The 235,544-nt window shown below is 40.1% G+C and overlaps 6 protein-coding genes and 1 long non-coding RNA gene across 9 annotated transcripts; 2 read left to right on the top strand and 5 right to left on the bottom strand.

Moving 5' to 3' along the window:
• Nucleotides 1–3,147: 3,147 nt before the first annotated feature.
• On the bottom strand, nt 3,148–6,174 carry LOC141804357 (leptin receptor gene-related protein). Its single transcript, XM_074688742.1, has 4 exons — nt 6,046–6,174; nt 5,565–5,640; nt 4,872–5,058; nt 3,148–4,654 (listed from the first exon to the last, which is right to left on the bottom strand). Exons 1-4 carry the CDS (start codon nt 6,059–6,061, stop codon nt 4,538–4,540), a joined length of 396 nt encoding a protein of 131 aa, XP_074544843.1. The 5' UTR covers nt 6,062–6,174; the 3' UTR covers nt 3,148–4,537.
• A 1,950-nt stretch (nt 6,175–8,124) lies between these two features.
• On the bottom strand, nt 8,125–16,920 carry LOC141804482 (phosphoglucomutase-1-like). The gene is made up of 11 exons (XM_074688929.1): nt 16,663–16,920; nt 13,820–13,982; nt 13,368–13,514; nt 12,392–12,517; nt 11,030–11,220; nt 10,724–10,878; nt 10,496–10,611; nt 10,243–10,378; nt 9,550–9,733; nt 9,294–9,422; nt 8,125–8,220 (listed from the first exon to the last, which is right to left on the bottom strand). Exons 1-11 carry the CDS (start codon nt 16,918–16,920, stop codon nt 8,131–8,133), a joined length of 1,695 nt encoding a protein of 564 aa, XP_074545030.1. The 3' UTR covers nt 8,125–8,130.
• Nucleotides 16,921–19,315: 2,395 nt separating this feature from the next.
• On the bottom strand, nt 19,316–53,321 carry LOC141804928 (angiopoietin-related protein 3-like). 2 transcript variants are annotated; one of them, XM_074689608.1, is made up of 8 exons: nt 53,213–53,321; nt 29,246–29,489; nt 26,783–26,893; nt 24,675–24,795; nt 24,418–24,531; nt 23,892–23,987; nt 22,291–22,563; nt 19,316–19,925 (listed from the first exon to the last, which is right to left on the bottom strand). In XM_074689608.1, exons 2-8 carry the CDS (start codon nt 29,486–29,488, stop codon nt 19,717–19,719), a joined length of 1,167 nt encoding a protein of 388 aa, XP_074545709.1. In that variant the 5' UTR covers nt 29,489; nt 53,213–53,321; the 3' UTR covers nt 19,316–19,716. The 2 variants fall into 2 exon arrangements, with proteins under 2 accessions (XP_074545709.1, XP_074545708.1); XM_074689607.1 differs by lacking the exon at nt 53,213–53,321 and having other exon boundaries at nt 29,246–30,391.
• On the top strand, nt 42,553–57,017 carry LOC141804927 (KN motif and ankyrin repeat domain-containing protein 2-like). Its single transcript, XM_074689606.1, has 10 exons — nt 42,553–42,807; nt 47,676–47,755; nt 47,837–49,318; nt 51,134–51,209; nt 51,993–52,304; nt 52,460–52,544; nt 53,254–53,473; nt 53,562–53,704; nt 54,574–54,774; nt 56,352–57,017. The coding sequence occupies exons 2-10, from the start codon at nt 47,737–47,739 to the stop codon at nt 56,442–56,444; spliced, it is 2,631 nt and encodes an 876-aa protein (XP_074545707.1). The 5' UTR covers nt 42,553–42,807; nt 47,676–47,736; the 3' UTR covers nt 56,445–57,017.
• On the bottom strand, nt 53,360–56,341 carry LOC141804930 (uncharacterized). The gene is made up of 3 exons (XR_012599666.1): nt 56,187–56,341; nt 53,604–53,696; nt 53,360–53,497 (listed from the first exon to the last, which is right to left on the bottom strand). It is a non-coding gene; the product is annotated as an uncharacterized LOC141804930 (long non-coding RNA).
• A 4,601-nt stretch (nt 57,018–61,618) lies between the features above and the next one.
• Nucleotides 61,619–211,792, bottom strand: LOC141804093 (low-density lipoprotein receptor-related protein 8-like). Of its 2 annotated transcripts, none has more exons than XM_074688345.1 (18): nt 211,634–211,792; nt 210,900–211,016; nt 158,804–158,926; nt 133,228–133,356; nt 115,082–115,462; nt 109,255–109,377; nt 106,567–106,689; nt 99,318–99,437; nt 98,499–98,624; nt 89,784–89,955; nt 86,757–86,984; nt 81,764–81,882; nt 81,247–81,386; nt 73,586–73,727; nt 72,721–72,873; nt 68,319–68,594; nt 67,127–67,195; nt 61,619–64,212 (listed from the first exon to the last, which is right to left on the bottom strand). In XM_074688345.1, the coding sequence occupies exons 1-18, from the start codon at nt 211,698–211,700 to the stop codon at nt 63,872–63,874; spliced, it is 2,949 nt and encodes a 982-aa protein (XP_074544446.1). In that variant the 5' UTR covers nt 211,701–211,792; the 3' UTR covers nt 61,619–63,871. The 2 variants fall into 2 exon arrangements, with proteins under 2 accessions (XP_074544446.1, XP_074544447.1); XM_074688346.1 differs by having other exon boundaries at nt 61,619–64,194.
• An 11,179-nt stretch (nt 211,793–222,971) lies between these two features.
• Nucleotides 222,972–225,550, top strand: tmem125b (transmembrane protein 125b). The gene is made up of 2 exons (XM_074689188.1): nt 222,972–223,534; nt 224,739–225,550. Exon 2 carries the CDS (start codon nt 224,801–224,803, stop codon nt 225,512–225,514), a length of 714 nt encoding a protein of 237 aa, XP_074545289.1. The 5' UTR covers nt 222,972–223,534; nt 224,739–224,800; the 3' UTR covers nt 225,515–225,550.
• The last annotated feature ends 9,994 nt before the right edge of the window (nt 225,551–235,544 follow it).

Here is a 235,544-nt window from a genome sequence, read left to right as displayed (position 1 = left end):
CAATCTTGCCCAATCAGAGGCACAGCTCATCTGACAGAGTGTTTCATGTGACATCATTAACTCAGAAGTCAGCCATGTTGGAGGCACTGTAACAACAGAATGGAATTGAGCATGCAGGTATATACAATTATTGTCGCCCAAAATGGTAAATAATTGCTGCATTTTTGACTGCACTGGACCAAGAAAACATCTCAAATACATCGTACTCCCAAAAATCATTCCAAATGAGAGTGGGGAGTGCAAGTAGTTGTCAGAAAGAACAGAGGAGATTGTGGCCAGCCAAGCTCCACCAGGGTTTTGTTTGAAGCAGGTTACAGCATTTCTTGTTCCAGGCACTCATGCTGACATTGATGCAACTGAGGCTTCATGTTTCAGCAATCTTCCTGTCCTATGCATTCAAAGTATCAACAACCTCTGCCTTTGGGGAGTTCAATGATGACATGTTTATGAAACCACTTGTAATATGTCCAGAAAAAGAAAAGAAACAAAAAAAGAACATGCTAATGCAACTCAGAAAACATTTTGGGAAGAATTGTGCTGTTATTTTTGATTGTCTTTTTTTTTTTTTTTTGGAAGGGGGGGGGGGGGTATAAACCGACCCTAGCTTAGAGCCAAGTTTTTTGTACCATTGCAGGGTCAAATTTCTGATTGGTATTGCACCACAAGAAAAAGTCTTGTACATTTCGAGGGCATGGGGAGGAAGAGTAAGTTATGGGCCAGGAGTAAAGACAAGGTGGTTAACAATTCTTGATAGGATATGGAGGGCAGAACAACAGGTTTGTCATGTTTCCATGAAGTTGCTGTTAGCTCACAAACACTGTCTCTACCACCGCTGGTGTTGCGCAGCAAGAAATATAAACAAAGTCAAGTAAATGTCTTCAGCTTGACATCAAAGTTTTTTAAAGGTTTTTGACATGAAACAGTTAAATTTGGGTCATTAGTGAACTTTCTATCACTCTAATGTAGAATTTTAAAAGCAATCGTGTAGTAGGTGATGTAAAAGATAGGACAAATCTAGTCTTTTGTCTTTAAAAAGGTCATCTTCAGTCGATGTTACATAAAAGCCATGGCATAATTAGATTATGGCACCTTGGTGTCTGCCTGTGGCAAAATTAGTACCCTCTGACAGAACAGTGTTATGTTCTGCTTAAATTACACACTGCTTTTCCATTTTCATACTGCAGTTAACTTGTGCATTACACTTTTATTAAACTATATAATTTATACTATCATTTCACATCTCTTTATGCCTCCATGTGTGTTGTTGTGTCTTAACATGTGAACTGCTTCACTGTTGTATTATTTAGCTCCCCTTCATCTTGTGCTACTTCCAGCTGGTTTCTGTGTTTCTGAGTTACAAACACACCCCACTGATGGGGAAATCACACAACAGCATACTATGCGTATGGTTGTGTGCAGCGTGTACCGTTGAGTATAGCATTCAAGGCCGAACTCAACTGACTTTTTGAATAATTCTGATGCCTTGACTGTTGCCAGGCAACAGCTGTCCTGCATCAGAGATGAATGGGTGTCCCTGGGCTTTTTTCCGTCTTCTTAACCTTCAGCTTTTTCCCTCTTCTATCTCTCTCACTATATTGAGTACAGTTCCTGCACTGACTATTGTAGTACTTTTAAGTGTCCTGTTGTACGTTTTAGGACAAAGAACAACTTCTGATTCATGAAATTTTAGTCAATCAGAAGAAAGGTATTGTTTAATTCATCATAACACCTGTTCAATTAAGCAAAGGTGGTTGGACCTCTTTCTTACAAAAAACAAAACAAAACAAAACAAAACAAAACAAAACAAAACAAAACAAAACAAAACAAAACAAAACAAAACAAAAGACAAACATCTTGATCCACAGGTGCCTAGAGGTCTGTCATGGTCATGATGGACACCTTTTGCCACATCCTAAGTTGTGTGTCTCCTGTCTTTGTTACCTTGATCGTCATTAATCACTTGAGAAATGACTGTACCAGTATCATTTCTCGACTAAATAAAGTAACAGAACAGCAAGTTATATATTATAAACTCTATTCTTTAAAAAACACAAGAAGAATATGTATTTTTGTCCATCTATGTGTCTTTGTGGCCACCCTTGGGAATCTGATTGGCTTTTTCACTTGCCATGATGCAACCGTTAACCATGAGTAGTTTTTCTTTCAGCTTTGTCAGAGGGGGGCATTTATATTGTAATCAACCATTTGGGTGATGTTTCAACTTGCTGGTGATACTTTCTTTGCATTTCCAATTGAGGGACAAACATCCTCTTTTGAAGCTTTGAATAATCAAATCAATACAACATATATATTAAGTTCAAAAAGGAGCTATGTCTTGCATATATACAGTCATTTTAATCCCTTAGAAGTGCTGTTCACTCTGCAGCTTTCAGAAATATTAGCCTTCATACAAACAGAAAAAATGCAATCAGCTGAGGCAGGGCGCACAGATGTTTTCCATTGAAATATTACTCACAAGAGTGTATTTGTTTGATTGCAGAGGAAATGCATTCGGTTAAACAAGCAAATTGGAAAGGCAGCTATAGTCCACTCCTGATTCATATGTACAAAAATTAAAATGAACCAACACAGCTGTGTGGCAGTTTTTCTATCACAGCCCAATTGAACCCTGAATAGATATATTTGTTTTTGTCATTATTTGGTCATGCTGTTTGCTCCCATCATTCAACCCTGTCAATCTGTATTCACAATACTGCTTTTGTGTGAAGGGAAGAGCACAACAGACAGGTGCAAAGATGTTTTCAGTAAAAATGACAAACCACTAGTAAAAGCACAGATGTATTGCTTGCTGCTTGTTGAACATGTTCACACCTGTTTTCCGTCGGTAATGCCAACAAGGTTAGCTAGCAAAAACCATTGCACTGTACTGTACCCTGAAAACCAGACTCATCCATCTACTCTCCATATTTGCCAGATTTTGTTGAGTCCTTCAAATTGGTTTGCAATGGCAGCTGCACTGTATTGCTGCTTTACTGTATAAATTATAAACAGGTGTCTGTTAGAATGCAGAGTCCATCATCTCTGAAAGGAAGTGAAATCAAGCTCTCCACCCAGTCCCCTCACATCATCAGCATTAACACAGCCAGAGCCTGTATTTCTGTTTACACACTGACTTTTAATCAATGTTGGGAAACAAAATGCAGTCAGGAGCGTATAAAATAACCCTCTAGGATGTGTTAGTGTGGGAGTGACAACAAAAGAAAAGATATTCTTGTTGAAAAATGTCAGTTTAGATCATACAGTATTGAAACATTTCCTTGTAAAGCAGTTCAAGTTAGAAAATTACAGACCATTTCTGATAGTTTCCTTCAGGAGACTCATACAAATCTTAGAAAAACATTAATAGTCACTTGATGAAACCAAACATGGGGGTGTGATGTTGATTTACAAATAGGTGATTCTTAAAGTTCAAAAACAAAAATAAAAAGACTTGAAACCAAATCTCTTCAATTAGCCAAATTATACTCTGTGAATGACAGGCACTTCTGAATAGCTTTGCAGGTACAGTTATCTTCAGTAAGCTTAAAAACAAATATAAACTGCATTTATTATTTAACACATAAAAATAACTCACAAATTGATATCCTGTTGGTGTCAATAGTATGACGTTCTTTATAATCTGTAGGATTACAAAAAGTGTCAAAGATAACGAAACACAAATGCTTTTATATTCTCTGAGGACAATTTCTCCAACATATCCACTTGCTGTTGAGGACTAAGTTGCTGCTAGCCACCCATCAAAACCACATCTCAATGTAAATATGTTTCGGTTTTGCACTCCACTATGATCTTTGGTGAGAATGTAAACAATTGCACAAGAACAAGAAGTATTTAAAACTTTTTGTAGCAAAATGGAAACAAACACATCACCTCTGTGCAAAAACATCTTTACCTCATCAGAAGTTCTACAACTAATTGTCAGATAGCATGGAGTAACAAAACCTGCCCTGCCCTGTTTGAACATTTACACAGCAAACTGTACTAAATTATAATCAAGCCAGAATTCATTATAGGCTCTTCCTCCTTAAGCAATGAGGACAGTTAATAAAGAAAGCATGGCAGTGTGCGTTACAACAGAGTTACTCTTTAGGATCCCTTTATGATAATGATATTGCATAACTAATGCATGAAGAACAAGCAGGCAGCTATAATAAGAGGGGTGATTTGGGGGTGGAAATAAGGACAGCTAAAATACACAGGTTAAGGTGGATAATGATGGGTAATTGCATAAGAGGGGTACAGGCATCATTGTCTCTCTGGTCCCAGACAAAAGGCACATTGATAGGGAACACTGTGTTGTCTCCAACCTTAATATCCCCTAATTTGATAATTGTCCTGAAATCATACTTAGTAAATTTGACATTTGGAGGCCTGAACACGAAGGTCATCCCCCATGGCGTACAGGACAAATGTGCCCCTCAGTCTGAAGTCTAACCATTATACTCTCAACCTCCCCACATATCCATCCTCTAATCCATCTATCTGTCCTACTATTTTTATGATGTCCAGTAGCTCTCTACCACTGCTCCCAGCTGAAGTCGTCCCCACTTCCAAACACAACAAAGAAGCCGAAGATTGTGAGGAAGATGACAGCATTTGCTGTTAATACCAGACCGCAGGCACCCCACTGGATCTGTAGGAGGAGAACATTTACACTTAAATCTCCCAGCCTAAACAAATGCATAGCTTCTATATGCTTTCTGTGTGCAGAATAAATATCTTCACATCTGATATATCTTCACAGTATAGACAGATCTTTACAAACAAAAGCAAACACAAGGATTGTGACTTTGTTGCCAGTATGGGAAAAATAGCTTTCAAAACACTTTGACGGGGCAGAGAGAACTCACTGTGCTAGTGCGGGCCAACACAATGGGAAGCCCAAAAGATGATACCACAATGCCAGTTGTTATGAAATAGGCCAGCTCTCTGCAGGCGTTGCTGGAGGAGTCAGTGTCATCACTGAGCCGTCTGGATATGAAAGTCGGAATGGGACTCAGAACGTAGAAAATCAGGACAAAGAGTGGCCAGTATACCCTACAAAATAAGATGAGGAACAACTATTTATAGCAGTAAAAAGTGTTTGCAGTATGCTAGACATAGAAAACAAGTCAAAGGTTTACAGAAAAGTAACATGTCATAATGTGCCATTTAAATACCATACGTTTGATAATAAAAAATAAAAATAAAATGGGCCATATATTTTTAGAGTACAAATATAATGAGTCTGACAAAATAACTCATCTAGTATGAGTCATCTTGGATTGATGATGGGAAGACTCTACTAAAAAAGAGGAGTGTGAGGTTGGGAACAAGTAGGCATTAAAGGGGCAGTGTGTCATTCACATTGGGAACTTGATGTCTATGTCCTTGATGCACTGACTCTAACATCTTTTTTTATCTCTAAAAAGTCTCTTAGCATAACAAAAACTGCAACAGAAATCAAATATTTCACTGGAACAAAATTTAGCAAGAATCCTGACTGCTGCCCCACTGGGCTGACATTTAATGTTGTTCATTTAATGTCGCACATAAATACCTACCCGTACTGTTCCAGTGCACAACCCAGCAGAAGAAAAGTAAGTCCAATCGCACCACTGAAGGACAAGCCAACCAGTGCTAGAGATAAAAAAGGAAATTTTAAGTCAATTAAGATGGGAAACTTTGCCCCTGTATGACAAAAAAGTAAACACATAAGCCACTGTTCTGACATCAACACTTAGCATTAAAATCGTGGGTATGCTGCGTCAAAGTAATGATTACTAAAAACAGTAAATGTGAAAAGAAAACACACAGCTAAATATCCGACTACAACTGACTGTAGACTTTTGCTAGCCAATGTTCATATCTTTAAAATTTTTCTGTCTCTGTCTATATATTTGAACATTATCGTGGAGTAGTGTTTACAGCAAAGCTAACGAAGTTTCAAAAGTATTAAGCGCTTAAGATTAACGTCTACGTTACTTATCGAAGATTCAACAGTTTCATCAGTCTACCAACTCAAGACAGAATAAAATAAAATACCTTTAATTCCGGCCATTGTTATATTTTTGTCGTTATTTCTGTAAGTCTTGTAATTGTGTTCTTTGTGTTTTGTTTATGCTCAGACTGCTTCTTGGTAGACGAACTTCCTGCTTCCTCCATCAAGTTTTCTTTCTTCATAGTCACGTGACCCTCTTAAAGCTACAGTACCTCAACTATTATTCTGACGTGACCACCGCCAGGTGATCCAAACCTCGTTCATCTGCATCATCCATTTTTAGGACAGACTGAGCGACTTTCATCGTCATGTTATTTATTTATTTTTCTCGCGTGGTCGCTGCAATCCCTCGTCAGCAGCACCAAACTATGTGACTGAGAGATCAGAGATTAGTGATGTAATGATTTAAGAGGATAATGTACTGACGTGAAGTTACTACGGTATGCACTGCAGAGTTTACTGCAATCGTACTTTTCTACTCCAGCATCTGGCATAGCCTCTTTGTACTTAAATGACTTTTTACTTGCAAAAATTAAGAAATATATCAGAAAAAGTTTATGTGTACGTTACATACTACACTGTTTAAGATTGATCAGACAGGCTTTAGATCCAATCCGTCCACCTGTTGTTCAGCAGAAACTACATCTTTTTACACAGTTTTGAAGGAGGGAACATAGGTGATACAAAAGCAGCGCTTTTAGCTTCATTTCAACTCAGAACACTTTGACATGTCATCTAAAGAATTGTATGTTCCCTAGGGTTCTTGTTATGGGCCCATTGCCACAATGGGACAAGATTCATAGTTTGTAGTTTCAAAATCAGTTCTTTTATGATGATCAATGCCATAAAAAAGTTTGTGCAAATTTTAATTGGCCCTTTGCACAGGCTTTGTTATTTCCTCTTCACTGAAAACATCAACAGTTTCTAAAATGTGTGATGTCTGAGTAATGGTTGTGATTATTTTCTTCACACAGTGATGCAACCTGTGATTGAATTACTTACTCTGAACATTTTTGTGAAGCAACCACCCACAGCATGATGATCTTTGATGAGGATGAACCGTGCTAAACTCTGTGTTTTTCTGTCTTGTTGGGCTTCAGGTTCAGTGTAGTATTGAAATGAAACTCACAGACAGCCACAGCACTTCAAAGAGCATGTGTGATCACAGAGCTGGACCAGATGCTATAGTCCTCTGATGCTGCTGCTGTCTGGATAAAAACAATCAAAGCACCGAAGCTGAAAAAAAAAAATCCTTTTCATAATGACACCTAGTTGGCTTTAAATGTAGCAGAGAAGATGGTGCAGGTGAAAATATTATCATGTTTAATCTCATGAGGAAATATTACAGAACCATGAGATGTAGCACAATACTGTGTTCTCTTTTTGCTCTTCTTGGCGGCTTTTTGTGTTTTAAGATTTTTTTATGTCTACTCTTGAAGAAGCAGCACTCACACTTAACTGCAACTTCAGGTTCAGCTTATTCGCTGATGAGTTTTAATTTCCCTGAATGAAGGTTTGTTGGTGAGCTACATAATAATTTGAGGCTTCATGGCAGGGAACACCCACTTCTTTTCTTTGAAAATAAGCATAGGTTGCGTGAGGAAACCTTCTTCTGGTGGAAACAGTACTTTTCTTTCTTATGTCCCTGAACAGGCCTGATGTACACCTTTCTCCAAAAAGCACAAAGTTGACTGTGAGCTTGCACAGTATGTAAAACTAAGCAAAAAAGAAAAGAAATAAAAATAAAGAGCATTCAGAGGTAGTAATAATCTTGCCTTGACTGGGAAAGCTTGAAACCTTTGCTTTTGGCTCCTTGGTTAAAGTCATGTATGGGGGAAAAGAGAGTGGAAGTTCAAAAAAGGTAATAATGATAAAATTTCAAGCTCTGAAGTTTGAAGTCTATTTGCTGATGCTTACGAAACACACACAAGCCATACATACACAAAAAGTAAAAAGCAGTTTAATGTAAAACACAGAGAATGTCTAAGTATATAATTTAGACTGATATGCTGACTACTGCATGTTACACAGCTACACTTGGAACTGGAGCTCATTTTATACAAAAATCAGAAAATAATAAAAAGACAAAGAGCATTACTTGAGCAACATGGAATTACATATGAGGGGAATCATGTGATGACTGATGGGCCTCTTCGACCCGTCCTGCGATGAAGCTGGGAAATCTTTAGAGCAATGGTCGCCAGGGGTGCAAGCATCACCTGCACACAATGAGGACAATATGGTGAGAAACAAAAACACCTGGTTGGCACTGATTTGTTTACAAACCAATACTATCATTGTGTCATTACTCCAGAGATATTTTCATTGATGTTTAAGTTTCTTTGTTTTTACTGAACTGTAATGATTGTTAATGATTTATTCCAAAAATTTACAGCCTGACATGTGAGACTTTTCCTATCCTATTTATCCTATCCCCCACAATAAGACAAACATACAAAGAATGAAAAGGCATGTCAAATTCAAATAAGCATCTTTATACATCTTAAGTATAATGAACTCACATAAATGCACCCTATGTTTTTCTTTTTTAACACTTATTTGTTCAATACACAACCTGTGACAGTTAATAACCCTTATCATTCAATTTTCTATATTGTGAGGTTGCTATGGCTATTTCACTTCCATCTTTGGCGCCCTCTATCTGCTGTATTGTATAGCACAGAAATGTGTTAAGAAGTAAGTACTAAACCCAGTTCTCACTTTATGGACTCAAATTTTAATGCAGTTAATGTTATAAGGGATGACCAAAGTCCTGGCTGGTTTATTGTAATTTATAGGCACTAATATATCAATATAAAGATAATATGATGTACAATGATAAGTCACTGGCTTGCTCTAGTGTTAAGGTTACTTGCTGTGGGCTGGGTGAGCTACAGTAAAACGCCAACTGTATTCAGTGCAGTTATTCTGTTCCTGTTCAGAGATTAAATAGTGACCTAAAGAAACAGGCCTCCTGCTCATCATTCCCCACACCGCAGGGTCAAGGGGCACATCACTAAAACCAGTTATAAATAATACTTTGTCGTTTTCATAGAGAGCTTGAAGGCTGAAGATTTTTTATCTTATAAACTGTACCTATGCTGTTATCTGGATTAAACAAATCTAACAGAACTGAAGTGGTTGAGAAATTTTCTTACTGTCTTGGGATAAAGAAACTATCATTATGTACAAAAAGTTATCTGACTTGGTATAATAATCGACTTGTGATGTTCAGGGTGAAATCACAATTCTGCTGCACTGTTCTTGTGATGTTCAGAATTCTTCCTGGTACCTGTGTGTCTTCAAAAAGTTGTTTTTTCTCATAGCTGTCGATGTAGATTCGAACGGTTGCCCCTTCTCTCCCCGTTCCACTGAGTCTGTAGATTATTCGAGAGCCATCGGAGAAGATTATCCGTAGACCCTGCAGAGTAAAACAGCCAAGAACAGACCATCTGAGGCTTTTAGAATTTGCAGACACAGCTGATTACCTCCTGCACTGAGGTGAGTCCAGATACTAAGAGGAACATATCTCAGTGTGTGTGATGTACCTGGTTCCTGGTGATAGTGCTGTCCACTGGGTCTGTGTACTCAAAGTTGTCAGCTTTTTCCACCTGGTAGATTTTGTCCTCAACAGCAAATCTCTGCTTCACAAAGGACTTATCGGCGATCATGATCTCCAAGTCCTCCATCATCTCACAGGCTGCATCTATATCTATACTCTCGTAATCATATCTGGGGGGGAAATAACATCTGTTTTTGTTTCAGTTTTTCCTCTTCTTTTTCAAATCATTAACTCGATGAATAATAACAGCTTTCAAGAGGATTTTTTTATCTTACTCTTCCCAGGATATGTACTTTTGTTTTATCCAATTATTTTTTAATGCAATGGACATAACATACATTGAGCAATAAAAGAATTTTAGAAAGTACTGCATAACAATCATTGGGCTCCTCCAAAAGTTAATTAAGTGTGCAATAAGGGGCTTTCCAGGAAAATGTAATAGCGTATATATTCCACTAGATGTCAGTCGTCCCCTGCTCGTTTTTCAGCAAGTCCCATAAGAATTCTATTTATATCAACAAAGTAATGTGCAACACTTCTGCTTATATATGATTTAAATACTCTTTTTTGCCTTCTTTTTTGTTTTTTGTTTTTCTTTTTATAATGGCATTTTATAGATGATGGACTACAAACTCCAAAATCATACATTCTTATCAACACAGGTGTGTGCTCATATCACCTGGTGAAGTAGTTTCTTCCATATTTCATCCAGTGGTCCTTAAGAATATCCTCCACACTCTGTCGTCTGTAGGCCAGGATGGACAGCCATGCCAGCACGGCCCAAAGCCCATCCTTCTCCCTAATATGGTCTCCACCTGAGAGTAGGTAAAAGCATAAAGAAACATGAAAGTTAAAAATCTTCTGTTCCACCCCCTCTTTTTCAGCTGAATTCAAGTGGTTTGATCTAATAAGTTGCTGAGGAAGCACTGTACCTGTACCAAAGCTCTCTTCTCCACACAGAGAAAGTCGGCCAGCATCCATGAGGTTCCCAAAGAACTTCCACCCAGTGGGAGTTTCATATAACTCTATTTTTGTTGCCTTGGCTACTCTGCAGGAAATAAAAGGAAGGAGTGTTCAAAGGAATCTAAGTGAAGTAACTTCAACTTGAAAAATTGCTGGCTTGTTGTTTTTGAGTGGTTGTCAAAGGTTTTTTTTTCTACCTGTCCAGGGCTGCACTTGTGGGCATGCTGCGTGCAAAGCCTCTCACTCCTGTGTGCTGGAAATATGGGATGCAGAAAATGTTGTCAGCGATCACTGCGACAGAGTCAGGAGGGGTGACGAAGAAGCCATGCTTCCCGAGGATCATGTTACGGTCCTAGAAAGCAGACAGGAAGAAGTCAGAGGTCAAGGCCGATGGATCCTCATTAAAACGCCCCGTGGATTCAGCTAATTGTGTTGTACTGTTTTTTGGTTTTAGTTTTAGTACAGAGCATCTTAAGATAGATCACATTTATTAGTCAACGCACCCCATCACCATCGAATGCAGCACCAAAATCATACTGTCCGTCTCTCATGCTTTCCACCAGGTCTGCGGCGTAGGTGAGGTTAGGATCTGGGTGTTGACCCCCAAAGTCCTCCAAAGGGACACAGTTTATGGCAGAGTTAGCCGGACAGCCAAGCTCCTCACAGAGTATCTTTCTCACGTATGGCCCAGCCACTGAGGAGTAAACACAGGTGAAGACAAAGGACTGCAAAGTTGATAGGGATGACTTTTGAAGCTAAATACGGAATTTTACAATTAACACTCAGATATATCAGATGTGATTGTTTGTGTTGCATATTTTCCTACAAGTTTTCCATTTTTGATTTCTTTTCCTTTCTTTTTTAAAACCAGAACATTAGAAGAGGGCCATACTCTCAGTTTTAAATCATGATACTACTTTAGTAGCTAAACTTTTACCAGAATGCAGCCTGGCTTTTCCATTCCCACTTGCTGCTGGTTGTGGAAACAGATTTTGCATGCAGAAGTAAAAGTAGCTTTCATCTTCTTGCAGAAGTATCTACTTAAAAAAGGTGTTTTCAGAATGTTAAACAGTCTTAATCAGCAATTAAGTGCAATCTGAATAATGTTGCTGTTTTGGAGTAATTTAACTAGCCCTAGCCCAAGATATTTTGCATCTTAGCAAAAACCTGATTTGCCCTCAGTAAAAGTATGCATCTGATGTTGAGTTTTATTTTGATGTGTTGCTGAGATGGTGGCGTATGTGTGTCAGGAGTGTGGAGAGATGAATGAAGGGATTTTTTTGTCCATTAGTGTCAGTTTCAGTGTTTGGATATGCTCTTAATAACAACCCAGTCATCGATGCCATGTGGTAAAAGGGTTGGATTCAGAGAGCATCAGTTTTGATGGGTAGCTCTTTGAACTGACTCACTAAAACAAGTTGCGATATTTAGTTTTTATTTTGGTGACTGAAAGACTAATTTAACCCTTTATATATATATATATATATATATATATATATATATATATATATATATATATATATATATATATATATATATATATATATATATATATATATATATATATATATATATATATACATACATATATATATATATATATATATATATATTTTTTTTTTTTTTGAAACTGCAGCTTTGAATGACAGACATAAATACCAACTCACTTTGTTGTCTCTTTACCTGCTCACAATAAACTTCTAAGATGGAAACCTAGTTTTATGTCAAAATTAAAATAGTCCTTGATAAGACATGATTTTTCTTTTCTTGCATCAGTAACATTAGTTATAATGTACATTGCAATCTTGAAGTAAAGGGTAATATTTGTACATGTGCTCTTGATAAATTGATATATGTTCTCTCACCTCCATGCATTGCATCAAGTCGTATCTTGATGTGGTTTTCACCAGACAGAAGATCCTTCAGAGCAGCAAAATCAAAAATGTTCCTCATCAAGTTGGCGTAGGATTCTACAGAGTCCACAATTTCAACTGGACAAGAACCAAAGAAGACATAGTTATACATTATTGTTCACTGAACCAACTTAAAAAGTATTCTGTAGTAAGCTCAGCTGCCTGAACAATGAACAACAACTACAGAATGGTAATAATACTGAAAGGTTGTTTAAAAGCTCAATGAAGTTCTTTAACTTTTCCTCATTTAAGATGTTTATTACTTGTAACATGTACAATGTACAATGTGCAGCAGATGTCAATGGCAATATAAAGTAACGTAACATAACTTAGGTAACATCACGTAACAACATAATGAAGCATAAGGTAATGGGAGTTTACAGCTTAAAGTAAAAAATATTAACATAACTTAATGTTACATTGAAATTATGTTATGCTAGGTTACAGTACGTAACATTAAGCTAGTATAGGTTAGGTTAGGCTAATGTGACATAAATTAACATAGCTCAATGTATCATAACTCAGTTTAACGTGACTCACTGTAGCATTACTCAATGTGACATTCATTTTGCATTGTTTTGAACACTTTGGCATTTCATGGTGACGAAAGGTATGGTAACCTCATGACATATCAGTCTCAGGTCATATTGTATGCATCTTAATGGAATCTTGTGATATAGTATTAAATCAGTAAATATATTGTTCCTCGTTCTACTACACCATTTTACACAGTATTATATTGTGCAGCATCCTATTCTACTCTATGATATCATTGTATCAAACAAAAATAGGTATGATGAATGATAAATGAGTCACATTCTCATGCATAATTATAAAATCTAAAATGACTCTTTACTCTGCTCTTACCGCCTTCACATGTAATTGTCTCAGTGCTTCCCTTTCCTTTTCTTTGAAGCAGCATTTTTACCTGTGAAGGGTTTGAACTTGTTCTCCAGATCAAATGTCTGTTTGCCTAGTGTGGTCAGATCCACTCTCAGGCCTGGGCAGATGGCAAACTCCTCAATGGTCCTGCTGATCTGAAAAATCTTGTTTGTGAAGGCCTCTTTGGCCGGGCCTGCAAGCAGAAGACAATTTCTGATACAACAAACGATAGTTGCATAGACAGAGCATAAAACCTCCTTCACATTCATGTAGCACTGATTATCATCTTCAGGATTAATTTTTTAGAAACCACAGTGATCTTTTCAATTTGTCCCAACTTTGTTGCACCTTATGTCTGTGCAGAGACATTGTTCCAGGTTTGTGTCTGAGCTGTATTTGAATGAAGCCTACAGTCTCATTAAATGTCTTTCAAACTTTTCTGGTAACACTATTTTTCACTTGGCCCCTGCCCCAGCATGCTTCCTCCTCTCCAGTTACCTCCGTTTGCTGTGTTGAACTTGATACCAAAGTCTCCATCAGGTCCTCCGGGGTTGTGGCTGGCAGTGAGGATGATGCCTCCGATGGCTTTGTATTTCCTGATCACACAGGAGATGGCAGGTGTGGACATTATCCCGTGGTGTCCAATGATGAGACGACCCACCTGTGCAAATGTCAAACAGGTGGCTGTGTGAGTCGGCTAGCATCGTTATGCTTCCTAATTTATCTGAGTTGAGGAGGAGAGGAAAGTAAAGATCATGTTTGCTGTGTCACGCTGCCTCCTAGAAGGACCTTCGACTACACGTTGTTCTTCTGAATTTGGTTGTTAAAACTCACCATCAGCAAGTTCTATCAAAAGCAAGCATTTTAACTCTTTCTCAGGATATAATCTGTTCAGGAAAGCATCAAAGATTTAAAGGTACAGAGAGCCCATCAGTAGTGATGGTAACTGAGCAGAAAACCTAACAGATTATTTATAAAAAGTCAATATCAGGAGCTGCAGTTACAGCAGTGACCTGTAAAAAAACATTATTTATTCTTTTATCTTACAGATCTGAGCCATTGCTGTTACGTGACTTAACAATGATTCCCTGCCTGTCTGTATGGGTTAACTTTCTAGATCTGTCCTCATAAAACACTAGAATACGTGTGGAAAAAAAACCCCCACAAATAACTTTTTGTGTTGCATCATACTTTCTAGAAAAGAAAACTACAAGTCCATTAGCATGCAAGCAACTCTGAGGTAGCATTTAGTAATCACAACACAAAACACAAATATTTTCTATCTTTTAATTTTAACAGCAGGAAAACATATTCCCTAACCTCTGAAAGGAGGTTTTATCAGTTGTGTTCATTAAAGACACTGTACTTTTTAAGGCTTTATACTGTCTCTCTTGTACCCTCACTGTAGCTTCACTTGATTCATAGATTCACTTGATTCTCGGCTAAAAAAAAAATCTCAATTTTTCTCTCACTGTGGTTTTAGAAAATGCAGAAACTGTCTGTGAGAGCTCTTTGTAATTCTCTCTACAGTTCAGCATATTTTTTGTCCAAAGCTTCACACAAGCAAGAACTTAAACAGAGGGCCTCCTGCTTCACAAACTCCCTTTACTCTGATTGGCCAGCCCTCTGGAGGCCTGTCTGTGGCAGAGCTACGAGTAGGCCTTTGTGTTTGAGGCCCACCCCTCAAACGGGTCATGAACCAGGTAAGAGATCCTTATTCAATGACCTCATAATTTCAGCAAATGTCTTTTAACTGACCAGAGATTTCTACAGCAAATGAAAATAAAGTGGTTTGAAAATTTGCACAATTTTAACATCAACATCCAGCATTGTTACACTATATCCATGTTTCAAATACCTGTAATGGAGTTTCTGTTATTGCTGGCTTTCATGCATCCTTTGATATAAAACACTTTGTATTGTTGCAGTTACTGACATTGCTGTACATGTGTAAGTGATGGTCTCTTGTGTAAATGTTTTTCTTGCTCTCTTTTAACCCTTTAAGCCCTGGCCTCTTTTGGGGGTCTCTGCTGGAAAAATGGCAAATTGAAAAGAGTAAATATCTGCATCTACAAGGTCTCTTTCAAGACTCACCAACCTTATTGAGGCTGAAGGCTACCTCAAGAGAAATGAGTGGCACCAAGGGCCACTTGTTTGATACAAACCTCAACAAATTTTTATGGATCATTTTTTAATAACAATAACAATAGCATAGTATTAGTAGTAATAATACTATGTCCAGACACTGCTCACATGTCAGTGTTAACTATTCCACAATCATTATTGATGGTTTTCCCAACAATGATGGTAAGAAATATGTATACATTTCCAGAAGGAGCTTTATTGTGACCAGTGCTATTTTTTGGAACATGCCTCACTGGCGAATTTAGTGGTTCTTAGGGGAGTCCAGGTGCCAGTGGGCACTGCACTGGGGACTCCTGGTCTATTTGAATCCTTCCGGTGTCTTAATAAAGGGAACACTTGTGAAAATTGTTCAGAGGTGTCAGTATTGGTATTTATGTTGCTGGCTCAGAGTAAAGATTCAAGTATAACTCAAACAGAAAGTTCAGTTGAAGTATGGCTTGACAGCATTTGTAGCTGAGTTTCTCCTGTTTAATCTGATGCACAATATGACTTTATTTTTGTGCAATTAGTACTTTGTTTTATGCCTTTTGTTGCAGTGTGACGACCTCAAAGTCCCACAAATGGGGTACCTTAGGGTTCAAAGCGTCAACAATCAAATGCTATAAGAGTCTATACAACATTCAGCTTGTTAGTGGTCGCCTACCCTGCTGTTATTTTAGTACCTTGGTCAGTTGTCTCTAGTGTTAGTCAAAACTGAATTGCCCAGTGGTTGTGGACCTCAGTGGGGGATTTAGTGCAGAAAAACACCAGCTCAGATTCTCCTCCAAGACAAAGCTAAAATAGACAAACTGCACAAACAAATGATAACGTGGATCAAACTGTGAAAAATACAAACTGACTGACGGATGAAAGTGCCCTTCCTGTACTTCTTTCTTGATAATAAGAATGCCATTTTTGTTGTTTCTTATCAACATTAGGTTTGGATAATATTTATAAAACTTTTATTGAGACTTAACTTTTTAAATACAAGTCATTAAAAGTTAGAGAATTATGGGTAATGTTCACGGTGTATAAAAAAGCTGCAGCTGCACACGGGCACGGCACAACCCTGAGACAACCTATGACAGCAATGTGATAATTATAAGACATGAGAGCTAATGACCCCACATACACACCCACTCTCAACACTAACACACACAGATCAGCATGCACACACAAACAAACAAACACACTCACACACTCATGGTGACACTGACCCCATTGGCAGCTGCCATCTGCCCGATGACCTCGATAGCTGTTTGGTTAAAGAAGCGTCCGTCTCCCCCCACCACCACAGTCGACCCCTGCCGGTCCCTCAGGTCGATGGAGGAGAAGATACTCTGGATGAAGTTGTGCAGGTAGTTCCTCCTGGACTGGAACACATAGACCTTCTTCCTCAGGCCATTGGTGCCAGGTCTCTGGTCCGGGTACGGGGCTGTGGGGACGGTCAGTACCTGCAGAGGACTGTTATCCATTGTATCAAAATGACAGATTGAACTAATGCAACAGCGTGGAGAGTCGGTGTTGTTTGGAGGGAAATCCCCGTCAGTTGACATGGGGAAGGGGCACAGGGGCATTATGGGAGGGCAAATCTTGACTCCTCCTATTATTTCACTGGAAGCTCTGGGTTACAGGGGTACTTCTGAGGCCCAAAATAACCTCTGAAACTGTGTGACCAGGGGCAGGGTGGGGATGAGGGTAACTGAAGACAGTCCTTCACACATGTGCACAGAGATCACTGTCAAGGCTGCAGGCCCAGTTACAAAGAAGAGTGTGTGTGTGTGTGTGTGTGTGTGTGTGTGTGTGTGTGTGTGTGTGTGTGTGTGTGTGTGTGTGTGTGTGTGCGTGTGCGTGCGTGCATGTAGGAGAGAGGGGAGGAAGTACTGACACGTTACAGGAGTAATCCTTGTGCCTGTGAGGGCTGCAGCTGTGCAAGGAGTAATGACTTGCAAAAGGAAGGATGGCATATCTCATCACACACACACTCTCGGTGTTATTTCAGGAGATGATATTTACCCTTTTAATGAAGCTGAGTGTGTGAAGGGAGCAATTAGAGACTCCTTGGAAGCAAATGCCGTATATAGATGTGGTTTTAAGGAAGTGTCAGTTTGCATAACAAACATAATTTGTTAAATCTAATTATACGTGGAGCAAACTGGAAAGTAAACAGTACAACACTGCCCTCTAGAGTTTCATAACAGACACTACTAACACAGTAAAGAAGAATTTAGGTTTACAACTTTTAAGTGCATCATTTTGCAAAGTGATCAGGGCTGGGTTGGATAAAACTTTATTGTAAATGTTAAAAAAGACAGTCGTATCGAAGTATTGACACTCAGAGACAACAGGATAAAAAGCAACAAAATAATGATTGATCAAATTAAGACAATAGAGGAGAGAAAGGTTGAAAAGTGCTAAGAGACGACTGAGTGTGGGGGTGTCTGTGTGTGTAAAGGTCTGTCAGATGTGGAGCTTTTTGACTGTGACAGTTACAACGATAGTTGAAACACTTTGGCAAATGAACATCTTTGGTATCTCAGCTCAACACAACTTTATTTATATAGCACCTTTCAAACACAAGAGCATGCAGCCCAACATGTTTCACAACTGAAAAAAATGAGATGGCAACAATTAAAAATGAGAAACATAAAAGAATTAAAATAATAAAATGATTATAAATAAAAACAAAACCAATGGGGTACATTAGGAATATTTCCAATTCCCTAAAACATATTAATCTGTGTTAAGGCATTGTTGACAACAACTGTAAGAAGTTGAGATGATTAGTAGCATAATTTTTGATGCAGCAGAAACAGAGCATCTTGGCCTATTCCGTACAGTAGCCCTACTGGCTGACAAGAATGTTGAGGTATATGATTAGATTGTTTTCTTTTAATCTATTTGAAAAACAAATCAAATGAAATGAAACTTTTATGGCTTTTTACAATTGTTTTTTTTTCTGATTTCAACTTACCCTACTTCAATGTTATCTGCTGTATGATTTACAATGACTCAAAACACGTCAGTCCAGAAAGTTTTTCTCTTGATGGAGTTTTAATCTTCGATGATTTTAGATGCCACCTGGACTCTACTTGATCCTGATCAGAAGAAAGGTTTCTGGATAAATAAAAAAAAGTGTGAAGAAAAAAAGAACTACAAGCAAGAAAGTGGGAAAATCAGTATTGGAGAATTCATTGTTGTTTCCTATTTTGCTATGACTACAGCCACAAACACACCATCAAACTGATTACCGACCTGCCAAAATGTCTGATCAAGTTTTGTTCAGGGGCTTTAAAAAAAAATGTTTCCTTATCAATTAGCTTTTCTTTGAATAAACTTCTGCCAGTCTGAAGAATTAACTTGGTAATTTAGGAATTGCTGTGTGTTAGTCATTTCTCAACAGCCTAAAACAAACTTAATTCTTTAAGTTCAAAGCTAACTGTGGACCAAATCTCTGTTGACATATCAGGATCAGTCTGAACCTGATTAAGGTCATCTCTGCAAACAAATGTTGGTCAATACTCAAAAACAGGGCTTTATTTGAACAACTGAACAAATTCACCAATACCAGAAAGGCAAGGGGAAAGTAATTCATCCCATGGTTTAGTCATGCAGTGTATGAATAAAAGGAATATAAACACAGACTTCACAAATCTAACTTTGTTGTTTTTTTACTTTATAATAGTTTATGTACATGCTTAACTTTGTGAGTTTAATTCATATTAGAGAAGAAATGACATTATTTGTTGATAGAACAAAGCATTTCTACCAAAAATAAATTATCAAAATAAAGATGAGTCCTATCTGTAACAGTAGTCTTAAACATTTACACCTCTTGACCACTAGAACAAGGAAAATTATCTTATAATATCTTAATCTGTTCCTGATGTCAGTGACTGACCCCTATAATGTTTCCCATGATTCCTTCAATAGTTTCCACCTCTACATGTTGACCCATGGCTGTCTGCTTGGAGTCAATATGACCCATAAAAACTTTTTTTTTTCTTTAATGTTTGTGTTTAACCTCTCAGATATAATGAGTGAATATGACACTACATTCACAATGTGACACAATCCTTTGGCTCCATCTTTTTTACACTCACAGCTGCAGATGTTATTTCAGTGTCTTCTGTGTTTCAACCCCTTCCCTCACTCAGAAACAAAAACTTTCTCCCCCCTTAAGTCATCGTGAACCAATGCTGCCTCCAGGAAGCGTCATCGAGCCTCTCCTGCAGAAGGCTGTGTTCATTGTAGCAGTTTTAACCGGAGAGTTATGTTGAGTGAGCAAAACCTGTCCCCGAAGATGAAGTGGGTGCTGCTCCAGAGTTAATAGAGATCTGCGTGAGTTTTAGAGAGTCAGAAGGTTTTTGTCCTGACCTATGTTGAACCCCTCTCCTTCGCTCAGAGCGTCCCCTCGGTCTCATGTGTAAATACCTCCCATTCAGGTTAGCATCCCCACAGGCAGCGAACCACCATCCACCTGCAAGATGACAAAAATTATAAGTGGTGCTGTCAGTGGCAGTGGAAGAAAGGAAAGCGAAAGACCTCCCTGTAAAGTTTGACAGAGACATTTCATTAGTCTTTATTATTACAAAACCATCAGTTTTCATTCTATAATAACCGAACAGAGCCAAAGACAGTGTGGAAGAGCTGAAGAATGTAGTTTCTCAAGTGTCTACATTAGGCTTCTTTCATGGGCCAAGAAGACTCTGTTAGAGCTCAGGTTAGGAGTTCATTTTCACAAAAATTTACTAGCAAAGCACTCAGAGAGCGCAGACCTCCACCAAGCAGATTATGATTGTCATGCAACATTTTAGTCCTACTTTAACGTTATACTCCCTTTCAGCAGACTGTCTGCTACAATTTGGTGTTAGTTGCAGGTTTGTACGATAACTTGTTACCTGACAGTGTTGAAAACTATGATGACCCAGTACATATTTCATATTCATGATCTTGGTATCTAGAATATTGCCAGGATCTCGATCGTACTTTTACATCCGCCAGAAATTATGGTGATCTTGTCTTGTATTGTTCTAGCAAAGCAATCAAACCATTTATTGTGGGGTTATATACACGTATGGTACAGCCCTATTTCATAATGACACAGAGTCCTTTAAAAAAGTCCTGGATCCAGACGCTGATTCAGATCACCTCCAGAATTTAATCACTCCTTCCTTATCCCATTTTGAACACTTCCTGAAAATTTCATTATGATCCGTTTGTTAGTTTTTGAGTTATATTGTTCTCAGACAAACAAACTCTCCCAAAGACATAACCTCCTTGGTGGAGATAATAATGGTTTTTCAACTAAAACAAAAAGTTTCAGCCTGAACGGATTATCTCTTTGTTTGGATGGTGGTTGAATCTTTTTAAAACTTTTATGTATTGATCATTTCAAAGCTAAAGAGTTATTTTACTTTTATGTAAACCAAACAACCAAACCAAAAGGTTTGGCTAAAAGGAGTTCATAGTGAAGCTGTTTGCCAGGAGGCTTAATGCCTGCCTCATCTCCAGTAAGTTCGAGTCATCATTTCCAATCAGCAAAGGGCACTGTTGGGTCACAGACCACCTACTCAGAAATCAATGAGTGAGTCATTGACGCTATATGAGTATGAAAAACAAACTTTGACCCTTTGTCTTTGTTTTGTGGTTAGATTGATTGGTCTCTTTAAAAAACAGTGCCCATTGACACTGTTTGAAGAGTTCATCTTTTTGGACATGACTGAGCACTTAAACGTCACCTGTTCATTGACCTATGAAAGGAGGAGGGAGGGGACTTCTGATATTCTCTCTGTCAACAAAAGAAGCGGTTCTTACAGAGGTGACGCTTACATTACTATTTTTGAGGTACACTCCCCCGTCTCAGGCTGCTGCTAATGCTAAAATACAATATTTTTATCAGTTCCTTTATTTTTCATTAAACATTGTTGAATGAAAGTAAATCTGACGCACACAAAAACAGATTTTACAGTAAGTAATAAGTGGAGTAGAAGTGCTATAGAACAGCTTTAGCAGCAGTGACATACATAAGTTGAGTTTTAGACTTGTTGAAACAACATCAGATGTTTATTAGAATAGTTTGCATTTCTGTTGGTGTCATAGTATTTTATATGACATTTCTGCCATTTTTAGCTAATTAAACTTGAAGTAGTCTCATGACAAGAGTTAAATAATTAACCTTAATGTTTTGTTTCTTAACTTGGTTTGTGTTGTACGGAACAAGTCAGTATGCTGCTGACATCAATGATTTCTCTCTATTTTTGTGTCACTTGGTTTAAAATTGTTTTAAATTTCTTTTCTACAGTGTAGTAGACAGCTCAAAACATATTCTTAGCAACTGTTTTGTGCAATATCAGATTTTTTTTATTTCACCAACTGACCACATCATTCCCCCAGTTGCTGGTGAGAAATGCTCTAAAATTGAGTTTATGAAGGATGTGGGCACATTAAATGGAATTCAAAGTGTGACAAGCAGAACGATCTGACTGAGCTACTTTGATACTAAAGTTAACATTGGCTGAAAGAAGCTATGAGCTGCTTCTGTTCCTCAGTTTGCTTTTGTTAAAGAATGTAGAGTTGTGTGTTGTTTCCAAGGTAACATCTAATCCATTGTTAGTGAGTGCTGCTGTCATTTGGCAGACAGATTAAATATTGGGTTAATCCACATGGTTTCGTTGGATTCTTATTTTTCTGAAGTATTACAGATTTCTTCTATTTTTGGTACAAATTAGATTTTGAACAGTCACACCCCTCTTCCCAGTCCAGCGCCTGTAATTACCCAACCCCTTCTGCTGCTGCTGAGCGCAGCTGATGGATGACATTTATTAATTTACTGAATTAATTACCTGACTGGTTATGGGCACAGTTGGGGTCCTGCTGTCTGTCGTTGTCTCTGTCCTTGGTGGAGAACATGGTGCCGCTGTGGTTGCTCAAGGGGTCGGGGAGATCTCCTGACAGGTGTGTGAGGTGAATGCTGTAGTTGCTCTCTGGTCCATCAAGGTGAAAACTGTACTCAGAGAAGTGTCTGTCCTGTTTGTAGTCCTCCAGCTGGATGTTAAGGACAGAGTTTCCATCTGTAGCCAGAGAGTGGATCTTCCTCAGGCCGAGCCAGAACTCACCTGCAGAGGGACAGAAGCAGGAGTTCAAGGATTTTGTGTCAAGCCTCAGCCAGAAGTGGAGACAATCTTCACAGACTTAAGTTTCAATGAAACATAGAAAGAGATAAAGATAAAACAAAAAGATGACAGCAAATGAAGGCTGCATATGTTGTTAAGGAAGCTACGAAGGTCAAACTAAATGGGGGTCACAGAGTTGAGTTCCTCATGCACAGGTTGCACAGCAAAAACTGAAATCCAAGCAAGTGTTAATGTCTTGTTTTAATAAAAACATCTTATCTGACTCAATTTAAGCTATATTCACATGAAAGTTTTTCTGAATATGTCTTACTTTAAGATATTAAATGACTGAATGCCTGAATCTGTCAATGTATTCAGAAAAATTGAGTTGTTTAGTTTTTCTTATTGAGAGATTAGCTTAACAAGTACATTTTTGTAATTCCATTGGCAGATTGTATTTCTTAATCATTGTAACGTCATGTTAGTTGTTTTTTTGTGAAATAAACAGATGAATGCTACTGTTAAATCACACGCCTACCATTATCTAATGTAAGACTATAACACAGTGTTTTAACTTTGTGTAAGTTGCTCATTGCGTGTTAACAGTTTGACTTTTTTTTTTTTACTTACTGTGTTTAAAGTTTGACTTATTTATTTAAGGTGTTTACAGTTTGACTTCTTTATTTATTATTGTATTTACAGCTTGTTCTGATGTATCATTGGTTAACACTACAGTTCTTCTGTTGACAGTTTTATAATTAAAGTTCCTTGTTTTAATTTGATAGTGTTCTGTATCTGTCTTGAATCATATGAGTATTATAATAATTTGTGTTTATATACAGTATATATCCTGTGTATATTAACAAGTTTATTATATATACCAGCCGATAAACGGATATCGGTCGATATATCAGATATTGGCTTTTTTTGCCCCCTGTATCGGCATCGGCCCCAAAAATCCCATATCGATTGGGCTCTACTTAAAAAGTGGACGTGGCTCGTATTGAGTGATAAGATAATTTCACTGACAATGAAACATACACAAAGTTTGTATGTCAGTTTGATTGTGTCTCCAATAAGGCTTTGAATCTTCAAAGCTAATATACTGAGTAAGTTTTGCTAAAAATTACAACCGAGTCTAACTGAAGAAAACTGTCAACTGTAACTTTGAATTTTTAAATAAATATCACGATTTGGTTTTCTTTTTATTTCACATTCCTTTCAGAAAGAGTAATCAGGATCAGGCAATTAAAATGTAATTTCCTCCATAAATGATGTTGTGGTGGTTAAATGGTCATTACAGTTTAATGTCTTGAGCAAAAATCTTTTACCTTGTAAATCTCCAAACCCATTTTCATATTTGTCCCAGGTTTGATCAAAACTCACAGAACCATCCTTTCTTCTCTGGATGACTGTCTCTCCAAAGCCTTAACGGGAAAAGAAAGAAAGATTATGACATGATTAAACACAATGCCAGACATTTGAAACTAAGACAAGTGTTGTGTTTTGTGTAGTTACTGCTGCACAACAGCTGCATGTGTACATCATTCACACTGTGTTTTTGCTGATTATTCATCTGTTTTCATCATTCAGGAGTCTGTAATTCCCAGTGCTGGCCTCAATTGCCTTCATACTCTCTGAGAGGATTAGCAATGATGATTTCATGTTTTTTTTGTTCAGCCTCAGTGTCTGAGATGTCAATTCATTTCCATCAACCTCAGGTTTTTGCGTATGATTTAACTACAAACTAAAATCTGGGACTTCAGATTTTTATAAAGTAAAAGATATTTTAAATGGTTTGGTGGCACAAGAGTTTGCTTTTGAATCTTAGTCCTGTGTTATATTGTATGTTTGTACCTCTGCTCATGTCACAAAAGGCCATGAAGGGCTTTGATCTGTTGGGTCTGATGGTGTAAACACCACTGAGCTCCTCCCCCCTGTTGAACAGCTCGCTGCAGTCTGATGGCAAATCTGTCCAGAAAATAAAAACATGTTAAAACCTAAGACCTCGTGAACCTGAAGCAGAAAGTTCCTGCAGGTTGTCAGCGCACATTGAGAAGCACTTAATCTCTGTCACTCTCAACATTTCTATTTCCTGTCATTTTCCATCTTACTCATAATTTCGGCACTGCTGGTTGAGCTTGAGGTCAGGTAAGGAGTGAGTGTCGGGGCCTCGCTGTTGAAGATTTCAGGCTTCCTCTCAATGGTCTCCTGGGCAAATCTGTTGGCTGTGAGCTGGGGAAAAGGAACAAGACACATTTTAGCATGCAGACACCATCCACAGACCCACTCAGGAAGAATCCCATGGATTAAAGCTCCAAGCCCAGACCTCATTAACTTCAGGTTGTTATTCAGCCAAGTTTTACAATCTGAATTTGAACTGCCGAAAAACCAAAGGCACCAGATGAGCTGATGGAAAATATCAGCAGCTCCTTCCTTTAATCAGCCACCTCCATAGATCTAAAGTCTACGTTATATAACACAAAAATAAGCCTTCATTAAGCTTATACATACCTGATTTCTGTTGTCAATTCATGACTCAGAGAGCAGCTGAAACCAAATCAGAGGATTCTGAATAACTATGTACTTTTCTCAGCATCAAAGTGAAAATGTACGTCCTCTCTGACTGATGAAGGAACCGTATGAGAATAACTAGGGTGAGGTCGGGGGCAGAGCTTTGAACTACATAACACAGGAAAGTAAGATTCTCCCCAGCCTCATGTACATGGAGCTCTGTCTGGATTAATAACCATAAAATCTAAAAACAAGACTCTAGCATCCAAATCTCCAAAAATAAGACATTCTCCTTTTAGATACTGTTGGGCTGTTAACACACTGCACAAAACTGAATTCTTATCAAGTTGTTTTGTCCTTTATCTAGTAGTTGCTAGGCGCTGCCCTGTTGGCTATGGCTGCCTTTTGCAGCAGCTCTCTCGTCTTTGTCCGTTTCTTGTATTTTATTTGTCTCTTTTTCGTAATCTTTGTATTTGGAGTGGATCATCACTTGTATGGTTCATTGTCGGTCACGGACACCAAACTTTTTGTGGCTTCAGTGATATTTCTACTACTTTTCTCCTGTGTTTGTCTGGAGATCCTACATGTAACCATGGCTGCATTGTTTACATGCTAAATTAGCTGTTAGCAGCCTGTAACTAGTGTAGGGCTTGATGATTTCCCTCGAGCTGAGGAGGAGGAGGTGAGGACGACGTGCTGGTTCTCGGATGTGAGCTGGGAGGTGACGACGTGGACCTGTCCTTCCATCCATTCTTGTTGGGAACGTGGGATCTAGCCCCGGGGGATGGACGAGCTAGCCGTGCTAACCCAGCGGCATCGTGCTGTTCACGGACGTGCCTGACGGAGCTGACATCGGACGCCGGCGCCACATTGGTGGAGCTTCGCCTGCTGTGAGCAGACAGGATCCAGGAGACAGAGACTGAACAGACTTCTGGGGAGGCTCAGTCCTGGACCCTGTGGAGGTGGAGACTGGCTGGGCTGGAGAGTGGTGACGAGTGGTGGACTGGATGTCGTCATCTAATTTCTTATGGACTTTTTTTGCACTTTCTATACTCTTTCTTACTTTTGTTTTCTTAAATGCTGCGGTGACTCCTGAATTTCCCCTCGGGGATAAATAAAGTATTTTCTATTCTATTCTATTCTATTCTAAAGAGACAGGAGCTAAAACAAAGTGGTTCAGATGGAGGCTGAAATAAGGGTTTCCTGAGAGAAATTCTTTTTTTTTTCAAGCCATAAATCATATAGAGTAGTGTTTCCCAAACTTTTTTTCAGGTGACCCACTTTATTGGGGGAACAAGCCATGGCCCCGAAATCCAAAATATGTCCAATGAAAAATAATTTGGTGACCCATAAAAAGTCTCTGGCGACCCACCTTTGGGTCAGGACCCAGACTTTGGGAATGATTGATATAGAGGTCTCACAGGGTTACAGAGATTAATTCATGGTTTTCATTTTTCATTAACGTTTACAGAGTAGTTTTTGTGGTGTTTGTAGTTCTTTGTATCTTTTTTGCTAAAGCAGTGATGCAGGTCTGTATTTACAATGTATTTACATGACACAGTGATTACGTTTTTGATCAACCAAATAATAAAGTCAGTGAGCATTAACAGTTGCCAGATCTTTGCTGATGGAGTCAAGCTCTGCATAAACATGGGTATTCAAGATGTTTCCCAATCTAATTACTTTATAGTTGTCTCCCAACTTTCACCTTCTCCTCCAGGATCTTGATCTTTGACCTCTGGTGGCTCAGCTGATGGCTCTGCTCCCTCACAGCCTCCAGCAGCTTCATGATGCTCTGCTCCTGGTTCTGAATCACCCCCTGATCAAGAACAAAATAAAGAATCATGGGATCTGCTCAAGAAAAGTCTCATTTCATTTTCTTATACTCAAGATACCGACTCTTTTTAAAGCAGCTTGAGAGATACAAGTAAACATAAGATCTTCATTTAAAAAAAAAGATCTTTCAGTGTTCAAAATGAATATTCAGGAACCTTATTAAAAACTCTTTCACCTCTGTTTTTAACAAGAAGACTGAATCATGTTTACAGTGTAAATATTGAATGACTGTGATCAGTGTTTGTCTTTTGGAAGTAATATTGCTTAACTCTGTGCAGAAAAAATACAAGTTGCCATAACACTGAGAGTGGGTTAAAATGTCAGGGTTGTTTTTAGAGTTGCTTAATTTTGCTGATCTCCAGAGGTATTTTCTAGCTCAGTGACAGAAAGTGTTTCTTTTTCTCTCCGTATTTCGACGGAATACACTCTGTTGCTGTAGAGTGATAATCGGCTCTGTCCATTAATACAGGTGTATCATTTACTGTGTTATTTTAAGCATGTTTGTTTTATTTTTTCTAATTGCTGAGGTAAAAAAAGTCATTATTTCTAAAAGATCTCCCAACTGGTTCATGACAAGATGGAGGGATGGGCCTCAAACACTAAGGTCTGCCCCTAGTGCTGCCACCTGACAGGTTTTCAGAGAGCTGGCCAATCAGAGAAAGGGGATTTTTTCTTCTAGACTGAAATCATGTAAAGCTAGAGCAATGTTTGTAATGTCACAAATTATAGTTCTGTTTACAAACATAGCTCTTGCGCTATTATTAAATGGGTTCGCCAATCAGCGCAAACCGTAAGAAGAAACACAGTGATCAGGAATCAGACTGAAAATAGTGGCAATAGTCACTCATTCTTATTTGAGAAGTCGTTCCACAGTTGGCTATGGTGCAGCAGACAACTGAAAAAATTGTTCACATGATGATGCAAGCATGAAATTTGGCACAGATACTCTCTAAAAAAAAAATTAGAGATGGCAGCCATTTTCCAAGATGGCTGCCATTTCTGTTGAAGGCTTATTAGTCCAAAAGCTCAAATGGTGATGCAAACATTAAATTTGGTACTAATACTCTCTAAGGGACATGCCTTTGAAAAATTACATTCAACACGTGAATTTTCAAGATGGCAGCCATTTTTTTACACATGGGCACCATTTCTATTGAACGCAAAACAAACACTCTCTGAGGGACACTCTTTTGAATAATGATGCTAGACCATGCAGGGTTACCCTGTGCAGAGCTACTGGACTTATGAAGACCACAGGCATATTGCTTTTTCACGCTTCACAGGTTGCGCTACTGGATCAGCCATTCGCAAAAAAGACAAAAAGACTGGCAAACCTGGGACATTTGTCCTGAGGCCTCTCCCATCTTTAGCAAATTAAGTCAGTACCCTCCTGTAGTGACTGATGGTGACCTTGAGCTCCTGGAGAAGTTCGTGGTCCTGATGTATGATTGATCAAGTTCAGTTGTCAATGTGGATGAGGCTAGACTTGACATGTTTGCCATTTATCATTTGAACTATTGATAACATGTGCGTACAATAGAAATGGCGGCCATCTTAAAAAATGGCCGCCATCCTTAATTTCCGCATGTCTGATGTTATATTTCAAAAGGATGTCCCTTTGAGAATATGTGCGCCAAGTTTCATGTTAGCAATGCCATTTGAACTAATGAAATAATAAATGTTAGATAGAAATGTCGACCATCTTGATAATTGGACCTGTAGTCATCTTGGATTTTCATGTGTCTAACGTTTTATTTCAAAACAGTGTCTCTTAGAGAGTATTTGTGGCAAATTTTCCTGTTTGCATCATCATTTGAACAATTCTCTTGAAATTTTGCAATTATCTGCTGCACCACTTCACCCACGCAAGAGATGGAAGTGTCAATATCACAGATTCATAATACAACATGATACCTCTAACAGTGCAGACTGCTTTCAAATGACATCACAATCCCAAGTTGTGAGCACTCAGGGGGGAAAATGGGAGTCATTAAAGCATGGTTTTTAAAACTGTGTTTAATCTACACTACTCTTTATCAGCAGGCAAGGAATTCTTCTTTTTTGTTTCTGGTGACATTTTGGGCTTTTTCTTGAAAAGCAAAACAAAGTAAGAGTCATTAACTGGGATGATGAAGTGGGAATGACATCCTGCAAAGGGTTGTAGGTTTGAGTCAAATCAAGGCCGCCTGCTTTGTGAACTAAAGCCTCTGTACATGATTTTACTGCTAAGCTAGAGAACCCAAATTTTTTCCCAACTGCTGGTTTAGGTTTGAGTAAGAGATTTTATGCTATTTATTGTAGCACTCAGCAACAAACACATGAACAGGTGACTCACCCTTAGGCTGTTGATCTCTGCCACCTGCTCACTCATGGTCAGGCCGCTGGTCAGGCTGCTAAGCTTCTCCTCCAGGCCGTCCACCTTACTCTGCAGACTGCTCTTCTCCTGCAGGATGCTGTCCACTTTAGAGCTGATCTGTACAGACAAACCCTTGATCTCTTCGTTGTTGGCCTTCAGCACCATTGTGGTCTTCTTCAGCTCCTCTTCCTCCTCTTTGATTTCACTGGCGAGCACTGACATCCTGAAGAAGGAGTGGTCAAAGACGTTAAGCTTCTGGAAGATGTCATTAATCTGCTCCTTCGTCTTTCGCGCAAACTCCCGCATGCTCTGACCCAGGTGCAGGAGGCCATTGGCAAGGAGGCGCACATCGCTCAGGGGGGCAAACCGAGAGCTGGTCTCAGTGGGGGGCTCCTGTTGGGTGATAACACAACGGCCAGGGACGCAGGCGGCAACCAGGACCAACAGTGTGATAGAGATTGTAGTTCTCATGTTGGTGTGTGTAGGTGTTGTCAGGACAGCTGTCTCCCTCCTCTGTGACAGGACCAAGAGGCGCCCAGTGAGGACTCAGAGCTTTATTGACTGTCTGATGTCAGGTAAATGATTACTAGGCTCATCTGATCAATATCTGCATAGATCATACGGGTTCTTTCTCCCGAGTGGACAGATGTTTATGTCCCGCTTACCCTGCTGTAGTACAAAACATTGTGTTCTTAGGTTTAATATAAGATACCAGAGTTTCATAGGGCTTTGGGAGAAATTTTATCTTTGTTTACAGGATCTAAATCCCAAAGCAAAAGTTGGCGAATTGAAAAGTAGATCAGTTAGGTCAACGCCATTGGCTGGAAGCAGGTTAATGTCCACATGGGAGGCTGAAGATGCTGAAAATGATCATCTGTAGTCCAATCCTGATTCAAATCAGCTTTCATTTCTATTAAGTAACATCTTCATTATTTGAGATATTGGCTTCCACCTTCACTTCTGCTTCCACTAAAGAAAATAAGGCAGTCTGGTGCCTGTCCCTGCTGTGATCGTTGGGAGGCTGGACAGGTTGCCAGCCCTTCTCTGATGGAGAGGTTTTACATGTACAGACAGACAACTATTCACACAAGAAGTAGAAGGGGTAGAATTTATAAAATAATCTCTTAGGGATGAGTTTTTGTCATAGAACACTAATCATGCATGTATAAAACAAACTAAACACAACTCAAAAACTTTTTTATAGATGTTTTAATCATGAAACTTGATCAATTCAAAAAGAAAGCTGAATAAAAGGACAGTATTACTGTGGCAATGTCTTTCCTTTTTTTTGAATAGCAAAATATTAATATTTAAAAACTTTAAAATATTTAAAAACAATTTGAGAGAGTTTGGTGGCTCTGGTGGTATGTCTGATCTCAGGTGTTGGGGTAATAACTCAAAAGAGTTTTATGTTACATATTTATTGTATGGAGAGGAAACTCATTACTTAGTTACCCGCTGGTGTAATTAATTCAATTTTTTCATGATTCTGTTACATTTTCTGAGCTGTACTGCCACTTAATTGCTCAATGTATGCCATATAACTAAATTAAACTGATCAAGCATGGTCTTGTGGCATTCCTCCTCATTTGAGACCCACATCAAAGCACTAGTATTAATTTTAGTCTCTTTATTGAGGAGTGAAACCCTCCTCACTGGGGCTTTGAATACGAGGGAAGGCTGAAAAGTTCATAGACTGACTAGGAAGGAGTTGTACTGTGGTGATGAAACTTGGCATGCATTAAATTTAACATTTTCTGACACTTACAGCATGGTTTATTTTCAGATTAAGTGACACTAATGTAGTGTTTGAGGACTTCGAAAAGTGGAGCCTAAGACATTTTGTGAATATGGATAAAATTTGGTATCATGGTGTCTTTTTTCAAATGTCTGCAGAAAAAGGGGTTAACCGCCAAGGACAGTCATGCTGACATGCTTACTACATCAGGGAGTGATGCTTCAGCTTTATCAACTGTGAAAAAGTGGGCAGCTGAATTCAAGAGGGGTAGGGAGAGCCTTGAAGATGACCCAAGGTCGGGATGTCCTGCCACAGCAACAACCCAAGAAAACATCGACTGTGCTGAAAAATAAACCATGCCCTAAGAAAATGTTGAATGCATGTCAAGTTTCATCACTGATAGCTCCTTCCTAGACAAGCTACAAACTTTTCAGCCCACCCTCATTCACCAACACACTTTTTTGGATAACTGACCCTGTGGAAACTTGTTTTTCTTGGAGCAGAACGATGTGACCTGGCATTTTGTGCTGACCTACAGTCACCTGTGCTGAGGCCATGGTATTGCTACAGCCTGGTGTATTGTTAAACAGGGAGATGACCCAGTTTAGAGCATCAATGAAGTAATATGACTCTGTTTTTCAGTTCTTTGTCATAGATAAGAAGGTAAGTATAGAGGAACAAACAGCTGTGAAACTTCAACTTCCTTTTCAACATGTTGCCACCAAAGGATGAAATAATAATCACTTTATCTCCCTGTAGTGAAACTAATTATTTCAAAAGCCTGTGTAAAAACTTATATTGCATTTCCCTTCTCTCCCTACAATTAGACCATCACTGTTTTGGTAAAAGACACAGAAAATGCACTCCACTTTCTGTGATAGATGCTTGAGGAATACCAGCCAATGTCTGAGATCCAAAAAGAGGGGAGAGCTTATTTGCATTTCCTCCTTGGGAATCAGAAGGTTAATATAAAGTGCTGTTTCACTGCACTTGTTACTTTGCTTTTTCCTCTTTAAAAGTCAAACCTAAATGCAGTAAATAGAGGGGAAATGTTTCTGAAAGTTTATTTCTTTGAGAGGCACTCACATACTGTTGTTCTTGTTATTACAGCCTTTATTGAAAGAGCACATTTTAAATTTCAAGTTCCCAAAGACAGCAAAACAAATTAGGCGGGTTTAAACTCATTGATTTTCAAAAGAACAAAGAGAATTACAGTTTGAATTTTAAAATACTGAATCAGTGCTTCAGGTGTGTTTTAGGAAAAGACTTTAAGGAAGAAAATCCTCTGTTTCTTTTGATCTCTCACTCCTCTTTGACTTACACTCTACTTTGTATTGAGTCACCTCCCTCTATCTACGTAAAGTGATGACCCCCTGACCTCCTCAGTTAAATTTTGACTTCATACATGGGAGCAGGGTCGTGCAGGCCCCACAGTGTGTTCACATCAAACAATATACACAGCTCTGCTCACTGTGAGGGGAAGTGTGCGAGTTCACAGCAGGTGAGTCTGTGTCAGAGGAAGAACATACAGTAAAGGGGCCACGAGGAGTTCAGGAGGTGTGCGATAAACAAAGGGAGGGGAGGAAGTAAGCCAGTGACCGCCATGCTCTCCGTGAATGAGGAAAGGAGGTGGGACATTATTTGTTTACCTTGTTATTGATCGTAGAACATTCTTCTCCCTCCCTCTGATGATTTTATTTCTGGTGGGTGTAATTCATTAAGGCACCATCAGGGTGTTACAGCTGCTTTTGATTTATATTTAGAGTAGTTTGTCTACATTACATGCACCTGTTATTTTTTATTACTAGGCTGTGTTAACTACTTGATTCTGATTGGTGAGAAACCTCAGCAACAGTAATCACCAGGGACATCCTGGTCACACAGGTCACAGAAAGGAGTATGGCACATTTAACCACTGGTGTTTGGCACCGAAACCAAAGGATTAATTCCTGATAGCATTCTAAATCAGTAACATTGTGACCGGACACCAAACAGCCTGAGGAGCCACTGAGTTATAAAGTAACTTGAACTATGAGCTATAGTGATGATAGCATTAATAATAAAACTGTTTTAACACATAATTAATGTTTTAATCTGTCAATGAATTAAAATTTAAGGTTTGTTTTTAAATTGCAGCAGGTAGGCTGAAAATAATCTGTTGCCGTGTGTTGTGATGAGATGTGATGTGTCTGTGCCACTCATCATGGATATGTGCATTTTTTTCAGCTGACGGAATCAACCACTTGTAACGTAGTTGGTGTAGGTTCCTGGAGCTAAAGGCTAATCCCTGGATAGCAGCTCATCATAAAACAGAAAAACGGACCTAGAGGGACTTTGCATACAACAGTTGTATCACAAAAAACTAAACTTGGACCATGTAGCCAGGTCTCCACTGAACTAAGTTTGCTCTTCATGAAAAGTTAAACTAGATGTCAAAACTTCCACCCAGATGTCACTTTGGATAAATGCTCCTGACAGTCAGTCAGGATCAGCCACCCGTCCCGTATAATATGGAATCGTCCCGTATAATACAGAATCGTTAAATCAATAAGGGACGCAATTTGTCCCGTATTTCCAGTTTGCCTTGAACACAGCACCACTCTGCCTAAATTAAACATGCGTTCGCGTCCGTCCACTAGAAGCAGCAGTTGGTTGGTTGATTTTAATGAAAGCAACAGGAAATCACCCCCACTGCTGAGGGTGTCCCTAACTTTTCAGCCTCAACCCTAGTCAGGAACACAGTCTCCTTGCATATATGTAAACACAACAAACTAAAGAGAGGTGGCACCACCTAGCAGTAGCACTTGGCACTGCCGCAGTATATTCATAACAACACTGGGACTGTTACATACTTTTAAATCAACAGTTGTCTTTCAATCAATATTTTTTCTTCTTTGTGTCTTTAGAAGGCAGTCAGATCTTAGGCAAGCTTAAGTATTCATAGTTTTCAGTAACATGACCAGTGAGGAAGCCAAGAGGGTAAATGGAGCTCGGTACAATGGCAGCCTCCATTAAGAACTGTTAAAGCACAGCAAAGGCTTGTTAATTGTAATTTTCCAACGAGATTGATATCTACATCACCGTGACACTTTTTGTCTACTTCAAAAATGTCTTTGCCTAAACAGGGCCATTTACACAACAACGGTTTTAGGGTGAAACGTAATAGTTTTGTTGTGTTTCGGCCTCGCCTTTACATGGAAACAGCATTTTAGTCCATCTAAAACACAAACTTTTGAAAACAGCCTCCAAAGTGGAATTTTTCTGAAACACTGCCGACACCGTTGGTGTGTAAGCCAGAGTTATCAGTGTTAACGCTGACGTCACACTCCACTTCGTGCCAGTGCATACAATAGTCGCTTGTGCTGCTCAATCTGCTGAATCCGCTGACTGTCTTTCAACAAAATGTGCATCTGTTGCTCCACTTCTGCTCTTAGTATTCCCCAATACACCAGATGACCGGCTCGACTTTTCTTTGTGGAGATCTCCAAAAAGCGGCTTCTGGACAAGACAGTTATAGCACCACCTGCAGGCCTGGCATGTTTACTACGGCGTTTTCAGTCCCTCAGTGTTCCCATGTAAACACAGATTTTTTTTTCACTGCGTTTTAGAGTTTCTGGATAACACACTGTCATGTAATTTTTTTTTTAAATATGAAGTTGGCAGCTGAGTCCACTTAATTCCTTTTAGTGTAGCTGTAGGAAGCTTCAAAGTCAAGGCGCCTTGTCAAGGGACCTGTGTTTCATACCTCTTAGCCCAGAACATGGGACATATGACTCTAACACCAATAAGGTATTGATGTTGTTTATTTTCCTTTAGAGTGTTTTGATAAGTTGCATGAATTTCAGTTTTATGTACAAGACAATCTAAAGCTCTCCTGAATGATTCTACTCAAAATCCCCTCTGGTTTATTTTTGGGAAAAAGCAGATGGTAAATATATCATTTTGTGAACGCACCGTGCCCCTGTGTGCTATTGATTCCACATGAAGTCCAAGGTTGTAAAAATCTTTATAGAGGTTGGATAAATTTACAGGATTTCAAACCTCTTCAGCTTTCTCAAGCCCAAGGGCAGAATAAACACCTGAAGGGTTATTTTCTGCCAGCATTAGACTGAACTACATTTCCTCCGCTTCGAAACAGCTCGTTCTTTCTAGCTGAGGCTGGAACATCTTTTCAAACTGCCCTCGGTCGCTCTGTGCTCTTTGGGCTGACTTTTCAGTCATTTTCTCTAAATATGGAAACATGTCTCTGTGCCACCCTCTCCCATTATGAGCAGATAATGATGGTGACATTTAAACAGACAATATGCACGTGTGTTTTTCCTTCTTGTCTCCTACTAAATACCAGATTTAATAAGATTTAGCTTGAAGCATTTTCTATGACAGGTTTTTAAGTCCTCTGTGAAAGGTTGAGCTTGTTCAGTAACCATCATCACTTTCTTTGTAAGGTTGTTGGCTGTTGCTGTAAGAGGGGGTATTGAGCTTATTTAAGGCTTTATATTGTCCCTATCTGAAACTTTTTTAGCTTCTATCTCTTTAAAGCTCCCTGCCGCACAAAACTCCCTTCCCTCTGATTGGCCAGCCTTCTGCAGGCCTGTCAGGGGCAGAGCTAACTTTAATTGTGAATTTAAATGAGGGTTTTCAAAGAAATAGTCCAAGATACCATACGTAGAAAAAAACAACAGCTTTGAGGAGGCGTACGCCCTCTTTAGTGATATCAGCTTGTAATGGACACCTATAACTTTAATGGGTCCCAGTCATTTTCCCAGAACCTCCACCTCTTTAATACTAAATAGCCTCAGCTGTGGAGGGTCTGTGGCCTCCTGGTCAGAAGGATGGTCTTCAATCATAGGTCACTGTTACATGACTACTTACACTCTTTTCTGAGTTTCTGTTGGCCAACGCAGCGGCAGCCCAGTCTGAAACTCCCCTGACCACAAGCCACAGTTGCATAACAGCGTCAAAAGGAAGATGTCAGCTGTGAGGGACCATTAGGTCCACTGAACTAATCTGAACTTTCCTTATTTGTTTTGTTGGTTCAGTTTCCCTTGTCATGTCGAGTTCTGTGAGAAAAAATACAGAGCATTGTTCAAACAGAATGTTGATAGTTTGTTGATAAAAAATTCAAATGATCCAGTTATTGACATTGTATGAACAACAAGAAAAACGGGGCAGCCTCTGAAAACATCACATGGTTTTTGAAAGAAAACCCTCCTGGCATTGTTTAGCTTACCTCCAGCTGTACTTTCCACCAGGAAGCAGCTTCAGGAGTAATAACACCCACACTTGGGGAAAAATTACTACCCTGCAGCCAACAAGCCTTGTGCTTTATACATTTCGCTTTGCAGGCCTAAGACATCTGTTTGTTTGAGTGAATAGTTAACAGCTCGTTTTTCAACAAATATCCTAAGTATATTACAGAGAAAAACAACACCCCGCCTCTCTCTTCAGATGTACCACAGCTCTATATCCTCTCCTTTAAGAACTTTTTTTGCCTTTTGGCCAAGTTTTCTGCTGTATGTGGTCAGTCTGTCAGCCGTCACTGGTCCAATAAAGACTGTTTTTTCTCTCTCCCTCTGTAGCTTGAGTCAAACCACAATCCCTCTCGGAGTCAGTTGTCTGCTTGGGTAATGGAAAAGGAGTATTTCTTGCTAATTCTCACTAATTCCTTTTCCATGGGCACAAGGCACTGGGTGCAGCTCCTTGAGAGGCTTTCCCGCCTCATCTTGTCTTACACTTTTCATAAATTGCCTGGTTTATTTTGCTTTCAAGCAGAGCTCCAAGTCGCTGCTACCAGCTGGAGACTGTGATAAATGGTTTCAGTGGAAAGCGCATACTGTGAGCTATACGTGGAGGGCAAAACATTTGTCTTGGCACAAGGAGACAAACTGTGAGTGAAGCACACAAAATGAAAAGACTCTAAAAAAAGAAAGGTGTCAGTGAACAAGTGCTAATATTTTAAAGGTCTGGAACTGAGGCTCATGGAATAATGTTAGCATGCTAAAAAATCTCAACGCTAATATGCTTTAATACAGTGGTCCCCAACCCACTGGTGCAGGTTCGAGGGTCAATTGGTACCAGGCCGCACATAAAAAAAAAATACTCAACTTACATTATTTCAGTTTGATTTATTGTCTGATTCTGAATGATATTTTATTTTTAAAAATGACCGGATTCTCTCTGTCACACCCATCTATGACTCATTCTTTACGCCAAACCTCCCAAGCTAGCAAAAGGGACAAAAAACAAACAAATTTGGAAAGTTTCTTTAGGCAGGGTAAAGAGCCAGTGTGGAGACAGAAGAATAGCCGGCCCGTGAAAATACTGTCTGACATTAAACTGGTCTGTGGTGTAAAAAAAGTTGAGGACCGCTGCTATAATAGGAATAAACCTGCCGAATCTTAACTTGTGGACCTCTATATATGTGTGTGTCAGTGTCTGTGTCTGCCTCAACCTCCATCTCTGCCTGTATGTTGATGTTTTGGTTGTATTGGGACGTTTCTGGGCAGAGAGTAAACATGGTTACCTCAGCCAATCACAGTGCACCCAGAGCGCAAGTGACTTTGTGTTTTTTAGCAAGTGAACACCATCCTGAGCGGCTATGATAGTAGACGTAGCACTGAGAAAGAAAACCACAACCAAAGTGAAACAAAGCGCCTAACAGATAAAGCTTTTTACTAATAAAGAGTGAAGCTTGGCTCAACTTTCATTCACTTTCAGGCAATTGGAAAGCAGCTCAGGGGGGGAAGAGCCACGTTAGTGGGCTTTCTACTGAGAAGGTATGTGTCAAATAACCCAGTGGTTAACTAGTGCTTACATGCCAAGTCAGGTGCACAGCTTTCAAGTCTCTCCCACGTAGAAACGTGATGCTGCAGGTGGTTGCTTGGCTAGTGGGTGTGTTCATGTAGTCAGGGTCAGTGGCTGTGGGTGCCCGCTGCTGCCAGCACTGAGCCAGTGAGGAAGAGCCCAGTTTGAATTTGTGTTTACAAACAAATAACAAAAATTCTTGCAGACCCTACCTTTAAAGTTGGATTAACATACATCTTATCTCTTATGACTGAATAAAATTTGTTCTTTTAGAGTTTATAGTACCAGAAAAAATAAGTAAATAAAATAAAAGAACCTATGCTAAATTACTAAAAGCTAGACAAGCAAAACAAACACTTTGCCTAAAGCTATCTTGCTAACGCATAGCTGACTATGGTTTATCACATACCCTAGCTAGCTTTGGGATGGTCAAACTACTTCACTGCTTGCTCATTAATGCAAAAAATGTACCGATAGTGTGGTAATTCATGAAAAGCTGAGTCATCATTATCATGAGAATGGATCCAACATCTTCAAAAACATTTACACAACACCTACATCAGATCTCTTGTTAAATCTGGACTCTGGTAACTGTGCCATTTTAATCCTTCTTGACCTGACAGTGGTGTTTGACACGGTGGATCGCGCAATCCTCCTGTCTCACCTTGAGCGCTGTGTAGGCATCAAAGGTACTGCTTTGAGATGGTTTCAATCTTACCTGTACACATGGGCCAGTTTTCCTCCACAGTGACCCCTCTGATATGCGGGGTTCCCCAGGGGTCAGTTCTGGGCCCCCTTCTGTTCTCTCTTTAAATGCTACCCCTGGGATCGATCTTTGGGAAGCTTTGGTCTTCCTTTCCACTGTTTTGCTGATGATGTCAAGGTGTATCTGCCAGTAAAAGCCTCTTAAAAGGCTGTCTTCAGGCCGTACTCAACTGTATTCAGGATGTTAAAGCATGGATGAGTTTAAACTTCTTAAAATTGAATAAATACAGAACTGAAGTTGTCCTGTTCGGTCGCCCTGACCTGATTCAGGCCCTTTCTAGTTCCTTTGGATCTCTCGCACCTTACAGGAACATTGGTGTAATTATGGATGGTGCTTTTAAACTTGACCGACAGGTCAGCTCAGTTGTTAAGGCTAGCTTTTTTCAGCTGAGGCTCCCAGACAAAGTAAAATCATACTTAAGAAAGATCTTGAGAAGGTTATTCATGCTTTTGTTACATCTTGCCTTGACAACTGTAACTCCTTGTATAATAGAATTGATCGGTTAGAGCTCAACTGCCTGCGGCTTCTACAGAACGCTGCAGCTCGTCTCCTCACAGGGACGAAGAAACACAAGCACATTACACCTGTACTCTCTTTTCTGCACTGGCTTCCAGTTAGGTACAGGATCGATAATAAGATCCTTTAACATGTTTTTAAATCCATGAATGGTCTGGCCCTGAATATTTATCAGACTTTATTAAGCCCTCTAGAGCCCGTAGGTCAGCTAACCAGATGGTTTCAGACGTTCCACGCTCTTTTTTTAAAATCCAGAGGAGGTAAAGCATTTGCAGCTGTGGCTCCTACTCTGTGGAATGCACTACCTTTAACTGCACGGACTGTAAATAGCCTCTCCTCTTTTAAAACTCTTTTAAAGACTCACTCGTTCATGTTGGCTTTTGGCACATGATAGACACTTTTATTGGGTCTTTTATGTATATTTATATTGTTGTATATGTTTTATGCTTTTAATGTTTTAAGTTGTATTGTTTTACAGTTTTTATTGTTTCTGACTTTTACTTTTAAAGCACTTTGGTGGGCCAATAGTTGTTTTAACTGTGCTACATTTACAAAGTTGACATTGACACTAAAAATTAATTAGGGAAAATAAAAAGTAACATATTAAGAAATTTTGAGGTGCTGACCACTGGTAATAGATCATGAGGCCCTCTGGTCTAAGAAACATCATCAAGTTAAAGAGAACTGCTTATGAAGTCAGAGTATGTGACAATTTCTTTACTCACAGCCACTAAAGGTAAAGTCAGAAGATCGTTACAGTCCTTTGAATAACTCCAGGGAGAAATAAGTGGCTGTGTAAAATACATTTTACTGAATAATAAATGCTTAGCAGATCATCAGAGTAAGTTATACTGATCATCTGGGCATCATTAATTTCTGCACCAAATGTCATTGCAAGCTATCAAGGGGTCCAAACACCCCACTCGACAAAAATGCTTACAGTAAAAGCCCGGTCACCTCAAAATGATTTAGGTATTCACACTGAAAACCATGGACTCAGGAGATTTTACCTCTGGAGAATATTTATCCATTAAAAAAGTCAAGGTTAAAAACAGCTGGTAAATGCTGGAATATTGTACTCAAAAAAGCAGAACTCTGATCCATTTTGGTACAGACTGTTTGTTTGTTGAGGGGTCATTGGACCTAACGCTAACCCTTTATGAATAAACACAAAGCTCTTTAGATCACAAAAACTGGTGCCATGTGTGATCCTTCTCCTGTCTGTGCCATGACACTTAATGGTTCACCAGTCTGATTACTACAGGATAAATAAACGATAGGCAAAAGATGTGATGCACACATGGTGTTCCAGGAAAATATTAAGAGACTAATGAAATTGAAGGCTTATCCTCTAGGGGACATGGTTATCTCCCCACTTATCTTCTTCACCCTCTCTAACAAACAATCTGACATTTCACTGCATAAACTAAATTATGGCATGTCAAGGCTCCAGGAAAAGTTGGGAGAAAAGTACACTTGGTCTAGACCACAGGTTTCCTCTGGAGGGCATGCACTTATCTTCACAGATTAATGAGTCTGGCTGCTAACTGTGAGGATATTCTACTTAATGAAAGTAATATCTGACCTACAGGGGGTACTGGATACCAAGTTATGAAACCAGTTTTGTCTTTGAAGATTATTCTTTGGGGACTGCTCAATTCTGTTCACAGTGTCAGTCCTTTCAGTAAGCATGGCTTTTGCTAATTAAAGACAAACCTTAACTCAATGATGGTGCTCCAGGCAGATTGGTGTGCTGAGGCTGTTAGACTTCACAGATTTTTTTTCTTACTGATGGAACCATGAGACAAGTTTTGAAAGCATAAACACAAAGGTTATTTTTCTCTGAGCAAAAATTAAAGGTCCCATGTTATGCTCCTTTTCTGCAGTTTAATGTGGATCATTGATCTCTTTATGAAATGGTCGTAACATGTTTTGGTCCAAAAAGCCAATTAATCAAGCACAGCAGCATTGTTTCCAGGCTCTCATAGCCCCTCTGTTCAGGACGGTCTGATTTAGTGGGCGTGACCTTCATATGTAAATGAACCACTGCTGATACCACTCTGCTCTTCCGCGTCACTGAAAGCGGCGCCACGAGCTCTGAGTGCACAATGTTTAGAAAACAGCGAAGCTCGTTTGCCATAACATTACAGGCTAAAACAACAGGCTAACCACAGCTAAAGTTAGCATCCTGAAGCTAACACATAGACAGGGGGGACACTGAGGAAAAGCTCTTACATCTGCTCCACAGCACACAGCATTTAAAATACTCACATGTCCAGGGTCCGAGGTTTGTTGGCGGATGGTTGGTAATGCGCCTGGATTCAGGACCAGTCTATTCGCTAGCCCTCTGATGTACTGTCCAAAGTTGGAAAAGCAGTCGGCTGTAGGTGACCAGCACACACATGCACAGTTTTACTGAGTGTAGCTGGCACATTTCCTTGATAAATGAACTCTAGCCACTTCGTCTGATCTTTTTCTGAGATGGGAAGCTTGTGCATGGAACTATGTGGCTGTTTACAGCCAAAAACAGAGCAGTGATGGCTCTTCAACTTTGGCATTCTCCTCCCTGCTGCTGGGGAGAAGTGGGCAGGGAGGGGAGTGGGCAGGCAGGGGGGGGGTATCTGCTCCAGTGGACCAATCAGGTCAGACTTGCTACTGATTGGTCAAAGAAGGGAATTGCTGACATCGGCAAAGCCCCAAAATTCAAACGGCTTGTTTTAGGTCAGGATTTTACATTCACAAGCACTACTAAGTACAGGTTTTGTCATTAAATATCACATTTTGTGGGCTGCAAAGTTTAGCAGCAGTCCATCCAATAGTTGTTACATGATTTTAATTTGGACCCAGACCTGTGGTTGAACATACATGACTTTTACTACAACTTTACCCTTGGTGTAGCTAACAGGGCAATTTTCACTGCTTTGCTGAAAATTACGTGACAAATGTTGATGCATCTACACCACTCTGTTGTTTATACTCGACCACTGCCCTTTGAAAGAGAAGAAGCCAGGCTTTCCAGGCATGCTGGTAGTGTCCCAAAGGAAGATGCTGGTTTGAGCTGAAAGAGAATGAGCGGTATGCACAGAGAGAATTAACCCTCATGGATGCCACCAAGCCCTCTGCTCCCCTGGTCTATTTGATTATAGGGGAGAGACACCACATAACACAGGGTAAGGTTACACATTCCGACTGAGGGAGGTCTAAGAGGCACTGCATGGTCACTGATGATATCTGAGAGGATCAGGAAGGTACACAGAAAGGTGACTCTGGTGCTCTCTCCTAGATGCTCCATATTTTGACATGTTGTCACCTCGGCCCCAGAAGAGCTGCTGTCTTTCCCAGCCAGCTACACCTCCTGGACTCCTATTGGCTGCTGTCTAAAGGAGAGGGTGTGCCTCTGTAATTCAACCCTCCCCCTTGTCAGTCTTGTTGGATAGACAGTACGAGAGGAACGCATGTTCTCATGCCCCTCCCTGCTCCTTGCTCCCTTTTACACACAAGCAAACCCAGCCTCTGTTATGGCAGGGGCTGCTGCACGTTGGCATTTTCCAAACAGCCGGGGCATGCCACTCTCTCCATTGACACCTCCCTTTCTTCTCAGGAGCAGACAGACAGACCGAACTGAGCTGAGAGCAGCCTGTAGTGGACTGTCAGACATACACGCCCTCACATCAGCAAGACAAATTGGGGGGAAACTGCAGGAGCACATGTCACAAGGTAAGCTCTGGTTAAATATTCATCTCATATCTCTGAGCCAGTGGAGGACTGTTGAACTGGATATTTAATCAAAGCAGAGATGCTGAATGTTGACCTTGAAAGTCTTGGGAACAGGGTCTTGCTGATCTAAATTCAGGGTCAGGAAAGCTTTTGACTCGAAAGTGATTTTACAAATTGTGTTGAGTGGATCTCTGGGCCTGTGCTGAATACTAAGCAGACCTTTGGGGCTAACACTTTGCTTGTAAAAGATTAAATGTTTGGGTAATTTACATCCCAATTAATGTATTTCTCGGCATACTGCACAGACAGATCACAGAAACCCACTCACAGCTCACTTTCTATTTTAACCTTGCCATGTTAACATACCTCAGCTTTCTTCCTTGCGTGAAGCCTCTGGCAGCTGTTTCATCCAAAAGGCTTTGGCTCCACATACCACACAATGAGGCTCAGATGCCACAAAGCAGCCCTGACTCTGTTGCTGTTGGACCACAACCAGAACATCTCCATTGGTCCAAAATCCCAAGACGAAAAAACATACAAACAGAAAAAAGATCAGAACTTGAGGTATTTTGAGGAACTCTTTGTGGAGACAGTGAGTGAGAAATGTGAGTCTGACAAGAGAAAAACTGACCAAGAGAGCAGCAAAGGAAAGGGATCCTGAGTCCAAACAGTTGGCTTTGGTTTCTAAATCAACTCTGAGCAGAGGACAAGGTTTAGAGTTATGCACTGAAAGGAAATAACAGGCAGAAGCCAAAAAGTAGAGGGAAAGAATCATTTTTCCGGGAACAAGAACACAGACAGGAAAAACTTGCAGATTGACTTACTGTACAGACAGATGGACAGGCACAGAAAAAAAGGACAGAGACAGATGGAGGAAAGCAGAGATGGCAAAGTGCACAAGGAGAGCTCTGTTACAGGGTTTTAACATCTCCCCCAGCAGTCCCAGGTTCAGGATTCTGTTGCCTGTTTCAGGTTGTTTAAAGACTGAACTTTACCGCTTTGTGAGGAACTTTTCAATGATTTGATTTGATGATTTAAGTGACAGACTGAAAGCTCTGTAAGTTCACCTTGAGTGAACCCATGACTTACAAACTTTGCCCACAAAAATGCAGATGGACTGAGCCACTTAAGACTACAAAAAGAAACCAGAAAGCTTCAGGTATTCAGTGTCAATTAATTTGTTTGTAAAGTGTAAAAAAGATCACCTAAGTCAGTGGAGGAGTCCTCTGGGAATCATGATGATCAATACAGAATTTTGTGGCGGTCTATTGAACAGCTGTGTGGTCACTTTTAACTTGACCATGTAACAAATTGACCACCAGCCAATGATCAAGGTAAATATAAGTCGTGAGCCAGCAATGAGACCAGACGTAAACGGTCTTTCACAGAGAGGTCGCCCCTCTTCCTGTGTCATGAGTTCATATTTAATTTGTGGCTTTGGTGAAGAATGTTGTGGATAGAGATGTTGTGATTATGTGGTTTGTGCTGATGCAGAGAGCTAAAAGGTTTCTGTGAGAAAGGACACTTCCACCTACTTCAGAGACAAGAACTTCATCTAAAACTAAAAATCAGCTGGCTAGAGTGGAAACCTTAAATAAAAAAAAGAAGAAATCAGACTTTCTCTTGTGCTTGACTGATTTCAATGTGTGAGGGGCAGCAGCACTGTACCTTTGTGCTGAAGCGTTTAGCCGGGGCCTGTCTGGGGTAAGGCAAATATTTTACGTTTCACTTCTTGGGTTTCCTGTGAGGTGGGCCTGCTGCTCTGAGCATACACAATTAAAACCTGTGCCACAGAAATGTGGAGAGAGTTAAGCAATGACTCTTGGGAATTGCCCTAACCCCGGCTCTGCAAGATTGTTTCCTCTGTGGTAACCTGGTCAGAAAAAAAAAATTGCAAGTATGTCTATTTTTATACAAAAGACAGTCATGGGCCAACGATGTTTGGATTTAACTTGGTGTGAGACCAGGCATTGGATATGTAAATGTTTAAATGTGATACAGAGATCTTAACTACTGTTCTAGACCCATGGACACTTTCAAGAAACAATACTGGAAGAATCGGGAGAAACAGCTAACACGGCTAGGCTAGAAAATAAGCTAACAAGCACCTCTTTAAGGTCAAAACTATCAGTATTGGATGCTAGCATGTTCCTGTTGTCTTTAAGCCAGGCTTTTCATCCTTCACGCAGTGATCAGAGTGGACAGGGATGCTATCACAGTGCTGTGCGACAGATGCAGAGGTAGAGAAACACCACGTGAAACATGACAAGCACTCCAGAGGAACCTGTGCCAGTACATGTTACATATGACCCACAATCTGACCTCTAACAGCCCTGGAGTGTTGCTACCACAGTCATAACAACAAGTCTCCATGTAATACATTTCTGTTTTTCTGCCTTTAAGGTGCAACAATAAATGGGTGGTCCTGATTGTTGATCTGTCGGAGGTAGATGTCGTTAAATTCAGGTTGGACGATGCCTTAAGAATATGTTTTGACAAGGAATTTTTTTTTTATTATTTTAACATACCTTAACATACATTCAACTTATTAAACTTTTTTTTTTAGTCTTAGAAACAAAATAAAAGGCACGTATCATTAAATTTACCTGAGGCTTTGTTGCATTACGAAAGCCAGGGGATAATTTTTTCTTTCTACACTCAGTCTTGGCCGTCGCTTTTAATTGGTATGCATGTAGCTGTAAGACAGTTGTATCTACCTTGGTTGACAGTTGATTTTTATACAAAACAGTTTATTTACTTCTCAGTAATGTACAATATTTTCCTAAAACAAATACTGTTGTGTTGGACTGCAGCCAGCAGACTGCTTTCTCTTCTTGATGTCTGAACTGAGAGACTGATTGAGATGTCCGCAGTAACAGGTGCTCTGCTGTACACGGCTGATTGACATTCTGTGGGAATACACACCTCTGCTGGTGGCTGGTGTGAGTTTTTTTTCCTACCTAGATACCTTTATTACCTTTAGTTTATCTCCCAGACTGTCTATTTTCATCGGAGACAGTGAACTGGATGATCTTATCTAAGAGTTTTCAAACCAAAACAAGTGTCTGGGTCTCCCCTCTTGACATATGCTGTGGCTTTACACTCACATGTATGGGCTAAATTTAGACGAGTCAGCTGGAGTGCTGACACATTCCTCTCAACATCATAAAACTTCGCTGGCATAACAACATACGTACATACGGTATCAGTTTCAATGTCTAACACATGTATGTGAAGACAGCGCAGCGTTCAGTCAGAGTTCTGCTTTGATAAATCCTTTAACTAGATCAAGATCAATAAAAGTCAGTGTTTGTCCTTTTTAACAGATGGATTGTGTTTCTCAAATCAGGGTTTTACTGAAATTGAATGGATGAAAACCAGACTCAAACTGTATTTGATACCAAGAGCATTCAAAGTTTAATCCCGGAGGTAATTGAGCTTGGCAGAAGTTCTTAAAAAAAAATGACTGAAAAGAAAAATTGGATGAAAGCTGCAAATTCTCTTCAGAAACTCCATTCAAGATGATTTTCCTTTGGATTAAACTTTGCATGACAGTGAACCTCAATGACTGAAGAGAAATGGAGAAGTAAAGTATGTTTTGATCAGTGCCAAAATGTAAAACAACCTTACAGTGACTTGATCATCGCTCATTTTCTTTGTGCTACTCTTGTTTTACCTTTATAGGGGCTAGAAACGACAAAATACAAAAGCAGAACTAGAATCACAGTAATGTAAGATCCTTTGACTTGAAGTCTACATACACATACACCCTTCTGAACCTGTGAAAAAATACACATCTGTACGTGTTAATCAACCTTTTTTCTGTTTACCACCCTCCATCAGAAAATGTGTGAATGATGGAGATCAGAACTCCCAGCAGGCCCATTTGGTAGTGTTTGTCTGTTTACTGCATAGCTGACATTGTTTGAGGCTGCGGCTCAGTGGCTGCAGTGCCTCAAGAGGACGGCAAGCTGCCACAGAGGCTGGTGGTCAGGAGAGGGGGGAGGAAAGATGGGATGGGGGGGGAGTCACTCAGAGTTAAGAAGAGCAGTGTCTCAGGGAAAAAACCCTCGATTAAGACCAGAGGGAAGTAAAGAGGAGAGTCAGCAGAAATCTGGAGTAGATGAAGTCAGTTTCATTACATTTTTGCAAATTACAAATCCAAACAGAGAATGGGTATTACAGTGTAAGACAGTTTAGTTTGAGTAAACCAAAGATCTGGAAAAGGACTGTAGACCTTGTGGGAAGCACAGAGAGCGCAGAGAAGGAAGAGAGTTGTGACTCACAACAATGGTTATCTGTTTTTCTCTCTGTAGGAGTATATTTTTTTCCTCCACTGGCCATAGCTGCTGGGCCAAGCAGTCCCAAGCTATTTTCAGCCCTCGTCCTGGATGGCAGGACTGTAATCAAGGGAACATCAGGCCTGCCACTGTTGAATAATAGCAGCCTAGTGCATGGAAGAAATGAAGCAATGAGAGTGTGAGAAAAACAGAAGTCTTTGGGTAAAAAAGAGAATGGGAGGGTCCAAGAGAGAGCAAGCAATTGAGCGTAATTGGATGTTTGTGTTTTGTGCTTTGCGCCACAATTGGGAGCACAAAAGAGAGGATTACTGCTCCCAGTGTCCTACCATATGGTTATAAATTTAAGAGCCAGCACTCCCGCCAAAAATACCACAGCTAACCTCAAGTGAGTTTGAGACAGTGCCAGAATTCATCTGTTAAGCCTGTTTAGAAATCATGGCTTTTTTTATTTTATGAGGTAACCTCACTATTACTTCCTCTGCTACTTGTCACACTTAACTAATACGTCTTATTAACATGTTTTTGGTTGAATTTGTTCTTGTTTGTGTTTTACTAATGTTTTTCCAGATGCCAAATAACCAACCAGATAATGTGACATCAGATTGTTTTGGAAACTGAAGACGCAGAGATGATGGAAGGACAAAACGGTAAGGATCGGTCCTTAACCACTTGTCTGAACGTGTTTTATTCTGATACTTGGTTCTTATCTATTCTATTACCGTTTACAGGGAGTATATTGTCTCATAAGCCAAGAGAGAACGGAGTAAAAGGGAAGCACCCTTACTCAGTGGAAACCCCGTATGGCTTTAGGCTCGATCTGGACTTTCTAAAATACGTAGATGACATAGAGAAAGGCAACACAATCAAAAGAGTCCCCATTCAGCGCCGAAGCAAGGGCCCACGGGCTAGTACTCTACCCAGGAACCTCAACCCTTCTGGAGGTGGTTATCGCCCAAGTCCCTGGGGATCTACTGGTGCTCTCGGTCCTCGTTCAAGACTTCTAGACACCTATCATCATGGCTACAATTCCTCTGCAAACGGTCACAGGTCGCCGCTATCCCCAACAGGACTTACAAGCCTGGCTGAGATGGAAGCTAGAATCAAGGAGTTTGATGAGCAGCCTTTAGGTGAGCACATCAGACCTCATCTCCTCCGTGCATCAAGTCTGCCTCTTACAGTACTGCTGAGGCAGAGCTCAGAGTCCACGGATGACCCAGGAAGCCTCAGAAGTTCCAGGGATCACCTGGGAGACAGGAATGTCTCATGTGAGGACATTTTGTTTTTTTCTGACAGTCCTCGACCACAGGACTGCTCAGGCCTGTGGAGACGCCTCACAGAGGCCCTGGAACGTGTTGGGGAGCTTGAGATGGAGATTAGGGTGATTCCTGAGCTGAAGGCTCAGATCTGCATTCTACAGGAGGAAAGGGACAGGCTTCGTTTGGGCCTAAATCAGCAGACCCATCATCCGTCAATGAATGGAACCACAAACTCAACTCACTATGGCACAGACATCAAGAGACCACGGCATGAAACTCATAACATGTTCTCTAGAAATCACGGCTTCCGTCAAGAAGACCCCAGTCTATCACATGAGTGGAGGACTAGTACAGATCTGGATGAACTGCTGACGGTGACCTCCCTGCAGACAAAGGTGGCTGTGCTGGAGCAGAAGCTCCATGAAACTGGCCTGGAGCTCCAGCAGGCTTTGGGACAGCTTAGAGAACAGCAGGACGAGAGCAGGAGAAAAGAAGAAAAAATTGAGCACCTGGTCAGGAACCCTGGAGTGTGGGTCCGAGCAGAGAGAGTGGTGGTAGACCAGGATGGAGATGAGACAGTGGTGAGATCCATTGAACCGTGTGATGAAGTGTCACTAAGTTATGATGCCCCACACTCTGCAAGAACTGTGTTCATACCTAACCAACAAAAGGACTCTGATGATCCAAATGGAAGGAGTGAACTGGAGCCTGCTTCAGAAGATGGCATAGACACAACAGTGGTTGTCCACCACATCAATAAAATCAGGAGACTCCTGAATCAACAGTGGGAGTGTTTTTGTGCAGACTATCAGCCACCAGAGGAGGGTAAACCTCTGAAGCACCCAGACCCCAAAGTGAACTCCCTGCAGCAGGAGATGTTGGTACTTGTTGACAAACTCACCTCCTACTACACCCAAAGTGAACACAGTGATGGGCAGACGACTCAACATCAAGGTAAGCCACAGAGTGCTTGTTTTGTGAATGCAGTTACAGTAATGTTTTTTAATTGAATGTTGAAAGAAAGCTAGGGTGATATATTAAGGCCAATTAAATGTTAATAAAGCAACACACAAAATACAACAACGGCAACTTTTACTACAACCTCTAACACTGAGATGTGTTATAATTGGGGCTGCCTCAAGGGACACTTTTATCAGATCAAACAGTTGTCTGGAAGAGGAAAATAAGTAGTCAGCTAGTTTATACAAAGCAAGACAGCAGAAGTTTGTGACTCCCAAGTTTTTAAACATTCTCTCAACTCACTGACATTATGTGACTGAATATAAAGACTGATGAAATCTGCTTAAGATGGAAGTCAGGTACAATTTATAGATTGAACAATCAAGGACCTTTACCAAAGGGGGTCGGGTTTTGTACCAAAATGCGTGGTGAGTTTTTAGTTGAACTCACTCCAAGATGTCTTACCTTGTCCAAACCATAGAGTGTATATAAATAATAATAATAGATAGAGGCTATGGGGGATTCAGAAGGAATGAGTGGAGTCGGGTCACAAACGTATATTTTTTTCTTTCAAGAGTCTAATGTCTTCTTGGCTCCCCCTCCTGAAATATTTTACAATCCCCAAAAAAACATATTCAGGAACGGTAGCAGTCAATCATCGTTACACCATGTAAAGCCTCGTTGTTAACCTCTAATAACTGATACAAATAAAACTTTTCAATTATAAGAGGACAGGGAAGCCAAATTTTATCTACAAATCACCAAAACAATGAGACATGAGAAACATTTCTACGAGTTGTATTATTATTTTTTTAAGTTTAAACAGCCTGTCTGGAATGACTGGGGAGATGGATTTTTTGACCTATACTGCAGCCGGCCACCAGGGGGAGCAGCTTTTGTTGTGACCTCACTTCGAGCCAAGCAAAATGACAAAAGCAAAAGCAAAATCTTTTTTTTTTTTTAACAGTCTATGGTTCTAACCAGGTCCTAACCAGGTCCTAACCAGGTCCTAACTAGGTATTTGTTTGCCACATACTAACCTGATGGATCATTCGGCGCTAACCAGGTGTCAGTATGAAATAATTAACACACTTGTTTCTGTTTGGCTTTCAACAGGCGCAAACTTGTGAATTTGTAAAAGCTGAAAAGAGATAAGAGGATAAGATCAAGTGACTACTACAGGCTGAAACACAGCCAAACAACAGCAGTAGTCTGAATTTATTTTCCTTGCTTCTGTATTTCTTTGTGGAAATCTGCCCGATAAAAAAAATTGATGTCAGTTGTAGATGTAAGGAAATTGTTTTTATTTTTTTGAGAAGTTGGACCAATGCAGGCTTTGTTTGACCCTAGTTAGATCAGCTCAAGGCTTGTGTTCATCTTTTCCTTTAATCATTAGGTTTAACATGTTTATAAAATAGTGGCCTATAATGTTAAGAGACGTTTTCTTTTTTCAAGGCTCTGGTATTACATCAGGGCTTAAAAAAGAGTAATCTGCTGCTGCATCAGCTGTATCAACACGGGAGAACAATGAAGTTTTAGTAAATGTAGCCTAGAAGCACTACAAAGGCATGCCCTCAAACATCAGTTATTAACATTTAGTTTTATTCTGGTTTGAAATTCAATACTGAAAGTCAATTCATGCAGCCAATGAATGAATGAATGAATGAATCCTGATGAGATTAAAAGGCAACCTGTAATGCTCTCTGCCAAACATATATCTGGGTTATTTGTACTCCATCAGGAGCATGCAGTGTTGTTCAGTTTCGTTTCAGCTTTTCATCATAATCTTTGTGTTTGTCTCTCATTTAGCCTCTAAATCCATCACGAGGACAGACCCATGTCCCCAGATGTCAGGAAGCCTCCATTCTGAGGGTGTTAATGAAGGGTTTGTATAAAACTCTCTCTGACTTCAGCAACCTTTAGAGTGATGATTATTGCTTCAAACCATACTTAGAGTTGACAGACATACTAACTTGAGGTTGTTTAAGTTGCTGTCATTTGACTGAGAAAAACATAATGATTTAGTATTGGAAGACAGTTCCACTCCCTCTAAAGTTGTCATTTAAAGGACGAAAGTGATGACTCCCATACTTTAGAATGACTGAGCTCATGTTTTGCCATTTTTCAAAGCATTCGATGACTTGATTTATTATTTCTGAGCTAGGATGGTTAAAACTGTGAGTATAGGTGACTCCATTGTTGGTGTGTGCGATGGGTTGCTAGGCTCAAGATAATACTTGGCTCATTGTCAAATAAAAGATCAGTTTAATTGTTAAAGAGGAATAGCTGCATCTTATCAGTGAGCTTTGTTATCTGGAAATGAAGAAAAATGAGCGCTCTATTTAATTTTTTGTTTTGAGTTTTTCTTTCTGATTTCAGTTCTGATGCTTTAAAAAGGTTGAAACACTGATTCATTCATCTTAAAAACACAGTATGAATAATTCATCTAATATCTCTTACAAAAATATTTTCCTGTCCCCAAACTGCCAACTAGGACATTATAAGAAACAAATGTAGGAGTAGTATTCAAGTGGGTTGCTGTGGCTTTAAGTGTCTACATGGTTATAAAAGGAGTGTATTTTAAGGGTGTATACTAAATATGAAAACATAGAATAAATCAGTATTTCACTTGATGATAATAATTTTCTGCTCTGTTTTCCTTTTTAAGGGACAAATCCACCACAAGTGTGGATGTTCAGCGCTGTGTGATTCAGCCTGAGAAGAAGGAGGATAGTTTCAGCCCCTGGGAGATGGCTCCTGTCCAGGTGGACACTCACTCAAAGGACAGCCAGGGGACGGAAGAAAGGCAAATGAGCCCAGACAGGCAGATGATATCTGGAGGAGTGGGATCAGGGCAGACAGATGGAGGTGTAGTGTCTGCAGAAGCTGAGACCCAAGAGGAAACAGCCAAGTCGAAACCGCCACCCCCAAGGGAACAGATGGAGGGGAGTCCTGGCTCAGAAAGCAGCACTGGAGGCAGGTGAGAGGACTGGAACTGAAGCCAGAGAGTGCTTGAAGAATGTAATGTTGATGTTTACTCTTCAGGGAGTAGCTTTCATGTTTTATTTCATCTCATGGGAAAAAATCTTAATACTAGAAAAAAAAAAATCTCCTTTCCTTTTTTATCTCTGATAGGGACACAGTGAGCACAGATTTCATGACTGCTTGTCAGTTCCTCAAAGATCACATGGATAACATGGATAACCCCAATGATGACATGGTAAGCAGTCCACTGATGTTACAGATCATGCACATGTTCCACCCAAAGAAATCACAAGGTGTCATGATCAGGGACAAGTTCTACAAACGCTAAGTTTTATCTGCTGTTTTAGTTAATCTCAGCTTTTCGTCGGCTTTAAGAGCAGGAGCTTTCCTGGAGTGACAGAATAGATAAAATCTATCTTTACTACTGACCTGTTTGCAGATCTTGTCAGTCAAAAGTAAAAAAGTTTGAGACAGAAAAATTAACCTGACAAGTGGCAGACGGATAAACTTACTTACTTGCAAACTCTTAATGGAGCACTAAGCAGCCAAAATGCCATAAAACTGATGGCTGTAACTGAAACAGGGCTCCAGGAAAATACTACAATGGAATAGAGTAAGTCCAAATGTTTCTGTTAAACAAAAAAACTTTAAGAATTTTTCCAAAATTTTGATGACCTATAGGACTTTCTCTCAAAATAAAAACTTGTTTAAGTCTCTGTATGCCAATGTCAGCTAATAGTTAAAACATGTAGGATCCCAGGTGTAGCTTGGTGATTAATGTGCGCCCCAAGCACAGAAGTTATTGTATGAGTTATCCCTACATATTCTCCATACATAATAAAATGAAAACAAAGATAATAATTCAGACATGCAGTGGTGGCCAAAGCACTAAGAAAATTGTACCTGTTATCTACTTCTTATGATGCTGACTTTCTCTTCTCCAGAGAAAGGCTTTGGTGGTGTGTTTCCAGTACTGGTTCAATGTAGCAGCATTGGAGACATCAGAGGCTAGCACGGTGGCTGTGCTGCTGAAAGAAGTGAAAAAGGTCACACCCTCACTGCTGGCTTTCTTGGTCAACCTAGCGGACGACAACAGCAACACAGTGCTGCATTACTGCGTGTCTCACTGCAACTTCAGCATCATCAGCCAGCTGCTGGACACAGGTACTGGGAATGTGTTGGCTGAAGCTGTTGAGGAAAAGAAGAGTTTGAAAATAAAAACCAAAACATTATTTTCTGATTTGCTCTACAGGTGTGAGTGACTTAAATATTCAGAACAACGCTGGTTACACACCAGTGATGCTTGCCTCACTGACAGCACCTGATGGTCCAGGTGGTATGGAGGTGGTCCGCAAGCTGATGGAGATGGGCAACATTCACACTCGCTCTAGCAAGGTAACACAAGGGAGCATCGTTAAAATGAGACGGGAGTCAAAAATTTAACTTCCCTTTTTGATCAGATTTCCAGTTTGATTCCTTTTCTTTTCTATTCAGTAAACTCTATTCACTGAACAAATGGTCACCTTTTGATGTAACACAAAATTCATTTATTGAATTCAAGACAGCCTGAGAAAACACACATATTTTTATTGTGGCTGAGTCGAAGCAAAAAATCTCGATGATTGGATTATTTCAAGACAGTAATCGGATTTACAAATTACAACAGAAAGCTTTTAAGCACAGAAGCCCCAAAACGTCATGTTTTAATATATTTTATTTTATTAGTTTTCTCAAGATTACAAATTAATTTCAGCTCCATTCTCGCAATCTCAATTTATATTTCCTATTATCCCTGAAAACAAATGATGCTTCCCCAAGAAAACGGAATATACCCTCTGGTTATCTTAAGGAAATACCGGCCAATGACAACTATCAACCAACTGATTGGCCAGAAAATTATCTTGTTACTCAAGAAAATCTTTCAAGTAATGATAAATTATTCCATAATTCTGTGATCATACTTTTTTTTTCTTGAGATAACAGGAAAAACACGTGTTGAGACCTTGAGGAAACAGCTGAAACTCACTTGTTATATGGAAAAAAACAACAGTGTACCTAATTATGACCTTTTAGGGCTTCCGTCTATAGGAACTTTGGTGTGAAACTTACAGACGCAGGTTTTAATTCAGAAAAGTGTTTCCAGTAAAAGACACTTGTGTTACATGTCAGTTAATGCTTGTTTTATTTCATATGCCTCTTAGTGGAACAGCATCTGTACAAAAGCCGAAGAATGAATCATCCAATAGTCTCTCTATGTCTTACAGACGGGCCAAACAGCTCTTCACTTGGCGGTGAGACATGGGCGAGTTGTGATAGTTCGCCTGCTTTTGAGCTGTGGCGCGGACGCTAACATTCAGGATAACCAGGGAACAACAGCCCTGATGTTTGCAGCGGAGCGGGGCCACACTCACATCACGAGACTGCTGCTGGAGAGGAGCCAGTGTGACCTCACGCTGACTGACAAGGTGACACTGAAGAACACTAAAACCCCATGGAAAATGTACTTTAAATATTATTCCACAACGCTTTATCCGCTGCTTAAATTGCATTTAGTTTAAGATACCAGAGACAAGTTTTCTCATCAATGAGCTGGTCATTACATTTAGAGAATTACTATTAAATCAACACAAAACTCTACAGGCAGGCCATAAAATTATTTTATGTCTTTTTTATGTCTCAATATTTAAATGATGACTTCAGTGCCATCTCCACTGTTAAATCCTGTTACAATTATTGTATTGACTTTTCTATTCACTAAACTGAGGACAAAAAGAGGCTTAGTCTCTGAAAGCTCAGATGTTTTGACTGACAGTGTGAAGGTGGGAGGACTGACAGTAGGTATGCAGGAATAGCTTTCTGAGGATAAATCAGGGTTATAGTAAGACAAATCTCTATGGGCTGAGACGAGCAAATCTGTTAAACAGTACCTCATCTGCCAGTTTAAAGAGATGGGAGGCAGGAAAAAAACTCAATCAAAGAGATGCAAATAAATCCCCTTCTTTTTACTGAGCCTGTAAAGAAGTCAGGCCAAGTTTAAAGAAGACGAGTGTCTCCTCCATTCAAAACCATTTTCACCTTGACATTCACCCAGATTAATTGGACTAATTCAATCACAACCTTTTTGTTATAGGAAACTAAAATACAGCCTTGTTATGTCATTTAATCTCTTCTCTGAGAGCTGTAATTCTTCACCTCAAGGCTAAAGCATGAAAACAAGATTAGGCACTCTGCCATGCTAGCATTCATTAAAGACACCAAGTATAGTGGTTTCACAAGCTAAATACTATCATTAACAAGGTAATGACATTGTTTAGCTGTTGTTTACAGAACAATTATTGAGTACTTATCATTCAAGTTTACTGTGCAAAAGAATAACAAATATTAAAGAAGTTAACAAGAGTCTGCACACAACATCATAACAATGACCAACCTAACATATAAACAGAATCATTTGCCATAAGTTGTCCTGCCATTTAGAAGAAATACAAGTTTAGTGATCAAAGTGGTGAACTTCGAACACAAAGCTACTCTTCAGCTACTGGCTACTAGCTAAAATATGAGGCTTTAAGTCAAATACCAAGTCAATAACGATTTATACCTGCCTATTGTAGCGTAACTGGATATTAACTTCTTAAACACACAGCGTAACTTAGTTCATGCTACAATTAAAATGAAAATAATACAAAACGACAACAAGAAACACTAGCGATAAGCTAACAGCTCTGTGAGGCAGTGCATGAAGCAAACAGTGGCTTGCTAACGCATCGGCAATGCGTATTCATGGAGCTAGCATCTGATGGTATTAGCTTTGCTCGTCAGGTTTATGCTCGACAATAATTCTAAAAAAAAAAAAAAAAAAAAAAAATTGTTTGTTTACCTGAAATTGTGAATCGATAAAGTATTCCATGGCAGAGTTCACCGATAGCAAGCAGCAACATGGCTAGCATGGCTAATTTTTGTGATCAAGGTTAGCCTGTGCCTGGTGGTTTCACCCTGCTTTATCGATCCTGACCTTGTTTCTTTCTGTCTCTGTGTCCCTCAGCGTGGTAGAACAGCTCTCTCCATCGCCATGCAAGGCTCCCACACGGACACAGCCACCCTCCTGCAGGCCCACGCTAAAGCTCGAGCTTTGTAGCCCCGGGAAAACAAACTGGAAAATAGTCTGCAGATGTGCGTTTGTTTCTGTGTAAAGAACTTAAACACAGTCTAATGTTGACTTTATGTGCTTGGTTTGAGCTGTTGTAATTTTTCTACTTTCTTGACAATTAGATATAGGCAGATATGAGTTTTAGATGGGTCACTTCAAGAGATAAATGGCTGAAGTAAAGCTAAATCTACCTGTCATGAATGCTGATGCAGCATAAGGCTTCAGCACATGTACTGATTTCTGTTGTTTTTAATGCTGATGATTTTATGAGCTATGTTTGACCTTTGCATAAACGAGTAGCATCTTTGCTTTGCAAACTATGCAATTTAAAATATATATATTTATTGTGATAAGTTTATGGCAGGATGGATGAATATGCAGAATGTGGTACTTATCTTATCCCAAAAGCTTTGAAAGTTTTGAGTAAGACAAGTAAAAATGATTGCAGGGATTTCTTGTCATTAAAACATGTCAGATATGCAAATTAATGGCTATTGTGGAGGCAAAATGCTGCGCAGTGAGAACATCAGATACAAACATCTTGTGCCAATAAATCAACCTGTTGCCTTTAAACAGTACTTAAGATGCATTGCTTTATGTATTAACAGAAAGTATCAAATACATATTTCTTATGTTTACTAAGACAAAGCAACTTTGATGCAAAGTTGCACTTAATATGCTTTACATTCTAAATCTGATAAAACAACTAAGCTTTCAGGCTTCATTGAAAACACCTTTGACACTTTGTTGCTGTAGGGTCAATCCTGACCAGTAGGTGGCACTACAGTCCCATTTCACCCTCATTACAGTCTGCCCCAGCAAACACCGTAACACACACTGAGAGCAACAATAAACATAAATCTGGAATTCTAAAATGTGCATATCCGAGGGATTAGATCTAATCCCTCTGAAGTATGACACACAATTATAGACATGATACCCACCAAATTGTACTAATTCCACCGTGAGAGACAACACAATGGGATTCACCTGCAATCCTATAGTATGGCAGCTGAAAGGCCACATCAGGCAGGAGGGCAGACGTGTGTGAGTGGCCTTTGTTCTTCTAACCCTCCTTTGGGAAACCGTAAGGGGCTGAGCTTTAGTCTCCTGGTGAGGACGTGAGATTACACCGGTGAGATAAAACAAAAAGGATTGAGTGGGTTGACGAGGAGGAGGCTGGATTTCTGTCTGAGCGAGCAAAGCCACCTCATTTCCCCCAAGGATTTTTCTTCCCAGCCTGGCTGACTGACTGTCCTGCTGCTTTAATGACCCTGAGCAAATATATATCCTCAGAAAGAGACAGAGATGGATGGATGGAGATGGAATCAGGTGCTTTTCTATCCATCAAATGTCAGAGATAAAATGTAAGCACACACACTGCAATAAAAATGAAAAGGGAATGAAAATCACATTTGCTTTAAACAGATGGTCACTGAATGAGAACATTTTAAAAATAAGTATCCATTTGTAGGCGTACTATAGGCTGTGTGTCCGTATTATGGATGTATAGCTGTAAACACACCTTCCCCCATCCAGACGGGTCTTCACGCCACACTGAATAAAGGTGTTCATCTGTGCTTTCCTGCAGCAACAAGCATCTGTGACACATATTTGTGTGCTGCAGGAACCACTGGATTAATAAAAATACCTATTGCATAATATCCTAATGGGGTTTGGTACAACAAGCAAGAGTCTGAAAGGCATTAGTCCTGCTTCAGTTTAATAATGATAATGGACTGGCTTTATCTGCCTCTGTTTTTCTGTCTGCAGATGAATCACTCTGTAAGTGGATGAACATGAAAAGCAGCTCAGGCAGAACGGACTTAAAAACATACTGTCAGGGGCACGTTCCTATCTGCTAAACCCTGAAATCACAAGCAAAAAACAATACAGCAGGAGATATGTCTTCATTCAGGCTGCTTTGTGGCTCTTGTGCCTCATGTATTCAAGTCAAACACTTTATCAGAAGTCTTTGTTTCCTCCTGGTTTTGGTTGTTTTTCACTTCTTTTTCTTTGGCAGGCATGGAGCCTAATTTATTTTGCCTACTCCTTAGAAAACTAAAACTAATTTGACAACAAAACTTGAAAAGCAAGTGCATGTCAACAACTGAGCATTGACATTAATGTAAAGGTAACCTGAGCTTTCCCAGTGTAAATTTCAAACATTTTCAGACATGTAGAGTAACATAATTAATCACTTCTTCATTGTTTTTTAGGATATGAGGATTCACATTACAACACATGACTGAAGATTGCATTTACTGCCAAGAGGAATGACCCATGCAGTGCTTTGTCATTCATTCTTGGTTAATCTTACATGCTGGATAGTGGTCTGGGTAAAAAGGCCATATTTTTGCATCATTTTGGTGCAGTCAGTTGAAGCTTGAGCTAGGTATCAGCTGTGATGGGATGAATCAGTGCCAGATTAATTAAGCGGTAGATATGAAGGTTTTTTTTTTTTATTTACTAATTTTGTTTTAGGAAAAATACATTGCAAACTAAGTGGCTATGTAAAATTAGAAAAAATGAAGACAGACTTAGAGCCTCTGACTTTAAGCAAAACATACAATATCTCTGTATATGTGTTGCACTACATACTGTCACTGCAGTAATTATTAGTGTCTGTACACAGAGTATTTTCCCTTGTACCATGCATGCACCTTTGCATTTTGCATTTCCTTGTTGGAGTTTTTATCTATCATCTTAACTGCTTTTCCCATCCGGGATCATGTGGGGGCTAAGGCTTATCACAGCTGTCACAAGGGCTGGGACGACATGCTATTCTCGCGATTTGATTCTATCACGATTTTTGGGGTGCTGATTCAATTTAAATTGTGATTCTTCTATATTCACAACTTTGTGACTTGTGGTTTGCTTTTTTGAAGGTCTCATATTATGCAAAAATCACTTTATTAAGTCCTTTAGTGAAAATTGTGGGTCTTTGGCTTTCCTCCCAGCCAACAAAATGTGATATTTACTGACAAAACCTGTACTATGTAGTGCTTGTGAATGTAAAATCATGACCTAAAACAAGCTGTTTGGAATTTTGGGATTTACCGACGTCAGCGATTCCCTTTTTTGACCAATCAGGAGCAAGTCTAACCTGATTGGTCCACCAGAGCAGATACCCACAAACCACCTCCCTGCCCACTCCTCTCCCTGCTGCTGAAGAGAAATCTCTCCAGCAGCGGGGGATAATGCCAAAGTTGAAGAGCCATCACTGCTCTGTTTTTGGCTGTAAACAGCCACATAGTTCCATGCACAAGCTTCCTATCTCGGAAGAAGACAAGACTAAGTGGCTAGAGTTCATTTATCAATGAAATGTGCCAGCTACAGTCAGTAAAACTGTGCATGTGTGTGCTAGTCACTTCACGGCTGACTGCTTTTCCAACTTTGGACAGTACAACAGAGGGCTAGTGAATAGACTGGTCCTGAATCCAGGCGCATTACCAACCATCCACCAACAAACCTCGGACCCTGGAAATGTGAGTATTTTAAATGCTGTGTGCTGTGGAGCAGATATAAGAGCTTGTCCTCAGTGTCCCCCCTGTCTCTGTGTTAGCTTCAGGATGCTAACTTTAGCTGCGGTTAGCCTGTTGTTTTAGCCTGTAATGTTACGGTAAACGAGCTTCGCTGTTTTCTAAACATTGTGCACTCATGGTGCCGCTTTCAGTGATGCAGAAGAGCAAGGCGGTATCAGCGGTGGCTCATTCACATATGAAGGTCACGCCCACTAAATCAGACCGTTCTGAACAGAGGGACTATGAGAACCTGGAAACAATGCTGCTGTGCTTGATTTATTGGCTTTTTGGACCAAAACATGTTACTACCATTTCATGAATACATCAATGATCCACATTAAACTGCAGAAAAGGAGCAGAATATGTGACCTTTAAACCAGACCATGTGAAAAAGTCAAATGATGATGATGATGTCTACAGACTATATCAGGGGCCATATTTTCCCATAAAATGCACACCACATGAGTCAGAGAGAAACAGTTCACCCTCTGCTGAAGAAAAGTGGGAACTTTTGCAAATCCAGTTTATAAATAAAGACTGAAATGAAGAATTTGATATTGTCAAACAAAAAATCCTGACATGTCATAGATTTTCATTTTTTTCTCCCACCGCTAGCTGTCACTGGGTAATAGGAAGTAGACAGGTGGCAAATCAAACTGATGAGCTTGTTTTTGGACTGTGGGAGGAATCTGGAGAACCCAAGCATGCACAACATGCAAACTTCACATGGGAATCAAACCAGGAACCTCCTTGCTGTGATGAAACAGCACTAGCCGCTGCAGCTTGCATGCAGCCTCATTGGTGCATGTTTTATTAATTGTGCCCATTGTTCTGACAACATCCTTTTTCAGTGCCTGATGTGAACGCACTGGTCCAAAAACCCAAACTGTTCTATAAAAAGAGGCTTCATGGAGAGAGAAAGTGCAGAGTTAGAGAAAGTTTCTCTCTGGGTTTTGTCACTTTGTGTCAGTTGTGCTTGATTTTCTCAACAGTTGTTGTCAGAGTCACTGGAGTTCCAGTCAAGCACGAAATTGATTTGGTGAAGGGAACTTTTGAACATCAGAATGAACCGTATTGATTCAGCTAACTGAAAAGAAGAGCAGAACCAGTCACAATACATGTTCTGACACCTTTTACCTACAGCACCTCATGTCCTTTGTTGCCTTTCTTAAAAGCAAAGGTGCCAGAGGAAGCTGGATTTTAAAGAAATCCATCTTGATAAATGTCAAAGCCCCACATCCAAACATGAATCAGCTCACTTTTAATAAAGGACGAGTCCTGGTAAGAAAGTTAGGTGAAGACGCACCTACACAAATTTTAGCCAGAAAACATCTTTTGTTTGCAGTGTGCAGGAGAGCTTTCCCATCATTTCCCGCAGTTCCATCTGATGAGGCCTATTGTTTCTAAACCTGTGGTACTTTTCAACAGCACAAAGGACAACTGATTGCTGCAGAGAGTTTCGACAAATAAAAAGACAAGAATCCATCTAAAAAGTCAGAGTCAGAGAAGTTGAAAATTCAGGTGGACTACCCAAAGTTTACCCAAATTTCTGTCTGCATAAAAACACTTTCTTTGAGCAGCAGACCTGTGATATGCTATCTCTACCATAGGTGATGAAAAAAAGAGCACACATGGAGGAAATTTTTAGTCCCATTTTATATATCAATATATAGAGATATTCAAAAGTAATCCATTACAGAAAATCAAAAAGTGGAACCAGTTTGGTCTCAACACAGTTCATCTTTGCATGTACAGTAGTTGGCTTATCCCTGTCCTTTTAATGAGAAACATTAGAGAAAATGAAAAATAAAATTAAAAAAAGGCACAAAAAAATCCATCATTTTAATTACACTAAGGTTGGGATATGTTGCAAAAATGTGGGAGATTTCGGGAGGGGACACCATTTTTTACATGGGCTAAAAAGAAAAAAAAAGGGTTGCACATGAAGAAGATGTTTAACGATGCACGGCAAGAAACAACACAAAATCACTTTGGTGGAAAATTCTGATTTTCTTACAATCAGGGAATGCAGTGCTCTCCTTTTATACAAATAAATTAATATACCTGTCCACACTTTATCTAAAATCTTATATACAGCTTCTCTTTTACATAATTGTATAGTACATTATCAAAAACCTTATGAAAACATATTTACAAATCAATGAATCAAAAAGCACCCTCAAAGCTTCTCCAGTGTCGCACAGTTACACACGCACACACACACCACACACACGCTCATACACACCTGTGTATCCACACATCTGTTGTCTTTCATGCAGAACACGATACAGAAGGCATTCAAAGAGGGTTGTGCAACAAAGAGCATACAAAACAGTTCATATATGGCTGTGGGATGAACAGTAGCACTCACATGCATAATAATGAAAACACACACACACATACACACACACCATACACAGACTTTTCAGGTCTACAAAGTAACAGTGTCAATGACGGGACTCAACGTGGAAATGTTCACCGATTGAAAAATTTGGTCTGGTTACATCACAGTCAGATTGAAGTTTTTGTGGTTACATCACATGACGGGTCTTTTTCACAGCGCAGCCACCAGCTGGGACCGCCCACGTGGAGCCGTCCAAACTGTCTGCTCAGATATCCGCCTTCTCAGGGGGGAGGAGAGCAGGCTACAGCATCCAGCTTGCTTTTGTGAGTGTGTGTGTGTGCATTCATGTGTGTGTCTTGCCTGAAACAATGAATAGCTGCATTGTCAGTTGGTGAGCAATTATGCATGCTGTTTGTATTTCAGGGGGCAAGTGCATGCCGTCTCTGTCCTCCGGAGAACAGCGTGAATTTGCTATCACTACACCCCCGTGTGTATCTATGTGTGCATTCGTCACAGTCAAAAAATGGGTGATCAAATGAAAGACATAACACTCGAGGGTTTCTCATCAACCACGTCACAGTGCAGCCCAACTAAAAGCTGCAGCCTATTGCTTTCTGAAACCATTTCACAACTAAACAAGTCACAATAACAACGACAGAACTCCTCCGTAAAAACCTCTCCAACCTTTCATCCTCTCTGCTTTTAGATAACAAAGATCAGAGAAAGTTCTGGATGCCTCAATTTACTTTTTTCAGAGTGCAAACCTGATTCACTCATCTTAAACTCTTGAGGTTTGGAGTTCAAAAGAAAACCTAAACCCTCAAATCATTTGGAGTTAATGCTGCACTCAGACAACTCACCCTTAAAAGCTTGTTCCTGAACCAGAAAGAAAGCACATAATGTGGGTGGGTGGCTTTTTAAAACCAGTCAAAGAAAAAAACAGACACAAGAAAATGTTAACCACAAAAACAAGGCTCCAGTTATGGCATCTACGACATTTGCGATCGACTCTCACATGAATCTGTACAGATTGTCCCATCAACGCAGGTGCTGTCCCAGTTTAAGAGCTCCTCCCTCCCAAACACTTCCCCCAGAGCTCCTTCATGGCCCACCAGGAATAACACAAATTAAAACATCGAGGACAGAACAGAAGCTTTCACTGGCCCGTCCACATCATGTAAGACACACAGCACACACACCTCACTCTGTGATCAATGCAAGGGATTCAGAAAAGAGGAACCAGTCTGACTTTACACTCAAGATCAGGTCAGGAACATATTCAAACACATGAAATGTCAACTCTCAACATTAACCAGAGAAAAATCCACCTGCAGCACTGAAAAAGGTATGAAAGTGTTTTTGAAAAGATGAATGTTCGTGTTATTAAATCTGGGGTTTGGCATAGGACGTCGGCTGTTAATGGCTGCATGTAAAACTCGGTGATATGTTCTTTGACCCTTCAAGCAAATCAGTCCAAGTGACCCATGACCTCTCTGTGTGTGCGTGTGCCTGAGCGGCCGTCTTCACCTGGAGTCCGCTCTTGTTGGTCACTTCGCAGTGGACAGCATGGGCTGCTCTGTGTACCAGTGAGTCCCTGGGTCAGGCATGCTGCCACCAAGTGGCAGGGCGATGAATTGCGGGCAGGTGCCACCTCCTGCTCCGACGACTCCCATGTTGACACCTTGTGGGTATGGGTGGTGATGCGCGTGATGCCCCATACCATCAGTTCGCCCAATGTGGATTTCATCCTCCTCGCCCTCACCGGTGGTCTTGCGGTAGACAGGGTTGTCGAAGTTCATGCTCTTGGTGGAGTTGCGTCGCCAGTTCCGCCAGACCAGGTAGACCCCAGCGCACACCAGGCCGAACACCACTGTGGCAACGATAGGAACTGCATGCGTTTAACACACAGTGGCAGGGACATGGGAAGGGGGCAGCGTTAACAAGGCAGAACGAGTCCATGGAGTGAAATGAGAGGCACAGAGAGGAGCAGAACGGGCATGCAGGGGGACAGAGGGGGCAGGGGGCAGCGGCATAAAGGTTGTGTATGTTTGTGTGTGGGTGGCTTGATAAAACATCGGGTCAGACTCAGGTCAACACACTCTCTGACAGAGAGGTAACACAGACTCTAAACCAGCAGTGGAAACATCATTAGTGGTCTAACTGTGGAGCAAATTAGCTTAAAACCTTGGGGAGCTATAATTTAAACGACTGAATTACATCATCTTCAAGAAATGTGTTCTTGAATGAGAGATGTGATTTAATAATATCTTATTAAATTAGAGCAATAAAGCACCAATAAAGCTCTTGTGGAGCATTGACGTCTTTTTTTCTCTCCTGCTCTGTCTGGTCACCTTATTAAGTAACTAATGAGAGCAGTTTATTTAACCTAAGGGCTGACTCACTGTGTTTCTTCCTGCTCCAACATTGGCTTGTTCACATCTCACTGAAGGCTTATGGTAAAACACCCCCTAATACAGTTGTTAACTTTTCTTCTGTCTTAATATTTCTTTGATAATGCAGTGAATGTGTCAAAGCAGGATTAGCTTTACTTTAACTGTGTTTCTTAACCAGGAAGTTCTATTTTCCAGACGAATGGCTGAAAATACTGTGGTGACCTTGAGTTTCCATTCGATCATATAAAGGCCTGAGTAACAGAAATAAAAAAGTGTGAGTGATTGTGTGATAAATACCTCCTGAATCAGAGTTTATGTCCTAGCTACCCTTGTTAATATTAGCATGTTAGCTTGAATACTGCTGCTGCTGCGTCATAAGTTAAAACAAACAATGTCAAATAACAAAATTTTACAATATTAAACAAGCAGCAGGCTAATATTACATACTGAATGCTCCTTGCATCTGATGCTAACTTTTTTAGCTCTGCACTGCCTGGGAACCATAGTATTACACTCATTTAGGCTAATCAAGATGTTAGGATGCAGAATTTGATGCTAAAACATTAAGCTCCTGTGGTGTTGTACACATCGGTTTCCTTTGTGCTACCATTAAGGTTGCCAAATGATTATAACTTGCTCATGATGCTAATATTAACTTAAAGTCAATCTAGCTCAATATTTAAGAAAATCTTATAGCGAAAAATTATTTATAACATTTTGTGGGGGTCTTTCACATATGCCATCTAGTTAGCCAAATACTGTTTTTAACCAACATGTGGTGTTAAATTTAGCTTAAAATCAAGCTAGCTTAACATATAAGACAACTGATAGCACATAATGACCTCCCAACCTCCAAAATTGACAGTTAAATATCTGGAAAGTCAAAGCCAGCTTTTGTTTTTGCTAAGTTGAACATTTTCTTGAAATGTAAAATATAAGACGATTAATTGCCGAGGTTAGCATTTAACAGCTAATGTGCTACACAGGTAGAGGTAAAAGCAGTCATAAAAGAAGGGCAGACTCAAGATCTGCTCATTGCACAAAACCGATGACTGAACTGAAAACATGGACAACATGAGCGCATCCTGAAATGAAGCTAAAACATTTATACCGCTCCCCTCTTGCTAATTTTACCGCCTCCCCATATTAACCAATGGAACATGAGTCAAACATAATAATCGAAATATTTATAAAATTAGAATCTGTCAAAAATTGATTTTATCACATCAATGAGCTCTCATCATGCTAATCAATGTCTGGGTGTTTGTTGTCCTTAGTTTGACTAGCTAACTAGCTTAGCTGTTTGATGCTAAAAATAGGGTATAACTACATAAATCACTATTTTGTGGACAACAGCAGCTCTGTGAGCACCAGATATGCAGACTAGAGGAGGAAAAATCTAACCTTGTTAAACAAAAGACAGTGGACTCTCTTTATTTTAGTTTTTCTGTTTCAAACAGCACAAGAATCTGTTCTACGGCTTTCCAACCTGAAGGCTCTTAGCTGTCATGTCAGTTCATTCACAATGTTTTTAGGTTGGTAAGGGAGCGAGATGTCAACAACAACTGAGCCTTAGTTTGCAGAGTGAATTGCAACCATGAGTGAGGAGGGTACATGGTGCAGCTATGTGCTATTATTGGCATAATACCTAAAAAGAATGGATGTTGTATTACTTATCATGTCTGTAATTTTACAGTTTTGTATAACATCATTGAAAAATAGAAAAACACTTTTAAAATGTGGGGTGATAACCATGAAATTCTTTTTTTTTTCGACTGAGTAAAATTACTGAAAATATCTGTAAATCTACTATTATTTTGTTGTATAAGCAAGCAGGAAAAATCTGTTAAAAATAACAGACCATTTAGTGTAAAGTTACATTTTTTTAACAGTGTGGGCACAAAATTATCAGCCCAAGATGTCTGGGTCTATCATTCGAGGTATTTTGGCTTCACTTTGGCTAGAAGAAGGGATATGTCACCCAGTTTTATGTACAGTTCATTTTAAAACATTACCTGGCCCAGTACACTGGGTACTGGGATGAAAGACTTAATAGTAAACCAGGAAGACCAACCTCGTTGTTTGTATTTCCTGCTGCACTACAATATGCTAACTACACAGAGACATAACGTTCACTGACAAGTCTTTGGCAGAACCCAACACAACAACACAGCATGGAGTGAATAATGCAGTGTGGCAGCAATGTCAGACACAAAGAAAATGACTTTGAGAAACCTCAGCAAGGAAGACCTGTGGGCCAGGCGTCTTTCATCCCGCCACAGCAGGGTCAGAGTGAATGGACTACAAACACAAAGGCTGGAGGGTGCAGGTAGACAGCAGCTTTACGCAGCCCTGCAGGCCTTTAACGTGGATGGACACACACAGAAGAGAAGGCTCGGAGAAACTTACCGATGGGGATGACCACCCCCAAAACAGCCACTGTCAGGTTCTCGCCTAGAAGGAAATGCTCGCTTCCAGCTGAAAAGAGAGATGGAATAACAGAGAGGAATTAGAGGAGTCAGAGCGAGACAGCAGAGCAGGAGAGGATAAGAGCGAGGAAGCTCACAGGATATAAAAATGTGTGAGAAATAGAGAGAGAGATAAGAAGGAGAGCCAATGAAGGAGAGGGGAGATAAAAATTGGAAGCGAGGAGCAGTCCGGTGATCATGCATACACAGCTGAGAGTGTTTTACAAGAAGAGACAGATAGTGAAGAAGAGGTTAGGATGAAAATGAAAGGAGGAGAAAAAATGATGAGTTTCTGACATTTGGCAGAGTGTGACCCGGACACCACCCCTGACCTTTAACACTTCATCCTTCACGCTTATTTGTCACCTCGCACTCCTTTACACTTCACTTCACAGGTTCATCATCTTCTGTATGGACATACACAAATGCCTGCACACACACAATGGCCCACAGCTCCCACAGAGCACAGGTTATGGCGAGAAAGGCGACATTTTCAAGGTAAGATTCATCACTCCATTAAAGTCAGCTGAGCGTGGTAGTCCAGGCTTGTCAATCCCTCATTTTAATGCCGTCATTGCAGTGAGGATGAGGTTGTGAGCCACATTATGGGGGTGAGAGGGACTGCGGGATGTGGTAGTTAGCAGGAAATGAGGACAGTTGGAAGAAAGCGTCCTGATGTGTGAAAAATCATCATAACGTGAGTGAAAATCACCAGACAAAAGCATCATTTTTACAGAATTATCTCACAGCATTCACACATTTGGCCTGAAATTCAGCATTTTACATGAAGATTACGGAGAGATATGATCCATCACAGCATCTTAAAATAATCTGTTACAGATCTCTTTTGGATACCAGGTTTGTTTCTCTGTTTGCCAGATTACTCAAACTGCGCATGGTAGAGATGGTGTTATTTTCTTACTGATACTAGATCTCAATCCTAAAAGATCAGGTGAATCGCAGACATTTTCATGCTCACTGGCCCAGCCTATGGGTCATCAAGATGTATCAACATTAATTTCTGTTTACTTTATACCAGTTTAAATGAGACACAGAGGCTTGAGAAGGACTTCTGGAAAGTACTGCTAGTGTTTTCAGTGCCTACACATGAAAAGGTTTCACAGCTCACTCACAGTGTTGAGACACGCTGCTGTCGCCTGCAGGTGTAGTGGACACAACTGTAGCGGTGGCGGTGGAGTGAGATCCCAAGGCCTTTGATGCTTGTGACGACAGAGGCTTCAGAGTGGACAGAGGTGTGACAGATTCTTGGGCATCAGTGGGAGCTGTGGTCAGGTGTGGGGTGGCATCTGCCTGTGAAACCGCGCCTAAGGGAGGTGGGAAGTCCTCAGTGACAGAGCTGGTGTCAAGAGGAGGTGAGGATGTTGGTGTCATGTTGTTCCTTGGTGCTCCTGGAAGAAAGGGAGAGAAGACAAAAGAATAGAAAGCTCCAGCTGAAAAACAAAATTTGTTGTATCAAAGATGGAGCCATAAGCTGCATTCATGATGGACCTAGTTACAGTCATTTGTGAGATTCTGAATGCTGCAGATTCTTTTCAGCTCTCAACGAAGGAGGACGCTTTCCTTCTAGCTCCCTCCTCCCTTCCTGCCTCACTTGCTCTTGGTCTGTCTCTCTCTGAATTATCAGAGTCTCTCTTTGTATCCCATCCAAAACCTAAAACCATGGATTTCATCGACTGGTCTCTCAATGCAATTGATCAAATTTTCTCAACGAGGATAATGGGCAAAGGGGAGCCCGGCCTGCCTGCCCGGGCAAAACGTTTGGAGCCCCGTATACGATCGACTCCTGGGATACCTGGAGAACCATATGACTGTTGATCTGTTCCGTCGTGGATGTTGAAGTTTTCTACATATTTGGGATTACGATAACAGGCTTTCTGCTGTTTGGAGCTGCCGGTTTCCTGTTTTATGCAAACTTCTGAAGACGCAGGCAGCACTTTTGGGATATAAGCTGTTAGTCACTGAGGGATTTTGCAGGGCTGTCAACACTCAGACTCATGTGATATGCCAACTTAATAACAGGCAGGATGTGATTCCTGGACTTCTTTGCAACTTGGAGAAGTTGTTCGGTAGCTCGGGTTGGCTGTAATGGACCACCAAATTAGGTCATTTGGCACGTTGTCCAGTTGGGACTTTAAGGCAGACAGAAAAATTTTCAGTGTGCCTGCCTGACCCAAACAATCTTTATCTCTCTTGGGCTTCCCTGCGTCGGCCTTGGCAGGCTGATAACCGCCCCACTCTCCTGGATGGTATGCAGACAGATGCTCTACCCCCTCTCATCCCCCACATTTCTCCTGTGAACTTGTCTCTGGATCAGAACTTTTCGAAGTCGTCTTAACGGCAATAGCTGTTGGCCTTGTCACCATCAGACAGCACAAACATTATTGAGTCCATGGGCTTACAAATACACACACATGAGGTCACATGGCACACACAACCTTGGATTCAACGCCTTCTTTGGCTCCGTTACAGTTCAGCTGCAGAGGGTTGAGGCGCACGTGCCCGAGTAAGGCTGCATGCGCACCCCCCCATGGCTGAGCAGTGACATTTGTGCAAGTCTTCGAGTTTATGTTTGTTGTTATCATGTGCTTATATGCTGAGGTGTTTTTTTTCCCTTGATCTCAAACTACACCCCCTGTTGGGAATAGTCTGGAACTGACCTTTTTTTTTCCTCTCTTCTCCCAATGTTGTTTTTTCATATCTATTGCAAAGGGGCGCTGGTTAGCTGGCGAGCTCCTAGATTTATCTCATTCCTGTGTTTCCCCTTGATTGTTTTCTTATGTCTTGAAAGGGATGTAACTGAAATGAAATTTCCCCTCGGGGATCAATAAAGTATTCAGATTCTGACTGAAGCTGCCATGTGTATTTTTTTTTTAAGGCTAGAAGTTACTGTACCTAGAGTAAAGGTGGCGGGTGAATTATATGCAAACCCAGAGCTTTACAGTCAATACCCATTTTTCATTAAGTGTCAGGAAGAGCATATTTTTTCCTGACAGTTAAAATTAATAATCCTGGGCCAAAAGGAGAATTTCTGACCTCAAGGAAATTATTTGAGAAACTTTATACTTTTCCATGTCTGAATCTAATACTTGAAGCATCCAGAATTGGGGTTTAAATCTCTTTTGGCCATTAAACTTAAAAAAAAAATAAAAATAAAAATAAAAAAGTTTTTTCACATCTATCCATTTTCTACTGCTTATCCTGTTCAGGGTCACGGTGGCTGGAGCCTATCCTAGCCGTCTTCAGGGAAGAGCCGTGCTACACCCTGGAAAGGTCACCAATCAGTCACAGGGCTGACACACACACACCTACAGGAAATTCAGAGTGACCAGTTAACCTGATGAGCATGTTCTGGACTGTGGGAGGAAGCTGGAGTACCCGGAGAGAGATCCCCCATGCATGTGGGGAACATGCAAAGTCCACACAGAAAGGCCCATCTAAATTTGGTTGGGACTAAATGTTCTGCTTGCTGTTTTTTTTTTTTTTCTTTAATCAAGAAGAATCTGACACGTTAATAAAAGGCGACACTCTAAAATGTTTTCAAGGCTACTTACAACAGCTTACTTTAAGACATTCACAGAGTACGTTTCTTTGTTTACCCTGTTTTACTTTCCTTCATTTTTCATCATGTGAATGAAAACTGTTAAAAATGAGAGCATCCCTCCTTCAATGATAAAACACCAGCACCATTATCTGCACACTAAATGTAAAACACTCCTGAGCCTTACAGATACGTGTTGTAACCACACTGTGGTGGTCCAGGTAAATATATACACCGCCTGAATTTGTTGCTTAGCAACCCTCTTTAATCAAAAACTAAGTCACTATATAGCTGGGGGTCAGATCTTGAATTATGTATTAATCACTACCAACTACAATAAAACATGGATTGTTTACACATACTGTACTCTACTCCTCCTCTTTAGTGTTCATTAACAGTCACCAGCTACAGGAAGTTGATTCTATTTTAATCTCCTATGAAGATTTTTTAATCTGTGGTGAAACAATTAAAGCTGATGCCCTTTATCTTGACTTGTTACTTATTCTGTCTCATAAGAGTGCAGTTGTGTTTTTTCTTCCTCCACAAACTGAAAAGGTTTGAATCAGAAGTGAATCTTTAGAGGGTGAAACATTTGGTTAAATGTGCCACAAAAAGAACAACATATTTCAAACTAGAAAAACACTCAGAGAGCGCAGACCTCCGCCAAGCATATTGTGATTGTCACACAACACATTAGTCAAACTTTAATGTTATATTCCCTTTCAGCAGACTGTCTGCTACAATTTGGTGTTAGTTGCAGGTTTGTATGATAATTTGTTTCCTGACAGTGTTGAAAATTATGATGACCCAGTACATATTTCAAATTCCTGATTTAGTATCCAGTATATTTTTACTTTCACATCTGTCAGAAAATATAGTGACCTTGTCTTTGATTGTTTTGCAAAGCAATCCGACCATTTATCGTATCATTTATCTGTGATCAACCGGCGACCTACAATGATAAAGAATCCTCTAAAAAAAATCCTGGATCCAGAAGATGATCATTTCATCAGCATCTGTTCGTTGCTTTTTGAGGTATGTTGTTCACAGACAAACAAACAGACGGACAAACTCTCCCAAAAAACATACCCTCCTTGGCTAAGGAAATGGATGGAAACTGTATGAAGGAACTATTGACTAAAGTCACTTAATTGGATTTAGTATTCAGATGATTAGGAACATCTGAACTGCAACTCCAAGCAGTCTCAAAGATCCACTCTGAGGGAGAAAGACCGAGAAAAATTCAATTGGTTGTAGATATTCCTGGGTTTGCAGGAGGAATGGAGAGTGAGGGAAGTTGTTGACTCAAACTCAGACTTAAGCCTTGGTGACTCTACTATAACACTGGTGATGTGGCTGTTTCTCTTCTTTTTAGACCACCAGATCTTTGATTCAGTCCAGAGGTGGATTTTATTACCTTTGGCCTTCATTCTGCCTACTCCAAAAGCTTCCCTGGGCTCTGACCCAGTGGTGGCAATATGAATATAAGAATAACACTGTGGACATAATTAAATCTATTACTGATTATGTTGTTTGCTTTGTAGCTCATAAAGAGACTTCCAGTCTGTTTAATAACCCCTCAAAAACTCCTCACTGTAAGTTTAACAAGATATAAAATATAAGGGCCTTAAAATTGATTGATCAATTTGATGAAACAGGAAATGATACAATCAGCTTACTTTTCAAATGTCAAGAGTCAAGAGTGCTTTATCCTGAAATGGTATGATTAGTATTTTAGGTTTAATTTTACTATCTACATCAGGATATCAAATGTTTAAGCTCTTGTCCAAACTCTTTTTCTATGTGGGCAACTTCCCAGAATCCTCATAGTGTCTCCCCGGATGACCGCTGGTGGAGTAAGAGCTTTTTTAAGTGATGCAAAACTGATTATCTTCTCAGTAAGTGCTGTGGCGTTCTGCCTGACAAATCCCTTTAGATCGTATTGATCATTAATTACTCTCAATAAACACACTCACCTGGCACACAGCCTCTCATATCGGGCCCCAGGTCCTGTCCGTCGGGGCAGGCGCAGGTGTATTTGGGCGAGTGTTCTGTAATCTGTGGAGCCTTCAGACACAAGTACTCACAGCCTCCATTCGCCACGCTGCCCAGATTACAGCTGTCAGGGCCTGGAGACAGAGACATGGAGAGTTACACAGTTATAGTGCCATAAACAAGATTATCACTTATTCAACATCAAGTGACAGCACAGAGCCAGAAAGTTACTCTTTTTTATCATCCCCCCACTGTGAACGCTGATAAATTCCCTTTCTGCGAAGCCATTAACAATGAGTAAACAAAATCTAACAGAATACAAAGAATAACACCTGGAAACAAGGAGAAACTTGCAGTAAATATTAACAGGATCCTTTGCTGCCGTGCCAAATACTACTCCGCTGTGTAGCTGAGTATAGAAACACGCAGCCAGCTGATGAAATGCAGAGAAAGATTACAACATAAATGAGTAAAGAGGAGACACTGGAGGGATGACACAGAAGAGAAAGACAAGCTGAGATATTCATGAAAACAGACACACAATAAATAAAAACACAAGCATCACATTTATGATTAAAAACTTGCTTCAGTTCCACTTGATCTGGGTTGTCCTGCTGAAAGAAAACCAGGTTGAAGGTAGCGTTGGTGACAGATGTGTGAATGTTCATCTGCTCCTCACACTTTGATCACTCTGCCGCAGTCACACCACTCACCATCATTTATTCATGCGCTGGTCTGATACGGACCCACAGTGGGAAATGTGGTCACAGTTGCATCTCAGAGCTCGCACCATCGCAGCGAGGGGAGGAAATGAATAGCAGATACACACTTGAATGGTACACAAACCTTGTGGTTGTCTGAGCTGGTGGAAGACCACGATGTCATGGGGGTCGTTGAGGTTTTCAGCCAGCGTCTGGACGTCCTGACCCGTCAGCCTGTTTGCCATGAAGACGGCTGCCCTGTCTCTGTCTGTCCAGTAGATACGATCCTGAAACACGAGGAATATTAATGTCTTTATTTGGTTTACTCTACATCTAAAAAAAGACAAAAAACCTCATCTGTGACAACTTCAAAGCACAGTCGATGTAACCCCAGCCTCTTGTTAAATTTGAGTCCGAGCCCTTTTCTCGCATGAACTTCTGACATTTTCTAGATAATTTCAGGACACCCAGGCCCTGATATTTTCAGGGACTCGCTGTTCACTGAAGCACCTCACTGCAGAGGATTATCTGTATTCTCACAGCTTGAAATACTCCATCTGGTTTAAGTGAGGGAAATCATCTGGGTATTGAGAGCAGGATGAGGGGAAGTCGATTGTAGAGTTAGGCTTAAAGAGGGAGCGGTTAAAACGAAGTGTTTCGGACAGTGGCTGAAATAAAGGTTTTTAAAACACCAGTTTGAGAAAAATAAGGTTTTTTTTAGCTGCAAATCATGTAAAGCTACTACAGGGGAACCAGAGGGGCAGTACAAAGCCTAAAAAACACAACACCCCCTCTTTAGAGATTCTATGAAGAGGATCTGGAGTGGATCATTACTTTGTTTGGCTCATTTGTTGGTCATGGACACCGAACTTTTTGTGGCTTCAGTGATAATTTTACTACTTTTTCTCCTGTGTTTGTCTGGAGATCCTACATGTAACCATGGCTGCATTGTTTACATGTGAAATCAACTGTTAGCAGCCTGTAGCATGTCAATGCTAACTGGTGTAAGGCCTGATGCCTTCCCACAAGGTGAGGAGAAGGAGGTGAGGACGCCGTGCTGGTTCTCAGATGTGAGCTAAGAAGTGACGACATGGACCTGTCCTTCCATCCATCGTTATTGGAAACGTAAGATCTACCTCCAATAAGATGGATGAGCTAGCCATGCTAACCCAGCAACAGAGTGAATACCAGAAGGCAGAGTAGCATCATGCTATTCACAGACATGGCTAACGGAGCTAACATCAGACACCAACACCACATTGGAAGAGCTTCCCCTGCTGTGAGCAGACAGGATCCAGGAGACAGAGATGGACTAAAGAAGCTCAGTCCTGGACCCTGTGGAGGTGGAGGCTGGCTGAACTGGACAATGATGGACAAGCTGTCATCATCTATTTTCTTATGGACCTTTTTGCACTTTCTATACACTTTCTTACTTTTGTTTTCTTGATTGCTGCTGTGACTTTAATTTTGTTGTACTTGTTACAATGACAATAAAATTCTATTCTATTCTATTCTATTCTATTCTATTCTATTCTATTCTATTCTATTCTATTCTATTTTATCTGTTGTGATTGGACTGCTTCGCCACCTTCTGGCCTGTACACTGTGTCTGCACACTGTCATAACTTACTTTTAGTGAGACGTGTTTGTTTTTGAATTAGATGTAGAACGGATTGAAACAAATTTTCATTTGTTCAAGACAACTTTTTACTGGATACAACGTGCTGAGCTAAGGTATTTATCAGCAGAGTTACAAAGCAATACGGTTTGAAACATGACACCAAGTTAATGTTGGAGTAGTCAGCTATATGTATCACTACATCTACGACATATCTGTAGGCTAACGTGACAAGTAAACACTGTCAGCTTGTAAGTAGTTTAGTAGCTGTTTATATTTAGTGCAGCCGACAATTTGGTGGTCTTAAACATGTCCGTGATGTGTAACGTGAGTAAATCCTGGTTAGCTACGTCCTGCCAGTCATCTACCAAGCAGAGCTAACGTAACCTCACTCTTCATTTTATTGATAGACTCTCAAGTTTGAACAGACCACTGCAGAATAACTGCTGACTGTGGGTTGGAATGAACATTATTACAAACAGTTTAGCCCCTGTGTTAGCCTTTAGCTTGGACTAAAACACTCTCCTATTTATCTTTCTTCTGCTCTTCTGTCCTTATGTCTCACAGTTAGGCTCCTGTGTCCACCATCACTACAAAATTAATCACAGAAATCATTTTCAGCAGAGAAAAACACATATTTCTCTTCTCAATACTGAACTTCATCAGCTGGTGTGGTGTTGTTATAGAGACCTCGATGTGCCTCAAATCAATCTAGTCCTGCTCAACCCAATTGGGAAGCTAAGAAGTAGCATTTTAAAATAACCTGTAACCTTTTCCTTTTTTGTTGCACCAACATGTTGCATCATCATTTTGAGCACATGCCAGCGTTTACAGCCTGGTCATGTTAAAAGGCTCATCTGTGTAGCTTTGTGGGACTTCATCGAAACCTCCTTGTGTGTTGAAAGAAGCTAAATAAAAACTATCCCTTATTCACGTCATCTTGCAGTTCAAAGAAAAATATACTGACACAGCTGATGAAAAGTCACGTGTCTCTGAGAGTCCTTCAGTTTGAAAGGGATTCGACTGATGCTGTGTGACGCTTAGATGACAGGAAATTAGTGAATGAAAAAGAGAGAATGAAACACCAGTCGAGTTGTCTGTAAAGAAAGCTGTGAAGAACGGGATAAATTACCTTAAAAGAGAGCAGAAACATAAAATGCATGCAGTTGGAGAGCAAACAGCGCTAACAGCTGTAAATACTCGGCTCAGTGTACCCTCTCACAAGTCCAATTTATTTGAGGAAAAACAATAGAGGGAAAATTAGCGGCTGTGAAATATGCACTGATAAATATTTTCTGTCACACTGAGTCTAATTCGTTATCTTCTAGAGGGAGAGAAAGTGTGTTAATTTGCCATTTCCTGCAAATAACGTGAGAGGGTGAATGCATCAAGGAAATGAATATGCTGAGGTTTAACTTGTGATTTTATTTAACTGAAGCAGCCATGCAGCAGTAGTGGTGCTTTACCTTTGTGTGGATGAATCGTTAAATCCATCTTTTTCTGACTTAATTGTTGGTTTAACACACATCTAAAAGTTAATTTGAACATAACTTGTTGTTGAAACATTGATTTATTTGCTTTGTTTCACTTTTTCCCTTTATTACAGTGGTTTGAAAAGAGTTATAAAAAGCATCCGACATTTCCAGTGGTTGCCTTAGAAACTACAGACTAATGTGGCTACATGTGTGAGCATGTGTCTGTATCTTTGTGTGTGTGTGTGTGTGTGTGTGTGTGTGTGTGTGTGTGTGTGTGTGTGTGTGTGTGTGTGTGTGTGTGTGTGTGTGTGTGTGTGTGTGTGTGTGTGTGTGTGTGTGTGTTGAGTAACTGAGTCAGACAGAGATGGTAATGTGATGTACACTACAACATGCTCCACTCAATAACACCGAGCTGGTGTGTGTCAAACAACCTGAACAGGAAGGTCACCTTGTAGTCGCATCAGGGCAGAGAGCAGAGGAGCTCGGATCGATTCTGTTTTACACCAGAGGGGATTTATCATCGTTTTGTGAGGTACACTACACTGGTACCTGCGGGGTTGACTAACAGAAGACTACAGTAGAAAAAAAACATTGAGGTTTCACTCTGAACAGTTTGACTCAGTTGGAAATTTGGTATCTTCGCTTTGAGAAAGTCAGGAGAAAAGAGGAACATTCAACCAAAAGATCCTTTTCTGCTACAAAAGGCTTTTTTTCAAGGTGTTATGTGACCTTCTATAACTCCAGCCAGCTTGATGCTAAAAATAAATGTAAGTGAATCATGAGATGTATATAAAGATTGTCAAAGAGTCCCCCTTTCCTCCTCAGCTATGCAGATCTATCGGGGATGTACTCTGCCTTGCGCCCGCTGACAGCTCCAGCAACCCTATGACCCTGAAGAGAAAGGGCTAAGATAATGGGTGGATAAATGAATCTAAATGGATTAAGTGATTGTTGAGTGGTTCAGTTTCATTTTACCATGTCAATTCACTCAACATTTAGAAGAATCATATCACATGTTTCTTCTTACTGTCACTTTTTGTTACATTAGCAAGTCCATTATTTCTACTAACTTCACTCACACATCAAATATCTCTTGATTTGTTATCAGCTACTCATGAAACAGCACTGAAACAGCACTGCTCCTTCGTGTCTGACTGACCTATTGAAACCATATGTTCCTGCTCGGACACTGTTCTCAGGGGACTGGCCTTCTAAACGTTCCCAAGGTCAGAAAAAAGACGGTAGGTGAGCGCTTTTTTCACTACGTGCACTGACTTTACAGGACACTCTCTCTCTGACTTTAGACGGCCATGGTCAGTTAAGGTTTTTAGAGAAAAGCTGAAGACCTGTTTGTTTACTGATGTTAATGATTCCTTTGGCTGTGAGTTCATTTATTTAATGTCCTCTTTTAAGGCAACTTAACATTTCATTACATGATTTGAAATTTTTTTCAAAAATGTTCTAATTACATTATTTTAAATGTTGATTTCAACCCCTGGCTCTGCTGTAACACCATAAAACTATGTTGACTGAAAATGGAGTATGTGAAAAAAAACTAGGGTGAAAATTTCTGAATGGATAAATACATGAAACCATATACCACAGCGTATGCCAAAACACCAAACATCACACACAGGTAGGGATGGGTACCTTTCACGTTTGAAGCGATACAGTACTGATGCCCGGTACTTGGCAATGGGTATCGTTAATCAACCGCACCCATTTTGGTACTTTTTAAAATGTGCTTATTTTTTATTCTTTTTTTATTGAAGAAGAGAAATCATTTTACAACCAGCACATAACAACTGCTAAATTTAACTAGTATAGTCAGGAAAACATATTTGATATTTTTCCAACATTTTAGCTCTTCAAAGTGTTTTTTTTTTAACAACTTAAGAGATACGACAGAAAATGGAGAAATTCCTATTTTAAATTAGAAAAAGAAAAAGAAAAGAAAATTGAGAGCAGGCCAAAAATAAAATAATAGTTTAAATAAATACATCTTATCTTTACTCCTTCACTCAATTATATCAGGTCTCACAGGTTCTAAACATTCTGTCTGTTTGGACCAGATTCTATAAAATAATTGTTTCTGAACCTTTGGAGAAAATGACAGATTTGATATATTATTTCAATCCAGTCATCAATATTTGGGGGATTAGGTCAGCCTTTTCCGAGTAATTACTTTTTTGCTTGCTGCCAAAAGAATTTCTATTAATTTCTTATCATTTATATTACACCACTCACAGAAAAAGTCACCCATATAGATTTTTTTGCAACTAAAAGAGATGCTACTTCAATTTTCAGTACCTTTGTGTGTGTTTTATGTGGTAAAATATGTTTTGTTTTATTATAAAATGTAAAAGTTTTTCAATTCAACATATTTATTCTTCAATATATAACCTTATAATACTGTGTTCATGTTCAGCATGGAAAAATCACATACTCTTCCACTTCCTCACAGTCACAAGGATATGTTTAGGTACCTAAACATGGTACCGTTTGATTTTACATGAATTGGTACTCAGTACAGACGGAATTCAGTTGGTACCTTTAAAAGAACCTAATTTGGTACCAATTCCTACTAACATGGGGCTTTAAATATTCAGCATATTTTGGATTCATAAACTAAGGATAAAATAATTGGCACTTTTCGAGCCTTAATAGTAAAGAGGACCTGATAAAGGATTAAAAAAATCAGTGTGAAGACACTGAACAACTGATAAATTCTTAGATGCCAGTAAGACAACTTGTTGACTCAGCCATGCTAACTAGATTACCACAAAAGTCTTTCAGTATCTATCTTTTTTTAAAATATATAACAACTAGTGAGGGAAAGATTGTCTGATTAGAGAGCCAGAGATGGAAGGAGGCGGCGTTCACAACACTCAACATGCTCAAGCACTGAAGTTTGGTTTGTAAAGCCTACAACTGATCTAAAACTCTGCATTCAAACATTAAACTGTAGAGTGCTTATAGCTGGACAAAGCTGCCTGTGTGATTTGTAAATTATAGAGTTAATCAAATTTGTCACAAAGAAGCATGAGAGCCGTGTTTGTTCTGCATCTTTTACTTTTTTGTTTGTTTAGTCATCGTGGTACTAGTATTCAGACATGTTGTATCTGAGTATAATTATGCTTTAAATCAGACAGCTGACAGACAGTTTAATAGTATCCGTACAGTTTAAGGGAGTTTCTCAACTGGTGCTTCCTCACTCACTCTCTGCTTTGGAGTGAACTCAGTTTGAACTCACACCCACGTATGAGTTATCAGCCTTAATCGAGGGGAAAGGATCAGATACAGCCACCAACTTCTGGACAAACCCCCGCACTTGTTCAAAGGCAGAAACTCAATGTAGCTATGGTTATATGTTACACAAGTAATTAATAATTTCCTTATTATCTGTTTCTTCTTTTTCTACACTTCATAATAACCTGGTGTTGTTGTGATACAGACTTTTTTGTTATCTCCTTTACAAAAACAACTTTGGGGAAATGATCTTTATCTTCATTGATTGAGGGCATCTGAATATCATATGATTCCTTGTCTTTAAGAAGGTCACAAACTAAGCAATTTATTTGTGTCTTATTTCAAGAAATAAGGAGCCAAGAAAGAAACCTAAGTTGCTTGAAATATGTAAAAAAAATATGACAACAGGGTAAGAAAAATATGATATATGATTCTTTGTCAAAAATTGTTTTTTTTTCCACATTCAAATTCTTCATTTCAGTCTTTATTTATAAACTGGATTTGAATAAAGTTACAAATTTTCTCCAGCAGAGGGCTGGAGACATGCTCCTGTAGACATGAGTCTGAAGACACTATTATCATTTAACTTTTTCACATGGTCAGGTGTTAAAAAAGCAAACCAAAATCTCAAAAATTAAAATATTGAAGAATCCCAAATTAAATCGAATCGGCACCCCAAAAATCGTAATCGACCAAGAAAAGCATATCGTCCCAGCCCTAAAAATATAGTTCTTAAGTTATTGAAATGAAAAAGTATTTTTTTGAAGAAACGTTATTCTTAGCTTTAATAACGTACACCACAGAAATATTTCTTCATCTCCTGATTCATGCAGGAAATAATGCTGTTTTTAGTTTTTTTGGTGTACTTACAAATCTAACTATAAGCTATGTTGGATTTTTTTGCTTGTCAATCTGGTCTCCTGCTGAATGACACCAGCAACTCTGACCCCACTGAGACCAGCTCCCTCTGAGAGGAGTCCCACAGGGGGAAACAGACCACCTGGGTGATGTCATTACCACCCATCTGCAGCTGTCTGGGACTTTGCTGCAGTGGCACCAACGCAGACTTCCAATAAAAGAGTTTGTAAGCAAAAGCATGCTCCCGCACCGGTACGGACACAGGACGAAGAAACCAGGAGGCAGCATTTGTGTGATTTCTTGGCACAAAACCAAAGTGAAGTTCCACTGATGACCATCGTAACGCACACACTCACAGCAAAGCTGGCTGATGGCCAAAACATAAGTGTGTTTGGGCTTTAGGCTCTCTCCTCTCTGTAGCTTTGCTCTGTTTAGTATGCTCTGCTAGTTAAACCCACTGGGGAAGAGGCAGCCTTACACATGGACACACACAGAGCATACAGTAAATTGAATTTATCTCTCATTACTTCAAACTCCCAGTCACACTGTGGGCTCCACTGAGGATGATGAGGGAGAGGTAGATGTGGGGGCATGTTACAAACAAACCTCGAACACTGCCAGAGCGTAGGGGTGTCCCAGTCTCTCTCCTGACGACATGTGAGTCCTTCGGTGAGCTCCGTTCAGGTCCACACTCGCGATCAGGTGCAGCTTCGAGTCCACCCAGTACAGACGCTTGTTGGCTACGTCTGAGACATGCAAACACACACACAGATGGATGAGTCTCTCCCCAGCTGAGGAGAAATTGATTGTCTTTGCGGTAAGCACTGATGCACTCTGACCAGCGAATCCCTTCAGGTGCTATTGATTATCAAATGTCAGCTGCACAGAGCACGTTTTCCTGAGCTGATCTAAGTCCAGAAACACTTTGAATGTCATTCAAAGAGACTGAATGAGATAACTTTCTCATCATTATTGAATCACTTCTAACCTTTAGCTTCAGCTTATTAAATGCATTATCTTTCTGCTTTGTGCACTTTTAAGGACATCAGCAAGAGCAACAAAAAAAGACTTAAATATGGTCCTATGTGACATGATGTAGATGGAAAAGCTGCTGTGCTCTTACCTAGAGTGATTCCATTAGGCCATTCAATGTTATCAGCCACCAGCACCTGTCGATCCACTCCATTCATCCCAGCTTTCTCTATCTTGGCCTGCGTGCCCCAGTCTGACCAGTACATGAAGCTGGATGGAACAAAGGAAGCACATTTATTGTTACATTATGGAGTGTTCATGGAGTGCTGCCCTGCTCTGCAAGGAATGTGAAATAAATGATCTTACAGTGCATGAGTATTGTTCTGTTTCTAATGGTGTGGCTGACATTTTTCATATAATTCAGGGTTTCTATTATAAAACTTTGGTCTGCTGACACTGTTGTGCCCTGTTGTATACATCATGTTTGTTTTCATCAGGTACATTTTGTCAGGAACTTTGCCATTGTTAGAATAAGTTGTGGATTTCTGTGTAGATGCTGTGTCTACCCGCAGTCACACAACAAAGAAAATGCTGCCAGACACAAGGGATGTAAGTTTGGGATGTAAGTTTGTAGAACATTTTTTGAGGTATGAACAGCTCAGATGGGATTCTTCAATATTTCTTATAAGGACTACACAAACTTTGTTGTACCAGCATGATGACAAAAAAACGCTGCGCAGAATATCTTTGAAATGTGCAGGTTGTGTTAGGAAAACTGTAAAGAAGACTGCAACAAAATCAGACACAGGGTGTAGATTTTTCTGTCAGATGGCAGCTGAAAATACAGTTGACTGAACGGTATAGCAGAGGAAATACAGTCGCTGATTTGATGTCTGAGGATAGCGCCTGTAAGATGTGAAACGGAGGTTATGAAGGAGTCAGAAAGAAGACATGTTTCTGTTAATAACTACAGTGCTGCAGTAATAAGTCAGACAGGGGACAGAAACAAAGATATCTGCAGAAACATCACTAAACTTTGCAGGGAGCTGTCCATTCAGCACCACAACACAAGCACTGGAGCCAAACTGTGCTATAACTATGGGACTGATTCAAAGTTAAGTAAGACTTTCGCACATGCCAAACCTGTACAAATGAGGAGTGTGAGGATACAGTTAATGGAATATATGTTACTGAAAAAATGACCTCACTTTGTTTACAAATGGATAAATCTAAGTAAATTATGGTCAAGCTGGGTCTTGTGTGTACTTTTGTCGCAGCCAAACTTCCAGGAATTGGTTATTAGACAGAAACTTTTTTGTGAAGTATCCACTACTACTACTACTGAAAATCAAAAAGCATCTCTGTGTGAATGCTAATGAACATGACTGTTAAAAAATTAAAAAAAAAAAAAAAAACACTGGTGCTGGGAGCATCATGCAGTTTCAGTGAATATTTTCTTGTCTGCTGAGAGCTGGTGGTGTTTCTGCTACAATATTCACAGGATGACACACTCTCCAGTGATCTACCTCTGGATGTCTTGGCTTTGATAAGTGCACACACAGACACAGAGATGGCTTTTTTTGTTATATAGATGAGCTACTCTTGCTGAATCTCTTTAAAAAGGAAGTATTTATCATAAATGATCAAACTGTTTCATATCATTCATATACTGAATTCACCAAATGCTGATGAAAAGTGTCCTCTCACCATTTAGCAAACTATGGCTGAATCTCAATGCACCCCCTAAACCCTAAACCCTGAGCCCTTACGGACTTAATTAAGATCACCTGGAAAGTGTTTGAGTGCATAGGTCTACAAGGGCTCAAAATGGTTTAACTTGGATTGGGACAGCACTTTGCCACCTCTCACACAACCTGCATGTCATAGTGTAGCTCACCTGAGCAGCAGTATGAACTGTTACTGAATAAGCTTTAAATTGGAATAAATGACATTTTATCTGTATGCTCCCATAAGTCCAAACAGTTTATCCATCAAACTGACAGAAATATGAATTACTTCATTAAACTGCACATCCCGTATGTGTAAAGATATAAATATTTGGGAAGATTACGGCAGTTTTATACATGTATTCTTAAAGACAGGTAAACATGAAGCATTAACATTGGTCTAATTTCTGTGGTTCGTGATTGCCATCTGTCTTTCTTCAATTTCCGTGTTTCATGTTGGTTTAACCTGCCATGTTTGTGGGCTTCCCCTGGGAACCCTGCGTTTCTATGGTTTCACGTCACATTAAAATGAACTCTGGGAAGATTCCCTCACGATAAGTCTGCAACCATGCTGACTCACAGAAAGGGTGCAGTAGGTGCGCATAAAGACAGCATGATATCCCTCACACACTTTGTGATTTGACAGTGGGACTGCCGTAAGCCCTCATGGACTTTGTGAGAGCGCACCTCAAAGTCAGTGAGTGTGTGAGTGTGAACATTGGGATTGGGCCTATTTACTATAAGACTTTTGCTTCATGAGCATGAGAGTGCACAGTGCAGCAAAGAGAGGAGATGCTGACTGACTATCCTTACAGTCAGATACAAAACAAGAGCAAATTAAAGACAGCTCAACAATCCATTCCTGGTGAATCCACACACACTATTTAACTTGTATAAAAATCATTAATTTACATGCAGTATCTTCTCAACGTCTAACTGTTGACCCTCAGCCGCCAGCTGCATGGATTTTTGACTTAATGTCTGTTTGTGTGTGAAGTCATCTAAATCCAGCTAGTTAAATAGTAAATGTTAGAGATCTCATCACCCTTTATTACCTCCAAGGAGCTTATGTTTTTGGCAGTTTCTCTGTTAGTCTGTGAACAACATAACTCAAAAAGTAACAAACAGATCTTGATGAAATTTTCAGGAAATGTTCAAAATGAAATAAGGAAGAAGTGATTAAATTTTGGAGGTGATCCAGATCACTGTCTGGACCCAGGACTTTTTTAAAGGATACTTTATCATTGTGAGATAGGGCTGTTTTCACCATGTGTGTATATAACTCCATGATAAATGGTCAGATTGCTTTGTAAAACAGTACAAGACAAGGTCTCCATAATTTCTGACAGATGTAAAAGTATGATCCAGATCCTGCCAATATTCTGGATACTAAGATCTGGAATATGCAATATGTACTGGGTCATCATAATTTTCAACACTGTCAGGAAACAAATTATCGTACAAACCTGCAACTAACACCAAATTGTAGCAGACAGTCTGCTGAAAGGGAGTATAACATTAAAGTAGGACTTAAGTGTTGCGTGACAATCACATATGCTTGGAGGAGGTCTGCGCTCTCTGACTGCTTTTCTAGTTTCAGGTCTTTGATGGAAGTTTTCTTTATTTCACTTCCAATCAGCTCATTGTGTGTTTTGGAGAAGCTCTGTGCTCAGGTTTACATCAGTCCTCGTTTATTTCATTGCTGTGGGGACACGCTAAACAGAAACATGATAACCTTTGCAGGCACAGAGCAACACATTAAAAAGCTTTGACTGTCTGAGTTCTGTGCAGTTTAAATGGTTCTGAGGCAATATCAGTCACCATTCACTGCAGCAAAACAGAGATGAGACAGTCATTCCTGTGTAAATGTTTATCATATTCAAAGACACAAGTCATTTGGAGTCACAGTAAGAGATCTGGATCACTGATGGCTTTATGAACTGGACTTCAATGTGCAGAAAATCTCTCTGTGTATACGCCTCAGCTTTGACGATCCGCTTGTTTATTCAATTTCTGTTTTTGTGTGTTTTCATCTAGCTTCTGATCACCAGAACAAAAAAGCTGCAGAGGCTGGCACAAACTCATAAAGCTTCCCAGATTAGGAGCAATCATCTAGGACAGAATTTCTAAAAAACTATTGAGTCAGGATGCTAAATGGGTCACTGGTGTGTTACTCTGCATTTCCAAACACAAAAACAACACTTCTCTTATGTTAATGATTAGACAGGGTCCCAGAAGAGGATTATGTTTATTCAATTCATGTGTCCCAGGCTGAAATCATTTTACAAGTCTTTATCTGGGCCTCAATGACCGCCATATGAAATGTTATTGAACAAGGGAACGGATCTATTTCATGATGGCCAGCAAAGTCGAAGAGAATAGAGGAAGACACAGCTCTTTGCACTCAGTTTGACACCAGTTTATGCTAATACACTATAAATTATCATGTTCATTCATAGCATGCTGTTGGCTAATTAGCATACTTTTTGAAATGGGAAAGGAGCAGGCAGCAGTTGACTGCATTATGAAAAACAGAAACCACACTTTCATTATTATGATTACTGTTGTTACTCTGTCATTTTTATCTTAAGTTTCCAGAATTCTGAAAAGTGTTCTCTCATTTGGTTCTGACAGCTCGTCTTTTAATTATCAGATCATATGTCTCACAAAAATAAAAAAAGAAAGAGTAGAAGAAAATCCACGTCTCCCTCATTCTTTCTGCTACAAGAAAAACACAAGCAACACTTTTGAAAATCAGAAGAATTTGATATTTTTCTGCATGCATGCTGCTTTTTCTCCCCCCCTGAAGGTATCAAACTCTGTGGTAGGATTCATTGACGGCTGAGGCTTCAGGAGGTCTTCCATGAGATGGATTGGACATTGGTATCTCTGTCTTTACTAAGTTTTACCTGTCATAGGGATTCTTAAACTTTATTCAAGTAAACACCAATATGGGGAAGGACTCAAATGAATTGAGTCTTTATTGATATTAAAATGATTTTTCACGCCTTTTTTGTCTGGAGAAGGATGATCCACAGCAGCCAGATGTGTTTTAGTTTTTACCAGATGATAAAAGGAACAGCTTTTGCTGTCATGTAGTGAAAATCACTGATGTGTTTGTAATAACTTTTGTATAATTTTGCAGCATGAATTCTATTTCGCTTCCTTCATATATTTTATATTTAAAATGCTTTTCCTTAAACTCACTCTGTCTTTTAATGTTTCTGCTCCATGTTCTTATTTCAGCTCCAGGGTGACCTTCAACTAGAAAGTTTTATCATCTTAAAAGATTCAAAACCGTGAATAAGGATCTTTTATCCACTGCAAACACGACTCATTGCTGAATGGAGCCAGATCATTGTAAGACTAAATTAAGTCTTTTTTAACACTGTTGTTATCACATATCTGCACTCTTACCCGTGGTGTGGATCAAGAGCGATGGCCCTTGGCTCACTCAGGTCAGTGTTGATGAGGACTCGTCTCTTCGTGGCGTCCACCGAGGCCACAGAGATGGATTTGTCCCCAGAGTCTGTCCAGTACAGGTTGTGTTGGAGCCAGTCCAGAGCCAGACCTGCTGGGGTCTGCAGGAGCGAATCCACCAGCGGTACCTGCTGGGAGGGGTCACTGGCCTCATGGATGAAGGCACTGCAGCGGGTAGCGCAAAACAGAGACACAGAAGGAGAAATCGAGGGGATGAGAATATGGAAGTAATAATCCTCGGCTCGGCAGCTATAGCAAAATCGATGCTGGCTGCCTCGTGAGGCTGTATTTGTGGTAATGGGTCTGTATACAGTGTCTGTCTTATTACATAGCACCAATACTAAAAAGATTTATTCAGGAAAATATAGACTTTCAGTGATTTCATAACAAGATAAAGCGATTCACAAACTTTTTTAAAAAGCTGTTAAGACTGTAGATAGTATTACTGTGAAAATGCAATCAGAGCAGTGAAAGCAATATAGCAATAAACACAAAACTGATGATTTACATTTTTTATCAAACAGAATCGATCGATTGTGACAGGATGTGTAAATGCTCCCAGGATAAGTGAACAGCATACAGATTATATTTCATGTGGCCTGATGTAAATACTAAGTGTCCTCTGTGCTTTAAAGTGACTGCAGAGGGGAGGACGACACTAGTATGCGAGCTGTAGCCTTGGGCCCTGCACAGAGCAGGTTCATCCAGGGGTTAGAGTCCTTCCGAGATGGACCACTTATCAGAATAGACAAGGTCTTAGTCCGTGGTTGCCCTGCTGGCTAATGACTTGACCCTGGCAGAGGTGTGAGGTGAGGGCCAAGCAGCTGTGCTTCCTGAACAAGAATTTCACTTTAAGTTTCCCCAGAGGTCTTTTTCTTTTTACAGCTATCTCATAAAGGGAACAGAGTGCTCCAATTAGAGCAGACTCAGGGGAGAAAACGTAGTGGGATAACAATAGGAAGGGTGGAATTAATCTGGGATGATAGCAGGCCTGAGCTGTCAAACCACAGGGTCAAATTTTAGAAACATCAAAAGATTAAAAGAAAAACAGGGAAACAGGTTGGCTGGAGTCTTGTTTGTTTTGTCAAACTGAAACTGGGTTGTTTAGAATCAAATCCTGCCCTTGTTTTAAATCCAAAAAGAGACTTGTTGATACCACTTTTATGTCTGTGCTGGCCTCCACACTGTCTCTGGTTCTGTGATCAAGAAGAACTATAGTTCATTATACATTTTGAAGCTCTCAATTATCACTGTTTGTACTGTATACTTGACACATGTTGACAGACTGCATTGTTGTCACAAAAAAACTAAAAACTAGAGCATTCTTAGTCATGAGTTCATTCTGGATCTGGTCCCTTTGAAACCTTTTACACCAATCAGACAGAAGAGTACAGGAACTTAAAATCTCAAGAACAAGGAACCTTTCTGACCTTCTCTTCCACCAGTCAGAAGTGAAGTGGAGGAAACATTTTCTGACCCTTTACTTGGAACAAATAAAAAGATATAAAACCCTGGGGACTGGTCTCAGTGGTTAGTTTGATTGACTGGAGTGAAGAATATCACTGTAAATGCTCTGATTGTGGTTGATTCGATAAACATTTGTTTAATTTACTCATTATTTTGTCTTTCAATTTACTCCAGTAATGTGTAACATTCAACATACAACATGACTCATCAATAGAAAGTCAGAAGTCTGTCTATAATTCTGACAAATTTAGGTCCAAACGTAACTGGGATGAAACTGTAATTCTCTTAGTTTTAAAGTTGAATCAACATTTCAAAGCTAAGTGTACTCGGTTGATAAATTATTGGTCTTGGCCCAATATATCCCATAATTCTTTGCAAGTCAGTTGAAACCATAGACTCTATAAATAATGGACGTAGTCTCACGACATCACCCGTCTTTTTCCGAAACAGATTTTCGAAACACATTGGCCGCCATATTGGAAGTGACAGGGGGTAGGAATACAGCAACAGGGCGCCCGTTAGTCACATGAGCTGAGCTGTGCCTCTGATTTGGTGAGCTTGTGATTTTAATTTCCTCTACCTGCCGAGTTACAAAAAAATCCCCCCGTACAGTGTGTGTGGATAGTAAAATTAGCAATTCAGACAGGAGATGTGTTTTGAACCAGGCTGTAAATAGGTTTATTTCTGCTGTGAAACAACTTATTTTAGCTTGGTGTGTTTGTGACCTGGTACTTACGGAGCCAGCCTCAAGCCGACATTGGAGAAACAGTAGATTTTAGCACTTCTGCATTGTCTCATATTTTTAGACGGGAGTTTGCCACTTGGTTGAAAGAAAATGGTCATACACTTTAAACTGACAGTATTTAATTTCAACACTTAAACAATCTGTACAAGTGTTAAAAAACAAACCCATTGATCCTTGAGATTATTTTGGGCATGACTGGTGATGGTTTTATAACTTGCTTGATGCTAACAGTCATTGATATGCAATAGGATTGATGCTATGTGATGCTAGCGTTTACAGACAGTTGCGACTGATCAAGTGAAAAGTCACTGTAGACCAAACTGTCTCAACTTAGTTCGGCCTTTTTGGTCAAGGCTATCTATAAAACCTTGGTCCACTGTTGGTTACAGCCCATAGATTGATGAAAAATCTAAGATTTCTATTTGAGGCATCAGTTTACAACTTAAACTCAGGATTTTCATCTATTTTGTGATCTGATTTACTGAAGGATGCACTATAACTCTGTGGTAAATATTATAGAAAACCATCTCAAAGAGTGAGTCTTTATTTTGTAAGTTACTCAGGACAACAATTAATTCACAGGTTACTGTCAATTTGAAGAATTTCAGATAGAGGCATGCTTCAACACATCTAATCTGCTCTCTGCAGTTTGTATTTACAAATCCAAAACAAGCCTATGTTTTGAACTCAGCTTTTTAAAATTAGATTGAGATTAGATTAAGATTGTAACGTGTTTCCTTCTCTGAGCTCACCTGTAGATCTTCCTGTGAAAGCGATCACACCAGAAGATGCGGTTGTTTGCCACGTCTAGGTCCACAGCCACAACGTTCTTCTGGGTGGACACCACCTGGCTGTAGTCTCTCTTCACCGGGTCGATGCGTCGGATCTCATGCCGGTTGGTGAACAGTAAGTACGGGCTCTTTCCTGCACACAAACACAAGAGTGAGCAAAAAATTCATGTGTTGTCTCTTGTTACAGACTTCTGAAAGTGTAAAGTGGTTTGAAAACTGGGTGTACGTAGGAAGAAAGGTATACATAATCATAGGAGGAGCTGAGACATGCTTCCCAAGTCAGCTCTGACGGCATAGTGAAGGGCCACAAAAAGGATCTAAGCGCATATTTCCCCTTCAAAAACCATCCTCTGCTCAGATTCTCTTTGCACAGAAACCCTTTTATGGATGACAGTCAGCAAACAAATTCAGCAGAATTAGCTTCTAAATGTATTCTGAACAAACACGGTGGGATTTATGCGACGTTAGACATAAGAAAAATTATTCACATATGTAGGTGTGTAAAACATAAAGCAAAAACCAACAGTGTTGTGCTCCGACAAAAGCATTTTAAAACATGACAATTAGCCTGAAAGACTGTTTCTTTACATGACAAAGGTTTCTGTGATGGGCTCATGATGCCAGATGCTGCTCGTCAAGGATTCCTCTACTGTGATTTCACTGACAACTCGCCGCTGTAGCTTTGTCTGATGCCACATGTTTGTAACCCTACAGTCAATACTTTCAGTGTCATCTATAACACAGATAAATAACACTACAAAGCTCATGTGAAACAGCTCGATGCTGTCCTCTAACAAGAATGCGGGGACAGTAATCCTTCATTAAAAAGTGCTGAATAGCTGCCGTATTGATCAGTGTGTCTGTGTGCATCATTAAGTTGTACGCTCCCTATTATCTTCTGCTTACAAATATAGATCAGAGCTGCCTTATCATACTGCTGCACCTCTTTCAACAGCGAGCTGTCATTGATCACACAAGCAGAACAACTAAAAAGACATAACTGGGAGCACAAAAGGAGACATGCTGGAAGAGTGAGCAAGTTCCATGCTCCTGATTGATTTTTATCAGAAGAGAAATGTTTGTGGCAATGATGTATAAAGATCATTACTCAGCTTATTTCGTTGTAAGGTTGAACCCAGACACATTTTCCTTAAAGCTAAATGTGTGTTTTGCCAGAAAGATTTACCCATCGTTTTTTCCGCACTACCCAAAAAATGCTTGCAGACAAACATAACAAACATTGAACACAGTTTCTATACTTTATTATCTGTCACCAAAAAGATTTAAATCTCAATATGGCCGCCCTTTGCCTTTATCATAGCCTGGAGACGACCTGACACTGCCTGGCATGATCGCCGCACTGTCTCTGCATCAAGTTTTGACCATGACTTCATCAGAGCTGTCTTCAAAGCGATGACACTGCTGTGAGATACTTTTGAGACCTCCCTCTCCAGGATAGACCAGATCGCAAAGTCCATTGGATCGATGTCCAGACTTAACGGAGGCCACATGTTCTTGTCCCAGAAGCCAGAAAAATGCTGCTTGCACCAGGCCTGTGTGACATTGGATGTGTGAGCTGGTGCACCATCTTGTGTGAAGACATACTGGTTTCCAAATGCATTGGTACACCAAGGCAACACTTTTTCCTCAAGCATTTGAAGGTACACCTGGCTGTTCACTTTCACACCCTCCTGAATGAAGACCAAAGGAGACTTTGAGCCATCAGATGCAACAGCAGCCCACACCATGACTCCAGCTGGTTTCTGACCACAAAAATGAGCTCTGCAACCCTCGGGTAGATGCTGTGCACTTTGTCCATAAAACCTGTCATTCTGGGAATCGACCACTGCCTGAGAGGTGAAGATCTTCTCATCAGACCAAACCAGGACTTTGTCTGTGGCACTCTGGATCTCCTGCAGCATCATTTTCCCCCTGTCAAGACGTTTTTTTCTCAGAAGTGGCTAAAATCAGTTGTCTGTGTATCATTTTTAGTGCTTTCAGTCTGAGATCCTGTTTGACGATTCTTCTCAGTGAAGTTGTTGAGATGTTCCCTTCCTTTGCTGTTGCCCTCGTGCTCCTGCGAGGATTCCTTTGGATCCTCTTCATCACCATCTCAACAACCCTTTTGGTCTGGACTGAACGTTTTCTTCCAGGGATTGGCTTGCTGGTGGTGTTGCCAGTATCCTTGTATCGTTTCATGACATTGTAGACAGTCTTATGACAAACATTCACCTTTTTCATGATTTGCATTGTTGTCAGTCCCGCGTCCTTGAAGGCCACAATCTGGTCGCGCTCACACTTTGATGCCATACTCGACAATCATTAGGAGCAAACAAATGAACTCAGGCACATCAAAAGCTATGCCCTTTAAGAGAAACTATCCAAAATTTTAAGTTTCTAGGACAAAAGCTAAGCAAACAAAATAGAGATATACGATGGGTAAATCTTTCTGGCCCACCTTGTACTTTGACCAGACAGTTTTAGAGGGCTTAGAAAGGATCAACAATTGCTTGTGATAATGGTCTATTTCAAACAAACAGTAAGTTGAAAAAAACTGAAGCCAAAAATGTGAACTGTGTCAACTTGAGGCTGTTTGTTAAAGATGAGAAATGCACATGAGGTCCTATGTTCACGTATCAACTTAACAGCAGTGATAAACAAGTTTACAGCCTGATTATTTAAAGGGTGTGTTTTTTTTATGCATCTGTCAGGATAAAATACTTGATGAATTATTCATAAATTTGAATTATATAAGGAGCACTGCTGAGTTGACTGACAGATGACTGTGTTGTAGCTGTTTACTGAGGCACTTGCTGTTGCTCAGTTGGTCAAAGTTCGGTGGAGTCAACATGGCCCCTGCCTTTGCTGGGCTTCAAAACATCTCCCAAAAAACTAATGAGTGACGTTGCAGAGACATGATGTGGAATGTTATACACATTTGTCTTTGATCCTTAAAAGTGGGACTAGAATGAATAAACTGCAAATGGACCCAGAAAGCACCTACCAGTCTTACAATCACTAAAAAGTATTTAAGCTTTCAAACACCTGATGTCAGAGGCTGCTACACACGGCGTCAAAAGGAGATAATCTACTGACTTCCTGTAGGTTTAACTCACATTCATGACAACAAAACAGGAGGCGCTCTGGGTCCAGCACCCAACCCAAGACCACTTCTATAAGTGGACAATAGGAGTGGGATTTGAACCATCTCCTCATTTCTCTACTTCTGAACACTGGCTACAGAAAATGTGAGAGCGTGTGATTTTATTGGAATCCATACAATAGCTTTGGAGAGGTTTCATATAAAATTGCATATATATGACGCATGGTGTTAAAAGGACAACCAGGATTCATCCTATGGAAAGCACAAACGCCCAAACAAGATTTCATGGTAATCCATCAAATAGATGGAGAGAGATATCCCAGAGCTATGCCACTAGCGTGGCCAGAAATACATTATTTCTTCCAGCCTTAGGGCTGTAGAGGAGGACTGCGGTGGATATTTGCATACTGAATAAGAACCCACACGAAATAAGAACAACAAAGCTGCTCATCTCGCTATAATGCTATAGGGCAGACGCAGCAGGTGACACTGAGGTTTCGTGGCTTCACCTCACGCACAGGTTGTTGTTTAGTGTCTCTGTCGTGCGACAGTGTTAGCACTCACACAGCTTTTAGCCCTAATTTCACACTGTGTCCTTGTTTCATTTTGGGTGCATTCACACTATTTTTAGAGCCGTCCACTTGTGAGAAGGTCACCCAGGATGCTTTTTAATTAGACCCAAATCTGAGCAGGGGGCCTCTGATGCATTTTTATTATCATGTCTCTATGTTTTATGTCTCACAGTTCTGGCAGGGAAAAAGCCATGTGGGTGACAGATACGCTGACAGTGTGTGTCTGCAGGGGGAGGTTTTATCACTCTGGCTAGCAACTGCAGCCCACCTTTGTCTCGTAACGTCTATATTGAGCTCACTCCTTCTGACACTGCATGGTAATAGGATGGCAGCTGCAGCCAGTTATCTCTTGAGGCAGATGAGATATTCTCTCATTAATGGCTCGATTGCCTCAGTTTCACTTCTGACAGTCCGTGTCGTAGCCTCATTGTAGCACCGTACTCCTGCACGCTAGCTCTTTTTCTTCCCTCTTTGAGCTGGAAATCTGAATGATAACAGTACTGTTCAGGACCAAGGGTTTCTCAAAGACCAGCCATTACAATGACTACATTTCCAACCCCTGTAAAGAGGAAAATAAACCCCTGCTGCTTTTACGGGCTGTCACGGCAGCAGAAGTAGTTTTCATTGCCTCAAAACCAACCGGTGGAACGGCTGCTTCTACTGCGGTTTCACTTTTTGCTGCTTTTGACACACAGCCAGGCTCTCAGCTCTCTCCTGGTCATGATAAACTGATAGCAAACACACTGGGCAGTCATGCACAGAGAAATACACAAGTGCAGACAGAAGCAGGGGGCAGATACAGTCCACACACACACACGTGTACAGTTTGTGCAAAGTGAGTGCTGAGCCTTGATATCAGCTCTGCATAATTGACGAAAATGAAATCACAACATTTGACAACCTCAGAGACCAAATCAACATATCTCCCTGGACTTTCTGTTTACTGCCAATGAAATAATGAACATTTTGGGGGAAATGAAGTGTAAACACATAAACTGGCCTCTCTGTGCAACCCTCATGCTAATAGCTTCTGGCTAAAGTTGGAGGTCAAATGAAATTAATTGGGCTCTCAGCAGTTCACTTTGTTCTCTGTAGTGTTACAACAGTTTTCAACAAGCCCAACGGGACACGAGATTAAATTTGTTCAGATTTTTTTTTCTGTGCCTTAGCCAGGTGCCCCTGAAGAGTTGATACACCTCATTATAAGTGTTCAGCGTGGTTGAACACATCACCCTGTCACTCATAAAACCACCTAACGGGAAGGAGCAGATCTGAAACTCAGTGGTTGTCTCAGTGACGCTTGAATTTTTTGTTAGCAATTTTGTCAAGAACACAAACCAAAGCTGAGCAGTGATAGGAACTGAACCACAGAAGTCTATTTGTTGTTATGAGTTAAGATCTGAGAAGGATTCACTAATGAGGCAAAGCAGTGTCTGAGAGAAAGTCGTGTTATCAACAGAACACCAGAGCTTTTTAAACTTTCAGCAGAGGAAAATATATCTCTACAACTGAAAACCAAAACAGCAATTATGACGCTTATTAGAAACAACAAATGCAACTGAAAATACTCCACATTTGTACTAATTACTCTGCTGTGTTAATACTTGATTCTGATTGGTCAAAAATGGAGAATTGAAAGAGTGAGGCTAGAGATGACCAGATCACACTCAATCCACAGAAAGGAGTCCGGAAAGTTTATGACTTCACCTCTTGTGGTAGACAGTGTGGCAAACGTGTTATTTTTCTGATAAGATTTTTAAGCAACGTGGAGGACAGCTTTAATTTTCACAATGTCCACCCTCCCTCATGAGGATGGAAAAAGAGAAACATTCCTACTAGATGCTGGTGCAGAATTTATGACTCTTGACCAAAAATTTCCCATAGTTAACTGTCATCTATAATTTCATCCATGATTATCTCTTGATTTATTGTGGAGTGTACCAAAGGGCAACATGGGGCTAATATATTTATGTTAATAGAAGTACAAAGAAGACTGAAGTGGATCACCAGCCATACAACAGAACAGCTGACAGCATTTCTGTAATCCAGAAGTTTTGAGTTGATTTAACTGCACAAGTTATCAACTTCTCCTCTTTTTCCGTTCTCCTCTTTGCCGCTCTCCTGCAGGTGGGGCCTATGATTGGCTGAGGGGTGTGGGGACGCACCAGCTCCTGACTGAAGAAGGACGTGACATGGTGGAGAGCGATTGGCTGGAGTCTGGGGACGAGGTTTTCAAAGGGGCTCCGGCAGTTTGGACACCGACCCTCCTGCTTCACCACCACTGTTTGTTTGAAGCAGTTTTCCAGTGTTGTGGATGTGTGTCCGCTCTTTATGAGCACAGATCTGTGACTTCTTGTTAAGTTTAGAATTTTGAAATAGCAGTCTTGGTAAGTAGGGGAGAACAGCATGAGGAGGGGATCAGTTTTCACCTGTTTTTGCATTCAGGGAGTCAGTCCCAGGTTTTGTATGTTTTCTTTTCACTGTAAAAAGTAAGGTCTCTTGATTTATCAGAGTAAATTTGTTTGTTTCTTCCCAAGTGGGAAAAAAAACTTTGACAAGAATTAAATTTTTGTTCAAAGACTGCAACTTGATTCCATTTTCTTTTTCTGTTCCCGTGTCAAGATGCTCTGGTGGTGAGACAGGAAATGTCACTTTATGTTATTTCCCTGTACCCCTAGACTGGGTCGTAACAAAATGTTTTCAAACATATATGGAGTTGGAGCAAAAGTCTTGTGACTGAAGCAAAAGATAATGAATGCTGTTTGGTAAACTGCTGAAGTGCAGAAACTGTTTAGTAAAGGAACCAGAAGGATGAATGAACAGGATGACAACACTGGTCTGTGCAAGTTTCTTGAAATGTGTCTGGTTTGCGAGCGCCCTTGAGGTGACTCAACTTATCTGGCAGAGTCCCTGACATTTTTGTTCAGTAAATGAAATTTACTGTTACTAAAATGATTCACTTTTATGGCTCCTGAACACAGTTTCGTATTTTGTGTGGAGAAAACACAACTTCAAAAATCATGGTTACTGGCTGACCAGTCGGCAACAGTGTAGAAACTAAAGGACAATGTTACTTGTATCAGAGAAGCAAGATAATGTTTAGACTTTAATTTATAGATGCTATGAGGAGGATCTGTTTTAGTTGCACTGCCGCGCCACCTTCTGTCCCAGAGTCTCACACACACTGTTGTAAAAATGAGACTTTTAACCAGGAGTGTGTTTGTTTGGGAACTAGTTTTCTTTGTTTAAGACAACTTTTTTACAGAATACAATGCAACAAGGTAAGTTATTTATCAATACAGTTACGTAGCCCTGCTGTTGAAACATGACAACAAGCAAACGTGAGTTTGAACCGTACGTCAGTAGCCGGCTCTGTGTAGCGCTACTCGCCGCCTGGCGCTAGAACGTATCCATACGCTAACGTGACAACAAGCAAACTGTCAGTCAGTAAGGTAGTTTAGTAGCCGTCTATACATATCATCACTGACAGCCCAATGCTGTGAGACATGTCTGTAATGTGTAACGTTAGTGAATCCTGGTTAGCTATGTCCTGCCAGCGCTCATCTGCCAAGCAGAGCTAACATAACCTCACTCTTCATTTTATTGACGGACTCTCAAGTTTGAACAAACCACTGCAGAATAACTGCTGACTGTGGGTTGGAATAAACATTATCACAAATAGTTTAATCCATGTTTTTGCCTTTAGCTCGAGCTGCATCACTCTACTGTTTAGCTTTCTTCTGCTCTTTTGTCTGACACTCAGGCTCCTGCGTCCACCATTACTACAAAATTAGTCACAGAAATTGTTTTCAAGCAGAGAAAAACACAGTTTCTCTTCTTCACTTCTAAACTTGGTCACCCACCGTGGTGTTGTCATAGAGACTTGGATTTGCCATATATCAATCCTGTCTTGCTCAACCCAATCAGGAAACTAAGAAGTAACTATGAAGTATCATTTCTAAACAACCCACATTGGCCCTGATAATCTTACTTCAAAGTGTGGATTACAATCTGACATATATCTAGAAGGGAGACTTTTTCAAGATCACTTTCTAACTCCTTACAGCCCCTTTAATTCAAGACCCACAAGTGGGATGTTAAACACCATGTCACCCCAGAAGTGTTACCATCTGTCAGATCCAAGGGGCTGTTTTTTTGTTATAAAGCATAAATAAATTAAACTTGATCAACAAAATTATCTTGGTGTCAATTTTTTGAGTTTTTATTCAGAAGCATGCTTTTAGACGGAGCACCGTACACTATACTCTGTGGATTGTGCCCACCAAGGGGGAACTGACACCAAAGCACTGAAATGCTTATAAAATAGTTATAGCTACATAAATCAGATGTTATCCCTGTGTCAGAGGAAAGGTTTGGTAATTAACTCAATATTCTGTTAAGTTTGTCAGTCTGAGAGAAATGTTGGCCAGTGAAATTAACACTGATGCCTCTGTGTGGTCTGTGAAAACAAATCAGAGCATCAGGGAGAGATGATCGTCAGATATGGCAGGTGACAGCGCAGTGCTGAACCAGCCTTTGTTCTCATTTTCCAGGGCAAAGATTCACAGTCAGTGATGTACAGGACTGTAAAAATACAGGAAGATGAGAATGTAGTCATCAAAAAATACATATTATGCATGTAGACAGAACAAGTTCAGCAGAGAGAGGATGAACTGCTTCGTCCAAAAGGGCGCCAATATCAACACCAATGCACAGTTTCACAGCAGCTTTAGGTACTTGGATATTTATACTTTTCTGATGTAATCACCTGATTAAATCAAATATAATCATTAAAAAAACAATGAAACGTCATGTCTAGCAATGCATTCTGCCAAATGGCAGCTTCTAGACATTTTCCTGTTGTTGCCAGCAGCCGAAGTAGTCGTCTAGTTTCCACTAGAAAAAAATGCTTAAGGGCGGGGTAGGTAGGAAGGGACTGAAACCCCTCCAGTGTCTGTCTCATGCATTCATTATTGTTGATCACTAAGCACCACCACTTACCTTCTGCCTTGCAAGTTTTAGTGACAGGGTCCATCTCATAACCCTCGTAGCATTCACACTTAAAATCCCCTTTGTAGTTAATGCAGATCTGGCTGCAGGCGTTGGGGTTTTCACACTCATCGATGTCTGCAGGGAGCCAGGAAACAGAGAGACAGAGAGAGAAAGAGCAGGTGATCAATCAGCTGATAGACGGGCAGAGACAGATTGTGACTTATTCACCCTCATGAGCTGCACTGGATAAGACACACAACCCAAGTCCCACAATGCAATCATTTCACAAAGTATCAGCTTTAATGGATGAGTGAATATGCAGATTTATGACTTTGTGCTGGAGAAAACACACAGACACGCCGTAATTGGCGTTAATGGGAAGAAAGAAACAGCAGAAAGACGCAGACGGGGAGACGGGGCGTGTCCCTGTCGACTTCTCTGTTCTGCTTCCTTCCAGCAGATCTCAGGCTTTTTCTTAGAGCGTGATTGGGGGAGGTTGGCGTGAAAAGATGTGGAAGGGTGTGAAGGACACAGTGTGTGTGTATGTGTGTGAATGTGTGTGTGTGTGAGAGAGACACAGAGAGGGAGAAGTATGACTGTGTTACTTTCCCTGTGGGGGTGATTGGCTGGGCACGCTAGACAAAGACAGACAGCTAGAGAGCTGAGAGCTGCCCAGAGCGATCCAACACAGACTCACAGAGAAACACACACACACACACGCACACACATACACACACACACACCATGCAGCTCGGTCAGCAGCCAGCCTGTCACTCGACTTTTTCTTATCTATATGTCTTCGTGTCTGTCAAAAGTTTCTTTATTTACCGCCACAAGTCTTCTTGTCCAGGAGCTGGTAGCCGGTGGGGCACTGGCACTCGAAGCCGATTGGGCGATCCATGCAGACATGTGAGCAGCCACCATTGTTGATCAAGCACTCATTCAAACCTGGGAGACAAAGAAAAGCAGTCAGTGGTTTGGTTAAGCCAATCATAGGAAAATGAATACACTATAGTGGCCCTTTAGGTCAGAAAGATTTAGTAAAAGGTAAAAGGCTGATTTCAAAAGAGGAAGTAAGAGCAGCTTTTGACTTGGGATATAGTTATACGGCACATATGTGGGAAAAATGAATATCATCCTCATAATCCTTATTTGATCTCTGCTCTTGTACTCAGCTCTTTTCCATCTGTCTTGAATCCTTATCAGATGTTCTCAGCGGTGAAAACAGCAAATCAAAGAGACACAACATCACACACGGTAAGCTCTTAAAACCCCCCAAAAATCAGATCCATGCACTGGAATATGAAAAATGTGTGTGTGTGTGTGTGTTGGGAGGATTAATGCTGCAGACTGGGATTCAGAGATTTCCCATAAGGATCTTTCAGAGGAAGCAGTGAGGACAGCTAAATTAAACAGGCACAGAGCTCAAACCAAGGATGAGTGAAGAAAAAGCTTCTAGAGAATAAAAGGGGGAAAAAAAAAAAGGAAACCCGAGACGTAAAAACACAACCACTCTGATTGAAAGTAGGTCAAAGCAGCTGGCAAAAGGTTGGCACACAATGAACACAGCAGAGCGGTTAGATCTGATCGCACGGCGTGCAAAGGGTTTATAAAAGGTTCAGAAGTCAACGGCTGAAATTTGAAGGTTTAGGTTTCCACCATAAGTTTGGTTCATACATCTGAGAGTATTTCAGTGTCATATCAGCTGTTACACAGAGCTTCTTTTGTTTGTTGCAATGATTGAAGCAGCACACTTGACAGAAAAAATAAAAAGCAAACCCTATTGTTTCAAAGAGTTATCGTAGGTAGGCCAGCTGAGCGAAAGCTCAGATCACCGGAAAGTCGTTCCCTCCAACATTTCATTAAGGGCACACAAGCTTTGCTCTTCACACAAACAATTGGGCACAGCCCCTCAATGAGAACTGGAAAAGGCTGATAAAACGGAGAATGGATTAAACCGTACGAGAAAGAGCACTTCTCCATACGAGAGAGAGTGCTTAATTCTGTCAACAACATCCAACTCAGTGTAGTGTAACACATTTGTCAATAGACAGGGAGTGTTACTTCATCCGTCACTGAGAGCAGAGCTGCTGTGTGCGAGTTAGTTTAAAGACAGCCTGAAGCAAAACAGATCATCTGCAAACAACAAGTCTGCAGCTTCATTAGCTTAATAAAGTCGAGCATTTCATGTGAAGCGCCGCTGTGAAAGTTTCTCTTAGTGGCTGTTTGAATTTTACAGTGTATGTACACAGCACTCTTGTTTCAAAAAAATAAAGGATATCACCTCTAGCGTCATTTAAAACAAGCGTGATAGACCCCTATATCAGGGGTTTCAAACTCATGGCAGGCAAACAGTTTCATATGGCTGCTACTTGATATCAGTCCATAGTAAAATCCATCCGCTGCGTTCATGGCTTGGTCTACTGGTCAGGGAAGAAAAGGTCTGATTTCTGAGTTGACCCTTAACACAGCATAATCACTGCATGAACCAAAACAGGACAAAAAAAAACATTTGACACACTGCCAGTGTCCTCAAAATGTTGTTAAAACAGGATGTTTCTTTCAAAGGCCAAAAGAAAGGTCAAGTTTAAGAGGAATTGCACCTGCATCTAACGCGGAGAAAGATGCTGTTTTTAAGGAGTATAGCCTCATGTTGAGAATTACAGCTGATCAAACAGCTCAAGGTTTTTTCTCTCTTTCATTTTTTTGTGAGAAGTCTGAAGTGGCCCAGTTGTGACAAGATTAGATGCTCAGCAGCCGTTAGGTGATGTGAGTTTGAGACTCCACTCTATAGATACAACAAAGCACATCACTTCATAATGCAGTGTTGCATCATGTCTAGAGATAGACAGATATGTTTTTTTCAGAGCCGATACTGATGCTGATTATTAGTAGTCAAGGAGGCCGATAACCAATATTTGGAGCCGATATTTGGAGCCAATGTTCATTTACAGTAAAAGTGAAAATGCTGGCGTCAATATTTTGAACAATACAAACTCTGACACTTAGCTTTGTTTTTAATGACTTCAAGCTAGGGATGCACTGCGCTGATCCTGGTATCAGGTATCAGTGCTGATCCAGCCCCTCAAAGCTGGATCAGGTATCGGTTGGAAAGGATCAGTCCAAACTTGACACTAAAGCTATGATTAAGTCTACAAGGTATAAAAATTTTACAATCAAATAGTAATTTCTGAAAATTCTGAAGCATTTTTTGATGAAACTACTGTTAAACATCCAAACACTCGTAGTTTAAATAAATATTATCTTCAGTAATTCCATATGTACTCAATTTTGTCTGTTATTCTAAACATTACCAGTCTTATCCCAAAGTAGAGCATGCAAGTTATTATTTAACACTAGTATCGGATCAGGATCAGTATCGGTTGACACCCGAAGTCCAGGTATTGGTACCATAAAAGTTGGACTGGTACATCCCTGGTTAAAGCACATATTAATTTAACAGCTGCCAGGCTCAGCAGCACGTCTTATAAAGTTAAATGAACACTTCAAAGTTGAAATAGCTCCCTTAAGTTTTCTACAGTAACATAGTTTTTTTTCTACCCCCCAAAAAAGGCTACAGTAAAAAAAAAGCTCAAAAAAGCTTAAAAAAGCTCTGCGTGTAAACAATCAGATGGTGGGTGGCTGTGGGTAGGACAATGCTAGAGACAGAGTAGTGACTGCAGACAGAGAAGCGTGGCTGCTTCAGAGCCTAAAAAAACAGCCTAAAACAGTTTTAAACTGATTTCATATTGAATTAACTAAAAAGGCAGAAGCTGATATGCCTCAAAATGCAGAAAATCAACATATCCTATCACTTACTGCTTTTTCATATCCTATTGTAAAGGAATATCATTTCATATCATAACTTGTCCTGTCACACATTCATATTTCACTGTGAGGGTATCACATTGTATTGCACCGTATCCTACCCTGTCCTCTTGTGGTATTAAGGCATGGTATTGTTTATATTGAATTCCCTCCATATCATGCTGTTAGATTGTTAAATTTCATTTTCTATTTGAAGCTTTCTTCATTAAATTAAGTGTCAGGCGCAGCTGCATGATCAAGCAATCCTAGAGTAATGTATTAAGACAGTGTTGACTATGTTTTTGTTCTTGCTCAGCAGCCCACAGACTCAGAAAGACTTTATGCAAGATGAAAACATATGAATGTTTTGTTTCTCAGAAACCAAAGCTAATGTGTACCACAGATGGATCTTTGTGTGCTTTATAACTCGTCACCAACACAACCAGTAACACAGACACTGCACAGTTTCAGGATGACCTGTTCACTTTGAGGAAAGCTTCACAACATTTCCTTCATCTACAGAAGAAAAATGAAGAAAGGTAAAGTTGTCTCTCCAGAGATGAAATGAAAGTTCCTTTCTGTTAGAAAATTTTCATCTTAGCTTTGAAAAAGTGCCAGCAGACTTTGGGAGCTACATTAAATTCCCATCTCTAATTCAGCTGGACGTCTGACAGCAATCTGCCACTCACAGTCCACCCCCCTCTCCTACTCCCTTCATGTCAGTTCAGAATTAACTGCAGACCAAGACGTAGCTGCATTTGACATCTCACTTATTCCAGTTTCTCAGACAGGGGCTGGGTGGGCGACACAGATGCCTCAGGAGGAGGCTGTTTGCGGCAGCTTTTTCTAGTCTGCTTTCAAGGACAGTCATGATTTAGAGGTCACTCCTTCCTTTCCTACGGGCAAACAAACATGGCGTCTCTTCTTCTTCCCTCCACCTCCAGCCTCGTTTCTCGTTTCTCCCTCACCACGGTAACCCATTATGTACTGCCTATTTACAGCCAGTGAAGGCTGAAAAATAAGTGATTGTGCAGTCAGAGTTAGGAAATGAATTGTTTGCAGGGTAACGAGGTAATATGCCATTATTTCTAATGAGCTGGGAAACGTTTGCCTGCACACACAGTCACAGGAGTGCATCATCTCCATCTTCCCCTGATGAAAGGTTCAAGCAGAAAATGCAATCACACTGAACATCTAGGTATAAATGTTTTTCACTGCAGCAAGGAGCAGTATTGTGTCTCTGTGTGCAGTTTTTCGTTGTGTGTTTTGGCCGTGAACATCTTGCAAGTAAACGGTTGAGCGAGCAGAGCGATGAGCGAGGTGTGTGTGGACACGCTTTTAATGAGCTGCGAACAAGACCTGAGTTGAAGGAGAGAGGGAGGGAGATATGAGGAGTGAGAGTGAGCAGGAGACGGAGGAAGAATCTGACTCTCAGGAAAACCTGTTTAGGTTTTTAGCTTCTGTCCCTGGCAGAGCTCAGTCTACTCTAATAGCTGTATCGACTTAATGCTCCTTGACTAAGACATCACTCTTTTAGTCATGGTCAGTAAAAAAAGGTTAGGAGATAAATACATGCAGTCTACCAAGGAAATGAGCAACAGCTCAGGGAAATTATCTAAGATCAGCAGAAGGCCTCTTTTCCTCCACAGTTTGATGGTAATTAGTACAAACAGGCTCTTGTTCTGATCAACGGAGGCTTCTGCTAATTTGAGTGCACCTCCGACAGCTTTGAAATGCAAGGTAAGAGGGGGGAGGTGGTTGCATTTTGTTATGGCAAACACGATTACGCTGCTACACAAACTGTGTGAATCCATTTACAATAGATGTGTACATCCTCTCTCACTGCAAAGGGCTGACACACACAGATCTGCTGACACACACACTTTCCCTTGTTTCTTAACACACAGGCGATGAAGACAAGCTTTTACTTCTGAGCAAAGCAAGTGAGGGCAATAAATAAAAACAATTCACCAAGATGAGAGTTTGATTATGATATCAACAATAAACAGCATCTTCTGACCAAAAGTTCCAGGAACTAAATAGTTCCTGTGGTCCATAGTTTTCTGAGGCCTGTGAAGATGCTGCAAACCAGGCCAGTGATGTATGGAGAAAAAATAAAATCAATTGCACTACACTGCAAGATCAGTAGAGGTCAGTAATATAACAAAGAAGATCATCAAATGGTTTGGCCCCACCTCCACTGCGTCAGTTCGTCAACTTCTGGTCAGTGGACTCTATTAAATCCACAAGGATATCTTCTTTTACAGACTGCTATGTACTGTACTTTCTTACCGTTCTGCCTCTGGGCTGTCAGCTTTTTTTGTGAAAGCCACAACTCAGCCTCAGTCTTACCAGATGACATCAAGAACTGTGATTCCCTCAACAGTCTCAAAACCAAACTGGAAAATCTGCTAAAAGACACTCAACGCCGTAACCACTTATTTTATCGAACTGTTTTTAACTTGAACTACAATACTGTGCGTGTGTGTGTGTGTGTGTGTGTGTGTGTGTGTGTGTGTGTGTGTGTGTGTGTGTGTGTGTGTGTGTGTGTGTGTGTGTGTGTGTGTGTGTGTGTGTGGTGTGTGTGTGCTCTACAACAATGAAATGATTTGACTGTGACCTGCAAAGGGACTGCAGATGTAAATTACCTTTAAGCTAACTTTGGTACAATGCATCGAATATTGTACATGGTCCCTTTATAAATTACATAAAATAAATATGTATATAAAAAAAAATAGCACAGACGACAAATGGAAAGCAGGCAAGCATCTTTGAGAGCAACAACACTGCTAGCTTGTTTGTACTTTCAGCCTGTGCTGTTTCTAATCGAGATTTACTGCTCTGTCGATGGATTTGATGAATCAACACTTGACAGGAGACAAACACTAGTGGCAAAATTATGTCAAAAAGCACTTTTCAGGCTTTTTGAAATGGCTTCAGCTGCTGAAACACCCATCAAACTAAGCTGTCTATTGCATGAAGGCGACAGAGATTGACCAGTGTTCAATGTTTCAAATGGCTTTAGATTTTCATTTCATATTTATCTGAACAGAAAGACTTTAAATTTCATATTTAGAAAGCAAAACTATTCCTGAAGACATTCCCCTGTGCTTCAACAGTTGTTGTAAACTGAACATCCACCGCCATGTATAGCTGAAGGTCTCTAGTTTGCGGAGTCGCTCTTTACGCTGTAACACCAAAGAAGAAAATGAATGTCAAAGCAGTGGCAGACTGGGACTGAAAAACAGCGAGGGACTTTGACTCGGCCCGGCCCACAACAACGGGACACATCGGTGGACCAGCAGCACCCACCCACCCCCTTCCCCCCAACAGTACCAGCCGTCGGCCAACTGGCACCACCGTCTGTTCCAGTATTCTCCCAAATGTCAAGCTGACCAGTCCGCCCCTGACGTCATTAATCAAAAAAAAATTGCTCCGACCACTGGCCGGTTAGGGAAAAGTCCCAAATTTTCCGATGGCCAGCCCAACCCTGCAGATTACACAATCTTCAAATAACAACGCTGTCTGGCACTGTCCCCCGTTCAAGCAGGCGACTCTGCCACAGCCTTATCTGCCCCGCCTCCTCTCTCAAGTTGCGGCCGCAGCCCACCGGCCCACCAGGGGAAATCCCCGTTCGCCAGTCCACCCTTGTGTCAAAGAAGATGGCTGTTAAGGTAGTAATTAAACCAAGTCAATTACAGCTTTGTGTGATGTTATTGTGGACAGAGGGTGAAATAAACCATGGCAGGTGTTCTTCACATCAGAAATGTTTATCTTGTAGGCCTCATCTTCTGTAGTTCCTGGATATCTATAGCCGTGTTTCCACCAAGCAGTCCGAGTCGGTTCAGTACAGTTCAGTACGGTTTGGCACAGTTTGGTACAGTTAAGCCTGATCCTGTTTGCGTTTCCACAGCAAAACTGTGCCCTCTCGTGGTAGGCGGTGCATTAGCTGGATGCCGAAAGCCGCAGTTGTTAAAACACAGTAAACAAAGAGCATAGATGGAAGACATGCAGCATTTCATCCTCTCTGTGATTGTCATGTAGCTCTCTGTTACAAACTGCAATCAAGCTTTGTTTCAGGGAAGTCTGTGTGATTATTAACGACCTATTTGTACACTGACTTTTCTCCGGTCCCACTAACCTCTGCAAGCCCAACCCCTAACAACTAAATAAGAGAGAACAAAAACTAACACACTCTACTTCCAAAAGTTTGATTTGTTTTTGCAGTAAAGAAGAAAGTACTTTGACTCTGGAGGAAAAGTTTTCTTACCACACTCTTTCTTTGGCTCATCTGATCGGTCTTTGCAGTCTTTGGCAGAGTCGCACACTTTGGAGCTGTCGATACACTCTCCGTTCTTACACAGAAACTTCAGGGGTCCTTCACACTTGGTGGCTGCAACAGAAAAGCAGAAAACTAATCAGCATCTTTACTTTCGATGTCTTGAATAATTATTTGCACAGGAACCTCTCGCATCAAAGAGTCTGACTCTCTCCCGTGGTTCAATGAAATATTGAAGATTGAAATGAAACTAGTTGCAGTGGAAAATACATCCCACTCAGTTATTCACATATCCCAACAGAAAGCGTAACAGACGCTGAACTTTAATTAGGTCCAGTTTCACACTGCTTTGGCTTCATTTCCTGTTAAAGAATTTGCGGCTCTGTGGCACTTAATCAATTACAGTCAGATGAGGTGGAAACATGAAATATATTGGTACAAAGCACAATTGATTAACTCAAAGGTTTGCATTCAGAAAATTCACCTCACTAAAGGACATAAAATCAAGAGCAATGTGGTTTTCATGGAATCAAATCTTAAATTTGGTAAATTATAGATAAGGATTAATTATGCATAATTCATTTGATGTACTAAATTACCTTAATTCCACATTTGATTGGCTTCTTATTCAATAACTCTTCTGTTGATGCTGAAGGTGCCGTCTACCTTATACACACTGAGATAACATTAGTGGTCTGTGCATTTCTTATCCACAAGAGGGGACTCGGTTTATCCCACTGATTTCAGACTGTTTGGTATTGATTCTCTGAACCAGAGCTGTTTTAACCTGCTGTCAGTGTTTACAGATCACTTCGCTGAGCTGCTGTTTTAAGGTCTGTCTTTAGAAATATACAAAAAATCCACTTCAGGATGCATCCAGGAGCTGTGATACATTTATCAGTCTGTAGTACTCTACCTCTGTTTAGTGAAAAGACAAGAAAACAGTATGTTTGTAGCAGAGCAGATTTTGTTTTTATTACTTATCAAGGCTTTAAATCATAATGAAAATAATCGTAAAAAAAACTGCCACTCTTGATAATTTAGTTTTGATGATTGTCAGTCATAGTGATCTACAAAAAAAAGATTATGTCAATTTGCAAAATCATTTAAACTCCATATTTTATTGAAATCAGTGCAAAGAAAATATTTTATGTTGAACTTGACATTTTTTAAAATATTTTTTAAGACATAAGCTCCTTTATGATATGATGCTAGTAGCACACTAAAAAATGAAGATAATGACAATTAAAAAAACACTGAAAGGTTTTGCTTAAAGATACGGAACCCCAAAATATTCATAATTAAATAAATAAAAACAACATTTTGAAATAAATACCATTTTGATAAATATCTGATACACATGTAATATGGCCATTAAACTGTGAAATAAGGTAATGGTATTATGAAACATGTGTTATATTTCTTTAATATTGAATTATTATAATTTAATAATTTACAATGGTAATTTTAACAATTTCTTATTTTTAAAATAATAACTTTTTCTTCATTTTCCAAGCTTTTATAAAATAAAAAAACAAGGTCTACACCCTGACAGGCCTCAAGAAGGCGCAAATCAGAAATGAGAGGGTTTGTGGAGAGGCGAGCGTTACAGAGACAGCAGCTATGAAGAGTTTTAGAGAAGTTAAAAGAAGGGTTTTCTGAAACACTAGTTTGAGGAAAACAGGAGATTTTTTTGAAGCTGTAAACATGTAAAGCTACTACAGGGGTACAAGAGGGGCAGTATAAACTTTACACACAAAAAAAACCCCTCTCTAAAAAAAAAGAAGGCCTTGAAGAATCTACCAACTAATGAGGTTCAGTTGCAACAGGTTAGTAACTTGAGTGGGAGTAACAGGGCATCACGGAAAGGCTTAGTGTCTCAAAGGTAAAGACAGGAAGAGGTTTAACTCTCTGAGAAATGTTCCTCTGCTTTGAAGTGGAATAAAAAAATAAGTAAAAACATTGGATGGCTGTGATCATTGGGCCGCATTAGTCTGTGGTGTAGGACTGTTATAAATGGACTGAGGCGACAAAGACATCTATCAGGTGGTCTGACAAAGCCTGCATCCCAGATCAAGATAGTTTCAATAGAAACTCTCAGAAAACTAAAGTAGAAAGACTAAATGTTTTGTTCCTCAAACAAGAGTCTAAGAAAGTTGTTTTTAACAACCACAGAGAGGTGGTGTGTAAAATTTAAATAACTTGTCAAAATCACACAAAGATGCTTGCCTTTTGAATATTTTTGGCGGGGGATCAGCTACAAACTCATCCAGAGGGATTGATTATCCCAGGGTTATTTTCTGAGGATTTTAAAACAGTTCATATGTTTAATTCTGTTTTATATGATCTAAATATGATCAATTTTTAAAACATTGGGAGTGAAAGGTATGCAGCTATGTTAATCCAGCCTTGAATTCTGTTTTACAAATAATCCGGCTGGGAAGTTTCCAAAACCTATTCTATGGATTACTGTGCCTGAGGAACATAACCAGCTCATTTTAAAATGAGGACATAAGAAAAGAAGAAACGCTTAATCATATACAAACAGCTGTAGAGCAACAAAATCCGAAATCTGACTGATTCAGACTCCTGCACGAAAGAAGTCGACAGGTGAACAGGCAGAGAGGGAGGCACAGTCATGCAGCAAAACATGCCCACGGTGATGACAGGCGTACTCACCGTTCACACAGCCGGACTCATCGCTGTGGTCGGGGCAGTCATGCACCTTGTTACACTGCTTGGTGCCGTGGATGCAGGAGCCGTCACCACACTGGAACTCATCTGGACGACACGTCAGCAGGGCTGAGAGAGAAACACACAGACGCACGTCAACACACGTGTGATATTGGACTTGTAAATCCCCTTTAATCCCTTCAAAGGGAACAACATCCTGAGGTCAAAACCAACACAAGACCTTATGTTAATTTCCACCTTATCGAGTCTCTCTCCTTTGACTGTATCATGAGAAATAATCAAAATATTTAAAAACAAAATCCTTCATAGTACTGTTTTGGATACAAAGATACTGTACAAGCCTGTAAGGTGCTGTGTAGGACAGGGACAGTCGATCTAAACCCGAGTGATAAATGATTTTCAATATAGTAACGCAAAGATGGCGGCTGTGAGAAACTACGCCACATTTCATTAATATCCAGAGCACAGACGAGCTTTTCATCAACGGGGCGGGCTGTGCTCATATAACTCCTCTCTTAACCACACTAAAAAGCTATACACACCACTGAGGGGAAATGATTTAGTGTTATCACGAGATGAGCAGAGCAGGAGGCGCAGCTGCCAGAGCCTGAACTCATATTCATGGGCGTACAGGTAGAAACACTGAAAATGTTCAATATGAACATATGCTTTCATCAAATCTAATGATAAATGAACAGACTATTAACTGTCAGAAATAGTGAGTTAAATTATGAGAGCATGTGGGACAAAGATCTTCATATTCATGTTGAATATTTAATCTGTCTTTTTAATGTTAAAGCTCATACATACTTATTTAATAAAAAGCTTTTAAATGTTATTTTATTGGTCAATGAAACAGCCAGATTGTTAGTTAAAGCATTCTTGGGGGAATTTAGGAGCTGAAAAATGACACTGAATATGAGTTTTTGAGAATAAAAATTAAAACCATTCAATCAAAGAGTTCTTGAAACATCAGAGTGAGCTACATGTATGAAAACAGGCCAAATTTTTGTCCCATTTTTCCTGGCAGGCCTCCAGTGAAATTTTTGCAAGAAGTCCAAACTGATGTAAGACAGCAGCACAAAATATTTGGGAAACTTTAGGGAGTAGACAGGGTTGTTTATGTATATTAAAAAAAAGAAGTGAAAGAAGTTTACCCTGAATGAAAACAAACAGTCATTATTATGAGACAGAGTCAAAAGTGGACATGGAAAATATAATTTATGGTGTAAAAGGTCTATGAACCAGGATGCATATTTATGGACCACTTTGTTAGGTACACCTATTCAGGTCATCTAATCAGCCAATCACATGGTAGCAACTCGCTGTATTCAGTCATGTAGACATGGTAAAGTCGACATGATGACGATCGAAAAAGAGGCCTAGTGGTCTAGGTAGCACCCCATGAAGTTTGCCCTCAAGTGGGTTTGAATCCAGCCTGTTTACCATATGTCATTCCCCACTCTCGCCCCCTGTCCTGCTCTATCCACTGTCCTCTATTATCGCATTAAAGGCATGTAAAGCCCCAAAAATAACTTTAAAAAAGGTCATTAAAGTATCTTTGAATGTGGCATGGTCGTTGGTGCCAGTCTGAGAATTTGCCAAACTGCTGATCCACTGGGATTTTCACACACAACCATCTCTGGGGTTTACAGAGAATGGTCCCAAAAAGAGAAAATATCCAGCGAGCAGCAGCTCTCTGGGACAAAATGGCTTGTTGATGCCAGAGGTCAGAGGAGAATGGATGGACTGGTTGGAGGTGATAGAAAGACAACAGACAACAGTAAATTGAAGAACCACTCGTTACAGCCGAGGTCTGCAGAAGTCCATCTTTGAACCCATAACACGTCCAACCTTGAAGCAGACGGGCTAAAAGTGAAGATAGTTTTAATTATGACCTAAAGTGTTGGAATAATAAGACCGTATAACATTGTTATGAGACAAAAAAAAAATTCAAGAAATAACCCTGTGAAGTATTTCTTGAATAGACTTTTTATCCCCAAGTTTTCACTTTTTATTTCATCATAATTCAGTTCTCATGATGATGACTTTTTAATTCTTTATTTTCCTCTGATTACTTTTTACTCACTTTGGAATTTTTCATTCCATCGTTATGAATTACCATCATTTGTTTGTTTTATTTTTTAACTTCATATCTCACTTTGTAATTTTTCATCAAATGATTCAACTATTTATCTTCACTAACACAGCCAAATCTGGGTCTTTTTAACTTTTTGGGAAAAGACTTCCATCTAAAACCTATCACTGGAATGTGCAATTAAGTCCAGTTAAAACCTCAGCTTATAAAAACCTATCTTCCCTGGGCTTGAAACGATTGAGACTCAACTTAAGAAAAAGACTAAAAACTTTCCTAGGATTGAATGTTAGATTTTTATTAATTTCATTTACGTGCTTTACAAGTTAAGACAAAAAAAAGATTCATGCCCAACCCCCTGGTCTTCAATTTATGGAGGCAAATAACTTCCTTCAATTATTTTTCATTGAGTATTTTAAACACAGCTATTTAAATATTTTAACTGTCCCTTTATTTGTTAGCCTCATAAATACTTATACATACTTGATCTAAAACTTTAATTTAACAGGCAGCTATGAGTTGATTTTAGGAGAAACTGTAATTATTCTTCATAAAAAGTGTTGATTAAGAAATTCAAGAGTCTATCAGGGTTTAAGTGTTTTATTCTTAGAAGACTAGGAGGATATTACAAAAGCCTGGAACCTAAGTTAAAGATGTTAAATGGTAAAATGTGTTCCTTCAAGGGACAATGATATGAACTTCTTTTCTCTCAGTTTTGTTCTTCTCTAAAGGTAGCTGAACTGAAGTTTGTGAATGAAGCACAGGAACAGATTCTGGCTCAAACAAGGTTGTACCTTCTCCAGCCTCTGTGAACCCAGGGATCCAGTTTCCTAACAAAAACATCAATCTCTTGTAAGTGCAGCGTATATGACACCGCAGAGAGTGAGAGCAGGGTTTGATGTGTGCGCCACACATCTCGATAATGAATAGAGGGACTATCTGGGCTTCACACTCTGGCTTAGTGAGACACGAGCTGCAGGGCTTCCCCATCCATGACCAGCTAATAGGAAAACCTGTTTTATCTCAAGGCTCCATCTTCACACAGTGTTTATCAGCACAAACACATTCTTCACCAGACACATTAAGAGGAAAAAACAAACCGCACACCAGCTCCCCGCGGAGCAGAAATGTGCTAAATGACAAAGTAGCACCTGAGAAGAGGGAGGAAATGTTACTTGTTATGATTTCTTCTTTTCAATAGCTTTCAACCGACATCCAAGCACACGGTCCACACAAACTAGATTTAATGGTAAAGTTGACCCTGAGTGTAATGACTATTGAATGTGTTGGAATTTCATTCATCTGAAGCTGTCCTTGAAAATTAATGTAAACCCCCAGGGGATACCTCTAGATGTATTTATATTCATCGATGCAGAACAATAAGGAGAAAAAAAGTAAAACCTGTTTGATACAACATGAAGCCCTCTTGTGTGCACTTTTTTCCTCTGGGATCAATGACTTACTAACATCTTATCCATGCACTGAAAAACAGCCAACATGAGTCAAAGGCAGCTGGTGAAGTGTTCAAACGTTTTTTATTTTTGAAAACTCAGAATCGGTTTGGTTATAAATAAACTAAAACTCAATCCCAATTCCTCATCAGCTTCTCCAACTGAGAGCAAAAAATTACTGAAGTTTGATTCGTCACGCTGCAAAAAAATGAAATCTAATCAAGTGTTTTTGTCTTATTTTCAGTAGAAATTGTCTTTTTAAACTTAGTATGAACCATATTCACCTGACAAGTTCAGAAAAATGTCTTATTTCAACTCATTTAAACACAAAAATGAGGTCTAAATTGCTTCTAACAAGAAATAAAATCTGTCAATGAAGCAAGAAAAATTTGCTCGAAAATGTGGTTAAAACTAGAATAATGTCTTAATACAAGTAACTTTTCTCTTGTCCCATTGGCAGATTTGTTTGTTACTTCTTCAAAGCAATTCAGACCTCATTTTTTTCTTTTGAATACCTTGAATTAAAAATGTTTTGGACTGGTCAGATGAATGTGGTTCATATTAAGTCTAAAAAGACATATTCTTCTGAAAATTAGACAAAACACTTGATAAGATTTCAGATTTTTGCAGTGCATGTGATTAGTTTGATAGGAAGAAAAATTCAGTCCTGTAATTTGTCTGTTAATTTTGATCAGTCAAGCTAAAAGGAGCTTAAGAAAAAAAGTCCTCCCCTTTACAGTGTGTGCTGTAGGAGCCAGGCTCAAGGGGACACTCAACAAATTGCAGTTTTCAGCACTCCTGCACCGCCTCATATTTTCAGACTGGAGGCTACCACTTGGTTGCTCCCATAGACTGTAAAAAAAAAAAAGGACTTCATCTTGTTCAGCTCAAAGTGAGATCTGCTGCCCCTGGTGGCTGGCTGAAGGATAGGTAAAAAAAAAAACATCTCCCCAGTCATTCCAGATGAGCTGTGGTCAAACTTTAAAAAGATCAATACGCCTCGTAGAAACGTTTCTCATGTCTGATTGCTGTAGTGATTTGAAGACATCATTTGGCTACCCTGTATTCAAGTCCTCTTTTTTGAAAAGTTTTGTTTTCATTAGTTGTAAAAGGTTAAAAACAAAGTTTTACCTTACGTTTAACAATGATAGACAGCTGCCGTTTTTGTGTATTATTTTCAGGGATTGTGAAATATGTTGGGAGGTAGAGTCAAGAGTCATTACTATTTATGTCATCCACTCAGATTCTCCCAGAATCCCTCACAGTCTCTCTGCACAGACTCTGGCTGCACAACTGCTCCCAATGGTGGAACCACGCTGTCCACTCTATATACAGTCTATGGTTGCTCCATGTTGTGTTGTGTCACAAGTCAATCAAGCATTAGCACACCCACATGGTCTGTACAGATGAGCTAAACTGGAAAACAGGCTGTTGTGGATTTTTAACAGTTATTAGCGTTTATTTTTACTCAGAGTTCAAATAAAGACAAATGGAGTTTTGAAATTCCGTTTGAATGTTTTATATTTCCTGTCATGTTTCAAGAGGCTTTAACATCATAAAAGTTCAATGCAGCAAAGACTGTGAGAAGACTTGGAGGCCAAGAGCCGGGCGTTATATTTATGGTGATCTTTGATCAGCCAGAGGTTGACCATAATCCAACCAAAGGGTGATCTAAATCTCTACATCTCGAAGTCTAAATAGGAAAATCAAATATAAAACAAAGATTAAAAAAAACATGTTGCAAGAGCATGAGACCATAAACTTATTCTGAAGCTCATATAGTGTCATAAATCAAGGGTCTATATCAGCTTCTTATACTCAGTCTATAGCTCGGCATTACTGCTCCAATTCCTTTTCAATGTGCAGCGTGCCTGAAGTTTACATAATAAAGAGACTCAAATACAGGCCTTTTCATCACAGACACATACCTTTAGAGAGACATTCACAGTATGCTTGTGTGGAGCTGGTAGGTACAGCAGAGTGGAGATGAGACAGCTCATTTGAAGATCTGTGGTTAAATATGTATCACTCTTTGTCGCAGACATTTTATGTCTACCCAGCAACATTATCCATATTTACTGAGACCCTTTCAGACAGAGCTTTATCACACGGCAAAAATATAATCTGCAAAGACAGCCTTTCAGTGGTGAATAGAAAGATAGCCTTGATGTGGATAAGAATGTCAAAATGCTCCCAAGAAAGTAAAAAGAAGAGAGGACAGCGAGAGCGTGAGGATTAGGTATGCAAAGAAACGAGAGAAACTCACGGCAGTCAGACTCGTCAGATTTGTCCTTGCAGTCTGGATCTCCGTCACATTTCCACGTGAGACGAACACACTCTCCATTGGCGCAGCGAAACTCTGCGTCAGTGCAGTTGGCTCGTCGGTACGGGACCCCGTCGCCCCCGCAGCGCTCCGGCCCTTCGTCTGAGCTGTCTGAGCAGTCAGGGTCTCCGTCACAGCTCCACATGAGCGGCACACACTCTGAAGTGTTACAGCGGAGGTGGTTGGGCCCGCAGGTGAGAGGGGAGGTACATTTGAGCTCATCGCTGCCATCCCCACAGTCATCGTCTCCATCACACACGTAGACTTGGGCCAAGCACTTGCGGTTGCCACACATGAACTCTCCAGTGGGGCAGGCTTTTGCATCTAGGGGTAAAGCAGAGGAGCACAAATTAGTGAAAATTTCAAGTGCCAAGAATTCATATTTCATTACTGTTTGGTCATCTGCTGCCAACTTATCTAATTGTTGGATAGTGAAATTCAATGAATATGTCCAAAGGCTTTAAAATGAATCGAATCGTGACAAGCAATTTCACGGCTGCACACCAAAAAATGGGCACTACTGTCTAAGATTTTGCTGCAAGTGCACGCAAAGAAATGAAGCTCTGACGTTTCCCCCACTGTAGCTGAGTTTGGAGCAGAGAAAGTGAGAAACTTCTGGGGTTAAATTAGCTTGAAATACAAGAGCACACACACAGTGAGAGAAACAGAGTTTCTCATGAAGGCTGAGAGTCAATACTGCTATCATAAGTGCAGTTCAGATGGAAAGAGAGGTGGACAGAAGGAGAGAGGATGATGGTGGTTTTCACAGAGCGATGGTAAGAGGCTCTCCCTCCTGTAGAGTGAATGATAACACAGCTCCCACTGCCATCAGCCGCTCCTTCTCCACTCTCTGTGAAGCATCTGTGTCATGGTACTTCCTCTGCTCTCAGAAGATCATTCTCTTCATCTACTGGTGTTTTTTTTTCTTTTCTTCTCCCTGCTGGCATTTTTCATCTAACTATGACCAGGAGGGTGACATTTGGGACTGTAAGTTTGCACACCTGACAACATTCAAGTATGTGAAATACATGAAAGCTGGTGACTAACAAGTGCATCTGTCCAGCATACTTACAAGGTTGAAAAAGGCTCAAACACAAGAATCAATCCAAAACGTAATGGAAACAAAAGCTCATTACCTTTAAAGTCTCCCAACAAACCAACATCCACTGACTTAAAGCTAATAACCAACTGTAGTCTCTGAGAAAGACACGTATGTTTCCAGCTCACAGTATTCCTAGACTCTCTAATTACTAGGGGTGGGAGAAAAAAAATAAAAAATCAAGAAATCAGGATTTTTTGTTTGACAGTATCAAAATTGTGAATCTTTGTCAAAAAATTGTCTTAAAAAAAAATCAATCATTTCATATTTGTTTATAAACTGGTAGGAAAAAAGTAATCACTTTTCTCCAGCAGAAAATGAAATGTTTCTGTCTGACTCATGTGATGTGCATTTTATGGGAAAATATGGCTCCTGATATAGTCTGTAGAGATCATCATCATTTAACTTTTTTAGCTGGCATGGTGTTAAAAAAACAAACAAAAAAAACTGCAAAAATAATAAATATTAAAGAATCACTCCCCAAAAGTCGAATCACTCCCCAAAAATCGTAATAGAATAACATCACTAGAAAAGCATATTGTCCAAGCCCTATTAATTACCCAGTTGTAGTAAATACTTGATCCTGATTGGTCATGACCTCATGACAAAGGTGATCCATTTCAAATAGAAAAAGAGGGTGTCAATCCACGGAAAGGAGACAGGAACATTTCATCTTTCCCCACATTGGCATTGTGGCTTAAACACCTCAGAAGCAACACTGTAGCAGACACAAATATTTCTCATGAAATCGGCCTGGGAAGCTACGAGGTCTCAACCATCCCTGGCATGTGGAGCAAAATCCTGTCTTGCAATCCAGGCACCAGCAGCAGAGCTGATGTGAGCAGCTGCAGATCTCTACAAAGTCACTCAAACCATAAGTAGTAGTGATTATAGCAGAGATGTTAAAAATGTGTTGATTTTATCCCAATGTATTTTCAAGGGTGCATCAACTGCAAAGCAACAAGAAGATGAGCTGAATATAGACATAAACTGCAACATAAATATAACTGCAGAACTCCTGTTCACCTTGTCTCTGGTGTTAGTTGCAGGTTTGTATTATAATTTGTTTCCTGACAGTGTTGAAAATTATGATGACCCAGTACATATTTCATATTCCAGATCTTAGTACCCAGAATATTGCCAGGATCTGGATCATACTTTTACATCTGTCAGAAATTATTGCGACCTTGTCTTGTATTGTTTTGCAAAGCAATCTGACCATTTATCATGGAGTTATATGCACATATGGTGAAAACGGTCCTATCTCACAATGATAAAGAATCCTTTATAAAAATTCCAGGATACTGATCACCTCCAAAACTTAATCAGTTCTTTCTTATCCCATTTTGAACATTTCCTGAAAACTTCATCCAGATCTGTTCATTATTATTTGAGTTATGTTGTTCACAGACAAACAAAAAGACAAACTTTCCCAAAAACATAACCTTGGCGGAGGTAAATATCTGAAGCTAAAGATCAGTTTTAGAAATTCCACTGTCCCCAGTCAGAGGCTTGACTTCTCTTAAACTTTGGTGTTCTTTTTGCTTGCAAAACATATTCAGCATGTAGTGGGTTTGGATATGTCATATTGAGTGGGCTTTATCACTATATTCTACCCTCTGCCTTTATCATCAGCAGAAAAACAAAACTAGCAGCATTTTGATTAAAGAGCAGCTACACTTTGTTCCTGACTGGACAGGAATGACTTCATTTTGGAGGGAGAAGTTTGTTGCTGTTCCCAAAGCCGACCTGAAGGCTTATGTAAATCCTTTCCTCAATCTCTCTCCACCTCTCCCAGCTCCCTCTGTCTGTAATGTCTGGCCAAAAGCACTCAGGCTGGGAACTGAGTCAGAGTTCCCACTGAGAGCCCGTAGCAGCACTGAGGCCGGCACGGGGAGGAAGAATCTGATATTTACACACAAACCACGGGGAGGTGTAGCTTCACACTGCTGCCTTTGGCTGTTCACAACGGTTACAGGAAGAAGCTGCAGCTTTTACACATTTTATACTGAATCAGCGCTTTATAAAGTAAGAGCATATTGTCAGAGACCTGCAGGAGAAAGCTGGCATCGCCACAACAAAAAGCAGTGGGTTTGGACTTTATTCAAGACTTTCTATCAATAAAGTTATTTTTAACTTAGCGTGAGATGACTGTTGGGATGTTTATTGTATTCATGCCAACAAAACAAAAGTGAAGTTACTCTTTGAGGTCAAAGCGGGAGAGGGTGCTCAGATTAAATTTTGAAAAATAAAAGATTTGAAAATGCCCAATGCACAAAAGACCTGATTTATTTTTTCCAAGAAGGTAAAAATGTTGTCTCTTGCTATTATCTCTCACTGTGATCCGGACAAGGGAACTTTCATCAGGTCTGCAAAGCTAACCAACCCCATGATGTCACAGCTTATAGCACTGCAAGATGGCTAGTAAATAATAAATAGTGTTAATTCGGTTGACTGTTTCATTTCGCCTCTAAACTTTAACAGATATTTAAAGTGTGAGAGATCCTGCTTGTGCGACAAAAAATGACAGATTTAACACGTCTTATGTGTGGGGATCTCAATAATATAGCCAACTCAGCACACCACAGAATAACAGATCCTGTTCACCAACAACCACAGTCCTGACTCTCAGAACTGGGGCTATTTTTAAAAAATGTACAGAACTTTAGAGTAAACCAACACAGTGAACAACTGTCAGGAAGCTTTGATGGTCATAAAGCAAAGTGTTGCTTACTGTTTTAGTTACATGGTGCTTTTTCGTTCAACTCATCTCCTCGTCAGTTTGCTTTTACATGATGTTGATCCTCCATTTCTGACGCTTCTCTCACTTTATGATTTGGATTTTCCATGGTCTATGACTGTTTGTTAAGCTTCCCTCTTGATTATCAATCCACAGACTGTGTGCTTTGTTGTTCCCATGCTGGTTTCCACTGCACAGCCGGATATCTGAGCATTAATATTGAATATGTTTCATTTTTAATTTAGAATTGGTGCATCTCTGATTGCCTTTCAGGCAGGTTGGGGGAAATAAAATCACCCTCAGAATACATCCTACCACAGGAAGATTTTTCAGGATAAACTTTGCAGACAGGAAAGGAAAATATCTGTCAAGGTTTTTTTTTTTGACTCCTCAAACTTTTGATGGCTGCCACTTACTGTCACATAGGCACATCTTGTTGTCTGGACTCTATAATTAAGAAGTGTTTGCCTCTCAGTGGGAATATTTTCTTTTAAATAAAAGTTGTGTAAAAACTAGTGCTATCAGGCAATTCATTAATCAAAAATTAATCCAATTAATTGCAGGATTTGTAACCTAATTAATATAATTCACCACATTTTAATCTTACATCTGTTTAAGGTCCCCAAATAAAGAATTTGTATTCTAAGATATTACAAAATTGTAGTGCATGACTAATCAGATGAATAGACGAAGAAGAGAACATTTTTTTTCAATTCAATTGCAACTGTTTACTGCGTCTATAGGAGTAAATTGTGTTTTTCAGCAGGAGGAGGCGGGAGTCTGTCACTCGAAATCATGCTCGTAAACTACTGTGGGTGAGAGCGGTGCGCTCTTTGGACGAGAGATCAGCATGGATATGGGGAGAAGATGTGAGATGACAGAGGCAAAGTGAGACCCTGCAAGTCAGAAAACTTTAGGCAGCTCGTGCTCGAACTGGGGATGTGTCGTGGTAGTTCAGAGAGAAAGATTGGCGCGATTGTGAGAAAAGACGACAGAAACCATGGAAAGGATCAAAGGAAAGGATGTTTTGTCTTTTTTTTTATCAAAAACAGGAAGAGATGTTAAAAAAAGACAGAGTCTATTATTCTTAGGTAGTTTTTGGTGTTTACATAGTCATGGAAAACAATATCATTTGGGTCTTGAAAGATCATTCAAGATGCACTGGCAGCCAGTGAGTTAATCACGTTAATTTTTATAATGCATTATTTTGCACTGTAATTGATTAATCCATCTAACGCTTTTAAGTGACAGCCCTAATAAAAACAAAATGCAAAAAAGGCAAAAAGACAATCAACAATATTAAAAGTATTAAAGACAAATGATCAGTTGGTGATGAGTAAGACATGATGATAAAGTTAGCAGAAAAAATAACAGAAAGCAAAGGAAGAGTGAGGGAACAGAAGTGCTCACGTGCAGCTAAGTTTATCAGATGTTTGTTTACTAATTGCTATCTTATGTAGTTATACCATATGTTTAAGTGAATATCTGTTTTATCCAAGCAAAGGAGATAATTGATTTACTGGTGCGGATAAAAAGCACAGGAGGAAAGCAGCTGAAATGAAAAACAAGCGTCTTAGATTCAGTTCGTGAAGGGTTTCTATTCATTAATACTAAACAAGCTTTATGTGATTTAGATGTTTTCTCCTGCATATCCGTGTTATATCTCCAGCCACGTTTCATACTAATCTGGCTCTAAATAATTAAAGAGATTCAATAGACATGTACGTTATTACACAGGGGGCATACTATTAGTCATGTACATGAGTGGCCTGGTTTCATTGGAGAGAGACTTAGTTTTCCACCGGGGCTCTGGCTAAGTGAATTGTAGACTCCTGATGAGCAGGCAGGCTGCACAAGCCAGTGTGCTTTAAATGATAAATAACCTGCGGAGAGACCAACATCTCGCTCAGTTTGTTCTATTCAACGTTCTCCATATAAATAACACGGTGAGCTCAGCAAAAGCAGCACCATATAGAATGTATAGACACTATATGTAGGCAGCCATTGTGTTTACAGTATGTATGTATGCTTCATGTATGAACACACAAAGAGATGATTGTACTTCCAGTAACGCTACACAACCTTCAGCATGTTTACAACAACCTCTATAGCATGCTTGAGTCGAAGGCTTCAACCCACTCCAGTCTTCAGTGTTGGAGTCTGAGCTGAGTCTGAATCATGTGGGGAAAAAATAGAGCTGGGTCCATGTTACCAAATTCTGAGCCAGTCCTCAGTTCTAACATCATCATTTATCATAAAAATGATTGCTGACTACCTCCAAAATATTCACAGGATGAACTTTGTGTTAACTCTCCTGCTTCAGCTTCTGTGCTAGTCAGGAAGCACTGATACACAAATGAAAATACCTCCGGCTAACAGCTCTCACACTCAGTTGGGAAGTGAAGCCCAGCAAAAGTGCTAAAAACTGCATTTTTTCTTTCAAGACTCCAGTTGAGGCTGGCTGCAGAAACACAACCACACACACACACACACACACACCAAGCCAAAAAGTGTTTTTTAGCAGCAAAAATAAACTTGTTTTCATACTGGATGCAGTTAAGATCAAAAACTCCTCTTCACTTATTTGAATCGGCTGAGGTCAAACTTTAAAAATAAATAAACCACTTCTCACATTCACAAACTGTGGAGATATAGAGATATTGTCGGGCTGCATTGTGTTCAAGTCCTCTTTTTTTCCAAAAAGTTTCTTTTGCATTAGTTAGAGGTTAAGAGCTGGGTTTTACCATGATTTATAGCTGAGCTTCCTGCATGAATCTTTCAAAAATAAAGTAACATACGTTGGAAAAGAGCCAAGAAGAGATTAGACATTCAAAAGAAAGACATTCAACTTTTTTTGTTACTGCAGCTCCACACAGATTCTCTACTGCACAGACTCCAGCTGTAGGTTTTACAAGATGGTGGAGCTTCAGACGGTGGTATTTTGGCTTCAAATCTATATAATAGTAAAAAGAGGGGCTAAGCTGTCCATTCTATATACAGTCTATGATACAGACAAGCACACAAATGCAGACATCACTCCATCCCACTCTTGCACACACAGCTATTCACAAATAGAGTTACATTACTTGTACAACACTGGGCATTTTGGATGCATAGGAAACACATTTCATACAAAGTTTTGTTGCTTTTTCAATTAAAATCCAACATAAATCTAAAATTTCACAGCTTTTAAAGTGTTTGTGCTCACTTTACACAACTCACCACTGCTGTCATTTTGTCATATTTCTCATATTTCTCACTGAGCAGCTGCTGGGTCAAGTGTTGTCCCTGAACGACAGGAAACCCATGGTGCAGAAGACAGGGACACAATTTCAAACCTGGGGGGCAGGTGTGGAGATAAATAGGAGTGTCTGCGAGGACTTCAGCATACCAAGGATTTTAATTCAGCAAGTTAGTGACGTTTCAAGCACAGCTGCTGTTCATCAGAGCAGGTTTTCAAGCCTCAATATAAATGCAGCTTCATTAAAACAGATTATATACATTTTGGATTATTTGAGCAGAGAATAGATTTAGGAAAAATATATACTGCAAAGCACGAGGAATCAATTTGTTCACCTAGCAAATAGGGATGTCTCGAATCCAAAACAGATTTTTTGACATCTGATTTGATCCTATTTTTGCATCTATTTTGACGATACCGATCCAATACCAATGTGCTGGATCGGACCTGATCACGTAATAAAATCTGATGTGATCCTCCAAAAACAGCCATATCAGCTCCAATAACGATCACTGTATCGAATCAGGACATCCCTACTAACAAAACAAGTTATCATAGATTGTAAATGAAACAGAAAACAATCTCTAATATCAACAGATAAAACTTTGTTAATGTACATTACGCGAGTCACACACACACTCTTAAAATAACCTTTCTCCTTTGTTAAAGGGAACTTTTCTATGAATTCCCTTCCAATAATCAGAGTGTGTCAAAGTAACCTGCTTTACTTTCTTTTTTGAGACAGGAGATTTTTGCCAGCGGCATCCAGCGCCTCACATAGATGCAGAGGATGACTAGTCGATCCTTTCACATTAGCATTAAAGCTGATCAGTGTGCGGTGAAGGTGTACGATTAAACTGAGAAAACTCATGAAAAACACTGAAGTAGAAGAGAGTGGTGAAGTGCGGGAGGAAAAGAACGAGTGAAATGAGAAGCAGTGATCTGAAAGAAAAGGAAAACATCCAGGTTGAGTAGCATGTTAACTCAGAAATGTTGATTTTTTTCCTCCGTCCACACACACCTTCCTCTGAGCCCATCAGTCACTGTCTGTGCAGCTTAACGTCTTCCCAGCGCGCTCATGGATACTCATAGATTTAAACTGAAGGGACAGTCCAGACCTGTCCGCTCTGCTCAGAGACACACAGTCCACTGCAGCTGCTACAGCAAGGTCACTGAGACACACGCACAGAGACAAACCTGGGAAGGCGGGAACACACATGCAAACACACACAGACACACACATACACAGCCCGCCTCCCAGTTCAGACAGGTCACAGTCTCTCACAGGGGAAATGGCTCAGCTGCTAACCTTTCCTGTGATGCCGCACGCACAATTACAGAAAAAACTCAGCTGTAACGGAGAAGAAACAAGTCATCCCTCTACAGTAAGAGCCACAGAAGATAATAAGAGAACAAGATGGAGTTTTTTAACCTCTGCTCTCAAATCATCACCGGCTGTGAGGTTAAAAGAGGGCAGAAGAGAGGAGAATGAACACTACGATAAAACAAGACCCTGAGTGTTTAGCTCAATTGGAAACCTGAGTCTATTTCCATCAGCAGAACAGAATCAGACAGAGCTTTTGTCGGGGAAACCTTTGAGTCTTGTAAAAAGTGAAGCCTCATCAATGGGGAAAACATATCTGTCTGTTCAAGTTCAGTACAGGGACAAGGAGAGAGCTGTGAGGAGGAGAGGAAGTATTTATAAATGTGGATCTCCACATGACTGAGGGAAGGGGATGGTTTCACTTTCTCTTGGAGCCTCTAAGAACTGATTCCTAATGTAATGTTGACCAGGGAAAGCTTCCTCTGGTGAGGCAAGATTCTACTTGATACATAATTCAACATGTAGACGACTTAATTAGCAGGATGCCTCTGCAGGATTTACTTTTTTAAGTCTGCAGCAGGCTGTGCTGGGTAATTTTCCAGCTAATAGCAGAGCGCACTGGGGCTAACTGGGTACATTCAGCTCTGTCGGTTTTGGAAACCTAACCGCTGCACTCACACGTGGGTAAATACAAGTGCGGACGTGTAAAGTGAGTTGAAAACTGTGGCTCACTGTGAGCAGGATTAAGCTGAAGCATGCTCATGGAAGCATGAGTGTGGAGGAGAAACAAAAGTAAGCTGATGTTGAGGGCATTCTTCTGACTAAGTGGTTCGCGCTGCTTCCAAACAGAATCTGGTGGCTGTGGATTTTTAAAACTAATTTGAATTTAAAGGGTAAAACTCACAAATTCATGCATTGCTTTTATGTGTCACGCAATGTCTAACTCAACCACTATGAATTTTCCTGGATCAAGTCAAAGGGAGGTTTTAAAAATTGTATGTGTGTTGTGTTTGAGTAATTCTGCATGAACTTTGTCATAAAAAATTCAGGAAAAGTAGACAAAAGTACTTTGAAGTATTCAATAATGTATGAACAAGAGCAGAAAAAATTAAAATTCAGAATAAGTAACAAATACCTTATAGCTTTTTAGCTATCAAGGTGGATAAATCAAGGTGGGCGGAAAGGTGCAGTGGAGTTTATAGTGAGACAGTATCTGGAATAACCTGGTTGTATTTTCTGCAGCAGGAGAGCTGCAGGTCACCCAAAGTGTCCAATAAATGATTTATGCCTCGAGTGTGTAACTCTTGGTCTCTGTGAAACAAGACGGACTAAACCGAAATCAAGTTGGCTGCATGTCTCAGTATTTTACTTTTAAACTGTGCATTTAAAAATCTGAAGGCAGACTAAGAGTCTAAATGTTGTGACTAAAAGTTTGTCGTCTTTTTGAAACAACGGACATGTCAGTGGGAATTGTGTCATCAAACAGCGCAGGGGACGTCCAGGAAAAAAGCTTTTCAGTTCTCACTTTCCTCATTGCATGCTCCACTATTCTGAATAACTGCACCCAGAGTTGATTGAAGTAACATTTGCAGCCTCCCTAACAGAGGTGTGCAGCTGAGCCTTTTCTGTCTGGAAGGAGCAAAATGCAATTACACACACACTGCTGATAAATTAGCTCTGTTCTCAATTTTGTAAGACTGCTGCTGTATCATTTTACACTTCTTCACCCATTTATCTTCTTCCTCTAAAACCAAACATACAGCAGAGTAAAAGCTGCTTTGAAGTGAATCCTCCAGCTGCCCCTGAGCCAGCAGCTGGCCCGCCACGAACAGACACACAGAGACAAACCAATCGGTAATTTCCTGCTCTACACCCTCGCCTCACGTCATGATTGTGAATGAGAAAGATCTGAAGTCTTCTGTCTGCAGCACTTAGGAGTCACAGCATGCAGGGTTTTTGACACAAGGCAATTATTACCCACACCAGACTTTAATGCTGTTAAAAACAACTTCTTTTAGAGCTGAATTTATACAGGTTGTCATTGACGGCTCATTCACAATGACAATATTTATGAGACTGTAAAAGAGCCCACTGTTTCAGAACAAAGGGCCTCCTTCACCAATTTCTTTTTCTCCCTTTTTCTGAAGTTCTCTTCATCAAAGCTCCTAGAAAGTCAGATTAAGCACATGGTCTTTACTTTCCTTCTTTTGCTGTTGAATTGATGACTACAAATCTGTTCCTCCCTGGGTGAAAGCTTGTGCCAGTTTCTTAAATATCACACAATAATTCCTCTAAAGGTGCAACAACATTACAAGGCTGTTTGCACACTCAAGTCACATCAGAGTAAAAAAATGAGAAACTATGCTAACTTGAGACCCCAAAGTTTCATATCCATTATTTGTAGATAACGTCCACATCCTCATCTTAACCGATCTACCAAAAAAAAAAAAGAAAAAAAAAAAGGACGTCATCTTGCTTGCCTCAAAGTGAGGTTGCCACAAAAAACTGCTCCCCCTGGTGGCTGGCTGCAGTATAGGTCAAAAACTCCATCTCTCCAGCCATTCCAATTTGACTGAAGAAAAGTTTTAAAATATTAATACACCTTGTAGAAATGTTTCTCACATCCAATTGATGTGGTGATTTCAAGATTTTATTAGGCTGTTTTGTATTCAGGTCCTCTTTTTTCTGAAAAGTTTTTTTCATGTACTTTTTGGGGGGATTGTAAAACATGAAATAAAAAAAAATATTATTATTGCCACCTGGCTTCACTTAGATTCTCTCAGAGTCCCTCATAGTCTCTACCATAGACTGAAAAAAAACATGGACGTCACCTTGCTTAGCTTGAAGTGAGGTTGCCAGGGAAACTGCTCCCCCTGGTGGCTGGCTGCAGTATTATCCAAAAAATGCAGCTCTCCAGTCATTCCAAAAAATTAGTACACCTCGTAGAAATGTTTCTCACATCTGATTGTTGTGGTGATTTGAAGATATTATTTGGCTGTCTTGTATTCAAGTCCTCTTTTTTCTGAAAAGATTTCTTTCCAGTGGCTATAAGAGGTTAAAAACAAGGTTTTACGTCACATTTACCAATGATTGACAGCTGCCGTTCTTGTGTACTTTTTTCAGGGACTGTAAAATATGTCGGGAGGTAGAGTCAGGAAGTGATTAGACTCTTGAAAGAAAAATAATTATTATTATTTTTGTCACCCAGCTCCACTCAGATTCTCCCAGAATCCCTCACAGCCTCTGCTCTGCAGACTCTGGCTGCACAATAGCTGCTAATGGCTGAGCCTGTGACGGGGGTATTTTGGCTTCAAAACCGTATAATGGTAAATGGCAAAGCCACACTGTTCAGTCTATGATCTCAACAGTCTAAAACCACCAGAACCTGCTCCACACTGACCAAGTGCATTATGACAGTAAAATCTTAGGCAGACGCTTACTCCCTTCAGTTCAGCTATGACAACTTCACTCTAATCCTTTTACCTCAAATCCACAACCTAGGTGTTATTTTCACTAGCAGCTGATTCAAGCATTACGTCAAGAACATCATTGACAACAGTTTTCCTCCACCTCACCCATCATAATCTATTGCCAGACTCTGAACTGTGCGTTTGACAAATCCACAACACTGCAACAGGTTTCAGCATGGTCCACTGTCCGAAACCCTTGCTGCCCTCCAACACTCTGCCGCTCACCTGCTCACACACTCCTGTTCCCCTGACTACATCCCCTCTCTGCCAAAATACGTCTCCTGACCTTTAACGCTGTCCATGACCAGACTCTGTCCTACGTCAGCACTCCTTCCCCACATCCTCGCACGCAGCCTCTGCTTTTCCAAACATAAACCTGTTCACTCCAGCACTCATGAACAAGCACTGAGCCTGGGGTGACAATGCTTTCTGTTCCTAACCAACCTGTGAAGGATGGTGGAGTAGAACAGCTGTCTATTTTTACACTTTCTCATTTTATGTGTATGAGATTGCTCTCTAATGATAATCAATGATGATCTCCTCTTGATTTAACAAAGCATGTGTTGAGTAACACCCTCATTGAGTGAACACAGAGAGACAAGAAAATGCAGTGTGACCTTATAGTTAAAATAAATAAGATTAAGTTGTATCTCCTTCTGAATATGAACCTTCTCTGTTTGGAAAGATGTATGGGGCTGGTTGCTCTGGATGTCGTACACTTATTTTTGATTTGTTTCAAACATGGCATCATCAACTATTTTAACATTGTATAACAAAAAATAATTTTCCTTTTAATATAATAACTCAACTTCTTCGTTTTTCAAACATCTGCAGTAGCTGATGCTTCACACTTTGCGATCAAAGCTGTTGCTAGTTTCCAAGTTCTGTCTCTAGCTAGACTTTTAGTATTCTAAAAGAAGAAAAGAACATACAAGATTACTCAAAACAACAACATGGAAAGAATAATGAAAATAAAAAATAAAGGTAAGTAACTTGAGCAAAGTTCCCTAAAATTAGAACCAGTCTTTAAAAAAAGTTTAAAATCTTGAGGGTGGCCATGGTTTGGATCTAACCAGCGTCATTGTACCGTCTTCTCTAAATCAAGGCACGGAAGGCAAGGAAACTTTAAAATTCCTCACATCTTATTTTGCTTTAGTCATGATTTAAAGCTTTAATCAAAGACCTGCTGTTGCCTGGGTTTTTAAAATACAACTTGTTTTGTCTGGGCAATTAAGTAAAGAACGCTTCTGCCAAACTGTGTCAAAAAAAAACAGGCATATACTGTTGAGCTGGGCAGAAACAGTCAGAGATGAGGCTGTGTTTGAGTGTGCTGGCGTGAGCAAATTAAAGCTGTGAAAACAGAATTATATATCAGGAGTTACTGATGATACATTAATAACAGAACATATGAGGGATGGGGAAATGTCTTTGAATGTGTTCATTAATATTTGTGTTGTGTTACATTACCCCTCCTCCTGCCACAGAAACAAGGTCATTCTTTGGGAAACAATGGGTGTTAATGCCAGCACACAGAAAACTGTCAGCAGAAAAGGTTACACGATGAATGAGGCTGAAAAAAATGCTTAGAGGACTAACTACATCATAAAGAGAAGGGGAACCTTGTGATGAATACTTCCTTACAAAGTTTTCTCTTTAATTTAAGAATGACCATTTGGGGAACACCCAAAAAACGTGTTTAACTAGAAAAACACTCAGAGAGCGCAGACCTCTGTCAAGCATAATCTGATTTTCATGTTACACTTTAGTCCGACTTTAATGTTATACTCCCTTTCAGCAGGCTGTCTGCTACAATTTGGTGTTAGATGCAGGTTTGCACCATAATTTGTTACCTGAGAGCGTTGATAAATATGATGACCCAGAACATATGCACATATTTCATATTCCTGATTTTAGTATCCAGAATATTCATACTCTTACATCTGTCATACAGAATCCTTTAAAACAATCCTGTATTTAGACGGTGATCCAGATTGCCACCAAAATTTAATCCCTTCTTCCTTATTCTATTGTAAACATTTCCTGAAAATTTCATCAAGATCAGTTTGTTACCTTTTGAGTTATGTTGTCCACAGACAGACAAACTCTCAAAATCATAACCTCCTTGGGGGACGTAAAGAGCATTTAAAATTATCCAGTGTTGGCTGATATAAACCAAATTCTGTCATTCCTTAAGTTACTAGGTGTAACAACAAAAAATCACACAGGATAATCCATGCCCACTTCTTTCTTTTAATGAGCAATGAGGTAATGTGAAAGCCTCTGTCTTCATTCAGAGATCACTATTCAGGCTGGCGTCGGGCCTAATCAGCTGGCCTGAGCAGCACTTAATAGACCTAATGTGTGATGTTATCTAACACTGTGCTGGTGTCACACTCTGCCCGTCCCTCCTGGTCACTCTGAGCTGTGTTTACCTCTGGAGGGATGCTGGCCTTTGCCTGGGTGGGCAGAAGTCTGCTGCCCGCCCTCGTGTCACGACTGAGAGGCTTAGGCCTGCTGCATCAATACAGACATTAGCCTGAAAAAAGGATTAGCACAGGCTAGACTGGGTCTCAATGGACAGCCAAGTGAAAAGCCATATAAGCTGTGAAGGCATTAGATCTAGTCAATGGAATCACTTCCACTCGCTGTGGCGTAAGTGCGTGGGGCCACTGTCAAACGGAAGAACATTGAAAGGCCATTTACAGCCTGATGTGGCAAAAAAAAATAAAACCTTGAAGTCGCATAAAATGTGCACGTATTTACCGGGTGTATTTTAAGAAAAAAAGAAAAGCAATTTCTGGGAATACAAATTTTCATTTTATGCCAAACTGATTTACCACACTCCACAAATAATACTTCAAATTTGTGTGAATGCTTAACATATAATTTTTAGACACCGCAGCCTTTCATTATGTAAACACTAACATACACAGCTTCACAGGGGGCAAACAGCTGGAGAAAAACTTCATTTATATAGGATAATAACAAAATGGCTATTTTACCCTCAGCATTTGCCACCACAGACCATTTTCCACAATCTTCAAAGTCTAAACACCACACTCCCCACAGCTCAGTCGCCCCAATCAATTTCTCTTGACATGAAGAGGAAAGAGGGAGGAAAAAAGAGAGGGAGAGGGAGAAAAGAAGAAGCCAATTCTTCACGGCGCCTCAGAAGTAGGGCAAGGATAGTCCCTGCAGGGGGCTGGGGGTGGGGGCAGCGCACGGTTGGGTTGTTGATTGGCTGAGCAGGAGGTGATGTCATTTCTGATGGCTCTGCTGTGGAAAGGCTAAAGACTCGAGGTTCAAAATGTGATGACAGACACCTTCAAATGTGAACTGAAAGCTGTAGATATGCGGCGCTCAACAGTGAAAGTCACATCAGAAGAGAGCGCGCTGTGGAGAGCAGCAGGCTTAAAACTCAAACCTTACTTCAAACTCCTTTAATTATAAAGAGCGCTCCCCTGCTGTGCTTTCAGTGTCTCAGGCTGCTAGATGATAAGTGAGATCAAAGAGGATGAAACCTCTTACTGTACAAAATGAGGAGGAATTTGACGGCTCACTGTTTCTCACTGTGAGCCTTGACAGGTGGTTTCTTCACACCTGTCACTGCTGCTCAGTGACTGCACGGGAAGATCAGAGCTGGACACAAGTCTGATAATCCCTTAATTGTTAGTTATTAAAATATCATGTATTAATTAACTCCTAACATGGATATCAACTTTAAAAACAGTTATCCAAATCTAAAACTTCTTCTTAAACATCTGCGTTTTCTCTTTACGTAACTTCACGTCCGCCAGCCAATGAGGGAACAACACAGGTGAACTAGTTTACCCACAGTCAAACTGTTTACCTGTTTACACTCTGCTCTTACATGGTCAGAAGGATCACAGAAAACTACAGTGAGAATAAACAGTCTTTGTAGATTTGACTTAATCTGTGGATTTTTAATTATCCAGTGTGTTTGGATTAGGGACAGACAATATCAGTTTCATCTCATGATTCTAGTCGTCAGACAACTCACAGTAATGATGATATCTGATTTTATCTAAAACTTGAGTGGGATGAATCTCTAACCCTACCATTCATTTCTTCTTTAGATAATTACTCTGAATATGACAACAGGGGCAAAAAAGAGAGCTTTTACACTTATAGAGGACAGACTGATGAAAAACAAATTAACTGGTAACAAAACGTCAACAAGGCCCAATATCTGCCAACAAAATGCAAACTTCATCAATTCACTCAAAGGTGCAGGGATGGGTAGTTTTATGTGTGAGACCACAAACAAAGGTACTACATGCACAGGAGAGCTGAGGCTCAGGATTCGATTCTATTACGATTTTGGGGGGTGCCGATTCAATTTAAATTGCGGTTCTTTATAGTTATAATTTTTGGGATTTTCACTTTGCTTTTTAACACCAGTTCATGTGAAAAAGTTAAATGATGATGATAATTGTTCGTTGCTAGGCGCTGCCCTGTTGGCTATGGCTGCCTTTTGCAGCAGCTCTTTTTTCTTTGTCCGTTTTTTGTAATTATTTCGTAATCTTTTTCGTCATCTTTGTATTTGGAGTGGATCATTATTTTGTATGGCTCATTTGTTGGTCATGGACACCAAACTTTTGTGGCTTCAGCGACATTTTTACTACTTTTCTCCTGTGTTTGGAGATCCCACATGTAACCATGGCTGCATTGTTTACACTTGAACTCAGCTGTAAGCAGCCTGTAGCATGTCAATGCTAACTGGTGTAAGGCCTGATATTTCCCACAAGGTGAGGAGAGGAGAAGGAGGTGAGGATGTGCTGGTTTTCAGGTGTGAGCGAAGAAGAGACGACATTGACCTGTCCTTCCATCCATCGTTATTGGGAACGTAAGATCTATCTCCAATAAAAGAGACAAGCTAGCTGTGCTACCCAGCAACAGAGGGAATACCAGAGAGCAGAGTAGCATAATGCTATTCACAGACATGGCTAACAGAGCTAACACCAGACACCAACACCACACTGGAAGAGCTTCACCTGCTGTGAGCAGGCAGGATACAGGAGACAGAGATGGAGCATGACTGAAGAAGTTCAGTCCTGGACCCTGTGGAGGTGGAGGCTGGCTGAACTGGAGAATGATGGACAAGCTGTCGTCATCTATTTTCTTATGGACCTTTTTGCACTTTCTATACATTTTCTTACTTTTGTTTTCTTGATTACTGCTGTGACTTAATTTCGTTGTACTTGTTACAATGACAATAAAGTTCTATTCTATTTTATTCTATAATGTCTGCAGACAATATCAGGAACCAAATTCTCCCATAAAATGCACATCACGTGAGTCAGAGAGAAACATTTCACCCTCTGCTGAAGGAAAGTGGTAACTTTTTTCCAATCCAGTTAACAAGCAAATACTGAAATTAAGAATTTGAATTTAAAAAAAAAGTTTTTTCTTTTTGATAAAGAATCACTATTCTAATATTGTGAAACAAAGAATCCCAATATATTGTTTTTTTTATTTTTTTCTCTCACCTCTAATGCACAGACTTGATGATACGGTCTATGTGATGTCATCTCATATGGATCGTCAACAGCGCCATATTGGTAAAGCTTAAATTCAATCTAGCTTTGTGTCAAGAAGAGACTTTCTTATCAAAGTTAAGTAGTAGTATTAAGTTATAATAAACTGTGCCTACCACAAAGTCCACAAAGATGGACAATAAATCTCCAGCTGCTCCTAAAATCAGCCTAAATTTGTACAACAACAATGGTAACATAATGTCTGTGTCATATCCTTTGGGCCTCGGTCTAGGCTGAAGGAATTGTTGATTTAGTCGTTTTGTGTCTTACATGAACATTTGAATGATTGATACAACAGCAAATAACTCCAACATGAGTCTACAACCAATCAGCTTCTTGTGTTTGAAGCTCACACTTCGGGAAACTTATATTTTGGGGGAAGGGGCTTTTCTGTTATGTCTCCTCCTCTACTGTGCAAACTGGGTGAGCACAGACAGTACTGTCTAAACTGTGGCTTGTCAACCAGAAGAGCTCTTAATGTTTCAACTTTTCTTTTGGAGCTGTCACACTGTCCTTTTTAAAACAGCCTCTTTAGCTTCATAAAAAAGCGCTTTTGAAATCCAAAGCCAAGCAAACCAGCAGAAAATAACATTTCCAGTTTTTATTTGTGTTTGTATCCATCACGTTATAGACCCAACAGATGACAGACTGACTCACCAGATGCACAGTCTTCCTCATCCGCTCCATTCTCACAATCCTTCTCGCCGTCACATCTCCATGACAACGAGACACACTTGTTGGTGGATCCCCCACAGTCAAATTTCTCAGGAGGGCACGTCTGTTTGCCTGTGGGCAGAGATGAAAGAGATAGGGAGATTACTGCAGAGGTTTTATAGGTCCCATAAAGGCAGCAACAAAAACAACTACAAGCTGATGCTGGACTCGATTTCTATCGCCCCCATGATGCAGTTAAAAGTCATCCAAAACTCCACCACTCTGGCCAATTGATTTTACTGTCTGGACTGCTTCTTCAGAGACGAACGGAAAGATCATGAAATACAGCAAATGTACACTTGGCAGGAAAGCAAAAGAGCAGCACGGTCCCCCTCCTCCCTTTCCTGCCAATCTGCTCTAGTTGGCACGGAAAAGGTTTGATCCAGATTACACTGCGTTTAATATGAAGCATGTTGTTAATTATATATATTTGCTTACAGGGACGCCATGAGCTTTCTGGAGAGGAATCAAAGGGTCAGAATACACAGAAAATCATTCAATGTTTCCTCATCGTCTTTCATACCAGGACAATAGATACCAATATTTCAGTTACGCATCCACCCCAAACTGTCTTATCACATAAAACCAAACGTAAGCAGCATGTTAGCTTAAAATAGAGATTATTTCATACTGTTATTGAGAAAAGGTGAATATTTTTCCTAGATCTACACTGAACCATCAAAAAAAGGCAAAAACTTTCATTGCTTGGCATTATGTAAAGTAAATACTGTAAATAAGCAGCAATATAACAAAAAACAACATGAGATCCTGACTGACAAAAAACAAAATTCAGTTAGATTAAGAATTATCACAGGAGAGAGACGGATGCTGCCCTGAACATTAACACTCCTGCAACTCTGTCATCAGCAATGCAGCAGGCTCAGAGCAGAAGAGACTCACAGCAGTGCCAACAATTAGCATAACATCATGACTGCCAGTGTGATACCAACTCCATACAACACAGTTCAGGGTATTTTAGTCAAGTCTGTTCTTGTACCACACCAAGACGACCTGGATGTCTAAAATCCTAAATTCTTCACTAATTCAGCCGTGTAAGTGAAGCTTTACAGCTAACTGTTACAGGAAGTCCTTGACTGACGTGGTTCTCGACCTAAGTCATTTTGACCTTACGAAGCCAAAAAATATGCGCACGTAAAAAAATAGAGAAGGTTTTGAAGTTAAGCCGCTCTGTTTGTAAGCTCATATGACGCTTACTAGTTTAAATGTGTATGAATACACAGCTACGCAGTGCTATTTAGTCATCAACATCGTCTGCTTTGTCTCGAGTCGCGTCATTGTGTAGGCTGTCTGTGTTTGTGCTCCGAAACTGAAATGTCTTTTTTAATTGTCTATACTGTTTTCCCATGAATATGAAGTATTATACATGTTTGTGGATTGTTAGGGGGTATTTAGGGCAAAAACCTAATTGGTGCAGAATTTGGGGTTACGACACGTCATAAGAAACAGAAATCATTCGTAACTCAAGGACGGTACTCTGACTGAACAATAGCTCTTTTTTTAAGCTATTTTTTTTCTTTTTGATTAAGATAGCCAACATAATTGTTACTTCAAGCTAACTATTTATGACCGTAATATTTGCTTTGAACTGACCACTTTGACCATTCTACTGTCACTCCAAGCTAACTACTTTGGCCTTTGTCTGGCTGCTTCTACAAAACTTTTGGATTATTTGTCCGTAGCAGTAAGCTACAAAGCTAAACCATATATCAACAGGTATATGCATAATATATTTTTTTTGTATCATCATATACTTAGCCTACGTCCCAATGCTCTTGCTACCAATGCTGATAAATAAATTACTTCATGCTAACTTGTAATGGAAACTGAAGTAGGATATAGGTTTAGTACCTTTTAGTGGGGATATTAAAAAAAAACTGCTGAAACTTTGGCTCGTTCCCCTTTGGTTTGATTACATGCTAATATCGATGAATGCAAATATAATCATTCTTGCCAAATTAATAAGATGTTGAAAAGCCTTCAAGTACTGTTTCTTCAGATTTTTATCATCAATCCACCAAACAAACCCCAAAAATGCAGAACAAGTTGTTTTGCATTGGTGCAGAAGTTTTTTCAAATTTGGCGCCATTAAAAAGGTAAATTAACAAGCTTGCCATCAGAATAAAATTGTCAAGGTTAATTTTTAACAAAAGATAATCTGAAAAAACATAAATAAACTTAAACTTTGTGCTAAGTTTAGTTGCGACCACCCACCCTGATTTATTGTATCCACCTCTGTTAAACCCAAAGAAGATATGCTAATACATTGTTTCCTCTTAATTGATGGTTGTAAATCCCCATTAATGTACATTTTTTTCTGTTTAATCTTTGTCTTTGAGATGTTCTAAAAATCTGAAATGGCATGCTGTTATCTGTTTTATCAATTCAAGTATTGTAATAAAAGTGTTTTTTAACAGCCCTCAGCTTACTTCAGTGTTGAAGTATTTATTCAACATTTTCAATGGCCAGTACTTTTAACTGTCACATTCATGGATCTGAATGAACAGTATTTCAACCCTTCCTCAACAATTTGAGCAGCATTAAACTATTAAATTATTGCCTAAAGCTCACTTTTTAACTTTGAAGTATTTCATAATTTGTCCTCTTATCTCCAGCTTTGGTCTTTGTGTTTTTTACTTTGTCATGTTCAGAAGAAAAGACTGACTGAAACATAAAACATGTGAGGCACTCTTTTTGAACAGTCAGACTGTCTTTGTTGTGATGTTTCAGTCATGTGAACTTATAAAACAAACTCCCACTCCTTTCATGGGAGTTAAAAGAAAAAAAAAAAACACTCAGGCCACCATAACAAAACAGGCATTATTATCATTAAAATACAGTGTCTTCATGCTATTTTACTCCGCACTCTAGACAGAAATGTAAATGAAGGTCTTCTTGTGATATCGTTCATGTCTTCTCTTCCAATGAGCTCTCTGGGACAGAGTATTGGATAGTCTGACAAACAATAAGAGGATCATTCGTACTGTGATGAGTAAGAACATACCCCATAATGAATTCCATTTACGAGGTTACAACAGAGGCTCAGGAGCTGTCACTACTCATGTTGGGTTCTCACTGTGTGTGGATGATTGGACTAGATAAGGAGAGGGTCTGCAAAACAGTGTTTCTAGTCAAAGTACATGTTCACATTGGAATCCTTTCTCTACAGACTGCACTTAAACTTAAATTTAATTACCCATGATCTAATGCAGATTCAATATGCAGCATGTTTCAATTATTTAGTACGCTGTGACAAATAAGTGCACGGTGCATTTTATTTAAGATGCTTTCATGGTCTAAATGGTCTTCAGGGTTAATTTGCATGTCTTCTTTAATTATCGTCATCTTAGATAATGTAGCAGTGTGAAGATAATTTATCCTTTATACAAACAGTACAACGTATGCTTTTTTTGAAGTTCGATGCCCCCCAAAAAAAGTATCTTAATCTTTTCATCATACTTTGCTGAATATGTATTCGTTGTGTCCAATAAACAACTTTAGATGAATGTGCTAATGCTGCAAATCAAAGCGATGTCTACTGATATCATACACAAGTAGCCAAAACAGACTAGAAAAGACAGGTAGGCTAAACATCCAGAAGCAACTCAATGGTTTAGTGTGCCAGAGAGTAAAGTTCATCCGTGGCTCAGAGGCAGGACGCTGCTGTCCTTTCCTCTGCTCTGTTTTCCAGCAGCAGACTCATGAAGTGGATGAGACTCTAAACAATAAGTCACCACATGAAGGAGTGGTGTGTAAACCTGTCGTACCAACTACCACACTGCTTCCATGCTGTGAGCTGTTGTAAGACTATTTTCCAGGGTTGAACTGCTGAGGTCTGACATCTTGCAGGAAACACAGAAACAGTAGAACAAAACATGGCAAAAAAACAAAAGACTAATGACTAAACATGTTACATCCCTTACTGCTGAGTCCAGCATGAGAGAAACAGAAACAGCATTCTGCAGTCTAAATTTATGTTGCCTGTGAGGAAGTGCTGAAAACTGAAGTTCTTCGAAAGTCTGCTCAAGACTAGGCTGCAGAGACATCAGAAACCACAAACAGACCAGGCCAAAAAAAAGATTTTTACAGCAGAAATAAACATGTTTACAGCCTGGTTCAAATAATTTAAAGCCTGGGTTCGAACTGCACATTTCTCTATGACACACCTAAAGGGAGTGAACTTTTTTCAGTATTTTTAAAGTTATTAAACTGGCGAGTTTTGCTCATATAAGGGCATGGCTGACTTGGCCCATTAGGTGTCTACAAAGAGGTTAAAGGCCCACCACGTTGCCTTGGCCAGGCTCAAATAGGACTAGTTTGAGTTCTGCATTTCTAATATGACCCACCTATAACAGGCTGCAAAAGTCTGTATCAGAAACAACAGGAAAAGCACTCAGAGAGCTCAGACCTCCGCCAAACATATTGTGATTTTCGCACAACTCTTTAGTTCTATTTTAATGTTATACTCCCTTTCAGCAGACTGTCTTTACATCAGTCAGAAATTATTGTGACCTCGTCTTGTATTGTTTTGCAAAGCAATCTGACCATTTATTGTGGAGTTATATACACATATGGTGAAAACAGCCCTATCTCACGTTGATAAAGAATCCTTTTAAAAAGTGCTGGATCACCTCACTTATTCTTTATCCTATTTTGAACATTTCCTGAAAATTGTATTCAAGATCAGACAGACGGACAAACTCTGCCAAAATCATAACCTCCTTCGCAAAGGTAAATTTGAGACGCAAAAGTGACTACATACATATATTATACAGTCTTAAGCGCAAAAGAGCAACCAAAGTTGACTGGAAGGTAAACAAAACATACTAACACAGCTGCATTTGATGCTTCTGTCAATAACATCAGAATCTGAGAGGAAAACACAGCAATATTCAACTTGAAAGTTACACTGTTTCTCTATATCATATTAGCTTCTTCCTTCTCTACTAAATCTAAACTCTTGAGCAAACTTTACCATGCTGGACATTAAAATACAATTTGAATGACATGGTGAGGATTTTTGTAGGCATGTTTCAAGTTTAAATGCATGATGTAATGATTAATTATAAAGCTGATTGCTAAATATGAACCATAAAGTTATTCTGACACTTCAAATAATCAGTGACCAGTGGAGTCCCCCTAATGCCATCAGTAGCAGCACTAATGCATATAAATCTAGATCTGTCACTTCTAATACTGGGTGATGTATCATACTTGTAGCAAAGGCACAGTTGTAAGAGATTCAGAGGGTTCAGTGAACCTGCTAGAGGAGGATGTCAGTGACATTAGAGATACATTTCTCAGCTATAAGGAGGACGAGAAAGTGGCTGCGATCTACCATGGCTCAGGAAAGTTTTTTTTTTTTTTTTTTTTATCTACAGCTCTGTTGAATATTTTGTGTATGTATTCACACTGGGTTTAAGTGATGTGGTTTAAACTGACTCTCAAGTCTAACCACAGTGGATCACACCTGGTCAGATCATGCAGGTCATTTAAAATTTAGGTGATCTTCTATACCAGTGAACCTTTTGTTAAACTATATGAGCCATTTGTTGTCTTTAACTCACAGAGAGTAATGAGAAGCTAAAATTAGCTAACTTGCTCATGTTCAGGTGTCATCTGGCTTAAATTCTGTAAAACATAAATATGAAAGTCTAATTGGTCTCATGTTTGCACCCATAGTGCTGTGAAATAGGCGCCTCTGTATGTGAAGTGGTGTGCCTGATTTAGCTGGAAGAGCTCTGGTGATTTTGGCTGGGGGACCAAATTTCTCAAAGGCTGGCAGATTATCAACAAGCAGAAACGTCCATCTTTGAAAAACAAAAGCCAGTGTGCAAGTTCAAAAACCTGTTCTCTGAGTGTCCACTTGAGGCTGATTCCAAAAGCTGAAAAAAGGCCCATAAAGCCACATTTTAATAGCAGAATTAAACATGTTGGAAAAACAAAAACTCTCCATCTGTATAGCTTGTTTTTCTTTCTGCCAAAAATTTGCAAGCCCAGCCTCAAATTCAACCTCAGAGCATGTTTGTGTAGTTGATGGGGTTGTTCCCCAGTGTAGTAGTTCTGTACTGACATTTTTTATAGTGCAACAGGTAAACTGCAATCACCATACCTGTTTTGTTAGCTTGTTTAGTTGATCATTTATTGATTAGGAAAGTAAGACAAATGTTTCACCTAGCAAGGATTACAGCTTGCAGCAGTGATGAAGAGTCGTTTTTAGAAGTGTCCAGGGGTCACACTGCTGTGGTCAGCCACCAAAAAATAATTAGCCACACACATATACCGTGTAGCTTTGATTTCTTGCCACTGGCTGACCCTTTTCCTCCAAATTATGGTCACTTCTGGATCCAGGAACCAACAGGGTTATAACTCCAGCCAGTTTTAACTCTTATTGCTTCATCTGTACTGTCAGTAAGCAAACAGGTGACATCACAGTTGCTATGACCATTATTCAAAGTGTCAATGATCACCACACAAAGGGTTTGGTGAAAGTTAGGACGCTTTTTTTTTTTTTTTTTTGAGCCTCTCCTCTCTGTGGGTGTGACCGTCCCTGCAGCACGGAGGGGTGACAGCAGAGAGGAGGCTGGAGAGGCAGCTGGTGCCTGGGGACACCAAGCAGTGAGAAAGGCTGATGCAGGCAGACCCTGACCCTACACACACACACACACACACACACACACACACACACACACACACAAATTATCGGGGACTGCAGAGTTTGAGGGCTGTTTCTGCTGCAGGGAACACTTCAGGCTCAGAGAACATTGTGTAACACTTCCCACAGAAATGACATCTTTCCACAGTCACACATGAGTCCACTAATGTCATACTGGACTGCAGTTTTAGGCCATATATGCAAAAGTTAATGTAATGTACAGTTTGTAACTTGGTTTTCTCATAATGCATCTTAATATTTGGTCCAATGCTTTCTTGCTGTAAAGTGGTGCAGTGCATAAAACATCAGGAAGTAATGTGTTTAACCTCTTTCACCTGCCAATTCTGTCACTCTGCCATGTCCCTCATGGCTTTTATGCTTGAATGAGGTATTAAAGGGCCTTTTTTTCTTTTTTCTCCTGAAGCTTTGAAATAAAGTCCATCAATGAAGCAAAAAGGTGTTAAGATGTGTTCAAAGTTTTGACATCTGCTACAGTGTTAAATATCTAATCCATGCAACAGAGACAGGTACAGCCTGTGATCCTTTTTTAAGTTGCTTCTTTTCATTCAGACACAACTCCAGTGAGCAAATGAAGGAAGAAACTAAAAGCATCAGGAGAAATGAAGAGCCAAAATGACTGATTTTAACTGTCAGAAGACCAAATGGCAGACCGTCTGGAGGAAACATTTCTCAGTCTGAGATGAAAAAGAAGAGGAGGTGGAATCGCTCTGTGAGGAAATTAAACGCACTCTGAGGGAATATTCTCTAATGCAGGTCCAACAAGAACCTGATGGAAACAAGAAACAGACAGGGAGCTTGAAAGATGGCATGAAAGGGAGACCAAAGAGGAACAAAGAGGAGAGCTTTTTAAGGAAAGGGATCTATAAGAAGGAAGACATGCGGGGAGCTTGATATAGTGCAAAGGAAGAGGATATGTAGAGACAACATGACCTTTAGATTTTATCCTTAAGCCAAACCAAAGCCATCCATACCAAGCAGAGAGAGATGAAGGGTGAAAGGCCAGCGGCATGCCGGCTCTGCCTGCTGAATCAGACAGCATCTGAATTCAGAAGGTGAAGGGAGAGCTGTCCTGTCTGTTTTAGTGACGTCTCTTTAATGAAGCCTGAGCGCTGAACCTCCCAAAGACAAATAAAACCAAACTTCACCAGCGTACAGCTGCCTGACTGCTTTTCCTGACAGCTATACATCAATAAGATTTTATACAGACAAAGGCAGCGAGTTTAAGATTGAGAAGGAGGGGACGTAATAAAAAGCAATTACTCACAGACAAACTGGCTGTTTAACATTGAAGTGAAAAATGAAGATTCAGCTCTAAAGAGATTTCTTTAAATGTCGTCACATTTATCAGAACTAAGCAGAGTTCATCTCGCACAATAGCTGCCCAATAGCCTCTGTGCTTTTTTTCTTGTTATTTTTGACAGCACGTTTTTAACCCTGACCCCGAGTACGACAGCTGTCATCATGATAGCAGTAAGGGCAGAAATCAGTTGACCTTATTTTTTACCTGGTAGATCTGAGTGAAGAGTGGATTTGATGTTTGGCTCAACTAGGACAAGATTCAGAAAACTAGAGCAGGATGTAGGATGCAGAATGCAGGATGTTGCTTACCGATGTTAGCAGACTGGCCTGGTGATACTTAACACCACAGAAGCTGTTCATTGAATTTTTTGGATATCACCTGTACGAGTCTGTGGTTGCGGGGAATGGTACAGTCTGTCTCATCATTAATGCCGGTATTTCTATCATGTAGCAGCATGTTGTTGACATTTTACAGTCCCACTCCGTCTGTGATGATCTCCATTTCTGAATCCCGCAGCACTACACCCATGTTTCTGGTAACCGTCACCAATGTTTTCTTCTTTTGCGTTTAATGCAGTCACCATTCCTCTCCGACTGTTATGTAATGCAGTTGGCAAACAACTTAACACTGCAAAAAATATAATCTTTTCAAGTGTTTTTGTCTTATTTTAAGAAAAAAAAATGTCTTTTTATACTCGATTTGAACCTTATTAAACGTGTCAGTCCAGAAAAACATCTTGTTTCAAGTTAAAGACAGAAATGAGGTCTGAATTGCTTTTAACAAGTAAAAAAATCTGCCATTGGAACATGAAAAATTTGCTCGTAACTAGAACAATGTCTTAATAAAGGTAACTTTTTTCTTGTTCCATTGGCAGATTTTTTTTTACTTGTTACATGCAATTCAGACCTGGACTTGTCAGGTGAATGTGGCTCATATTAAGTCTAAGAGGACATTTTCTACTGTCATCGTGACACAAAAATACATGATAAGATTGCATTTTTTTGCAGTGTAGGACTCGCTACAGACAGCATCTACCTGGAATAAAGTGTTACAACCATAGACTGTATAGTACATGGACGTAGTCTCGCCGACATCACCCGTCTGTTTCTGAAACGGAAAATGAAGCACATCGGCTACAGCGGCTATATTGGTCGTGGCAAGGGCTTTGCCTACAGCCATAGGGCACCTCTTGGTCATGTGACCCTCAGCTGTGCCTCTTATTGGGGGAGCTTGCAATCTTAATATCCTCTGAACGGCTGAATCCCCCATACCATGGGTGCCGGTAGTAAGATTAGCAACTCAGACAGGAGACGTTTTTTGAACCAGGCTGTAAAAAGGTTAATTTCTGCTTTGAAAATGGCTTTTTTTGGCTTGGTGTGTATGTGACTTCCGCTACTTCCGGAGCCAGCCTCAAGCGAACACTCGAGAAACAGCAGATTTTAGCACTTCCGTGTTGTCTTATATTCCATATAATCACTTTTCTCTGGTGTATTTACTGGAGTTATTTTCCAAACCTAAAGACGAAGATTTCAGACCTCAGAGCATTTTGTTGCAGGAACATAAAGCTTAAGCAGATGCTAAAACACACTTCTGGAGTTACTGGATTCAGGAATCAGTGATGCTACAAAGCTGCAGAGTTATGTTGGACGACTACCACTCTCATTTTTTACACCATTAGTTATATGGCTCTGCATTTAAGGTTCTTTGTCATGCATGTTGTTGCTACTTTTAAAACCTAATGTGTGGTTTTTAAATGTAGCCACACATTGCAGTTTTTCAGTCACTTATAATCTTTTCTGTCTTCAAGGTATTAGGGAGTGTTGTCAGAGTCATGTGTTGAAATAACACAACAGTGGACATGAAAGGACATTATGCAACTGTGAAAAGGAGTTTACCCACTCTGCTAAACTAATCCAAAGCTTCTTGTAAACAAGAACATGACCCTGTGTTGTTCTACAGAGTCACTTAAGGCACAACCTGCAGCCTCTTCATTCATTATTGTCTGTTTCGATGCCACCAGTAGCTTAATTCAGTGTTGATTCATTCAGCAGACAGGTCATGACACTGTTTACTACAGCTGTGAATGTGTGTGCTCAGCATATTGTCAGAGCCACGTCCAGTCAGCCAGCTCTGTACCTGATATGATGAACAATGAGTGATCGTGACCCTTGAATAATCAGAGCTGAGAGGTTCAGAGGTCTGAATGCATCACATGTGCCTCTACCTGATCCTGTAGACTGTCAGCGTGGTTACGAACGTCAATCTGTGCCGAGGCTCTGGTGGTGAAAGAGTTAAGTCATCGTCCCTGGCTCACAGCTAAAAAAGGCACAAACTGCTCTGATAACATGAGTCATATTCAGATTCACTGCTTCATTAAACAGGTTAGTGCAGCCATGTCCCCCTCTCTAAATTATAGATTTGGTACAGCAGAGAACACTTGCTGCTGAAAAATAGAAGAAGGAAAACTGTTATTTGCTGCAAAGTGCATTAGCAGGTGATGTACAAGGACATGTATCTAAGTGCTGGATCAAGCCCCCGGACTGTGACATCATAAGCTGAACAAAGACACTAATGAAGGGACATTTAAGTATGTTTGAAGCTCTCTGGATACAAACCACAGATGACGCTGGGCTTTGGGTTTTTCATGGAAGTTTTCCAGTCATTAACGGGGTTAACACATACAGACAACCTCACTCCGAGAGCCCGGGGCTGATGTAGAGAAGCCAAGTTAGTGGGTTTAAACCAGGGCATTTCTGCAGTGATGCCTGATAATGTTCTCAGGCAGCACGCCTCCTTTTTAATACCAACTGTAACATATAACTTCACTTCCACGTTCAACTTTCAGCCTGGGCAGCAACAAATGCAATCCTGTTGACCCACATCAAATCAACAGCTACTTTAAAGGAGAGGGCTTTTTTCTCCTTTCTGTTTTTTCAAACTCCAAACATGAAGTATTTTTAGCTCCACAGATGTGAGCCCAGGATAATCCCTGTCTGATATGATCCTATCTGGGTTATTGTAAGGAGACTTGAAGATGTGAGAATGGGCCTCGAGAAATTCTCAAAAGCATTTTTTGTTATTTTCATGGAAAATGTCAGAGTAAAGAGAATAAATAGAAAAGGGACCATTTTAAGAAGTAGATCATAATTTATTGTGAAATAGATTCTGTTGTTTTTATATAATTGTTATGTAAAAGCACCAAAGCCATTGAATCATTTTGTTGTTATATTAACTGTTAGATCTATGTGCCTTTAAAAAAATATGAACATCCAAAATAAAAAGATCTAAACAGCAAACTTCAGCAAAGAAAAAGAAAGTGAGTGATTATTCATCTTCATTTTGATTCATTATGTTTGGGCATCATGTCCTCAAAAACCTGGCACAGGTTAGTTTCTCAGTTCAGTTCTCAGGCAGCGTACTTAGAGTTTTTGTAGTACACCTGCTATCTCTTATCATCTCTTTTGTTTCATGTCTGAGATATATAGGTAACAAGAGTGAAACGCGTCAGAGAAACAACCCTTAAAAGTAAAAAATAACACAAGACACAGATTACCAAGTATAATCAGTATGTTCAGTGTGTCATTGTGAAAAAAGGCTAACTGCATTTGCTTAATAAAGAAATTAGCCTCTTTTTAGAAGAAGGAAGAGGAAGGAAGAAGAAGAAGATGATGAAGAAGGAAGAAGAAGAAGAAAGAAGGAGAAAAAGAAGAAGAAGAAGGCAAAGAAGGAGGAAGAAGGGGGGAGAAAGAAGTAAGAAGATGAAGAAGAAGAAGAAGAAGAAGAAGGCAAAGAAGATGAAATAGGAAGAAGAGGGAAGAAGAAGAAGAAAGAAGACGAAGATGAAGAAAAAGAAGAAGAAGAAGAAGAAGAAGAAGAAGGAGAAGATATTTAAATCTGTTGCCCCCCCCACCCTTGTACAGGCCTACCGGCCTGACATCAGTATACAGTAATAATCTCTGAAGTTCTCATGTAGTAAGCCACAATTCATTTCAGATGCACCATCTTGTATTTATGAAAGTCATTAGGCATATGTAGGCTAAAGGTCAAAGTCACAGTTTCTAAAGCACAAATATTTTCTTCATGTCGTTTGTACCAATGTGCCATCCTCTATGAGATAAAATGAATGTTTAAACTTTCAGGTCATTATTTCATAATGACATAAGGTCGTTTGAAACCTAGTTAGCCCACAGATACAAAAGTCCTTTTAGCTTTTGTCAATGCATTTCTAAAGAGAGAAGGAAGCAGCACGGTGATTTTAGGACAGTAGCTTTTACTGTTTGACAAGATGCTTTCATTGCTACTACAGCCAGCCACATCCAGGCAACTATGGGGTTCAGGTTGAGAAGGTTTGCTGGCCAATCAAAACACAGTAATATCATGGTAATTTAACCAGCTTTTGATACTTTTGGCGCTGTGGGCAGGGGCCAAGTTCTGCTGGAAAAATAAATCTCCATAGAGCTTGCCAGCAGAAGGAAGAATGAAGTCCTCTTAAATTTCCTGATGAACATCTAGGTTGACTCTGGACTTTAGTAAACAGTGAACCAACAGCAGCAGATGACACGACACCCTAAACCATCACTGACTGGAAATTTTATTCTGGATTTCAATACATTTGAGTTCTGTGCTTCTCTGCTCTTCTTCCAAACTGTGGATCCTTGATTCTTAAATTTAATTTAAAAAAAATTAGTTCATCTGAGTAATGGTCCAGTTAATTTCCCCTTAGTTCACATATCTGTTACTGGAAGACATGAGTACTGTCTGATGATTCAAACCCAATCCAAAAGTGTACTGGATATAACAAAATCATTGGGCATGTTGCTTCCCTCATAAAGAAATTGAGGTATCTTTACCTTTTTAATTCAGAAAAATGGGACAAACATTCTTTTTTATAATTCTGGGCTAGATATCTTAGTGATTTGAACATTAAATGTAAATGTGTAAAAGTAATACAGTTCTGTAAGTGTGTGTGTGTGTATTTACAGCCTACAGTACCTTCATCACACAACACTCTGAGGATCAAAGACAGAAAACTGTTAAAAGGATGCAACAGAAACACTTAGAGGAAGAAACCCGGCATGTTATGCAGTCATTGAAAAAGTGCGACATATTTATTGATTCTTCCATTAAAGCTTGTCATGGGTTTGATGCTCAGTATCTTCAAAGAGGCTTAAAGAGGGAAGTTTTCATCAAAAGCCTTTTCACAGAAATATCTATAATCCTTTCTGGATTACATAACACTTTAAAAGCCACAATGAACACACAATGTGGTGTTTTTTTAGAGAAAAAAGCTCCATCTAAATCTCCACCAGCAGTTTCAGGGTCCTGTCCTCTTATAATGAGAGACTCCTAAAGAAAGATGAATCAGTGTGACGTTCCCTCACGCCTGTCAGCTCTTGGAAAATGAATTTCAAAGCAGAGAGGATGAACTGACACGCAGAACTGAGCTGAACTCAGCAATTTTGTCAAAAAGCTTCAACTTGCCATCACCCTTCTTCCATTGTCAAATCCTCAAAAAGTGACTGGGTCAACTTGAAAGAGCATAAAACTTATTTTATCCTGGCAGCAGAGAAGCTGCTGCACAGCTGGCTGCGGTGGCCCACTTCCTCCTTGATTATGATTTAATCTAATCTAAAAACTATGTGCTGTGGCTCCTCACGTGCTCTCCACAGAGTCATTCATTTTTAAGAGCTCACGAGTAACTCAGTGTGGCCCGAATTTGAATTCTTAATATGGCAGTGTAACGCTACTCCAGCGTGTAATTGGGAATCCACTCAGTGAGGCAGAATGATTGTGGCACAGATGTCTGCAGCACTGAGTCCAAACCGCCTCAGCATGAATGTGTGTGCGCGCGTGTGTGTGTTTATGTGTGTGTTCTGTATGTTCATGGACGTGTGGAACTGAAATAGAAAGTACAGGAGACTTCGGGGGCGATGTTAATGAAGACCAGACAAAGGTTTTCTTCATGTGAGAGTAAAGCTAGGTCTGATAAATAGAGCATGATGCACTGAGGTGTGCTGCTCTGCTACGTGTAATTAGCACATGTTAAAGTACCGTGTAGCCATTTAGATAACCTCACATTTATATCTATAACAGATTAGATAACGTTCATAGGGTGGTCTGCTCTACTTTCCAGAGTTAACAAACCAAAGCAAACTGTTCTCCTGAACTGTTTCATTGGAAATGTGAAGCTTGGCTACTTCAGACCAGGAAGTCCAGAGCTGCATCAAACTGAAGCGAAAAAAAAAAATCAGTAACAACACTGTAACAATATTTTTGGAGTTTTAGGTGGATAAAGCATGCATCTTAAAGAGGCTGTCAGGAGTTTGAAAGTGATATTGAAAAAGTCTCTCTTCTGGATATATGCCTGATCGTAATCCACACTTTAAAATGAGATTATCAGCGCCAATATTGCTGGTTACAAGTTATTTAAAATTGGCACATCTTAGCTTCCCCGATCAGGTCGACCAGGACCAGATTGATTTACAGCACGTCTACGTCTCTATGACAACACCAAGACGAAGTTTAGAAGTGAGAAGACAGAAAAACACAGATCTCTGTGTTTTTCAGATCTGTGTTTTTCTCTGCTGAAAACAATTTCTATGTCTAATTTGGTAGTAATAGCGAATGCTGGAGCCTAACTGTTTGACAGAAAAAGGACAGGAGAGCAGAAGAAAGCTAAATGGAAGAGTGGTACAGCCCGAGCTAAAGGCTAGTTAACCTTGCAGCAGTTATTTTGCAAACTTGAGAGTCTATTTATAATAATAATAATAATAATACATTTTATTTATAAAAGCGCTTTTCTCAATACTCAAAGACGCTTTACAACGGATAAAACAGCATATAAAACAACACACAATAATAAAACATGAATGAAAAGAAACCAAGTGGATTTAAAAGACAATCAGACATTAAAAGCTTTTTTAAATAGGTGGGTTTTTGTTAGTGTTTTGAAGGTGGGAAGGTCGGGACAGATACGGGTATGAAGTGGTAGGGCATTCCAGAGAGTGGGGGCGGCAACAGAAAAAGCTTTATGAAATGAAGAGTGAGGTTACGTTAGCTCTGCTTGGTAGATGACTGGCAAGACATGGCTAACCAGGATTCGTTACAATAACGTTACACATTACAGACATGTCTTAGAGCACCCTCATATTTGCACTAAATATAAACGGCTGCTAAACTACTTACAAACTGACAGTGTCTACTTGTTGTCACATTAGCGTCTGATAGCGTCTCAGATACATCAGAGCACCGGACTGCTGATGTCACAATATATAGCCAGCTACTACAACTTTTGCTTGATGTCTCGCTTCAAACCATAGCGCTACATCACTGTACAGATAAATACCTTACTTCTGCATTGTATCCAGTAAAAAGTTGTCTTGCACAAAGAAAATTTGTTTTTATCCAATTTCCATTTAATTCCAAACATGCCTCGCTAAAAGTACTTTACAACAATGTATGGAAACTCTGGGCCAGAAGGTGGCGAGGGAGTGCAATTAAAACAGATCCTCCTCATAGCATCTTTAAATTCAGAAGTCGGTTTGGCTGACTTGGGCTTAGTATTCCTAGAGTAAATCCACAAGCCAATGCAGCTGTTTGGTCATTTGGTTTTTCATTTCCATAAGTATCTTTGTACTTAAGCCACAACAATAACCTGTTAACAGCATGTATTTTAAGTTCAGTGCTGCTGTTTATGATCCATTTCTGCTGGTGTTAGATTCCTGTGATTCACCAGATTTGTCAATAAATTCCTTTCCAATGCTCACCTTCCACGAAGCTATCTCTGTTTAACATCTACGTGTTAAATATGAGCTGTTCTGCAGGGTGGGGGTTTTCTGCTTCTGCTCTTTATGCAACTTGGCTTTCACAAGGAAGAACATGTGGAGATCTCAGCTGCTCCAACAGCTGTGACAAACTTTACCTTTGTTGTACAAGACGTAACTATTTAATTCATGATCAGTCCCGTTGTACGCGAGCGGACGCCTTACATGGATTCATTAGTCGTCAAAAACAAAGGTATTCTTTAGAAGAGGACCAAGATTATTATATTTACACAGCAAAAAATAAGAGCCATATTCACTGTAATGTCTAGAGAAATGTCTGGTTTCAAGATAACAAAAGACAAAAACGACACCTGAATAGCTTGTTTGTGTGGAAAAATAAAATAAAAGTAAGTAAAAATTGACTCGTTTAGTTTCTCTGATTGAGAAATTGTTCCGAGTTCAAGAAACTTAACAAGTACAACTTTCTCAGCCCATTGACAGATTTTTTCACCTCCTTAAAAAAAAAATCAGGCATCAGTTTTGACTTTTGTGATTTTGAAAGAAGACATTTTTTCTGAGCTTGTCAGGTAAATATGGTTTCTATTGTGTCTAACAAAGTAATTTTCACCAAAAAAAAACCCAACAAAAAAATCACTTGCTCCGAGTTCAGTTTTGCTGAGTATTATTTAGTCTTCCTCTCTCTGAGAGATCTGTGGATGGCATTGTGTTGTTCTTCAATTAACTTTAAATAAAGAGACACCTTTTCATGTTTCTATCTGAGCAAAGTACACAAGGGCTGCATGTAAAGACTGTTGAAGTGAGCTAAAAGGTAGAAAATGTGCCGAATGAATATCTCGAAGAAACATTTTGGCAATGCAAGTCACCATTGATTAAAAGCAGCTGTTAAGCTATAATAAAATAACTTCATATTTAAAACTAGAAAGCACTCAAAGAGCCCTGACCTCCACCAAGCAAATTGTGATTGTCATGCAACACTAAAGTCCTACTTCAGTGATATACTCCCTTTCAGCAGACTGACAGTGTTGAAAATTATGATGACCCATGCATATTTCATATTCTGGATCTTAGTATCCAGAATATTGCCAGGATCTGGATTGTACTTTCATATCTGACAGAAATTATAGTGATCTTGTCTTGTATAGTTTGCAAAGCAATCCAACCAATTATGGTGGAGATATACACACATATGGTAAAAATGGCCCTTTCTCACAATGATAAAGAATCCTTTCAAAAAATCCTGGATCCAGACAGTGATCCAGATCACCTCCAAAATTTAATCACTCCTTCCTCATCCCATTTTGAACATTTCCTGAAAATTTCATCAAGATGCGTTCATTACTTTTCTGGTTATGTTGTTCACAGACAAACAAAAAAACAGACGGACAAACTCTCCTAAAAATGTAACCTCCTTGGCGGAGGTAATTAGAAGGCAGATGATAAAGTGTGTTCTCTATCCCTCTATATGTAATTAGATTGTTTGAAATGTAGCGTTTAAATTGCATTATATAAAGAAACTTTGTCAGTAAATGTCTAACATGTATAATCAAACTGTCTATGTGGCTGTCACACTCTGCAGCGTTTAGCAGTAGCAGCACATTCTCTGTCAGTGTGTGAGGGCTGAGGGCTGTCCCAGTGTCACATTATGAAGCTCTCTCTGATGCCCACAAATTAAGTACTCTTTAGGAGTCTGCAGCATATCAGGGAAGTATGGTTTATTCCTCATTCAGTGTAGGTTGGTCACAAAGCAGATGAGGGTTCAGTGTCCAGGCTTCAGGGTGGACACTGGGATTGGGAAGCCAGTCGGCACCACAGTGATGGCAGCTTCGCTCGACGGTGGAACTCAGATTGCTCACTGGATGCAGATCTAGCAAACACCACAGAACTGCCACTGAGCACTGCATCCATAGCCAATTTTGCTGATTGCCAACAAATAATAATATGACAGGCAGAGAATTTCATAAATCACCAATCAGGGAAAAATTGGAAATTCATCTTCAGATTGCAGGACTCCTGCTCTCCTCTGTGATTGCAGCTCAGACGACACTTTGTTTGAGGCGGTGGTATGCTGGTTATCAGCCTGATGGGTGTTCATATAAATGTTATCAACTGTTCCTAGCCCACTTTGAACTGAAAACACCCAGTAAGATCAGTTTCCATACAGAAAAGTATATTTACTTTTGTTTTACCTCAAGTCCAAACTTACTTTATGTCTCATAACTGTTTTCAAGACAAATGTCTGAAGCCTAAGAGTTAAATGTTTCTACAGATCAAGTTAGGCTGATACAGTTCAAATAATAGACTGTTTTTTTATTTGACTTTATTTTCAACGGTTGTTCCCCTTAGTGTTGCTTTAGTCAATGAAAATTCTGACTAAATATCAACGTCAACGAACCTTTATCAAGTGACGGAAACGGGAGGAGACGGGACGTGAATGTGACTAAAACTATAATTAAATATATAATGTAATATTGTTGACGAATAAAAATGGGACTAAATGTGGTTTACAAGATGAAAACTCTGCTAATATACGTTTTCATTTTCGTTAACCAAAACGAGATGGGACGTAATGTCATTGCGTTATTTAGTATCACTTTTATCTTGTATCATTTCCATTTCCTGGGTCGCTGTTCAGCGGCTGCATCAGGTCGTACTGCGCAGACGCAGATGACGTCACTTCCTCTATCCCCCACTCGCGCGGCATTATGTGGAAGACGGAGCTACGGAAAGTGAAGTATAACTACAACTGAAGAAGTAGAATTGCATTGCTCAAAAGAGATGAGATTAAAGTACAATCTTCATTGACTAAAACTAGACTAAAATGTCATCAGTTTTCATGGACTAAAACTATACAAAAATAATCATGGATAATTCTGACTACAATAAGACTAAAATGCTCAGACTTTTAGTCAACCGAAACTTGACTTGACTAAAAGGAGTATAAATGTGACTAAAACTAATAAAAACTGAAATAATAGTTTGACACAAAGACTAGACTAAAACTAAAATTAAAACAGGTCGCCAAAAACAACACGAGTTCCCCTGCATCTCTCTACAAATCTAAAACATCAGGATGTGTTCAGTGATGACTGAACTGTTCTCATTGTGCGCCGAGTGTGGTGAACAGATGTGTAATTTACCAGTGAAATGAGGTTAATGAGAGAGCTGATAAGAATGCTTTTGGTTGGTTGCTGTTGCTCAAGATGCTGTGAGCGTTTTCACAGCACACAATGTCCACCCTCCAGTCTTTTCCTCCTTGTATTTTCTATTCAGCGTGATTATGGCACAGTTGGCTCCACTCAGCCGAGAAGACAGCAGTGATGAAGTGGATCTCATTAGCAGTCCCTTTGTTCGAGCTGCAGCCTTGATCTGACACTTTTGATCTGAACAGGTTTTTAGGATGCGAGGACAACTACCTGGATTAAAACTTGACTTTAAGCAGGAAGAAGGAGGACGTGGAGGTTTTCTTTTGGCTTGTATCCTGGGTTAAAAGATAGCAAATAAAATCATAAAAAGATAAACCTGTGTACTGATTATTGTTTGCAGAGAAAAATAAAAACCTCACCAAAGATGTTCTCTGCTGGTGTTGGGGATATTTTTACCCAACAACATAAAATGGATACAGACGGGATTTCCATATAAATGGCTTTCTCCGCAGCCTAGATCGCTATCTCTTTATTCTGCAGCCAAGAGATGAATCCTGCCTTCATTTATCTTTAATTGGATTCCCAATATATACTTGTTATCCTTCAGAGGTCTCTTTATGTCTCCTCGTTGCACTCAACTTTCTGGGGGGTTGACATTAGAAGTTTTTCAGGACTGCAGCATAATTCATCCAAGCGTCCCACACACTGACAGCCAAAAAAAAGGGGGAAAAAAGTGCAACAAAACTAGATTGAATATCCTCTGAAAGATTGGATTTTCTTTGATTCATTTCCTTGCTCTGCTTGACGCATTTTAATTCTCTCCCTCAATAACTCATAAAAAGAGTTATTGAAGATCAAAGCATGATACGAGAGACAGAATATCGGTTTCAAACAGGTTACAGAAAAAATCCCTGTTAACATTCACCATCTTCCACTTCCATCCAAACACAAAAAAAGTCATTATTGAGTCATTCTGGGCAAGTTTTCTATCAGTGTATAACCAGTCATCCTGTGCTCTCTGATTTAAAAGGGATATTTCTTATTATTGTCAAGGCTCAGCTCAAGTAGGACTCCAAATAGGCCCAAAGTGGCCTCTGTGACCATCCATCTGTTCTGAGAGCTGACTGAGGGCACACAGGTACTCTATCCCTGTCAGTATTTTCACAAAACACTGGGGACAGGGATGGCAAACCACTGACAAAAGGTGTTCTGCTGAAAAAATAACACCTGGAGGAATGTCTGAAATAATGACCCCAATTTGCAACAAGTCAGTTAAATTACCGTAACCATTGTGGACAACGTATCCTTAAAAAGAGAAACACCACTGTTCAGGGATGCAAAGTGTCTCTAACAAGGGTAATTTACAAGCCTGCTGAAATGCTGAAACAGGTTTTGGTGCAACATATTCTGCTGTCTGCGACTTTTTCCAGGCACAATACAGCAAGAAGATGAAGCTACATTTTGAATGCATTACAGCAGCATGGATCCACATTCGGGAGTCTGGCCGGGGCCTGCAGTCCTGACTTGGAATCAATATAACCTTTTTGATGCATCATGATGGCACAAAAAAACAACATAGGAGGAGACCCTGAGCTATAGAGCAGCAGAAATTGTATGTCAGGTGAGCATGAAACATTTCACTGTCAAAAACTCCAGAAACTGGTTTCTTGGGGTCACAAACAATTCCAGAGTTGCTTAAAGAAGAGACGATGGAGGGTGGTGACAAATACTGTTTCTGTCCCCTGTCCTGTTTTGAAACCTGTTGCTGGCATCAAATATAATATAGGATATATCAACCCTTACACAACAACTCTTTGATTGCCTCAGTTAGAGCTGCAGTGTATGGCCAAAATTCAATATCACAATATTTTTAGGCTACATCTCGATACATGATATATATCTCCATATTCTGATTTCTCCTCTAAATCACTATATTAATTTAAAATCTAACCCTTAAATGCATAAAATGACATCAGTATAATGATTTAAGCAGACCTTTCAGTTGGATTTTTTAAAATTTGAATGCAAAAAGGGGAAATCTCAATCAGGTAAAGTTTAGCAAACCTTTTATTTTAAACCAAACTTTATGTACTGACATATTTTTAGTTCCAGTAAAATGATTCATTCAGATTTATTCAACTGGCTGATTGTATTAGATTACATTATATTATATATATTTTTTATATTATATTATATTATACTATATTATATTATTTTATATTTTCTATATTATATTATATTATATTATATTATATTATATTATATTATATTACATTACATTGTATTACACTTTGAAAATATCATGAACTAAAGTTGGAGATAATATTACTTTCTTTACCATAAAGCAGCTACCTGGATAATGTTGGTCATGTTGAAAGGACTGTAGTGACTTCTGTCTGTTAGCCTGGGGTCTGGTTAAATTGTATTGGATTTGGGTTTGTTTTCTGATAACATCCCAGCTTGCAGTAGTTAAATATTCAGTTGTAAAATAGCATCAAATTCCTCTGCTGTAATGTTTCGAGCAGTGCACAGCTGTGTGCCGTGACTAAATGGCAAGCAGAGGAGGGGGGAGGGGCAGAAAAGCGAAAGTGAAAGTCAACAACAAATCGCATTTGTTTCTTGTTGTGGAGAGCTGGGAGAGAATCAGGGATCATACAGACGGCTTAGCAAGCCCAAATAAGCAACTACACTCTAGAAAACAAGCCTCAGGAACCCACAGCCCACGACTGATGACCAACTGATTTGCAAAGATCATGTTCTGATTTTACCGACATTTAACACTGCACCCCTTCACTGAAATCACTAGAATTGAGGTTGTATAAATTATCAGCTAAACACTTTGGGACACAGTCAGAGGAAGAATCCAATACTTTTCTGCCGACTCAGTTTGTTTGAAAGTAAAGGTCACTGTTCTTTTTTTTTTTTTTTTTTTTATACACCTATGTAGCTTCTGTGCACCTTTGTTTTCTGTTAAAGCACAGTTCTTGCCACATTCGAAAATGTAGTGTGATATCTCATATTGTTGTGAATGATTAAAAACCAAGGATAAAGTTTTAATGATAAAGACGAGGTTCTAAAGTTCTGATGTGTTATTCCACGGGGATAACACTTATTTATCAGTGCACAATGTTCTGCTCTGTCTGTGGTCGGAGCAAGCAGCCATGGGAGAGAAGAAAATTAGCATTTAAGAAAGTAAGAAAACAATTAATTTCTGGTTCAGCCACCCACTCCTGAGCTCCTGTTTCTTGGCAGTGAAGACGTCAAACCACGTAACCCCCGTCAGGACCTGTGTGTGGGTGAGCAAGACTGGCACAGGCTAAAAGTGAGCCAGCCAGAGATCCTGTGCTCTAACAGCTTGGCAGGGAGGTAATGGGGGCCTTTCCGTGCTCTCGCCATCAGACAGTATTGAGGATTGAAGTGCGTGGGTGAGTGGAGGCTGGAGAGACGGCAGAGCGGCTGCAGGAGCCGAGATAACAAGGACAATCAGCAACCTGAGAACAGGTTTGTTATGCAAATTTAATCTCGACTATAAACAGTTAAAGAGGAAATTCAAGCTGAATTCCGCTTTGATTCAACTTTTATACTCTTTTATAAGCGTTTCATAAGATTCAATTAGCTGCTGAAATCTGGTTTGCCAGTGACACTAAAAAGATGTCCCACAAACAAGAAGCACAAACAGCCTGAAAACCAGTGAACAGAATAAACAAGCTCCAGGTGAACATTTGACCTCATTACCACAGGTGCAAAATGTGTCCATGCACAGACAAACTTAAACTGACAGTATGGCCGTACTCGCCTATACCGTTACCTTTCTTTTGACTTCTTTTGATCCTAATCACGTCTGCATCCACTCGTCTCAGGGTGCATGTTTTTCTTTAGAAACAGTTTTATGTCACTCTTTTTCAGGCCCGAAGACCGTAAACTATGCAGAGTTTGGGGCCCTGGTAAGTTAAGTGTCTCATGAGGTTAGCCCTCGAGTGGCCAGCTCAAGTCCAATCCAACCTGCAGCTCCTTTCCTGAAGGTCCTTCCCTACTCTCAACTGGTTTCCTGCTCTAATCACTGTCCTGGTCCCTCTGATTAAAGTCAAAAAAGCCAGAAAAAAACAGTCACAAAATGAAAAAGCTTGAGGATGAAAAAAAACCTGATTCAGTGGAAAAGAAGCTGTTTTTTCTAGTTCCAAATCTGCTCATCATTACAGCCGCTGGTTTCAATGTCTTGTTAGTGATTTTATTTACTGTGTTTGGTCACTCCCTTTAGATGGAGTACATGACATAGTTGCACAATTGCATTCAAACTAACAGATACAAATAATCCCCTTTCTCAAGTTCAGCCAGCCCATACAACTCTTCCACGGATTTGACCAATCCCCCTGAGTCCTGAGAGGAGACATGATAGTCAGATCTAACATGTTCAAAACATTAAAACCTCAGTCACTAAAAATGGAAAAGTCCAGGGACATCTAAAATGAGAAAATTAAAATTCAAACTGATGGCAGAAAAACACTTCAGTAGTTCTGAAATGAAAGCAGTACTGCTGGAAGTGAAACATAAACAGCATGATTTAATATATTCAGATGGCCCATTAGTGTGCATCAAATAAATACTGCAAAAAGAAATGTTTGATGGTAGCACTCGTTCAGAGGCAGCTGTGATCAGAAACACTGCCCTGTAATAAGAAAAGGACATGCTTAAATGCAGTTAAATAAAGAGTGAACACATCTAAACTTCCTTCATTGTGAATGATTTCACCGTTGTTTTTATTCTAAAGGCTGCCCCCGTTAAAGGTGTGAAAATATGCAACATTTTAGAGTACGGGTGGGAGAAAGAATAAAAAATCGTTATAAATCAGGATTTTTTTGTTTGACAATATCAAAATCAGGATTTTCAATCAAAAAATCTTTTTTTTTTTCAAATTCAAATTCTTCATTTCAGTCTTTGTTTATAAACTTGATTGGAAAAAAAGTTACCTCTTTTCTCCAGCAGAGGGTGAAATGTTTCCCTGCATTTTATGGGAAAATATGGCTCCTGAAGTAGTCTGTAGACCTTATCATCATCATTTAACTTTTCACATGGTCTGGTGTTAAAGAAAACTAAAAATTGCAAAAATTGTTAATACCAAAGAATCACAACTTAAATCGAATTGGTACCGCAAAATCATGCTTGAGTACAGCACCAGTCGAATGGCCAGTGTGGCCGCGCCCTCAAGGCTTGGTACCAACCAAAGGCTCTGTTACACAAGAGAGTCAGCTCTGATCTCAAAGAAAAGGAGTGATACCACCATCTGGGGGAAGTTTTACAATTGAACAGAACACTCTAAAGAAAGAGCACGACAGTGTAAAGGTGAAAAAAAACAAAACATTTTTTTTTTTTACCTAAAGCTGATTTTCCTCTTCATTGCATTAAATAATAATAAAGCAATACAGGTATTCTGATACAGATACTGATTCTGATTATAATGAGCTCATGCAGTGCAGAATCATCTAGACTTTTCAGCCAGTGACCCTCAGAGTAGCCTCTATAAAAATAGACAACCCCTGCCAATCCAAACAGACAAAAAACACAAAAAGGCCTTTTTTTATTTAGCCATTTAGTAGAAAACTAGGCTACTTGTGCACATACTACTGAGATTCAAAAAGTGATCTGCAGCCACTGCTAACATAGTTATCATTGCAAGGTCAGCTCGAGGCTTCAAACACCTCGTTCCAGACACTTTGACCAGAAGGAAGTTTCATTCCAAGAGAGAGTTGATCATGTAAACTCTACACCTGGTCATTCGCTCCTGGTTGGGGTCAAAAATATGCTCGCTGTGTCTTACTGTGATTGTACACACCATGTGTAAAAAATTAAGCAGAAGAAACTAGAAAAGCACTCAGAGAGCACAGACCTCCGCCAAGCATATTGTGAATGTCACCAACACTTTAGCCCTACTTCAATGTTATGCTTCCTTTCAGCAGACTGTCTGCTACAATTTGGTGTTAGTTGCAGGTTTGTACGATAATTTGTTTCCTGACAGTGTCAAAAATTATGATGACCCAGTTCATATTTCATATTCCAGATCTTAGTATCCAGAATTAAAATTATGGTGACCTTGTCTTGTATTGTTTTGCAAAGCAATCCGGCCATTTTAACGGCCCTATCTCACAATGATAAAGAGTCCTTAAAAAATCCTAGATCCAGACGGTGATCCGGATCACCTCCAAAATTTAATCATTTCTTCCTTATCCCATTTTCCTGAAAATTTCATCAAGATCCTTTCGCTAATTTTTGAGTTATATTGTTCACAGACAAACAGACAGACAAACTCCCAAAAACATAACATCCTTGGCGGAGGTAAAGATACATGGTTTGTAGCCTTTACAGCTTTTCAACGGAAGAATTTAAAAAAGTGTTGGATAAAAAAACAGCTGCCAACATCTCAATATTATTTTCTTTCTTACAAAAAAAATCCTTGAACTCCTGAAAAGTAGAACATTATTTTTCATACGTTGACAAACATAATTCTAGAAGTACAATCCTCTACAACACCATGGCCACACCAAAGCCAAAACAAAGGTAAACTTTGAGTTCTTGATGTGAGCGTTGTTGTGGTTTTACTTACTGCAGGTTTCCTCGGCCTCATCAGAGCCATCAGGACACTCTGGTTCTCCGTCGCATCGCCAACGTCCTGGGACACACTGTCCGTTCAGGCAGGCGAACTCTGCAGGAGCACACGTCTTCCTGGCTGCTCAGTGAGGGAAGACAGAGAGGACACAGAAAGAGAAAGAAAAAACTGTTAGGAGAGGAAAGGTGAGGCTAACATAACGGTGTAAGAACAGAGTCAGTCTGCAGAGGGGTCTTATCTTTGTTGTCATACTGGTCACAGAAACTGACTCCCAACAACCACCCGTCTCGTCAGAGGAGATCAGCCTCATCATCTCTCATTTTGTTCCTCTGCTGCCTCTGATGCTCATATCTCTGGCTGAATATCTACACTTTCCTTTCTCTTGACTCTTTTATTGTGTTTTCCTTCCCCTCCCCCTCCCATCCGTCTCCTCTCCTTCCTTCTCTGAAAGTCTAATCTCTCCTGCAGGTTTTCCATCACAGAGCAGAGGAAAGGATGCTGATTGCAGAACACTGCTGGTACGGGGAGGTTAAACCTGTTACCTCTCAAACCTGTTTACCACAGAAAGCTACGAGCCGGTGGGGCCACGGGCTGATAAACACGTCAAACGTGCCTGGAATCAGAAACCAGAAACGTGTCAGGAAAAACGGCTGTTTAAGCAAAAAGAAGACAAACTCAGAGCGATCAAAACTTTCACTAAACAGCCTAAAGCTTATCATGGTTTGCTACTAACATCATGCTGCGTTCAAAGAGAAACACACGCTTCTCAGAATCTTCCTGAACCTCCCCTCGCTAAACACACACTGCCTGTAAGCTAGACCTGAGAGCCAGGAGCAGACAGAGGTCAGAGCCATTCAATTTCTTCCTCCTGTAACTCCAGTGCTGCAGTCCAGTCTAATAAATCAGCGGCTAAAAGGCCCCTCAGCTCCTGTTGTTACACTGCCACAACTGCTCCTAAGCCTGCTCCATCTTGGCTCTGATGCTTTGAATTAGATCGAGCATTTAGAGATGTGCGGGGAGCTTAAGCTGAGCTGAGGGGCTGTAAGGAAAGAGCAGGCAGTGATTAATCCACAGTCGCTCACACTAATCTAACTCTGCACCCACTTTCAACAACTCCTGATCGCTCCTCACCTTGGGATCAAAGGACAAACAACTTACGTCATATGTTGAAACTCTGTGCGATAAGGAAGCTCCTCTGGTCCATTTAAATGTTAACTCTGAATCTGCAATCATACTGTTTTCCTATTGTTTGAGTTTTCATTGTGTTACAGTGCTGTAGACGCACAAGAGACAAAACATATAGATAAACAGCTCAGGCTTTGCAATCAGACACACACAGTGCGTCGTTCTGCCCTGCTGCCTCTGTGCTCCGTTACGCCCCTTTACTCCTTTGTTGTTCCATCCGACGTCAGCTGAAGGTTTATTCATTATTTACAAAAAAAAGAAAACTATACCTTTAAAAGAATAGCCATCATTACCCACACTGTCCTACACAATCTTTACATCAGGCTGAATGTTTAAGAAAGCATTCTCAGAGGGCAGCACTCAGGACCAAAAGTTGCACAAGAAACTTTAAGACAGCAGAGTTATTGATGGCAAATCAAGGGAGCGCTGCAAACAGTGGCGGTCAGTGAGGCCATTAAACAGCTGCTCAGTTCTGGTTGTCAGTCGCTGCACCCAGCTTTGACAACATTATATAGAGGGATTATCAGTCTGCGTCGTCATAAAGATGCACACACATCTTGACCACAGAAGCAGCGTTTAGCTCCATTCATTCAGATGAGTGAGCATTTTTTAAACACTAAATTCAACCTGTTATCAGCATAAAAATGTACGGTTGTTCTGTGGTCAGTTTTTAGAAACGATACTATACAACAGAGGCAACGTCTATCAAGTTTTGACCGTCACAGAGCAACAAGTGTCTTAGAGTTAGTAGTGACCACAGCCGAGAGTCACCAGTTGACAGGGTCACATTTTACACTGGAACACCAGCGATGTCTGGGGGTAAATAATTAACTCTGGACGTAGTTTTCTGGTTCTTTTAATATGAACCGGGTCTCAGACTCAGCAGTCTGTGTGCTTCTTTTTTGGTCTGAGAGGATTTCTGATTTATTGACACATGTTTACGTCCTGGTCTGTCACAGTCTGGTAAGTGTCCACGGATAATGCAGTCATTAGCATGGAGTGGCAGTTGTGTGTGTAAATTGCTCTCTGGGTACACGCTGGATTTCTCTGCTAAAAACATCTGTCCACCTAATATCTGTCCACTCTCTGATCTGTTCTGTCCACTCACTGCTATTTCACAAACCTGAGAGCAGTTTACCATCCGTATAAGTGATGATGTTTAGTTTTAAAATGTGTTTTTTTGGTGGTTAACTCCCTCACATCAGTTGACAAACCATTATACTCTGCAGTGCTTCTGCTCCCAAGTTGTGCACCCATCTGGTGTTGTTGATAAACAAATACTTCCTCTATAAATTACATGTTTAAAGTAGGGCTGTCGAAATTGGCGTCATAACAGCACGTCAAGTCAAATTTCTCTTAAGGTCACTAACGTATTTGACATGCCATTAATGCACATGCATTCAACATAACATTGTGGTTGATAAGCAGAAACGAGTTAAGATGGTGTTTTAAATGGGAAATTCAGCTCCAAAGCACTGCCAGATGGCACACTGACCATCTAGACCGTGCCGTGCTCAAGCACGATTGCCCCCTGCTGCACCATTTCCCCACTGGAGAGTACGACCAGCAATCACACCACTCAATATGGACCATTAACAGGTATCACACACACACGGCTCACCTACGTCATTGTGAAGCGTCTGTTTCCGTGAAGCGTGATCTCACCAGAATCCGCACAACCAGACAAAGAGTTTTTCCCTGATTTACATGTGATGTGCATTTTTTGGGAATACATGGTTCCTGCTATAGTCCGTACACATAATCATCATCACTATTGTAATCACCATTTAACTTTTTCACATGGTCTGATGTCAAAAAAGCAAATTAAAAATCACAAAAATCAGAAATAAGGAAAACTCGTTATTCAAATCAAATCTGCACTCCAAAATTCGTAAAAGAATAGAATCGGGAGAAAAGCGTATGGTCCCAGCCCCACTTTCAGATACATTTTGGTTTATACTTCTGTACCAAAATCTACGCCATAGCATACATCCTTGGTCCATGTATCCCCCCTTCCTTCAGAGAGGCCTACGTACTTAGTTGAAGTGCAGCGCTTCCCAAACATAACTACACATCAGGGCCCACGAGACCTGAGACTGTTCCACAGAGCGGGATTGTGGTTCCTATGTGTAAAACATTTCTGGACTCACCACATGATGGCCTACATGTGATCACTCTATCCTTCTTGTAACAGTTGCTGTATGGTTTATGGCATCATGTATTCACTTTGATATAACGTACTTTACTCAAAATCACAGTCAAGCACAAGTAGGGACGTATCTGACAATCATACGGCCCACACTGCCCTCATGTGTTTCGGAGGAGTATTGCAGAGAAACACTGACATAACAGAAGTATGCAGTGCTCATGACTTTCAGCTACTACAGCGTACAATCAACTCAAAACACAAAACCAGACTTCATCACTAACTCCCATGACTGGATGGCTGGTATTTTGAACCTGGAACCTTCTTGTTGTGAAGCACTGGTACAAACCTTTGCAAAGCAATGTGCTTTATTTGGGGTAAATGTGGACCCTGTGTTTCACACAGACTTTTCTTTGTTAGATTTAACTACCAATTTTAATTTTTCTTACCTGTAATTAGGTTTGGATGTTTGAAAGGAAACACAACGAGAGACTTTGATGTGACGCGGTTTTAAAAGCTTGTTAGTGAATCTGGTGTCATTCTGCATCACGCCATTTTTATACAATAAATCATTAATAACAAGCCTCAACATGTGCTCATCTGCAAATCAAACAAATGTGAGGATTTTAGTCTCAACTGATACAAAGGGCAGAGTAAAGGGCGAGGGTGCTCTGATGTGTGCGGGTGGAGAGCAGAGGTGAAGGCCTGGGTGTGAAAGAGAGATGTGAGGGGAAAACACAGCGAGCAAATTAAGGTCAGTTTGAGTAAACACTGAATTATGTGAAGGATGGAGAACTCTTAAATGGTGATTTGAATGTAACCCTCATTTAAATAGGCTAAGTATTTCTCAAATATCTTTAATAGCCTGCAGGTATCCTTAATCTGAGCTGCATGTCTGTGGTCTAACCGTTGCAAAATCCACCACAAGTTTACAACTAAAAGGCTGGAGGAACTGACCTTTTTTAGATGTGCTACAGGCAATTTGTTTTTTCAACTGGATACGTACAAAAGTGGGGAAAGACAGAAGAGATGGCATAGAAAAAGACTGAGTGGAACCACAGAGTAGCTGCTCCTCAGCCTGCACAGCTAACTCGGGTAAAACCTGAGGTCTGACAGATTCTGAGACAAAAATAAATCTGAAAGTCTGACATTCAAACCCTCTGCGTACCAAAGCTGATCCGCTCTCTGAGGCTGGAAAGAATTAAATTGTTGCACTTATCGCTCTGGTGCTTCTTTTAAAAATGATTTTTAAATAACATTTTTCATCACAGGACATGTGATCAAGCGGTTAGCAGAGGTTTTCTGCAAATGGCTGCTATTATCCCTTTAACTGAATGATTACACCTCCCTCCACTGGCCTGCTTTTCACCTCCCTCACAGTGAGCTTTTCTGAAAGAGCTTCAAACACTTGATTTCCCAGTTTGACTTCCCTGGTCCAGACCTCAGACTGAGCAAAGAGTCAGTGCTTTCAGACACCTCTCACTCCCAACCTGAACTTCTGCTAGTCCCACCTGGTTGATGCGTCTGAAAGCTCAGGGTTGACTTGTGTTTTATTTTTTAGCAGTATGGATCGTTTGACAGATTTTTGATGACACAGCTTTAACTCATGACCACGGCTGTGTGTGATCTAGTTTTTCCCACCTCAGCTGAAACACATCACAGGACATCAGATGGGATCAATGAAAGACTGGTACATTATTAATGCCAAACACTGGTTTTATCATGTGTAAGCTGATTCCCACATCCAGCATACTTTTTTTTCTCTTTTTTTTCCAATATAAAAGATTCTTTTCTATCTTTCAGTTTTCAGCAGCAGTAGCTTCCTCTTAAAAAAATCACCTTTTGAAGTCAGGTGGTAGACACTTAAAAAAATGCTGCTACCAAACAAGATAAAGTAAATTGTCACTTTGGGCAAAAGAGTCTGCAAAATGAATATGTAGTAGATGCAAAATGTTCACAAACTAGTGGCTTGTCTTAAACTCAAATATAAGATTTTTTTCAAGCAGAAAGAAAATTTGCCAAAATACTCAGCTTTAGGCCATTCTTGTCTTAAGATAAAATCAATATGGAATGCAAAACATTTTGTTCAATGACATGACATTTATGACAACAACCAATCGGTGACCTCTCACCAGCACCCACTAGGAAGCTGCAAAGTAGCACAAAAAACTTGACAGAGAGGCGAAAGAATGCAAGGGAGGAAAAAAAATGCACTGGTAGAACTGTGGAGGAAGCACAACTAACTTTCCTCCCTGTCGTACCAGGATACAGGAAGACGGAAGGAGGAAGACATTGGTTTAATCACAAAGCTGCAAAGTTTTATCACGCATGGGAGAGATGCAAAGAAATGAGAAGAGGAGAGAAGAGAGGAAAAGAGATTTGTTTTAAGAGAAATGAGATGTCCATTCCACAGCAGTGTCACATGAAGCAACGTCTTTTGGTAATGACAGCATCAGCTGATCACAGCTGGATCATCTGTCAGTCAGCTAACATCTGTTTGTGTGCCTGCGCATGTGTACTGTAATAACTCTAATAAAATAAAAATAGTAACAGTGCATTGTGTTTTTAACCTATTACACTTTCACATTACGAAAAACCTGCACCAGTTCATTCTGTTTTGAATAGAGATGGGTGAATACTGGTATCGGGCCAATACCAGCCTTTTTTCAAGGCAAGGTATTGGTACTTGTGATACCAGCAGCCGATACTCAAGGCAAAATTATCTTATGCCCAGCAAGCCCTCCTTGCTAGCTGCAGTTTAACACCACAGCAAATGTGCGTCAGGTCTTGTTCAGACAACATGAATGAACCATTTTATTTGACACTTCAGTTGATTTTAAAGAATACAAAAACACTGAAGGTTGTTAGCTTTATTTTGCACTTTCGTTAATTTATTTTTAAAAAAGATTGTAAACTCAGTGAAAGTTGTCTGTGTTCTATTTTGGACTCAATTGCCGAGTGGCTGTGCTGTCTCTGATCAAAATAATGTGTCACTGCAAAACACGCTAGTAATATCAATACTTGGTATTGGTGCGTACTGAAGAGGAAGTACTCACTGGTACTGGTATCAGTCTGAAAAAAAGTGGTATCTAACATCCCTAGTTTTGACACTTTACCAGAAAAAATGCATCTATATTAGATTTATTCATTTTTAAGCCTTTATCTAGAGCATATCTGATCTGGCACTCTGAATCTTGTTAATATAACCTGATTTATGGTGTCTCAGAAACACTTCAGTCATTTAGTCTATTTTAGATCAAGTTTCTGGGAAAAAGAAAATTTTATGAACTTTAAAGGAAATGTAACAAGACTTTTCTAACAGTGTTTTCTCTTAGTCTAAAATTGCCTTCATAAAAAAAGAGACTCAACAAGAAAACACAATGAGCTGCTGCAGCATCCAATCAGTGACATCCCAGATGAGGGTTTTTCCCATATGTCTGCCAGTGAAAATACTTCTGTGATGTCTGCTCTTGTTTCCTCTCCCATCGCTCCTCCGATCACTCTCCTCTCCCCTGTGAGTACAATTAACACTTTGGGACACCACTCAATATGGCGGCTCAGTAAGTACTTCTGGTTTGGACAGAGGAAAGGGGAGAGTCATCCAGTGATGCTGCCCTAAAAAAACCCCCGTGTTATAGCTAGCTCACAAAAAAAATCAGTGCCACCAATGAAGCTTTGAATTGTGAAATCTTTAGTCTTTAGTCTCTCTATATAAAACCTCCAGAGCGTGGAAGACAATAATTGATTTATGACGACATTCTTTGTTTCATCACTCAATGAAACCAAATGTAGCCCAGGCACTGAACACTGGGTAAAGGACTGACTTATGGTGTGAAATCAGAGATCCAGAGCAGGTGTGCTTTTGACTTCATCACAAACAGCTCATCGTCCCTTTACTTAGTGTATCTTATGAGCTGATCAGTTTAGACAGTTAGGACTCCTAAAGACAAACAGCGAGATGATCAAACTGTTATCATGTGAATAAACGTGAATATTATCAGTCCTTCTCCTTCGTCCTCCTTGGTTTTCCTTGGCTGTCTCTCAGCAATCATAAAATCTCTCTAAAATCTAATAATCACATTTACAGTTTGGGTCAATGAAGTGTTATCTATCATGTGACTGGACCTCGTAACACTGAAGCATCGCGCTTACAGTTCAGGTCAGTCTGCTACAGAGAAGCACTCTGATTAAAGACGGCTCCTCTCTTAGTCTAAATCTTCTTTAATTGCCTCATTCTCAATTAGCTCCTGTGTCAGAGAGCCAAAGTCAAAGCCATATCAGCTCATAGTGGCCTGCTGTCACCATCATAAGCCAGTTATGAAATGTGTCGTAGTGACAAAGTGATAGACTATAAATGCATTTTTAGCCTGTAACCACAATCAGCAGCACGTGTTACATTTCATTCCAAGTGCGTCTATTATCATCCTTCCTCGCTTTTCTGCAGAACATAATGAGCTGACCCAATAAACGACAAACACTTCCTCTCTTCCCTTTGTTTCTTCTCAGCTCTGCCAAGCCTTTTAGTTCCTTGGCGTGGAGAAATAAACACATTTTTGATTGTTATTTAGATTTCATAAAGTGTGTAGGCTCTCCTTAGCGCAGCTTAAGTGCCACTTGTGTCCTCATTAGAGAGCAGGAATGTGGGCTTTTGTCTGGAGGTGAAGACGGATGATTACGGAGCACACCGGGCCTGTGACATCCTTTTAACCAGCACCTCCCCCAAGTGTGTAACTCATTAGTAGTGTGCTCTACGGATAAAATTACAGACTGTTTCTCCCTGCATTGCACATGAACATGTTAGCGTGCTCAGTTTGAAACCTTTCACGGCTGATGTAGGAGGTGTGGTGGTTTCTCATTTGAGGGCGAGAAGCTTACAAAAAGGGACCCTGCGGCAGGTTACCAAGACAGCAGAATAATTAGGTTCAAAACATCCTACAAATCCTGGAGTACACCACACGTTAAGATTATCATTTAATTAATTAATTAGTTGACTCCCGTGAGATGGGAAGAAAGAAGATGAGGAAGAGCCTGAGACGACCCAGTGTGTCTGGTTATAAGACTTTGTATTGTTGTTCAACTGAGACATTCACAGAATGATGAAGGGCGGAGCCTCTGCAGGTCACATGTCCACATGTTTAATGTGGTGTCCAGACTTCTTTAAGTTGAGTGACCCAGTTGGGACACTGACTTAATTTTCTGATTTATTCTGGAGATGGCTCACTGTGATGGCCAAGGCCTTACGCATCCTGCCTTCCTCTGCAGTTGCTTGGTCTGTTTTCTTGTTGCAGTCATTTATTTACTTTGTAAAAGTATATTGTAAATCATTGCAGACTCTGTGTGGTCTCCTTTTTTTGTCACACTCTCTTGAGCCAGGTTTGTGACACTCACTCATCCTGGGATGTGTTTAACATTGCTCCAAAAGGTAAAGTAAGGATGCACCGATTGAACTTTCTGAGTCCCCAATATCCAGGCTTTGGTACTGATCCAATCTGATTCCAAATAAGAGTTAATTTCACATACTCTGTTCCTTAAATTGTGGTACTGAGATTTACAATTCTGCAAAGGTGCATCCCTTATTTAACCCCTTACTGCCTCAATTAATTAACAATTATCAAAAGAAGATTGTTTTATGTGTTTTTGTATTCTTACAGCTGTTAAGTTAAGTGGAGATTGTAAATTCGAGTATAGTACACACAATAGTTATAACTAAGTTGTTATATTTAGATATAGATATAGATAAAGACATAGATAAATAGACATTAGAAGTTCATCCCTTTACCAAAATGTTGTGACATAGTGGATCTGATACAATCTATGGTATGTGTAGAATATAAATCAGTAGGTAATAACGGGAGACAAAGGTCATTTCAGCTGCATCAAGACCTGACAGGGTATGTCGCAAATTTGCAACAACACGCATCAAGGGGTTAATCCATTTAGACTGAATCCAGCGTTTACAAGCTAATACCTTTAAGGTCAGATAGGACATGTGGGTCATTGCAGATGAAGCCATTATTTTAAATACATGTGACTGAAGAAATGCGCTGTGATAAGCTAAAATACACATGGAGGGACCAGAAAATTTCAGGGTTTTTTTTATTTCTCCTTACGACCTGCTTTTTGACAGCTTGGATGGGTTACACCATCCGAAATGACCTACTCTTCCCATACAGTCTTCCAGGGAGAAATGCACAAACATGGCATCTGACCTTAAAGGCATACACGCATAAAAAAAACTGCATGCAGTCTAAGTGGTCATAGTATCACATGTAGTCAGTGAGGTTAAGCTTAACCTTTTTAAATCAGTCTTATCTTTCAGGTTTGTCATGTCTGGTTTCTCCTCACACTGTCACTTCACTTCCTGCCGTTGTGAATGTCAGCCTCACTCCTCTTTGTTTTATCCTGTGTCCCTTTGCCTCCTGCATTAAAGTCTGCATCTTCCCCTTGTCTTGTGCCAGATCTGGAGCTCTTTCATGTGCCACCCTTTGTCAAGAATCTCAAGTATCTAGTCTAGAGCATTAAATTCGTTTTCTTTTTGTTTCCAGCTTTGCTGTGAGTCTGTGTTCCTCCAGCTTAGCTGTGACTTTCCATTTTTTGCCTTGTCTTTATTTTGTTACCAGCACAATAACAGTGACTTTGACTTCTGTAGTATTTCTTCCTGTCTACTCTTGCGAAGAAAGACCTTCTTTGATTAAAAGCATCATAGGTTTGGGTCAACTTGCCAGTCTCTCTTTCATCAAGTACCAACAAAAAAAGGTGCTGCATGTAAATATTGGGAAAATTACAAGCACCCACTAACAACAAAGCCTAAATGGTTATTGTTATCAAAAGCCACGCCTCCACATTCAAGGGTTTAGGAGTGGAGGTCCATCTCAGGCCACTTCTGTGGACTCACCGATGTCTACCTTCTGGAGCGTCTCCCTACAAATCTGAGATTCTTTCCCTAAAACTGAGCCTGCCTCTCATTCCAGTGAAAGTCTACTGGGGCCATGGTTCACTTGGCAATAATTACCTAGGCCAGCTCGTGCCATCTGCTTGGAATGACTCTGTTTTTTAATTAGGAGGTTTGAAAATGTCGGGATGCTGGGAGGTGAAGGGGAAAGTGACAAGAGAATGAAAAGAAAGTACGAGACAGAAATAGGGGGAATTACAGACGTGAGTAATGGCAGCAGGGAGGGAGAGCGGCATGCACAGTAATAATGCTTTATGGAAGCCTAATGGAAAGTGCGATAGTGAATAAAAACAGGCAATATCACTGTAGATGGCAGGGATAGCACTTACTGCACGTTAATCCCTCTGACATGTACTGCACGCGTGTAAACCCACTCACTCTGCCTCACACTCGCACACACTTTGTATTTCCCTGTTGGATTGTGAACAGTAGATTTTCACACCTCCAGGGGCAACATCTGAGGAAAAACAAATTCGAAGAAAAAAACACAAACAGGAGCATTCCACTGTTGTGTGAGTCACCTTATTGCAGCAGCGTTACAAATGGGATGTGACACAGACGGAATAAGAGTCCTGCATGGGGGACTTCACCCCGCCATGTTCGGTCTCCTGGAGTAGGTACAGTGAGGAAGGAGCGCCATGCTCCAACAACCCCACCTGGAGCCAACTCCTGTGGGGCTCATGTTGCTGGCGTCTCAAATTCTTTTCATCTCTCTTAAAAACAGCCTGTGAGGATGTGTGCAGTGGAATTATGAACAGTGTAGGTTTTCAGAAAAAATTGGGTTGATGTCTGCAAGATTATAAGATTTGAGGATGTCATTTCTGCCCCACATTTGTGACTTATTTATGACTTTCCTTGGCAGCTAAAGGCGTCCAGGTGTGAAAACTGTAATGACATCTGCCTCACAACCTCAGGAGCTTCTTACTATTATCTAACCATCAACTCGTCATTTTACTCAGTTTTTTCACATGTGGACCCACATTTCAAATATTCAAATGATTTCAATATCATCATGAATATCATAACACAGGAACAAAGCACTGTTGTGCCCATTGGTTTAAAGTCTTTCAGTTTTCTTTCAGTCAGTTCTTGTTTTGTGGAGCACATCTGGCAGCGATGCAGATATATCAACTGAATTGGTATGGGTCATTACTTTTACTGTTGACTTATATTGGCCAATGAGAAAATAATATGGCATTCACCATTTGCAGTAGCTTGGGGCTAAACAGACTGAGCCCTGACCTGACCTGACCTGACCTGATCCATGCAACAAAACCAGCAGTTTCACATCCTCACACTTCTTTATTTTTCTTCCTTCAAACAACTTTCAGCACAAAATGTTCCCTTACTGCCCAACACAGCCCACTGACAGCTGCCCATGATACTCACCTCACATGCAAGCTAGCCTTATTATTGCCTAGTGGTTTTTCCCATTTTGAAAAAACTTTTCTTTTTTTTATTTATTGCTTTTCTATACATGTGTGCACATAAAAATAGAAGTTTTAATGGATTGATGTTTTGAAAGCAGTGTTTTGTTGTGTTCTGAAATGACTGAAAACAGGCTTTATGACGTAGACTAAAGAGACATTAAGAAGTTATTTTTTCAACTAACCTTTTTCATTTGAATGAAGGCTAAAAAAGCTTTTTGGTAAATTTGTAAAATTGATTTTATGTTCACTCAAAGACAGTGTAATGAATGCCTGAATGACTCTGACATTTCACTTACGCTTTTTAAATGAAGATTAATTTGGGCCCTTTATCCAGATAGAGGAATTAATAACAAGGACGACAAGAAATATTTTTAAAAAAGCAGCAAAAATCAATACAAATGAAACAATAACTAGAATTAGCTGCCAGCTAAATTGTGATTTTACAATCAAAGCTGGAACCTGCCTTTGCATTGCTACAAACTCAATATATTACAAAAACTATAAGCCTCTTATCTGTGGTCATATAAAAGAAGCACTTTAGAGGCAATTTTGGAGAAAATGCATATTCAAGGTGTGCTAATTTCCAAAAACTGCCTCAAATTTATTAAGAATGAAGTCATCAGCGAATCAGTTTACTCTGAGGGTAGTATTACCAGATAACTGGTCAAGAGTCATCAAAGATTTTTTCATCAATGCTTCCCTATATCTGAGAATCATCATCTATTCAAACTGTCTTTAACAAAATCTGTTGTAATGTTTTGTACTTATAATTAGTTTATGCTTCACTGCTTAAACCAATGATCTCAAACTCGTGCCATGGAGGGCCAAGAGGCTGCAGGTTTTCTTTCCAACCAAAAACTCCACCAGCTGATTTCACTGATACGTCCCTGCTCTCTGCTTGAAGGTGAGGTAATTAGTGAAATCAGCTGGTGGAGTTTTTGAAGCCTCTTGGCCTTCCATGGCACGAGTTTGACATCCCTGTCTTAAACATGTTGTAGATCACAGCAGCTGTGAGGGAAATGAGAAGGAAGATATTAACAGGAACTTTTTCCAAAAGTATTTGGGCAAAGTTTCCCCGTCTCACTGATAAGTTTGATTATGTTTAAACAAGCTATTGTTACCTCATCAGTACCACAGACTACACATGGACATACTATTTGGGACGTCACTCATTTGTTCTTTGCAGAAAGCTATGGGGCACCCACCTGTCAATGATATCAGCCATGTTTTTATATGGGCAAAACTCAACCCCTGAACAGTGCGCGGCCAGACAGAAATTAGGTTCTGAGACCTGAACAGGTTTCTTGAACCAGGCTGCAAACATGTTTATTTTTCTTTAAAAACCTTTTTTGTTTGTTTTTTTGTGTGTTTGTTTGCCTTTGTGTGTTTATTGTTTCTGGTGTCCCTCCATCCAGCCTCAGGAGGAACCTTGAAAACCTGTAGTTTGTAACAGTTCCACATCGGCATCAGATATTTTAGACCAGAGATTGTTGCTTGATGAGTTAACTATAATGAGATGGTAAAAGGACAAATTATCAGCATTAGCCTTGTTAAATAGTGTGTCCTTTGGTGTTAATCATACCAGAGTTACATCATCTCTTTGGACTTAAAAACCTACAACCATTGGATACTCTGAAATATTTCATTGTCACAGTCAATGACAGCATTAAATACTGGAAAGAAATACTAACTATTAAGCTTCATGATTAAGTACTTGAAACATTAGTGGAAATATGTGTGATGAAAAAGGCCTCTGGACCTAATTTTTAATGCAGCCTGTCAAGAACTGAGCCCACTTGATCATTCAGTGATGTTGAAGAGCAGAACAGCAGATAGCCTTCAGCCATATGACTCCCTCTGCTTAAAAAAACACCTCTTTTTCTTCTTAGCATGAGGGATATTAGTGACAGCTCCTTCCTTTTGGAGGCCACGTGAGGCTTAATAGGTAATGCAGTGATAAGCACATTCTCCTGGGTTTCAGCAGACAAATGGCCTCATTAGCTCTGAGCGAAGTCAGTGAGTGTTGTCGAAGCAGGAAACATAATGTATCCTTTTGGCTTAAACCAGCATGTAGATGACTAAAACCTTCCCAAACTAATGGGATCCCATCGTAGCATAGCGTACAGCATCAACAAGACTCGAGACACGCTGCTCCTGAAATTGCTTCTGCGAGTGATTATAGAATTTAATTAGCCTAATTAGATTGTCGAGCTTTGCAAGAAGTGCCAGATGCAGAAGCAGACATTTTCTAATTTCCTGTATTTTAATATATCTCCATCCTTGTTTATCCACATTAAAAGGCTCCACATGGCTGGATCAAACTGCCTCTAAATTGAAGGAGTAATTTCTCCTGTTGATTCAATCCCCTTATCCGTCAATAAAGAGTCCCCACATGTCAGTCTGTCAGCTCTTTGTGGAGAGCAGAGGTCCACAGGAACCTGCAGGAAAACACTGAGCAAAGAGTAGCAGAGCTCTAACTCAGCACTGGTTGATAGAGTATTGATTTAGCAGCCAAGGAGCAGTGGCATCCACAGATTACACCTCCCTCTCCCTCTCTGTCTGGATTTTTCTGCCCTTAAGGATAAATTGAGCAAATCAATGTTAAGGACAAAGTCTAAGGGGGTGGTTGATTTTACCCAACTTAAAGAGTAAATGTCATCTTTTTTTTTCTCCCTACCACAGCTAAGCCTTATTTTTTAAGGTCCCAAAATAAACTTTGATTGATGGCCTAAGAAGTGACCCTAAGTAAAAGCTGTTTCCTACTGCTTGTTGTAGTAACCTTGAGCAAAAAATAAAGCCCAAGTTGCTCCTGAAAGCACAGCCACAGGTTTATAAACGGGTGTCTGAAGTGATGGGTGTAATGTGGTAGATAAGAGCTTTGAGTGGTCAGGAGAGTTATAAAGTACTGTGTAAGTTTGGTCTGTTTAGACTGAAAGAGAATTCTCACCTTGTAACTGTGGATAAAAAGTCATTGCTGATGGTATCTAGCGTTGTTAATTGATGGAGTGCTGTTGTACTGGGTATCGACACACTGCTTTAGCCCTCCAGATAAATAAGCAGCATAACCTCAAGAGTAAGCCTTATTTTAAGCAGCACATTTCAATAAAAAAAAATACATACTTTACACTATGACTTGTTACTTTCCCTAAAAGCTATTCAGATTAATTTCAACAAAAGTTTGTTTATTTGGGGGGAGAAATGATTCCTTCATTGATAAGATAGCTGAAGAGAGAAAGGAAATGAGAGAGGGGGAAGACTCAAGGTATAGGCAGGGAGTCATACAAGCAACCGCTGCAGTGTACTCCAAGCGGTAACCTCCAGCCCCAAGAAATAAAAGTAATGTGGAAGCACTAAAAACTGTTGTTTATCAAATGTCGACCTGCTAGGCGCCACCCTGTTGTGGCTGCCTGTTACAGCAGCTCTCCCTGCCTTGTCTGTTTCTTGTAATTTTTCGTCTCTTTACAATGTATATTTGTTGGTCATGTTGGTCATTCTTACACTGGTTTTGTCTTCAATGATATTTTTACTGTTTTTGCTTCCGTGTTTGTCTGGAGATCCTACATGTAACTATGGTTACATTGTTTACATGTGAAATCAGCTGTTAGTAGCCTGTAGCATGTCAATGCTAACTGGTGCAAGGCCTGATGGTTCCCCACAATACGAGGAGAAGGAGGTGAGGACGTCGTGCTGGTTATCAGGTGTAAGCAAAGAAGTGACGACGTGGACCTGTCCTTACATCCAGCGTTATTGGGAACATAAGATCTATTTCCAATAAGATGGAAGAGCTAACCTTGTTAACTCAGCAACAGAGAGAATACCAGAGGGCAGAGTAGCATTATGCTATTTGTAGACATGGCTAAAAGAGCAAACACTGGACATTGATGCCACATTTGAAGAGCTTCACCTGCTGTGAGTAGACAGGATCCAGGAGACAGAGACTGAACAGACTGCTGAAGAAGCTCAGTCCTGGACCCTGTGGAGGTGGAGGCTGGCTGAACTGGAGAATGATGGACAAGCTGTCATCATCAATTTTATTATAGACCTTTTTTCAATTTCTATACACTTTCTTACTTTTGTTTTCTTGATTGCTGCTGTGACTCCTGAATTTCCCCTCAGGGATAAATAAAGCATTTTTGATTCTATTCTATTCTGTTCCATTTAAAAAGCCAATTCTTACAGCAAAAAAAAACACATTTACAGCCTGGTAAAAAAAAAAAGTCCTTCGGTCTAAATAGCTCATTTCTGTATGGCACATTTGATTTTTTTTTAAACTCAGCAGTTTATCAGGATTATGAGTTTGCCCAATCAGAAGCACAGCTCTGATTGGTGAGGTAAAAAGAGGAGCCCACCTCTTTTTACATCACACTGGCTCTGTAGAAGCTGGGTTAAGTTCACCATTTCCAATATGAAGACAGAGCATCGTGTCAAAAACATAAAGTCAACTCTCCAAACATAAAACTGCAACCGGATTAACTGGGTAACACAATTTGTTGTTTCCTTTTGTGGTAGCCTGGTAATAATGAAAGCAATGTGTGATAATGTACTTCTCTAGATACTCAGACACTTGAGGTAGTGTTCATAACAGTGTGGGTCAAACAAGTGAAGTATACTGTAGTAAGAATAGGGTTTTGTTTACCATAATCCATGCAAAAACCCTGAAATCCAAACCTAAATCAATGTTTTAATTTTGTCGCCGCATCAAACTGCAAACAAGAAACACAGGGAGAACTGAACACATTTTTGTTTACAATGATCCACTTGTTGCTGGAAAGGTTGAGATAAAGCAGGAGAACATTTCTCTCTGAAATCTGAGAATTTGGATAATTAAAGCAATCTTTATGCAAGGCATGTAATCAGACGACATCATGACACATTCAGGATGCCAGAGGAGAGAAAGGCTTCTCAGTGTTGCTAGCTTTCTCTCTGACCTTGAGTACTGATTATAAAGATGCACACTGTGCTAATTATAGCCCTCTGCCCACTAAAAGACATATTTTCTCTCCCCCCTGTCAGGTCACGTTGGCACAAACACCTCCTGACCAGAGAGGAGCTTGGGTCGGATCAGCCAGCAGAGCTCTGGATTTTTCGTAATACACTGATCTATATAAAAGATGCTAACATTCAGTTTGATAAATCTCTGCAGATCTGCTGAAGTATGACAAAGCAGCAGCAGATAGCTGCACAAGTGGCTGTTCAAATCTGAGCAGTACAGACATTTAAGATATGTCTGCATCATCAAATGGTTTAAAGATGTTTTTGCTTTTTTAAATTTATGCTCATGTGACGGTCCACTTCCTCTCGCTCTGCATGCTCATATGGAGCTGCATGGGGGAGACATAAATGCACACACACATAGAGCCAGTGCGGTGAAGTCATACTGACAAATAATGCTGAGATAACACGCATCACTGTATACAGACATAGCGTGCTACTGCTCTGACCATCATCAGGTACATGCAAATACACACGCATTACCCTCCCATTCCCTGTGTGATCCCAGCTCCATGTGTCTGACCTTCTGCTCCTCTTCCTTTTTCTCCTTCTTTTACTGGTATCAAGAAGCAAAAATCAGTTTTTGCACAGCCATATGTCCACATTTTTATCCTACAGCTTGGCAACTTCCTTCAAAACACAATGTTCCTTTAAACGGGCAACAAAAGAGAACAAAACTCCGGGGAGCTGTACCTATACACACCAGCAGGACACTGTTTAAATATAGTTTGATCAGTGCTGACAGAACACAGACCAGCTGGTTAAATTTCACAGATACATTTAATGTACAGTAGTTGTGAAGTTGTACCATTGTGGATCCCACAATCAGCTTTAATGAAATTGTTGTTATTGTCTTTTAACAAGTAAATTTGGGGGAAATAAGCAAAGATTTGTTTGCAATCACGATGAGCGCCATAGTTTGTTTTGCACTCAGTCATAGGCCTGAACCACACGTATATGGATATATTCCTAAACACACAATTTTCTGTCCAATTGGGCCTCTCAACCACACAAACACGGCGATTTCACCCACATAAACGGAGATTTTTAAAAATGGATAAAAAAGTGAAGAATTAAAAAAATATCCGGTTGAGTGGATCCGTGTAGCGGTGTTAAACAGAGCTGGTGTTGACGCGATGACATCAAGCGCCTAGCAACAAGTCACTGTGTTTGACTGTGCATGCTCATAACTTTCTTCTTCTATGGTTTTCACATTTTGCTAACTTGCCACTTATCGGCCAGGCATGGCATTGCAGGCTTCAGAGGCGATCGTTTTCAGTTTGGCCTCTTCGTATGAACAGAGATATTTCTGTGGTGTGGACGGAGATTTTTTTTTAAAACGAGGACAAAGATATCCGATCAAAAAAATATCCATATATGTGTGGTTCAGGCCAGAGAGACATAGAAACCAGCTCTGTCTGCTCTGACCTTGATGGAGTGAAGCTTGTATCTGTCATCATACAGTCAATGATTGGCTGGATAAGGTGGGGGTGCCTTCATCAATTCGTCATCAAGCCCAAACTTAACATAACATGGGATGCAAAGTTCTCAGTTTATCAAAGTTTCCACCCTGGAGTGATTCACTGAGAAAAGTCCGTATTAACTTGTCCCTTCCACTTCCATGTTTGTTTAACAATTCCAAACATATTTAGACAAGAACTGAGTCTTGGACACCCCCCAGACTGATTTTGTAAAGTATGAGTTTATCACCTCTTAAAAATACTAAAGCATTGTTCCTACAGGCTCTCAGCAGACGGTACACTCACTCCAACAGCTCGTGGCTATTAGCACTGGTATCTTTCCCCTAAAATCTATGCAAAGTGTCTTGTTTAAATTAAGGATGTGTCAGCAAAACAAAAGAACATCTTCTCCCTTGAGTTACTAGTCCCTTCATCTAATATATGATACTGCTAATTGTAGGTCTAATATGCTGGTCATATGTTATCTAGACTGTAGCACAGCCTAACACCACCAGCCTAAGCTGCAGCTTAGGTAGATGGGATCTTGCAGTGTTTAGTAGTGTTTTGATCCAGTAAAAGGAGATGATGTCAGAGGTAGGCTGTGTCTTGTTAGCATATAAACCTAGCACAAATAGTAAAAGAAAACTGGTGTTTGTTTAATAAGTCCTTCCTTGTAACAAAGCTTCTTGGCAATAAAGAAATAATGATTCTTTTTCAGAGCGTCTGGTACCTCTAGGCTCTGACAACCAGATACCATCCCACAACAGTGTGTGACCAGGCCAGTATCCAGGACTAGAGAAAGAACCAGGCTGCTGTCTAAGTGTGTGGTTCCTCCAACACACTAATGAAGCTCCTGTTTGGTAAATTAATAAGTTGTTAAATTGCAATTTTGTTTTGCTTCTTGAGACAACCAAACAAGAGGCATTGGCAGAAGAGATTTGGCGATTTTTTTATGGGCACAACCGACATACTCACCTCTGCTGCTCAAAAATGCATGTTCCTTACAAATGTGGCACCAATTAAAAAGGAAACAAACAGTCTTTACAATAATCTAACTAAGAAATAACCCCTTAAACATAAATTCCCTTACTTTTTTGCCAAGTTTTATTTGCATCAACTAGTTGTGCAACTATCAAAGACAAAGATTTTCCCTTTCTAAGTGAAGCCCTCAAAGCTCACAGTATAAATCAGCAAAATCTGCCCCCATATGAACAGGGGGACACATGAAAGAAAGAGATTACTTATTGCTTGCTCCTTTAAAAATCATTTCTTTATGTTTTTCATTCTCATTAAAAGAAATAAATTGAATAGAACATTGTGGTTTTGTTTGGAAGCATTCATGTAAAACTCAATGATCAGCACCGCTCCATTGAATGACAGTAAATCAGTTTTAAGTAATGTCAGGAACACACGCCACCAGATGAGGCTGCAGGCAACTTCCTGCACACTTCCAATTCCTCAACCAGCAAACAGCTCAAACACGCTTTCAGGCAACCACTAGGGAGCTCAGATTTTACCTCATCTGACAGGAGACCGGAGATATTGCAACATTTTAACAGCTTGGTGAATGATCAGTCGTAAATATAGCACATTGATTAGACCTCGTCTTCTGTGTGCCGGATCACACGCAGACAAAGGAGAAATCAAACCCCGTTGAGCTCAGCGACATGCTTGGCTTACTTAAAATCATTGTGTACATCTTGCAGGTTGTTGTGACTCATTATGGGCTGATGAATGAGCAGTGTGTGGGCAGATAATGAGCTGACCTACATTAGATAACAATACTTACACATGTTTGAGTCTGCTTCGGCTGCCTGCTCGATCATTCTTACAGTATGGCCAGCAGATAGAATCCACTGCGACAGACAGTAAGCAGCAATTTTTTTAATTCAATAAACAAAAAGGCATCAGACTACCAGAGGATGTGATATACTAATACATTATCTATGAATAGCTGAGATTTAAACATAAGAATAGAAACAAGAACAGAAAAAAAAGCTGATTTCCATAATTTTCAGAATTTTTTAGGTTATACTGTACCTCTTTTACATATAGTGCAGTATCAGTGATGCAACCTCGCTGTAATGTCATCCAACCCTGTGTAAACACCACTGCCTGCTACTGTTGACTGTAACCTAGATGCAGTCAGGACTATGAGCTCTCATTATGGAGTTAAAGCAGTTGTTGCTTGAGTGGTTACAGCACTGAATTTGGAGGTGCAGGTTCTGCTCTCGGGGGAGTTCCCTGTATGAATTCCAGCAGCCTGCTAATGATTCAGTGGGGAGTGCAATCAAACCCCAGGGGTGTGAGAAAACAGCCGAGCAGACACATATCACTGGGATGTGGAAGACAAAGCTGGGAGAGAAATGGCTGCAAGACAAAGCGCACAGGAGGAAGAGGTCTCCAACAAAGCAGCAGGTCTGAACTGCAGGGACCCACTTCTTAACTTGTAATTTGTGTACGATGTGGTTTCTACCACCAATAAGTGACTTCACTGCTACTTGTTCTTGTGATCTTTCAGCAGGAACAGTTGTGACTTCAAAATTATGTGACAAAAACAATTTCAGGGCATTTCATTGAGGCACCAGCTCATGGAGTGAATTAAAGCATTTGGTAAAGAAATCTAATTATACCGGGCAGAGGCAGGAGCAGGAAAGGATTTAACAGCGGGTATTTTCAGGAATCAGCCCCCACTGTGGTTTCTAAATCCAGAGAAAGGGCCAGAAAATGTGTACTAACTCTGCAATTGGAACTAATGCATGCAACCCCCAAAATCCTTTGCTTTCAAGAAGTGAGCAGGAAACCCTGTGTAAGCCTAATCCTGCTGGACAAACGAGGAAGATGAGTATTGAAAAGCTTTGCTCTGATAAAAGCTTTAGTCTTTCATTTTAAACAAAAAATGACAGGTATTTGCAGAGAAAAGCAAGTAACTGAAAAATCACACTTTCCAAATGATGCTGTTGGATTAAGATCTCTGTTTCCCATGAGCACTATCACCCACTGTGGTAAGGATGTGACTCTTACCTAGGTGTGCGCTTGTTTTGTACAAAGCAAATGGACAGACCTTCTTTTTGACACTTCTTTTCTTTGTTATAAAAAAAAAACCTTTTAACCAGATACAAAGTGACGAGGTAATGTATTTGTTTGTATTGAAATGGCGCTATTGTTGACTCCACCAAGGAGGTTATGTTTGGGGAGAGTTTGTCTGTTTGTCTTGATCCAGGACGTTTTTAAAGGGGACATATCATGCTTATTTCTCCTTTGCACTATGCCAGACTAGGATGTCTGTAAAGCATTTCTGCCCTCAGTACAAGTCATTTAGTTCCTTCATTGCCCCACAATAGCATTCTCAATATCCTCATTTTTGGCCATTCTGAAGATCTCGTTGAAACGCTCCGTTTCCAGAATGACCTCCAGTAACCTCTCAACGTCACAGCCCTTTGTGCTCTGATTGGTCAGTTCTATCAGAGGGGCGGAGGGGGTAGAGCCAGGGGGCTGTTTTTGCAGCATGGCAGTATTTACAAAATCGCGACATTGAATGGAGCAGACCGAGCAAGTTTGCTGTTTGCCAAAGCTTCACCGTAAGGCATTGATAGCTCTAATAAAATGGCAGAGTGTAGGATACGTCCTTTTGTATTGGACCCCGAGTCAGACCCGGACGGTTCTGCAGCTCAGGAGGAAAAAAATTCACCTGGACACAGATCATGTCAGGACACTTCAGTGTGGTGAGTCAAACCGGTACTGTAACATGTATAAATACGTTTATACTCGGCTCTTGGTGGGTGTATCCCTCGGTGGCGGTTGGGTGACTAACTAACATCACAGAGGAGGAGCTGCTTTATCAGATTACTCCAATAAAAAGAGAGGATCCTCATGTCGTCACGAAGGTCGAAATCTCGAAGCCAAATGTCAATGACCTATTTGCAGAGGCATCAAATCTCGTTCTAGGATATCAGAAAAACTACAATATCTCATTTTTTGAAAATTCAGGGGGTGAAAGGTCTTTTTTTCAAATGTATTATATTATTTGTAAGTATTAAATCAGGGATCAGCATGATATGTCCCTTTTAAAGGATTCTTTATCATTGTGAGATAGGGCTGTTTTCACCATATGTGTATAAAACTCCACGATAAATAGTTGGATTACTTTGCAAAACAATACAAGACAAGGTCAAAATAATTACTGACAGATGTGAAAGTACGATCCAGATCCTGGCAATATTCTGGATACTAAGATCAGGAATATGAAATATATACTGGGTCATTATCATTTTCAACACTGTCAGGTAACAAATTATCGTACAAACCTGCAACTAACACCAAATTGTAGCAGACAGTCTGCTGAAAGGGAGTATAACATTAAAGTAGGACTAAAGTGTTGGTGACAATTAAAATACATTTGGCAGAGGTCTGCGCTCTCTTTCCAGTGCTGATCTACCACGCAGAGCTACCGTAACCTCACTCTTCATTTTATTGATAGACTCTCAAGTTTGAACAGACCACTGCAGAATAACTGCTGACTGTGGGTTGGAATGAACATTATCACAAACAGCTTAGCCTGTGTTTCAGCCCGTGCGCTATCACTCTCTTGTTTAACTTTCTTCTTTTCTTCTGTCCTTTTTCCTTTTGACAGTCCAGCTCCAGTGTCCACTTTTACTCCAAAACAAATCCAAGAAATCGTTCTCTTCAATAAAAGGACAGATCTTGCTCATCACTTGATCACTGCCACTGATGGAGTGTTGTCATCGTGACGTTTAATCCAGGTGCCACAAATTGGTTTGTGTTTCTCTGGGAAAATCGGACCATGGATATTAGAAGTAGTACCTAGAAATCTCATTTTAAATTGTGGATTATGAATGGGAAAATTTAAATAAGTGTGACTGTTTCAAGATCAATTATAAAGTCCTCACATGCCCTTTGATGTATATTTTGGGTAAATAATGGGGCTGGGACGATATGCTATTCGAAAGATTCGGTTCTATTTTCTACTGAGGGAAAATTTTCACCTCCTGTTTGAGAAAAGTGGTAACTTTTTTCTAACCCAGTTCACAAACAAAGACTGAAATGGAGAATTTGAATTAAAAAAAAATGTTTGTGACAAAGAATCCTGATTTTGATATTGTCAAACAAAAGATCCTGATATATCAGTTTTCCATTTTTTCTCCCACCCCTAGTAAATAAATATATCCTAGATATTTTACAGTAGCTGCTGCATATTTTCAATGCAACCAATGGGAATGCAAATTTATGCTACACTAAAACTGGAATATAAAAAGCACATACAAGTGATCAGATAAGTATGTAAAATTACAAAACGTCAACCACAAACAGTTGTAAACTGTATCACTGTCGGTACAAAAGCACCTTTAAATTTAGATTCAAAGCTGTGAAGCTTGGGGGCAACAGTTAGATCCACAGGTGACATGCTGGCTGCTGCACTGTTCTGCTGTTTCCGGTCTAAGAAAGTCTCCCAGGACGAGGGAACAAGTTCGAGAAACGGTCCCTGAGATAAACGGCTGACATCTCCTCTGCTGCTCTCTCCTTCAGAGTCTCTCCTGCACGCTTCAGTGGGAATGACTCCAAATCAACTCAGCAGCCAGATGCTCCTCCTGCCCACACTCTGCAGTTTATACTCAGATCCTGGACAATGTTACTCAAATATTCCTCCATCCTGCTTCATGTTACTGAGACTTTAGGTGTTGTACATCTCATTACACCCGCAGCGGCTTCGTAGACCTACTCCCCAGAGACACATCGATCAGACTCCCCGTTTTTAACCTTTAATGATCCGGGGAAGCATGAGTGCACACATGTTATCTGCCTCAGCAATGCTTCCCTCACATTTCAACTCTTCACACTTCCTTAAACTCGCTGCTGTTCAGAGAAAGAGAGAAGGTTCTGTCACTTAAACAGTCGCTCTGAGCGACTCCAATGGCAGGGCTGTGGGTTCTGAAACTTGCTCAAGGCGGTTCTTCAAAGATCTTTGAGAAGAGAGAGTAAGAGTGTTTAAAAAGTCTCTGACGTGGAGCTGAAATCTCCGTCCTCAGAAGACTAGATTTGTGCTGAATATTCACCATGAAAAAGTTTAAAAGAAATCTGATAAAAGCGTTCACCCTAAAGATGCAGTTAGGCTAACTTGCGATGGAAGAGAAGAAAGAGAGGAGGATCATTTCTCCAGGCTTGAAGAATATCTCTGGGGAGAAAATCTGCTCTTAAAGTTTTCAGTTAAACAGTGCAAGTTCATTCATGATTAATTAGGCGCACAAATGCACTCACATGAGCACACAACTCAGAGGACATGACAGAACATCTAAACTTCAAGGAAATTTGGGTCAACATATCATATACGGAGTGTGTCTACACTCCAACATCAGCACAGACTGTACTTCAGCATGTGCACACTCTAATCCCTACTTTTAATCCAGATGATCATCTTAATTTGACACAAAACAGCCTTTAACCATCTTTAACAGCATGACTCAGATAGGCCATATAAGAGCAATGAGATGGATGAAAATGAAAGAGCAGAATCCCAAAGTGATCTCTCTCTTCAATTGGACTATCTCTAAGTTTTAATGCAGCTGCGCACAGGAGACACTTTTCTTAACCATCATTATCCATCTGTCAGAAGTAATTATGACTCCAGGACCCAACGCCATCACTCACCACCAGAGCTGACTGACACAATCTATAAAGAGAGCAAGAATGAAAAAGCCAGGAGGTCTATCATTTTAAGATGAGCTTGTGATGGGAACACTCCACCTCATTTTAACCCAGTTACTTCATGTGTCTTGTTTAAAGTAGAGAGCTCACAGATACATTGCTATGGGGGCTGTTCTGAGACGCTGTAGAGCTCTGAGGAAAGGGTGATCATCATGCTCTAGGTCAGTTACTGGATTTGTTCACATGACCCAGATCATGAAAAGAAGCGCAACTCCTCCAAACAGTCCACCTTTGAAAGAAGTCACATGCCTGCTCCAAATCAAGGATGAGAGGAATTAACAAGTAATGTAGTCTGTTCCCGATGGTGATGGTGTGCTATGAATGGATCTGACAAAATCCCTCCACAGTTTGGAGTTATCATCAAATAAAAGAAAGCACTGTGAAGGCAAATTACTTTTAGTCTGATATTTCATTTTAATGTGCACTATGTGTTAATGTGCAGTATTACTTTTCATAATTACCACAAGCAATTGTGTTTGATATTACGTGCTATCCTTACACCATTACCTATGGCAATAAAAGATTTTTATCACCTCATTATCACTGTAAATGCTGCTAAATGATTTTTCTACTTTCCCTGCTAAGCTTCTTCTTGTTTTAACTCCAACATGAATGAATGAATGAATGAACAAATGAATGAAAGAGCCTTTACTGGCTCTCAGAGAATTTGCTTTGGCTAAGAACATGCAACCGTAGAAAAAAATTAACAAAGACAACGACAAACGTAGAGGACAGTACATAATAAACACTAAAAACAGCCTTATAACATACATTATTAAAGCACTGCATGCTTACTTATTAAGAACTGAGTTTTAAAGTCAGTCATTGAGCAGATGAATGCTGGAGACAAAAGGTGTAACGTCCTGGGATTCATTACACAGTTACTTTTACCTCTTCATAACTTGGACAAAGTTAGGTTGAGTCAGCTATTTCGATAAAGCTTCAGCCAATCATAGGCTTCCAAACTGCTGAACGTCACAGAGACTAAATCAATGATTATACACTGTGTTGGGAAAAACAAGGGTCTCTTTTTTTCAGGGACCCTGATCTCCCATTTCCTACTACCTTTCCACTTCCAGATGTTACCCGTGAGCAGCTGAGAGCTTAGAAGGTTTTATCTCCAATATCCTTATCAATAGCGCCTTTAAGAGTTTTGGGAGCTAATTGTAGGCTGGCATGCAGAGTTTTTTATTCCCTGACTGGCTTTGACGGGCTTTGAATGCAGTTACAGAGAGCAAGGCAACATTCTCTGCAGTGGACAATGAATGAAAACTTCCTCCACTGCAAAAAAGACCAAAAAAAAAGTGCTGCTCCTGTCAACAAGTGACTCCTTCTATGTTTTTCTTTGTATTCATCAAAGTTTCAAAAGAACTCCTCTTGTTTAAGTCAAGGACCTCATCAGACGACAGAAACTTCAGCTGCATTCAGACGGATGTCCAGACAAAAGGACTTATTCTGAGAGGTAAATGCTGTGGAAACATTGCCGAATTGTTTAGTTTTTTAAGGATGGCCAAGCGCTGTACGGGGAGTCACTCACTGACCGACCTAGACGCCATTCTATACAGACCCAGGCCTATTATCAACTAGAAAAGCACTCAGAGCACAGATCTCCACCAAGCATATTGTGATTGTCACCAACACTTTAGTCCTACTTTAATGTTATACTCCCTTTCAGCAGACTGTCTGCTACAATTTGGTGTTAGTTGCAGGTTTGTACGATAATTTGTTACCTGACAGTGTTGAAAATTATAATGATCCAGTACATATTTCATATTCCAGATCTTAGTTTCCAGAATATTGCCAGGATTTGGATTGTAGTTTCACATCTGTCAGAAATTATGGTGACCTTGTCTTGTATTGTTTTGCAAAGCAATCCCACCATTTATTGTGGAGTTATATACACATATGGTAAAAATGGCCTTATCTCACAATGATAAAGAATCCTTAAAAATGTCCTGGTTCCATACAGTGATCTGGATCACCTCCAAAATTGAATCACTTCTTCCTTATCCCATTTTGAACATTTCCTGAAAATTTAATCACGACCTGTCCAACACTTTTTCAATTATGTTCACAGACAAACAGACAAACCTCCAAAAACATAACCTCCTTAGGGGAGGTACCAAACAGAAAAAGGATTTTGACTGAGGACGTATATTTTCAACCTGCTCATCTTTTCTAGTGTGTTACCAGTCGATTGGAAAACTGAGCTGGAAACATTAACACCATTGTATTGGTAACCCACACACACAGAAAAGGTAAAGATTCTGTGGTACAAAGTTTAGCTTGTCCATTAACCATACCGAGCTACACACAAGTTCTTTGATCTTTGTTCAAAGCAGACACCCTTGGTCTACGGTTTAAGTCACATGAGATTCATTACTTCTGAAATACAGAGATCGATTTCCTTCTCTAATTTCCTTTTTCTTTTATCTAATCATTATCAATTCATGGTTCCAGAGTGGTGCCTTATTGGTATTAACTCCTACTAATAATTTCCAGTATTAATGCTATAAGTAATAATGAAAGCAGGTAATGAAAGAATAAAAAACAAAATCTTACTGAGCTGTAACAACAGGACTGCAGTATTCTTTTCTATTATGCTAATTTAAAAATGACCAGTGTGACTTTTAAACAGGATCACATGGTAGAGCATTGACATAAAGCCATGCCTCACACGATTATTATATCACTTTTATTTGTGTTTGTTGGGCGTGGCCTATAAAACATCAGTGCCTGCATCCTGCTGTGAGTGTTGTTTTCAGAAATGGCCTGAGGTTAAAAAAATCATCAAAGGCAAAAAGAAATGCACATTCAGCCAGAATGTGTGACACTTTGTTCCTCTCTCTACATTCTTTTTCACAGGACAGGCAGGAAATAAATTTCTCCTTAAAAGCCTCTGCGAAGGTTGAAAACTGTGCTCATTACTTTCGAGGAGTCTTCCATTTAGCATGTTGAGTTACAATAGGTCTGGATTTAAGAATAAATGTTTGAAAGTGTCGTGCCACTCTGAATCTCAGTCAGCCAAATGCATTAGGGAAGCCTCGGCACGGTCACTCCTGTGTATGGAAATATGTGCCACACTGGATTATAGTTCCTGTCATCTAACTTAGGCACTGTAATGGGAATTGGGAGATTAGCCTTTTAGCTTGCAAAGAGAATGAGCCACATCTCTCTTTATTCCTCCACCTCACCCCTCTCTCTGTCTTTTTTTTCCTGCAAAGACCTGACTCCAGTAACACAAAACACAAAGCCAGCTGCAGGCCAAGTATTTCACAGAGAGGAGCCTCGCTGGCCTGGAGACTAAGGGATTCAAATTGGTGTGACAAGCCAGGGAGAGCAGGGTTTTACATTTCCCACTGCAGACGTAAATTAGCATAACTGTAATACTGCCCGAGGTCAAATTTCTTGTTGGAGAAAATCTGCCCCAAGCAGAAAGACGACGTAATTAAGACACAGTCACATTTGAGTCCCAGCTGCCTTTCGTCTTTGAACATAACCCGACAGCTACGCACAGACACAACGTATGCTAACACGCACATTCAGCCACTTCTGCATGCATGTGGGCAGATCTTTTGTGTTTAGTTTTTTAGATTTATGCTTTTTATTTTTCTGGTTTTCTCTCACAAACAAACAGGACCCAGACAGAAGAACAAAGTGGCAGACAGCTATTGATGCAGTTCAACAGTGCTGATATTCTTTAGAGTGGGCCTAACCCAACGTGTGCCTGCTTCCCAATCAAAAGAGGCCAGCAGCCACCCACCACGGACTGCGATTACTCACACCGTGACTAAAGGCTTCCCTCTCCCCTCCACAGCAGCTGAAGTCTGGAAAAGTAGGCAGCTCCCAAACTGGATGGACACATCAAAAAGTAGGTGATACTTCAGATAAACACTTCTCTAATGAATCAACCTGGAAGTCCACAGGGTCAGATGGTTGATTGAGGTCTTGCTGCTGCAGAAAATAGCTCAGAGCTGGAAATATTTCTCCTAAATTATTCAGAGCCAACTAACACATGTTCTGTCAAAACACACAGTGCTCACTCTTCCTTTTTGCAATGCAAAGCTGTGCACATCTGCATGTGCTGCATCTCAGATCAGGATGAACAAACACTCTGCATCTGCAAGCGAGCGTCAGTGTGAATATCCTGAAGGTGACACAGCAGAGACGCTCTTTATTAGGGTTTCTCTCATGCATGTAAAGCTCAGATGGTTCCATTAAAAGCATGCGCCATTTGTTACAGCATTCCAGACGTAACATTTCGGATGACCTCACTAAAAGTAATACGAGAGAAGTGAAGTGACTCATTAAATTTTTTTTTTCAAACTCAGCCATGACAGGAAGGGGAATATTGAAGCAGCACTGATCTGCATTTGCCAAGATTCAAATGTTAAAACACGACTGGTTTTCAAGGAGCACTGCAAAGACTTTTTAAACAATCCCAGCCAAAGAAATGATGCACAAAGTTCTGGATGCAGAAGACAATATGCAAGGCATACTGAGCACTTCCATTACATATTCAATTTAATTAAGGAAGCATGAAAACAAAAGCTTGCTCAGGAAAGAGTAGAAGGGAGTCAGGGTCTAGATCTCTCCCAGTTACTAACCGTCTTCCTCATTTTAGCCTAAACAGGTTTGAACTGTGTATCCTTATTGATCTCCAGATCACAACATTCTGTATAATGTATTAATACAGCTGGTGCTAAACTTTGGCTGTTTGATGACACCAACAGAAATGCTGCAATAGTACCAAGTATCCAAACTTGCCTTTTTTTTTCGTTGCCAAATTTCAGTGCCCAAAGGGTTAACCATGTGATCAAGGTCCGATAATTCAACTGGTGATTGGTGTTACTTGGTGTATAGGTTGTTGCCGACTTAGTGGCTCTCTCGATTTAATTAGCAACATTTCAGACCCCCCTTGAGAAAAAAAATCATTTACTGAAAAATAGGCAACTTTTCTGGAGTTAGTTAGTTGATTGGTTGGTTAGTTTTCTGGAGATTGGGGACTAACATGAAAGGTGGTATTGATCTCCAGCATGCGCTGCTTCTCAACTGAGCTGAGCGCAGTGCTGAGCGCAGTGCTGAGCGCAGTGCTGAGCGCACAGCTGAGCGCACAGCTGAGCACACTGCTGAGCGCACTGCTGAGCCCCTCCCCTATCCAAAACACTTAGATAAACAATGGTGCGTTCCATTTGTAATCGGAAGTGGGACTGCCGAGTTGCAAGTGGGAACATTCAACTTTTTCTAACTCAGCCGTTCAGAGGATATTAAGATCGCGAGCTCCCCCATTAAGAGGCACAGCTCAGGGTCACCTGACCGACAGGCGCCCTATGGCTGTAGGCTAAGCCCTTGCCACTACCAATATGGCCGCTATAGCCGATGTGCTTCATTTTCCCGTTTCAGAAATAGACGGGTGATGTCGGCGAGACTACGTCCATGTTTCTACAGTCTATGGTGTGACTGCAAGGGTGCCGTGCTCAGGCATGATTCCCTTCTCTGCTTTGGCGCGCTTTGAAGAGGTGAGCTTTTTCATGTGGTACACTATATGCACGAGCATAAGCAGGTAGACAGCACATATGATCCACAACAAATGGTTAATCGTGAGAAGACATCGGCATACAAATGAATCGCGCTTACACTCGTCTCTTTTGGTCAGCTTTGACGGTCCTTAAACTGGATTAAGAAGGAGGATCATTTTGTCATTTATAAAAAAAATAAAGTTCATTAACACTTCTAAAAACACTTAAGATGCACTCAGTGACCAGCAGCCCTGTCACTTTATTGCCACTGCTTTTTGTATAATTGCATATAATTTATGTAATTATGCTATGAGGCTAACAATATGTTCAGTTCAATGTTAATTCCTACATCAAAAGACCAACTGAGAATCTATTGTCATGGAGATTTTTCTGACCTCTCATCGTTTTCACATCGACACAGTTATCTGTCATTTAACAATTTGTTTCAACTTGGTTGTGTCTTAAGTTTTTAGCCATGTAACTAAAAAGAAAGTGTGTCGTGAACAGGTGGTTAAACAAATGAGACTCACTTCATGGTGAAACTTTGAGATCTTGGGCTCCACTCTGAGTCAAGGTTCTGCTCACCCTGCAAGGATTCTCATTTTCAGAACCACCTGTTCACTTGTACTCTGCTCTTACACGTTTTCCTTTTTTCAGGCTTCTAAGAGACATGCTCTGAAACAATCAAGCTCTTCTTTTTTCTTTTCAGGGTTCAACCGTAATCTTTTTAAGATCATGTTTTAGTCTGTGTTGTGTTAAGTTTCCATAAAAGATGTCTGACTCTGGCGGATAGTTAGAGTGTGTACTTCACACAGCTTTGTAAGTAGAGCAGGAGAGCTGCACGTACACCAGGTGTTCCCAGCTGTCTGTCTGTCTGAGAGGTAGGACGAGCAGATGTTGTGCTGCGAGTCAGAGCTCCCCATAAAGATGCTCCGCTCGTCTTCATTCAAACCAAACAGGCACGGTTGGTTTGATTTGTCGTCTGGCTGGCAGGAGGGAAAGTTTACTTAAGATTGTTGTCTTCCTTAAGCGCTGAGGAGGCAGTTGTCTCTATGTCTCTGTCAACACTCAGTTTCTCCTCAGAATAAACAGCAGCAGCAAAAAAAAAGACATCTTCAACTCTGACCTTTGTGAAGGAGGGGGTTTTTAATAATGCGTCTGTCGTAGCAGCCACACTTTATCTGATCTGCATCTCAACAATACACTGCAAAACAACCAGAATCAATGACACTGCAGCACTCTTCATCTCTGCTCCCAACCCCCTCTGCTCCACAACAACACCCCCTTCCTCTCCTTTTATTTTTCTCCACGTTTCATCGCTCCTGTTCTGTCTCTGCTCATCCTTGTCACAAGACATTACATCATCTTCTGCGTGTATTAGGTACGCACAAGATAACACAGAACTCTATTATGTTCAAGTTCCTGTGAATATCCAGTCGTTTAATGAGTTTCTTTTATTGTGAAGGACAAGTGCATGCTCATGTGTATGTATACATTTGTGAATGCATGAGCGGGGCTGATTGCTTTGCATTTAACGCAGATCTATCCTCAGGCAGCTTTGATCTCTGCATGTCTCTGAAAACACACAGTTCAGGAACAGCACAGAGAGATACCATCTGCTGGCAAGCATGTCTTCCTCTTTCCATCGGCACGTCTGAAGAAAACTTCTGAGTCGCGAGCTACAACTCAGAGTCGGGATGAATCTTGAATAAGCATTAAATTCTTATACAGTGTATGATTTAAATATAAGCTTTCTAAATTAAAAGAGGCATGGCTGACCTTTTCTGATACAACATCTGCAGGGAACTATTAAAAGCCCCATATTACACTGTGATTCAAGCTAAAATGATGGAAAAAGTTGTTTTATTTTGAATTCAAGGATTCATTTGAAATTAAATTTCTAGGTGTGCATTCTTGATTCAATCCTGACAAATATCATCAGGTTTGAGAGCAGAGTTGTGATGTTTTTGTCAGAGAAGACCATTCAGTGAAGATATGACTGAACATGTGAAGGCTAAGTTAAAATCAAATCAGGCCTGCCTGTTTTAAAGTCTGCACAAAAACAAAACACTTGGATCTGAAACAGGCTGCAGAGGAGAGAATCTATGGTGTAGAAAAGCTCTGCTGGTGGCTCTATGTTAAAAAGCATCACATTTATATTTAGACTTGTCTTCTTTTTGGCGGTGTGGAGCATCATTAATGTCGCATTAAACTTGTCTTAAGAGGAGTGGATGGCTGATTTCTGTGAGGACATAATCTGGCTACCTGTCTCTTCTGATTCAGAGCTCCTCACCGTTAAAAAACCGTCTGCTGAGTAAATTAGTCCAGGGATGATCCTTATTTGCCGTTGTCGTTCAGGTAATGCAATTTTTGACACTGTTAAATCTCTTTAATGCTTAGCTGTAGCTCAGAGATGCAGGAATTGTGAGGAACATTAATCACCGATCATTCCCTGACTGGAGAGAGACACTAATTCAGCTTTACTCCCACAAAGACTCAAGCCTGAGTGTTTTTGTTGCTGACTCAACTGGTGCTCAACAAAGAACTGCTCAACCGATTCATGCCGCTAAAACAAGAGTGGCCTCATTGATGCTCAAAGTCCCTTGAAAACCTCTTAATGAATTTTTTGGCCAAATTTCAACTTCTTTGAATTTTGCACAAAGACTTGCAAAGCAAGTCAAATAAAAGCACAATGTTTCCACTGGAACAGCTGCAAAAAAATCACTTAGTTGATCATTTATTTTGGGAGGGAAAAGTGTCAAATATTTGATGTTCAAGCTCAAGAATGAAATGTTGCAAAACTGCTTTCTGTGCTCAGCTGAAAAGTAGCGGGGGACAGACTCGGAGAATAAATCATGACACACTTGGAGCTTGTGAATTATTTGTCACTGAAGCTTCAGCTCCAGTGAGAAGACTAAAAATATCAGACAAAAACATCAGAACTGTGAGGAGCGGAGTGAAGACTGCAACCTTACTCAAACTAATTTAAACATTAAAAGTCTCCTAATGTAGAAACATTTCTGTTTGATTGAGAGTACTTTAAAGTCATCATCTCTTCTCATGGTGCTCTGCTTTGGCAGTGGTTTGCTATTTGTTTGGCTCCCTCTGCACACTACAGTGTCACATGACACAGTGCACACCTCTATCACAACAAATAATTAACCACTTCAGTTTGCGGCTAAGATACACCAGAAGCGTCTGCAGTCCGTCTCCATTCAGTTACAGCAAACAGATGAAATCGGTTTCATTCAAATCAATGTGTCAACTTACACTGGATCTGTTCTGTTGCAGATTTTCTGCGTGGCTGGTCCGTCATGTTGCAGGTAATTGACAGCCATCCTATTTTTGACGGATGCGGAGCTGTGACGCATAAATTCAGCGTAGGGAAGAACAAGCGGGACACAAAGATGTGACCGGAAACCACCTAAAAACACCCAGTGACTATCAAAATAAAACAGACTGTGTCAAAATCAGTTTGTATTTAGCTAGACTAAGATAATAAACGTACATAATGAGCGTAGCCAGACCAGAGTCAACAGGTTTGAGGTTTTACAGCTCAACAGGAATGAAGAGAGACTTATCGGTCGTGTGACTCCAGCTGTCTGTCAGTCATGCTGCTTGTTAAGACGCAGCCCAACAGAGATGCACTGCAGACTTATGTGGTGTATTTCAGGCGTTAGTGAAAGATAACATGACTTTTGTTCTCTCCCATACTCATGCAAGGTGAGATAACCTTGACTTTATCAAACCTTTAATTGCAGTAGTCTATTGAGATACAGCCCTTTAGTTTAAGCTAAGGCTTTATTGAATAAGCTCCAATGGAGTGTTCCATTTGTACTTGGAAGTCAGAATTTATAAGTTCCGAGTCGGAAATCTCAACTTGAACGCCCCCTGGAGTCAGCATTTGCTACCAGGAAGTCGGGTGATCCACACCATCCCCCAGTTCCCAGTAGGAAATTTCGACTTCAGGGGTAAACAGTAATTAAGCTCCTGTTATATTCCTTTTGTTTTAAGATTTCTGACTCGTGTTTGTTGCAATAAATCAACCGTATGCGTAGTATTATTTTATGTTAATATACAGAAATATTGCTGTTATGGCAATTTTTTTCCGACTTGGCAACTAGACTGTTTTTAACTCAGAGATAACGTCATTCCTGCTTCCCAGTTACGATGTAAATAGGACGCAGCATAAGTGGCCATTGTCCATGCTCAACACCTGTTCCCCAAATAGATCATAAAAGCCTCACAGACGAAAAATCCATTCACAGCTTTCACAAACCATGATTCAAACGCGTGGCTCTTTAAACCTTCAGGTTCAGACTCAACACACTCCTGAGGAGAAGGAAGCACGTGCAGATAACACCCAAGCTCGGCATACAACACCACATCACTGTTGTTTGGCTGTACTTCAGATTGGATTCATAGAGTTTAATTCAAAAGGTAGCTGGACTTGGTTGAAGCTCTGAATAAAAACCAAACTTTTTAGTGAAAAGCAAACCGTCTGAGTACTTTAGAAAAATGATTCACACTTTGATTAAACTGTGCCCAGTTCAGCCAGCTTTGCCTCAAAGTTACAGAAAATTCAAAGATGATACTTCAGATTTGTTTCGACACTTATTTCTGGTACTTTTTCAGTGGCCGTGAGCACAAGAACCTCATTTACAAATGTGAATGAGTTGTAGATTGCAGTTTCCATTCATTGTGAGACTCAGAGCACATGTGATATTCATAACACCCTGACGTTTTACTGATAATCCAGTCACTAAAGAAATCCATCAATAGATTCATGGGTAATGGACAAAACCAATAGTCGCAGCCCTACAGGGGAGAAACAGAGGAGTGGTGACAGAGAATTATTGAATTTTACGGCTTTAACTGAAACTGCTTCAAGACGGTTATCGTGTATAAATGTGTTACACGTGTGGGGCTCTCCAGAACAAAAGCATGGGGCACAGTTCTTCCTCCCCAGGCGCCGTGATTGGTGCATTCATGGTGGAGACGTGCAGGCAGGTGGAATGACTGCTCCCTCACATTGGGACGGTGGCGATGTAATGAGTCATTGTGTATCTGGGCCAGTGGAGGGGATTGTTGCTACTTCTCTGAGTGGAGGTGATGCTCATAATTCATCTGCAGCGACTCTGAATCATCAATAAAAAAAGACAGAGAGAGACTGAGGGCTTTGGCTGCTATGTCACAGTTGTTTGCTCATCATTCTAATTCACTACCCACTCTGTGCTGACGCCCTCAGTTACCCTGGCCTGACTTCAGAGCAGCATTACGTCCTCTATAGGGCTGTGATGAGTGTGTGTCCCCAACCACGAACAGATAAATCAAGTGAGACTTACGGCCACGCTCAGCCAATCCCCGACATCCCCGGAGCTGTCGACAGAGATTCACAAACGCGCCAGTCGAGTCATATAAAGTGGCATTTTTTACAAAAGTGAATCACAAGTTGCAAAGGGGCCACGCTTCCTGCAATGTGTGCCAACATACTCCCTCGTGGCTCTGCTTTTCCTGACAGTAATGCTGCATGAAAGGCGCTGTCTGCCTGGATGCCTGTGGACTCTGTGGGCTGGGTTCACAGAGCAGACAGCCCCCCACAAACAACCGACGTGCATGTCATTAATTTTAAGCTAACCTGGTCCGTTTCAGTGCTACAACAGAGAAACTCCAGCATGTCACTGGAGTCGTGTCTTAATGGAAACAGAAGGGTGGGGATTCAAAACTAGCTCAGATCTCAACTCATTAAAAAACAATATTTCACCACATGCAAACCCACACTGTCCTCATTTACACAATTTTACAGCATCCCATAGTTGCTGTGATTTTTTCTGACGACCACAGCTTCAATTTCTAACTTTGTGTCTACTGAGATGTTCCAGGCACCGTGATGTGCAGCAGGGAAGATGCTTTGCAGAGCCAAAAAGCTCTGAGAAAGAAACAAAACAGGTCATTACGAAAAAGCCAATGGACGCTCAGTCTTTCTTTAAAAAAATTATTTGAAACAACTTTAAAACAGTGTGTAGTGCTCTGGTTCATGATTGTATTTTTTTATTTCTGGTTGCACTACTGTTATTTATTGGTGCCTGCTAATTTTCCCTGTGTTATTCAAAATAGTTTTTCATGAGAGAATAAATAGTAAAATGCATAAATAATCTTATTTTAACATATGTAAATTTAAAAAGTAGTTCACGTAGGACTGTTTGGTTTATCTTTAAAAGCTAAGACAATATTTTGTTTCATTGGAGAATGTGGGATGACCAGTGAGAGACTGTTTCCGGGTGAAGTAGGGGGTAAAGCGGGAAGAGAGAGGAAAGATGAAAAAGAAAAAAGACCACGCTGTCGGAGGAGAGCATCCGTGAATGAGAGGAGCGAGAGATTTTCCGTTGTTCAAAGGGGATTTTGGAGAAGTTTGAAGTGTCCTCCCTGTTACGGATACGCTCAGTTGCGTGTGTGTTCTTCACGTTTTTGTTTCGACGAGACTGTGGTTCGGAGCGGTTACGGAGAAACTGGTTAGCCAACGTGGGCGGCGCCATCTCTGGAGGTCCGGAGCAGCAGAGAGGCCGCGAACGAGAGGAGCTGTCGAGGACGAGAGGCCGCGGAGGAGAGGAGCCGTCGAGGACGAGAGACCGCGGAGGAGAGGCCGCGGAGGGAGGAGAGGCCGCGGAGGAGAGGAGAGACGAGGACGAGAGGCTGATACCTGTGTTTGAGAACGGTGGTTTGGAGCATGTCTTTCGCCTGGAAAACCATCTTTACTGTGCTGTTCTGATGCAATGGAGGATCCGTTCTGGTAGGAACCAGGTTTTCATTCACGATAAAGTGAGTTTTTTTTTTCCTCATCTAAGAGCTCCAACTATAAGCGCGCCAACGGTCTGGTACCAGAAACTGAGTTTAGAAAAAAATCCCGGGTAAAGGTCATGTTATATTTCATCCTAAATTTGCATTCACAAGCAAATGAGTGACTTCGGTTTGTTATTAAACGTTTGAAAGTGATTATCTGTTTTGATGCTTATTTGTCTATGGGTAAAGTAGTAAGTCGGCTTCACATGCATCGGAGTTGCTCAAATTTCTCACAGTATAACTTTGTTGTAACTTTTCTGCAGCCTAGGCAAAGTGATTAGGTAGTTTTATGTTTTGGTATATACAGGTAGACTCCTTACTAGCTCTAATCTCCCATGCTAAATGTTAATTCTGAGGTTTTAAATGTAAACAAACAGAGAGAAAAAAAACTAGGGCTGTATTGGAGGTCTACAAGTGTAAATTCAATAAAAGCAGGGGAGTTTTAGTTGCCTTGGAAACTATTAAAAATCAGCGACGGGATCCACACAGATTATTCCGTTTTAAACCAAATGTGGCTTAGACAATAGTTCATGTGGCTGTTTTTCACTTTCAGCTGAACTGAGACGGCATTTTTCATGAGAAGAAGACAAACTGCTGAAAGTGTCCCATGAGAAATCTCTTCTTCCTTTCCTCTGAAATGAACAAAGACTTCTGGGAGGTGTGTGATGTTCTAAATGATGCAAAGAAGCTTTATCTGAAGCACTAAAAAGTTAAGAAGAAAGGGAGATGAATACAGGATGAGTGAGGGTTAGAGGTTGAGGCTGAGTGATGTTTTATAGTCCAGGCATTAATCCTTCTCTGTCTGCCTGGCTCGTCCTCTCCCTTTCAGCATCTTTGCTAAGCGACACACACTAATCTGAGATAATAGCTCAATTGCAGCCTTCTTAATGATCACTTTGGGCGAGCCGGCTTTGAGACACGCAGACTCGGGGCAGTAGGCCAGTAGAGCCAAGCAAACAACTCAAACACAGTTTAACACAGACACACACAAACAAACGTTTGGATGGCGAGTGGACCGGGTTGTCTCAGAGCAGCGCCCTCTGAGAGGCTTTAACATGTCACGCCAACAAACTCACCAACTAATGCATGCTGGGAGGAGATGTCTGGTCACTGTCTAGCGGTCAGACTGGATTCTGATTAAAAATCTGATGAATATTTTATTAACCACTGGACTGAAAACCATTACTCAGTGGATTTATTACTCGGTGCTGAAAGGTCACCTCTGCATTTAATTACACTGTTGCTTTGCTGAGCTGTACATCTTTCTTTAAGGTAAACTGAAATAAGTCTGTGTTTGGCGGGAGAAAGAAAAGAAATACATCCCACTGGCTCGTTGATAACAAAGTTAATACATCTTTAATGTACTGGGTGATACGGGATGTGTTTCTCAGTGTTGGGATGAACACATGAAGAGTGATAACAGACATATAAAGGAGTTTTAAACAGCAGGGACTAAAAGTTCCTTCTTTTCTCTGTGTGTGTGTCTCCTCTAAATCTAAAGAAAGCCAAAGCAAGCTTCTGTTCAGAACTAAACTGCAGCATCATCCCAGGGTAGTTGATAGTCAGCTCAAGCTTCATCTTGATGATGAGTACATGAGACGGAAGATCTAAGTCACCATCGTTAGCTGGGAGCATTTCCAAGAAAAACAAGGTAAGTAAAGGACACACTGACAATATTGGACAATAATGTAATGAATGTTTTCTTTTCTGGTTGATGGACGGTTTTAACATATTCCTTTGAGTAATCACAGTTGGTTCACAGTGATTCAGCAACTGGTAAAAGAAAGAGGGGCCAAGGTTTTCATCTAAACTGGACTGACTGGCTGACTCAGTGATCTCTATACACTGATCAGCCAAAACATTATGTCCATTGACTAGTAAAGATGCATAACAGTAATTTTCTCTAGGGTAAGCGTACCAACCAACAGTGTATGGTAGTATTGACTCAAATATAGGACGACCCCAATCACAAGACAACCTCCTCTTTTCAAGACCAATCTTCAGAAAGATAACTAAAATTTACTTTGCAACTATTTTTCATTGAAATTCTAAGACAATCAATAAAATAATAATCAGACACTGCTTTCATTTTTTGTTTTTAAATACAATCACCAAGATCTAATTTTCAAATGTAATTCTGATGACAGCTCTGGTAATGGACATGCCTTCATTACATTTCTCAGTAGCAAACTTTTACACACTCCTGCCTATCTCTTTGTAACAGCTGCTCTGAGGACCATGGTAAGCTTTCCTTTTACAGTTCGTCTTTATAGACGCACAATCTTTGGACATAACCCTGTAACTCCATACTTTTTACTGCGTGACAGTTGTTTAGCATCTCTGCTGCATTGACCATCATTTTCTTGAAATTAGCATCATAACTCCGCCCCAGTTGTCCTCTGACTCGCCCAACTTTTTGTCCACTTTGCCCTGGACAATCAGCATGCTTCTCCATTTCTCATCTCCGGTCACTGCGTCTCTGCCATGAGTGACAGATGACCACAGCCACCATGGGGTAACTGGCTTCACAAAAAGCTGGCGCTCTCTGCTGATGCAGTAGAGTAGCTTAGAGTAGACAACTATCAACTTGTCAATGGTTAGACCCTAATTATAAGACCACCCCACACTTTTTACAATATTTTCAATGAAAACAAAAACTCATCCTACATTCGGGTCACAGCACCAGATCAGATAGATCTGTTGGAGTCAATGTGTCAGCTCACACTGGATCAGCTCCAGTGCGGTCCAGCTGCGTCCTTACTCCAGCAGGTTGCAGCAGATATGTAGGCTTCATAAATTTCCCAAATGCTGGAGATGTGAGCTTAATTTACAAAAAGCAGATCAAGCAGGTCAGAAAGTTGTGCACAGAAACCACCTATAAACACCCAGTGACTTTCAAAATAAAACAAACTGTGTCAAAATCTGGTTATATTTAAAGTTCACTTTAAACACTCAACCGACATAGTGAGCACAGTCAGGACAAGAGTCAAGAGGTCTGAGGTCCTACGGCCCAACATGAATAAAGAGAGGCTCTTTAATAAAGTGGGAATTGAGGGAACTCCTCCCTCTCACAGCTTCAGCTGTCTGGTGTCCTGTGAAGTGCTGGACTGAACATGTAGCCTGTTTGAGTTGATGTACACAGTCAACAGAGCGGAGCTAGACTGGTGATGCATCTGGTGTATCCCTGGTGTTCGGATGTGAATTTCTGGACCACCTTCCAAAAGTTGTTGGGAAGAAGACAAACCTGTTAGCCAATGACAGGGTCAGTTACAGCCAAGGCTGACTGGTTAAGTGGTGGGCAAAATTATCAGAACACTTGATATATTTAAGACGTTTCAGTTGACTTTTTAATGAATTGTCCATAAAGATATGTATAAGACAAATAAAATATATCTACCATGACCCGATTAATCAGGCTGATTATGCCTGTCACTGATTAATCAGCATCTGCCAAAATGTAGCAGATTATAAAAAAATTTGCTCCGCTGAGATTCTGTTGCTCCTGCTCCTGTATGTCTGTGTGTTGGGCTGCACACTGCCTGAGTGCCCGCCCCCTCTGTCCACCATTATGTAATGTAAGACTATAATACGGCGTTTTAACGTTGTGTAAGTTGCTCATTGTGTGTTTACAGTTTGACTTTTTTTTCTACTTACTGTGTTTAAAGTTTGACTTATTTATTTATTATTGCATTTACAGCTTGTTCTTATGTATCATTGGTTAACACTAAAGTTCTTATGTTGACAGTTTTATAATTAAAGTTCCTTGTTTTGATTTTATAGTGTTCTGACTCTGTCTTGAATCATATGGGTATTATAATAATTTGTGTTCATATACAGTATATATCCTGTGTATATCAATGAGTTTAATATATATATCAGCCGATATATTGGATATCGGCTTTTTTTGCCCCCAGTATCGGTATCGGCATAGGCCCCAAAAATCCCATGTCGGTCGGGATCTACTACCATGTCATCATTACGTCATTATGCTCTGTAGAACAGAGTCATCATCAGGAGGTTTAAGTAATTTTCCTTACAAAAAGGAACTCTGAAAATGACTGACTGGACCTCTCAAGTCTGGACCTCAACCCCACTAAGCAAATTCAGATGAGTTAGAGAATAAAGGAGCTCAAACTACTAAAGAAGTTAATACTGGTCAATTTATCACTGACTTCATTCAAACTTTCATTCTGTGTACATTCAGCTGTCTAACAGAAGTACATTTAATAAAGTACTTCTTAAAGTGCTGGAGAGGTTTCTGATTCTCCCACAAAGGAAACTTTAATTGTAATTTCTATAGCACTTTGATGACTTCTTGATATCTGCTGTAAACAGACATTCACAGCTTTCTGCATAAATGAGGAAAGATAAATGTACATATTAAAGCCAGGAGCTTAATTGGACCTCATTAATCTATAAATTCAGCAGTTGTCCATCAAACAACTGCTTCATGCAGGCAGCTCAGTATTGGTGCTCTAATTAAGTCTCTATCATGATGAAGTGGACTGAGAGTCAGCGAGCTGTCCGAACACAAACCGACCACAGAGCGTGTGGGAGATAAAGGCGTAATCTGCTCCACGCTGTGTACACTTGTCAACAGCCGTGGAGATTAAGGTGCGAGTTTGATTGACACAAACAACCTCCCAGACTCACCCTGCAGGTCAGAATTATTTCTTCCCCCACTTCAGCATCATTTTTTCTTTCCCTCTATCTCTCCCTCCGTTTCTCCCCGATCATCAACAAACCTCCACTCCTCTGCTGTCAAACACATCTCACTGAACAGAGGGAAACAGAGCTCCAGACCGCTGGGAAAAACATTCACAGACAAACATGTTTCAGAAATGGATACGTCAAAAACACAACAAGATGACACAAGCAAACTCATCACATGTTGATGTTTCATTCCTCTGCACAGGTGGGTCTCAGCAGGTGGCCAAAGCCACATTACGGTTCTTGACTTTTTAAAAAACATTTCCTTCTGCCAGCCTGGATTGGGAGTGTCAAATAGGAAACAGCATCCTGCCAAAACAATGAAAACAAAGAAAAACAAAGAAAAGTACTTCTTTGAATACGTCTCTACTCCAAGCTGAGTGTTTGACGCCTTATCGCAGGAGAGTATTGAGCGGCTACAGGTGCCCAAAGAAACGAGTAACTCTTGAAGGATGGAAAAGCTTAAAAGAAAAGTATATTTTCAGCCACCTAAGGTTTTCTGATACACACTGACATTTATTACCATCACACCCAGACTGTAGAAAAAATGGACATCATCTTGCTCAAAGTGAGGTCACCAAAAAAACTGCTCCCCCTGGTGGCTGGCTGGCAGTGTAGGTCAAAAAATCTATCTCCCCTGTCATTTCAGATGAGCTGTGAACAAACTTTAAAATATTAACACGCCTCAAGAAACGTGTCTCACATCTGATTGTTGTGGTGATTTGTAGATATCATTGGGCTGCCTTGTATTCAAGTCTTCGTTTGTTGCAAAAAGTTTTGTTTTCATTTTTATAGGTTAAAAATGAGGCTTTGGGTCACGTTTAACGATGACTGACAGCTGATGTTCTTGTGTATTTTTTTAAGGGATTGTAAACTATGTCTGGGGGGAGAGCCAAGATTAGACTCTCAAAAGAAAAAATTACTATTATTTTTGTCACCCTGCTCCACTCAGTCCCTCTTAAGCTATGTTTACATTACACCTTGAATTGTGCAAAATGTTAATATCACAATAAAAATATGGTAATGGAAACACCACATTTTCTAAAAACCTCTCAAATTTTGATAAAAAAGTTTTAACGCTCTCATGTGGTGGTTTTTCAGAAGTTTTGTTATTGAACTTTATCGCAAAAGTGGAATGGAAACACCTTTTTCTCAAAAACATGTTATGTTGTCATAACAAAGCACCTCCTCGTATGTGTCCACTACCACTCAAACGGACTCTGGCGCTCATATTTTAACAGCTCTGCAGTCACTTACTATATCATTATTGTTCAGTACAGATGTTAATGTTTTTGAGCGTCAGTAGTGAAGGTATCCGGACGGCTGTGAGCGGGTCACAGTCAGAGAGCAGCAGAAAGGAGGGGCAGAGGTGTGTGTGTGTGTGTGTGTGTGTGTGTGTGTGTGTGTGTGTGTGTGTGTGTGTGTGTGTGTGTGTGTGTGTGTGTATGTGTGTGTGTGTGTGTGTGTGTGTGTGTGTGTGTGTGTGTGTGTGTGTGTGTGTGTGTGTGTGTGTGTGTGTGTGTGTGAATTAGGGGTGTAACGGTACATGTATCCGTGCCGAACCGCTCCATAAGGCTGTTCGGTTCAGTACAGTGCTGTATTCGAACGAGTACAGTAAGTTTACGTTAGCCGCTGCACGTGGCTCTTTAATATTCATGTGAGTAATCGTCTATGATTGGCTGAGTAGGGAAGGCGTTTTAATATCCATGAGGAAAGTGGTCTGTGATTTGTGCTTTGCGATCATGTGCATATCATGTGGACGTGACATCTCACGGTGAGCCAATCAGAAGATGAATATCAAAGAGCTTCCGAAGCCACAGGAGCTTGTGTCTGAATTGGGCTGCTGCTAACGACCAACCGGAGCTTGAAGATCCTCTCCCCTCCCTGTATAATGGCAAGTTTTTGGTTGAATAAACATGCTAAACAAGCAAATGGTTTTGCGTTGTTCCATACTGTACCGAAAATGTACCGAACCCTGACCCTAAAACCAAGGTACGTACCGAACCGTGATTTTTGTGTACCGTTACACCCCTAGTGTGTATGTGAGTGAAAGCAGGTGAGCGGGAGATGATGATTTTCATTCAGTGTTTTGTTCCTGCCTGTTTTGAGTTAGCGTGATCTCAGCCGACAGTTCAGCCAGTGAATGAAAACACTAATGTCCATGAATCGGCATCATCATGAGTGCAGCGTCGGGATGGGCGTTACATTTTACTTTACTCGAGTTGTGCACAATTCTAGTCATAATGGAAACCCCAGCAAGGCACAGTTGTTCTTTATTAAAACTTTATAAATATTGCTTTTATTCTGTGAAAAGTGTAATGGACACGCAGCTATAGCCTCTGTACAGACTCAGGCTGCACCACAGCTGCAGATGGTGGCGCCTGTGACGGGGGTATTTTGACTTCAAAATCGTACAATGGGAAATGGCGAAGCCACGCTTTCCACTCTTTATACAGTCAATGCCATCACATCGCATTGCCATCCACAATAAATTAACTTCAGCAACTTGAGACAATATCTTGCGTCATTTTCTGAACAAAACAGACCGTCAGCAGTGCAGCAAGAAGATGGAGAAGAGAAGTCGGTCAAACAAAAGAAAGACCACCACAGACGATAGTAACAGACATGAATAAGCTCCAAAACAGAGGAACAAAGTCTCATGGGTAGAAAGTCTGAGTGGTCTTGAAGGGGTCTGGAGGTGTTTTCAGACAGCATACCTGTCTGCTTTGGAAAAGGATCTCTGCTGCACTAAATGTAAATTACATAACATGACGCCCACCTGCTTTCAGATACCATTTGATTGCTTTTCACTGTTCTGTCATCGTATCCATTTTGAAATACTTGAGGAGCTTTACACCACAAAGGTGGCGGGATTTCTAAGCAAAAGCCACACAGTCAGAGATTTATGAGTTCTCTAAAAGGCTGTGAAATCTTTTCAACAGGTGTGACACGACCTCCTGAAAGGAACACAGCTCTGTGGAAAAGCAATGAGCTAATCTCAGAGAGTTTTGATCCATTTTCAAAGAGCACAAAGAGAGAAAACCAGACTTAGACTTGAGACAACATTACCAATAGATGGTTTCATTCTGTAAACTGAGAGGAAAGCAGCTGAGGTTAAACGTCTGTTTAATTAATCATCAGAAAAGCATTAATAAATGTTGCAAGGCTACTTCTGCATTTCTAAGCCTTGATGTGTCTGCTGGTGAACACTGCAGTAGGGGAGATTATATCCACCTGATAGCTTGAGAATAGAGACACTGACGTTAACTACCGCAGAAGTTTGAAAAGTGAGAACATCTCTGAAGAGGCCGCGTGTATTTGTGAGATAAAAACACAAAATGAGGAGGCTCAGTCAGTTGCTGACTCTGCATCACAGAGGGGAAACAAAAGAAGCTCTTTGTGGCGATGCGATGCCTCCCTGCAGGTGTAAATGTTAAATTCATGAACACAGATGAAATGGATCGCTATCAAATTCAAGGATGGAGAAGAAAGTCCCGAGCTGACACGCTGGACTTTGAAGGTAACGCAGGGAGATGGAAGCTGGGAGATACGCTGCTTTAATCAGGATGAGGATTAAACGGCAGCTCTGTGTCAGAGTCTGCACCGGTCTGACTTTGAGATTTGAAGCAGGATTCTTTTGTTGCCTGAAATCGCAGAAAGGGAGAGAGGCAGGGTGGCATTTGCATCTCATCTTCCTGATAAAAGTTATGCAACCAGTTAACCCTTAATATGCAGCTGACCCAGGAGTGTGTCATCTTTCTTTCTTGAAGAATCCAACACACTGAAATCCAGCTCCAAGCTTTGTTAAACTGCTTTCAATGACCAGAACCAGAACTACACACTGTATTAGTGAAGTCTGCGTTTTCTCACACTGCTTTTCACAAAGTCTGCTTCAACAAATTCAAACAAGGGCAAATGCATTGCAAAGGACAAAAACACCTCAAGAAAGAAGGGACACAAACTCAGACAGAATGAAGATACAAAATTTAAGATAACAGTCCAAAACATACACAACAGCAGAAATGAGCTGCCTCAGAGAGAACAACAAGAAAATGTTGAAAAGAATGCATCTAAAAATACTGAAATCTCATCAAGTGTATTTGTCTTATTTTAAGTAAAAAATGTCTTATTGTACTCCATGAGGGGCCATGTGCAATTTATCAGTCCAGAAAAATGTCTTGTTTCAAGTTGTTTTAAGGCAAAAATGAGGTCTGAATTGCTTGTAACAAGTTAAAAAATCTGCCAATGGAACAAGAAACATTTGCTAGAAAATTTGCTAGAAACTAGAATAATGTCTTAATACAAGTAGCTTTTCTCTTGTTTCATAGGCAGATTTTTTTAACTTGTTACAGGCAATTTAGACCTAATTTTTGTCCTTAAATGACTTAAAACAAGATGTTTTTCTGGACTAGTCAGGTGAATGTGGCTCATACTAAGTTTAAAAAGACATTTTCTACTAAAAATAAGACAAAAACACTTGGTTAGATTTCAGTTTTTTGCAGTATAACAGCAACAGTTCATGCACACTATGAAAGATCTTGAAACAGGTGAGCCATGACTTCCTGAGTATGTGTGCAATGTTAATGTATATTTCTTGTTTACAATATCACCATAACTTCCTATCCAGATTAGACATTGCGGCCCTCTGAGAGGTCCAAAGCTCTTACGAAAGTTCGAGACATGATAGGGATGAGGTTTTTTAGTTTGTTTTCCAGCAGAAATCTGCTAATTCTGCGTTTTTGCCTTCAACTTGAAGTTGCTCTGCCAGCTAAAACTAGCTTTTGTATTATCTTAACTGAAAGGGTGACATTCTTTGTGAGAGAAAAAGAGAAGAGAAAGATCCTCAGCAGGGTCTGGAAACCCAGGAGGACATCAGGAAACAATCATTGCTCAAAATGAGCAGACCTGTTTTCTATCACTGCTGGTGATGGTAACTGTTTCACTGGAACAAGTGTGAGAAAAAGTTGAAACTCTACCACTGAAAGTCAGTGGTGCATCCTAAGACACAACCTACCACCACAAATATGTTTTGTTTTAATGAAACTCCTGTATGAATAGAAATTAGCAGTTAGCAGTTTTATCTAAGAGGTCTTCAAGTATCTTTCTGAAGAATATCTGAATATTTCAAACACATTTTCCCAAAAGTAATAGTTTTTTATCCATTATTTTGCTTATGTTTAAGAATTTTTACAACCCGATAAGCGGGATGTTGTCTTAAAAGTGCATTAGGATGAAGTCTAAATGTCTGCAAATCATTTTTACCATATATTTTAAGTCCCTTGGATGACTTTCTTAGTGAGCTTGAAAAGTTTCACTCCTAAATAAACGCCTCATTTTAATCAAAACAAACACATGCCTTAGTAAGAGTCACCTCCTTGCGACAGTCGATGCTAGCGCTCATGGGAAACGGGGTCTTTCTCACAGAAATGAAAAACCCTTTTAATTGAAAATGGTGTCAAGACAACCTGTCAGATGCTGAAATTTTTCGTGAGAAATATTCACACATCTTAGATTTGTTGCTAGCATTTTTTTTTTTTTTCAATTTTGTTGGGGGAAAAAACAATACAATGGAAAAACTTGTCTGGTGCTTAGACAACTAGAGGAACATCTTCCAGCTGATTAGCTTAATTTTCAGTTTTGGATGGCCATGATGTCTGGGTCCTCAGACAGCACTGCTTAAGAAACAAACAGAACTCTGAAGTGGAAATCACCACATGGGCTCAAAATTACTGAGAACAAACACTGAGCGTCAGTTTATCTTTTTTGAATAAGATCTGTTTGGGGTCAAAACATGCTCATTGTATTGATAGCTCTCAGCAAAGCTAACAACATAAGTAAAATTTTAAAGGAAAGATATAAATTCTACTGGAGGGTAAATAAAGTGTAGTGTTTATGGATGCATCGTCAGTTCATTTGTATGCATTCATGTGTCTTTAAGTATGGATGTATTTATGCTCACATGGTCCATACTTGTGTCCATGCATACTTATGAGTGCGATTATGCATGTATGAATGGATGTATGGGTGCACGCAGTGGGTGAGTGACCGGTCAGTGGGGAATAGAGGGGATGAGGCGGAGATGAGGGGGATGGTGATATGAGCACAGTCTCTTGGTGGGCTGGTGGGGGATGGGATGAGCAGAATCAGGGTGCAGGATGGAGCATAAAGGGTGTAATATTTATATGAGAGATGGCACTTTTAAAGCTCTGCACCTGTTCCATGCAGCTCAGCTACAAACACCTGTCAGGTTAGGAAAGAGGTGACAAATAAGCAGCTGCAGCTAAAGGTTTCCTCCTGTCAGCATATTTTACAACCACGCTCTGTTGCTCACACTCCAGCACTTGGTTCTTAGGCTTGGCTTTGTGCTGCAAAATAACATTGTGTGGTATAAGTGAATGAAAAGTGTGACTATCCGCTCAACCAGCCAGAAACTTAATTTAGAAAAGCAAGCACTTCATAGTCAACAATGAACTAGCTGTGTAATTCCTGCACAGGATTTGTGCGTGGACAAGCTAAATCCTTACCCAGTGCAGCACACTGTACAGGTTTACCCTTCACTGCTCTCCTCTTTAGATCCCTCTGTATTTAGCCTGCTCAAAAATACAACAAGAGTTCACAAGAGTAACCACTGAGAATTAATAAAGTTGCAACACATAAATTAAATATCACCAGAGCTGCGCTGTGAGCCATAGAACTTCTTCTCCAAATCAAACAGAGTACAAGGTAAATGCTGGGTGTAACAACAGTATATGAGGAGGCCTCTGCAAACAAATCTGCTTAAGTGTATGCATACTGTATGGTAGCCCAGAGGGGCATATTGGCCAGAACAGCCAAAAGATTTTTCTTTTAAGAAATAAGCTGCAAATTCAGTGAAAACAAAGCAGAAAAAAACAGCATTTTCAATTTTCTCTTTTAATGTTAGCATAGTATTTCTTGGTAGTTTTAATGATTTTTGATATCTGAACAGATTCTGAATGTGAAGTCTCTGTATTAAGGTCTGCTCCTCTTTATGGCCCCCATATAATGGCAAGCATAGAGATGGCTTTTTTCTGCAAAGGTAACGTCAACCACTATAGTAGCACTTGGCGTAGTAGATATCAAGTCCAGGGCCTGTATGCACATCTAGCTTTTAGCTATGAAAACAAACCATTTGTGGTAAAAAAAAAAAAAAAATGATGGATCAATTAGCAGTGTGCACGAGTCAGGTTAAGGCCCCAAAAGAGCACTAAACTTAATGAAGGTAGACCCCACATAAGATTACTGCACCTGTTAGGCTGCTTAAAGTGATACTCCTGGATGGGACAAGTTGGGTCCTATCACAAGGTTTAGGGCAGAAATTACCCCTACAGCAGTGTTTTTGTGCAGCAGAAGCCCAGAGTGCTCGCACCAAACACCCCCTCCCTGCTCCTCTACCGGTTTCCTCTGCACTCAGACGGGGCCATATTTTACTTGACCAAAAACACAAATAAAACAGTTCTCATCGTGTCTCTTTATCCTGGCAGACTACCTGCGATTGTTTATATCTGGCACGCCGCGCGCGTGGACTGACACACTAAGCGGCGAGTGCCTCGTAGCCAGCTGTGGCGCTGCAGCGGAGGTAGCGCCGTTTTACGACACGATGAGAACTAGAGCCTTATTTAGCTGTGTTTTTGTGTGAAAGTCACGCGCTTAAGATTCTCTAAATAAAGCGTGAATGCAGACTGATATCAGACTTTTTCGGTGGGAGTCCGTTTATTTGTATTTTTGGTCAAGTAAAATATGGCCCCGTCTGAGTGCAGAGGAGACAGGCAGAGGAGCAGGGAGGGGGTCTTTGGTGCGAGCACTCTGGGCTTCTGCTGCACAAAAACACTGCTGTAGGGGTAATTTCTGCCCTAAACCTTGTGATAGGACCAACTTGGTCCATCCCGGAGTATCACTTTAAGGCCCCCATATAATGGCAAGCATAGAGATGGCTTTTTTCTGAGGCAACATCAACCACTATTGTAGCACTTGGCATAGTAGATATCAAGTCCAGGGCCCGTATGCACATCTAGCTGTTAGCTATTACAACAAACCATTTTTGGTAAAAAAAATAAAATAAAAAAAATTATCAATTAGCAGTGTGCATGAGCCAGGTTAAGGCCCAAAGAGCGCATTAAACTAAATGAAGGTAGACCCCACACAAGATTACAGCACCTGTTAGGCTGCTTAAAGGATGTTGAACCTTGTGCTTATGCATTACTTTTTTAGACAAAATATCTGAATATCTTTTAAAAGTATGATAATGTGGAGTTATACAGTGAATTTGGATTTCAGAGACACAAAATTTTTTAGCTAACAGATAAGATAAGGAAGGCAAATGAAGTCTCAAACCGACAAGGCTCGTTGCTGACAGTTTTTCAAGTTTGTTTGGCTCTTCACTTCTATGTGTCTGGGTCCTTCCAGGATGTGTGCTGTGAGATGATGGGAGGTCATCAAACAGCTGCTTGTAGAGTTGTTCATCACTCCAAAATACCCTATGCATTTACCCACTCAGGATCTTTATCCAAACGTTTACTTTCTTGTTGGACCACAGACAGGGCAAAGTCAAACCAAACAGCAGATCATTGAGAGAAACAGATTTCAGATTTAGCAATGTGTGGCTGAATTTGAAGCCATTTCTGTCCAATACACCTGTTTAGGCTGTTAGGAATTGTTTGTCCTTGTCGGCCACTACATAAACTAGCCTCATCTGCTCGCCCACGCAGGTACAGTAACACAGCCAATGAGAGAAACACAAACAGAGTGAAGGCTACCCTCCATTATAATAACAAGTGATGCTGGTCTGTCGTAATCAGTAAGTGGGCTGCCGGTAGTCTCAGCCTTAAAGGTTTTCAGGTTGAGTGTTTTCACTCAAAGACAGAATGTGTTGAGAGCTCTGTCTGATGCGAACACACAGGGGGTGATGAAACCTCGCAAGCAATTTCCTTTTTCATTCATAAAAGAAACAGAGAGGAAATAAAAACCTGACGGTGTAATGATTTTCTCCAAACATCTCAGGGTATGTGTTGATGTATGTGTGGCTGTGGCACATGAATGTTTAAAGAAAAAAGATGCTCAGAGGATGCCCAAGGACTCGTCCTGCTGATCTCAGAGCTGGAGAAACAATGGAAACACCTCCAAAGTAAAAGCCAGTGGTTGTGTACAACAGGTCAGTGTGTGTAGGAGTCTGTGGGAGTAGCAGACAGGAGCAAACGAAGACGGAGAAGAGAGGAAATAGATTTGTGCAGGGAGGTGCAGGAATTCCTCCAGAGCCACAATTAACCCAGACACAAAAGAACATCTCGCAGTGCTCAGATGCAGCTTTGGCACGACTTCATTGGTTTCAGCTCTAGCATTCCTCCAAAATATAGGCCACTGGCCCTCAGTCAGACAAGGAAACTGGAAATTGTATTATTTCCACTCTGAAAACAACACATCCGAGATACCTGTCAGAGCTTTGTGCACCAGACCCATGCACCACACAATCTGTCTCTCTGCTGGACAGATTTTCATTTGAAAGTGGTTCAACACAATCACCCCTCAATTTTGAAAACATGCTTGTTGAGTTTTCTGAATTTATGTGCTCAGGAGTCAAAATCACCTCCACTCACACTGGACCTGTCATGACTAATCCCATCCTAAAAACATGATTTATGTGTGCTGCTTTATGAACTCTAAAGGCTTTGGCGTAACAAAACATTGACTAAAGAAATGAAATGGTTGTGGAATGGCTAATCCATCATAAAATAATAAGATATGATATGGCTACATTTTCTGGCTCATAACTGTTAACATCATAATACAATAGAGCTCATTAGGATGAAGTAGCTTGGCTGCACACCCTGGTGATGAACACCATTAGGTCAGGCTGCTACAGAGAGCTGATGAGGGCAGTCCCAGGTATTTTCTCATGGTGAGAATACTAATCTGAACCTGGCAGTTTCTCCAACTGTAATTTTGAGAATGAGTCTTAGTAATTAACTTTTTTAGATAATTACAGCACAGCACAGACTGTTGACTAATATTCTGAGGACAATAAAGTCTGAAATAGTGTGAAATAGAGCATGACATTTGCGTCCCTTTTAAACATGACATGTCTTGATTGTCTAAATCAATCCTCAGGTTTGAACACTTACGACAGTTTTCTTCATCACTGTTGTCCGAGCAGTCGTCATCGTCGTCACACCTCCAGATGGTGGGTATACACCTTTTGTTGTTGCATTGAAACTGTCCATCCTCACACTCATCCGTGGCTGGAAATACAACAAAAACAAACATGAGGGGGAGAAACAGAGTCCAGATGGACCCGCAGCAACAACAAACGGATACAGCGGAGTAGTAACCGCTTGTAGTTCAACTGTCATTTGCAATTGAATGCCTAATTGATATTCAGCATTCATTCAGGTCAACTGGCTGAGGCGCTAGGAGCGTCACGCGCAGTGTTTTTCTTTCACTTGTTTCTCTTCTTAACCCGCATGATTAAAAAGTGCTGAGAGAAAAGATGAGGCCCCGGGTATGCTGGACACTGTTCTGCACAACACAGAGACAAAGATTCAGAGAGGGCTACTCGAGCTTCTGATGCAGTGGGCTATGAATGCTCACAGTCGCGAGACACATGACAGACGCGCGAGGGCTTCAGCGTAAACCACTGAGCAACCGTGAAACACACTGAAGAGCAGGTTAAGTGATAATTATATGAGTCCAAGGTGTTTTCTGTTTTTCTGTCTCCTCGGTTTCACACGTCAAAGTACCGGCAGCGCTCCCAGTCCCTCACCTACATCTCGACACACGCGCCCGCACATAAGGGTCTACATTATTTCACTAACGTCCCACGCGCATGGGAAAAAAAACACTATAACACAGTACTCACCCTCCGTAAAAGGAAGCGTTAGGAGCAGCGAGTGTAAAAGTAACAGAGTCCTTATATCCATCCACATTTCTGAAGGAGGAGGTGATGGAGCTCATTCACATCCACAAAACAAAGCCCGAGAGCCGCTCCGGTTGTAGCGCCGCTGCGACGCTGCTGCCTGCCTCTACGCGGTGAAACTCCCCCTCCCTCCCCCTCTCTGCCTCAATGGCTGTCCGTCGTGTGACGACAGCGCGTGGGCGGGGGGAACATGGTGTATAAATAATTATTATAGAGTGAATGGTCTTCTTCCTCTTTGGATATGAATTAAATTCTTGACTGTGTTTCTGTCATTTAAATTTTAGCCAAAATGCAAGTACTAGATTATTGAGGTTCAGTAAAGGTAAATAATATCAATGATGATGATGATAACAAAGACAATGTGGAGCTATTACACCTGCTCTGCTATTCTCAAATGTTAAAACTTTACTTTTAAAAACTCAATAACTATACTTTGCTTATTTCTGGCCAGTTTTGATTAGCATGGTGGCCTAAAGAATGTTGTGTTGATGTCAATGTGAAAGACGGAGCAATCAAAAATGTTTTTAAAAGATCATGACTTAGATCTCAATGATGATAAAAAAATTAAAAAAAATTCTATCATAGAGCAAAGAATTCTGAAAACAACCTTATTTAATTGCTCCCAAACTGCTTTTGTAACAGTTCTTTTCCCAAAAGTCCAGGGGAGCGCTACAATGTGTAGTTGCTTGGCAATAGAAGACATTCTCTGAGACTGGTTGAAGGGTGACTTTCTATGTACTTACCAATAGAACATGCATGTTCGGCCATATCAAATTATTTTAGTTGTAAACATTTCTGGAAACTAACCTACAGTATAACTAGGCTTAACTCAGGTATTATCTGATGTACTATTGATATACTTGTGATTATCAGAAGGAATGTATTGACATTTAAGTTGTCAAACATTCTATCACTGAGGTTTTTTGGAAAACACTTTGCACAACACACAAGAAGATAACCAGAACTGTTTCTATTCATTAGAGTCCAGGCACTCACAGGTGTTTTCAATTACCCTGACTGATTAGACCTCAGTCTTTTTGGGGATGTGGATTATATGGTGTCATCAAACTAATTATCGCTCATTTGTCTAACCAACACCTGCAACAAGGCAGGCTGGAGAGTAAGAAGCTGTTAATCAAGTGCAGCCCACGCAGTCTGATAGGCCTTTTCAGGGCCCAAATATTAACATGTCACATTCAGGGAAAGCTTTTTAATAACAACAGCTCTTTGACTCTGTTCAGTAACACTTCAGTCCCCATGCACAACAAAACATGAAACTTCTTGGGTGGAATCAGCCCTCATCAAGTTTATAATTTGCACCTGTTTGAAACTGTGATGTGAAATAACGTGTGGGTTTCAGCTGTGTCAGTACTTCAGTAATTTATGTATTAAAAATAAAAAATATATATATTTTTTTTTAAAGTTGAAACAGCCATAGCCAAGGAGTTGCTTTCAATGACATTCCAACCTGAAGACCCAAAACAACATTTGTTGAAGATAAAATGATGAAAAAGTAATTTGTTACCAGAGTTGGGTATATAACTACAAGTAACGAACGTCACAAGTAGTTAAATTACTTTTGATAGGAACGAGTAGTGTAACGGCACTACTCCTCCTAGATTAGTAGTTAAACTAGAGTTACAAATGAAACGCCATAATCATTAATTTTACATTGACTGCAAATAGAGCAACCAAAATATTACTATTTAAGCGGAGTTCTTTTTATTACCACCAGTAGATTGAATGGTGGCCATACAAACAACTACTCGCTATCTCTTCCGGGTCAGGGCTGATGGAACTGTCGCAGTAAAATTGGTTGTCTTATATAAATCTGTGCCCCACTGACAACATTGCACTCCCTCCCACTGTAAATACCCCTTTTAAAGGATAATTTCGGTTTATACAGCTTTTAAATTGTTTATAGAATGAAGTGGAACAAAATACTCACCTAGAAGGCTTTCCTAATCCAAGCAGTGCTTCGGGAGTTATTTAGATCCAAAATCGAGCAGCGGATGTCTGTCTAACGGGATCCATTGGGGCATAGACAGCGCCGCTCCTAAAACTGCATTTATCGTCCAAAACTCGTGTTTTTCACCAATATTCCATCATGGTCCGCTCCAAGTTACTCCTCTGTTGCAGTAGTGTCACTCCAGACAGCGCTGTGTGGCTGTAATGACCTCTGAACCGACAAAGACTTTGTTTACATTTGCCCCTCAAAGAAAGGAGTCGGCTCTCCAGAGAGTACTGCGCATGCGCAGTACTCTCTGGAGAGCCGACTGCGCAGTTTTGAATACCCAGGTGAAGTAAAATGGCCCTCGTGTATTTCTGTATATTTTCGTGTTTGTGTTGTTGGCTATAAGGGCCATGTGATATGCTACATAACGAAGCAGTACAGCATAAATATTGAGGTGAAATTGACAGGTGGGTCTAACAAAATAAAAGAAACTAGTAACAGTAGAGAGAAACAGAGGCCTTTTGATGCAGCATTTATCAAAAAACAAAAACTGTATTGTGTGTTTGTATGTGAACTACTGATGCCAATCCAGGATGTGCAACTGTTTGTACCTGTGTGTGAGAGAAAGTGTGATAAAAAGAGGGAAGAGGAGTGAGAAGTTCCTGGTTTGTCCATGTCACACCCACTGAGGCAGTGAAATCAATTTCAAAGCATGACAGATATGTAATAGTGGTTCAGCGGTGTGGACCAGCAGGAGCAGATAGGAAGGGATCGCAGGGTCAAGCAATTTTATGTCCCTGTGGTGTTTTTGTGGTCAGAAGGGAGGGGGGAGGGGTACTTTAGAAAACATATTAGTGGCTCGCAAGCTTCAAGTCTCCACAGGAAAGTGGATCCACACAGACATGAGAGCAAATGTTCAATCCTTCACAGAGGTTAACAAGGGAGAACGTATAAAGACTGGAGAGGAGAAACATGTGTGACAACATTGCTTCACTGATGAAGAAAACAGCGCCCTAGGATCCACCTGTCTCACCAAATACACAAATCTCCTGTACAGTACCATATCCTGTTCAACAACCCTATTATTAATATAACACAAATGCAATAACGTGATATGTATTCTCATTTATATGCAAATTATGTGAGTGCTAAGGTGAACCGCAGGCGATATGGTCCCTGAAAGGCAGCAGCAGCAGCAGGAAAAAGGCCCCCTGCACCTCTTTCATTAACCAAACTGCAGCCTTATTGCTCCCACTTCACACAATGAGGTAATACTCTAGTGCAGATAAAAGTGCATCACTAGTATTTACAAGGTCTATGGCTCTCAGCCAGAGACACAAGGCTGTCTTTCAAAAGTAGGCCACAACCAGTGCTGACAGCATAATCAGTCATTTTAATGGAGATAAGCTGAAGGATAACTTAATCCCTCTCTCAACCATAACACAATATCATACACACACACACACACACACACACACACACACACACTGGCACATACATGTACATATATGTGCACACACACAGTTGTGTTTACAGCCAATAATGTCTCAGCATGAAGCAGAAATTACAGATAGCTGGGGCATGTTGTCATGGTTCCCTCGTTGCATGATGCAGTTAGGAGGAGGTGGATACAGACGTGTTTGTTGAACAGGTGTTCATATCTGTTGGAGGAATAATTGTCTATAAATGAGCGTGTTAGCCATATCAGCCAATTTGATATAAGCTCGCTTCAGACCTGCCCAAAACCAATCCTGACTCTGAACCGTGACCAGGCTGTTAAGCTGTGCAGGAGAAAAAACAGTAACAGCAATTTAAATATCCAACACTCTGCATGTCTTCTCAAAACAAAACTCCCACATTGCTAGTTCAAGCATGGCTTATGACTTTGATGCACAAAGTCTAAAGTTACAAGGGTATAAAGCTGTATCATATACCTCTTAAACTTCTTAAACTAAATGTTATTAAAAACTTTGAACTTTATCGGTTATCATTCCTGCCCATCTGGCAACCTACAGTTAAAATTCAGTCAAAGCATGAAGCCCGAGGAACATTTCTGGACTAGCAGCAAACTAATTCTCATCCATCAGAGATAACACCGAGTAAATTGAATTTACAGTCAATTTACTGCAAGGACTGAGTCATGGCTAAATGAAGATGCTTTTAGTACACTCAGGATTAAGCAGAGCACACCTGAGAGTGTGAGAGAGTGAGGGACTGTCAATCAACTGGAAATAAAGATACTGGAGATAGAGACTGTGCATATGGAATGAAGGCAAGTTTGCATCTTTAGCTCTGGCCTCACTGCCCACACCAGCAGCATTCTTCAGATGTATGATGCCTCTTTAAACCTGAGCTGACCCGTTTATGGGATGGAGTATGAAATAAGAGATAATTGACAGTGAGGCAAAGTGGAGGGGATGTGCTCATCCCATAGAGATTCTGATCTACACAACCACCCATTTCTCATTCACAGCACTATCCCACTTTCTTACCCAGTTACAAGCTTAAAAAAATAATTAGAGCAAAGTAGTTATGTTAAAATTATTTTAATAAACTACTTTCTCAAGTTGGAATCCAACCTGCGGCTTCCTTTCCTGAAGGTCCATCCCTACTCTCAACAGGTTTCCTGCTGTCTTTAACCCCGTTTCAATGAAGTAGTCCAAATCGGTTCAGCACAGTTTGGTACAGTTTGGTATTGTTAAGCCTAATTCCGTTTGTGTTTCCACAGCAAACTGTGCCCCCTCATGGTAGGTGGCGCGTAGCCAGATGCCAGAAGCCACATCTTATAAATGATAGCATGATCATAGACTGTAAAAAAATGGACGTCATCTTGCTTAGCTTGAAAGGAGGTTGCCAGGAAAATTGCTCCCCCTGGTGGCTGGCTGCAGTATAAGTAAAAAAAATGCAGCTCTCCAGTCATTCCATATGGGCTGTGGTCAAACTTTAAAAAAAATGAGTACACCTCGTTTTGTTTATTGTGGTGATTTGAAGATATAATTTGGCTGCCTTGTATTCAAGTCCTTTTTTTCGGAAAGTTTTGTTTTCAGTAGCTTTAAGAGATTAAAAACAAGGTTTTAAGTCATGTTTGATGATGATTGACAGCTGCTGTTCTTGTGTACTTTTTCAGGGACTGTAATATATATTAGGAGGTAGAGTCAGGAAGCGATGAGACTCTTAAAAGAAAAAAAAAAAATTATTTATGTCACCCGGCTCCAATAGGATTCTCCCAGAATCCCTCACAGTCTCTACTGCGCAGACTCTGGCTGCACAACTGCTTCAATTGCTGCACCTGTGACGGGGCAATTTTGGCTTCAAAACCGTACACTGGTAAATGGCGAAGCCACGCTGTCCACCCTAGATACAGATTATGAGCGTGACTTAATAGCAGGATTAAGTCTAGTCTGCAGGATTGGTTTAGTCTGGCACCCCTATGGAAGGGTCCCAAAAGGTAGGACGGCTCGTCTCAGTTATTTGGGGATCTGTCCCTTGGATAAGTTAGTGGAAACGCCTCAAAATGCGCGCCGTCCCAAGATGAAACCGAACTGGACTGCTTGGTGAAAACGCAGCTTTTGTTGTGGTCAGCAATTCACTAAGGTGCACACACCAGCTCTGCTGTTGTTGCCTGGATTGCAGGACATGGTCAGAATCCAGTAGCTCTTGTGATACAAAACTCCCCATGAAGGAGTAAATACTATAGGCATAAGTGGGAATGCATTGCAACAACTACTTCCCCACAAATTGATGCACTGTAAATATCCACAGAGTACAGCACATACTGAGCTTTTTGACGGCATGTCCACAGAGAGATGATTTTCTTTCTCTCACAGCATGACATCAAGTTTAGTGATTTCCATGCAGGGGTTTATAACTCTGAGGGAAAGTTATCCAGTAAAAAGTGCAGATTGGAAAGGTTTGTCTGTGTTTGCTTACGTGTCACCCCAGGCCTTAGAAATTGGCAGCAGATTCTTTCCATTTGTCACAGCAGCCAGCCTGGATGATGTGCCACATTTCCTCAGCACTGTGGATTGAACAGAGCCTCTCATACGGTCACAGTGATCAGGAAAATCTGCAGCTCCTCCTGCATGTGAAATGCATTTAAGTAAATAGTGTGACTTCGACTTGGGCCACAGCTCTTATTTAATTAACCTTAAGGGGACATTTGCTGAGCATGCACGCTGTTTCTCTCTGCTCTGCACTTACACAGCCACAGAAGCTGGCATCCACACTCTTCATGCTTCCCTTATATTGAAGTGTTGCTCTCCACTGACAACCTCTGAGCACTTTAGGTTTGGATATTTTCTCCCGAACATCTCAACAGCTCACTTTTCTGTGAACATTCACCAGCTGGTTGAGCAAAACTGGAACAGCAATGCTCTGGTCGCAAGCCGTGTTTTTCTAACCCAGTGGTCTGCAGCCGTGAGATTAGTTCATCCTGTCTGCTCGCACCTGTCAGGGAAATCGGCTGCTGGAGAGCTGGGCCAGAGTGACAAACTGTTCACACAAATCTCTCCACAACACATTCTTGGACACCGGTTTGACAGACAGCGGAGTGAGGAAATCATACTGCTGCAGGTTTGCAGATGCTGCTCTCTCATCTATTCACTCCCACAGCTCTCAGCTTTAATGTTTACCATAACCAATGATCACTTTTTAAAAGCTCATGCAGAATTAAATCCTTCCTACACACTCACTTCAAACTATATAAACCCTTGGTGGATGAGCCCACAAATGTTCTTATGAGTGATACTGAAAGATGTATTTAAGTGTGATGCTCCAAAATATATGTGGAGTATATGGGACACTTAAAGTGGAACAGAAGTTAAATGTAAGTTCATCTTCTCAAGTTCTACACGTAAATGAAAAAAACTGAAACACTGGTGCTAAGGTTACATCAGTCTGCAGAATATTTATGACAGATATTCTTATCCCGTAGATGAAGTCTTTTCATGAAATGTATGAACAGATTATAAAACAAAACACAGTTATTCACCCCTTTATGTTTCACCTCTATGAGCTGCAACAGCAAAATTAATTACGAGCCGAGCATAAATGTAATCACGTCTTCTCTTTACTTCAACTGTGTTTTTTTGCAGTTTTTTTTTTTTATTATTTAAAATCTGAGCCTCTCCACTGTTGTATCGTCATAATAAAGACTTTTTCACTATAATTCAGTCAGGTCATGCTGCAGGCTGCTGTCAACACTTGGATGCTGCTGCCCCCTGCAGGTCAAATATTGTCAACAACATCAACAAATGTCATGTAACAGTCAGTTCGTCAAAGAGGTTTATGGAACATATTGCATTTATGAACCAATGAACCAATCATAATAAAAATTTCATAATCTTTTAAAAGAAGGCACATTTAGTTTAGAGTCTCAAACATGTGAGCAGATCTGTGGATTTCTTAATTTCAGGGATTTAAATAAATTCCCCAAATTCTTACATGGGAAAAAAGTGAGTGCAGGGATCATTATTTTAGGTGAAGTGTTGTTTAATAGTTATCAACAGATATCTGATCTATATTTTTGCTAATTTCGTATTTAACTTTTTTTTTTTTTTTTTTTTACCTATGCCAAGGAGGTTATGTTTTGGGGAGATTTTTTCTGTCTGTCTGTTTGTCTGTGAACAACAAAACCCAAAAACCAAAGAACGGATCTTGATGAAATTTTCAATAAAATGTTCAGAATGGAATAAAGAGGAAGTGGTTACATTTTGAAGGTGATTCGGATCACTGTCTGGATCCAGGATTTTTTTAAAAGGATTCTTTATCTATTGTCAGATAGGGCCATTTTCACGGTATGTGTATATAACACCATGATAAATGTTTGGATTTCTTTGCGAAACAATACAAGACAAGGTCACCATAATTTCTGACAGATGTAAAAGTACAATTCAGGTCCCTGCAATATTTAAGATACTAAGATCTGTAATATGAAATATGTACTGGGTCATCATAATTTTCAACACTGTCAGGTAAAATATTTTTGTACAAACCTGCAACTAACACCAAATTGTAGCGCACAGTCTGTTGAAAGGGAGTATAACATTAAAGTAGGACTAAAGTGTTGGTGACAATCACAACATGCTTGGTGGAGGTCTGTGCTCTCTGAGTACTCTCTAGTTTTAAGTTATATTTTTGGGGTGTTTCATGCCTTTGATGAGATAAGAAAGGACAATGGATGGAGCAGGACAGGGGGTGAGATTGGGGAGTGACATGTGGTAAACAGGCCATAGGCTGGATTTGAACTCTGGCCACCTACTTGAAAGCAAACCTCTTGGGGCACGACCTAGACTGCTAGGCCATCCGCACCCCAAATTTGAGTGTTTTGACTGACAGATTTTGGATTGCGGCTTTTGTCAGGGTCATCAAGGCTACAAGCTAAAAAATATTGCTCCAAGTGTCAAGTTCTTTACACTACAAGTGTTGTTGGAGCTCAGACCTCTATTTGGAGTTCTCAAACCTAAAAGCTGTTGGCACCCTGAGACGGTGCAGAGAATGTATCAGCGCCTGCCCTAACATTTAATGTGAGTGTTGTATCCCCATGCAATTCTTGGCTAACAGCTCTGGTAGTATCTACTGTTTCTCACAAATTAAAGTTAATTAAGAAGAAACAATGAAAGCTGTGACTCCCTATAAGCTGTGTTAGATGCTCGATTCTAATCATTCAGTACTTCACAGCATCAGTGTGTTTTTTTTTCTCAACAGCAGAGCATCCCTGTAAATAAAGCTCTAATCACTGACTCCAGTAGATTTTTCATGATCTGTACTTTTAATAAAGTTTTTGTCTGCCTGTTGTGGTGGTGTGTTTTTTATCTTCCTTGTATAGTTGCTTCTTTTTCAGAGACTAGCCGTGGTGGTCTCCAGGTGCTGGGTGCTCCACCTGCATACCTGTTTCTCGTCTACTCCTGGTTAGCTGCTTCATTGAGGCCTTGTCGACACATAGCTGGGTATTTAAAAAATATATATATCCCCCCTCATTGGTTTTTAAAAATACTTTTGTCCACATGCACCAGGAAAATCTTCCAGTGAGTGTGATTTGAAGCATGCCAAACCAATATTTGCCAGCTTTTTCAGACATGAAACCTGTGCCATCCAATCAGGGGGAACCCAGGTTAGCTGTGACTCGTCAGCTGTGACGCTTGAGAACCAGAAAACTCTGTGTTTATATGAAACCACGAAATGGGAGTTTTACAAAATCGTTACTTTAGCCGGATTTTTTCGGAAAACATTGTTTTAAGTGACACAAAAGTTTAGTGAGGACGACAACTCTAAACATATAGAAATATATGTGGTTTCCCAAACACCTGGCTATGTGTGGACATAGCCTTGCCTTCCACAAACTGCCAGATTGTTTCTGCTCACATAAAGTTGGTCTTAGTGATTCAGTCCAAGTTTTGCTTTATCTGTCTTTTTCATGGCTTTGTCAGTACCTTACCTTCATGAGCCCCGGCACTTCACCACTTGTCGCTCAGACTCTCTGAACTTCAGTATGAGCCTCTCAGCTGCCTCAGTTCAACCTGTTCAACCAGTGCCTCCTACTTCACAGCAAACCAGTCCCAGTGCACACAGTTTTTCAGTCTGTGTAACACACATAGACTTTATTTTTCTGATCAGAGCAGTCAGGAGAGCTCTGAATGTTGAATGAATCCTTAAAGAAAATGTCTTTTCGTCCTACCACAAGGTTGTGGAATCAAATGAGGTTGTTATGTATGCTTTGGGGGTTCTGAGTTAGATTGCCATCTTCATTTTCATTGGTCATTTGGAAGATTGCGGATTTGAATTGAATTATAATCTTAGTTATATTGACCACTAGGGGGGGGGGGGGGGGGGGGGGGTGAACTTTGAGTGTCTGCACTGGTTCTTAGTTAGGAAACTGCTGTCATACAGAGCCAAAACAAAGATTTAATGTTTGGAATTGAAGATAAGATTTTTCATTGAAAACACACCCTGGACATGAAAGAAAGAAACACCGGCATTGAAACAAACAAACATACAAAAAAATGGCATTGAGACAGTTATTGGTAAGTTGAAAATATAAACTTTATTGATGCTTTATTATTTCAATTGTATTAATATGCATTCTGATGTTTCTGAATGAAAATCATACTTATTTGCTGTGACTGTTTGATCAACAGCACATAATTTTGATTATTTTTTTCTGTTTTTGATTCAAGTCTTATTTTAAATGCAGTACTTTTTCATTTCCTACTTTTTAACATCTTTTTATCTGGTGGTGAGCATTTGAGAGAAGGTGCTATGAGGGCATGGCTTGCACATCAGGGGCACTCTGCTAGGTCCCCCTGGCTTCAATATGTACATCAGTGTGCAAAACTTAATTTAAATAATTTAATTGATGCCTGTCTGTCTAGAGACTTTTCTTAATGCAAATACTTGTGGATGTTTTTTACTCTAACTTTTTATCTGCAGCCAGTACCTGTTTATAGTTTTACAAGTTTTTTCAATGCCAGTGTTTCTTTTTACAGTTTCAGGATGTGATGTCAATGCGAAATTTTATTTTCAATACCAAACAATAAAGTCAATATTTGGCTCTCTTTGCCATGTTGAACTGATTCGTTACATTCAGGTTGCGATGTGAAATTGGTCTAAGAAGACAACCAAACCACGTGTGTCATCACAAAGTGACATGTGGTACTCCAAAAGCATGGAACTGCTCAAGATCAGTGGTTGAGAAAAGTCTAATGAATGGCTCAAATTGTAGCTACGCAGAGGGATTTGTTTACAAACATTGACATTCAGTTTGTGACAGACTAGCTGCTTAAAGCGCTTAAAAGCCATGTAAACCCCAAGCTAAACCAAGCTAAGCTACGGTTTTGTTTTTGAAGTTATTGGACGCTATCAGAATCTTTACATCTACTTTTCTATAAGAGATTGACGGTCTGTGTTTCCCCTGTTGTTGAACTCATCCTTTGACTTGAAGCTACAGTGTCATGACATGCTATTTTCCCACTGTGACTGTGTGTATCTAGAAGACACAGATCAGCAGGCCCTGGAGCAGAGAGCGTATCTCTGAGGAGAGGCAACATTTACGACGGCTGAATGGTTCAGCTCAGTGTGAGAATGACGCTATCCTGAGGATCACAGAAACACCATTATCAGTACACACTGACATCACTCAGCTTTCCACAACAGCTGTGCAGCATTACTCCACATTTTACACACACACACACACACACACACACACACACACACACACACACACACACACACACACACACACACACACACACACACACACACACACACAAGAGCCCGCCTTTCGCCTTTTGCAGCCCAGTCATTGTGTTCACAGGTCAGCCCATTGTCTGTGTGAGGCCACGCTGGACAATAACGCCAATCTCTGTCCAAACCATGATCCAACACTGCCATTGTGACCCATCGCTTTCCAGCTAAACCGCACTAAACGCTGCTCCCTGGTGATGAGAGGAGAGATGGGGGGTCCCCTTGTCTGCCTGGCACTGAGGAGGTTACGGATTATCAACCTGTGACGCCAGCATGGTCACCGTGAACACCATGAGTGGACATGTGGAGGGGCAATGTATTCAGCTCCCTGTCAGGACGTCAGCATCATCACTACTCTTCACTTTTTTGCCTCCAGTGTGAAGTCAGGATACACCTATCACCTCTGTAAAGAGTTTTTTTGTCTTCTTGAAATCTTTTACAGCAAATGAAAACAGCAGCTTGATCTTTGGAAAATGTTTTCTCTGGCATATTTATTTCTGTGGGAAACTCCAACTTTTTTTCACTCCAGAAAGAAACAAAATCAAACAACTGCAAGATCCTCCAAAATGGCTACTCTGATGCTTTGACTAAGATTTTCCAATGGGATTAAGAATGATGGAGGGTAGTACATGACAGTTATTAAACTACAGGTGAGTTATTTTAGAAAAGAGGAGATAATTGATTTTTGTAACATTGTAATGTTACCTTCTATTAATTGTAAAAAGATAAGAGAAAATCTCACTGCAAAGACCGAAAACCCTTAAACCCTTAGATTGTTTTTCTGGACTGATCAGCTGAATGTGGCTCATTTTGAGTATATAAGACAATTTTACTTCAAATAAGACAAAACCCCTGCATAAGATTTTAGTATTTTGCAGTGCAGTGGTCGAGTCGTCATCTCTCAATCAGAACATCAGGAGTTTGATCCCAGTTACTGCAGTCACACTGATCCACAAATGGCTCCTGCTGATGCTCAGAGATGTGTAAATGGATATAAATTACATTAGCTAATAGTGATGATCCTTAACAGCCTCAGTCATCAGTGTGTGAATGTGGTGTGAATAGGTGAATGTGACAAGCAGTGTAAAAGACTTAGAGTGGTTGGAAAGACTAGTGCTGTATATATATAAAAAAATCCATTCACTTTGTGTTGTTTTTTTTAAGAAACACTTTTTAAGGTCCGTTCAGACTCAAAACCACACTCTATGTGGCACACTACGTCTGTCTGTGCTTTAGTATAAAAGTACAAGGTGCAGAGACAGCAGAGCTTCATTATGTGGTCCTGTTGGACCCTCACCCTGATAAGTACTAAACCAGTGGTTCCTAAGTCAGGGTCACTGAAAGCAGATATTGCATTCCAAAATGAAAAAAATACTTAATGCAGATTTTACCCATTATTTTAAAAACACAAACAGTATGGATGTTAATAAACCTATGTGCCAATGCTTATTGGCTATAGATCTCACACTGTTTGTTTCTTTAAAATTGAGCCACATTTGTTAGAAGGATGCATTTGTAGGATATGCAGCAGAGCTGAGTGTGTGGGTTGCACCCAAGAAAATTTGGCGAAATCTTCTCTCTGCTTATACCAAACTGCTTATTCTGCTGTTGCTGATGACTTTTGTATTGAGTCTCTGGTACCCTTAGATGCTGACAATCAGTCCTGTCAGCATGGCCCGCTGCAGTGGTCAGCCACAGGAATCAACATGTAACATCTGACTTTTGACAGATTTCAGTGCCAAACAAAAACAATCACTAAAACAAACAAATAAAAAAAAAAAAGGTGTTAATAACTATTGTGCTCAACATCCAAGTAACTCCGTCTGACTTATGTTTTTTCTGATTATCCACCAGCTTTTGCACCACCCTTCAAGGTGTCATTCTGCTTTTGGTCTGGCTGAGCTTTGACAGCCGCCATGTCAGACATGGAGGTTTTCTACCAGCCTCGTCACATCATTCATCACCCCTCAGGCCTTTTCCTCGACCCTGGCCTCATACAGCGCCGCGTGCTTGAAGATCAGGTGGAGTTGTGGTGGTTTCGAGATCCTCGCCGCTCACTGTTGTGTTACTGTTCATCAGTTGCCCTCATCTTGGGTCTGGGTCTGGGTGGCGTGGGCCTCCTCCACACTACAACCAGCTTGTCAGGGGAGTGGCGCCTCGGTGTGGGCACCACGCTCTGCCTCTTGGCTCTTGCAATTCTCCTCAAGCAGCTCCTCAGCTCAGCCATCCAGGACATGAACTGTGTGCGCAGCCGGCGACGAATAGAGCAAATGAAGAGCGGCGGACAGGCCGATCCAGTGCTTATCTTAGCTGTGGGGGTGGCAGTGATGCTCTGTGGGACTGTGCTGCTCTTTGTGGCCACGTCTGGCAGCCGAGGTCATGACAGAAAGGAGATGCTGATGTCCAGTCTGGTGCTCCTGGCTGCTGGGACAGGCATGGCCCTGGCTGTGGTGGCATACAGTGTCCTGGTGTATCTCAAGAGAAGACGAGAGCAAAGAAGGAGGAGGATGCTGAGGATGAGCAGAGCGAGGAGGCTGGGGAGTCGAGCGGTCAGGGTGTTCAGTGTCTCAGGAGGACAGATGAACCAGGCCAGGAGAGACCTTTTTTCTAGCAGATCCAGCCTTATTTGAATGGACTGAATGGGCAAAAACAAGAAGAGAAAAAGTAAAAGTAAAAGTAATGAAATTAAAATTTTCCAGCAAATGTAGGAAATCAGAAGAGTAAATTAGCCACATACCAGAATATTTGAAGACAGATTGAGGGCCCAATTTGCCACCTCCCAATGATCCTCGGGGCATGACTTGATCCTGGGTTTACTGTAACCATGGCAACCTCCCATCTGAAAGGGTCTGTCTCTTTGCTTCTTCCAAACTGTAGAGAGGCTAGGTTTTGTTCAGCATTTAAATTCGGCACACACCAACAATAGCCTTCGAAACTCTGATTCAGAACCTAATGGTTGATCTCAGAGATGGCAAGTAAAGAAGTACAAATACTTTGTTACTGTACTTAAGTAGATTTTTCAGGTACTTTGTACTTTTAAAAGTATTTATTTCTCTGACTACTTTTCACTTTTACTCAGTTACATTTTCAACATATATATCAGTACTTTCTACTCCTTAAATTTCTAAAAAGGCTTGTTACTGTGTATATAAAGCCTGGGCCTATATCATTTTTGTTTTTTGGCACCGTAACATCAGTGTCAGAGCAGGCCTACCACTCTGCCCACACGTTACACCACTAACGTTTGAGGAGCTACACAAAATGGACAACAGTGAGGGTCCCACACAGTCCCAGGAGCGGCACCCATATATGGCTTATTTAAAAAAGCTTTTTGAGTTTGTTGGTGCTAAAAACAACTCCCAGCATTGGTGCTGCGTCTTGTGCAAACCAAAACTCCAGGAAGTATTGGCGTTCAAGAACAGTACATCAAGTACATTAGGACACTAGGCAGGTAGTTGTAACATTACTAAAGTAGATTTTATATAAATTATCCTGTGTTTAAAGTCAGTGATTTGTGCAATAGGATGACTTTTTTACTTTTAAAAGTACTTTTGAGTACATTTCAGAGCCTGTACTTTTTACTTTTACTCGAGTAGATATTTGGATCAGAACTTTTCACTTTTACTCACGCCGTTTTTTCACAGAGGTATTTTACTTCTACTCAAGCAAGGAATCCAGGTACTTTTCCATCTCTGGTTGATCTCATGGAGACTTGTCCATGTTTTATACAGTCCATGGCTGTGACTATTTTTTTGTCCAATTTTTCCTTTTCGAAGATTGCTTTACTGTGATCACTTTGGAAGTGTCATCAAGTGGATTTTACAGCTCAAGAGCATGATGTGGTGATTATCTAATGGAATCATTCAGTGTGTGACCTAAAAGCTTTCATTATAAAAATCACACTGAGCTGTCTTTATGCCTGCTGTTTCCCACAGTTTCAAACTTGGTTAAGATCTAAATGTTGCCTTGTGAGTGGCTGATCGAGTGTAAAATAAATTATTTGGGCTTCCTGAAGTCTTGTTTTTTTTAAGTATTTGAACATAATCAGAAGAAACTCTGCCACTATTAGGTGATGAAAAATGTATCGATTGTGCACCCTTTCCAGATTTCTGCCTGCAAATAACTTTTCTTGTACACCTTTGTTTCTTTTCGTGAACATAAAACCCCAGTGAATGTTTCTGTCAAGTGAAAAATATGAATGTGTTGTTTATCTTTTTTTAATGTTCTCCTAAATCTGTTCTCACTTTAAGACACAATTATCACTGCAAACCAATTTGAATTAAAACAGATTTATTGACTAAAATACATTTCCACAATAATTAATCATAAAAAAATCTCTTAAAATACTTCTTGTTTTGTTACATGATAATACCGTTGCTCTTTTTTTCCACATTAGACAGCTTTTAACAGAAACCTGCAACTTTCTGCTCTTTTCACCAAAAAATACACGCCATCACTGTTAATGATCAACAGTCAAACAATAAATCAAGCAATAATGTGAATTTTTTATTTGAATTTGAGCTCCAGTAGGAGCTCTCTAACTGGATTAAAAGGGAAAAGTAAGAATATCTGACAGACTTTTGGATTAAATGAAGAGCTACAGCAAGAGACTCAAATATGAAAACAACACGGTAAAGTAATCTTTGGACTTTTAATAAACCCTGATCTTAGTCATGTTTACTGTTTCTAAAGCAGCTAAAGAGTGCAGTAAACGTTTTTACATGTCCCTGAACAATTTAGTTTTAGGGTTACAATCCACTGTGTTTTTTCCTTGACTGCTTCTACGGCACCATCAAACCAAAGTGAACTTAATGACCAACAGTAACATGTTAAAAAATATATATATTTTGCTTCTCTTTATACTTTTCTGTTCCAACTTTCATCTATTTGCTCAAATTAAGATAGACGTTTTAAAGCAGCCGTTGATCTTCAGCTTTTACATTTATCATACATCCAAAAATTTACTTTCAGCAACTTCACAAGCTCCAGGTAAGAACTCCTCTGTGGATTATCATGATCATCTTTGACTTAGTGAAATGATTAAAAAAAAATGCAACATGAAAAAGTTATAAAAAGAACTGATCAATTTTTCAAGAATTTAGTATTATACTGTGTTGGTAAGTAGTATAATTAAGTTAAATGTGACATGAAGTAATTGTCTAAAAACATGAAACCATATGAGACCTTTCTCAAAACAATCTCAGTACAGCCCACAGTGGAGCTCTCCTGAGGACAATACCTCCAAGAGCTTCCTTTTGCACTGCAAAAAAACTGAAATCTTATCAAGTGTTTTTGTCTTACTTAAGAAAAAAATGTCTTTTCATACTTATTAAGTTAATTAAAGACAAAATGAGGTCTGAATTGCTTGTAACAAGTCAAAAAAATATCTGCAAGTGGAACAAGAAGTATCTGCCAGAAAATTTGCTTAAAACTCGAATAATGTCTATTTTTTTTAACTTGTTACAAGCAATTCAGACCTAATTTTATGTCTTTGAAAAACTTAAAGACACTTTTCTGGACTAGTCAGGTGAATGTGGTTCATATTAAGTCTTCAAAGATATTTTTTTACTTAAAACAAGACAAAAAAACTTGATAAGATTTCAGTTTTTGCTGTGTGTTTTTATATGTACCACCAACATGAACACTGACAGGACCTTTGCTGGTACTTCATAGTATCTACTATGAAGTATGAGCTTAAAAGTTACCTTAAAGTCAGAATTTTTAAATGTTTGTTTCATCTTACACTCAAAAAATGAGAAATTGAATTTAACGAAATTTATTATTTCAGCTGGTTCCATGTAAACGTATTAGATTAGTTAAAAGCAGTCATTTCAAATTCAACTTAGATAACCCTTAGATAGCTGTTTTCGACTAACCTTGTACATTTAAATGAAACCAGTTAACACATTTCATTTAAGTTAAGTTTTTCAGTTTTTGAGTGTATGGTGGAGAAAAAAAAGGTGGGCTGCTCCAACTGTTTATGGAAAAAAGATAAGGAGTGGAAACAACTTAAAATATGTTTCAAAGGCCATAAGTCAGAAATATGTCCAATTACTGCTTGACTGTCAACTGCCAAGTGAAATCCTCATTAAAGTGTCATTTCAAATCAGCTTTTCAGGAACAGTTCTGGCTGAATCGTCCCTGAATTGAATCATCCAATCGTGAACTCAAGATCATCATCACTGTCTGTCATCTCTTCCTCCCCCAACTCTTCATCTTGTTCCCTATCGGCTCTGACTTTCTCACTTGTCTGGATGTAGTTATCCTCGATGAAGCCGTCGTCATCTTCATCCAGCTCGACTGGAGTTCCTCGAATCCCTTCCATTCTCCCCATCACGCTGCTAGGAAAGTCCCCTTGCTCCTGTCCGTACTGACTGACCCCATCTGACTCTTGTAGCAGTGAGTGTCTGTAGCTGGCCAGGAAGCGGTGAAAGAGACGGAGCTTAACAGTCATCACGATGAGGAGAGAGATGGTGAGGACTGTGCCGAGTCCTGCAGCCAGGTAGGACCACTCCAGAGACTTGGGAGATACAACATCTTTATCAGACGTCCCTACAAAGAGAGCAAGAGAAGGTCAGTGGCAGCACAGTCAAACCATGAGTGAAGAGTCCAAAGTTCATCAGCACACCTGGCAGTAAATTTATATTTACTGATGGTAAAATAACTCATACAGAGGGATGTTTTTACTCACCAAACCGATTAGTTGCGTTGCTGCTGGTGTTATTGGTACTTTCCATCAGAAGACGTCTCTGCCCTCTATGTCCCCGGACGCTGGGTAAAGTTGCCTGATGTGTCTCGCTGATAAAAGCTCCACAAAGAGACAACACCAAGAAGAGGATGCAGCTCCTCAAACCCATCTCTGTGTCCTGAGCAAAAAAAATTAAAGAATAACCTAAAAAAAAAACGGCAGTGATTACAAGGACGTGGAAAGGTATATTATTAATTATTTCTAAAATCCTCAGTTGAGTTAATTTTAGGGTTGACAGCAATAAAACACCAGTCACAAAAAGATGTGAACAGTGAAAGATTTTTTTACATTGCATTCTATTTTGTCCCTTTTAGCGCTCCTTAGTTAAGCTGCTGCATCTTCTTCCTGCTTCCCAGGACTGAAAATAACTAACTTAATTGGCAAATAGGACTGGAAACTCTTAGATGGCTCAGTAGACAAATCAAAACTCATTTTGTGTGAAAATCGATTTGAAGCTATCCCCTTACAAACTAAGCATATAGGTGCAGCAAATCTGACGAAGAGCAAAGCAGAGCACAATGTTGGAATATGTAAAAGCCACGAACTCAAGTCAAGGTATGTTTTAAATTGTTAATATGGACTTAGGTTTCAGAGCATACTGGTTCAGTGCAGTATTTACTTAAATAACTGACCTACAAGCCTGGATCCTGAAGTACATTTGACTTACAGAATACATGAAAATTGTTCTGAAATGCCATATAGGGTTTTAAACATGCCACTGAAAATGTGATAAGTCATGATTGACAAAAAGAAAAAAAAATCACATCTTGACAAAACAGCTCTAGTAATGATCTATTAACAATAGAGAAAGGTTTTTAGTTTTTAATTTTAATTTTTTAACATACAAAAGTGAATACCATGCAAATTACACATTACATATAACCTTAAAGGGTGATTAAGACCAATGTGTGAAAAGGGAATGTTTTCAACGAGCAAAATTTTCTCATTTGGATTCCAAACAATTCTTTTTCTTTTTCTTTTAGCAACCTGTGCTGTCGCCACCTGCTGGTCATTATAAAGAATACAGACTTAAGGTTCCACTGCCTTAGTTGTACCCATTGACAGCCATGTTTGAATATAATTAAAAGATATTCTTGACTCTAAAAGCTTGCCTCAGAGTGATGGGATAACTTTTTTATGTCTTTCAAAATTTTGGACCATGGGGATAATCCAATCGCTATGTTTAAGGACTTTCCAATTTAAGGAACATAAAGTCTATAATCCATTAATATAAATGATGCTGAAATAAAAGAGTCTTAAGGTCATCTTAAAGATCTGCTAGATCCTTTTGGTTAGTTGGATACACATTAGTATCCCCAATACCTTTCCTGATTGTCCTTTAAAAAAAAAAAAAAAAAAATCTTCTTTTTTTGATTTTTTTAGGTTTTGAATTTTTCCCCTCATTACTTCAAATAATGTTCATTATGGAAACACTAATCTTTGGGGGATTATAAAGTGAAAGTTTCGAATAAAACTCCTCTTTTAAGCAGAGAAAGCTTGTAAACATCCCTCTTGTTAAACTTAATGAATAAGTTATCATTTTCACAACAGAGAGTCACATGATGTTCAGAAGTTGGGCAACGCTCAGGATTTCCTGTGTGCTAAGCTGTTTACTTATTAACTGAAGAATAAGCACAGATTACGATCTTTAATCCAGCACATATGAACTGTATCCATTCTCTACATTAAAGCTGTGAGATGTAATTTCAGGCAGCAGAGTATCGATGAAACAATCGTTGTGATGCAGGCTGTTAGAAAGTAGCCACGTCTTAGTCAGTGACATGTCATATGACCAATCAGTTCACGCCTTACCTAGAAAGAATGTTAAACTTCACGCCTCAGTTGTGGTGAGGAAACACATAAAAGCTCATTTACAAAATATGAAACACACATACTCACATACAACAAGAGAGCAAATAAAGTAACTCACCTGTACAAGGTGGTTTGCCTGTCAGAACAGGTGTATGTCTCCTGACTTATTCTGCTGTTTTTGTTTCCTCCTCAGCTTTCTCAGGACGAGTTCTGGGCAAAGGTTACAGGACGTGCCATAATGTCACCCTCCTACTTCGTGCCCTTAAGACGCAAATGTTAATGTGTAACTTTATTGGGTTTGATGTCCATGTTGCCTTGAAATTCCTTTCTCTGTCTCTATTTCACACTGGAGTGGATTTCATTGTACAGAGTATTGTGATAACAGTGCAGATATGTGTCTGATGTATAAACTGATTCATGATCAGGCCTCACCACCACTCAAAAAAAAGTGTGTTACTCAGGGTGTTACTTTGGGGCTTCTATGAAAATGACTAGAAGGCTTCAGGTCTCTTTATTCCCAGTGCATTGTATAATGGCAATTAGACTTAGGTTGCTCATGTTCTTCATGTTCCTCTTGCACTATTATTGCTTATTTGCACATCCACACATTTTTCTTTTTTTAATAATTTAACATATTTGATATGAGCCCTGGACTAAACACTTACTAATGATTATGTGTATGTGTATGGCGCCTTATATTGTGTCTTTAGTATGTCATGCCTGACTTTAGACTTTTAACTGGGGCTTACTCTCACTATAATATTGTCACTGTGTATCCTTACTTTTCTGTGTTCCTGCTGCAACATCAGAGTCCTTCTATGACAATAAAGATATCCTGATTCAGACTCTGCAGGAATGGTCTTAGGGATACCAGGGCAGCAGCAAGAGGAGATTGTTCAGTTAAACGTGGGAGAACTGTGTTTGGACAAGAAATAATCACAAGATCACTGATTTAATTCTCTAAAAGCATCAAACTAGAGACACATGTTTTGTTGTTCATGATGGACTGGTGTTGAGTATGTGTTGTTTCAAAAGCGTGGATAAAAATTCGTTTTACAGCTAACTCTGGCTTGAATTTTTTTTATTATTTGTTTATTCATTGTGTGTTTGTTTTGTGGTCCCTGTCAAATAAATGGAGTTAGCGTAGGTTCATGGAGGACACGGAAGTCATACGCCAGCTCTGATCAGCTGACAGGCTGATGTTCAATCTCCAACCCCCCTCAACCAATCACAGTATGTGTCTAACGACAAGGCGGTGTATTTAACCCTTGTATTGTGTTAGAAAGCTGCCAACGTATTTAGTGTTTATGGGTCAAATTTGACCTGTGGTTAAACTTAGCTTGTTTATGCTTAAAAAGCAACAGCTATTACCCAATACTGTTTTCACCTCATAGCTAACATATTATGTATTCATATCCATGTAAACGATGTTGCAAGAAAGATTGAGTTCACATGGGAAAGGGTTGTCTGTCTGTGTGTGGTGGAGGAACCCACAGGTCTTAAAGAATGCATGCAACAGTCAGTATTCTCTACCGGGTCATTTTCGACCTGTAACACCACAGATGTCACTTTTTTTTTGAGGCCTTCAAAATTTACTTCAAAAAGTGTCAAAAATTTCTTCTGTTGTGCTAAAATAGTTGTGTTTGAGGATAAGATGATGCCTCGTTCCGATACAAAAAAGTAAATAGTACTTTTTTCAAACCTAAACTTGAAAACAGGTCAAATTTTACCTGAACTTAAATCATGTCTTCACTCCGTCTTATCCCTGCTGTCTTTTTGTGACCCAGCTGCTGCTGTCTCAATAATTCCTCCTCCATCCCAGCCTCCTCCTATTAAGACTCTGGGGGGTATTGATATGTATGCATGGGGGTTTTGCTATGCACCCCCTAAAAAGCTCAAGCAGGCTGCTCAGCTAACCCAGGGAGTACTCTGTAAAGCAGAGCTGAAACGCCAATTCTAACTGTATCCATTTGGCAATGAATATGATGAGAGTGTTCCTGACTGAAACAAATAATTTAAAAAAAAAATCATTGTCTTCATATATTCTAACCTTTGAAAATAAAACTTAATAACGAGTCAAAATAAAATTCAAACACGAAAACAAAATCATTTCGAGTGACTTGTCCCTTTGTTGCATTAGTGCTCTGAAACCAGACGGTGGCACTGTAATCAAATAAGAAGTATCTGAACATATTGAGTTCTGAGATCACATATATATTACCATGTGTTTAAAGAGGGCTTCTGGGTAAATTCACTGTTTTTTCTTCCTTTATTCTTAAGAGGGAAGAGTGGGTCACAGAATATAGGGGAAGTTTGATTTCTCTGAAAAGGAACCTGTCTCCATGAAGAGACTTCAAACTTAATAATGGGGTATATATATATATACAGTCGTGACAAGGTGGAAGGCTTTTTGAAAGGCACTGAAATGATGCCATGTGACCTTGATGTCATTTCTTTTCATCTATGCTCAGTGAGCCCTGGTTTCCCGCTCCATATGAGGAGGTAATGTGTCATTAGAAATGCTTAATGTGTCTAAGGATTTCTGACTCTTGACTCTCTCTGTCTCTGAGCTGTTCATTATGTGCATTAGGCTTTTCATCAGCAGGAACAGAGCTTCACAAGGTCTTTTTCAGAGCCTTGACTTCACAGAAAATGACAATGAACCCTCTTCAAGCAGAGAACTGGAGGTGTGAAAGCCACAAAACTTAATAAAACTGTCACTTTTTCCCCCTTTACTTCAGCCGTGCAACCCAGCTCAAACCATATCACGAGTAATGTTAAAATACCTCACACAGTCTTTTTATTATCACCCTTTTTCCCTGTGTTCCCAAGTTTCTCATGAGCCTTGCTGCTTTTTGCGAGTTCTGTGTCGGGGGTGTCCAAGATTTTCCATTTTGTCTTCATCAAGAGGTATTCTCCCAGCCAGCGTGTTGTACTTTTATAACAGCTCTTGATAAGCTTGCTGGTGTCAGCCCCTGTATTGGAAAGAAAGTGAACTACTGTTAATTACAGGGGGAATGAGCTTAAGTGCAGTGGTAAGTTATAAACAGAGTGCTAGGGTTCAGCACTGTTAAGGACTCTTCTCCAAACAACAGAAGCAGCCTGATGTCAGACTAATAGGATACCTCTTCAGACATATAATTGACAGTGATCTGTACCTCACTCTGGGTTTAATCTTCCACAGCTTAATAACACTATGTTCTGGCTGTACGCCTGACAATTTACAACACAATATCTCCATAACTTTACAGTGATTCACAGATGCCTCAAACTTCAATTATTGCTCCCACATTTCCCACAGAAGACCGTCCAAACAAGAATTACATTTCCATTACAATATTATTGATTTGGAAACTTCATTCAATTTTAATCAAATTAATATAAAAATTATCCTGTGAAGCAAACATTTATATAGATACCTGTTGATTACAAAAACTGGTTTGGGACCCGCCTCTGTGATTATTTATGAGGAGACTAAAACGTCTACTTTCCCTGCTTCTCTGCTAATATTTTGCTAATTGGTTCCCTGAGAGCGGCAGCCTTAACTGCTAAAGAGAGGCTTATGTGGTTTTCCTGAAGGCTTTTTATTATCCCTCTGGTACACTTTGGTAGCTTTACATGGTTTTCTACTAAAAAAAAAAATCCTCTTTTGTCTTCATACTGGTGTTTTGGGAAACTCTTATTTCAGCCTCTAGCTAAAAACCTTTAAGGCTCCCCAAACCTCCTTCCCTCTGACTAGCCAGCCCGCTAGAGGCCTGTTGAGGGCAGAGCCATGGGCAGACCTTGGTGTTTGAGGCCCGCCACTCCACGTGTCATTGACAAGTTAATGATAAGATCCTTATGTGATGACCACATATTTTCAGCAGGTCTTGTGGAGACCTTGTTGACCCAGCCTGTTTAGCCCTTGCTGGTAAACAGATAGAAACTTTGGTGGTTCTGTAATATCAAGTCTCGTCTGTTTGGTTGTAACTACTCCTCCTTGGTGCTGCTGGTGCTAAAAACTCGGGGTAGAGGGGGTAATGACAGCTGTAGAATGTTTTTGGACATCTGAGTCTTGTTTCAATCAGACAGGAAAATTACTGATGCCAGGTTTTAACAGC

This window comes from Halichoeres trimaculatus, unplaced genomic scaffold (assembly GCF_033239565.1).
Source record: "Halichoeres trimaculatus isolate MK-OKI-2021-1 unplaced genomic scaffold, fHalTri1.1 fHalTri1_scaffold_15, whole genome shotgun sequence".
NCBI lineage: Eukaryota > Metazoa > Chordata > Actinopteri > Labriformes > Labridae > Halichoeres > Halichoeres trimaculatus.
This window is presented reverse-complemented; position numbering and strand designations above follow the sequence as displayed.

Coding starts and splice junctions, on each gene's coding strand:
- LOC141804357 (XM_074688742.1), bottom strand. Junction 5,059..5,564: donor TGTGCACTGGAACAGTACGG/GTAGGTATTTAT, acceptor CTTATTTTGTAG/GGTATACTGGCCACTCTTTG. Junction 4,655..4,871: donor TGTTGGCCCGCACTAGCACA/GTGAGTTCTCTC, acceptor CTCCTCCTACAG/ATCCAGTGGGGTGCCTGCGG.
- LOC141804482 (XM_074688929.1), bottom strand. CDS start 16,920: ATGGATAACAGTCCTCTGCAGGTACTGACCGTCCCCACAGCCCCGTAC. Junction 13,983..16,662: donor AGATGGCAGCTGCCAATGGG/GTCAGTGTCACC, acceptor ACATTTGCACAG/GTGGGTCGTCTCATCATTGG. Junction 10,879..11,029: donor CTGCATTCGATGGTGATGGG/GTGCGTTGACTA, acceptor TCTGCTTTCTAG/GACCGTAACATGATCCTCGG.
- LOC141804928 (XM_074689607.1), bottom strand. CDS start 29,737: ATGAGAACTACAATCTCTATCACACTGTTGGTCCTGGTTGCCGCCTGC. Junction 23,988..24,417: donor CTTTTGTGACATGAGCAGAG/GTACAAACATAC, acceptor TTTCCCGTTAAG/GCTTTGGAGAGACAGTCATC. Junction 19,926..22,290: donor CTGTGCCCATAACCAGTCAG/GTAATTAATTCA, acceptor GTCATCTTGCAG/GTGGATGGTGGTTCGCTGCC.
- LOC141804927 (XM_074689606.1), top strand. Junction 52,545..53,253: donor ATAACCCCAATGATGACATG/GTAAGCAGTCCA, acceptor TCTCTTCTCCAG/AGAAAGGCTTTGGTGGTGTG. Junction 53,705..54,573: donor TTCACACTCGCTCTAGCAAG/GTAACACAAGGG, acceptor TATGTCTTACAG/ACGGGCCAAACAGCTCTTCA.
- LOC141804093 (XM_074688345.1), bottom strand. CDS start 211,700: ATGTGGATGGATATAAGGACTCTGTTACTTTTACACTCGCTGCTCCTA. Junction 89,956..98,498: donor TAAAACTTGCAAGGCAGAAG/GTAAGTGGTGGT, acceptor GTTTGTGTGCAG/GAAAGAGCCCGTACTTACTG. Junction 81,883..86,756: donor GCTCTTGATCCACACCACGG/GTAAGAGTGCAG, acceptor TGTTCCATCCAG/CTTCATGTACTGGTCAGACT.
- tmem125b (XM_074689188.1), top strand. CDS start 224,801: ATGTCAGACATGGAGGTTTTCTACCAGCCTCGTCACATCATTCATCAC.